Source organism: Hakea prostrata, chromosome 2 (genome assembly GCF_041222555.1).
Source record: "Hakea prostrata isolate BN-2017 chromosome 2, UWA_Hpros_2, whole genome shotgun sequence".
In the NCBI taxonomy this organism is placed as follows: domain Eukaryota; kingdom Viridiplantae; phylum Streptophyta; class Magnoliopsida; order Proteales; family Proteaceae; genus Hakea; species Hakea prostrata.
This window is the reverse complement of record NC_142601.1, coordinates 8,985,624-9,244,706: the sequence shown is the minus strand read 5'-3', so window position 1 is coordinate 9,244,706 and position 259,083 is coordinate 8,985,624. Positions and strand designations below refer to the sequence as shown.

Below are 259,083 nucleotides of genomic sequence, written 5' to 3'. Positions count from 1 at the left end.
TTTTTCTTTGCCTGAACCACTGCATGTGCTTAGCCTTCATATTTGCTTAGCCGAAACTACCCGTCAAAACTTCAACCTTCATCCTGCAACCACCATCGAAGCTTCCGCTTTCATCTTGCAATCACCATGAAAAACAATGAAGAAATATCATATCATCTATTCACAATTCACATTACAAGCAAAGTAACTTTTCATTCTTCCATTTTTATTTTATTTTTTTTAATATTCTTCCACACATTTAATGCAACTTTTGTTGTATTCACGTGTCAATGTCACCATTCAGTTTTTAAATATTTAATGGGGTAGGGAAGTAGGGAACTTGGGTAATGTGTCCCGTCAATTAAATAATCCACAAAGCAAACGTAGTTACAAGGTGCAGGTCCCATTTGATGCATCTTCCAAGATGTGTCATGTGACACTGCTATTACGATCCAAATGACTTTAAAATCGGCAAAATTTCGCAGGGTTCGCCTAGGTGCGTACCGGCAAAATTTGTCGAAATTTCGCACCTTGGGTAGGAGTCGACCTTATTCAGAACAAAGAGATGACGAAGCCGAGGCTAAGGGAGAATAAAAATCCCTCAAGGGGTGATAGGCCAAACCACCTTACGGATTGATATCCAGCCCATTTCTTTTCTAACAAGGAAATGGACCTTTGGATGGTGACATGTGTCTTTTGCCCCCAAAAAAGGATAGATTGTGTCATGTATACTAACATCAACCAGTCTATTTTTAAATCATATAAAACAATTAAAATTTAGTCACAATTTTTTTAACATATTGATGTGATGTTATGACATATCACACATAGATGGTCCATTTATGAAATGGATGGAATAAAATTACATCATCTTACATGTAAGATATGGAGTTCTCCTAGCAAGAGCATCAGCTACAACATTGATGCATCTTGGAACAAAATTATAAGAACAAGAAATAAAAGCTAATCCCAACTTCCTAATATCCTCTACCATAACACTATTTGAGAGGGGGGTTTTTCTATCGTTAATGCTCTACACCAAAGTATTACAATCAAATTCAACCACTAAATAATCATGCCCCTCAAGAAGGCACATAGTAGGCCCACCCTCATCACCACTGCCTCTCCCAGTTCCACTAAGGATGCCAGTTCTGACACTACAACCAAAGGGTCTCCCCGATGATCCTTGTCACAAATGCCAGCGCACCTCTCTTTGTCTCTTTACTGAACAATGCATCAAATTTTAGTTTAATTGTTCCCTTGGGTGGTGCTTCCCACTGCTACTGGGCAGTAGGAGAAGGCATCTGACCAGCCATTGTCACTCCTTCCTTCCTTATAGAATTCATAAATTCTTCCCAAGTTCTATTAACTACTTCAATAACCTCTATTGGAGAGGGTTGATGTTTTCCAAAGATGTACTCATTTCGTGCTAACTAGAGGTGCCAAACAATAATAGAACACAAACTCATAACTGACTTACTTACCGCTTTCCCCTCCTTTTTAATGTCATCCCAGTGTTGTATCCATTAAGGGAGGGACATCGAGTACGGAGGAATATGTGATAACAAGGAGCCAAACAAAACCAACTTCGCAAAAGAGGCACTAAAAAATAATTTGATCCATCATTTCAACACTACATCCATAGTATGCATAAGAAGGATCCACTTCAATTTGCCTTGTCACCAACTCCTCCCTTGAAGCTGTTCCCCTCACACATGCCCACCAGAGGAAGTTCCTCACCTTCGACATTGTGAAGCATCCCCAAATGTTCTTCCATGTGGCTTTGTCCAGCGCTCTCCTTGTCCTTTATGTACTGGGCATACTACTAAGGTTCCTGTTGTAATGTGAGGAATTGCTCCTCTAAAGTTTATTATTCACAAAACCCCAATAGGGTATTTGTAGTTACAACCTAGTTAAGTCCTATACTAAGTAGGAAAAAGAAATATAAAACAAATAGAAATAAAACTCTCTCCACCGAACGATTAGAAGGCTTACTAATGTTAAAGGCAAAGTCATTTCTTCATATGTCTTTATCCTAGTGTCGTTCCTAACTCTCCACAATAGACCCTACGGTAGAAATGACAGAGCCTCTAAGATACCTAGCCACGGCCATGATGGATTCACCCCTAGTCTTGCAGCCAAAAAATAAGAATTTGGGAAGCAGTCTTCATTAATCGTGCCCAATTAGACCCCGGATATGCTACCAACTTCATGATAGAATCATTAACAATGCAATATGCTGAAATGCTGCATTTCTAAATCCCAATCTGCCCCTCTCTTTTGATTTACAAACACCACTCCAACTAACCCAATGGATCTTGTTTTCTCCCTCTTTGTCTCCCTATAAAAAGTTTGTTACCTTCCTATTAGCTTGTCTGTGGAAAGAAGAGGGAAGTAGAAAATTAGACCTAGCATAATTAGGGAGAATGAAGACCACAGACTAAATCATAACCGTTTTGCCTGCTTAAGACAACAAGGCACTCTTCCACCCTTGAATTTTATTTGAAAGATTATCATGAATATCTTGAAAAGCTTATCCCTTATCTCGGCCTACTAAGATTGGAAGCTCCAAATATTTTGCAGGGCATGAACCATACTTGATTTTAACCACATGGAGAACCATCATAACAACCTCATAGGGGTGTTTGCACTAAACATCATTTAGGACTTCGCATTGTTCATTACTTGCCTGCTCGCTACACAGTATGCAGCCAGACATTCTTTTAGGCACCGTTTGTTTGCAAAGGTGGGGTGGGAAAAATAAATATGTGGGACCCAAATGTAACGGGGTGGGGGAACAAGAAAATATAGGATTTTGTGGAAAAGTTTCAAATGTGGGTTCCAATTTATTGTTTTTCACACTTTTTCACAAAATTCCACATATTTTTTGGGACTTTGAAAATGAATGACATAGGAAAGTTAACATGCTACCTCAGCAATAAGTTTTCTTAAATCTGCCAACTTTTCCACCCCAATGAACCAAACAAATCACATTTTTTGGGATTTTATGGAAAAGTTTACTTTTTCAACTTTTTTCTCACCTACTTTTTTCCCACCCTACTTCAGATTTAGCAAACAAACGATACCTTACCGACCTTATCAAGCTTTAGTTTGAAAAATATGAGACAATAACATCACATAGGTTAATGACGTACCTCAATTTAGAATCCGCATTCTTTCCACCCTACCCTTCCTACTTCGACATTTAAATGGATGACGATAATGCCTGAGCAAATAGGATGAATAGAAAAAAGTGAGATAAGGTTGCTCTGTCACACTCCATGGATTGGTTTAATATGCCCTTTCACGCACCCATTGATAAGGAACTTGTATGAAGTGGTAGAACCATTCATTAACTTATCAAAGAGTATAGTATCCAAATAAATTTAAAAAAAAAAATCCTCTAATATACAAAACACAAGTCTTAAAATAAATCTAAACTCCAACTAATTAGAAGTTTGTTATAAAGTAAACTATTTACTTTTCATAAATTACAAATAATAGTTAGTTGCAGCCTTGAACAATTTTACCTATAAAGTAAATCAACCTCATCAAACTTTAAATCAAAATGTTTTCCCCCATTTTTGCCATCCATTGTAAAATTTTCAAATATGAATGTCATTAGAATATGAATTCTAACATTTGCATAACATATATGAATATCTAGTTCGAACAAACAAACTTAGTATAAAAACATATAATGTCTGAAAAACATTTCTATACAAGAAAAATATATAATATTATTATTTTTCAACTAAAAACCATCCCATGTTTTCATTTAGAGTGTTATAATTATCATGTCAAACATCAATATAAGTTTTTGTATCATGAATTTGGAATGACATATCATTTCATGATAGACATACACTATCGAATAATACAAATATATTGTTACATCGTTGAAACTTATCAATTTTTATATTATTTTTTTAGGGTAATAAGATAGTCAGTCACACCCCACCTGACGTTATCAGATCCACCCCGACTACCCGTGAATGTGATCCATAACCACAAGATAAGGTTACGACCATAATAATAAATTTTGCACACAAAACAATAGTCATGAGCAAAGAATAATAAGTCCAATAATAAATTAGCATAATAAATGTCAAGTCTCAAATGAATCTCCAAAAATAAATCTGCAAAAGGAAGGAAAATAAGATCAAAACTTATGAACTATATCTGTTTTAGGCACCTCATATGTCTTCTTCTCCAAGTTTCTTAAATACCCATCCTAGTACTATTTTTAACTCATGATCACATCAACAAACTATCATGATCCTATTCCTATTGATAGGCACTATAAATGTCACACCCCACCCGCCGATATCGGCCTTCTGACAACCGATGGGTGAGATCCACGGTTTAGCCATTAATGATAATAAATACACATAATAATAAATCAAGAGCAAGAATAATTCAATAAATAAATGAAAAGGGATATATACATGAATCCAACATCCAAACAGGAAAGAATCAAATAAATGAATAAAGTAAACGTGTCCAAAAGGGTATCTCAGCGGAAGCAATAGAAATCAAGTTTAATTTTTATTATGTTATCTCTTAAAGATGGCGGTCTTCTCTTCTAATTTCTTAGTAAATGTGGTCATCCAACCTTCCTTCATCGTTTTATTAAAATGGCGAACCACATAAATTATTTTGCCATCAATAGGAGCTGTAAGTGCATTCCATGCACCCGCAGGTGGCTTCGTGTTGTGCATCACTACCTCCCACTAACGCCTCCAAAGTTTCTTCACAGGGGTTCAATATTGCCAGTTGAATAATGTAGCAATAATTCACAAAATGATGAGTTATGACGAACTCAGTTTGGCAACAAATCTCATATACATGTTAACATTATATCATGGTAACACAAGTGAAAGATGATATGCATAAGTATGGATGCATCTAATAACTAATCATGCAAGTCTCTAGTATGGCTAACATGCTTTAAGATATAAACCAGTCCTCTTTTGGGTAGGTCTAGTCACTCTGATCCCTCACGGACAAGTTACTTCTGTTGGGTTCCCAGGCAAGGGGTATAATCCTCTTCAAACAACCATGGTTGGGGTGTAGGTTCACACTCCTTCACCACCACCATTGGCATTAGTACTAGCACATGTCAGGGATTCTAACCCAATGTAAGGTCATACAGTAACATATTACATGTGGTCCAGTTACTTCCCCTATGGCACCAACCAACTCAGTTCAGTATCCTTCTCCACCTAGGAATGAGAATCATCACGCTACCTTTGTTAGACTCCATTCCCTAATCCTATAATCATCCACATATTATTGGGGCGGATGCTCTCATGTTCCCTCGCAACTCCCAAATCTCTTATTGGACTCCCATGAGCCCAACCCTAACATTGCACCTCTACCATTGCATGATCAATAGTGGATCACTGAGTCTCTGCAAGAAGTGACTACCGTTGTAGTATGAAATAAAGTCATATCATCATTATCATAGGTCATTCAGCTTCAATACCCCTGCCGAATGGGTAGTAGCATGTAAGAGTTTCTAACCATGCAATCTAGACTTCCTAAGTATGTAATCCAGTAACCAAGATAGTGTTAGGGGCATTAGAGAACAGTGTCTCATACCATAGTCCCTGATAGTCAAAAGATCCACAATTTAGTTGTCAATTATAATAAATACACATAATAATAAATCAAGAACAATAATAATTTAATAATTAAATAAAAATAGAAATACGTATGCCCAACGTCCAAAAAGAAATAAATCAAAGTGCTAACTACGCTAGATTAAATTCAAATAATTTAAAATAACATAGAGTTGGACAAAGATCTACTTGTATGGTCTTTAACACAATTTTCCTGTTGTTTTGAATATTTGATTTGCATTCAATCCCTTTATAAGGGCATCACAAAGTCATATTCTCTTTAATCCCACATTAATCAAAGTGATTTTTTTTGGGGGGGGGGGATTAAACATTAACTACAAGAAAATGAATTGACAACGACATTTACAAATGTCATAAGTTAAACAAATGCCGTTATTGTTGTTCTTGGCATTTACAATAAATGTCGCTTAAATGCCCTATTCACATGTAGTAATATTTTCTTATTTATTTGTGGCATTTGTTAGTAAATGTTGTTAACATTTTTCATAACTACAAGGGATGTTTCAGAATAAAATGCTATATTTATTAGCAACATTTGTTTAATAATACTGCCACGATGAACATTTTTGTAATTAATTTATATTGTTTATTTAGCCCTAATAATATTTTAATCTATTTCATAAATAATCCACAACTACATAGAACAACAATTATTATAATGTCCAATCTGCCATAAATGTTGAATTGAACTTCCTTAGCAAATGAGAACGTCATTTCTACTATAATAATCACCATATATATATGAAGTCACAGACATGTATAAATTAATTGAAGACAATAAAACCATCTTGAGAATGAAATCATTAAGAAATTCATTTAATTAGTTAAATGAATATTTTAGTAACAAGTACAAATTAGGACAACCTGAGTACATTTCTTTCAACATAACTAATAATAACCCAACGAAAAATTAAATAGCATAATATTATGTTTAAACCACCCTCTTTCAAACAATAAAATTAAATTAAATAAAGACTCCTAAATTTAACTTGATGTAACTTTAGAATCTATGAATGATATCAAAACCTGCAGATACTTTTCCAACTGTAATTTTATATATGAATCGAAAGAAAATAAATTAGAAGAGAAAAAACAAGAAAGAAATTCAAGTTTGATAAGCACCAATAGTTTCTATCACCAATAATACAAAATAAAAAAAACAAATTGAATGATTAATAGTAAAGAAAATTAGAATATTGGAGATACTAAAAGTCTACCTGCACATATAATTGTCAAAATACATATTAGTTTGTGCAATAACTTTAATTCTCATATGTTCAAATGAACATATAAGTATAATTTGCATATATACTATATTAGTCACACACATAAATTTTAAAATTTATAATTTACCTAAATCAATTGAATTCTGTCCACTAACTCCACTTGGCAAGTTATGGTGATCAAGCTTTGAAGCAGTCCTTCATTGTATCGATGTCTTTGTCTCTTGTTGTCATATCTGTTTTGATGGTTTTAACATTTTCCCTTAATTCATTAGTTTTCTTTGCTCTTTTTTTTTTTTTTTTTTTTATGTCTTTCTTTAATAAGTTTTTTGGTCGTGCAAAAAGTGGTTGGCGTTATTTCTGAACCTTGACTAAGGACTCAACCATGCAAATTAGGATCAACCACTTCTGAGAATTTTTCATTTTGGATAGCACTCATTCTTCTCATTTATGGGGATAGTTCCTCCAATTTCTCATCAACCCTATTCTGCAAAGTCATATAACTAGACCAAGTTAAAATAAAAATAAAAATACCATGTATTTTAACTTACTTCAATAACATAAATTCAAAAAACAACTAATTTATTTCAACTTAAATAAATTATATGCCATTTTCTAAAAAACACGTACTATGATTTCTCTTGAAAGTTGATATATGATGTTTCCATCTTTCTTTATGTGGGGCTTTTTAAACAGTTTGATTCTAGTATGTGGCTCGCCGTTAGGTTTTGTAATCTGTTGTATAAGCAAATATGAGAATTAAATCTAATAACTTCACAACAAAGTATGATATTACTAAATTGATTTTAAGTTGTGTTTAAGAAACTTACCATGTCTCCAGCCACATATGCGAAGCTCCTTCTTCCAACTATATGAGACATAGTTTGTTCCGCTCGACTTTCCATGTTTTTTTTAGATTTAGCCTACTATAAATCAAATTCATCATTATACATATATATATATATATATATATATATATATATATATATATATATATATATATCATAACTAATTCAATAAAAGTAATTAGGTAGTTCATACAAATAATAAAATATAATTAATTACCTGCCACCTTGGAGATGTCAATGAGGTACTCTTATGACTAGGTGTAATATCTTTAAGATCTATAAGGTGAGGGGCATCAATAGATTATGATATTTTTCTTTTGTCATTTTTTCAATTATCATTTGAATTCCCTCTATGAATGGCGTATTCTCATCAAAACAACATATTGTAACACTTCTTGTATATTATATTTCTCCTACTAAACATGTTGAATTAGTAAACTCATCAACAAATAGTGATCGATAAATACTTATAAATACTTAAATTATATTATTGACTATACAATGCGATATCATATACCTTGATTTTATTACATGCATATATTTTGTGGTGCATAAGAACTAGTCTCTAGTCAGCATAGTCTAGCGGTAGCAGTGATGATATCCTAACAAGAGTGTCAGGGTATGTAGCCAATTCAAATGCATTATTATTAATAACAATATCAAAGTCATCTACCTGTAGATCTTTTTTCTAAGTACTTAGCTTATTAGTCACTCGTGTTGCTCTTGTTTAGCCTTAGTACGCTCTAAAATAGCAAAAACAAAAAAAAATTATGTTATCAATGAACAAAATAATAATCCATTTACTGTAATTAATTTAATTATTTTACAGTCAAAACTAAAAGTAAATCAAATATATACTTCTAGATGATATTGATAAATTGTTATCTCCATAACTTTGGTGCTCATCCATCTCCTAAACCTGCATTGGGTTAAGATCACAACTATAATAAATATATCCACTATATAATTGTAAATCATAAGGAAAAAAAGAAGAAGAAAAAAAGCAAGATAAGTAAGCACAATAAATACTTAATATATTGTTGTAAGATACTCTTAAAATTCGTTAAATTGAAGAGCTAATTAATTGGATTCCTTATCAAAGTGGCTACCCATTACGATTGTTTGCAGTTTTATGATGAGACAATATATCTTGTAAATGCAGCATTAAATTTTTTTTTATAATTTTTGTTAACCAAGGAATAAAATCTGAAATATTATATACCATAAAATTCAATAATATAGTATCAATAATAGGATTTGAAGCAGATAAGATAGATTTAAGATAGCCAGAATAAAATCACATATGATCTACGAAAATTGCATACTATGGACATTCTTAAGTAACAATATAATATAGGGTTAATATCACTTACCTCCCCTCTTAGCTGGACAAATAGCACTTACCCCCCCCCCCTCTTAGTTGGATAATATCACTTACCTCCCCTCTTACCTAGCAAACATATCAAACACCTCCCCTTTGCTAATTTTCTCGGTTAAATTTAACTTTTACCGTTAAATATTTTCTAAAACCCCAAACTACCCTAGGCTAAAAACGTACTTTTAGTATAAACCTTAAATTACCATAATTACCCTAATAGTTAAAATACGAAATTACCCTCAATTAAAATAATTGTTAAAAATCAAAATACCATAGTTAAAACTTAAAAGCCAAATTATTTTTAATTATTAAAACCCCAATTTACCCTTTTTATTTTATTTTATTTTATTAAACAACTAAGAAAACACGTCTTATTTGATTCAAAATGCAATTTTAAATTGAGATATCTTTGTAGAAATTGTCCATTTAGTAGCTGATCATGCCCTTAGTAGCTAAGCCAAATAATTTTGAAATCCTGCATACACCATATCATATATGGATCGTCTTCGTGGAATATCATAGATCAACAAATCGTCTTCCCTCCGTGTTGGACTTACTAATTCTTTTATGAGTCATAAGGGTGTGAAGCTGGAAATTTCAATTTGCCTTAAGCTTTTTATATTCTGCTACTTCTTTTGTTTAATCAATTTCTTGAATTAATATGTTTTTCAGTAGCTCCAAGCAGCATCTTTGTTGAATTCCTTTGTGCTCTCATACTCATGAATCACTTTCACTAACCTCACATTATTGAGAATCTCACATACAGAAATTATACTGGTCATGGTTATCAAATCTGGATCTATAGAAAGATCTCTCATCATAAAAAATAAGTTCAAGCATTCCAAACACTCATTATTCTCAACATATGCTGATATCATAACATTTCAGGAGATTTGATCCCTCCTGGGCATTCTATCAAACAATAACCTTGCATTACGAACATCTCCACACTTAGGGAGGAGAGGTCACAGACTCACAAAATTGTAGGCCTATAAACGGATCGGATACACTACTATCCGAATCCGATAAGAAAATCCGCTATCCGAATCCGATCCGATATCCGGCGGATTTTTTTAATAGGTATCCGAATTCGAATTCGAAACTCTACCGGATATCCGATAATTATCCGATCCGATAAACTATCCGATTACTGGTTGAAAATTGTCATTATCCGATTTCCGGTTTCGAATCCGATTATCAACCTGTTTAGAGAAAAAAAAATTATTCTAATGATTTTTTCATGGATTGACCTTGGTGAATATATTTTGACGGATTATTTTCTCCATAGTTTAAAAACAATCAAATTTATACATTCGTAGACCACAAACAATAACCCTATTACAAAATCAGCATAATTTAACAAATCCCAGGTAACTTAATAATATATTATCTATAAGCATCATATATAAAATCCTATAACAAATCAATCAATTATAATTCATCAAAAACCATAACCTGTTACAAACTTACAATCACATTATCATTCATAAAAATTATGACCTCTAGAAAAGTCATCCATCATAATTCAAAGAAATTCGAACCAATAACCTGTATCATCTATAACCTGTCACAAAACCATCTATAACTATTTGAAGACAATCTATTATAATTAAAATACCACCCATAAATGTCATGACTTGTTACAAACGGTACAAGAAACTATCCAAAGCTATTTAAACTAATACAAAACATATACAAATAGACCATGACATATTCTAAAGTAAATATCAAGTTAGATCAAATCCAAAAAAAATTAAGGATCAAGTAAAATGGCCACGACTTAAGTCATTTTGCACATGCAAAAAATGCTTTCCACCCCGTAATTCTCCATGTTTTGAAATACATGCAAAACAATTAATGAAGAGTTAAATAAGTTGTCCAAAGAGATAAACATCTTATTTAAGATAAAGTTATTAAAGAGAATCTATTTAATCCAACCCCACAAACCGTAATCTGTCACAACCATCCATAACCATTTGAATATTGAGAAAATCCTATAAGGAAACATTTTTTTTTTTTAAATCATAATTATAAGAACTATAATAAAAATTAATAAGAAACCATAGCAACAATGTGATCACAATTAACAAAAAGTAGCATAAGAAATGTTTACCTGGCAAATGTCCAACTATCCATGTCATTAGCATTTGATAGTTAAATTCATTCTTCCACAATTGAATCTGATCCATACAACATAATAGAAATACCCAAATTAGTAAGAAATAATAATATCTATAAGTTACACCATACACATTCTAAAAAAGAGATTATGTAAAGTTACATATTTATAATTACTTACCAAAGTTAACTTCAGGCAACCAATCTCTCAAGCATATCAAAGCTTCAACAACATTAGGGAGTAAGGAAGAGCGAGATTCAGTGATGTATCTACCTCGATACTAAAAGCGATGCAGGAAGCAAGCTGTTGAAGCTGGGCTGCTAAGATATCACGAGCCATTCTAGAGAGGATTGGAAACTTAGGGCCATTGACTTTCCACCAATGCAAAATGTCAAAACGAGAATCATCTTCTACAATGGGAAATAAGCCATCATCCAAATATTGATCTAAATCAGACTTCAGGGGCTGCATGAGATCATCTTCCTCTTGTATTAGAAAAGAATGGAAATCATCATTGTAGTTCTTATTTTCTCTGCTAGAACTTCCATCAGATTCTTTTCTAATACAACTTTCAAAAACATCATCAATATTGTGTTCACTTGAACTGCCATATTTGCTTGCATACTCAGCATAAAGATCACCCACTTGAAATCTAAGTTGTGAGACATAATTTTCAGCATCAACATTCCCACAAACTTTACGCATACAAAACCTAATTAATTTCATTTTGTAACGAGGATCAAGAATAGCCCCAAGTGCCATGAACAATGTAGTATTTTTCCAATACTTTTCAAACTTGATTTTCATAGTAATTGCCATAGACCTAATGGAATCATTTTCATTTTTTTCCCAAGCATGTATCCTTGAAAGAACATTACATACATCTTTAAAATAAAAGTTTGCAGTTGGATACTTGCAGGCTGACATATGAATAGTTGCCTCATAGAAGACTTCTAGGCATGCCTCAATTCTTTGACATTTCTCCCACTCTTCCTTAGTTGGTAAACTTTTGAAATTGTTATCTAATTCTGCCAAACGTTCAAAAGCTAGTTTTACCACTAAAGCATCATGAAGCATTTCATAGGTAGAATTCCACCTTGTTGGGACATCCAAAGAGACACTCTTTTTGTCAACCAACTTGCATTGGGATAAAGCATATTTCCACTTTTCAGATCTCGATGGTGAGGCATTTATCCACTTGACCATGTGTCGAATTTTTACCAACTCATCTCTAAGCTCCACCAATCCATCTTGAACAATGAGATTTAATATATGTGCACAACACCGCACATGAAAAATCTCTCCATTTCCCATCAATGCTCCTTTTTTACCAAGCCATTCTTTTAAATAACATATCATGACATCATTTGAGGAAGCATTGTCTACTGCAATTGAGCATACTTTCTTGTCAAGATTCCAACTTAGTAACTGAGCCTTTACATGCTCACTAATAGCCTCACCTGTGTGGGGTGTTGGAAGCATCTTGTAAGAAATGATCTTCTTGTGCAAGTTCCACTCATCATCTATGTAATGACATGTCAAAACGCAATAGCCAATATTTTGATGTTCTGATGTCCACAAATCAGTGGTGAAACTAACATTACAAGTCAACTTATCCAACTCCTTGTATAACTTCTCTCTTTCTCCATCATAGAGATCCAACACATCTTTTTTCAATGTGTTCCTTGAGTACTTCTTGTATAGAGGGTTCAAACTTTTTGAATATAATACAAAATAACCATGCTCAGCCATGGTGAATGGATAAGCATGCTTAGCAACCATCTTAGCAAAAAGTTTTCGAGTATGATCAGCATCATACTTGTAGTTCTCCACCTTACAAGACTCATTAGTACTATTTTTTGTGATGGAGAGAAGTTGTTGACTGATAGGAGTGGTGAACCTCTTGCTACAAGTTTTCTTATGGCTACTTAGATGTGATGTTCCTAAAGCACTTGCACCATTGAAGACTCTTCCACAATGCTTGCATGTGGCTGTCACCTTATTGTCATCATAGAAAACCCTATCAAAGTCATTCCAAACAACGGATGTTGTTTTGCGACGTTTAGGTTTGGGTATATCTACACAACCACCAATCTTCCCTTCTTCATTATCTTTTTGTGTACTCACATCTTCAACATCCTTATCATTAACATTAGAGGCAACTAGAACATCGCTAGGAGTAGTAGTTGATGCAGCAGCAGAACTACAATGAATATCAGCCATGTCTAATATACAATAAACAATTATTAATGAACAATTTATATTTACAAATATATAAAACATACATAAAAAATTTCATGTACAGTATTAATGTGCTCCAAAAAATATTTGCATCCATAAACACATTGAATTAAGAAAAGTAACAAAACAAAAAAATAAAACCCTTTAAAGGGGCCATGGTAGGAACAAAACCTAGTAACCGAATAAATGAGGAACATTAAGAGAGAGACTTAAGGCTTGAACATCTCTATCCAAGTCTTATAAATGAAGACAAAGGGGTAGATAAGAGATTATGATCAGAACAACACAAAAGGGAAGGTACATAAGAAAGAATATGGCCCATGTTATCTACTAACATGGCTAGCAAATAACAAAGAGAGCTACCATCCATGCCAATCCATGAGAGACATTATTGGTAGGTAAGTCAACAAGCTAAATCAATCCCTACTAAGTAAGTTACCTATCTCACAATCCAAAAGTTAATATAAACAACATACAAATATGGCTTAAATCCATTATCATTTGTCATAGCAAAGTCAATAAAATACAAACAAATCATACAATTATTCTGATTAAAATATTTCAAAATTTAACTGTTGAAATACAAACAAATCATACAATTATTCTAATTAAAATATTTCAAAGTTTAACTGTTCATAATGATAGTTTCCTGGGTTCTTGCCTGGCCTTCCAAAGCTAACTCTTCTTTCTTTCCTGAAATTATTATAAAGTAATCGTCAATCTTCAAACAAGAAAGAAAAGAGAAGAGAGATGATGAAGAGAAAGGGAAGACTTAGACCCCAAATTTATGAGATGAAATGGAAGTATTGTCTATCTGATGTTCTTATTTTTTTTGGGTCAAATTTTGCCTCTCTGATGTCATTCAGCTACCAAGTAACCACAATGACCACTTCTTCTCATGGTCTTTCCAAATCACAATTCAACAAGTTCCATTAAAGCTGTGTCTCTTTGGATCTTTCAAGTTCATTAGGGTATCTCTTTTTAGGTTATTTTACCCTTAGAGTTATAGTTAACCAAAAGAAAAACAAGAAAACCTATTAATACGGTAGAGAGAGAGAGAGAATACAAAATCCAAAATGCAAAGGAGACAAGTAGAAAGTAGGAGGAGAATGCATGCATCATCAGCTTCCAGTTCATGAAAGAAGTTGACTTCACCATATGGCTTTATAAGAGAGGCTACGTAGATTTTCTTCTAAGATTCTATTGACACTAGTTTCTAGGATATTAGCTTTTATTTTCAGTCTACTAAATTTCTATTTCTTGTAAAGCTTTAGTCAGGCCATAAATGGACCCTTACATTGCAATAAAAATAAGACTAAGGAAGATAAATTGATGCTTTAACATTGTGTGTTTGCAGCCCTCTCTCTCTCTCTCTCTCTCTCTCTCTCTCTCTCTCTCTCTCTCTCTCTCTCTCTTCTCTTCTCTTCTCTTCTTCTTATGAGTGCTCTTCTGCTTCTTCAAGTCTAATTCTTCTCAGATTTCCCTCCTTTCCCCTATCCTCTTTATGATGTAAACCTAGGTTCAGGGTTTGTTAATCAGGAACCTCTTTAATAAGAACTAGCATTGATTAGGGTTTCTACATGTTTAGATTAGAGTTTTTATAGGTTCTATGGGGCTTTAACTCTTCTCAGGTATGCTGGAATTGAAGTCCAGATCTGAATTTATATCAGGATTAGAATTCAAACTCAATAAATCAAATCCTAGACCAAGTAGGATTGGGTTTAGGATTTCGGTCAGATTAGGGTATTGGGATTAGGCTGTTGGTTCTGCAGATTTGACTTCTGTAGTTGGTTTTTTGTAGTCCAGAAACAGGTTGGAGGTGTACGGCTGAAGTAGGGTGGTATGAGAAAATTTTGCAAATCTGGAAGTTTCTGCAACTTCAGTGAAGAAGATGAAGTGCAGGAAACTAAGAAATTAGGTTTAATGGAATGTTTAGAAGACACTAATGGTAGACTGGAATACAAAATATTAGAAATCCACCCGGGTGATGTTTTAGATATGGTAAATTTAAAATGTAAACAAATTTAAACAAATGAGATTTCTTAGAAAAACCACCCGTTTGGTGTGGAATCAAAGAATTTTTTTTTGAAATGCAAAATAGGGTTTTCAACTCTCAAGCAAAAGAAAAAAGTAACATACCTTTTGAAATGAAGTTGGGGATTCAAGGCTTCAAACACACTAGACGGTCCACACCTTTTGAATATTTAACTTCAAAATTTTCCACTCTGTCCCAACTCCCAAGCAACTACAGAATATTTGGCAAGAATAACTTAGAAAGAAAAAAAAAACTCAAGAGCTTTAGCCATCTGTAACTGTTGCATTCAAAAACAAATAGATAGGAGAAATGGAGAATAGAACCTAGAAGAATCACTTCTGCATGCCGTTTTTGCTGTTGGTTGAGAGAAAGTATTGCAGTAGTCTCTCTACCTTAGGATTTTTACTGCATGCCTGGTTTTCATTGTCCTTTCCCCAACCTTGAAGAAGACGCAGCAGACCAGCAGCTTCCTCTAGAAGAAGACGCAGGGTTGAGAGGAACTGAGGAAGGACGGTTGAGTTGAGCGTTGTGTGTTGGAGAAGTTTCCTTCCACGTTTCAAACTTTGAATGGTGTTTTGTTTTGGTAAATGATCCTTTGAGATTAATTACCAATAACAGAAATTGATTTGAAATTTAAATTTCAAACGTGTTAAGTTTTTAGTATTTATCTTTTACTTTGTAGTTTTAAAAAAATATATATATTTTATTATAACCGGATAATATTTTATCCGGATATTATCCGGTCCGTTTAGCAAATATCCGAATCCGAATCCGTTTAGTTATCGGACGGATTCGGATATTTTCCGGTAAGAAAAAATTCGGATTCGGACGCTTCTAAACGAATACGAATACGAATTTGGAGGCGGATTTCGGTTATCCATTTACAGGTCTACAAAATTGTTCCAAGTTTACATGATATGATCGTTCTCAATGTAGGCAACCCAGGAACAGATGATGGTTGTCAATGTAAAATTTATTGTATTTGAATCCTTTATTGAACTTCCAATCCCAATGCAATAATTTCAAAAAAACCTAAATATTAGAATGTTGATACATAACCTTAACAAGTTGAGGAACTCAGGAAAAAAAAAAGCTTCACTTACACAGATTGAGAAATCTTATTTATAGGGAAGCACTTGAAAGTTGAAACCAAAGTTCTGCCAAATAATTGCACACGAAGAGCTTGAGGAAGAACAAAGGTTGAAGAAGATGAAGCGTAGATTATCCCATTTTTTTATTATTATTATTTTATTAAGAATCGAAGTTAAATAAGGTGTTTTGGGTCATTAAAATAAATCAGCTGTGGGTAATTTAGGGTTTATACTAAAAGTACATTTTCAGCCAAGGGTAGTTTGGGATTTTAGAAAAATATTTGATGGTAAAAGTTAAATTTAATTGAAAAAATGAGTAGAGGGGAGGTGTTTGATATGTTTGCCAGGTAAGAGGGGAGGTAAGTGATATTATCCAACTAAGAGGGGGTGTAAGTGCTATTTGTTCAACTAAGAGGGGAGGTAACTGATATTTACCCTATAATATATTATGAAAGTGTTTTCCCAAACTAAAGCCCCATGATATGTTCAAAACATTTAAAAGATATATAAATGCAAAAATTATACCGAACTATTATTAGAGAATTGCATTAATTATTGTTCCTCCTAAGTCTGTCATTATCCAACTAAGATCAACATCACCCATATTTACTCATCTTAGATCCCTAGTTTGCATATTCATAGTCTGAATTCTTGTCATATTGAGTAGAGTGTTCATCCTCTATACCATCCGTATCAAACACATCGTGAACTGATGTAGTTAAAGCAATAATCCAGCCTTGATTTTGGGGGTCTGATGCATAAAACATGTGTTCGATTTATATTGGGAAGACAAATGGATCATCGGATAAATGTTTACCCGTATTCATTAAATGGTTGAAATTTAGACGTATCAACAAATATTTTCTTTAATCATATTTCTATTGCTTGTTTCAACCCAATCACATCGATACAATACCGTTCTAAAATTTGTTGAATAATGCATCTCAACCATTTCATTCAACACACCATAGTCATGCACATTTCCATAATGGGGCTGAATGTCTCTTCGACTAGGGTAGTTTGATGTTATAGCTATTACTAAACCCCCACTATTCTGAGTTTGTCTGTTAGCCTTAAGATCTTTTGTGTGAAAACATATGCCATTCACTATATATTCAACATAAATACCTAGGCTTATGAGGAAGGATTTGTTTCAATACGTCTACATAAGGGGTTAGGGTTGGGTAGAAGGGGAAGGAAGTAGTGTTCCCCATTCACCCACCTATGTGATTTTTGAGAATAAAGTATGGGGGTTAAAATTATAATTTTCAATGGAATGAGTACCAGGGAATCATGGTAATTTTCTATGACGTTAACACCCGTGAAATGGTGTTAGTTTGAGCCTTTCACCTATCTATTTGGTTATTGAAATTAAAATATGGAGGGTAAAAATGTAATTTTAAATGATATGAATAAGGGATAGTAATGTATAATTCTCTCATTTATCTCCACAATTCCCCCGCCAAAAAAAAAAAAAAATCCAAATTGTCTCCACTGGGGTGCACCATACACCTAAAATTTTGCTTTGCGGCTCACCTAACGAAAATGGACCAGAGCCTTAGATGGATTGTAAGACATAAAGTTGGGTAGAAGATAGATGACGGTTGAGGAAGTCCATATTCCCAACACTTCCTTTTGTATATATCCCCTTGTCCCTTTCTCTTTAAAATTCATTAGATTGGGCGTGTTTTTGTTCTTTCTAAGAGAGCCCTGGTGCTGAAATTCCCGCCCTAGTTTTCTCTCGCACATGTAAGAAGCTTTGGCATATTTGGCACGTGAGAAAAGGCCGGCTTCATTCCTCTCTTCTGATACTCAACATATCAATTGTTTTCCTCGACGATCGATTGCTCAGCACCAAAAAGCCATAGACAGCATTCGAGTACCCCAGAGTAGGTTACACGAAATTTTCCACGAAATTTTCCACCTGTAGCGATGGCTCGGTCTGCAGAGAAGATTGTCACCGATATCGGCAAGTCTCTTGCCAAACAGACTCGCCCAAACAAAGATTCTTTAGTGAAATCGCTGAGAGTAAGCAGTCATTGACTCTATATGCGCATCTTCTCGTCTCCTGTGAACTCACTTTTTTTGTTTTGTTACACTTCACTTTGTATAGAAGTTGCTAATGTTGTTGGGTTTTATCAAATTTTGGGATGGTCTTCAGGATAGTTAGATTTTGATTTTGATATTTGTATTTATATTTATATTGTTGGTTTGAGCTTGGACGTGTGATACGTATCTTTTCGAGCTTTAAGTTGAATAGGTTAAGAAAATGTATATCTGAAACATCGGATATGTTCTGTTATCTTTTTAATTTATTTATAATAAATCCATTAACAGAGAAATATCTGGGTTTTCTTGTTGTTTCAATTGGTTCAATATGGTTCAATATGATTTTCTAGGGTCTGTAACAACTTATGAATATAAACAGTTCTGTTGTTCTGATGCCCAAGTACTTAGAGTGTGTCTCTACGTGCCACTACGAGGAAGCACTGCTGCGTGACAGAACTTGTTTGTTCCGCACTTTAATGGAAAAAACTTCTAGCACTTCTGCAACATCCAATTTCGAAGTACGCCTTTAGTTGAAGGCATCCAGTTTCTTTTTGCCCATTCACAATCACTTCCAATTTCAACCCAATATTTTAAAGGGTATTTTCTTATTAAAGTGGATGTAGGAGCTGCAAATAAGCCATAACTATATGGAGATGCAAACACTGTAAAGCAGTACAAATCATTCTTTGTGGATATATACTAGAGTACTAGTAGTCTGAAGCATGGTGGGAGATCTCTTTTACATAGGCGAGATGAGATGGAGGTAGAGAGGAGAGAGTTGAGATATCTCACTCGAGATCTCGCCATATCTCGCCCTGAATCTCGCTGGAACTCTCAATTTTTGCCTTTTTTTGTGGATTTCGGCTGGATTTTCACTTGCAACTACTCTTAGCATATCTATAACATCGAAGGAAGATCATTCATTCTCTTATTGTCTTATGAACTTATGCTTTAATGACTTATATAAAACTTCTAATGGTTGTATAATTTTATTATTCTATTCTTAAAAATTGAAATTGTGATACTCATATGGATGGAATTTAGATAACATTTAGGTTATTTGATGCATTTGATACACTTGCTTTTCATTTATATGCCTTAAAGGTTCTATAGTACATGTTGTATAACCTTGCATCCCCTAATCCTACAACATTCCAGTTTCACACTATGGGTAGACTTAGAAATCATAAATAGGGTTGTTTTCTGTCAAATCCAAGGCCACCAATGTGTTCAAAAGGCCTTAAATAGGCTATATACCAAGTTTCAACCCAATTGGGACACTAAAATCCACCGAGATGGGTCACTGAGTTGACGCAAAAAAATTGTATATCTCGACCGAGATCTCACCGAGATGGTCGAGATCTCTCTTTTTCAAGGTGGCAAGATCTCGCTCTCGAGCGAGATCTTCTACCATGGTTTGAAGTCTCTATCCACCACCCAACTGTAACAAAGGGAAAACTTGTTGCGTAGGCCCTAGAACATGGCAAGCCATCGATCAAACTTTGGAAAATCACCCACCTTTTTGTTAAATGTTGACAACAAAAAATTACAGTAGAAGAAATCACAGACAGATTTATTAAGGAAACCATAACGATTCAGTGAGAAACTAGGAATTTCTCTATTAAAGGGAGAAAACAGATGATGTTACCTTGCTGGAAATAGAGCCATGGTGTGCCACATGGTATTTAATGTCCTTTTATTAATCAGATGAGGCCTTAATCTTATTATTAACTGTCGCAGATGGAATACTACAAAGGATTCATTAACTGTTTTCTGAATAATGTCAATAACAAGAAGGAAATAAGAGAGTAGCTCTTCATTTCTTTCCCAGAGACTTTTTGCCCCCTTATAGAAGACAACAGCCAACTGGAATGTGCAAACAGGTTTCTGTGGTTATGAGGTGCCTATAATTGGATCTCATCTTTTCCCAATTTCACTTTGCATGCATATAGTTCATCGAAGATCAGTGCCTGATAGCTATGTTGAAGCACAATCCAGAAAAAAACAATATATGCCTCAGCTATTGTAATTCCAAATATCTTGTGGGGGGTTTTGTTTTATGATAGGATCAAATTCATCAGAAAGAAAGACGGGAAACAGTTTACCAACCCTGACGGTAGAAGTGAAATAAAAGTGAACAAGAAATATTTCTGCAGAATGTTACCATACAGCTCCTTAGTTATCAGGTTTGTGCCTGATCAGTCCGGCGTAGTTATGAAACGTTCCTGGACAAAGTTACTGCACAGTGCCATAATATCAGGATCGCACCTGATCAGTCTGCTGCAGTTATCTTTGAGGTTCCTTTTTTTTTTTTTGGATGAATAAATAATTATATTAAAAACACGGGCCAAACAAGGAATACAAATGGAAACAGGGGGAGGGCAGCAGCCAGTCAAGAGGGTGATTGGAAAGGGGAGTTTAGACTCTAGGAATTAACAATCAACCTATTCTTTGGAGAGTCATAAACTCGGGGGTGGGGAAGAGAAATAAGTCTAGAAGAGACATCAAAGTAGATGACATTTCAAATCAAGATTCAAGATCGGGATTTGGAAGTCCATCTTCTCATGTTGCGCTCCCATCATAGGTGGTGAACATTGGCGGCAAAGACAAGTTTACCCACTTGGTCACAAATCGAGGAGCCATAGAAGGTTCTCAGGATCTAATTCCAATCTCGAGCAAAACCAAAAGAGCTTCTCGATGTAGGCCAAATATAAGCAAGGGCTAAGCTCCAGATGGATTGGGAGAATGGTCAGGAGAAGAAAAGGTGGTCTAGGTCCTCAATTCCATTCCAGCAAAGGATACAGTTGGGGTTGGCGAGAATGTGGTGATTGATGAGGAAGGCTTGTATTGGGAAGGCCAAGTTAAGAGCTCGCCAAAGGGTGAGGGAGTGGTGGGGGATGTGGCCTTTGGACCAAACAAGAGGGGCCCATGGGACAAGGGGGATGAGGACCTGAGGAGGTTCCAAAAAGAGGCGGTTGTGAAAGTTTTGGAATGTGAGGGGGTCCAAGATGTATGGTCAGAAGTAGAGGATGGTAGGGGGGGAGGGAATTCCAGATGTGTGTGAGACTAGGGTGGGGAGAGGGGGACCAAGAACCATTAACAATAAAGGAGAAGAGGGGGATAACCTTAGGGATACGAGATTCATAGACAGCCCGGGGACCAAGAAGAGAGAACAATATACCCATTGGATGCCAGGGATCTAGCCAGAAAGAAGTGCAGGACTGGAGGAGATTTGAATAAAGATTGCCGAAAGGGCACGAGGGGCAGAGGGAAGGAAGCTTTCTCCATATCCAGGAGGAGGAGGAAAGGAAGCTTTCTCCAAATTCAGGAGGAGGAGGAAAGAGTCAGGACAGTCCAGATGGAGTTCGATTTGAGCATATAAGATTAGACTCAGGAGACCCAAATGGAGTCATGCTTAGAGGCAATTTTTCAAATGAGCTTGAGAAGGTAGGCCAAGTTAACATCATTGATTCAGCGGATTCTGAGGCCTCCTTCAGACTTAGGGCTGTAGGTGGCAGCCCAACTGATAGGGTGGAGAAATCGGGAGGCTTTTTGACCCTTCCAAAGAAAAGCAGAAAAGAGGGATTCCATGGTATGGATGGTGGATTTGGGGTGAGGGAAGATGCCACACCAATAGAGATAGGAGGATTGGAGGACGGATCGGATGAGAACCACTCTACCAGCAAAGGAGAGAAGTTAACATTTCCATAGTTGGAGCTTTTTCTGGATGTGGTCTAACATAGAGGAACAGCGGTGACGGGTGAGCCTACTAGGGATGAGGGAAAGGCCTAGGTAGGTAACAGGGAAAGAGCCAAGATTAAAACCAGAGAGCTGGAGGAGGGAAGAATGAACAGAGTCGGAGATACCCAAGAGGAAGATTGTGGATTTCTCGAGATTGACTTTGAGACTAGATAGGGCTTTGAAGAAGGAGAGAGAGAGAGGAGAGAATGGAGAAAATAGAGGTGTGGTGAGCTTTAGAGAAGATAATGAGATCATCAGCAAAAGCAAGATGGGTGAGCTTGAGGGATTTACATTTAGGGATGGGGGATATGAGAACCTGATCGGCTTTGGATTGGAGGAGACGAAATAGAACTTTTAAAGCTAACGTGAAGAGATAAGGAGAGAGAGGGCATCCTTGACGAATACCTACTCAAGAAGGGAAAAAGCCAGCTAGGGAGCCATTAGTGATGATGGAGAAGTGAGGGGAGGAGATACATATTTCAATCCAGTGGATAGAGGAAGGCGACAATCCTATGGTGGAGAAAACTTCACTAATAAAGTCCTAACGGATGGAATCAAAAGCTTTATGGAGGTCAACCTAGAAGGGCGGTTGGGGAATGAGAGGAGTTATCAAACCCTCTGACAATCTCTGCACAGAGAAGAATGTTGTCAGAGATACTACGACCAGAGATAAAGGCTGATTGATTCGGACTCACAAGGGAGGGCATGACAACTTTGATTTGATTTGTAAGGATTTTGGTAATGAATGTGTAGAGGAGGTTACAGAGGGAGATGGGGCGGAAATCAGAAAGAGAGGAAGCTCTGGGCTTGTTGGGGATAAGACAAAGGAAAATTTGATTAATGGAGGCCAGTTGGGAAGGATCGATGAAAAAACTTCGAATATCATGAACAAGATCGTACTCAATGAAGTCCCAGGTCGCAAGGAAGAATCCCATGTTGAATCCACTAGGGCTAGCGGCCTAATTAAATTTATGAGAGCGGACGGCAGAGATGATTTGCTCTAATGAGGGAATGGAGCGAAGAGAGACTAGAAAAGAGGGGTCAACAAACTTATTTAAAATGGAAGGGGGAATGGGAGGTCGAGGAGGAAGGGAGGAGGGAGAGAGGACCCTCGTGAAAAGGAGACGACTTCAGTCTTGCTACTAGGAGGGTCATAAATCCAGGAACCATTGCTAGTAAGAAGACAAGGGAAAAAGTTGAAATTGAGGCGAGCTTTAAGGGATCGATGAAAGTAGGCAGTATTAGCATCCCCAAGCTTGAGCCATTTAATTAACAATTTTTGGCGGAGGAAGCTTTCTTCTTGGGAGGCAAGGGAAGAAAGGTTGAGGGAAAGAGATTTTTCTTACTCCAGGGAAGAGTTGAGAGGGTCATCTTGGAGGAGAGTCTAGACCTTGGTGAGTTCCGAACGACAAGAAGAGACCTGAGAGGAGATATTGACAAAAGTGTTGGAATTCCAGGAGCGAAGGGCATGCTTGGTATTTCTGAGCTTTCAGGAGAAAGCCACTAGAGGGAGGGAGTGGCAGTGGACTTGTTAAGGCCAGGCAGCCTGGACAGTGGGGAGAAGGAGGAGTTAGAAGTCGACATATTGAAGAATTTGAAAGGTTTGGCCCAATGGAAGGAATATCAAGGAGATTGAGGTGGCAAGGAGAATGGTTGGAGAGAGGGGGAGAAGTGGGCATGGGAGGCAGGGAAGTGGGAGATCCAAGTATTATTGGCAAGGAAACGATCAAGTTTAGAGGCGATATGGGCCTCTCCACTTCTACGATTTTGTCAAGTGAGACAATGACCAAACCACCGAAGATCAAAGAGACCTGCATCCTCAATCCAATAGTTGCAAGCTTCCACAGTCGTAGGGTTTGGCAGGCAGCCCCCAACTCTCTCATGGGAGTATCAACAATGTTAAATCACCTCCAATGCCCCAAGGTTTTCCTAGCATGGAGGGGGAGATGAAGTGGAGATCAGGCCAAAGGGGGGCATGGTCCAAGGATCAATTGATGCCATAAACGATGGTGAGGAAGAAAGTGGGAGTCGAGGGAGAAGTGATGTGGAAGTGCATGAGCTGGGGAGAGGAGAAAAGGAGGGAGGGTTGGAAAATAGACGGGTTCAAAAGAATCCAAATGCAACCATTGGGAGAGAGAGATGAGTTGGAGAGAAAAGACCAAGAAGGGGCAATGGAGAGGGCAATCCAACGGATTTTGTCACTATAGACGTGGTTTCGAGAAGAGCACAAAAGGAGGCTTTTGAGTCCTGGAGAAGCAGTTTGACTTCAGCTTGTTTAGCAAGGGGAGGGGCATTTGAGGAACAACCTGGGTTGGGGATGTTGAAATTCAACTTACGATTAAACAAATCTTCGGTTGAGGGAGGGGGGTCTAAAAAATATTAGGGTCTATGGTGGACCCAGTGCCAGGAGAGGGGGTGTGGGCAGGGGAGTGGGCATGGGAGGGGGTGTGGGCAGGGCAGGGGGAAGGAGATTAGTAGGGAGGTGGGATGATGGGTCACAAGGGCTAGAATGTTTAATGTTATTTGGGATTAGAGGGGAAGGGTTTTGGGCTAAGGTTTTAAGGTATAAGAGGGTGGGTGGGTTAGAAGGATTGGGTAATGGGCTAGTTTGATGGGTTAGAGAGTGGTTTATTGGTTGGCTTGGGCCGAAAAGATTAGATTTAAGTCAATGGGCTGGGCTTTCTAGATGGGGCTCAAGGGAGGGTGGGTTTAAAGGGGTGAATTTGGTGGGCTTCTTTGTTCGGTTAGTGGGCTTAGAGTTTGAGATGGAAGGGGTTAAAGGGTTAAGAGGCTTCAACAGAATGGGTTTCTTGGGATGAGGGGGTAGGGAATCAGGTTATGGGATTGAGGCGGTAGAGGGAGAAGGGTTTTGAGGGGGAAGATGCAAGTATTTAGGGTTAGATTGCAGGGGATCCTTGAATGAGATTTTTTATTTTTTTATTTTTTATAATAGGAGATGAAAGAGGTACTGTGGTAATCTCTTGAGCATCCACGATTTGCGGTGGCAGTGAATCAACAAGTCGAGGGTTGGTGATAGCAGTCAAGAAGTTGTCGTCTTTGACTAGAGTAGCAGCGGTGGCAGTAACAGTAACAGTTGCAGGCGAAGAAGTGTATGACAATGGAGCTCCATCTGACGGTATGGCAGACAACATTGGAGTAGTGGCAGATTTTTTCAGAGGCAGGCCGGCAGTGGAACCAATGGAACCACTACTTTTCTTGTTTCGCTTTCTTCGGTAGGTTTTTTTCCACGAAGTTTGCTGGAGAAGAGGTAACTTGATTGTCGACGGCAGCGGTGGTAATGTCCAACCTATCGATCAGAGAGCAAGGAATAATCGATGCCTCTTGCGGCATGTATGAATCAAGCTGGATTGATGATTTAATTGCTTAAGAAGTTATTGGAATTTCTTTCGGTAGATCATCATTGAGAGATTGAGCAAGGAGCTTCAAAAGAATTCCAGGAGCAAAAACAAGGTTAACTAACAACTTGGAGCAGTTTTGAGATTCATGGCCAAAAGATGAGCAATCTGAACATCTTGAAGGGATCCAGTTATAGATGATAGTTTGGTTATAGTTCAGGACAAGATCATCTTTGATGGATATGCAGGGGGGTAGGGGCTTAGAAGCCGAAACCTCAATGCAGATACAAGTATAAGGCAATCGCTCAAGCTTAGGGGTCTTCAAATCAGATTGAAGGGGGTGTCCAACAGCAGAGCCTATACGACTTAAACATTCCTGGTTCCAGAATTCCAGAGGGAGTTTAGGGAGGTTGATCTATAGGGGAATATTGTTGAAGTCGACCCTATGGAGAGGCATGGACGGTTCCTAGGATTTGATGAAAACGGGAGATTTCCCAAAAAACCAAGGAGAACCTTCAATGTCACGATTCTTGCAGACATCAGAGGAGAAGTTAAACAAGAAGATTCCAAAGTCAATCATAAAGGTTTCCAGAGTCCCAGGGGAGTTCCATTGCTTCGATAGGGAAGCTTTGACAATATTTAGGGTGGGGGGAAGGCAGGGGCCAAGCAATTGGCCAAAGATGGCCAAATTCCATCGGGGAATACAAGACTTGATAGCAGAAGGGCAATGGAACGAGGGATGGAATCAGCAGAGATGGGGGAATGTAGGTGAGGCTGCAGTCTAGTTGGGAGGAGCTGGTGGAGGATGGGGAGAAGAGAGTGTTCTAGGTAGCAGGGGTTGGGGGGGGGGTTCTGGATGGAGGAGGGGAGAGGTTGCAGGGTGGGATGGGGGTGAAAGAGGGGGGGGGAGTAGAGGTTACAGAAGTCATTAGAGAAATGGAGCTTCCATATTCTTTGAGATGATAGTGGTCAACGGAGGTCATTGGAGGTCGCCGGAGTTTGCAGAGGATTGCCGGAGTTAAATTACTCATAGATCAGATTATGTTTTAAAACTATTTTATAAAAATATTTGTGTACCCTTTGAGGTTCCTTACTTGAGCACAATCTCAAATTCGTTTGGAAGGCCTCGGTAAATTGTGTAATACTGTTATATATACAAAAGTAGAAGCGTGGTAAATCAATTGGGTTTGACTAGTTGTGTTAGTCCGCAAACTCTAGTGCTAATGCAAGTTTTCTCTAATGTTGTCTGTTGATATGTTGCCTAACACATTGAATTTTAAAATTAATTCCAACAATAATTAATGTTGAAATGCATGACCGACAATGTGGCTAGCTGAAGCATTTCAACTTTTATTTCTTTTTGGGGAATCTCATAATCTACTACAGGGAGGTTCTAATGCCTATATCGTGGATTAAGCCTTGGAATTTTGTCTTTATTGTATGGGTTGTTGTTATATTGCTTTGGCTTTTTAAAGTTTTTAAGGTTGCCCTTTACTGTGAGTTTGATGCCATTTTAGAATCATAATGCAGTACTGTAAAGGGACTTCTAGTTTTGGAAATTTCATTTAGTCTATAATTAAATGTAGTTTGTTCTAGAACTTGAATTGTTTACCCTGTATGTGAAAGCAATTGTTTTAGTTCCTAGACTTAATGTTTTTGAGACAACTTGGGCCTTAGCCTTGTCCAGACTAAATGTGGCCGGCTACATGGATTCTTGCCTTCCAATCAGTTATGTTTGAGGCCATGCTAGATATAAGGCCTAAGCTATGCATATCCTTTCTCACCACTTCTCTTAATGTTATCTTAGGTCTACCCCTAGCTCTTCTAATTCCTTCAATTTGGATTATATCACTTCTTCATACATGGGCATTTATAGGTCTCCGTTGAACATGGCTGTGCCACTTCAAACAATTATCCCGTAGCTTATCACTTATGGGAGCAACTCCCAAACCAATTCTATTATGATCATTCCTTATCTTATCCTTCCTAGTTTTGCCACTCATCAATCTTAGCATCCTCATTTTTGCTACAATGAGTTTATCTATATGATTCTTTTTAACAGCCCAACACTCTGTACGATTGTACCGTACATCATAGCTGGTCCTAGAATTTTCCTTTAAGCTTTAATAGAATACGTTGATCACATAAGACCCAGATGCACCTTTCCACATCATCCACCCTATTTTAAGTCTTTGGGAAACATTATCCTCTATATCACCTCTTTTATTTATGATTGAACCTATGTACCTAAAAGAATCACTCTGAGGAATCTCCTTATCGTCAAGTTTCACCACCTCATCGTTTGCCTGATCATGACTAAAGTTGTAAATTAGATATTTTGTCTTCATTCTACTTAGTTTAAAGCCTCTTGATTCCGAAGCTTCTCTCTATGATTCTAGCTTGGTATTAATCCCAATTGAGTCTCATCTATCAACAAAATATCACCAGTGAAAAAGCATACACTAAGGGACATCGTCTTGAATGTCTTTGGTTAATTCATCCATTACAAGTGCAAATAAATATGGGCTTAAAGTCGATCTTTGATGTAGCCCTACTGTAATTGGGAATTCATTACTTTGTCCGCCCACTGTTCTTACACTTGTCATTGAACCATCATACATATCCTTAGCTATGTCTACATATTTACTTGCAACATTTCTTTTCTCTAGTACTTGCCATATTAATGCTCTAGGAACTCTATCATAAGCTTTTTCTAGGTCTATAAATACCATATGAAGGTCTTTCCTACACTCTCTATACCTTTCCATAAGTATCCTAATTAGGTAAATAGACTCTATTTTAGATCTTCTAGGCATAAACCCAAACTGGTTCTCCGTAATTGTGGTTAGGTGTCTCAAACGGGTTTCAATTACTCTCTCCCATAATTTCATAGTATAGCTCATTAGTTTAATGCCCCTATAATTATTACAACTTTGAATATCTCCTTTATTTTTATAAATTGGAACCACAATGCTTCTCCTCCATTCATCTGGCATTTCTCCTGTGCTCATAATCTTATTAAACAACTTAGTCAACCAAACTAGCCTGCGGGTTCCTAAGCTCTTTCATACTTCTATTGGGATTTTATCAGGACCTTGTGTCTTGCCTAGTTTCATCCTCCTTAGTGTTTCTTTTACTTCGGACATCGAAATTCTCCACAAATGTGTTTGAAAATGGTGCCTTGGTGAATGGTGTAATCGTCCGAATCAGAGGTGCTTAAAGCATGCTTGTTTGGTAGACTAGAGAAATTGATTTCCCATCTTTTCTTAATGTCCTTATCACATACTAGTACTTTACTATTTCCGTTTTTAATACATCTAACATGGTCAAGGTCTCTACTCTTCCTATCCCTTATTTTAGCTATCTTATAAAGAGAATTTTCCCCTTCTCTTCGTGCCCAACTTATTCTATAACTTTTCATACTTCTTCTCCCTTGCTCTTCCCGCAATTTTCTTAGCTTCATTTCTATCCAACCTATACCTTAGAAGATCCTCAACATCTTTAGTTCTTTGCCATGTCTTAAAACTAGCGTTCTTATTCCTAATGACAGCTTGAGCCTCACTATCCCACCACCAAGTCTCTCTATAAGAATGGAGTTTTCCTTTTGATTCACCTAGAACATCTTTAGCCACCTTCTTGATACACATAGCCATCTCATTCCACATCGCATCGCATTAGCCTGGGCCTTATGGTCCAAATAATTCAGTCATATGGGCTGATGGTTGAGCCTGAAATACTTCTGAAAGACCATTATTGAATTGTGTTGGTTGATTGCTTGTTAGATGCACATGGTCCCCTTCCACCATTGGTTTAATGGTTCTTTAAAACTATGGTACTTTGTAATTAAGCAAGTCAGAGTTGGTTTCGAAACTAGAAAGTGGTTTAGAGTATTTGGTTCGTAGAAAGTTAATCCTGGATTTTTTTTAATTGAATCAAATTTTTATTCTTTATAGTCTTTGTGGAAGCCAACATAAAGGGTGTATCCAGTGCATGAGGCTCCAACCACTCTAGTGTCTGAGGAGGTTCAAAATGTTTGGAGCCTTACCTGCTTTCACAGAGAGGCCGTGTCAGAGTCTTGATCCTGAGATCACTTGGTCGCAATGGACTTAAGCCGATTGAATAGGTTTCCACAAATTATTGTCTACGTTTCTTAGCAGGATCGACAATTCCTTTTAACCGCTCTTTAGATTCAATCTTCATGAACCCCATCCTTCCTTGACTCATAGTCTATTTTATTGATGCAATAATACCATATCTTTAGTATCACCATGAAGCTGTTGAAATGCTCACTGAATTGTACATGAATCAAAACTAAGTGAAAAAAGAAATAAAAAATGAGAGGGGTTATTCCCAATGTACAAGGCTCCCATGTTTAGTGGTGTATGAGGATCAAATGTATGCAGCCTTACCCTGTTTCTGGAAGGTTGGTTCCAGGAGTTGTATCTGTGACCAAGCATTTAGCAAGTGAGCACTTGACTAACGTGCCAAGCACAACCTTAAATAATGTAAACAAGAAGAAACTCAAACAAGAATCGGAGAGGGATAAGCTATAGGTATGGTGGCAGTATACAATATGCTAGCACCCTATAGTCAATCTCTCCCATCCTCCTTCTAGGAGTGAGAAAGTCATTTCAAAGAGAGATAGAAACGTAGGTTTCTAGCATATGGTATACTGTAAGCATACCTAGTGTTTTCCCAAAATAATATTCAAAGAGGGGTTCACTTTGGAATTATTACTGGAGTTGATGAAATTGGGGCTACAGACACTGGACAATTTACTCAACTGTTATCAAGTGTGTTATGCTTACCTCGAATTCTTGTATCCACTTTGACATACCTTATGACCTGAATGACCCAATGAATCGACGTGTTACTCATTTGGAGCATTATTCATTTGCTGCATGTTCTCTTGTAAACTCAAAATGAGACATCGTTTTTTGGACTTAGGGTTTTTAGTGAAAGCTTGAAACATTGTTTTGGGTGTTTATGAGAGATCTCCATTACATTCTTGTGCTCCACATGGCAAAACCTCTTCAGCTTCGACCATGGACATAACATGTTGTGTTGGTGTGTGAACCACGCCTCTATGTTGCTTTGTTCGTTATTGTTTGGTGTTTGTCGTAACAAGGTGGATGGACGCTTCAACATCATCCTTGGTAAAAAATTAATTACTACTGAAATTCTTAATGGCCTAATTATTTAGATAATTCTGTATGCTTTCTGTTCCCCATCCTGGAGCGGAGTGAAATGGGCCAGGCATCAAATCTTGTTTTATTTACGTGGTATTTCATGCTTTGAGAATACTGATTGAGGTTGGTTTTATGTTACTCAGTATTATTGCTACATTTTTCCTTGCAGCAAGCTGCTAGTGCTTTATCAGAATTAAGTCAGTCTCCATCCCTACAGCGGGCAATAGAGCCACTATGCGATTCACTTGTTCGGCATAATGTGCTTCAGCATAAAGATAAAGATGTTAGACTAATGGTAGCCATCTGCTTCAGTGAAATCATTCGAGTCCTGGCTCCTGATCCACCTTTTAGTGATGAAATATTAAGGGTATTTCTCTTGCTCTCTTTCACAGACACTCTTTCTCTCTCCTAACATGTTCACACACATGCATCTGCTTATTCAGTGAGATTCTTTACAAAATGAAGGAGTTAGGAGTTCTCAGTCTACAGTGCCTAGATAACATGAAAAAAGAGGCAAAATCCTGGAAAGAAGAGACAAAACATTTCTATTATGATACAGATGAAGCTTGGGAGTAAAATATATCCCTCTAATCCCCTGAAAATGAAGTTCTCTAGACCAAAAATCTTATTATTTGGTGTCCTTATTTCCCTTTGAACAGGGTAGCAGAAAGTGAACAGGTTGCTGATAGTGAATGAGAAACAGTGTTCGAAATGTCATTATTCATTTCCTTTTAGTAAAATATGAAATGTAATGTTGTACCATATTTTTCTTTCCATTTGCTTTGCAGGATGTCTTTAAGCTTTTTGTCAGTATGTTTGCTGAGCTCTCTGATACAGAAAGCCCATATTTTGCAAGGAGAGTGAGAATATTGGAGACAGTTGCTGCACTGAAATGTTGTGTGCTGATGCTGGACATTGGTTGTGATGATCTAGTTTTGGAGATGTTCAAAGTTTTTTTCACGGTTGTGAGGTAAGACTTGAAGTATAACAATAAAAGGAAAAGAAGTCATTGTACTATTGCCATCTTCATGTTTGTTGTGCTCATCACATAGAAATATACTTGACTTGTTTTTCCTATTGAAGAAAATTTTCTTGATCTTATCAAGCCGTATATTGATCTGATCATTATCACTGTAGCAGTGTGCCCTAATTCTTGTGCCTTTCTATAAGCTTTATAATATTTTATTTTATCCTACGTTAGGAACATAATAGAAAAGGGTAAGATGAAGGCCATATCATATTCTAAAAGTCATTTAAGTAGAAAAGTTATTTTAGTGAGCATCTTGAAATCTTGAAATTAATGGCATACTGCTTGTTCAATTTGTAAATAAATTGGTATTCATAGAAATTTTTTTTCCTCCTCAGGGAAAGTTCCACTTGACTTGCGGAGTATGCTTAGCTAACTCACTCCTTGGCTGGTGAATTAGCCAGGCTGTCTTGGATGTGGGTCCCTAACTCCATAGCCTACTGAGTACTAATTGGTCCTTGCAGGAGAGCTTGTATAGGGCCATAGGCTTGGCTCTCCTTGTTACTATTATTATGTACTATTTCTGTACCTCCTGTTTTTTCAGTTGTGGAAGAGAACTCTTATTCTCTCTCTAACTTCCTCATTGCTCCTACCTTCTCTTTTATCCAGCTGTGGGGTATCAAAACTTGCCCAGACTAATAAAACCAGACCAAATTGAGGTGAGCCAGACAAAATGAGATGAAATATCAACACCAAACCAATATGAACTTATTGGATCATGTTTTGCGTAGAGGTTTTGTTAACCAAAAACCAAACTGGACTGCACTAACGCAAAAGATACTGAAAAGAACTCAAAAGTATTGAATCAAACTGATGTAATCCAATAAGAAACCAAAACCAACTTGAAATTTGTCAGGATTACATTTTTTCTTCATGCTTCTGAATATATTTTTCAAGGTGAACTGGAACCATCCCAAACTAAACCAATAATACATAATGTATTCTTCACTTTCTCCTAACCTATTTTTCATTACATGATTTCTTGTGTGTTATAGTAATCAAATGATTATTGTTTTTACTGCATAATGTATTACAATTGTCAATTATAACTATGAAAAAGAGAGGAGAAGAGAAAAGAAGAGAGGAGAGAGCTCGATTTATCTTGGAGCTTCACTCGGAACTTGTAAAGCCTCCTGTCCTAACAGCTTTATTTATAATAGAGAATTACAAAGAACCAGATTAGAACAAGGGCTACAAGTCCTAACTGAACTGGGCAACAGTCTCCAGATACATCGAGAATTGACAGGGTGGTAGGCTAATTCTTGATGGGCTAGAATGCCCCTTTTATGCTCTTACTCTGCCAGTCATAATTGATCATTGTAAACATAAATATAAATTATGTCAAAAGGAGCATAACTCGCATAATGGGCTTATTTGTTGGAAATAATCCGTGGGTGGGGTTATGTATGTATTAGGCTTGGTATTAGCTTATTTTCATTCCTAGTTTAATTAATGTTACTTCCCCAGACAGATTTAATGAGATTGTGTTAAGTTCATAGGTGTAGTAATTGTTTTTCATGCCTAGTTAGAAGTTTGAAATTTCTAGTTAATATATTGAATATCTTATTGAGTTTAGTTTCTATGTGTGGGAATTCTAGTTAGTTTCCTGATGGTCTTTTAATTCAATTTAATATAATCTAAGTGGTTGTTAAGCCTACTTCTGAGCTATATAATTTTTTCATGGGTTGTTTCATCACCCAGACTTCTTGTGAGATATATGTGCAGTAAGACTTGGCAACCTAGGTGGGACTCCTATGGTTGGGAAATTAGTGGGAATCTGTGCTGCGGCTCGGCTACCTACATAGGACTCCTATGGTTGGTCTAATTGGACTATCTATCTTCATCTACATTGACATCTACATCTATATCGATTATCATCCTATCTCATTATACCCCCATTCTCCTCCAGAATCGACATTGGTTTGCTTACTTGGGTTTGCATCAGAAATGATATATACTATGCAGATGTATCTGTTAATGGTTATGTGTTTAGTTTGCACAGTTGAAGCTGGGTCTTAGCTACCATGCTTTTGATGGATGTAACTATGAACCCAGTAACATGTGAGCGTCCCTTCATCTTTGCTGTAGTAGGTCCCATTTGACCATTCTCCTCTTGGAGACGACTTCTGTAATTGCTAGTTACATGGACTTGGTAGTTTTTAGTTCTTTGTTGTTACATTTTACAGCTTACGAGTTCAAAATGTAGACGTGAGTCGCGGATCTCTGACTCTTCTGCACATCCCATATTATGTAGAGTACATATTGTATCTTAAGATTAAATTAGTGGCCAGGCACTATTCTGCCTCATGGCGAATGATGTGGTCAAACCTTTGCATAGGCTGCTAGGCAGTGCTCTTCTTATATACCAAGCAGGTCTAGGACCTAGGCAGGAAAGCTTCATCAAGGCTGGGTAGTGTTTGATTGATTTACCAAGATCTGGGACCTAGTTAGGTTATCATCATCCCCTCCTTCCCAAGTTCTGTGGCCTTCTACTACTTTCTTTTGTATTTTGTTTATTTTTTTCTTGTTTTCTTTTGTTTGTTTTTTCTTTTTTCAAAGTTCTTTATAGCAAGAAACCCTCCATTTGGTACAAATTTGCAGCCTCCATAACTACCAGACTAGCCGTCATAATTGGCTAGGATATCATCCACACCATTATCCCCTTAAAGTACTAAGTTGGATAAGATTTTACAGCCCTTTAATTCCCTTTTTAAACCCATTGACCTGAGCTCCTAGTTTCACTTGACCACCCCCTAGAGTCTAGGCTAGCTCCTAAAAGTCTTACAACCCTGCAACTACTTTCTCTAATACATGCAAGGATCTATGTAGACAGCCCTATTTAGGTAGGACGTTGTTGAGTTGTAGCCAATGGTGTTGTGCTGTATTTTATTACTTCTATTTTCAGTATTTTGTCTTTGCAATGATCCATGCAGCAATCCCCTTTTAATTGGTGTAAGGCCCAATTGTTGTTTTCAGTCCTATAAAGTTGCATCTTTCTTTGTAACTGTTTAGGTCTATTTGTCATTTTACAATTACCTTTCTTCTCTTGTAGCATACTTGAACAATATTTTAATCATAAAAAATTCTGTTGCAGGGAACATCATCAGCCAACATTGTTTGAGGCTGTATTGTCCATAATGAAGCTTATTCTGGATGAGAAACCAGCTCAACCACTTTTGGATGTTACATTGCTAAATCTTCTGAAGGAGGAAAAGGTATTCATTTAGTGGTTCATTTTCTTTCTACTGGTGTCCTACCTTTTTTTGTTTTGTTTTGTATGTTAAGAGCGGCCTTTGTTCAATTGTAAGGTTGTTCTATTACAGCCATAGGTCAAGATTCAAGACTGAAAACAGCCTTTGCAAAAATATGGATAAGACTGCATATATTATGACCCTCCCCAGACCCTGCAATGGTCCAAACTTCGTGGACTGAGTACTCCAGTTGTATGTTATTCCAAATTAGTTTTATTTGATATGCCTGGAGAGTATCACCAATTTCATTACATATGATTTTTCTCCATCTTGTTGTGCCTTTAGCTGATTTTGACTGTGTCTATTTACCAATACTGGTACTAATGGCTTTGGTGAATCTTTAGTGCTATTGACCAACTTTTCATAACATGCACATGTATATACAAGGCTTATAACTTAGTATCTTGTATTTTTGATTATCGAGTGAAGCCAAGTTGTTACTATACTTCGTTCAGTTGGAGCTGTGTGAGAAGGTTAGGGCAATGGGGTTACAAACTTTCTAACTAATGGAATCCTAGTGCACCTGTTTAATATTAATACATTTTTCAATCTTTTTGCAGGTTAATTTCATGTTGGGTTTGATTGATTGATTCATGTATATATGCATTTTTTTTGTTAGATGTTAGATACTTTACATCATTTGAGGTTGAGACATCATCTTTTATAAACAATTAATATGGTTAAAAATATATATTTTTAGTAAATTATGCTATAAAAGAGAATTTAATCTATAGATATTTGTCATTTAAATTTCTTTTGAAAACCTTCTATTTTGAAATCTTTGTTAGATGTTCCAAATTAGGGTTGTCAATCTATAAAAATTATGCTAGATGCAAGAATGGTTTGAATTGGTTTTCAATTTGCTATTCGATGAACATTAGGGTTATTATATATTCCCTATTGTATTATCATCGCTTTTTTCTTTTAATATGTAAGCTTTGAAAGAAAAAAATAACCAGCCTTGATTCTAGATTTCTAAGACCATGGTCGAAATGTTGAATGTCACTCCAGTCTGACTTTCCCCAAGTTTCTCTCTCCCTCTCTCTTTCTTCTATCTCTTTTCTTTGATTTTTCTCAAGAGTTGAGATTGTTCATAAAAGAGAATAGGTAAAGAGAAGAATTGGAATTAAATTTGGACAAATCTAGAAACCAAGTCAATTGCAGAGATCATGCAGGGAGCTCTTTTTGTATATTTAAAAACATTACAAGTGATTTGATAAAATAAAAAGTTTATGTTCACAGTTGAGCCCTATGTTTTCATTCACAATTGTTGGATAAATTAATTGTTATTCAAAATCTTGTCAAAAAGTGAATCAAGGGTATTTTAGTCACAAACATAACTATCAGTCTTTGATAAGTTTTTTGGGATACCACAGGGGAGGCAAATGGAAGATGTCAATATTTTGAACTAAAAATGACTTAGGTCAAATCTCAGGAGGTCCAAATAAAAATTACCCAATAATATAAAAAATGAACTCATAGTCTAATATTATCAAAATAATTAAAGGTCAAACTGAAAGTTTATATCAAGGTTAATATGACGGTCAATATTAGGATGAAATCCACAGTTGAAGTCAAGGCAAAATCAAGGTCAGGATCAAGGCCAAACAAGGTTAGTATTAAGGCTAGGATGAAGGCCAAAATTAGGGCCAAAATCAAGGACAAATCAGGGTCAGGATTAGGTTCACGGCGGGGCTGACCGGGCAGGCCAAATAGTAATCCCATGCTTGCCCTTGGCCCTGATTCAGGGTTAGAATATTCTGGCCCTAACCTGCCTTCTGGGCCGAAATGTTGAGCCCAGGCCCTATTTGGGCTCAAGGCGGGTTAAGGCCGCCAGAGCCAAACTTGCACCGCTATACCAATTATTTTTGTTTAAATTTAACCACTGCCATAGGTATGCAATTTTGCACCTGGCTATATATATCTAAGATACAATATGGTATGAAATGAAATGTCATCTGATATTTATGTAACTAGATGGAAACCAACAGCCCCCCACCCCAAAACCAAAAAAAAAAAAAAAAAAAAAAAAAAAAAAGAAAAAGAAAAACAAGGAGACTTTTTCCTGTGGCCTCTCCAAGAAGGCTGAACCTGGTCAGGGGCAAATTGGTCATTTTCCCCTCCTTTTTAGAGTCCTAGCAAGTCTAGTTGAATGTAGAATAATTTTGGGAGTCCATGTATACTTTTATTTTGTTATTGAGTCCTTGTTTGTTAAGTTATGAAAGGGTCCTACCCTAGCTAGGAGTCCTAATTAGAGAAGGATTCCTTTTGTTGGGTCCAGAACACTAGTAGGATCCCAAATCTATTTTTGCTTTTGAGCTTGGATTTTTCTCAAGTTATTGAAGAGTCCCAGTTAAGGTAGGATTCGCAAGTTGAGAGGGATTTCCCTTGGTGGCAGTCCACTTCTTACAAGGAGTCTAGATCTACTCTTATTTTGTAAATCCTTGTTGGAATGAGAGTCTTAGTTAGGATCACCTTCTATGTTTGAGTCTTGGTGTGAGTTTATTCATGTATAAAGCCTCTCTAGCTTGTAAAAGACAGATTGGATGATTATTTAAGTTTGAGATTTGAATGCGACAATTTGGGTTGTGGTTTGTGAGTTTCTCAAGGAGAAACCGGCTGCTGCTGCTGTAGTGCGTATTCTGCAACTTTTCAAGTTCATCATCCCCCTTTCTCTACTACAAGTACTATAGTACTACTAATCCCTACCTGCTGCTCACCTCCTCTTCTTCCCTCACCTTTGCAGCCCCTTTTCCCCCTTCTCTCTAGCTTGTGGCAACCCTTCTCAATCCCCAAACCCTAAATTTAAGAAAACCCTAATGTTCTGGAACTAAATCTGAACATGAAGTAACAGATTCAGATTTAACTTTCTTAAAACCCTAATCCTAAACTCTCTAGCCAAACCTAACCCTCAGTCCCCTCAACCTCAAAACACCCCTGGAACCCTAGCCGCAGGGTATATATATAGCCCTAATTAGTTGCTGTCCACCTCTAAATTGCTCTAGAAAATCCAGTTTGCAGGGTGTTTAAAGTGCTTAATTACTGCTGAATTCACTCAATTGATCCTAAAGACTGGCCTTCAATTTGGGGGTTACATCAGATATGCTATTGATACATGATACTTCGAACCTTGGGTATATGGGTCATTTCATAGAGTGATTTGGAATTCCATGCACATATTGTTTGGATAAGTGTTATGATTTTATTACTATCAGTTTTCCTTTTAGCTTTAGGACATGTAATTGGCTGTTAAAGCCCTCTATGAACTCACAATTTTGGAAGAAGAGGTCTTTTTCCAGAAGGAAGGGAGACAAGATCCTAAGTACCATTCTTTCAAGTGCTCCCTTTCCTTTTAGCAAGGCTCCTTTTTGTTTTGAGTTTGCCAGTAAATCCTGCCAAGTTTGGGGAAGGGAAAGAGAAGACGCAGTTGGACGGAAAAACGGAATTATAAGACATCACATGAGAGGAAGAGTGTTGCGTTCAAATCCTCTTCCCCTAATGGACATAGTCAAATTCAAGTGATCAACATTACCAGGAAGGGAAAGAAAAGGTTACCATATTCTGATGAGGTAATGGGCCGACTTGGCTTTAGGGAAGTGATTGATCTGTGGTAACTCCTACTGTTTTCTTGTGTGAAGTCATTAGGATTACACTTATAAGTAGACTAAGAAAGCTGAAGATATAAGAAGTGGATGACCTCAACACTTGCACCACTTCTTAACTTTAATGCATTACACTTGTTCATAGTTCAAATAACAAAGTTCAAATGATAATCCAATCATCAACTGGGGAGTCGAGACTTGAGACCTTACGTGCGAAGCACATAATCTTGTCTCACACATCATTTCGCCTTGGTAATGGAAAGAGAGAGGTATCTTGCTAGGTCTCAGCGAAATCTTGAGAGTTCTACTACTAGAAATATAGTAATTACAAGTAGACCTTTAGAATTACGGAATTACAAATATGTCCAAAGAGCTTGAAAGCTTGGATTACAACTTTGCTCTAATTTATAATTGGTTGGACCATAGAACAAAATTCAGTCGAAACTTGCCAAATTTCCATTGAAATTTCCCATTTTGGGAACCTCGAAACGAAAAACTAGGAGAATGAAAAAATCCAAAGTTTCAATCGAAATCGTCAAAACTTCTCGAAATCTGGTTCAACCCAGCTGAACCAGCTGGTTGTTGAGAAAAAAATTCCCAAATTTTGTGGGAAACATGGGAAATTTCATGGAAACCGGGGAAATTTTGTGGGAACCTGGGAAATTTCGTGAAAACTTGGGAAATTTCGTGGAAACCTGAGATTTTTTCCTGCAAGTTTCATAACTTCCACAAATTTTCAATTTTTTTGTTTCTTTCATGTTTTCCCAAATACCACGACAAATACCCCCTCCATCAGGACTTCCCTATCCAAATTGTGTACCCTCAGATTGGTTATCTGATGCATGTTGATGACCAGACTTATAAAATTGCAGTTGTCGATTACCTTGACAACCATAAGCATAAAATGTCATGGGATGTCTCTATTTATTGGTTGGAGGAGAGGATGTTACATGTATAGTACTACTCAGCTCACAGGATGGATCCACCGAGGCACTCCTCTTGGCACTAAGTTGTACTTTCCTTTTATTGTCAGTTACTTTGTATTTGATGTTTTGAAGTTAGAGATTATATATTGAATCTTATGTACTTAAGTAGTAAAGTTTATAGTTTACTTCTCGGACAACTCTACATTGATATTATGTACATTGAATGACATATCTATATTGATTTTTTTAGCAAAATACATGTGTCAATGTGTTCTTTATACTCTAATTAGCTTAAATGCAGAGTCCCTCCCTAAAATACTCTCTAAAACCTGTCGAAACTTGCATGAAAAAGTCCTAAGTTTCCTCAAAATTTCCCAGTTTTCCACCTAGGTTTTCCATTTTCAATTGGTCGAAACTTAAGTTTCCCTTGAATTTTTTTCTATGGGTTGGACACAAAATAGAACATGTTCTGGGCATCAACTTGTTTTGATAAAAATCTTGAAACAAATAGTGATTAGTACAGTCACTAATCAAGTACAAACACCAATTTTGCTACTAATTAACAAAGTGCTTCCCTTTGCACATTGACTTACAATGTTCAAATACCAACATTTTACTATACATTTGTCATTATTATCATAGCAATCAAGGTGGCGTGGTGACCACGATATTTATGAGTCTTCTAGAGCCCCTTGGTGATAAAAGCGGCCATAAGGTGTTATGAGGACAAATAAATCATTATATTGTTATTTTTTAATATTTATTTGGCTCAAATATCATATAAAAAATTGTATAATACAAAAGTGCTAAATAAATCTATACTAAAAATTGTTTATCACACTACTATGGCAATATTTAATATAAATATGTTCGTCTCTAGGAAATTTGACTAGTCAAATTATTTAATTCTTCGTCGGCCTTCTTTTTATGGTACTAAATAGAGCAAAAAACCAGCTTTCCAAGAGATTCAAGATTGCTTAAATCTGATTCATGTGCTGGTAAAAAATTGTTTGGTGTGCATGAATGTGAATGTTGTGAATATCTCTTTGAATGGAAATACCTTTTTGGACGTCAAAAGAAGTCAATGTTTTACTGTACTTTTTGTTTTTACTTATGTTTTACCATTTTAAATTTGTGAAGTTTTTAGAATTTAGTTTTTAGAATTCAGAAAAACCCACAATTAAAAAGTTGAAGAATTTCTGCTCTTTGATGAAAATCTAGTTTCTTCCCCCCCCCCTCCGTGAATCAAGAGGTTGACCTTTTTCTTTTATTTGATTTCTAACAATTTTTATTGGAGAAAATTTGGTGGGGGGGGGGGGGGGATATCCTATTTATGTATGATTACTTAAATAAATGAAATATATCAGATGATATTGGGCATAAATAAAAGCCAATATAGGATTTGACATCAAGATAAAATAAATAGTTGAGTGAGGTGCCTTGCAAATAAAGCAACCAACTTCCTTGCTCTCAAAGAAATGCTGGATGCCTGGCTGGCACCTTGAAAATTGTGATTGTTATCTTTCAAGAAATGAGGATGGGAAGGAAAAAGAATGTCTTTCCAACAAACAGTTAAACTTTAAAATTCGTAGTTAAATTGGCTAATTCTAGTTTGCTATTCAGGGTGGCCATTATTTTTTTGGTGAATAAATGATCATCACCAAAACTTCAAACAGGGTGAGTGGGAGGTGATGGAAAGCACAAAGCTAATCCATCATGGTTAGCAGGCAGAGAAGAGAAGAATCTAAATCCCATCTAACAACAATGTGCTCATTTGTTGGAGTATCACCAAAAGGCCTAGGGGTTAACATGTAAATTTTGGACTAAGATCAAAACAGAAGTAGGCTTGACATTATTTACTTATGTATTTACTTCTTTAATTTTTTTTGTTAGTCTTGACTCTTGACATTTCTTTAGTTGAATTTTCTCACATTGGATTATCATTATTCATTCCTTGTATTTCATATGGCAACTGGTAAATTGAAATCTTTTTTACTACTTTCTCTGAGAAAACATCTAATGTCAAAGTAACTTATTTGCAGGCTTCTCCTCTTGCTTCTTTTAGGCTTGCTGTTTCTGTCATTCAACATTGCTCAGAGAATCTTGGACCCTTAGTTCAACAATTTTTAACATCTTGTATTTTGGATAGAGACACTATGGGAAGTGAGCTTAAAGAATTTTACCATGAAATAATTTTTGAAATTTACCAGTCTGCTCCTCAGATGGTTCTGCCTGTTATCCCTACTTTCACTCAAGAACTACTAGTATGTCTCTCTCTCTCTCTCTCTCTCTCTCTCTCACACACACACACACACACACAGAGACATACAGAGGCACACTCTTCTTTCTTTTTAATTCTCTTCCCATTTATGTTATTAATTTTTCAGAAAATTGGTTATTTGTGACAATTGATCTGTGTATAGCTGTATGTACAGAATTGTCTAGTGACCTTCCATTGTGTTCACAGGCTGATCAGGTTGATGTTCGTATAAAAGCTGTTAATTTGCTAGAAAAACTTTTTGCACTGCCTGAAGACCACATCACACAAGAACCCCGCCACCAACTATTCAAAGAGTTTTTGAAAAGATTCTCTGACAAGTCTGCGGAAGTTAGAGTTAGTGCCTTGCGATGTGCTAAAACTTGCTACTTGGCGAATCCTTCTGGTGCAGAAGCACGTGAAGTTCTTAGTAGGATATTTGGCAACTCTTTTATTTTTTTTTCCACACTTGCCCCCTTCAACCCTGTGGTGTAATTTGCAAAATGGTTTGATCATTGTCTTTTTTGCTCTTAAATATGAACACACTGATGAAGTGGTTCTTTGGTTTAAACTGCTGGCTTTGTATGAGTGCGCTGGTTGTCTTTATTTTTTAAAGTTTGCTGTTTTCATTAGAGCCACACCATCAAGGTGCATGCAGTCTGAGCTGGTCTGTTGGCAGGTCTTTCTTGATTCTCACTAGTTTTCACAATTTGTGACTTTGACAGCTGCCCTAGAAGGGAGGCTACTAGATTTTGATGATAAAGTAAGAACACAGGCTGTGTTTACTGTCTGTGATCTGGCCAATTCAAATTTGAAACTTCTTCCATCTGAGCTAATATCACAGGCTGCAGAACGACTTCGAGACAAGAAGGTAATTTTAATTGTATAACCTTGCAATCTTCCCTAGATTAGTTCTGAACTCTTGATGTTGATCTTAAGGTGTCTTCTGTTGTTCTAGGTACCTGTTAGAAAGGCTGCCATGCAGAAGTTGCTAGAACTTTATCGGAGTTATTGTATTAAGTGCTCCGAAGGCATCATAACACGTGATGACCACATTGAACAGATCCCGTGTAGAATTTTAATGCTTTGCTATGATAAAGATTGTAAGGACTTCAGGTGTGAATATCAGCATCTTATAACTGGTTAATCTGCCCTAATTATTATGGCATGAGGAGTCCTAATTGATTTTTACAAATTTTTCAGGCCCCAAAACATGGAGGTTGTGCTTGCAGATGATCTATTTCCAGATGCTCTTTCTGTTGAAGAAAGGACATCACACTGGATATCTTCATTCTCATTTTTTTCACCTCTTCATGTGAAGGCTTTGAATTCAATTTTAACTCAAAAGAGAAGGTAATTGTTAGTGGAACTGCCGCTAAAGTAGTATTGTCAATCTTTTGTCTTCATAATTTTCTTCGTGATATTTTTAATTTTGAATGTTTTTAATGCACATTCCAGATTGCAGACAGAGATGCAAGTTTATTTGTCCATCCGGAAAACAGAGAAGGTACTATTTTTCATTTTCTATATTGGTGAGGAATAAATGTGGAAAAAATGTGCATTTTGTGATCTATTCTGTTGATTAAGGGCCTGCACTCATTAATTATATTCGCTAGATTATCATTAGTAGAGTAACAATCTTTTATGTTCCCTGGAGTTCTCACTTCTCAAGTGGCCAACAATTCATAGGTAGGACTTTCTTCCCCATTCTATGTTAGTATTATTGTTTTTTTGTTTTTTCCTTTTTTGTTTTTTGGTAGCCATTTATAACTGCAACTTGAAGGTTTGATCCACCTTTATTCCCAGAAGCTCAAACCATAATATCTTGTGAACTGTGATCTAATTCTAACTCTATGAATCCCATCTTCTTCCATCAAACATAATAACCCTATATTCCTTCTATTCAAAGCAAATGTAGCCTCACCTAAATCCTACGAGGCCATTACCATAGACCTTTAAATTTTAGAAGTTCTCCAAACATTCCCAAACTTGAAAGCAGTTCTGGAACATACTTTATATCAAGTCTACTCTAAAAGCCACATCCTAAATAGACCCCCTAGCCCCATCAAGTAAGCCCTACAGCCCTGTCTGAGACTCTGAAATTGCTCAGAAATGATTCTGTCTTTGTGATCCTGGCTGTTTGCCGCCTTGGCTGGACTGCACCTCCAAGGCTGCATTATTTTGAATTGCTGTTCAATACCTTTGGCACATGCCCTGTCTACTCCTCCGGCACCCGTAAGCATGTCCTTCTCTCCTTAATCTCTGATGCACAGTAGTCAACCTTTTGCCCTTGCCTTTCTCCCTTCTCGCACCCCCCTCTTCTACCCATTTGGACAAGATCACAAGATCATTTGGAATCCCTTGTCCTCGAGTATCTTTAGTTCTAAATCTGCTTGGGGTTTTGTTACAACCTGTGCTACCACCATCAGATGGTATAACCTATTTTGCTTTAAAGGTCTTACCCGCTGTTATACATCCAATGTTTGTGGATCTCTGCTCTAACTAACAACCCCCTGTTTTGGACATTCCCGTTCTTCCCATTTGGTAAAATGCCTTCACTTTCATCTGGCGCTGTTGTAAGAGAGCTTTGCCCTTCACAGTGGGTTTGGTTGGCTAATACTTTTTAGGCAACTATCTATGATGTAGTTGGTGTTTAGGGATATAGCTGGAGATGAATTTTACTAGTTGGGCTTCCAATTCCTTCTCGTTGATGTGATTTAGAAGGCCATTTTTCTTTGATATCAGCTTCAAGCTTGTCTTGATTGACCATGGCTCTCTTTTAGACTCCCCCAGGAACAAGCATATTGTTAATTCTTTGGGGCCTTGATTATTCCATGTCATAGGCCCTATTAGCTCACCCTTTGTATAAATTCTTCCCTTCTTTTCTCTGTTGTACCTTCCATTCAAGATTTGAAATCTTGTTTCGTCTTTATGATTTGGTTGACTGAAACCCACCGAATTACCCAAATTTTGGTGAATTTTCCAAATTCTGGTACATAACCTGCCAGATTCAGTGGGTTTTAAGCATATTTAGAGTTTAGTTCTTCTCAAGCAGCCACATTTTCATGGTTATTTTGCCCCAAACAAACCCACAATCATCTTTTGGATTTGCACTCGTGCATACTAGTATATGGTTGAATCTGAATGCAAACTCACGCATATGCATATATATTTGAAGTATAAATGTATATACATACTAAGCCAAGATTGATAAGGCGACCAAAGCGGTTGGGGCACTGTTACGGTAATCAAAGTACTTAGGACCAAGGTTGGTAAGGTGACCAAAGCGTTTGGGGGCTTCGTCTAGGTGACAAAGCGGCAATAAGGTGACCAAAGCGGTCGGGTAATTTTTTTCTTCAATAAAACTACTTTTAAACTACTTTTTAATAAAACTACTTTATATAACAAGTTAAAAAAAAAATTCAATAGTCACATTCATCCAAAAAAGAAAGCATTTAATAATCATAATTATGAAAAATTATCCAAAAAAAAGAACACAAACATAAGTTAAATTAATTGATCTCATTATTCCGATTTTCAAGTCATTGTCCATTAAATAATTCATTGATTCTCGATGTTGAGTGTGACTCATGCCACATTTTGTTGCCGACAGGCACAGGGTCCGGGGAGGCCGCCCCGGAGCTTGGAGAGGTCGTATGTCACTTTGGGCCTCGGAATTCCTTTTCAATTTAGGACTTGATTCCGAAATGACTAAGCTATTAAATTTATATATGGTTTTGTAAAATAAATTTTGATTTAAAAAGGAAACTATGAAAAAAATGTAAAAAAAGCGGCTGCTTTAGCGTTTAGGCGGCAATAAGGTGCACAAGGCGACAAAGTGGTAGCACTTAGGCGAAAAATTAGCGCGTCAATTAAGCGGTTTTAAACAAAGTGGTTGAAAAACCGCTTTACCGCCTAGGTGGACGCTTTGACAACATTGCTTGGGGCACATTTTTTTAATTCAAGTATTTTATGTTGCACAAATAATATTACAAAAACATTGGTATAGTTTTATTGTAACCTAAACAAAAATTAAAGAATCATAATTATGAAAGATCATCATAAAAAAACCAAATGTAAGTTCATCTCATCCTAATACAAATATACAATAACAATTAGCAACATAATGTAAAACGGTATAACATACGATTATGAATGTGAAAATGAAAAAATGAGAGTATTTTTTTGTTGTATGGGGAAAAGATATGCATGATGTGGTCTACAATACAACCGATTGTTCCCTTGTTGCTCAACTTAAACATCCAAGTTTTTTACTTGACTTTTTTTTTTTTTTAAATTTTTAATTTTTAAATTTTTATTAAATAAAACTAAACGAAGAATTCTCGAATCCAAATCAGAATTTAATTTGTTCGCTTATGTTATCGCTTTTATGACTGAACCGATAAATTAATAGATGACATTACTCCAAATATTTCTTCTTCTAATGATTCCTGAATCCAAAATGAATAATTAGTATATGGTTTTGTATAATAAAATTTGATGTTTTAAAAAGAAATAATCCAAAAAAAGAAAGTTTAGGTATAAAATGTCAAAAAAGTGACCACTTTAGTGCTTAGGCGGTAATGCGGCGCATAAGGCGAAAAGCGCCAGCACCTAGGTGATAAAGCTGCTGGGATCTTGCATGTTAGAAAGGGGTTTATTGCCTAGGTGGTCAAGAAAACCCTAGGCTTGATAATAGTGTTCCAAGCAGTTTAAAGTGGTAATGAAGTTGATGGATATTCTCAAAATCCTGGCTTGGGGCAGAGAGGCACATTCACTATTTTTTTATATTAGTAGATAAGTACTAGAAGAGTAGAAACTTCATATGTGGGATTTTTGTAATACAGATTTAATAGGTTTACTTTCCATATTTGGGGTTTCTTGTTTAGGGTAGATTTGCTAGGATTTTATTTTTTTGTAAGATTCACCCACTAAGAAGATTTAGTTTGTTTTGTATTTGGTAAGTTTTGAATATAATTAGAGCTCTTGTTGTGTCCTAAAAACACAAGTCAATATTTTTCAAACTCTTCCAACATGATATTAGAGCCATTTGTGATCCATTACTGAGCACTATCACCACCGCTACCTCTTTCTCATCTGTTCTCTCTTTACCCTCCGGACTTGTTCTAACCATAAGAAAGAAAAAAAAATGCAGGAACCACCATTCCACCACCATCACAACACCATCGCAAGTACCTATCATAGTTGTCACGGCGACGAGGCGATGCGAGGCGGTTTTAGCTAGTTGGGGCGATGAGTCGACGAGGCGCTTTTGAGGCGGTCGAGGCGTTTTAAGTGAAATTTTTATTTTTTAGTGTACATCTCATACACTAATTCATTATAAACCTATCTTATATATAATAAAAAAACTAATATTAGCCATTTAGCCTACCTTAAGTCATCCATAATACTACAAACCACACATAGTAGGTCCTAAATAAATTCCAAGTATCTTACTACTTGGAGTAGGAATTGGATGCAGTAACCAGATAGCAGGTTCAGAGTATGAAAGATGTTGAATGACCTTTAAACAACAGTAATCAAATACTACTTGGAGTAGGATAGGATGCAGTAATCAGATAGCAGGTTCAGAGTATGACATCAGAACATTACATGAATAACAACCACGTGAAAGTCACAGAGAAGTAGCTATGTCACAAGAACCATAACAGAAACTTTAATTGCAATTTGCAAGTCACAAAGAAGTAAATAATTAGTTAATAATCTCCAAACAGAAATTAAATAACGAGTAGCAACTTATAACATTGTTAAAACACAAAAGAAAAAGAAAAAAAGCATGTTGGTGACATACCGTCGCCTGAGATGGTGAACAAAATCACCGGAGGCCGCTGCAAAACGTTAATGAATTAATGTTACAAATGATCCCATGTATTCCGTGTAACATTTGTATAAGCATTCGGCCATTAGATTATTCCCAATTGGAATCTAATTTCCAATTTATTTTTGGCCTTTGATTTGGAAAAAAAATGGTGGTTTTTTAAAATCCCATAAGGCGGTCGCCTCAAGGTCTGAGGCGTCCAAGGCGTCCGAGGCGAGCCCGAGGCGACGCCTCAGAGCCTGAGGCGCCCGCCTTATGGGCTCCAACTGAGGCGATACTCGCCTCAGGCCCTCTAAGGCCGCAGGACGCCAAGGCGTCACCTAGGCGACGCCTTGACAACTATGGTACCTATTTTCCTCTTTTTTCATCACAAGACAAAAAACACCTTTTTGCGATAACCTCTGGCCATCTAGAATCCATCCCTAGCTTACCTGCAACTACTGCCACTCACTAGCACTTGTTGCCAGTAGTTTCTAACCAGCCAGAGTCTGTTGCCACCACTTCCTCTCTCGTTGCCCTCTCCTGCAATCAAATTTAACAGACTGAGCCACTTTTAGAAGATCCTCACCTACAACTATTACACCATCTCCTATTTCTTTCTCCGTCACCTTCAACTTCCACCTTGCAACTGTGCTGCCATCTTTTACCTCTTTCCTCCGTTGCATACAACTGCAATCCCAATCGAACCAAACAGATGCTCTGTCATCGTCTCCATCATATTATCGCCTTTGTTTTTTCGTTTTTTAACACCTCAATCAAACCAAAAGTGACAACAGAACCAGTGAACCATATTATCCATCTAACCCGTCGAACCAAGAGACCCAACTAGACCTATTGAACCATCTAACCCATGACCTTCTAATTTTTTTTCCTATGACATCCTTATGATTTATTTTTGAAGGTGAGTTTTTCCTACCAAAAATAATTCTTTCTAGCACCCAATTTATTTTGTGTACCTGCGATGGCCGATACCATCTTCTCTGCTTCTTTTTGTGCATTCGGCATGGAGGATCCTCCCATTTCTTTTGTTTCTAGGGATTGTTATTTTACTCCCTTTTAGACGACCACTATTAAACTAAATGGGACCAATTATCTTCATTGGTCTTTTGTGTAGTTTCTCTTGCAGTTGGTGCTTGTGGTTTGACTGGACATCTTCATAGAACTTCTATTAAGCCTTCTTCCGTGGGTACTGCTTAAGACAAGTGGGAGACAGATGAGTGCTTTGTTATGCGATTTCTCCTTAATCCATTGAACCAAGTATTTCAAAAAGTTACCTCCTTCGAGAAGCTATGACAATTTAGAAGATTACAAAGAAAACATGCTCCAAAGTTGGTAATGCTGCACAATGCTTTGATATCTGAAGGAACATTCATCAGTTGCAACAAAAAGAGCTTATCTTGTCTTAGTATTACAATATTCTTCGAGGCTGTTATCAGACCCTTGACTTCTATGACCGTTTTACGCCATCCTTTGTTGAGGATGTTGCTGCTTATCAGAAGTGGGAATACAAGCTTAGAGTGTATGATATCTTAGCCGGGTTGAATATTGAGTATGATCAAATCTGTGCACTGATTCTTTCATGGGAACCCTTTTCTTCCTTAGAGCAAGCCTATGTTATGGTTGACATTGAGTACAGTTGGAGGATATATATGGTACATACTTAGACATCCAACAGATTCGCATTAGTGGCTGTTTCTGTTTCTGGCAGCAATAAATCTATTCTGGTGATTCCCACACTCCGATGAAGTGCGAATATTGTGTAAAAGAACGTCATACCAAAGGCAAGTGTTGAATGTTGCATGGACGACTAGCAAATTCCCATGGTGGAGTTAGGAATGGAAATAGGGGCAGCAATCAAACATCTGTAAACCAAGCTAGTTCTGACACCCTGAGTACTCCAACACCCTTTTCCTCAGACGAGCACTAGCACCTTCACCCCTTGATTTCAAACTTAACATATCTTCTCTAGTGCCAACTTCCAATACGAGTGTAGCTTCTCCTATTGTACAACATGATAGGACCAAACATGTAGAGATTGATAGACATTTCATCAAAGAGAAAATTGAGGCTGCATTGATTCATATCACGTTTGTTACTTCAGACATGCAGTTGGCTGATGTGCTTACAAAGTGCTTAAGCAACAAGGTGTTCAATAGTATCATTGGCAAGTTGGACATGATAAATGTATATGCTCCAACTTGAGGGAGTGTGGTAATACAGATTTAGTAGTTTTACTTTCCATATTTGGGGTTTCCTTATTTAGGATAGATTTGTTAAGATATTATTCTTCTTGTAAGATTCCCATATTGGGAAGATTTATTTTGTTCTGTATTTGGTAAGTTTGGATATAAATAGAGCTCTTGCTATGTCCTTTAGACAAAAGCGAAGATTTCTCCAACTCTTCCAACAGGGATCTTACAAAATATTATCCTAGAGACATTCTACCCATGTACCTAGAATTACAACACTCCCCCTCGAGTTGGTGCATTGATGTCAATTATGCCCAATTTTCTAACAATAGACGCAAATTTTAGTACTAAGACCGTTGGTAAATATATCATCTAGTTGACTTTTTGAAGAAACGAAGGAAATGCTAATAAGACCTTACTTAATCTTCTCGTTAATGAAATGCTGATCAATCTCTGCATGCTTAGTTCCATGTTGATGAACTAGTGATGTAGGAGAAACCCTAGAAACTAGGGGACCTACAAAGTGGGCTACTAGATTCTTAGAATTAAACACCTATTCTTGACAGATAGTAAAGAAAGGAATTTGCAGCGCTTGAAATCTGATTAGTCATGCATGTAAGACAGCTAAAGTAGAGAAATAAACACAATAAGTTTTACTGGTAAGCACAACTAAACAATAATCAATAGGGAAACAAGGGAATGGGGATCTTGGCACCATAACACTAAATTGAATACAAGGGTATTAAGAAACTTAAAGAAAAATAGAGCTGTCCTAATCAATATCAGATTTCTAACAAGGAATTCAACAATTAAAAATGTAAAGGAAGTCTTGGGAAGTTTTTGTTTTAAACAAAACTACTGCCAAAGAATAAATGAGAAATATTTTGGGAGAGATAATGTTACCTGCTGGTCCTGGCTGCAAAATAGGGGTTAGAAAGCATCTAGGAACAGAATTAAGAGAAAGAAAAAATATTTTGAAGTAGTGGTGAATCCTAGGAAAGGAGAAAAAAATATTTTGAAGTAAAGGCATATCCTAGGAAAGAGAGTAGGTGATAAGATAGAGGGAGGGAAAGAAAAGAAACAAAGAGAAGGGAAGGGAGACTAACAAAAGAAAACTAGACTGTCGTATAAGGGAAAGAGGAAAGAAAAAAAACAAAGGTTTTTTTCTGTTAGACAACCGTGGGGTTTGGGGAAGAAGAAGAAGATTTCCAGGAAAGAAACTAGATCTTTTTTGACAAAAAAGAGAGTAGATCTTTATAGAGGAGAGCAAGGGGAATTTTTCTAGTGGGAAATAAGGGTGAAAGGAGGAGAGCTTACCTGGAGAGAGGGGGAAGAACTAGAGAGAGAGAGAGAGAGAGAGAGAGCTTCTTTTCTAATTCTTTTTTTCATTGCCAAAAATTGATTCCTCATAACCCTAAAATAACCCCAACTTAAGTTGTAAATATAACCCAAACTCGAAATAATTCAAAATTGACTTTAGGCCCAGCACATAAAGACTCAAACATGAAATTAAAATATTTCAATACTAAACTACTACCCAACCCACTAAGACTAAGGAAAATAACATGACAAACTGCCCATGAGCAGTGTTTCTCATCGAACCATAGGATCCTAGCAATCCGATAACCTCCAAACTCATCACCCATCCACGTAGATGCTGTCGTGGGATGATCTTTACGTCGGCGTCGCCGGTAAACTCGGAACTGCTCATTGAGGTTCTCATCAACTAGGTTGTTAGCTGTTTGCAAAATAAAATAACCGCAAGCGCACAGTATCGTGTAGCTAACGGGTCGATCTCAGGGAGATATGCCACCTAGAATTCAACTTCTTAATAGTAATGCGAGAGTGGAATGATTCAATTTTTGTTAACTAATTACTAAAACTAAACCAACGATCCTAATCCATACATCTAATGCAATCGAATTGAAACGAAAAAAATAAAGCAAACATAACTAATGCATAAATAAAAGACAGGAAAAAAATGCAGATGCAACACCACCCGTCACCAGAAACAGAGGCACGACTGTAGGCTTGCTCCGGTTATGTGGTCCGAGATAATGAATGAATAGGCAGAAAGTAAATAACAGAAAGTAAATAACAAAGCAGTCAACAAAGCAAAAAAGGAAAAGGAAGCCTTAACCAAAGAGAGGCACGACTGTAGGCATCTCTGATCAAGGATCCAGGGGAAGGGAGAACAGTAAGTAAATGCTGAAATTTAAATCCTAAATTAAGAATATGGAGGGGTAGATAGAAGCGGGAATGGAGGGGGGAGAGAAGATTATTGAAGAATCTTACTTACTTGCATCTTCCAAACAAAACTTGAATAAACGATTCGAATCTCAACCAACCCTAACAATCAGATCTAGAATAAACTAGATCTGCAATTGCTAGACCCAGAGAGAAAGCGAATCCTCTTGAAACTTGAACTTGAACTTGAACTTGAACTTGAAATTGCATTGATAAAACTAAAGGAATTACACTTGCATAAAAGAAAAATTACACAACTTCAATCTTCCTAAACATTCAATCTAAAAACTAGAACTAGAACCCACAAATTAATCAAAGAACTAGAGAAAACTAGAACAAACTAAAGAGAATAGAAAGTGCAAGACTAAAGTAAAACTAAAGAGAAAGTAAAGTGTGTAACTAAAGTAAACTAAAGAGAAAATCAAGTCTGTTAGACCTAAGAGGGAGGTAATATTTATAGAAGAATGAGAATAATTTACAAACAAGGAAAAATAATGATAATAATAATAATAAGAGTAAAATAGAAAAAGAAAAAAACAAATAAAGAAGGAGCAAAAAAAAATTCGTTAGAAAGAAAGAGAGAAAGAAAGAGGGAGAGAGAGAGAATAAGTGGAGAAATAAAATAAAATAAAATAAAAACTTGCTTTTGAAGTTCACGTGGAGACAAGGTGGAAGAAAGAAAGAAAAGTGGAAGAAGGAAAGAGAAAGAAAATAAAATAAAACAAAAAATATATATATTATGTTAACAAAAATATAGGTGGGTTGGTTATTAAGGAAATAAGAAAGTAAGTAAAATAGAAAGTGGGAAGAAAGAGAAAAAACTAATTAGAGAAATAAATAAAATCTAACAAAATAAAATATTCTAAAAAAATAGAAAATCCTAGTCTTTGACTACTTGTGGGCCCCATACAATTCTCAATTACAATAAACAAAAAATAAAATAAAATAAAAATCCTAATCTAATTTTACAAGATATTCTGGAGTTGGCCCATAATTACATCTCTAGCAATCATGCTCCAAATCAGGCCCACTTTCGCACTTGAGAATTTGAACGGACCTCTTGATGTGTAAAACCGCATGTTTAATACCCAAAACTCCAGATATTTGCTAAAGTCCTAGAAATTCATAAAATCTGCAAAAACAACATAAAACCCAAGGTAGCTCCACTCAAAGTGTTAAAAATGCATGATTTATGCCCTAAGATTTCACACATAAATGTGCTCATCATTAGCAATGCTGATTGCTAACTTACTATGTGAATATAGCTGCATTGGAGCATTTATGTTTGCATGTGGATCTTGAAGCAACCCCTTTAACCCCAATAAGTCACATTTACCCTGGGCCATTGTCCTGAATGCATCTTAAGCACTATATCTATCTACAATAATTTGCTTTTTTAGTTCTCCAAGTAACTGCGTTTCCACCTACATAGCTAGTTAACTACAATAACCTGATGTGGATCCCCTATCATCTGAACATCTAGCCCAATCTGTATTTGTATAAGCTTCAATATTGAGATGTACATGGGAAAAAAATTAGAATTCCCTTTAGGGGTTGCCTTTAAGTATCTTAAGATTTTATATACAACACCTAAATAAGAGGAATATGGAGTATATGGATCATGTATGTACTGGCTTACGAAGTTGGTTGCAAAAGTTATATCTAGTCTTGTGTGAGACAAGTAAATAAGTCTCCCCACTACCCGTTGAGATGTGAGTTTGGTTCAATTCGAGTATTGGGTGGCTTACATGGGACAATCCCAACATGCTTATGTGTATCGACAAGTCCACGGTACGAGGGAGGGAGATTTCATGAGATGAATAAGCCAACTCAATGCCTGTAAAATATTTTAGCCCTCAGGTGTCTTTGATTTCAAAGTCTGCTCACAAGAAGGCGTCTGGGGATGAAATTTTAGCTACACTACTTCTAGTGATAACAGTATCATCCATTTATACTATCAACACAATGATGCAGGTATTAGTTTTCTTGATGAACAAAGTGTGATTGGCTTTGCTCTACTTGTAACCAATAGAAACCATGGCTTTATGGAGTCTCCCAAACCATGCTCTTGGGGACTGCTTCAACCCATATAGAGCACGATTGAGTTTATAAACTTCTCCATGAGTTTCTGTAGTAGTATATCTAGGTGGGACTTCCATGCACACCTCTTAAACTTCTCCATGAAGAAAGAAATTATTGACATCCAATTGCTGAAGATCCCACTCTTGATTTACTTCACATGAAAGCACTACTCGTATTTCATTCATCTTGGATACCGTTGCAAAGGTATCCTGATAGTCAATGCCATATGTTTGTGTAAATCTTTTAGCCTCCAACCTACCCTTGGTGGGAGAAGTGCTGAACACCATGGAAAGAAGCCAAATAAGGCAGCAACGTCCTAAAAAGGGCCGGTGGAGGGTATACAGAAGAGAAGAGGCCTCGTAAAGGAGGTGGATCCTTGCGGGAGAGAGGTAAAGCCTTAGGAAGATTTGTGGTAGAGCGGCGATGTTGAGAGGTAAGGTGGTGGTGGGAGGTGGGAGGGGTGGCTTTAGTCTGGCGGTGATTGAGAGAGGAAGATGGTGGTGGTGGGTGTTGTTTTTACTGAAAGAGGAACGGAGGAATGAAAGCAATTAGGTTTAGGGAAGGTTTTCCCTCAAATATCTGCGACATCAAACCCTGAAGTCGTCGGCTCTGATACCATGATGAATATTCTGAGAATCCTAGCTTGTGTTAGAGAGACACGGTCACCCTTTATTTGTATTGGTAAATTAGTACAAGAAGATTATAAACTTCCGGTGTGAGTTATTACAAAATAAATTCCTAGAGACAATTCTACTCTTTGTTCAGAATTACAACAGAAGTAAATCATTAATGTTGACATTAAAATATGCATTATACATAACTAAAACAGTAGTATGTATGTCAAAGTTTTAGATCTCAATTAAAATGCAAGTTTTGTAATAGGATACATCACTAGTCATTGCATCAATATATGAATACTTCAATAGGAAATATAAAACCATCAACATCTACAGACTAATAGAAATACCAACATTTTTCTTTCTTAAACAAACAAGGGCCTTGATTTACTTAAATTTTATAGACCCCTGGAAATTTTGGAGGTTGTTCAATTTCACTCTCTAGCCTCCCTTTTGGTAATTTGGTATTACAATAAGGATAATTAAATTTAGGGGGTAAAGTTTAAAGAAAATAAAGAACAAAAGGGGATTGCGAGGGGCTAAGAAAGGGAAATAAGAGGTTTTTCACAGTGGGGGAGAGCTGACTGTAGTGGATTGACTGCGAGACCAGGAACGGGATTTGTCAGTGGAGGAAGTCACCATTGATGGAGAAGTCACTAAGAGGAGGGGTAGAAGACGCGAGGAGCTTCAACTTCTACCAGCAGAATAATCAGTTGAGACATTGGTGGAGCTGCAGGTTGTGACAAGATTCTGAATCATTCTAGTGGCTGGATAGCTTGACTTGCAGTTGTGCTACAAGGGACTGCGACGTCAACTGTAAGAGGAAATTTGCAACTTCGACTGTTCATTTGTTTGCAACACAAAAAGGGGAGAGAAAAACAAACAGATGGGATCCAGTAGTAGTGGGGTGGGGGAACAGGAAAGGAAAGGAAAGGGAAGGGTTTTGCAGAAAAGTTGGAAATGTGGGTCTCACGTTTATCATTTCCCTCCCTTTTCCACAGTCCCACTAAAAATGTAGGATTTTTAAAAGAGATGAGGTGGAAAAAATGGGATGCCACTCTAGTAGACAAGCTTCCTTAATTTAAGGAAGCTTGTTTGCCAATTTTCCCACCCCATTGAACCAAATAAACCAAAATATTGAGTTGAAATAAAAATTCCAAAATTGCGTTGAAGTATTTTGGTCATCTCTCCAGATGGCGAGATGAACCAAAGTTTCAACCTTGCAAAGAGGACTTCAAAGAGCTTGCACCTAAAGGCATAGAAACTAGAACGGAGTAAGGAGGATGATAGTAGGTATAAATGTATAATGACTCATGCTGGTAATCTTCATGCTGAAGGATGTTATGGGCCTGAAGTAATGTAGGAAATATTTCCTTGTTCAGAATCTTGATATGGATCTGGTCATATTCAGGATTTTGACCTGTTAGAAAATCATCTACGCCTTCCATTTCTCAATCCTGTATAGTTTTGGCCCATTGGAATTATATGATAAAGCCAAGCTATTGCTAGAGAGCATTTAAAGTGGAATAATAGGCAATGAAAATAGTCCCTTTCATACTTTCATGAAGTTGGTGGCAAAACTAATCGTTTTTGGTGTAATCTGGTCTGCGCATAAGTTTGTTGCTCAGTTCCCACAGTTCCATGAAAGAAAAAAGGCAGGGTCCATAAAATTGAGAAAGGAAGACACGACCGGTGCATCATTGCCCAAGCAGGTAGTTTTAGCAGGACTCTAAGCCGGGATAGGAGTATCTTCATTTAAATAACCCAGAAAATGATTTGACTTGCCCTTGACCGCAGATAGTAGTTAGAACTTAGAACCATTATGTTTTGTTTGTCCTGCTGGATGGTTGGTGCATAGAAGTGTCCCAACATCAGTCACCCCACACCCCCAGGTCCAGAGTGTCCAATTTCAGTGCCAGGGGTACTCTCAGCCACAGAGACAAAAGCAATCAAACGAGCTTGACATATGAAAGAGAGCATGATGAGTTTAAAGTGTCTGCAGACGACTAAGAACTAGGCACTAGAGGCAGCAGCAAGCAAAGGGTCTGGGACCAGGCAGGAGATGGATATGATCAGTCGAACCATGCGGAAAAGGTTGAGAAGTTGCTGACTCATTGGCAACAGTGGCAGGGTGCAAGCCGCCTCTGTAGGAAGTGGTGTTGATGGTTAGCGGTGGTAAGTGATGGCTAGTGGGACATCCATGGTGCAACATATATCTGAGCCTCTTCAGTCTACCATGCTTGACTGGAGAGGTCGGAGGGTCTATAACATGTGATAGTGAACTATTGGTGGTGGTAAATAAAATAAAGGATTCTCTTTTGGGTTCTGATACCAAGTTGAGAACCAGAACACGAGAATGATTTGGCCTGTTTAGAATGGTAAAGGCCACCTTTATTTATAGATGAGAGAAGGGATTACAATATATTTTTTTTTTGGGGGGGGGGGGGGGGGGGGGGGGACATTACAACTCTAGGACCCTGGGTAAGGATGAATCACAATCCTTATCTTAACAGGGGGAGCATATGCACACTCGTTGAATTTGGACACTTGAACACTTCTACGTACACCCAAAATTTATTGTCTACACAACTACGCCCCAACACATGGCAAAAGGGACCATGATTTGTGGTATGTAAACAGGTCCATGGGAATTTTTGGTGAAATATTTGGTGATGCTGTTAAGCTTTACTTCTGATCGCAAGATTCCGAACCCCCCACCCCAATCACATTGGAAAAAAGTGAGAGAAATGCATCTCTTGTTACCCTAAAATGAAGAAATCGGGGTGCCTTACCTCCCCTTATTTCTGGATTGACCTTACTGCATGTGGTTTTATAAGGTAATGATAACTCGTGCTCGTGGGTTGCTAATTCTGTCATATCTTGTTCTGTGTTTTTTTCAAGTAAGGAATTACTCTGTTATTTTTTTATTTAAAAAAAAATATATTTTGTGAGTTTAACTTATCAAATGTGATCTATGCTTTTGTGTTTTGGATAAATTCAAATCATGAAATCAATGTAATGGATAATGCAGGAGAATGTATCAGATGAGGTGGAGAAAAGAATAAAAATTTCATTTGTGAAAATGGCTGCATCCTTTGCTGATCCTCCCAGAGTAGAAGAGTACTTCCAAAAGTTGCACAAAATGAAAGATAATAGTATATTTAATGCACTGCAAGAACTATTGGATGCACAAACTATTGTAAATTCCAAGTCTGCTAGAGTAAGTTCCATTATTGTTTACCCTTTTTTCCCCTCTTTTTGACAGGTGTTTTATTTTGCTATTAGTTTCCTCGTACTCATGCTGATATCCATGGTTGGGATACATTGTTTTGCATAAATGAATTCTGTTACAAAAAACATGACTTTGGGTATTGAGCTTTCTTAGGTGATTTCTTGTATATTATAACAGCCTCTATCAGATTTCTCTTGTATTCATCTTCCACTTGGGAATATGGACCTGTATCTTTAATGTATAGAGGTGATGTTTGCAATCTTGACACATTGGTTAACCAGGTCTTGTTATCAATAAATGCTGCAGCTAACTTATCACTAGCAATGGTACTTGCATTTCCGAACTCGCTAGCATCAAGGCCGAGATAGTCTTCTTCTTCTCCAACCTTCTCTCTCCTCCCTTTATTTCGCCCCACACCCCCCTTCCGCCTAACCTCATTAATAAAGTCATTGATTCTTCTCTCGTCTCCTCTCTCAGCGCTATCCCTTCCACTAAAGAAATCCTTCTTGCAATCCGTTCCCACAAGCCCAACAAGGCTCCGGGTCCTGATGGTTTCAGTATGGGCTTCTTCCTCGCCTCTTGGGACTTCATTGAGAGCGGTCTTGTCCATGCCATCCGCAACTTCTTCTTCAACCCCTCTTAGCTTTCATCCATCAATCAAACCTTCCTCTGTCTCATCCCTAAGAAGCATAGAGCCTCTTCCCTCTTTGATTTCCGCCCATCTCCCTCTGTAACCTCATCTACAAATTCATCTCTAAATTCCTAGCGAATAGGCTAAAAATATTCTCCCCTCCCTCGTTAGTCCGAATAAATCGGCCTTCATCTCGAGCCGTAGTATTGCGGATAACATCTTTCTTTGTGCAGAGATTGTCTGCGGCTTTAATAGATCTGCCCATCCCCGGCTGCGCTTCTCAAGGTAGATCTCCATAAAGCCTTCAACTCCATTCGCTGGGACTTTATTAGCAATGTCTTCTCTAATCGGACTGACTTAGAGAGATTAAATGCATAATTCCACCGTTGGATTTGAGGATCAAGAAGTCGTGAAGCTCTCCTCCAAAAATCAGCTCGATCGGACACTGGATGACTGTTCGATGAAGGGCTTGATCGAAATTGAATAGAGACATTCAAAAACATGATTTTTCCGTCTTCCTTATCTGAATATAATTCTTTTTCCTCTTTTTCTTTCTTTAATCAGATCACAAATAGGAAATAAGATATTGAGGTATGCAAGGACTCTTTTCTCCATTTAAACTCTCTCAATAATATCTCTGTAGATTTGGTTGATAATTTATAATCTCAGCCGTAAATCAAATTTGCCTTTCTTTATCTCTTAAATATATCAGAGGCCCATAATCACATCTCTAGCCCATCATGCTCCAAATTAGGCCCATTTTCGCATTTGAGAATTTGAATGGACCTCTTGATGTGTAAAATTGTATGATTCATACACAAAACTCCAAATATTTGCTTAAATATTGAAAAGTCCTCAAATTTCCAAAAACAACATAAAACCCAAGGTAGCTCCACTCTAAGTGTGTAAAATGCATGCTTTATGCCCTAAGATTCACACATAAATGTGCTCATCACCGCTCATTCCCGGTAGGCTCACTCGTTACAATTGCCTCCCAATGCTTGACAATATTCGTAAGAAATTGTAGCTTTGGAAGGGTAAGCTATTGTAGTTTGCCGGACGAGTGGTTCTCATCCGTTCTGTGCTCCAGTCCACCTATCTCTATTGGTGTGGAATCTTCTCCATTCCTAAGTCCACCATTCATACGATGGAATCTTTATTTTATGCCTTCCTTTGGAAAGGGCAGGAAGCCTTGTGCTTCATTCACCTAGTCAGTCGGTCTTCCATCTGTCACCCTAGATCTGAAGCTAGCCTGGGAATCCGCCAGATCATTGATGTTAACTTAGCCTGTCTTCTCAAACTTATCTGGAAAATTGCCTCAAAGCATGATTCTATTTGGGTTACGTGGGTCTACTCTTTTCTTCTCTGGTCGGAAACCTTTTGGACTATCCCTATGCCCTCGAACCCTTCATGGGTTTGGAGGAAAATTATCTTGTTTTACCCCTATGCAGTCTCTGCTATATCTATCTTCGTCTCTTCTAGTTCTTTCACTTCCTTTTGGCTTGACCCATGGCATCTGATGGGCATTCTCTTTAACCACTCCGGTCCCCGCACTGTCTATGACACCTGTATCCTCAAATTCACCCCCTTGTTAGCCTTCATTTTAAATGGATTTTGAACCCCTACCCCCCTCTCCATTCTCACATAGGTTTGGAATCTCTCCCTCCTCTCTCTAGCACCTCTTGCGACCTCACCATTTGGCTATCCTCCCCCACCAAATCCTTCTCCACCTCATTGGCTTAGAACCTTCTCAGATCCCATAACCCTAAACCCCTTGGCCCCCATTGGTTTGGTTCAAAAGCTACATCCCTGTCATTCCCTAACCCTTTGGAGAGCTCTTAACCTTGCCCTCCCCACCCAATCCTTCCTTATTGACCGTCACATTCCCGTTAACCCCAGCTGCATCCTCTTTTGGTCCGGTTTGGAGAACCTTGAGCACATTTTCTTTTCTTGCCCTTTCTCTAGATCTATCTGGGGAAAAACCATTACCTCCATATGGCCCCGTTCAAGGTGTTCCTTTGGGTTTGGTAGGGATGGTCTTGGATTTTGAGAAACTTTTTAGGTACTTCCATCTGCGATCGGGTCGGTAAGCTAGTGTTTTGTGCCTTGATCCACCACCTTTGGTGGCAGTGCAATCTTCGGAGATGGACTTCCAAATCTCACTCTATAGACAGGATTTGAAATGCTATCTATTTTGATGTTTCTTCTAGACTGTTAGCTATTCCCCATCCCCCTATTGATGATACTCCAAGGAACAAGCTTATTGTTGTCTCTTGGGGTCTTAGTTCTTCTTTTCGGTCTTTTTCATAAAAAATTAGGGGGAAGTATTAGAAATCCGCTCCATTTTTTTTTTACCTTTCCTTTTTGGGGATGAATAATTATCAAATAAGAGGCAAAAAGGACATACAAAAAGCAAAGCCCAGCCTTTACATAGGGAAAGAAGAACTTAGACAAGCAGTCAAGAACTTCTATAGTTCAGGTCAGTTTACAGGTGTTAGTGCAACCTAGAGGGGGGGTGATTAGGTTGTACCTAGTGATTTATACCAATTTTTGGTTTAGTTGCAATTTCAAAATGAGTTGACAGTTTAAGATGAAATCTAAAGACAAACAGCAATCATAAACACAGAATTTATAGTGGTTCGACTCTACGAGTCTACGTCCACTCCTCTCTTGGTCTCAAGAGAGTATTTCCACTAACGGATCTCTTTTAATACAGTGGGTAGAGAAACAAACCCTTACAATCTTCGTTTCGGGACAAGAGTATCCTTTACAATCTTCGTTCACGGACAAGAGTATCCAATACAATCTTTGTTTACGGACAAGAGTATCCAATACAATGAATTCTAATCAACCTAGACTAGAATTAAAATAACCAATTCACAATACGAAAAGTATTAGATATTACCTATCAAAGGAGAGTAGCCCTTTACCCTTTGAGTGCAAATGATGTAATGAATGAACCAAGAGTCAATATACTTCAGCGGTTTCAATAACTCCAGACTTTGCTTTAGTGAAAGCTTTAACTTTGGAATACCCTTCAAAGTTAACCGGAGTTGGGAGGACAGCAAAAATGCTGAAAACACCAAAATTTTGCTTTTTCACTTTGTGAGTGAATATGTGCTAGATGGGGGAGAAGGATGATTCTCAAATGGGGATGGTTGGGCTTTTATAGACCCCAAGTTCTTGCTTTCCCCATTTCCCCAACGGATATAAAATCTTTGCGAGATTTTGTTCCAGGACGGACGTCCCGTCGCCCGCACGGTCATCCGTCTCAAAGGTATCCGTTAAACACAGCTGTAGAATATATTCTTTTTTAAAATAGCCGTTATAGTCAAATCTAGGTCAGACGGACGTCCGTCTTCCCAGACGGTCATCCGTCGGCCTAGTTTGGCTCGGGACGGGCATCCGTCCGCCGGACGGAAATTCCGTCTCGGCCTTCGTTGTTTCGAGAAACGAGTTATGAAAACAGACGGACGTCCGTCTGCTCAGACGGTCATCCGTCTGCCAGACGGAAATTCCGTCTGACCTTCTGTTGTTTCTGAGAAAACAGAGTTCTGAAAACAGACGGACGTCCGTCTGCTCAGACGGACATCCGTCTGGGCTCTGTTTTTCTAAACAACTTTGGGCTGGGATATGGCTTGGATTTTTAGATCGTTTTGACAATCTTAAGCGCTGTACACCTTACTAACACGTCCTAGGTCACTCTAGTAACATGAATTACATATTATGGATGTATTTACATGTGTGTGTATGCAAAGGTGTCCTAAGCCCTGATTTAGCCTAACTCTTGATCTTTGACTTGGACTTTGACTTGATGTTGATCAGTGATCTTGATGCTCTCCTCTTGACTTTGGTTCTTTGTCTAAGATGGTTTGATCTTGAGCTTGACTCTCCGGAATTTTCTTTGAACCGGATATTTACATCGAGGTTTTCTGCAGTGATGAGCTGGACAAAAAAACATATCTTTATGGAAACATTAGTAGAGTGTTTGTCATTATCAAAACTGATTTGAGACTGATGTGGCAAATGCTGACTTGGCATTTTCCAACAACAGGGATTGTACCTTTTGCTTCTCAGCCCTAGAAAGGCACCTCTGTTATGTCAGAACGCTGGCAAATCTCCATGCAATATTCTTTACGAGTTTAATAGGTTAAAATCAGTGGCTGACTTGCTTATTATTGATAACCAGCCAGATTTTGTAGCTGGCAGAAGCACTCAGGCAATGAGATAAACAGAGGTTAACCTCATCATCCTGTTGCCATTGTGAAGATTGCCATTGGCATAATATCTGACTCCTTGAGGTGGAATTTTGTCCACAAAGTGGAGTTCTATTAGGAGTTCAACTCTAGGAGTTTCAGTTCATATAATTTTCTATTTTTTGTTACCCAAGTAAGGGTTTTATAATAATGTTCTTTCCACTTTATATAAATAAAGGGCTTGGGATCACAGACTCATCAAGCCATTTTACCACAATCTGTTTTCTCAACATGGCATTAGAGCCAAAAATCAATTAGGAAAAAAGAAAAGCATGAAAGGAAAGATCGTCTCTCTCTCTCTCTCTTACCTTTCCTTGATACTACCTTGGTAGAATTGGACTAGGGGCAATGTCATTAGAGCCAAAAATCGATTAGGAAAAAAGCAGCCTCACATTTGTTACTTTTTCCCCATTGCAAGATGAGAGGACGAGTCCACATGCAAGTCCTCCCAAGGGTTGACCCTGAAGCATACGACAAGCACATTCATCAGGAGATGGATGTTTTCAAGAAGGGTAGAGCTGATGTAACCAGTCCTGGACAGTCCCCAGTGAGGGTTAAAGCCCATGCGGGGGAAGAGCCAACCCAGGTGCAAATTGGTCTTTTCCACCCCTGTTAGAGTCATATATAGCTGGGTCAAGTCCAGCTTTGTTTCTGAAATTTAATTCTGTTATTGTTTCTATTTTGGAGTCCTAGTTGGTGAGTTAAATTAAGTAGTTGTTTGTTAGTATGAGTTGTTAGTTGGTTAGGATAATATTCCTTATCTTAAAGTAGTTTACAAATTAAGTGATTCCTATTATAGTAAGTACTTGTTAAGTATTAGAAGTTGTTGGATCCCTATTAGATAGGGATTCCCAATTTGAGTCAAATTGTCTTGTAAGTGGCTATAAATAGCCTCTTTATTTGTGAATAAATGAGATTGATTGTTTGCATTAAACAAAGGCTTGGGCCGTGGGGAAGGAAACTCTTACGACCTGGGCTGGAGAGTATTTCTTAGAAATTCTATAAGTCCAGCAGCATCTTCGTTCTCTTCAAGTCTTTCATAGCGGCATACTCACCAGTCACAGCAGCCCCAAGTAAGTTGAAGGCCCCTCCACCCATCGCAGCCTTCCCTCACCCTCTTCCCCACTCACAGGACTCCCTAACCCCTTCCCCTCATCCTCACGATATCTCCAGCCCCTTCCCCCCCTGCCCTAGCACCTGCAAGCCTCCCTTCCCCTTCTTCCCTGCCACGGCAGCCCAATCCCAATCCCTTTAGGAAACCTTGATTCCTAGCCCCGTTGCCATCCCTTTCCCGTCCCTTACAATTGCAGGAAGCCTTAGAGTCAAGTCCTAACCGTATTTTCTACAAACCTGTTTTCTTTCATTGACTTTAAAACTTGTGCTGATATTTTGCCCCTATAAGTCATCTTGCCAGCCTCGAAATCACCTAGATCTCGCGAGATTTAGTACCATGGTTGGAAGTAGTGGGGCCAGCCTAAAATAGCCGTGAGAGAGCTTAGTAATGCTTCAGTAGAAAACCCAGGGATAGTATAATCAGATGGGGATGGTGTAGTTTCAGTTTGATTGGCCTGAGTCTTTCCTATGTTCTTTCCAGGACCACCTTCCCTGTTGGCCTCAAAGTCTGCAGGCTTTACATGTAATTTCCATTACATAGCTTTAGTGTGCCAACGCTTTCCACAATGTTTATATGTAACAACCTTTTTTGCGTTAAGGGTTTTTGTATTGGCCCTAATCTGAATCTGAAGGGCTGATTTGTCAGGTGCAGCTAATGGGAACATGGCTATATGGTGGCATTCCTCTGTATGAACTAAGACATGATTCCTCAAGGGTTGAAAAAGGTTTTTGGCTGAGAACTTGAACTCTAATGGGATGATTTCCAATATTAAGGCTAGCCAAGAAGTCATGTACACGAATCTCATCTCAGTGCTTATGATAGTCTGCAATATCACTGGTGGTTATTGGTTAAAAGGTACTGTATTGATCTATTTTCTGCCATAGTGCCCTGAGTGTGTTATAGTATTGGGAGATTGACATCTTCCTTTGTTTAGTTTCATGAACCTATTTTCGAAGTTCATATCTGGGCCCTACTTCAAACTGTTCTAGAAGTTCGTTTGGCAGCAGTCCAGATACTAATAGCAGTGTCCAAAAATAGAAAGGCCTGATGTAATTCAGGTCTTGTAGAATGAATAAAAAAGGCTGTCATTAGAGAGTTGGGTGTGTAAAATGGCAGCAGAAAAGGAGGCGGCAGCAGGAGATGTGCAGGAAAAACTCCTTGGAGGCTTTTGTTAACTTGAAAGCCTCCAATCGAGCAAGCCTTTTATTTATAGAATAAAATCAGCGTACAATCTTTACTAGGAAACTCAAAAAGGAAAGAATGAATCCAAGTAAAACATGAAAACCAGGTTTTCAAGTTAGCACCAGCTACTAACTTGAGATCCTATAATCTTTCAACCCTTTTTACTCCTGACCTGCAGGCTATTCCGCAATTGATCCAGCAGTTGATCAGGTGGTGTTGCTTTCGTAGTTCTGCCTGTAATATGTCCTAACAGTCCATAGCCAGTGATGGTAATGTAGGCAGATCTTGACAACAATAGATGGTTGTTCCATCCAAGATTGTAAGAGGAGGTGCAAGGGGCTGGAAGTCATTCTTATTTGATCCATCAGTCACATAGAGGTAATGTTTGATGAGACTGTCTCTTCAGATGTCTTTGGTATAAAAGAAAATTGATTAAATAAAGTTTAGGAGGAGGAAAAAATGCACTTATCTGTGACAAAAGTAAAATATCAGATCTGCCGGTGGGTGGCCCTCGAAGGTTGAGGTCGATTCTTCAAGTAGGTGGAGATCACAAACAACTTGGCAGCAGCTGAGGGAGTTCTTCAGTAATATGTGGAGGAGGTGAAGAAGGGAGCATCCACTCTTTTGGATATATCACCTCATGCAGCTGTCCTTTAGTCTGAGAAGGACCCAAGAAGAATGGAGTTGAAATTCTTCAGCAAGGGTGGTGGTCAGTGGGTTGCGATGGACACTTGAATATTCTCTGGATCACATTAGAGATGGCTCTGATACCATGTAGAATTCTTCGATGAGAAAATTGAATGCTTTTATCTCAGCTCCAATGGGGTATTTATAGTTCTAGAATTCAAATAAAAAAGGGAAAGGAAAGTAAATTAGAAAATGAAATAAAAGTAAGGAAAAAAATTCGGTTGAAACAGGAATTTCGACCTTGAAAAAGGCCGAAATTTCCAAGTTTTGACCGAAATTTCGGTCGAAATTTGTGATTTTTTACTGAAGTTTCAAACTTTAGTTTCGAGCTTCATACGGACTCAAAATGATTTGGATCCTTGCATACTACGTATTTCAAGCATAATAAACACTAAAAACCATTGAAAATGTAACATTCAAGTATATAGTATATATGAGAAGAAGCGAGAATGTTACCAATTACAAGTCTACTCTATTCCGTATCTCCCTCTTCCATCTGCACCCTATACAAATGACAATACAAGTCCCATGATGGTTGCCTCATATAATTGTTGACATAGTCGGCAACTGCAGCTCTGTATGTGGCTTCATCCACATGCTTAAGATTTCCTGATGATGGGAAGTAATTAACACGAGTCACCATCCCCTTCTATGCAAGGAGGTATGATTAGTGTAGTAAAACATTAAAGGCTCATGTGACTTCCAAGTTTTCATGCATTGAAACTGAAATGAACCAGCTGAATCGACTTCTGAACCATGATCAAACTGAAACTAAAAAGAAAATTGTGTATAGGCACCACCATACTACCATTGCTAGTAGTCTGATATTCTTCTTTTTAGTACTACTTCCTCCTTGGCCTTCTACTTGCAGATTTAGGTCCTTAGATCTGCATAAGATTCAATAGTGTATCTCTACTCCATTTTTCTCAGTTTGGTTAATGGCTGTTAAGCAGGGTATTTTGCATTATGTATGGGAATCTGTCACGGATGGCCTCTCTCACCACACCTGTGGCTCTATGACTTTACCACTCTGTGAAAGGAATTAATATACTGTAAAAATGTGTCTGGGTACTTTTGTAACCCTTTCAGATTACCAAACTTCCTTGGCACTCCATTGTGACTGTTTTGACTGCTCCTACTAGCAAAATGTCAGTGGCGCATCATCAGGCTAGAAATGTTTCCCACAATGAAACACAATTCAAGTTTCCCTCCATTCCTGTTGGCCAGTAGACATGGTATGTTCATTTCGTGTCACATGTTTGGACCGAATGCTTCAAATTTTTAATGTTTTGGGAATCACTTCTTAAGTGCTTTTAAAGTTCAAATGGAAAACCAGTGTAGAATGGATCTAGTGAATGAATTAAACAATTTATTTTTCCTAGGGTGGGGGGACAAAGGGGACGTTAACAAAATGAATATGTTATTCCTGTTACAAACAAATGGAGAACAGAGTTACTGACTTACAGGTTTGTTTATTTATTTTTAATTTTGTGTTGGTGTGTGGGGTAACATGGATATATTACTTTTTTCTCTGTGACTGGTTGCTGGGGCCTTCTTTGCCTGGAGAGAAACAACCCAAATATGGATACAGTGATCATTATATATTCCTTAACGATTATGATCTTGTCAATAGAATATTCTTCTGTACAAATGAAGATGCAGTTTTATTTTGTCACTTATCTTAAGGCTTCTTGTTGATTATTCTTAGTTTCTAATTAGAATAATATTGATCCTTCTTTTTTCTAGGATAAATTTCTCAAAAAGATCGGAGAGAAGCATTTGCATTATGAATTTTTGAGAGTACTCTCTGGAAAATGCATGTTTGATATATTCAGCTCAGAGCACGTATGTTGTATACTAGACCACCTTCTCAAAAGGGGTAGTGGAGACGAGCATTTTGAGGCTGCTGCCATTGGACTTCTTTTGGTAAGCAAAACTTCCATTATGTAAAAGATTGTCGTTCACTGTTTAAGATTGGTGGTTTAGTGTGATCTGATTGTTTGGGTTAACTTCTTTGCATAACTGGTTTATGGTGCATTTTGTGGACGTAATTCATCAAAATTACTGTATATTGGATGATGCTATCTGAAGCCCAGTATCCTTGTGTGTGGTATTTTAGTCATTTTACCCTCCGAAGCCGTAGTGGTCTAGTTTGATTCACTTTAGTTTTAGGAGTCCGTATCTACTTTTTGTTTTGCAATTGAATTAGTTCTAGAGTCCTGATGTGTTTCGGAGTCCTGTTGGGAATTCTATTCCCAATCGAATTCATTGTTAGAATAAAATGTTTACTTTTGCTCTTTTTTCAGGAATCCTAATTATAATTCCTTGTTTAGTTATTTGAGTAGGGTCTTAGTGTATCAAGGAATTCCACTTCAAAATTAATTCGTTGTTGAGTCCTAATTAGTGTTTTCTTCATTGATTCCTAGTTTAGTTTTCCTTCAATGTAAGGCTATAAAAAGAGCCACCCCCTTTGTAGCAAATCAGTTTATGAATTATTGAATAAAGCTTGCTTTGAAGGAAGAGATGAAGTCGTCGGGTTCCATAGGGGAGCTCCCACAGCTGTGAGTTCTAATTGCCGTAAGTTGTTGATTATATTTTCTGCTCCGAAGCTTGCGGCTGTAATACAAGATTCCAATTTTCTGCAATTGATCAACAGCCCCCTTCTCCTACAAGTAAGCTCCTCCCCAACCCATCTCCCAACCCGCATTCTCTTCTCTCTCCACTCGCAGCTTCCCCCATCCCATTCACCAAAATCCCATATCACCCTCTTTTATATTTTCAGGAATTTGTGGACTTTGTCTAAGACCTAAAATTTGAGGTCAGATAAATGGCACTCTAAAACCTTAACCTTAAATCCCATACCCTCTTTTATATTTTCAGGAATTTTTGGACTTTTTCTAAGACCTAAAATTTGAGGTCAGATCAATGGCAATCTAACTGTTAGATCTGTCTTAAACTTTAGGAGCATCATCCCCCCAACCGTATGGACCTTCCCTCTCAATTTTAGCCCATTCTGACCAACTGCTCTAAATATCCAAAAACCCTAACCTACTTTCACTCATAACTTTCAAACCATGCATCCAAACCTTAATTCCTTTTAGGTTCACCCTCGCTAACCTCTTCTTGACCTTTGACTGTAACCCTAACCCTAGCCACACATTAGAAACCCTAATGGTTGAGTAAACCCTAATTGTTTAAACCCTAGAAATCTGGAACTACATCTGAACATTAATATTACAGAATTCAGATTTAATTTCCTTAAAACTCTAGCCTTAACCTTCTGCTGAACCTAGCCCTCACTCTCCTCAACCCTAAAACACCCTTGGAACCCTAGAAATCCTAGCCATAGGTTGTATTTAGCCATTATAGCGGTGCTGTCCTGCAAATTACCCTAAGAAATCATAATTGAAGGGTCTTAAGACACTAATTTATTGCTGAATTCGACTTGAGAAATCCTAAAGATTGGCCCTTGACCTGGGTATACATCAAATGGTATTAGAGCTAGAATGGATCAGAAGTAGCCAGAGCATGGAGGAACCAACAAGAGAATACTTTCAATCTCACCATTGTATGCATAGAGGAATAAGGCAACAACATAGGCCTTCAAAGATCTATGGTAAGAACATATGATGGTGTCAATGATCTCCAAGTCTTCTGTGAGTGGCTATACGATTAGACACTTATTTTGATTGGCATCATCTATCAGAGTATAGAAAGATGAAGATAGCGTTTGATTAGTTGGTGGGTTGTGCCCATGAACATTGGAACAACACAAGAGAGGGCATATGAGATGCAAAGGCAATGAAGCTAACACTTGGCTGGAAATGACAGAAGATTTGGGTAATGTATTTTTCCCACAAGAATACCATGCTAGACAACACCATCAACCTAACTACCTCCAATAGCAGTACAACCAAAAGTTCTCTTTAACTTGAAGGTAGAAATGAGGAAGATGGACAGAATGGAGAAAGAAATCGGGATGGTCACACCAGAAAATCTAGGTATGAGAATCCTATGTATGACAGGTACAAGGGTGAAGATCACATGGAGAAAGACCCCAACATCACTCACCACCCTTCCTGGAAGAGCTCATCAATTCTTTCAACTTTGGTGAACATCATCAGTGGATATGCAACAATTAGGGTACTATCCATAAGAGGGATACACCCCCCCAATCCAACCACATTTGACTCCACTTCTATAATTTTCTACAACTTCCTAGGCATAGTATGAAATTTTTTGAGATGTTGGCAAAATTTGTTGAAATCTTGCCATTTTGGTACTTAGCGAAACAAAACCATGGCCGATATTCGAGTCTGCAAAGTTTTGGTGAAATTTCACTACGGACAGAAATTTCGGTGAAATTTTGAAAATTCCAAGTGGTTGTACAATATAGGGCTTATGGCTATGGATATGCATATGGTGGAGCACATGGTGGTTCATATGCTGATTCTAGAAGCATGTCTCCCTATGGGTATGGTATCTTTGGATATCCATCAGGACTAACATGTCCAGTTTTCCCAATTCCACGATTGGGTTACACAATTACGGTCCATAGCCATATGACACATTCACTAGGGTAGGATATCTGCTTCATGTTGATGGGTGCTACCTATAGAAGGGCAGTGATAGACCATTTGGATAACTTTATCCGTACAATGTCATGGCCTACTTATGTCTAGTATTTATAGTACTCCTCCATGACCTAGGGGATGTATGAAGCTTGATACATACGTGCATATCAAATTCTGCTTGTTGTATTTTAATGAAAGTCTTAGTTTTTCCTTGCATAATATCCCTTTTTACATTAGTAAAAATGCATGTTCTAGACTTTGAGTTTCGCCTGCATATAGCTGGGCATGCCCCAATCAAGAACACCAGTTTGAGTTAGTTTTAATAAGACTTGAATTGTGTTTATTGGCCTCAAATTAGGTTGGAGACCAAAACCAAGCCCCCCCCCCCCCCAAAAAAAAAAAAAAAAAAAAAAAAAACCAAAATCCCATTGTAATCTACCACTTAATTTGGAAAAAAAATACAAAATTTCAGTGTTTTGGCCATCTCACCCGAGATCAAAATAACAAGATGAACTAAAATTTCGAACGAAGCTACTAGGACAGACTGCAAGGGAATAAGAAACACTACTAGGGCAGACTACAAGGGAACAAGATACACCAACAACAGTAACCCTAGTTATTATGAGAAAGGTCACTTTTCCAGAGAGTGCCCTCAAAGAACGGGACGTTCTTTGTCCATCTCTAGAAGCAGGCCTTGCAAACTTGATTTAACCTGGGTTCTCAGTTAACCTTTAGGATTTTTCTTGACTTAGAACTAGTTCACAAATGGGCTATCCGTGGTCTGATATCTTGCTGAGATCTCGCTATTTTGAGATACCGAGTTGAGATCTCATGCTTTGTAGTAAATCTCGACCGTGTCGAGATCTTGGTCTACTCAGCCGCTTTAAATGCCATCTCTTGAGCTCTTCCTATCTCGCTCTCTCTTGCCTCCCAACTTGCCAAGGCCTTCCAGACCTCCATTTTTGCCTTACTTTTTGCTGGTTTGACTTTGTATCTTGATCTGCAGCAAGGTTGAGCACATCTACATAAAGAAAGGAAGATCAAGTAAGGCAATTTGAAGAAGTTCTTCAACAAAGGCCACAACAACTATTCATGGGCCCAAGCCAAACTGTAAAGGAAATCCCAAGGCCCAAAATCATATAAGGCCTCTTCAGGCCCGGGGGTGCTGCCTTTTGCAACCTGATCGTGTCGCTAACCAATAAAAAATAAAATCCTATACTAATCTAGCAAGAAGAAAGTACGGGGTCGAACTATGGGGAACTAAAAGGCTAAGTTACTAAGATTGAATTCAACAAAACTAAATTTAAACTAAATCTACTAATTAATGCAAAAATGTCAACTATGAATATGTGAAGATCTTTGGGATTTTGAATCCCCAATGCTTTTCCCTAACCGATATAACTCTACACTTCAAAGTAAATTAGGGATGGTCTTCCTAGATATGCCCTATCTTCGCAAGACTATCGTCCTTCGTGGAAGCTTGGCACGCTTAGTTTGCTGAGCTATAGAACATGTTTGGCCAAACTCAAACACAATCAACTAGAAGATATAGAACAATCAAATTAATGAAATAAGCATGGTTCATCTACATCCCAAAGAAAAGGAACTAGCTACTCATTATTACAAAGTTGATAAGAAAAATAAAGATGAAACATAGGGAGAGAGAGAGAGAGATGTGGTCTTCTTCTTCAGCAATGAGAGAGATGAGAGCCGCGTTTGCCATCTTCCTCCTCTTTGTGGTTGGCTTCTCTTTTATGTCTCCCGCACACAATGAATCCCCTCTCTTTACCAGTCGATTTGACCTTTATTCGTTCGGATTTTGGAAAAACTCAAAACTAGAAAGTTGTAGATATTTTTGATATCGTTCCATAGCATCTTGAATTACCGCAATCCAAGCTCATACGAGAGAGATATGCCCAAAATACTGAAGGTAGGTCTGTTTACCCGATTTTCAGATTTATTACCAATTTTGTTCCTTAGACCTCCACCTATTTCCAATTTGGATAAGATCTCACTTTTCATGATTTCTTGGGCAGCAAGACTGAATGCCATGATTTAAAATCCACCAATATCTAATATATTTGCCAACTTTACTCCATATTATCTCTAATAACCAAAATCACCTTATTCCTGAAAAATACACAAAAATACTCAATTAGCTCTCTTTAATTAAATAAGTATGGGGAATTAAATCAAATAAATAATGGTAAATGCATGCTTATCACAACCCCCCGCCGGGGCTGCCCTTGTGTGCATTGGGGGGAAGGTTGTTGGGAACTGAATGTGAAGCATGAGCCATACCCAACGTTTTTATATTGAACTTATGATGATTGTATTATTGTACTCTCGAGAGTCAATAATGTTATGTTGGATGGAGTTTGTTGCTATTTAAGTTATTTGATATATCTTATCGCTTGTTTTTTATTTGTATGTCTTAATTGTTCTTTATTACATGTCTTATAACCTTGTACATTCCTTCCTGTAGCATTTAGAATTCAAACTTAGGGTCAAGTTAGAACTCATATTTAAGGGTTGTCTTCTCACAAATATAAGGCCGCCAGTGTGTATAGAAGGCCTAACTAGGCTCAGTACCAATTGTGAGCCCAACTTGACCTTTAAAACCTCCCAAGATGGGCCCTTGGGTTCACTCGAGTTGGCTGGGAAAAAAAACAAGATCTCAAGCAAGATCTCACCAACTCAAGCAAGATCTTTCTTTTTTGAGGGGGCGAGATGGGTGTCGAGAGCGAAGTCTTGAACCATGGAGATATCAATAAGGTTAGGCGTATCTATTGGATATGTTTTTTGGATGACCTTGGAGAAAGTAATGGATAATTTGAGAAAGACAAAGACCCCTAGGTGAGATGGATTTGTTTTAGCAAAATTACACCTTGGTATGGGGAGGACTAGGGAAGGTTTATGGTTTTAACAAACTTTGAGTTTGGCTGGTGGATTGAAATCAATTAGGGTTTTGACAAACGTTAAAATGGGCTGGTGGTGTGAGATAGATTAGGGTCTTAACAAACCTTGTTGGGAAAGTTTCTAGCTTGCCACAGGAGAGAGAGAGAGGGAGGGGGCTGTGGATGTGTAAAGCGGAAGATGGGGGAGGGCAGGGGTGAGGTAATGACTTACTTGATTGGTGGACTGTTGGAGTTGTGGCTGAAGATGGAGCTGCACTCGTGGAGGAACTAATGGCTGCTGTAGGAGTGAAGATGAGGGTGATGATGATGATGAAGCTTGAAGACTAATGGCATAAAATTCCAGAACTTATAAACACTATTCAGCCCAGGCTGTGGGGTTTCTTCCCTAGGACCAAGCCTCTGATTTTCTTATAAACTCTAGACTGATTTCATTCATAATAAGAGGGGCTATTTATAGCCTTACAACTTGAAATAAAACCTATTTGGACTCAACTTTCTGATTCCTATTCCGAAACTGGATACTTTTTTCTTGATTCTTGAAAACTCAATTTCGAGCCTCAAATGCTCTCAAATTGATTTGGATTTTTGCATACTAGCTATTTCAAGCATAATAAACACTATAAAACTACTAGTTTACTAAAAAACTACTGAAAATGTAACATCCAACATTCCAAGTATATAGTACATGAATCAGAGAAGAAGCAGGAATGTTATTACTTACAAGTCTATTCTATTCAAGCCTCAAGGTCTCCCTCTTCCTTCAGCACCCTATACAAATGACAATATAACTCCCATGATGTTTGCCCCCGCCCCATATAGTTTTGGACATAGTCAAGAACTGCATCTTTGTATGTGGCCTCATTCACATGCATAAGATTTCCTAACGGTGGGAAGTTGTGAATCTCCAAAGGAACTGGTGGTGGTGGGCCTAGTGGCTGTGTAATAGTGTGGAAGATTTGCTCAACAAATGAAAGAGCACCCTGCCCCTGGCTCTCAGGAGAAGGATAAGGATAAGGATTCTGATAAGGTTCCAGTGGCTGACTCCGATAATCAACAGTGGGAGGGAAACCATAAGCTCCATAGGTCGCTCTATAACCATAAGGCTCCACTCGTGGCTGACTGGCCTGACCCTGAATCTAATAGCCAGGAGGGACACAATATGGTCCATAACCATAAATCGACTCGGTAGAACCAATACTCTCCATAGCAGTATCATATGAGGACTCTGCAGGCCTATGCCATCCGGATCCCCTCTGGAGGTGGAGGAGTCTAGCATCATCAATGCTCATCGATCTCATAGATCCCACCAAGCTCTCGGCATCGGATGGACGGTAGGACCCATATGATGGCGTGTTCTTTGTGCTCCATCCGTGCTGTCTCCCCTTCCCCTTCCTCGAATATGTAGAGGAAACATTTTTGCCTCGAGATGCAGCTCCAGTATGGTTTGAATCCTGTGTCGCGTGGGTGAACTGACTCTCTTCTGTGAATCTCGGTGGTCGTCCTCCCCCCCCTTGACTATCACGTACTGGTGGTGGTGGTGGTGGTGGTGTCTGTCCCTAAGATCAGCTGAATCCTGATCACGAGGTCCCACACCCTCCTCATCCCCTCCATCATCACTGTCATCGCCATCGTCATCATCACCACCATTGTCGGAGGCCTGAGCCACCTCATCCTTAGTGTCGGACTAGAGAATCAAATCCTCACTCTGGGTGGATGCACTAGGGTGTGGCACGAAGGGACGAGCGAGCTCTGCATGTGGCCTCCCCTCTTGGGCCATGAAGTCCCCCACATCAGCCCCCATCTCCCTCGCAATCTGTCTATTGGGAAGACCTCCCTCCTCATCCAGCAATCCGTCTCCATTGTCCTTGATCTAGTCAACTACTGGGTTATCATCATCATCCATCTCAAATATGTTGGCCAACTCGATATTGATGCTCTCTCTATCCATCCCCTGTCTAATATGATCCTCTCTCAGTCTCATATTATAGTGTAGGAAGACAAGGTCCTCTAGACGCTTCACACCCAATCGGTTGCGCCTCTTCGAGCGAATGAGGCTGAAGGTGCTCCAATTTCGCTCACAACCAGTGGCAGAACATGTCTGGGAGAGCACTTTGCTTGCAATCACACTTAAGTGGTGTGAGTCACGTCCAAATTGCAACCACCACTCAGCTGCAACAAACATAGACTCCAAGTCATTTTAATACTTAAATAACTAAATTAAAGATAGAATATAATAATTAAATGTATAATGAAATAAATGAATGAACTTACCCGCAGGGGCGGTTTCCCGTCCCGATACGGCCACAACACGACTGAAGCTCCGAGTGGCATCCCTAAAAGCCTTTATCTAATATATAAAGAGAAAAAACAATAACTAGTTACTAGGTTAATGACTTAGTATAAAACTACGAATTGTGAATATCAAATGATTCAAATCACTATCTCACCTCCATAAGGATGATTGCTTGTTTAGCTGTTTCCGGTTCGAACTTCTCCACTCACGTTTGGACATCATCCATCAAATCTTGCCTCATCCCAAGATTGTCCTTGTAATGGTACTTGGGATTTAAATAGTATGCTGTGTAAGAAAAAGTATGTCATAAAAGGGAATAATTAATGCTTAATAGTGTGATAGCATAATGAAAATTAAATTAAATACTAGACTTAACAACTCACCAGCCTTATGCAGTGGATGCTGCAACATAGACTCCCATCTACTGTTGATGATTTGAAGGACTTTCTTGTTGCCGCGTGGGTGGACCTGAGCAACTTGCTGCTTCATCCTATCTACTGCAGCAAATATGTGTGGTAGAGTAGGTTTTCTCTGCTAATCCACCATCCTCAACACATTCACCACAGGCTCAAGCATCTTCACCACTATCCTCACATTGTGCCAGAAAGTCTCATCGAGGATGGTCAACTGTGCTCTCCTTCCTCCCACTGATGAAGAACCCTCCCAGTTAAACCACTCCTCTGATGCAAACATACTCCTAAGGCCAGTCTTTCTACTCTCAAAGCTCTGCAGTGCTATCCAATTAGTAGCAAATCTGGTTATGCTTGGCCTCACTAACTCACCTTGACACTTGTCCCTCATCATCCTTAATGCATAGGTGTGGTTGTATATGAAGGTGCTAACATGTCAAGCTTGCTCCACGGTATTCTTCACAAGCTTGACCTTTCCAATGTCCTTCAACATTAAGTCAATGCAGTGAGTAGCACAAGGAGTCCAAAAGAGTCTATATCTGTCCATCCATCAAGGCATCAAGCCATCAATACAAAGTTATAAAGTGTACATGTATATGTGTAATGTAAATATATGTATTTACAAATGAAAATTAATACTATATGTTTAGATACCTTGAGTTTTCCTGCATCTTCAACCCAGCTTTCTTGTAGTTGGAGCCATTATCAGTCACAATTTGAACCACATTTTCCACTCCAACCTCCTTCACCATTTGCTTCAATAATTTGTAAATGTATTTTGCATCCTTCTTCTCACCGGATGCATCTACTAAGTTGAGGAACACTGTCCTCCCATCACAATTCAACATGAAATTGATGATGGACTGTCTAGTGGGACCAGTCCAACCATCAGCCATCAGAGTCACTCTATAAGGATTCCACATGGGCTTTGATCCCTTAATGTACTCATTTATGTCCTCTTTATGCTTAGGCAAATACACATTATATATCTCATATGGAGTGGGGCCCTGTACACCACTCCCAGCCTTGCCTATCTGCTCAATCATATCTCTGTAGTAGGGCCCCTGGGCTGTATGTGCTAGAACACTATGGTAATGCGCCCATTTGGAGAAAGCCATCCCCACTTTCTTCTTCACACTCCCCCATAAGTGCTTCAACTTTATCTGTTTATGCTCAGGCCTCGCAAATAGGGCCGGATCATTGCGAAGAATCTCAAGATCCGGATCTGTAGGATGTGCTGAGGAAGCTCGATCCCTTGTAGGGGCCCGTGGGATAGGAGCCTTCTGCCTCACACTCTGAGACCTCCTCATAGGGACTTGGGAGCCACCTGTGCCTCCCATACCTACTGGCTCTCTAGAGGACCCACAACCCAGACCCCTCTGTTCCCTCCTGATGTCATCAATCCTCTGTTGCTCCCTACTCATCATCATCGCCCTCCTCGCCTGATCGGCCTGCGGATCGGGGTCACTGTCTCCTAGCTCATCCCTACCATAACCCTCAGGATCTGGAAGGTCATCTAAGCAGGCATTGTCGAACTCATCCCTCTGTGTTCTCTTCTCTTTCCTCTTTTGCTTTCCACCACTAATATATGAGGCCATTGCCCTCTTGATCTCTACAGGCACCTTTGGACACCCAGTTACATCCCTGTTGCCACCAGCTAGATGCACCTTCAATCTAGTGGCCCCACCTTCTCCTATTTGTTTCTTGCAGTAATTACACTTGCTCTTCCTCCTATCAGCTGTCAGTGGCCTCCTATGTTCCCAAGCTATGTCTGACATCTTTAAAATAGAGTGCTTGATACAAGAAACACACACTAAGTATCTTTAAAAGCTCCACAATATGCTCCAAAAATGACATACATGCTTCTAATAATAACCTCTTATTTTTAAATATAAAAAAAATATATGTATAACTATATAAGTATTTTTTAATATATAAATAATTTTAAAATATATAAAATACACACAAACTATCTTAAAAATATCCACAACATGCTCTAAAAATTGCATACATGCTTCCACTAATACTCCGCTATTTTAAAATTTAAAACAGAAATTAATTAGTTTTTTTAATTATTTAAATATATATTAAATACAGTAAAATTACATAATTAACAGAAAAAAAAATTAATTCAACACCATCACAGCAATATGGTGTCTCAACTCTCACATACATTCATTTGAAGCTTATACATGTACTATACATATACATTCTTAGCAATATACATAATTTAGTAAATAATTTTTAATAACAGAAAAATAAAAAAATAGTAGGAAGAATCAAAAAATAATTTTGACACTACAAATTCATAGATCAACACTCTAAAGTAAATATATATAAATTTGGAAGCATCTAACATGATTTAAGGCACAAATGAAACAAAAATAAAAAAATGAGGAAGTTCGTTACTCACCTTGCAAGATTTGAGAAAATGCACAAATAGAGGAGCAAATCAAGTGTTTGATGGAAATGGAATACTAGAAATTAGGTGTAGAAGGGGATGAAAACAAGAGAAATCAGCAAAAAATTCAAAAGGAGGTCGAAATGGCTCGATAGGTCGAAATAGCGTCGAAATGTTGAAAACTGGGTTGGTTTGGATATTTTAAAGCCTATACCTGTATTTCGTTTCGATTTGGAATTTTGCAGGCATTTCGGTCGAAATTTTGACAATTTCGATCGAATTTTTTTCCATGGACTCAACTAGGGGATCCTATTTAGGATAGGATTCCCTTTTCAATTCCATCTCTAAATAAAAACTAGAAAAGGACTCCTTAAGATACGAGTTCCAAAAAAATACAATTTGAATAAAATACCTAACTACCAGTGGGAGTCCTACTTTAAAATGGAACTCTTAACTGTGATTGCTACTCAGACATAGATCCATGATTGATCGTTTATTAACTTCAGAAAAAGAAACCCAAGCAGAAAAATAAAGATGGATCCATGACCATTGGATCAGGGGATTCCAACAAGACCCCTCTTGAGCCCTAAAAGGGATGAGAGAATGACCAAAATACTCCTGGGGTATTCAGCCAGCTTTGGATGGGGCCTTTTGGATTTGGTTTTTGTGCCCAATTATAAGGTGTCCCACCCTGGTTACATCAAGACTTCCTCTGACAAAGAAGAATACTTGAACGACTCGCAGGATCCTAGTGAAATAGAGGAGGATGAAGGGTTGGTGCTCATGCCAACTAAAGTAATGTCAGAAGGGCTTAGAAGTGACTACTGGACTGAAACAGTGGAAGATGAGGAGGGCATTCAAGTCCTTAATGAAAGGGTCGTGAAGATTGTTGATGGTGCCAGAAAATATTGCAAGAACATGGTCAGGATAACAACCCTAAGGCAAAGCATGGGTATCATATGTCAAAGGCATTTTTTCCCTTGAAATCTTGGTCATTTTATTCACATTTTCACCGATGGTGTAGGTTCATCTTTTTCACCCATCACTGAGGCAAGAATGGAGCACCATCTTATACTTCTAAATAGGGGCTCTAAGTGAAAAGTTAGAACTGGAGATAGCTTACAATATTGGCTTGCTACTCCTTTATACAACATCTTTCTTGGCTGCTTGGTTGTATATGTTACTGTGACATAGGTCCAGTTGAAATCATGGCATGGCTCTCAGTTTAAAATGACTGTAATCTCTGAGATGTCTTGGTTTCTGGCATGGCCGGTTGAAAATCTTGGTGTTTAAATTCCAAAATAAGATCTGTGTTGTCTCCATTTCAGCAAGGGCTGAAACAGCCTTATAATGGAGAATTAGGACCTTGAGTATCGAATATGACCACCATGATATTTCTTGCTTATTAAGTGCTCAATTTACCTTTAAACTAGTCCCAAGGATTTTGAAGAAGTAATTTTGGGGTATAATTATGAAAGACTTGAAAGGGTTAACTGCTTCGAGAATTGGATCTTATTTGTCCTTGTTTTTCGTTACTAAAGCATGTATTGCGCGTCTTGGCCACTGTATTTCACATCAGGATTTTCACGTTTCCTTAAGTTCTGAATCATTAGAAAAAAATGGTTAAGCTATATCCTGTTGAACGATAATAACTGACTGTGCTCCCTGGATTTGAAAGGGGAACATAAGGAAACAGATGTGGGCCATTTTACTAATATAATGGTGGTGATTTACAGTATTATAATCTTTAAGATGATAAATATTCTTTTGCAGTTTATCCACGTACGTGCATAGTCTAGCTCTTGGGACGATTGTGGCCCTGGATAGAGCTTATTAGCAGGCAGGGATCCATGTGGCTGATCCCATACATTTGATATTCTTTTCATGTGCTGGGCTGTGCCCCTTCCCACTTACTTTCCTCTTGCTCTTCTTTTTTTTTATTTTTTATTTTTTTTAATTTAATTTTTTTAATTTAAATTTACCATGTTCAGTTTGCTATTCCACATTCTTTTATTTTGCATTCCTCATTTCATTTTTCTTTTAATTTTCCATGTCTTTTGACTTTTCCCTTTTGTATGTTTTCACCTCTGCCTTTGCCTAGTTTGTTATGCTTGGACCCATGTAGCCGCCCCATTAAGTTGGGAGAAGGCCTGAGTTTGTCTTGTTGTGCATGTGTGTTTCAGTGTTTAAAGCTTACTGAAGTATACAGATGCTTCTGTCTGTTGCATTATTTTATTTCTTTTTGTTTGTTTCGAATATAGCTCTATTAGTTCCGGTGTTTTTGTTAAAATTTGTATGACAATTTGTTATTATCTGGAGGAAATGTGGAAACTGCAGGCTAAATGTTGGTAGTAGGTATTCATATTAGATAGGCTAATGATGAATGAGGTCATCTTTGCACTTACTTCATCCTTGTTACCTGAATTAGACTATTGTAAATGCTTTTCCATCCCTACTGAGAGGATCAGAAGAGCTATTCCAGAATTTATTGGAAGACAGAGGCCCTTTCCATGAAAAGCTGCTTCAAATCTTAGCAAAGGCTGGCCCTCATGTTTCTTTCAGACTCAGGTAACTTATGCAACATGCTTTCTTTTTTTAACTGTGACAACCCCTCCCCTTTCTGAAACAAGTTGGATAGAAGAAATAATCTTGGCACTAGAATTCACCAGCAATGGTACAATGTAAACTGGAGTCAGCCCCTATTCTACATCTACCATATCTAGTTCAATATCTCCAATTCTTGATCTAAAAGATTGTATTCAAACCTATATTGTCATGTTTAAATCCCCAACCCTCCAAAAAACTTTTACTTGGCTAGCTACTATGGCAGACATAAACTGCAATATGTATGAATGTTGTAACTGTAATTCCTAACTTTTATTGAAGGTTTTTTACTATAAAAAAAAATCCAATTCTTGATCTAATACTACTACTGGAAAACATGGTTGAAGAACCTGTTGATTTTCAAAATCCCACTATCATACCGGTTGTTTCCTTGTGCTACTATTGAACGGGCACTGGTGGATTAGCCTGTTTGGGCAACAAGCAACAAATGTGATGTGTTTAATGAGGGAATATCTCCATAGCTCACTATGGGACTTAGATTGCTGATCCCTAGTTTAATAAACTTCATCAATCACTCTCACACTTTCAAGTGTATGGGATTGATTATGGGTAGATAGTTGCTATTGTGGCTAGACAATGAGAACAATGACTTGGCCTTATTCAAACTACAAGGGGTCCTTGCCTTCCAATCAGCTCTATTTGAGGTCATATTGGGTTCAAGTCCCATGTTACACATGTCTTTTCTCATCACTTCTCTTAAGCTTATTTTACGTCTACTCTTAGTTTTTTTAGTTCCTCTTGCTAAATGTAGTAAGAATTCTCTTATCTTTAGCAGCCAGTAAATATTGGCTTTTGAATCAGTTGGATGTGAAGAACACATTCCTTCTTGTTGATCTCATGGTTCAAGATCTCGGTTTTGATGGACATCTTGTTGGGCCAAAAAACTAAGATCTCTGCTAGTTGGCAGAATTTTTTCCTCCTAACTTGATGGCCCAACTCGATGGGTTTAAGTGGTCTTTTGGGGTTCTGACTTGTCTAGCCTATTTTAGGCTTTCATGATTGCCTTAGATTTATGAGAAAACAACTATAAACATGAGTTCCAATTCGACCCTAAATTTGAAACCGTTACGATGAAGTGAAGCTCCACACTATTGTACACATTATATACTATGAATAAATGAATGTTCAAACTTCAATTAAGCATAAAACATTATACGGTACACATGTTCATCATCAGTGTTCACATGATGAGCAAGGTTACGACACGAGGTATGACCGTATGAGTCTCTAAGCATTAAGCGGCAATCTATATGCCATTAGTCTCTAAGTAGCTCCCCCAGCTCTTACTCCACCAACACCAACATTGGCTCCACCTCCACCTCCGCTAGCTCCACTACGTCTTATAGCTCTTCTTCTTTTTTATGCTCTAGCCAACTCAAGTAAGTGTTGTGAAATAGCTTTTTGCAGGTCAGCAGGGATGTGGTGGCATTTGAGTTTATTCTCAACAATCCCAGCTAACTGTTGCTTCAACCTGGTTTTACCTCCAACCTGGACTTTAGCACAGTACATTGTCATCTATAATTTGGCATCCCTCGGGACCGCGTGTTGCCATGCAATATCATCCTCCATTGTGTAGGTACTAGGAAGCAACCAAGAAAAATGAAATGTAAATCATCAAGTTAAAAGAAACAAATTTGGATATGTAATTTGTTAAATGATGCAACTTGTCAAATTCATAAGTGTGTGATCTAGAGTAGAGTTGAACATATTCCACCACCAACTGCTTCTCAAAATACCTGTAAGTTTCTTGGCAGAATGCCGCAGGGAGCTCCCACACCATTGACAATACCATGTCATATGAAAATCACGTGAGGTCCTATTTTAATCATAAGCACTGAGCCACTGATATTCCTCCTAGAAGCATTGATGGTTCACTGAAGCGTAGTTGTCAAAGCATTACCTAGGTATTACTTAGCAAAAAAGTGTTATTTGTACCTTGTGAAACGTCGGATCAAATCTTTTATTTGTTAAAGACTTAAACCTAGTGGAGTATTTGAGTAAAATGGATTGAATTGACTCTACAAACAAAATTTTGATATTTTGGTACAAGTCGTTGATTGCCTTGTTTTTCCTTTTATATTTACAATTCTGTTTTATGACATCATGTTGTGAATTGTAAATCTCTGATTTAAGTCATTAACAGACTTTTTTCCGGTTATATTTAAAAATCTGTTTTGTCAGTCATTTTATTGCAATTTATTACCTCTTAGACTATTACTAATAAATATAACTAATATGTTAGAGAAATAATATTTGAATGTGATTTATATCACTTAAGTGGGAGCTTGAATGCATTGAAACACTTAGGTCCTTGACAGCTACACATAAAAGTTGAAGCTGGTTGAATGCTATTGATAATTACTTTGATAGGTATGACATGACTGAGGCAAGAAAATGAGATTAGTCAAGACTATATTAATGGATAGCAAGAGAATGCTGAAAGCTGCAAGAGAGGATGCAAGATTGAGGCACACTTCCCACTAACTTGGTCCGCCTCACGATAAACCAGATAAGACTCGTTATTGAGCAAACTAAAGCAAATACATTACATAATGGACCCTATACTATTTAAATATCTATTTTCTTAACTCCCTTGACAACCACTTGTGGGCTTTATAGTTTAGCCCAGTACAAATAGTACCCAAAAGAAAAAAAAATCCCCATGGATATTAAGATAATCTCATATTCAAAATAATGATAATAAAAAAAAATCTTCATTGTGTTGTTGGCTTATTTTATGAAACCTATATTCTTCTTTCCTGTGCTTTTCTTGTTACTATTGGTGATAAATGTATATGAAATTTTGAAGCAGATTAAGTTGATTAACTAAATTTATTGGATGTTAGATTGTGTGTGTATATATATATTTGATATAGTTGTGATTTGAGCATTTGACCTTTTTTTCTTCATTTTGTTGCTTGCATCAAAGCGTTAATGCAATTAATGGCATTTTAATCTTGTAGTGATATTTATCCTGTGCTCGAGAGGGCATGCTTGGAAGGAGATCGTGCACAGTCAAAAGTTGCTGTCTCTGCAATTGCTGCATTAACTGGTGCTTCTGATCATTGTATTTTCTCGGAATTATGCAAGGTATCTCTTAATTCAACTACTATAGAAGTGGAATTATTCAAATTTCTGATACAAATCTTTTCAACTTGGTGGCAAGTTTGATCTGTTCCAACTTATGAAATTGTGGTTTTATTGATATGCTGGATGTTTCACATTCTGCTGTCCAGGTCATAAAGGAGTTGATGTAGTTTTATTTTTTATACATATTTGGTTAGGTTTAGGAAAGTACATCATTTAGGTAGTATTGTGAAGAGGTGCAACTGCTCTCATTATCATTTCTTTTTTTATATAATATTTTCATGCTTAGTGTTAACTGTTCTTTCCTCCTTGGTTCCGTCTTGAATGAATCTTAGAAACTAGTGATTTATTTGCTGTACCAATATCAAACCACCAAGAAAGAGGAATTTCATGTAGATCACAAGGCCATATGTACTAGTGAGAGCAAGCCACAAAGCCAGCCCAGAAAGGTTGGGATGTAACAGCTGTGAGACACAGACTGGACTGATGATGTGCCAAATTTTTTTATTGGTTTGAAGAGCATCACATTAACAACCCCGCTCCACATACAAACATGAACAAGACACTGTTATGCCTGTATTCACATGAACAATGTCACAGTTAATATATGCTGTATTCCGGAATGCTCTTTAGAAGATCTTAGAAAGATTTTTATCCTAATGCGGCCATAGTTTAGTTTCTCTTTTCTATTTTAGAAAGTGTACTTTATTTCAGGCTTCTAATTTCAAATTTTTGCTGTTTTAGAAGTTTCTGTTTTGATGTTAATAGAAAGCTTTTATTTGGTAGTTCCTATTTTGTAAAGCTTCCACTAGCTACAAATAGGTCCTTTTCATTGCAATGAAGATTAGACCTGGAAAAATTAAATTTGTGGTCTAGTAGCCTCAGTTGTGGAGTAAAATATATGTTCAACATGAGATAGCCATTGCTGTGAGGGCTGATAACCTATCCCCCTACCCTTTTCTTTTCATTAATTTGAAGAAGAGTGAGAAATAAAAGTAAAAGAGAGAATAAAAGATTGTTGCAGCAGAGCAATCTGTGGAGACTCAATATTGAAAACATATATTCAAGGAAGAAAATTCAACCGAAACAGGAATTTCGACCTTGCAAAAGGCCGAAATTTCGGTCGAAACTGGACATTTTTTTTCTTCTGAAAATTGGAACTTCAATTTCGAGCTTCATATGAACTCAAAATGATTTGGATTCTTGCATATTATTTATTTCAAGCATAATAAATACAATGGAACTAGTATTTTGCAAAAAAGAAAAAAAACCATTGAAAATTTATCATTCAAGTATACTAACAAATGATTGATGCCGACAAGTGCAAACTGTATTGCATAAAACATAGAATCATAAGCATACATAAATTGTTTGGTAGAATGATTACATATACAACAAGTGAACAAAATAAAATGACCGACTAGATCAAGTGATGGTGTCTCACATATATTAAGTTGAAGGCTATATATCATATATACATAAAATAAAAATATATAATTTTAAAAAATAATTATTAAAATCAGAAAATGAAAAAAATGGTAGCAAATAATAAAAATAATAAAAAGATAAGTTTAACAAAACACAATCATAGATCATAGTTCTAGGCTAAACATATATTAATTTCAAGGCAATACAAGATCATTTAAGGCATGAACAAAACAAAAATAAAAGAGGGGAAGTTTGGAACTGTTGGGTATGGCTCATGCTTCACATTCTATTTATGCCGGAGTTTTTTTTGTAGCTGTTGTGGCTTAGGAAGTGTTTCGACGTAAAATGAGCAAAAGAGGTGTTTGAAGGCAAATGAGTCGTGGAAATTAGGTGAAAAGAGGATAAAAATTAACAAAAACTAGGAAAAACAATTTGGAATGTTGAAATGGTTGAAACCTCCAAAATGGTTGAAATCTCCGAAATTTTGGTCGAAATCTCTTAAATTTCGGTCAAAATTTGACACTTTTATGAAATAATTGGAATTTCGTTTCATTTTTGAAAAATCTAGACATTTTGACTGAAATTTCGACAATTTCGGTTGCATTTTCTTCCATGCATATATTTATAGAATAGTGTGTTCAAGAGTAGAAGATAAAAAGGGGAATGAAATCCCATAAAATCAAGGAAGAAATTTCGGTCGAAGCTTGTGATTTTTTTACTGAAGTTTCGAACTTCAGTTTCAGGCCTCATATGGACTCAAAATGATTTGGATTTTTGCATATTACCTATTTCAAGCATAATAAATACTATGGAACTACTAGTTTACCAAATAACCCATTGAAATGGTAACATTCAAGTATGTAGTATATATGAGAAGAACGAGAATATTACAAATTACAAGTCTACTCTATTCCATGTCTCCCTCTTCCCTCTGCACCCTATACTAATGACAATACAAGTCCTATGATGTTTGCCCCATATAGTTGTAGACGTAGTCGGCAACTGTAGCTCTGTATGTGGCTTCATCTGTATGCCTAAGATGTCCTAATGGTGGGAAGTTGTGAATCTCCAGATAAGGAACTGGCTTAACTGCATATGGAAAGGCTGATGGTGGCTGTGGTATAAAGTGGAAGATGTGCTCAACAAATGAAGGAACACCCTGGTCATTGGCAGGGGCAGGGACACCATAAGCTCCATACTGACAATAAGGTTCCAGTGGTTGACTCCAATATGTGACAATGGGAGGGACGCCATAAACTGCATGACTATAAGGCTTCAGTGGTGGCTAACCCTGAGCCTAATAGCCAGGAGGGACACCATAAGGTCCATAACCATAAGCTCTATAAGTCGACCTAGAACCAATACTCTTCACAGCAGTATTGTATTAGGACTCTGCAGGCCTATGCCATCCAGATCCTCTGAAGGTGGAGTCTCTGGAATCATTTATGCTCATCGATCTTATACAAGCTGTCCGCATCAGCCGAACAGTAAGACCCATATGAACAATAACTAGGTTAATACTTAATAACTTAGTATAAACCATAGTTGTCAAGGCGTCGCCTCGGCGTTTGGGCTCCTTTGGAGCGCCTCAAATTGGCGTCGCCTTATTTTTAGGCAATAAGGCGTTCGCTTTTTTTTATATTTTAAAATCACGAGAAAGATGCCAAATCGAAGGCATATATTGAAATACTTATTAGATTTTGATTGTAAAGTATCTATTGTTTGAACCTATATGCATATGTATAATGACACTACATATGATCAAATGTTAAAATAAAAATAAAAACAAACAAAATCGAAAGAGAATAAGTTCTTTACTCAAGTCTCACACTCTCACTCTCACTCTAATCCCTAATCTCTTCCTCTCTTCTTCTCTTCCATTCCCGCGACAACACTCCGGCAAGTAGTGGCCAGTGACAAACAACTTCTTCTCTTCCTTTCTTCTCGCGACTTTTTATTTAGGACCTATTATGTGTGGTTTGTAGTATGTTGGATGACTTGAGGTAGTCTGATATTAGTTTTTTTGTTATATAAGATATGATAGATTTAGAGTGAATGAGATGTATACTAAAAATTTCACTTAAAACGCCTCAAAAGCGCCTCAGAGGGCGCCTCATCGCCTCAATTAGCCTAAACCGCCTCATCGCTGTGACAACTATGTATAATACTATGAATTGTCAATATCAAATCACTATCTCACCTCTATAAGGATGATTGCTTGTTTAGATGAATCCGGTTCCAACCTCTCCACTATAGTTTGGACGGCATTCATCAAATCTTGCTTCATCCCAAGATTTTCTTTGTAATGGTACTTGGGATTCAAATAGTATGCTATGAAAGAAAAAACAAAAATTAGAGGGAATAGTTAATATTTAATGGGGTGATAACATAATGAAAATTAAATTGATTCCTAAACTTAACAACTCACCAGCCTTATGGAGTGTTTGCTGCAATATAGACTCCCTTCTAACTTGGATGATGCCGAGAATTTTCTTGTTGCCGTGTGGGTAGACCTGGGCAATTTGCTGTTTCATTCTATCTACTGCAGCCCATATGTGTGGTAGAGTAGGTTTTCTCTGTTGATCTACCATCCTTAACACATGCATCACAGGCTCAAGCATCTTCACCACTATACTCATATTATTTTAGAAACTCTCATTGAGTATGGTCTACTGTGCTCTCCTTCTTCCTACGGACGAAGAACCCTCCTAGTTAAACCATTGCTATGATGCAAACATGCTCCTAAGGTCAATCTTTCTACTTTTAAAGCTCTCAGTGCTATCCAATTGGTAGCAAATCTAAGTCAATTTGACACTTGTCCCTCATTACCTTTAATGCATGTGTGGTTTATAGATGAAGGTGCTAACTTGTCGGGCTTGCTTCATGGTCTTCTTCACAAGCTTGACCTTTCTGATGTCCTTTAGCATTAAGTTAATGCAGTGAGCAGCACATGGAGTCCAAAAGTGCTTATATTTGTCCAAGGCTTCAATACAAAGTTTTTTGTAGTTGAAGCCATTATCAATCATAATTTGGATCACATTCTCCACTCCAACTTCCTTCACCACTTGCTTTAATAATTTATAAATGTATTTTGCATCCTTCTTCTCACTGGATGCATCTACTGACTTGTGGTACACTGTCCTCCCATCACAATTCAACATGAAATTGATGATAGACTTTCTAGTGGGACTAGTTCAACCATCAACCATCACAGTCACTCCATAATAAGTCCACATGGGCTTAAATCCATTAATATACTCATTTAACTCCTCCTTATGCGTAGACAAATAGACATTATATATTTCATATGGAGTGGGTCCCTGTACACCACTCCTAACCCTACCTATCTTCTCAATCATATACCTATAGTAGGGCCTTTGGGCTGTATGTGCTGGAATACTATGGTAATATGCCCATTTAGAGAAAGCCATTCCCATTTTCTCCTTCACCCTCCCCCATAAGTGCTTCAACTTTCTTTGCTTTTGATCAGGCCTCCTGAATAGGGCCGGATCATTGTGAAGAATCTCTAGATCCGGATCTGTAGTATCTGCTGAGGAAACTCGACCCCTTGTTGGGGCCCGTGGGATAGGAGCCTTCTGCCTCATACTCCGACTCCTCCTCATAGGGACTTCGGAGTTGCTTGTGCCTCCCATACCTGCTAGCTCTTTAGAGGACCCACAAGCCATAGCTCTCTGTTGCCTCCTCATGTCATTAACCCTCGCCTGTTCCCTATTGATCATCATCGCCCTCCTGATCTGTTCGGACTTTGGGTTAGGGTCACATCCATACTCTCTTGGCTCCTTTAAATCAAAATCTTGCTCTTCTAGTGCTGGAAGGTCATCTAGGCATGCATCCTTGAACTCCTCCCTCTATGTCCTCTCTTCTTTCATCTTTTACTTTCCCCCAGCCAAGTATGAGGCCATTGCCTTCTTAACCTCTGACGGCACCTTTTGGCATCTTACTACATCCTTGTTTCCCCTAGCTAGATGCACCTGCAGTCTAGTGGCCCACCTCCTTCTATTTGTTTCTTGCAGTAATTACACTCACTCTTCTTCCTATCAGTTGTCAGTGGCCTCCTGTGTTGCCAAGCTATGTCTGACATCTTTGAAAGATGGTGTTTAATACAAGAAATACACACTAAGTATCTTGAAAAGCTCCACAATATGCTAAAAAAATTATGTACATGCTTCTAGTAATAGTGTTCTATTTTTAAATATAAAACAAAAATAAATAAGTATTTTTTAATATCTAAATAATTTATAAATATATAGAATACATAGTAATTATCTTAAAAAGCTCCACAACATGCTCCAAAAATTGCATACTTGCTTCCACTAATAGTCTCCTATTTTTAAATTTAAAACGGAAATTAATTAGTTTTTAGTTTTTTTAATTTTTAAAATAAAAAGATTTAAATATATATTAAACATAGTAAAAATAGATAATGAATAGTTAAAAATTTGATTCAACACCAGCACAACAATATTGTGTCTCCCATACATTAATTTGAAGCTCATACATATACTATACTAGTATACATTTATATTCTTGGTAATATATATAATTTACAAAATAATTTTTAATAACAGAAAAATAAAAAAAATACTAGGAAGAACCAAAAATTATTTTTGACACTACAAATTCATAGATCAGCACTCTAGATTAGACATACTTTAATTTGAAAGCAATCTAAGTTGATTTGTTCATCCTAATTGTGTTGATCCTGGCTGCAATTGGTGTCCCACTGGTTTCCCCGCTATGAGGTTGATTTTTCCATTAGAACTGTGGTAGAACCATTGTTGTCAAGGCAACCTAGCCCTTTTTTAGGTCAAGGCGACCTGGGGTCCCCTTGTTGCCTAGGCGACGCCTTGCTTGGTGTCACTTTGGTTTTCGTTGTCTTCTATCACCTCGCCTTGCCTTGTTGCCTTGACAACTGTGGGTAGAACCATAGTTAACAATGCGATGAATACAGTAAAGGGGGCCCAAAATCAAGGTGACATCAACTAGTGGCAAGGTTGTAGTTCGTTGATAGATCTGTTACTGGAGCTCTGTTTGAGATTTTTATTTTGCATTGCCTATTTATTCATTATTCATGCTGCGCAATTGGTGTGTACGGTTGGTGCCTTCTTGCACCTTCCCAATGTGGAGTATCTTTTGATGTGATCTGTGCTGCTGAAACTTACCTTTACCCTTTGGAGCTTAAAGTCTTGCACTCTTGCTATGTAACTTGTCAGTACAGGAAAATATAATTCTGATTTTGTACTGCAATTTTAGATATGGTATTTATGTATACAGACTTCCATAATCCTATTTATTTACATTTGCAATTTGTTTAGTTCATGAGTTCTTTAAGGTACTTTAGTTATCAACTCTTCACCTTCACAATTAAGCACTTGATGGTTTCCTTCTTAATCCCCTAAAAGATTGAAAAACAAAGTGGAAATTTTAATTCTGTGTGAAATTCTGTTGTTATGTAGTGTTCTTCTGTGTGCATTTTCTGTTCTTCGTCTGAACTTCTTTTGTATCATTGTCATACAAAGATTTTTGTTATGACTCTCTGTTGAAGCACATCTTATCTCGTTTCCGTTTCCATGGACAGAAACTTGTAGATTTTCTCTATTCTGGGAAAAATGTTGCAACTGTCCTGCAATCTCTGGGCTGTATCACACAATATTCTATATCAGCAGCTGCGGCCATTGATCAAAAGATTACAAAATATATAGTGGAGAAAATATTTCTTGATTCCAATGTGAGTTTTGATAACCTTACGTTTCTTTTGTATTTTCCTCTCTACATTATTAACGTATAAAAACCTGTTATTTTTGTATGTAGTCATTACATTGCATGCGTTCATTAGATGAGGATTCTGGTTGCAGCATCTCTTGCAGACTTAAGGTAAGTGCAGAATGGAAAAAATTGTTGCACTAGTGTTAATTGGGTAAATCGGGTTTATGTGTATTTCGTACTAGTAAAGTATATTTGGTATGCATCATTGTTAACTCAGATACGTTTTACAGTTTCTCATGGTTTTAGCACTCCGTTTCTCTGGGACATAAAACAAAATTCTGCTGGGTGAGTCGGTTTATTTTTTCCTGTCTTGACTTAGTGATGGTGATGTAAACACAGATTGACCTTCCTGACTGAATTTTAGAGTGGACCCGAAGGTCCCTCCAAACTAGCTAGCGGAACCCTTAGGGAGGGTATTTTGGGCATTATATAGTTGGTGGAATTAATTCCGGAAATTCAGTTGAGTAAGAGTCCTTTCCAAATGATCCCATCCTATTTAGATTCCCATCTCCATTATCCAATATCCATCCCCCATTATTTTTTTTACATCTGATAGGGAAAACCCTAATTTTATCTTTCTTCCCAAATTTGTTTCCTAGTCTTTCCTTCCAATTTCCATCTATCCTTTGATTCTCATAAAATTATTGGAATTATTTGCTAGAAGATTTTGGGGGAACCCTTAATTTCAGGGAAATTATTCTAGAAAACCTAAGCCTAGAATTGGGTTCACATCAGATGCGTTTCAGTGGGAGTATGGTGGAAAAGGTCTTAAAACATGATATCCACCCTATTTTAGGCCTTCTAAACACAATGGAAAGTTGGAGAGATTTTCTACAAATTCAGATCGAAATCGGTACTTTGACTTCAAACGTTGGGTTGGTAGTTTATGGGATACATGAAGTCTACCCAATTTGACTGAAAACTTGGAAAACATAATTATAGTGGAGGTATAAAGCAACGCTAAATTAATTAAAAAATTTTTTTAGGGGGGGGGGGGAGGGAACTTTTGTTTGTAGTCGGTTGTTTTAATGGAAAATATTACCCTCTCCTAGAGCCCTATATAGGGAAAGGGGGTGGGTTCAGGAGACTCCTACCAAGGCATTTCCTCCTGTCCAATGTCCCAAATAGGGAAACGAGCCAACTACAGTCTCTAATGAAGATGTGCTTCAGCATCCTTCTGAATTAGCTACTGTAACTCTCCTGGAAACTCCATGGGATCGGACAAACAGCAAGCATCATAGAATTAAACATCCACCCCCTTTCTTCAAGGGGTAGGTGTAACAAAAGGGCTGGGAAAGAAGGGTAAGTGTTAAACCAATTAGGGGAGAGGGGAGAAACCGTAGCCGAGTTTCATACGCTGGTGAAGAAGTAGGCAGTGGTTGCAGGTAGTGCTTTTTAATTTGGTCTTGCGGCTTTCTTTGCAGAAGGTATTTGCAGATAGCCCTGAATAACAGCAAAGAGAAACAAGCAGGTAGATGCACTGACAATGGACAAGAAAGAAGCAGGTGCTGTTGGATGTAATGTAGGGAGAGGGAGAAAAAATGAAAAAGTGTGAAACTGAGAAGAATAGGGAAAGTAAAATAAATAATCGAACAATGGAGTGCTGGGTTCGCTTGAGGAACCCAGTAGGAATGAAGATCGAGAGTTCATGATTACTTATTCAGGTCATTAACAATACAAAGAAGGCACTGCAGTTGTTGTGATGTGAACAGGGTTGAACACCCCCCCTCCCCACGCCGCCCTGCCCCACACCGGCTGAAACCCTAAGTTGGTCCAAAACCCACATTTAAGTGGGAAACTCCCTAGGCTGGCCAAACTGTAGGGGGCAATTTTGTCCCTAACCCCCCTTGGACTAATTTCAGCATGTGTCTTTAGTTAATTAAGTTTTAATTTTAGCATGTGTCAATGAGAGTCTTTAGTTAAATAGAATTCAGCATATGTTAGTTAAAGTCTTTAGTTAATTAGGATTTTATTTCATCGTGTGTCAATTAGAGTCCATTAGATCTTTTATTATTTATTTGGTCAGTTGTGATTCAATGTAATGGATCCTAATCTATAAAGGAGTCCCACTTAGGTTTAAAGTCTTTTAGTAGGCTATAGTTAGCCTATTTTTTCTTTGTAATTCTTTACGTGTGATTATTTAATAAGAATATTGAGTTTGAGGACTATGGTTCCTATTTGAGGGGTTCACATGGATTTTAAATCAAGCTTCTTCTTCAATGATCAACAACTCTATCTATATTGAATGATTTGAGAAATCCTATCTTATGTCTATGTGACATAGAAAGCCTTCATTTATATTAGTAACTTGTAAAGAAAGAAACAACTATTCCAGATGTGCGGCTATTACAATGAAAATAATGAAAAAAATCCTAACAAGACAATTCTACCCTTGTCAATAAAACTACTAATACTATTGCCTTACGACACTTCCGCTCAAGTTGGAGCCTTGATATTTATCATGCCCAACTTGCCAATGATATTATTGAAGGCTTTGGTACTCAAATTTTTAGTGAGAATATCAGCCCTTTGATTGTCAGAGGTAACAAAAGTAATACGAATCAGTCCAACATCAATCTTCTATTTGATAAATTGCATGTTGATCTCCACATACTTGGTCCTGTCATGCTGTATTGGATTGTGAGCTATGCCAATAGCAGATTTGCCATCTGAGTATATCTGTATAGGTGTCTTTGAATCTGGTCCAAGCTCTTCAAGCAGCCCCTTTAATCACAACACTTTACAAATACCTTCAGCCGTTGCCTTGAATTCGACTTCAACGCTGGATCTTGCAACCATTGCTTGCTTTTTGCTCCTCTAAGTGACCAAGTTGCTTGCTACATATATACAATAACCAGAAGTAGATCTTCTATCATTAGGCCACCTTGCCCAATCTGCATCTATGTATTCGTCAACGTTCAAGTGTCCATGAGCTGAAATTAAATCTCCTATTCCTGGAGTAGCCTTCAAGTATCTCAAGATCTTGTATATTGCATCCAAGTGTGAGGAGTAGGGATCATGCGTATACTGGCTAACAAGACTAACAACAAATGTGATATCCGATCTAGTATGAGAAAACAATTTTCCTACCAACTTTTGATAGCTTGTCTTATCAACCGGTTCTCCTTCTCTTGCCTTTAAATGCATATTGGCTCAATATGAGTCTTAGCTGGCTTACACCCTAGCATTCCAGTTTCTTTCAGTAGATCCAGAGTAGACTTCCTTTGAGAGAGGGAAACACCACTGACCGAATATGTGAATTGCAGTTCTAGGAAGTACGTAGGCTTCCTCATGTCTGTGATCTCGAATTTGGTCTCTAGAAAGGTCTTCAAGGCTGAAATTTCCTCTTCACTATTACCTGTGAATCTGTGATCACAATGTTATACACATACATTAAATGTACACTATTATAGGAACTCTCTCTTTTGATGAACATGGTGTGATCTACATTTTCTCTATTTGTAGCCAATGGAAACCATGTCTTTATGAAATCTTGCAAACAAGTCCTTGGAGGTTCCTTCGGCCCATACAATGCTTTTTTTAACTTGCACACTTTCCCATAAGTTTTATCAGTAGCATCATGGTTGTCAAGGCAATAAGGGGAGGCGAGGCGATAGAGGGCAACCAAAACTAAGGCAACACCAAGCAAGGCCACACTAGGTCGCCTTGACCCAAAAATGGGCCTAGGCAAACACTTTGACAACCATGGGTAGCATATCCAGGTGGTACATCCATATGTACCTCCTTTTGAATTTCTCCATGGAGGAAGGCATTCTTCACATCTAGCTGTTGCAAGCTCCACCCCTTATGTATTGCACATGAGAGAATAGCCTGAATTGTATTCATCTTGGCAATTAGGGCAAATGTTCCTAAAAATTTATTGCGTAAGTCTGAGTGAAGCCCTTGGCTACCAATCTTGCTATGTATCTCTCCACCGTCTTGTTTGCCTTGTGCTTGATGACAAATACCCCATTTGCACTCAATGGTCTGCTTTCCTTAAGTCAAAGACACCAGTTCCTGCATCCTTTTTTTTTTTTTTCTTCTTATAGGGCTCTCATTTCCTCATCCATTACTTCCTTATGGTTTGAGTGAGACAATTCTTTATGCCATGTGTTAGGAGCTGAAGTGGAGGACAAATAAGAAACAAGGCTTTGAAATTTTGGGGATTGGGACGGATATGAAACAAAATCGGAGATAGGGTGTTGGGTGTATGTATGGGACTGATTCTCAATTCAATTGGTAAGTTCAAAGTAGGATCAAGAGATGGCTCACTAATGAAGAACTTTTACCTTAGGATTAGGAGCTGGTGCTTTTAGCTAGCTTGGTGTAGAAGAGAGACCTTTTCTCATGCATTGTCTTCGGGTAAGTCTTCCGTGCATGGATGTCAAAGCGTTTGCCTAGGTTTCCATTTTTGGGAAAAGGCGGCTTGGTGTTGCCTTGGCTTTCATTGCTCTCAATTGCCTTGTCGCCTTCACCACCATGCTTCAGAGGTTTTTGCTCCCCCCTACATATCATTATTTTGATCCCCCAGTTGTTTCTCTCTGGTGAGTTCATCTCCCTAGGGAGGGTCATCAGCAAGAATCTCAGGAGAAATATCTAAAGGAGGAACAAGAAATGGAACCTCTTCACTTGGTACTCTCCCCCGAAGAGGTGTAGGAGCTAAAAAGGGAACTTGTTGAACACAACATCCGTGGAAACAAACATACGACTATAAGTAGGGTGATAATACTTATGGCCTTTCTTGGTAGTAGGATAACTAAGGAAAATACACCGTAACCCACATGGATCGAACTTATCATGGAGATGATTGTTTCTATCAAAGTCAACACATCCAAAGACCTTAGGTAGTACATTAAAGGCTGCTGTCCTTAATAGAACCTCAAGGGAATAGCGTTGTTGCAATACTCGAGATGGCATTCGGTTAATAAGATAAGCTGTAGTAAGGACAACATCCTCCTTAAATCGAGGAGGCATATTTACAGTAAACATCAGAACGTGCTACCTCAAAGTGTCTATTTTTGGGTTCCGCAACCCATTTTAAGGTGGGGTGTCGACGCAACTTGTCTGGTGGATGATCCTATGATCAGCTAGGTAAGAGGGAAATGCCCCACCCAAATACTCAATCCCATTATCTGTGCGTAGGCTTTTTACTGTGGCTCTAACTGTTTGCTAACCATTCAATGAAAATTTTAGAAATATGAAAAAAATCACTTTTTTGGTGGAGTAATTAGATCCACGTGTTTCTAGTTCAACAATCAATAAAGTTAACAAACCACCTATGTCTAGAACTAGAAATAGTATGAGATGGACTCCACACATCATAGTGAATAATAGAAAAAGGAATAGTGCTACGATCATCCGAAATTGGATAAGCATATCTAGTTGGCTTAGCTAAAATGCAACCATCACAATGAAAATCATTCTAATTACTACACTTAATTGAATCAGGAAATAATTTAGATAACATAGGAAGGAGAATGTGGCTTGCGCGACGATGCCACTGTAACGGAGTAAAAAAGCAAGTGGAGCTATCTAGAGGCCATAGAAAAAGCTGATGGAGATCCCTCTAGCAGATGGAGTTCCCCTTGTTGTCTACCACTACCAATCGTATGCCCTATTTCCAGGTCCTAAATATACAATGAGATGGGGCTAAAATGCAACCATGACAATGAAAATCATTCAAATTACAATGCTTAGCTAAACCAGGAAATAACTTAGATAACGTAGGAAGGAGAATGTGGCTTGAGCGACGATGCCACTGTAACGGAGTAAAAGAGCAAGAGGAGCTAAACCAGAGGCCATAGAAAAAATTGATGGAGATCCGTCTAGCAGATGGAATTCCCCTTGCTGTCTACCACTACCAATCGTATGCCCTGTTTCCAGGTCCTAAGACATACAATGAGATGGGAAAAATGTTATTTTGCGGTTCATGTAATTGGTAAGGCTACTAATGGACGTAATATTAGCATGAAACTTAGGAACATGCAAAACAAAAGATAACATTAGCGAAAGTGAATAGATAACAAATCCCTTTCCAGAGAGAGAGAAAGATATCCATCAGCAGTTTGAACAACTTTGAGTTTAGGGAATGAAAAAATATGTATGAAACAAAGATGAAGAGCTAGTCATGTGTCGTTGGCCCAGAGTCAGTTATCCAAGAGTGATAAGTCGAGTTGACACAATGTCAAACGAAGATACCTATAGTCGGTGTATTTGATGGGGAACTGTGGCAAAAGAAACACTAGCACTAGGATTTGGCTTATAAGAGGATACATCAAACCTTGTCATCAACTAAAAAAGGTGCTAGAGCTTGTTAGACTAGAGTGTCAGAATTAGCTTGATGGGCAGATGCTTGGTTTCCTCCCTGATTAGCATCCCTTCTTCCTCCACGAGAATTAGCTGGACAACCATGCAATTTTGAACACTAGTAGTTGGTATGACGCTCTCGACCACTATGCTCACGTTTAACTGGTGTGTGAGAAGAGTCACTTGGCTGATTCTGATTACTTATACCAGGCACCAACGCAGATCTGTCTAGCATCTGATTGTGAACCATCGCTTTCTTACAGCTATCCTCAGTATCAACCACAACATATGCTTGCTTTAACAATGGAGAAGGTTCCTGTGAAAGGATTTGAGATCGTATTTGATCATACTCAATATATAGGCCTCGCAGAAAATTATATACGCAAAGTTTGTTTTCCCACATTTAATAGCCAGCAACATCAGCAACATCAACAACAGTCTGATAGTATCCACAAAGAGTTTTATAATACTGGGATAGAGTGAGCTCCTTCTTTTGTAGCTGATGGATCTTTTGCTGAATCTTATTAATGCACTGTGCATCATTTCACCCCTTTGAATAAGTCTCCTTGGCAACTTTCTAGATTGTGGCACCATCAAGAATAAGATAACTCGCTGCAATACTTGGTTATGACGAAATTGAGAAGAAATCCCATAACCAAGCAATCATCAGTCTCCCACTTGTTTTGTATCGTTCCAGGAGAAGATGGCCCGTAAGACCATGACAACCAACTGTAAGAGAACAGATTGAGACCAATAGCGATAATTGGTCCCATTAAGTTTAACAATGGTCATTTGAAATGGGAAGAAATCACAATATCGAAGAATAGAAGAAATAGGTGTCTCCTCTTGATAGAAAAAAATAGAAAAAAATTCGAGGGAAACTTAAGTTTCGACTAGGTGAAAATGGGAAACTTAGGTGGGAAACTGGGAAATTTCGAGGAAACTTAGGACTTTTTCGTGCAAGTTTTGACATGAAGTTTTGATAGGTTTTAAGGAGTATTTTAAGGTGAGACTTTGCATTTAAGCTAATTAGTGTATAAAGAACACATTGGCAGTATTTTGCTAAAAAAAATAAATGTAGATATGTCATTCAATGTACATAACATCAATATAGAGTTGTCTAAAAAGTACACTATAAACATAACTACTTAAGCACATAACATTAAATATACAATTTCTAACTTCAAAATAGCTGACAATAAAAGGAAAGTACAACTTAATGCCAAGGGAGTGCCAAGAGTGGATCCATCCTGTGAGCTGAGTAGTACTATTCCTGTAACATCCTCTCCTCCAGCCAACGAACATAGACATCCCATGACATTTTATGCATATGGTTGTTAAGGTAATCGACAATTGTAACTTTATGAGTCTGGTCATCAACATGTTTAAGATAACCAGTTTGAGGGAATACACAATTTGAATAGGGAAGTCCTGATGGAGGGGATATTTGTCGTGGTATTTGGGGAAAAATGAAATAAACAAAAAAATTGAAAATTTGGGAAAGCTACAAAGTTTACAGGAAAAAGTCTCAGTTTCCACGAAATTTCCCACGTTTCCCACGAAATTTGGGAATTTTTTTCTTTCTCATGAACTAGGTTTCGACAAGTTTTGATAGGTTTCGATGAAATTTCAATAGTTTCGATCGAAATTGAGGACTTTTTTCTTCTTCTTCTGTCCTCAGGAGTTTCGTTTCGACTTTTAAAAAATGCGAAATTTCGACTGTTTCGATCGAAATTTGTACCATGCTCCTCTATACCAGATGTACTAGAAGAGGCGAAGGTTACCAAATCAGCCATCTCACGGAATCGAACAAAAAACCGATCCAAAAATTAGATCACAACATTAGTTGGAGTAAAGATCCCTTGGCAGGAGAGAAGTGCTCACCACCAAGGGAGAATAGACATAGATTAAGAAATAAAAGGTTTTGAAAGATGGAAAAGGGGTGAAAAGGAGAGCCCATGATGGTAGAGGTGTCAAAACAGGGAAGCAACACCTTTAGAGGCCCTAACAAGGATCAACGTTGGCCCTAGAGGCTATTGCTGGGTCTTAGGGGTACCAGTAGTAGGGGCTGAAAGCCCTAGATGGATTGAAGAAGGGTTGCGATTCCTCTAGACGCTATCATAAGGTGTTAAGGTTGCTTGCAGTACGAGGTGATGGTTTTAGATGGATCGCAGAAGGGTTGCGATACCTTTAGGGTTCAATCGCTAGGAGGGAGAGATGGTGTATTGGTGGTGGTTTGCGCAGCGGCGATACTAGGTTAAGGGATGGTGGCAATGGCCTACAATGAGAAGAAGAAATTTGGTGGTGGTGACCTCACTGACCTGTGATGAAGATGATTTGGGTTCGAGGGTTTCTCAGATTTGAGGATCAAATGGCTCTCATACCTTGTTAAATAATTTGAGAATTCGTGATTTATGTTTGAGTGGCATAGCAGGCCTTTATTTCTATTAAATTGTAAAGAAAAAACAGATATTAGTATTACTGATGTGGGACAATTACAATGAAAATAATGAAAAATATCCTAGCTAGACAATTCTACCCTTATCAATAGAACTACTAATACTACTGCCTTACTAGTTACAACAGTCTAGTAGTCTTCTTCCTGAAATTCCAGGAAGTTCCATGTACAGCAAACCCTAACCCCTCTCCATTGCAGGTCATGCCCACCCTTTCCCCTTCAATCAGAGCCACTCCCAACCCCTTCCCCATCCCTACGCAACTCTAACTCCCTCTCCTCTTTGCTGCCATACTTTGGCAGCATCATTCCCCAAGCCCCACGACACCCCATCCCCTTCCCCAACACCCTGTGATCTCCCTTTAATCCTCCCTCTACCCTTTCGTAGCCTACAACATCCAACGTGCCCTCTTGAGCCCTCTCGGCCCTCTCTTTGATGTGAACATGAAAAGAGACCCATCAAGTGCCGCAAGGGGGCCTAGTACTTCCAGGCCCATGCACACTCCTCTAGGGGTAATTTTTTCCTTTCAGGGTTTGTTCCCTTTATTTGGTTGGTTATCAGTTGGGATTCTAATCTGATTTTAAGAGTCTCAATTAAATTCTTATCTTAGTAGAGTTAGTTCAGTTGGATGAGGAAGTTTCTGAGCTTAGTTACCTAGTTGGGTAAGGAACTTAAGTTGGTGTCAGTAAGGATTATAGTTTGATTTTTTTTTAAAGTCTTGTAAAGGCTATAAATTCTCAAGCCTCCCACAGAAATTTTCAGTTTTAAATAAATAAAGATAATTGAGAGTTTACAAGCCAAGGAGGTTTGGCAAAGTTCCTTTGAGGGGGACCCTGTGGTTGTCTAATCTAAAGATATCTGTTGTTCTTCATTAGCTCCTGCAATCTCAGTCTTCAAGCCCCGTTTATATCAAGAAACAGCACATACATTCTGCAGAATTCAGCCACCAGCTCCTTCAGTTATTTCCAGCCTTCCCCAGTCCATTGCAGCACCTTCCTCCCTTCCCCTGTTTCTGCGGAAAACAGAAACACCCACTCCAGGCCCCCGCAGACCCCCTCTTTCCCCACCCTCCAGATCGCTCCGGATCCTCTTCCCCAGTGCTTTGGTGGCCCCTAAAACACTCTCCCCCCCTCTCAGGTGCTCTGTTTTGGCAGAAAAATGGGAAACAAAAAAAATTCAGATAAAAAAAGGAAGAAAGAAGAAAAGCAGAAAAAAAAGAATGAAAGGACGAAGGAGCAAACATAGGAAACAAAAGAAAAAGATAGAACAGAAAGAAGGTAGGAAGGGAGAGAGTTTTGGAAAGGTCTCAAATTCTTCCCTGGAATTTTATTCAACCCTACAATTATTTACTTCTCATCCCATAGAGATTTGAAACATCCCCACACCTTCCTAGATATCTTAGATCAACAAAATTTCTCCCTTTTGGATGATCCCATGACCTACCAAAGTTACCCAACTCAAAGCCAAAACCCTAGATTTGCCCAAAACAGGGAAATTCTGAAATTTCATTCATCCCCTCCTCCTTGGTTTACATCACTCTCTTTGTCTCTTCTTCCCCTCTATTAGGTCCCTAATCCCCTCCCCCTAACCTCCCCTTTGCTTCCTAGTTGGACATGTCACCCCTTGTCCTACGCCTACCCTTAACTCACCTAAATTCTAAAACCCTAGCACTTCTAAAAATTCTGCACGTCATCTTCTTCATTAAGATTATGCAATTCATCTTCAACCTCTAGACCTAAACCCTAGTTCAATATAAACCCTCAACCACACTCTAAAACCACATAGGATTAGCATCTCCTACACCTAATCTACTTCCCCTTCCAAAACCTATCCGTGGTTGACTTCTCTAAGAGTCCCAACTCCAAGTAGGAAAACCTCCAATTAAACCTAAAACCATTATGGTTAAACCTGAAATTACAAAATAACTACAACAGACTGTTCCTACCTAAACCAAAACCGTAAGAGTCTGGTTTTCAAACCCTTGTTGTTAAATCCAAATATGAAAGTAGTAATATGGCAAGTTTTCATGTTTAAAACCCTCTCCCCATTTTACCCTAAGCCTGGCCAAATCCAGACCCCTACCAAACCTTTGTGAACCCTAAATTCCATTCTAAACATCCTATAATATTAAGACTTCTATGCTGGAAGATTCTGAGCAGCCCTTAATTTTAGGGAAATCATCATAAAATCCTAAAATTGGGTTTCACATCATGTTGAGCAAGAGCAAGGGTAGGAGTAGAAGCTTGAGGCTCAAAAGTGTCAAAATTGAGGGTTTCACGATTCTTATTTTGATTTCATTTTGTTAGGTTGATTCATGTAGCAGCACCTACAGAAGTAAAGCTTCCAAGCCTATGAAAGTATAAGAAATGGAATGCAAAGTAAAATGTCTTTCTGATTGTCTTATGTAATTGATTCAGGTCTTGCAGTGTGTGAAAAACATACACATAAGAATATAGGAACTAGAAAAGAAGAAAAAAGCAATAAGTTAAGTAAAAAAGCTACACAACATTTAAGTGTTTGGTTGTCTCACCCCTTGACTTGATAACTTTCAGGATGCCGTGCTTTGTTGCCAGGCACACCTCCAATGCTTTAGGTTGCCTAGTTGCATTGACCTCTAGGATAAGATAATACCTCTTTGAACTTTTAGGAAAATAATGGCCATTTGAAACAGGAAGAGCATTCTCCTGTCATCTGTATATATGAACTTTTTTATCATAAGGGCCAAGCTTTTAAAACTTCAAGAAAAAAATCAGTAGCTCTCATTTAAATTTTAAAGGCATGATTGAGGTTGGACTTCAGAGTGACTATGTATTAGCATGCAAAAGTAAAGCCTGTTGGTACTGATTATGTAAGCTTTTTACTTATACCACTTATGCATTTGAGCTATCCTTAAAATGATGCTCTTCTGGGCTACTTCTGGTCTAATTTTCTGTAACCTGCAGATATATGGGCTGAAAACACTTGTCAAACGCTTTTTACCACATCAAGGAACTCCTGCCAGTCATCATATTGGAGAATTATTGGACATTTTGTTAAAGATGCTACAGGAGAGTGAGATAGCAAATGGTACAATACCAAGGTATGATTTCTATATTAAAGTGCAATATGAGGGCTTTAATTTTCAACATTAGCTATTTAATATTTGTTTTTGTTCCAATTTCAGCTATTTGCTTGTTATTAATTAGTGCAGTTAGTAATCATGACATTGAATTTAAATCATGCATACATGCACTTAACCAATTGAGACCCACAAAAGATGAAGACTTCTATTCGCTTAGCATGGGAAAGTTAAAAAGGATGTGGAAAATTTGTCATTCTTGGCAAGCGTAAGTGACATGTCTCACTCTGCATGGAGTGTTAAAAATTTAGTTCTCATGGTTAATAAATCAGAGCTGATGAAAAGCTTAATGATATGCCAATCCGAACCAGAAGATGAGGCTTCACAAGCCCTTGTTGATGTGAATCAAATTCTAGGATTTAGAGTTTCAGGATTATGCCCTCGAATGGGGCTCACTCCAGGATCCTCTCTCTGTGAACTAGCAGTTTTCTTGGCTGTAGAAGCTTGTGGAGGAATTATGGTTGGTGACGGCTAGGGTTAGGTCCTGGAGGTTTCGGCCAGGTTGACGACTGAAGGAATTTGGGTTCTAGGGCATAACACTATGCTAAGTATATTTCAGACCGGGGGATTAAGTCTAAGATTAGGTTTCAGGATTTTGCGGATGAATAGGTTTCAGACCGGGGATTAAGTCTGGGATTATTTTTCATGCAATTCCAGAATTGGTTTTTCAAGTTGGGAATAGGGAATGAGGCTGCAAAGTTTTGGCTATGCTACTGGAAGGCCTGTTGTTAATGTTTTATAATTTCTGGTTACCCCTAATAGGTTTAGGCTTTTTTTGAGGTATCCTACTTGTGTTAGGAGCCTTAGAAAAGTCAAGTAGGGTTAGGGAGAGATAGAATGGGAGAGGGAGATGGTAATCCTAAAAGGGTTTGATGTTAGGTTGAGGAATTTTGGAGTTATAGGATTTTTAATAAAACTAGGGTTTCAGGTTTCTAGGGTTGAAGATGAATTGCAGAAAATTATGAAACCTGACAGGAGGAAGGCTTATTGGAGATTCTAGGAGTAGGACTATGGTCTTGGGAAGCTTGCGGTCCGACGAGGGGTGAAAGGAGGGGCTGAGGGATAGCTTTGATGGAGTTTCAAGGGGAGGGTGTGGGCTGCTATCACTGGAATGGAGTGGAGGCTTGCGGATGGACTAGATAAGTGGGGAAGAGATAAGGAAGGGGCTGGGGTTGCTGTTACTTGGAGATGGTAGGCTGCTGCTGGACTTATGTTATTGCTGGAAATTGAAGAACAATGGGTGAAGTTGAAGAAAATGGACCCTCAAAACCGCCGTGGCCCTCCCGAGAACCCCACAACCTTGTCTTCAAACTCCAAATTTTATTCATCAATTTCAATTTGTTAATTATAGAGCAAGAAGGCTTTATTTATAGCCTCTAAAAATAAATCATGAAAGGGCTCAGTTGTAAAACCGAACTGACTAACCGATTCTGACTCAAACTACTAATTGGCTAGGACTTTAACTTGCACAAAGAACCTTCATAACTTACTCTAGAAGACTTCAATTCAAATACTAGGAGTAGATGTTGGTTCCTTGCAAGGACTAGGACAACTCTACTGGACTCTTTCACTAACTAGGAATCCAACTCAAAGGAAAACTCTTCAAAAACTTGCAAAAGTTGGACTCAAATAAGGAGGGGGGGGGGGGGGGAAGAAAAAAAACAGAAAAAGATCTAGGGTCCAAACATCAAACTGGACTTGATGGATCCTAGACCTAGACACCATGAAAACGGGTAAAGTTATCAAATACCCCTATACTTGGACACATTTACTGGGGTTGCTGGTAGGGCCGTAAGGTGCTAGGATCCCTTTGGACCTCATTTGGTTGTCCTGGGTTTACTTTACATCACTTGTCTAGCCAACTCATCTGCTAAAGGAGACCAATGTTTCCAGCTAATCGGTCAATCTTATTTGGTCTGTATGAATTTTTTTAGACATTAAGACAAATGAATATTTTACGATGCCTTTTGTTTTAGCAATCTTTTACCATATCATGGTGTATGAAATTTTTAAATTTGATGAAAATCGCAATATTAGAAAGTTGGAAAGTACCATTTCCATAAATGTTCAATTTTTATTCTCAAGAGGGGGGGGGGTTGAGGTTCTTTTTCTATTTAGGGTTTGATTTTACCATAACAATAAGTTTATATACTAAAAGTCAGATGTAACCATTTTTGGCCTCGAAACCACCATCTTGAGATGCCTGGGAAGATTATCGGTTTATTTAATTTTGACCATAATTGGTTTGTGGCTGGTTGGTCCGAAATCTGCATCCCTTTTTGTATCAACGGATTAATAAACTAGTGATACTTCGGGGAGAAACATATGCAAACCCATAGTTGTCAAAGAGTTGCCTTGGAGTCTGGTGGCACTCCTCACCCTGCAAGGTGCCTATAGACCCAAGGAAGTAGAAAACAAGGCTTGACTTCAAGACATTAGTTTCATCAAACTGTCTGTTTTCTGTTCCTATTTGTAGAGACCTCGTGAAGAAGATGGGATTTTTATTTTTATTATTGTTATTCTTTTGGTGGGTGTTGGAGTAGGGAAGGAGCTGAAGGAGAAGGGTGGGCAAGAAAGAAGGATGTGGAAGTTGAGGAGGAAGTGGAGATAAGAGAGAGGGGGTTCTATTTTCTCTCCTTTGGTATCGTCTTCACTCTATGTAAGGTGAAGATTGCAAATATTGTCTTTTCAATGCATTGTTGATTTTGAGTGATCTTATGGGTGAGGGTTTCTTGTGCTACTTGTGGGGGAAATCCCCCATGCTACTCCAGTTGGGTGTGGAAATGAGTTTCGTCAATTACAGATCGATATTGTCAGGGAATTGGGAAAGGATCCCCACTTCCCCATAGATGGTGCAGGGATTCTTTTGCTGATCTTTTATGAATGATGTTTAAACTTTTTTCTACAATTTTACTTTGCTCTAAATGACTGTAGAGTGCACTTCTACTGATTCATGGCTCCTTATGCAAATAAATAGATAAAACTTTACAATGTTTGGTTGTAATTTCAATTTGCAGTGTAAATGACAAGGCTCACATCCGATTAGCTGCGGCAAAGTCTCTTCTTAAGCTGGCTAAAAGATGGGATCTCCATATACCACCACAGATTTTTCACTTGGCAGTTCTGAAGGCTAGGGTATGTCATCGATGTAGACTATAGATTGGTCTTCGGTATCCGAGTGATTTAGATAAATCAATGAACAGGGCCATTTTATGAGTCCCATGAGCATCTAAGTGTCCTTTTCAGATAATTGGTAGTTCTCCTAGCAATATTCTGAAATTCTTTTTCTTTTTAAAGACTCCTGGTATCCTGTCTTTTTTTTTTTGTTCCAATTTAAATTTCAGTCTCTTAATCCAGACTCCATTACAGCTTTTTTTGTTGTTGTAGTATGTGAAACTTAACTGTTTTCCTTTACCTATTTAGAGCTCGTTCTGTAACCTTTTTGAGATTTAGCTGTGCCACTTAAACCTCTCTTTTACCATTCCAGGATCCTTCGTCTCATGTACGTAAACGTTTTCTAGATAAAGTATTTAAGCTCTTGAAAGAACATGCTATTCCTAGCAGATATGCCTGTGCTTTTGCTCTAGCTGGTTCAGATTGCCATGAAAATGTGAGACACGGAACTGTTCTTAGCTCATTTACCTGTGTTGCTGTTACAAATGGGTTTCATGGCTTTTTGACTGATTTACTTGGGTGTCTGTTATAGTCCTTGAAATATATGGCTGAGTTTGTCAGAGAGTATGGTCTGAAGGCTCAAATCCGCCAGACTTCTAAGCAGGATCGAGAAGGAGAAACGATGGCAAATTATCCAGAATATGTCGTCGTATTCTTAATCCATGTACTTGCTCATAGCTTGGAGTTCCCTTCAGTAAACTGTCAAGATGAGGAAATATATGCTCAATTTTGCAGGTCATACATTTTTCTGTTGTCAAGAATGTTTATTTAGATTATTTAACGTTTTAAGTGAATAAGTTGAATAGAACTATATTCTCTTTTATCAACATTCTGAGCTCTTTTTGCAGCCCACTTGTCGCCATGTTACAGACATTAGTCAATGCCAGTTTAATTGATGGTTGTAAGAATGCTGTCAATGATACTGTGTCATATATAAGAAGTGTTTTTCAAGTGGTTAAGAAGGCTGAGGATGCTGTGGATGTTTCTAAAACTCCTGTAAGTGCATTGGATCTTCCAAAACAGATTCACTTCTTGAGCCTTTGCTTGATTTTTTAGCAATATTTTTGTTCGTTATGGTGCAGAAGTTGCATATGCTAGCAGACATCGGTATGCTTATCATTAAAGCATTAACTCGTGACTGCATGCTTCCATCACATACTCATGGACATATTTTTCTACCATCATCATTTTATAGAATGAGATCTGGTTGTAGAAGTCTGGAGGTGAGTAATCTATCACAGATATTATGCAAAAGCCTATATGAATGTCAGGCAGTTGCAGATAGTCTAAAAGCTTGTTAATTTCATTGCTTATGTACAGGGCAACTTAGACTGTCTTAATGGATATACTTTGGATGAGAACTTCATTGGAAGGCTCCTTTTTACTTTTGAATCCCATATTGATCAGGTATCTTTGGCATAGCCTGTTTTATACTTTCAATTTTGCTTTCTTTTGCTCTTCTCATGTCTTCAAAAGAATATTTTCCAGGATCGAAATGATCTTTTCTATTTTTTAAGGACTGTTATGGATATTACAAATATTTGGTAAAATTACCAGCTGATGGATAGGGTCTCTAAGAAAGCCTTTTAGTTGGTCAAGTTATGTATATGGCTTGGGGTTGCTATTATTATGTTTTTAATTTCATTATTATTGTCAAAAAGGGTCATGTGATATGTACTTCTCCAAAGTCCAAACCTCAATAGACACCTATTTTGCCATGTGGGTTGATATGTTGTCCTTTTTGATTGTTGATTAGAGGAGGTGGTCTCATGGTAGAAGATCTTGCTTTTGAGTGACATCTCGCCACCTTGAAAAACTGAGATCTCGACCACTTTGGTCGAGATATGCAATTTTTTTGCGTCAACTCGTTGCCCATCTTGGTGGGTTTTAGGGTCCCAATTGAGTTGAAACTTTTTATTTAGTCTATTTAAGGCCTTTTAGACACATTGGTGGCCTTGGATTTGTCCAAAAACAACCCTAAGTAGGATTTCTAAGGCTACCCATAGTGTGAAACCGGCATGTTGTAGGATTGGGGAATGCAAGATTATACAACATGTAACATAGAACTTTTAAAGCATATAAATGAAAAGCAAGTGTATCAAATGCATTAAATAACCTAAATGTCATCAAAATTCCATCCATATGAGTATCACAATCTCAATTTTCAAGAATATAATTATAAAATTATACAATCATTAGAAGTTCTATATAAGTAATTAAATCATAAGTTCATAAGACAAGCATAGAATGATTGATTTTCTTTCGATGTTGTAGATGTGCTAAGAGTAGTTGCAAGTGAAAATCCAACTGAAATCCGTAAAAAAGGGGCAAAAATTGAGAGTTCGAGTGAGATATGACGAGATCCAGGGAGAGATATAGTGAGATATGGCCTAGATATGGCAAGATCTCGAGTGAGATATCCCAACTCTCTTCTCTCGATCTCCATCTCGTCTCGCTAATTTGAAAAAAAGAGATATCTCGACGAGATCTCCCACCATGGGTGGTCTAGATTAGTCATGTGCATAGTTGTCTACTTGTCCTTGCACCTACATAATTTTTTTTTTAATATATTTTACCATTTGGATAAGTTGGTGTGACCTTGAGGATATTCTTTACTAAATGTCTTCGTGGAATTCTTTACAATATTCCTTATTATTTTTGGTTCTAACAGTGTTCTGTCTCATTATTCAGCCTTCAAGTTCACTTGCTAAGGGAGGTAAAAAATTTCAAGGGGATAATCTGCGAGAAGACGTTACGAAGCACAATGCAAAGAGCATGCTATCAAATGAGCAGGCTGGTTCATTAAGATGCAGGGCAAAGACGGGAAAAAAGAACACTTGCCATGGAATCAAATCCCATACAGTGAAGAAACAAAAAGTCGGTACTGTGACGAAAAGTAAACAGGCACTTTCTACTGCTGCTTCCAAGTCTGTGATGAACAATGAGACATTGGTTGTGAATGAGAATAGAAGAGTATCACCTGAGAACAGGGAACAGAACACGGAACCAAACTTGGAACAGGACCAGTTTTTACCATCTTGTAGCTCTGCCACTGTGTTGCATCTCTCAACTCGGGTAGTGCATTTTTTAAGTGTAGTTCTTTTTGTTAAAATGATGGGAACAACTATTGTTAATGTCATTACGGATACTTTTGAATTACAGGAGACTGACTTGGAGAAGCATTGTATTTCTGAGGTATGATTACGATGCATCCCTTTGTTGCTAAAAAAATAGTTTAACTTGCTCAATTTAGTCCTTGACAGGCTATGGTTATGATACATTGTAGGGAAATGGAGGTAGGAATGAGGAGCTAGTTGGACAGCGTATCAAATTATGGTCTCCATTTGAAAAATGGTGAGTGCTAGTTATTTGAGGGTCCACCCCTTAACATTCAAGTTTCGGCTTACATGTTATCTTGGCATTCTTGCAGTTTCTATTCAGGTACTGTCAGTGGGTTTGACTCTCAGAACAATAATCATAAGGTAAGTTGCTGCAGTGTGGACCTAGTGCACAACATCTGAGGTTTCTTAACTTTGTCTTCTTTTCTTCTTTTCTTTTTGGGTCCCAGCAGATAGTGAAAAAAATTAATATGGAGGAGCAACAAAGAAAGAGGACCATACCCATTATAAAATAGATGACAAATTAACCTTCTGGATTTCACCCTTAGCCTAACAACTCCTGTTATAGTTATCAAAATGGAATGCCTATTTATCAAGATTCAGTCACAGGCAATTGGATATTCTGGATACAATATATTCTGTTTGATATCTGATGTGATTATTATATGAGATGCACAATTATATGTAGTGTATAAGAAGTGTCCAACATTTTAATTTGAAAACTCATAAATTGTTTTAAAAATCCCGACTTGTGCCTGAAGGACAAAACAAGAGCTTTATTTATACTAATAACTTTCCAAATATAGAACAAATCAAATCTTCTCAGTATGGGGAACATTCCAAGAAAATATAAAAGATCATGAGCAAGATCCTAGCAGATCTATCCTCAAAAAGGAAACCCTAAATTTACAAGCTACTAAATCTTGCTTATAACACTCCCCCTCAAGTTGGAGCGTAGATATTTATTATGCCTAACATGCCAATGATATTACTGAACATGTTGAAATTTAAGCTCTGCATAAGCACCTCAGCCCACCGATAGAATGTAACAAAGAGTAATCTGAATTAGCCTCAATCTTTTCCTTGATGAAGTGCTTGTCGATCTCCACATGCTTGGTGTTGTCATCCTGTACTGGATTATGAGCTATGCTGATTGCTCACTTGCAGTCCGAATAAGCTGTATAAGCGGCTTTAAATCTGTCCCAAGCTTCTGAAATATCCCCTTCAACCAAAGTACTTCACAAATACCTTGAGCTAATGCCTCAGAACCAGATCTCGCAACTATTGCCTAATTCTTTCTCCTCCATGCTACTAAATTGCCTATTCCATATGCACAGTAGCCAGAGGTAAATCTCCTGTCATTTGGATGTCCTGCTTAGGGTGCATCTGTGTACACCTCAACTTTAAGGTGTCTATGAGCTGAAATCAAAAAGCCTTTCCCTAGAATAGCCTTCAAATATCTTAGGATCCATGATACTGCATCCAGATGTGAGGGATAGTGATAATGCATGTACTGACTAACAAGACTAACTGGAAATGTGATATCTAGTCTAGTGTGTGACAAATAGATTTAACTTCTTGACCAACTTCTAATGCCTTGTCCTATCAACTGGTTCTCATTTTGCCTTTAAATGTAAATTAGGCTCAGCGGGAGTTTTTTAGTTGTCTTAGACCCTAACATCCCCATTTCCTTTAATAGATCCAAAGTACACTTTCTCTGGAGACGCACAATTGGCCGGATATGCAAACTCTAGACCCATGAAATATCTGAGTTTTCCCTATCTTTAATCTCCAACTTAGTTCCGAAAATAGTCTTCAAAGCTGAAATTTTATCCTCACTACTGCTTGTTATTACAATATCATCTACATATGCTAGAAGTACCATAGTGTGCAACCATCTCTTTTGATAAAGAAAGTGTGGTCTGCATCACTCTGCTTGTAGCCATTAGAGATTATGGCTTTATGGAACCTTTCGAACCATACTCTTGGAGATTGCTTCAGCCCATATAATGCCCTCTTCAAATTGCACACTTTCCCATGACTCTCAGACTGTTAGTAGTGGAATACCTTGGTGGCACCTCCATATACTCCACCCCCTGTTCACTGCAACTTGGAAGGACAACCCGAACTGTGTTCATCTTTGCAGCAGGGGCAGATGTCTCCTAGTAGTCAATCCCATGATTCTGAGTGAAGCCTTTGGCTACCAATCTTGCCTTGTACCTCTCAATGATCCCATCTATCTTGTGCTTGATAACAAACACCAATTTGCACCCAATAGTTTACTTTCATGAGGCAAAGTCACTAGCTTCCACTTTTTGTCTTTCTCCAGAGCTCGCATTTCCTCATCCATTGCATCCTTCTAGTTTGAGTGAGATAATGCCTTCTGCCAAGTGTTAGGAACAAAACTTGAAGACAAAGAGGAAACAAAACTTTGAAAACTATGAGGATAGGGACTAATATGAAACATAACTGGAAATAATTGGAAATAAGATGCTTGGTTAAAGTTCATGATTGTTTTCTTTATGCAAGTGGTAGGTCCAAAGTAGTGTCAAAAGAAGGGTTAGAGATAGGCTCACCTGGAGAAACTGGTACTTCAGGTCTAGGGGCTGAAGCTTTCAACTGGCTCGGCATAGAAGGGGGTTCTTGTTGCTTTCGTTGATAAGTCTTTAGAGGTATAGTTGCCCCCTGCACATCATCCACCAACTGTTCCTATCTAGTCACTCCATCTTCTAAAGAAGGATAATTTGCAAGAATCTCAAGAGAAATATCCAAAGGAGGTATCAAGATCAAGACCTCTTCACTAAGACGCTCCTCTTGAAGAGGTGTAGGGGTAAAGAAAGGAACTTATTCCTACAACACAACATCTGTAGACCCACCAAAAAGAAATGATGCTCTCATAATCCTTCTGGTAGCAACGTAACCCAAGAAGATACACCGTTACCCACGTAGATCCAACTTTCCATGGACATGGTGGTTTTGGGCAAAGGCAACACAACCAAAAACATTAGGTTGGACATTAAAGGCTGTTGTCCCTAAAAGAACTTCAAGGGGGAAGCCCTAGTTCAAAACTTGCGAAGGCATTCGTTTAATTAGATAAGCTGTGGTAATAACGATGTCACCCCAAAACCAAGGAGGCACTTGCATAGTGAACATTAGGGATGTGCTACCTCAAGTACATGATGGCAACCCCATTTTGAGTTGAAGTTGTTTTGCCTTAGCTAGAGACTATTATGGCAAAGTTTAATGTAACAGACTGCATTCAGTCGAGATTCTTCTTAGTTGCTCGGCTTTGCTTCTTTCCTCTTATCTTCATCTTTCACCCTTCATTTTCTTATCTTTCTTCTTTCATTGTTCACATCTTCATTTTCATTTTTCGTCTCTTTTCCAATGCTTCTTGTCCCCATCTCTTCTGTCCCCTTTGTTAAAATTTCAGCACCTGTTATCAGCCTAGGGGCTGAAAGAAATTTAAACAGAAGAAAAAGAATAGAAGAAGTCTGAAGAAGAAAAAGGAGAAGAAGAGAAGAGGGAGAGAGCTCGCATGTGTATTTTGGCTCTCCCCAAGTACTTTATTTATAACATAAAATCAAGTCTCAGTTTAGGAAAGTTTCCTAAACTGAGTTATAGCAAAAAGAAAATTACTATTGCATAGAATCTCCCAAATCTACTAAAAAAGAAACTATCCTAGGGAGATTACTTGTCAACAAGCAATAAGAAAAATTGAAAGTAACCAAAATAGAAAGCAACTAAAATAGAAAGTAACTACAATAGAAAGTATTCTAAAAGGAAACTCCAGGTTGTAGCTCCAAAACTTGTGCACCAAGGCAGCAGCTCCAAGTCTTGCGCACCGAGGCAGCATCTCCATAACTTGCGCAAATCTCAACACCCTTTTTTGTAGACTTCAGTTCTCGGTACTCCACATTGTCTGGATCCTTCTAGCCTACCTTATTAAGTTGGGATGATGCTAAGCTGCTTGTTTTTATTGATGAATGGCTGCGTTCCTCCTGTTGCACTTGTTCATTTTCTTCGGCTTTCTTGGATACATGTTACAGACCCCTAGTTTTTATAAGGCTTATTTGTTGTTGAATAAAGCTACCACACACATGATCCTTGTATTGCATTTGGTGATATCTTTTTAGGTTGTAAGAAATCACATTGTTCTTACTTTCCCTGACTTAACATCTTGCTGTTTTATCATTCTTGACTTGCATTTCTTTCATGGATCTGATTATTTATATTTGTTTATATATACTTCTAGTATCTGATATGGCTCCTTTTTTTTTTTTCATGGATGGAATTTTCTTCTTGACCATCCAAATTCATATGTTATTGGTGGATTTGAAAGATTACTTATGACAGCGGAGAGATTGAACTACTATGCCTATCCAATGAGAGTTGGGAAACTATTAGCAGTGCATCTTTTTGTGATAAGGTATGAGTAAAATTATCTCATATATTGAGCAATTTAACGATTTGCTTACGGAGATGTCTTATTGGAGCAGGATTCAGACAAATTTTCTTCGCAACACTGGTGAGTAGTTGATTCACTTTATTATTCTTTTCTATCTATTAGATGCACTCAAGAGTGATTCTTCAGTTTTTCTCATTCATAGCTGTTTTTAGAATTGTCACTGGTTTTTTGTCGTTCAGCATACCGTGGTTCTTCAAATTTGGTCACAGGATTTTCATGATTCTGTCCTTTTTTGGGTTAACAAAAATTATGCATACCAAGTTATGATTCTTTCTCATTTCTGTCTTTTGTCAACTAGCATAACTCTAGAAGAATGGATTGCAAAACTGGATTGATCTAGTTGAACTCCTTAGTCTCTCTCTACACACACACACATACACACACAAACACACAATGTAATGGAATTGCAAACTGGACTGATCTAGTTGACCCATTTAATTGGCTAAAGTCTCATTGACTGTTTCTTGCAAATTAGAAAAATTAAAACCTGCTACATCCATGCAAAGAATTAGCATGTGCAGCAGGTTCGGAAATTTTCAGGTACTTTTCCACCGCTAGAGGAGATACCACTACTGCGGCCTTGGAGGAGCAAGTGTATGCAGTCTTGCACACTGCTTCACAATAGGTTGTTTCCAAAATTAATGTGCATAAGGCCACAATGATAAGTTCCAATAGCACAACTCAACCGTTGCAGCAAAACCCATCCAAAAAAGTTTGTTTCCTCCATATTCTCTAGAATTGAAGCAGAAAAAGAGCATCTCCGACATCTGCATTTTAGATCATATTTGGGTTATTTCAATCACATCCTCCTGGAGCTATTTTTAGATGATGGTCAATGGACAATTCAAACCTTAATAAAGGTAGGGGGTTCAATCCTCCCAGGTGCTTATCATATGATATATAAAACCAAAACAAATTAATGAAATCAAGTCTCTCTTAAATATTCAAAAAGTAACCTCAAATCTCAAATAACTCTGGTGTTATATTAATGGTTCTCTTTTGAAGTCTCAAATTCAAATCTATTAGAGTTTGCCTCTCAAACTGCTCTATATTATATCTTTTAATAAAACAGTGAGTAATGAAACAAAACATTTCAGTGACCCTTGAACTCTTCATCAGGGGGTACCTCCATCTCAATCCTCTTTGACTAGACAGCCTGGTAAAGCTGAATATCGTTAGAGCACACCACATAACAATGACTAAAAACTTACAAAGTTACAATTAGAATAATATACTAGTAATTTGTCAAAATAAGTCTTTCAATCATAACTACTTTTATCACTCTAGCCAACATTGAGGCGAACAAGCTGCCACCATTTATAACACGAGAGGAACACCAGCCACTCAGTTGTCACCCACTCTATAATTATATGTATCCTCTGCTTTCTCCATTCTTTGACTGTGTATACACTGTCATGACTGACTCTGTGACTACATAGATGTTTCCTCATCCTCACACAATACTCTGTCGCTGGTGACTCATAACTCTCCACTGATGCATTATAGTCCATTTACCCTCAAACACTCTCTCCAAGTCCGCCTTTTAAAGACACATGGTTTAAATGTAACATGTTAATACTGATGCCAAAACATCAATGCAAAATTCTCTATTCCTTAGGCAACTCACAAATTTATCCATCACACAAAACAAGATTTAATCCTTAGTTACTCAAATACTACTCCCTAATCAAATGTTGCTCAAGATCACAATAGTTTACACAATGTGACAATTGTAAGTGTTAATGATCATGCTATGTATGGGTACATGACTGAGTGTACTATTGGAGTACACTTAAAATAGTCATTTACACATTAGTTGTAGTTAAACTTTTGCCCCTTTCCCTTTTAGGCTTTAGCTTTGTTGACAACCCATCCCAGATCTACTGGAATATGATTCTTGCGATTTTGAAGATGGCGGCATGGTGGGAGATCTCGCTCTCGAGCGAGATCTCGCCACTCCAAAATAGAGAGATCTCGACCGAGATGGCGAGATCTCGGTTGAGATCTACCAAAATTTTGGCGTAATCTCGGTGACCCATCTCGGTGGGTTTTAGGGCCCCGGTTGGGCTGAAATTTGGTATTTAGTCTATTTAAGGCCTTTTAAACACATTGGTGGCCTGAAAATTGTGAGAAAATAACCCTAACTACGTCTTCTAAGTCAACCCTATGTGTAAAACCGAAATGTAGAGATATCAAGTAATTCATGTTATCAACTATAAAGTATTAAATACATTACACATCAAACTATCAAAGAACTTAAATGGCTTCAAAATTTTACAACCATAAGAAGTTTTAGACTTTTAGTAAGTCATAAATCATAATCCATAAGTTCACAATCACAATCACAAGAGTATGTGAGTAATAAGATTACAAGACAAGCACGAGTATCACTCAGCATTTTGCATCAACTGATTCTGAACGGTGGCCACATATGACTCCCAAGTCAACTCATCACTATAGTATGTCACATATAGGTTTAACTGTCACATTAAATTGGTTTCCATGAAAGTTAGATCAAAGCTTGTGGATCAACATATATTTACACTAAACTCACACACCCATTGTAGAATATTCTATTTGAAAAAATTCAAATTTGGGGGAAAATCTTACCTTTGTTGTAGATCTAGTTGAAATAGGCTTGAATGATGATATAATTTGATGTTGTAGATGTCTTAAAGATGTTTAGAAGTTGAATCCCCAACAAATTCCGACAAAAAATCAAGTTTCTGGCAATTTTTGATGGTTGCAGCGAGATCTTAGCGAGATCTCGGCGAGATGTGGCGAGATCTCGGCGAGATGTGGCGAGATCTCGGCGAGATGTGGCGAGATCTCCCATCTCGCAGATCTCACTTCTCATCTCGTCTCACTATGTCAAAATAGCGAGATATCTCGCGAGATCTCGTGAGATCTCCCACCATGGATGGCGGAAGGTCTGGTTCTGGTTCAATGGCGATTAGAAGAAGAAGGTCAGAAGAGGAGAGACCCTAGGTAATTACAGGTTTGGGGCGATGGTATTTGTGGGTTGTAGGTTCAATGGAGGTTGTAGGTTGTAGGTTGTAGGTTGTAGCGGCAGGTGGAGTTTCAATAGAGGTTCGATGGAGGGTTGCAGGTTGTATCGGTAGCGAGAGGTGATTCGATGGAAGGTTGTAGGATGAAGAAGAAGAAGAGGCGATGAGTTTCAGGTTGTAGTTAAAGGATAAAAAAAAGTTAAAGGCGATGGTTCTGGTGGTGCAGTGGTTCTCCAAGAATTTTTAGGTTGCAACGATGTGGATTTGGTGGTACGATGGCTCAGGTAGCAGCGTTGGAAGGGGTAGTAGCAGCGGCAGTGATGAGGGAAAAGAGAGGGACTTGATTCTTCTAGTTCCCTCTCTCTTCCTTAATAGAAATTAGGCTCTGATACCATGTTCGAATTTGAAGAAATTATTAATCAGAAGGTTATCTTCATTCATAGGCCCCAAATAGAATAGAAAAATCAATCTTAGATTTTAGAAAACCTAGTCTAACACAAAATATGAAACCAATATAAAGAATATAAGAAATCAAAAGATATAACTAAAAGAGGAATCTACTCCAATTATGAAACCTTAATTATACTTCCAACACTCCCCCTCAAGTTGAGGCATTGATATCACACATGCCCAACTTGGCCACAATAGCATAAAACATCTGTCGAGGTAAACATCTGCAATTTGATCTTCAAGCTTCATTAATAACTTATAGATTACGTCTGCCTTATAGACTTCCACTTGCTTTGTCCTCATCTCTACCGCAACTTTAGGTCCTTAAGGAAGAATGCCCAAGAAAAATGTAAAAATCTTCAAATATTGAGAAGACCAAATTTTTGCACAAATTTGAGGGAAAATATATTTTTGCGGTAATGACTCTAGGGTACAACAACAAAAGTGAAATTTTAGATTTGTAGCAATGTTAGATCTCTAAAAAGAAAATTTGCCAAGTAAAGGGACAATCTCCAAAGGTAAGGGAAAAATTGTTGAGATAAGTGACAATTTCCAAAGGTAATAGAGATCAAGTTATGCAAAGGTCAAACACCAAATCTCAACAAGGTTAGATCTCCAAAGTGGAAGATGTCAAGAGGTAAGGGGCAAATCACCTGGGTAACAGAGATCAGGTTCTGCACAGAGGTCAAAAAACTCAGATCCATAGCAATGTTAGATCTCCAAAGTGGAAGATTGCCAAGTTAAGGGACAAATTTTCGAAGTTAAAAGAGATCAAATTCTGCATAAGGAAGTCTGAAAGTGATCGAGATCACATTCTACACAAGGAAGTCTTAAAGAAAGGCATTCAAATAATGACCTGAAAAATGTAGACAATACTTTGGAAGTAAACATTTAATTGTAGATATCTTCAATCTTCCCCTCACGTGTAGCTTTACACGTGGGTAAAACAATGACAAAGGAAATCCCTGAATGATATGGTTCGTGGTCCACCAGGGTAAGATAATGGCCCGAATGTAATGATCATGCTATGTATGGGTACATGACTAAATGTACTATTAGAGTACACTTAAAAGAGTCATGTACACATTAGTTGTAGTTACTCTTTTCTCCCTTTCCCTTTTGGCTTTGTTGACAACCATCCCAGATCTAGTATAGTTTCTGTTTTAAAATAGTTTCTATTTTTTTTGGGACAATATTTACTTTATGCTTCAATGTAATCCAGTTTAGGAAAGTTTTCCTATACCATCTTTGATTACATATTATAAGAATAAGTGAGTTAGGGGGAGCCGAGCTTGTGTGGATCTCCCTCTCCGTCTTCTTTCTCATTGCTCCCTTCTCATCTCTTTGGTTCTGGTTTTCTAAATTGCTGTGAAGCTACGTGGTATCAGAGATTCAGAGCCTTCATTTGATCTCCAGGCTGCTACTTTGTTGTGCAATTTTGATTACTAATTGCTGATCAGACAATCATGGAAATCAAGGGTTAAACTTCTCAGCCTGATCTGTATTGCTGCTGACCTTCGATGTGATTCTTCTTCTAATATATTTTCTTCCTCTGGTTTTCCCCCCCCCCCCCCCCCTTTTTTTTCTAGCTGCTACCACTCATTGAAACTGCTGTTTCGAAATTCTGCTCTACCCTTTGCTAGTGTCTGATAAGCCTTTAATGGCTAGAGTGTATAGGCAGAAAAAGAAGAAGAGCAGCACAGGATCATCCCCAGCTGAATACGAATACTTAAGAAATGTTCTCAAGTGACAGGTGGCAAGAGTTGAGGTTGCTGTTCCTCACTTTAGCTTTTGACAAGGATAGAGAATGTGGTACAAATGGCAAGATAGGATTGGTTAGAGTACAACAGTCAGTCAGTAGGGTTTTTGGCATTATGGGAGAGGTTTATGCGGGAAGTCTGTAAATAAGCAGGGATGTCTTGCTGGGGCAAACATGGTGTTCTCAAGTGAGTGGTTAGTGCTGTAATTACAATTTTGAGTTTGCTCTAGTAATTCAGCTTCTCTATCGGTCTATGGTTATTTTCCTATGTTCTGCTACTAGCCGATGGCTTGTGGAATGAATTAAACATCTATTTTCTATCAATTATGTGTGCATTGTTGGTGTTAGTTAAGATCCAGAAGAGAAATTGTAGAAGGGAGGTAAGGGGTCTTATCAAATTGGTATCAGAGCATATCTGATCTAGGGAATGGCTAAGAGTAGAATGGATGGGAGAGTAGAAGAGTTAGAAACCATCGTGAAGGTGTTGCAGGGGCAGATGTCTGGATTTGATTCAAGGTTAGAGACTTTAACAAATCACATCGAGGTAGAGAGCCAAAGCAATCAAGAGTTTAGACAAGAATTGAGGACTTACTTTCAGAAGGGAAAGGTGCTGGAGGAGAACTCACAGTTGGGAGAGGCATCAGGAGGAAGCCCTTTGAATGTTCACAATTCTTCGTAGGAGACGCCATACAGGCCAAGTCTAAGGAGGTGCCAATTCGGGGAGGAGGTTTTGAGGGATGGCGTGAATTCTTCCTGCGGCAATTGGAGATGCCGGTGTTCAATGGAGAGGACCCCATTGGCTGGGCAGCCAAAGCAGAGAGGTACTTCAATCTTCATGGACTTCACGCAAAAGAGGGATTGAGAGCAGCAGCCATTTGTTTCGACGGACCTGCACTTTGTTGGATTCAGTTTGTGAATTGCAGTATCCACTCTCGTCATGGTTAGAACTCAAAGAAGAGATAAGGAAGCGATTTGGTTCCCCGCCGTTACGTAGCTGCATACAGGGGGGAGTTTGAAACCCTTGCCACCATTGCTAGAGAGATAGATGAGAAATGGCTTTGAGGAGCTTTCATGCTGGGTCATCAAGTTGAAATTAGGGCTGAGATATGGGTATTTGAACCCAAGACCCTAGGCTCAACTTATGGACTGGCCCAGTCCCTTGAGGCCAAAAACTTGCCATTATGGGGCCCACAAAAACCTATAAACCGTTGGCAAAGTGCATCAATTTTGAGTGGAGCCCAGTGGCTCATTACCATTAATGCTTCAAATGTTATTGGGCCCAAGTCCAGCAACCGCAATTAACTCGAATGAAGCAAGTATCAGTTCAGCCAGATCGACCAAACCAACCCAAACAGGCACTAATCCTTTATCTTCCTCTTCTTCTTCATCATCTCGAGTGGCGGCAAGCTCTAGTGGCAATAAGGCTCGCTCCAAATGGCTGACCCTAGAGGAAATACAGGAAAAAATGGATAAAGGTCTTGGCTTCCGTTGCGATGGACGGTACTCCAAGTTCCATCAGTGCCCTAATAAACAACTTAAATTTTTATTGGTGACGGATGAAGCCGACGATGCCCTAATGATAGGAATCGCAGACGATGGGGGAAAGGAATCATAGGAGGTTGAGATACTGGTAGCTACTGGATTTTGGTATAGTTTTTGGTCGGTATTGACTCCCCAAGCACGATGAAGTTCAGAGGAGAAGTTTCAGGTGTGCCAGTGGTGCTTTTGGTCAACTGTGGGGCAACCCATAAGTTTATTTCGCTGGAACTAGTAGAAACGTTCGGGCTAGAGACACGGGGGAAGGCATTCCGGGTGACATTTGGTGCTGGCAAGAACGTAAGTTGGAGTGGAGTTTGCCGTGATGCCCCAGGCCTCCAATCACCATAGAAGCGAACACTTTTGGTTCATAATGTGCTACCTTTGAACTTTGGGGACGTGGATGTGATTCTCGGAGTTGAATGGCTATCCACACTTGGAGATGTTAACAGTAACTAGAAATTACAAACCATGAGGTTCAATTTTTTTTGTTTTTTGAGAGGGGTGGGGGGAAACCAGTCAAGCTAAGTGGAGATCCAGCACTCCTCAGGTTAGAAACCACCTTCAAGAATGTGTGGAAATCACTGAAAACAGGGAGGGAAGGATATTGGTTGAGACCTATGAAAGTGTGTATAGTGGGTGACATTGAACACAAAAGTGCAGATTCAAGGGGATTACAAGAGTTGTTAGTAGAGTTTGAGGCCCTTTTTGTAACTGGTCTTCTGCCGTGTCAGACACATGATCACTCTATTCGCTTGGTAGAAGCTAGCAACCCACCAAACAATCGCCCCTATCGATACCCACATTCACAGAAAAATGAAGTGGAGAGGCTAGTTTAGGAGATGTTAACAGTAGGACTGATTTGACCCAGTGAGTCCCTACTTGAGTTTCGTGCTGCTGTTACGAAAGAAAGATGGTGGCTGGCAGTTTTGTGTAGATTATGGAGCCCTGAACAAATTGACAATCCCTGACAAGTTCCCTATACCTATCATTGATGAACTATTAGATGAATTAAGCGGAGCAAAGGTTTTTAGCAAGCTGGACCTTAAATCAGGCTATCATCAGATTCGAGTAGCTGATGGAGATGAGGAGATGACGGCTTTCCGCACTCACGATGGACACTGAGTTCCTCATCATGCAGTTTGGGTTCTCCAATGCCCCATTAACATTCCAAGCTTTGATGAATGAGGTATTCCGGAAACATTGAAGGAAATTTGTGCTTGAGTTTTTTTACGATATTCTGGTATTTGGTAGGATCATGGAGGACCATTTGCAGCATTTATGAGCTTTTTTCACTCTCTTGGCACAACATCCTTTAGTAGTGAACCAGAAAAAATGCTTATTTGTCGTGGCATGGTTGGAGTATTTGGGGCATATTATATCTAGAGATGGGGTGGCAGCATATCCGAATAAAATCAGGAGCAAATTACACAGCACTTGCTATCTTTGGGGTAAATTACATGGCACCCCCATGTAAATTACAAGTTACCCACAGGGCCACAGTTAACCTTGCTGTTAAAATAGATTATGAAATTACCCAAATGCCCTTACTTTTATTTAAAGCATTTAAAATTTGTCTTATGGTATGATGACCAATCTACCCCCATTTTAATTCTCTCACAACCAACCATTATTCTCCCTTCACCCATCTTCTGCCTACACCTCACCGGACCACCAACGCCAGAAACCACCCCAACCCTCCCCTGTTGGCGACCACCGCCCTCACCATCCCCTGCCGAACATCCATATCAATCTAGTCAACGAAAGCCGACACTGAAATGCCCATGCATAGTAAGAGGCAAGACTCGTGCTGCATTCATAGAAAAAAATTCGAGGGCAACTCAAGTTTTGACCAGGTGAAAATGGGAAACCTAGGTGGGGATCTGGGAAATTTTGAGGAAACTTAGGACTTTTTGGTGCAAGTTTCGGCATGAAGTCTTGATATGTTTTTTTAGGGAATATTTTAGGGTGGGACTCTGCATTTAAGCTAATTAGAGTATAAAGAACACATTGGCTGTATTTTGCTAAAAAAATCAATGTAGATATGTCATTCAATGTACATAACATCAATGTAGAGTTGTCTGAGAAGTACACTATAAACTTAACTACTTAAGTACATAACATTCAATGTATAATTTCTAACTTCAAAACATCAAATACAAAGTAATTGGCAATAAAAGGAAAGTACAACTTAGTGCCAAGAGTGGATCCGTCCTGTGAGCTAAGTAGTACTATGCCTGTACATCCTCTCCTCCAACCAATGAACATAGACACCCCATGACATTTTATGCCTGTGGTTGTCAAGGTAATCGACAACTGTAACTTTATAAGTCTGGTCATCAACATGCCTAAGATTAACCAGTCTGAGGGAATACACAATTTGGATAGAGAAGTTTTAATGGAGGGGGTATTTGTCGTGATATTTGGGGAAACATGAAATAAACAAAAAAATTTGAAAATTTGGGAAAGCTATAAAACTTGCCAGAAAAAGTCCCAGGTTTCCATGAAATTTTCCAGGTTTCCACAAGATTTCCCATGTTTCCCACGAAATGTGGGAATTTTTTTCCTCATGAACCAGCTGGTCCAACTGGGTTGAACCAGGTTTCGAGGTTTCGACAAAATTTCGATTGTTCGATCGAAACTTGGGATTTTTTCTGGTCCCCTAGTTTTTCGTTTCAAGATTCCCAAAATGTGAAATTTCGGTGGAACGACTGAATTTTGTTCTATGGCTGCATTCATTATTTACCCTTTTCAGTCCCAAATCTGTTTGCACTTGCACAACCCTGAACTGTTGCTACTGCAACTGCATCGGAGTAAAAGAAGAGTAGTAAGAAGCAAAAACAAAGAGCATGGCTTCATGATTTTTCGATCTCCCTATTCTAATCGGTAAGTTTCCATGGTTTGTCTCTTTCGAAACTCTTCAACAGCTCATGAATTCTTGTCTAGAACGTAATGCTCAAGATGTAGCCCTAGTTCATCTTTGTATATTATTTGTTAATAATCGGTGTGATGAATCAGCTTGACATTCCTTGTTTTCCGATGGATTGAATAACGATACCCTAATTCACTCGTTTTTCTTCTGCACATTTAGGTTTCCGGTGTAGATTTATTTTATTTTATGCGGTGGATGATATATCAGTCGATAAGACGTAGTGGAAGAAATTAGGCCGTGAATTTGTGTTTGGATTGGTAGATCGGAGATTTTGAACAATTGGGAGAGACCTAATGCCAGATGAGGACTTGTTCAAGCTTAAATTCTGCTTGTTCGATGGAACATACATCAGTCTGATCCAATATTCTTCAGCCTTGACGGCTGCTTTGCTCAAGGAAAGAATCGTTGCCGAATGGACAAAAGTTAGCAGACTCTCTTTTTCAATTAGGTCTCTCCCAATTGTTCAAAATCTCTGATCCCACACGTACAGGCCCCTGCCGGAAAATCTGATAGGGACGTTGAAGGCAATGGTTGCCAGCAGGAGAGGGTTGGGGTGGTTTCTGACGGTGGTGCTCCAGTGAGGTGTAGGTAGAAGATAGGTGAAGGGAGAATCCCTTCAGCCACCTAAGGGTTGGTTGAGAGAGAATTAAAATGGGGTGGATTTTTAAATGCTTTAAATAAAAGGGCATTTGGGTAATTTTATAATCTATGTTAACAAGAAGGTTAACTGTGGGTAACTTGTAATTTACATGTGGTTGCCATGTAATTTATGAGGCAGTAGTGGGTGGTCAAGAGTTTTGCCCCAAATATAGCAGGTGCCATGTAATTTGCTCTAAAATGAATTGCATGATCGATTGGCCACAGCCAGGAAACATTCGAGCGTTGAGGGGATTTTTAGGTCTCACAAGGCTATTCTGGAGGTTTGTGTGTGACTATGGGAGGATAGCAGCTTCTCTCATAAATTTATTGAAGAAGGATGCCTTCCATTGGGATGAGACAGCTGCTACTTAAGCATTTGAAACTTTGAAGGCAGCCATGATGTGTGTTGACTGGGTTCTAGTGTTAGCAATTCCAAACTTCTCCAAGGAATTTGTAGTGAAAACCGACGCATCGGGGTTGGGCCTAGGCGCTGTCCTTATGCAAGAGGGTCATCCCTTTGCCTGTTGGAGTCAAGCACTCTCTCCTTGTAATCGTGCTAAATCAGTATATGGAAAAGAATTGATGGCGATTGTTCTAGCAATCCAAAAATGGCGACATTATCTCATCAGGAGGCATTTCAAGGTGTGGACAGACAAACGCAGTCTAATATATTTATTGGATCAGAAAATAGTAGCAGATGACCAGCAGAAGTGGATTATGAAATTGATGGGGTTTAACTTTTAGATCACTTATGGACCGGACAGCAAGAACATGGCTGCGGACGCTCTTTCTAGAAGGATGAAGGGGATAATCAGCTTGCTGTTCTATCAGCTGCAATATGGAACGAACATGAAAGTTTAGATGATGAAGTTTGGACATCTACATGTTACAAGGCCATGGTACAAGCTCTGGTTAGTGGCTCATCTTAATTTTCTAATTATCAGTTGAAGAATGGCACCCTTTTGTATAAGGGCAGATTAGTGATTCTCAATGGATCAAAGTGGATTCCTGAGCTGCTGGCCGATCCATTCTACACCGTTTGGTGGTCATTCCGGGCACCTTTGCACCTACTAGAGACTAGCAAGTGTAGTGTATTGGGTAGGCATGAGGAGAACTGTTAAGGAGTATGTAGCGGGCTGTGACACATGCCAAAGACACGAGCATGACTCTATGAAACCTTCAGGTTTGTTGCAACCTATACGCATTCTGGACCGTGTTTGGGAAGATATAAGCATGGATTTTGTGAGTGGGTTGCCCAAGGCTCATGGGGGTGATTCCGTGCTGGTGGTGGTTGATAGACTCTCAGTATGGGCATTTTATTCCCTTAACTCACCCCTACTCAGCAAAGGAGGTACCTCTGATCTTCAACAAGGAAGTGATTCGCCTTTACGGTTTTCCAAGGACGATTGTATCAGATAGGGACAGTGTTTTAAATTTAATTAGCACCTTTTGGAAAGAACTCTTTAAAATTGCCAGAACTCATCTCAGATTCAGCAGTGCCTATCATCTTCAGACGGATGGGCAAACGGAGGTAGTCAAAAGAGGATTGGAGGTATATCTCAGATGTCTCTGTGCTCGGCAGCCGCGTGATTGAATATCTTGGCTCCCTTGGGCAGAATATTGGTACAACACAACCAATCATTGAGCCACCAAACTAACTCCTTTTCAAGTCTTATATGGGAGGGAACTCATGTCAGATTCAGCAGTGCGTATCATCCTCAAACGGAAGGGCAAACGGAGGTAGTCAATAGAGGATTGGAGGTATATCTCAAATGTTTTTGTTCTCAACAGCCGTGTGATTGGACATCTTGGCTCCCTTGGGCAGAGGCCGCGGAGTATTGGCACAATACAACCTATCATTCAGCCACCAAACTAACTCCTTTTCAAGTCTTATATGGGAGGGAACCACCAACTTTACTCCGTTGGGAGGGAGACTATTCCGAGGTGGATGAAGTTGATAGTTATTTGGCAAATGCAATCGTATTTTAGAGGAGCCGAAATCAAATTTGAGGGTGGCCCAAGATCGAATGCGCACTTTAGCCAACCGGCACCGGAGGGAGGTCAAGTACCAAGTGGGGCAGGGAGTTTTCCTCAAACTCCAACCATACAGGTTTAAGAAGTTGGCAAAATGCCTCAATGAGAAGCTCAATCATCGTTATTATGGACCCTATCCCATTATAGATCATTATGGCCCTATGGCTTACAAACTTATCCTCCCACCCAACACCAAAGTGCATCCAGTTTTTCATGTTGTTGGATTCTATTAGGAGTTCAATTAGAGTTTGTATAGGAGTTAAATTAGAGTTTGTATTCATGTAAAATTCTATTCCAAGTATACTTTCCACTTAATTATAAATAGAAGGCTTGAGATCATTGATCAGTAAGCCATTCTCCCAATATCATGTTTCTCAACATGGCATTAGAGCCTAAGTTCGATTAGGGAAGGGAGGAGAAAGAAAAAAAAAATTCTCGCTGAGGAAGACCTACCTCCATTGCCGAGACATCTCTCCAGATCCCATCGCCTCTGCTTCCGATTAGGGTTGAAACAGAGCCGTGCGAGTTCAAATCGTTTGTTGTTGAGTTTGTGAGTTACAACGAGCATCTTCGACTCTGCTGCTTTCGGTGATCTGAGAAAGTTTTTCAGATTCGTTGTTGAGTTCATGAGTTACAACGAGCATCTTCGACTCTGCTTTCGGTGATTTGAGAAAGTTTTTCAGATTCCATCTTCTTCAACAAGAACAAAAAAAAAAAAAAATTGCAACTTCCGCCATCAGACTTCTTCCGTCGCCATCACCGTCGCCGTCGCTTGCTTCCGTCGCCGTCGCCTACTTCCGTTGCCATCGTTGTTGCTTGCTTCCATCCCCATCGTCATCGTCTTTCATAGGGTGAAGAGAGAAGAACAACAAACAATTTTGTTAACATGACAACTATTGATGGTACTCCTGCTCCCACTGGCTCCGAACATTACCCCACTCTTCATTCTCTTTCTGTGAGATTTGATGGAACAAATTATTTGATCTGGTCTCGCTTTGCTTACCTGACTATTGCTGGAAGAGGACTAGTCACTAGTTGGACACATTACGGACATCACTATCAAACCTACTACCATAGGTGTTTTAAAGGATAAATGGATATCAAGTGACTCTCTTATTATGTCATTCCTTTTGAATTCCATGCATCCAAATATTGCCCGAGGTTACCTATTACTTGATACTGCAGCCCAAATTTGGAACGCTACTACTGAAACTTATGGACAGTTGGGGAATGATGCACATGTTTATGAGTTACGAAAGAAGCTTCATGAGACTACCCAAAAGGAACTGATTGTGGCCCACTATTATGCTGAGTTGTGCTCTTTTTGGCAGGAGTTGGATCATTATGGGGATTATCATCTCACTAACCCAGATGATGTGACTACTTATAGGAAGCACATTGATAAGATTCGGGTATATGACTTCTTAGCAAGTTTGATTGTGGAGTATGATCAGATTAGAGTGCAAGTCTTAAGTCGTTCTCCCTTCGTACACTAGAATAGTCTTGTGCTCTTGTTCAGTGTGAGGAAAGTCATCGATTAGCCATGCTTCATACTCCTATTATAGAGAAATCAGCCTTTACAGCCTGTTCGCACTAAATTTGATCCGGCTAAGGAGATTGTCAAGTGTGAGCACTATCATAAACCATATCATACCAAGGAAAATTGTTGGAAACTGTATGGGAAGCCTACTGATTTTGAACAAAAACGAGCACAAAGAAAGGGAAAACCAAAGGTTAATCTGGCATAATACACCAGACCAATTGCGTTGATACGGCTGCCCAAAATGGGGTTGCTGAAAGGAAGAATCGACATCTCTTAGAGATGCCCCATTCCATTATGATTGCTGTGAATGTACCTGACCAATACTGGAGTTATGCTATACTCATTGCTTCTTATCTTGTGAATAGGATGCCCGGTAGGATACTTGGTTTTAAATGTCCTAATGAGATTCTTCAGGAAGCCTCTTCTTTTGTTATTCCTCCAAAGGTTTTTGGATGCGTGTGTTATGCCAGAATCACAGCCCACCAGAGTAAGCTGGCTCCCTGCGGCCTACGCTGCATATTTTTGGGGTATTCTACTACTCAAAAAGGGTACAAATGTTATCATTCTCCTTCCAGGAAAACCGTTGTATCCATGGATGTAATTTTTCATGAGTTTTGCCCTTACTATACACCTCTCTGGGGGAGTCTCCTTAGAGGAGAGGTGTTCTTTCCGACTTTAGATCTTCCTATCACACACCAACACAACTTAAGCCTGAGTGGAAGGGGGAGACTTCGGCCAGTATACCTGAGAGTTTCTTGACTAGGGGGAGACTTCGGCCAGTATACCTGAGGACTCTAATCCTCCCCCTAGTTTGTACCTCCTTATTCTGGTCAATCTGGTTTTGAAAGACCTCAACAGTGTGTCTCACAGGAGTGGTCTCCCCCTGGCTAGGTTCTTCACATGGTTAAGAGTCCCAGAAGAGTTTCTTGACTAGGGGGAGACTTCGGCCAGTATACCTGAGGACTCTAATCCTCCCCCTACGATTTCTGAACCATGTGAAGAACCTAGCCAGGGGGAGACCACTCCTGTGAGACACACTGTTGAGGTCTTTCAAAACCAGATTGACCAGAATAAAGAGGTACAAACTTATCAGAGGAAGAAATACAACCGGCTAAAGCAGGTGGAGAAAGGTGATACGTTACAACTTCAGTCTCCTGCTCCAGAATCAATTCTACTGTTCCCCTTAAGGTATCTTCTTCTGATCTTCCTATTTTTGTTATAAAAGGGGTCAGATCTTGTACTCAACATCCCATAGCTAAATATGTTTCGTATAACTCTTTGTCTGATTCCTACCGTGCTTTTATATCCTCTCTGTCATTTGTATCTGTTCCTAAAAGTTGGCAGGAAGCCTATGCTGATAAGAGTTGGAAGGCAGCTATGGTAGAGGAAATGCAGGCAATGAAGAAAAATGACACTTGGGAGCTGGTTACACTTACTCCATGAAAAAATCATTCCTGCAAAAACTGCTAAACCTACAGTTCGAGTGCTCGGCTTCAGATCTAAAGGATCATCCACTTTCGGCTTGGTGAAAGCCTCCATTACTCGGTCATGAGTGTGGGGTAAGGATGCGGGTAGGGAAATTCCCCCCTCCCAGAGCATTGGAGTAAGCCCACTCATAAGCCGAATCTACTAGTGGTCTGCAAATGGGTATTTGTGGTTAAACAAAATATGGATGGATCAGTCAACAAGTTGAAAGCTATACTAGTTGCAAAGGGGTTTATCCAGACCTATGTGATTGATTATCAGGAGACCTTTGCATCTATTGCGAAACTAAACATTGTTAGAGTTCTATTGTTTGTAGCTGTGAACATAGACTGGAACTTGCACCAACTAGACGTAAAGAATGCCCATCTTACATGGGGAGTTAGCAGAAGAGGTCTATATGGAAATCCCACATGGTTTCTCCAATGACAATACTGCAGGGAAAGTTTGTCGGTTGAAGAGGTCAATTTATGGGTTAAAACAGTCTCCTAGATGTTGGTTTGGACACCTCCCGAAGGCAATGACTTCTATTGGGTACAAGCAAAGCAATGCTGATCATACACTATTTGTCAAGAAGTCGGGTACTAACATCACACTTCTCATTGTCTATGTAGACGATATTGTCATCATAGGGAATGATGGTGAAGAAATTCAAAAGTTGAAGGACTTTATTGGCAGAGAGTTTGAAATTAAAGATCTAGGGAAGTTACAATATTTCTTAGGGATTGAGGTGGCTCGATCAAAGAAAGGTATATTCCTATCCCAAAGAAAGTATGTCCTAGATCTATTATCAGAAGTGGAATGTTGGGGTGTAAAACAGTTGATACCCCGATTGAAGCTGGAGCTGAACTTAAAGAAAAAAAGGGAGAACCAGTGGACAAATGAAGATACCAAAGGCTGGTAGGGAAGCTTATTTACTTGTCCTACACCAGGCCAAACATCGCTTATGTTGTAGGTATAGTGAGCCAATTCTTGCATGATCCATATTTAGCTTATATGAAAGCTGTTATCAGAATACTACAATATTTGAAGGGAAGTCCTGGAAAAGGAATACTTTTGTCACCCACTGATAATCTAAAAGTAGAAGCATACACTGATGCAAACTGGGCTGGATCTCCAGACAAGAAGTCAATTTCAAGTTACTGTACCTTTGTTGGAGGTAATCTAGTTACTTGGAGAAGTAAGAAACAGAATGTGGTAGCTTTATCTAGTATCGAAGCTGAATATAGAGCTATGGTTCGTGGAGTTTGTGAGCTACTATGATTGAAAGGCTTGCTGCAAGATATTGGAGTCCAAGTTCCAAACCCTATGATGTTATATTGTGACAACAAGACTGCTATTAGTATTGCTAATAATCCGGTGCAACATGATCGAACTAAGCACATCGAAATTGACAGGTTTTTTGTCAAAGGAAAGTTGGAACAAGGGCTTATCTGCATGCCTTTTGTAAGATCTGGAGACCAAGTAGCAGATGTTTTCACTAAGGGTTTGAAAGAAAGAGATTTCCTTCCTATTGTAGGCAAGTTGGGCATGACTAATATCTATGCCTCAACTTAAGGGGGAGTGTTGGATTCTATTAGGAGTTCAATTAGAGTTTGTGTAGGAGTTAAATTAAAGTTTGTATTCATGTAAAATTCTATTCCTTGTAATTGTATACTTTCCACTTAATTATAAATAGAAGGCTTGAGATCATTGATCAATAAGCTATTCTACCAATATCGTGTTTCTCAACACATGTATTGCAATTGAAGAAGGTAGTTGGAACTGACATCATTACCCATCCCCTTCCTTCTTGCTTGGCCGAGGATTGGGAGCTGCAGCTTCTGCCAGAAGAATTGTTGGACACTCGTTGTTCTTCACAAGGTAATATAGACGTATTACTCAAGTGGAAGGACCTACCTGCTTGTGAGAACACTCGGGAGGATTTTGTTGAAGTACGCCTGCAGTTTCCAGAAATTCACCTTGAGGACAAGGTGAAACTCGGGGGGGAAGTATTGATAACCCTCTAATGGCTAGAGTGTATAGGCGAAAAGAGAAGAAGAGCAGCACAGGATCACCAGTTGCTACAGGGGATCATCCCCAGCTGAATACTCAAGAAACGTTCTCAAGTGACAGGTGGCAAGAGGTGAGGGTCGCTGTGCCTCACTTTAGCTTATAACAAAGATAGAGAATGTGCTACAGATGGCAAGATAGGATTGGTTAGAGTACAGCAATTAGTTAGTAGGATTTTTGGTATTGTGAGAGAGATTTATGCGGGAAGTCTGTAAATAAGCAAGAAGGTCTGGCTGGGGAGAACTGGGTGTTCTCAGGTAAGTAGTAAGTGCTGTGATTACAATTTTGAGTTTGCTCTAGTAATTCAGCTTCTCTATCAGTCTATGGTTATTTTCTATGTTTTGTTACTAGCCGATGGCTTATTGAATGAATTAAGCATCTATTTTCTATCAATTCTGTGTAGTGTGTGCATTGTTGGTGTTAGTTAAGATCCAGAAGAGAAATTGTAGAAGGGAGGTTAGGGGTCTTATCAGTGTCACTTGAACCAGGTTTGGAGGATTAATCATGGAATGATTTCTTTTTTCTATATAACTGCCTGTGGCTACTCTGTTTGACAGCAATTTGGTAACCAGCAAGACCTTATCTTATTAGCATCTTCACCTGCTGCTCTGAATCTTGTTCCACTATTGAGGTACCTAATTTTTACTCTTATTGCCATGCTGGTCTGATACCAGACTCTGTTCTGCTGCTTTTGCCTTCCATATGCCTCTGGATTTGGAGTATACTGCTAGTACAGCCCTTAGTTTGGCATATTCTGCTGGTGTTTTCTGTTTCTGTGCGCCTGATTTTGGAGTATACTGCTAGAACACCCCTGTTTTGACATGCCTGCTGGTTTTGCCTTTGTGGTGACTAGTACATTGTCATATATTTGAAATCCTTTTGAATTTTCATCGTGGCTGAACCTAAACTTGCTTGATAAATTACAAGTATGGATCACACCATTAACTTAAGTTGGGGTCTCTAGTTTTTTGTTATGGGCTCAAGCTGTTGAGGCCTATACCCATGCTAATGCAACCTTTTTTAGGAGAATCAGCATACCTCTGGGGAACCTTTGACAAGGTTTGACCATTTGACCAAGGCAGGCATACCATCCAATTCCAATCTAATGATCACCACACGACCACATATGATTTCACAAATGTAAAACATACTTTGTCAAAGCTCTCATTCATGATGTCCCTTGTTGTGTACCACATGGCGGAATCACACCAAGCCAAGGACCAGATCCTATTCCTGATATTGGTGCCAGGTGCAGGTATTGTTTCATGTATTCCAATAAACATCAGTTCATGTTCTTGTCATAATAGCAACCCAACCCACATTAGATGCAAAGATCAGGGCTAATATTAAAATATTTGTGTTGTGTTCCTAATTACTGGCTTTGCAAGTTAAATTTTTAAACAAAGGGCGAATCCGGTGCGGAAGGCTTCCGCTCAAGCAGAGTCCCGGGGGAGGGGGTGCAATTTTCATTTAAAGGCTTACCCTAGCAATTTTTTTATTTTTCTTCTGGGAGGCTATTTCAGTACCTTGACCTCAGGCTACAAGTGTGGTCCACCGACCATTGTGCCAACGCACCCCTAAGTTAAATTTGTACACCATCTTTTAAATTAGGGGTAGTATTAATTATGAATGTTATTGAAATATTTCTTCATACGTATTGACATTTTAATCATGTTTGTTTGAGCCGTAGATGTGAATCTTGTCACTGATGTGTGTGTGTGTATATATATATATATATATATATATATATATCTTCTTCATTTCCTCTTCTACTTTAAAGTTAACGCCGATCAAGATCTGGACAAATTGAGCCTTCTAAGCTGTCTGTTTATTTTATTCATCTTATTTGATCCAATATGGTGTAAAATAAACTAATAGATGGCATATTGCAGTGATTTACGGATAGAATCATCTTCCGGTGCTTCTAAGGAAGCTATCGATGTTTTGAGAGATAGAGCTGTTAAAGAAGAGACAACTTTAAAAATCAAGGGAAAGGAAAATATAGATGATGGTATGTTCGGTCTCTTGCAGTTTGTATTCTATAGCATGTGCATTTTAGTTTTTCATGAGCCAGAGAAGAATAACATTTTCATCCTTCCTGACCCTAAACATGCATATGTTAAACAAAAGGAAGAATGCACTATGGCTCTTGTGAGGATGAACATTATGTCCTCCCATGTAATTTTTTGATTAAAAGTTTATTCTGAAAGCTTTCTGATCTGCTGGACCAGATTAATCTCAATTAGGTGTTGGCTGAAATTTTTTTATACAGTTTTAAGCTATTAGGTTCTTGCATTCTGTTTGTTGCTTTTAGGCAAAGAAATGATGAGAATTTTATCTTTTCATGATTTCCTAGTAGCACAACTCCAGACAAGTGGTGGGAAAACTCTAAACCTTGCAGCTACTATAAACTTTGGGTTGAAAATTTAGATCCAATTTTCAGCTCACGAGTTAAAAAGATTATTAGACGTCCTTCTCATTGTTTCCCAAATGGGAATGCATTCTACTGACTTCAATATATTGCTATTGTCATTTCTAGAGAACAACAGAAGATTTGTTGACTAGTTGTTTATAACTTTTGGTTGAACTCAAACTCCTGTCTTGAGCTAACTGTTAAAAAGGGTTACTAAATGCTTTTGATGCTCTCATGGAGCAACTCTCCTTGCATGTTTTATCTAGTTTTCATCTGTTATTCTGGTTGTCCATCATTTGCAGTAATACCAGTGATTTGCTGTTAAAAATTTAATTTCTTTGAAAAGCTTTCTAGAATGGATACTTCTTGGCATAAGAATGCTGAATATAATTTAGAGATGATACCTTCGATCATAATGTGATTTTCAAGTATTTTTCCATTAGTTTGTCATTCACACAACAACATAGAGAACTCCATTAGTGATAGCTGTTCATTCAAAGTTATATTTGTAACAGAAATAACATTAAAATAACTAGAAATAACAGAGAACTGAATGAAGAGAGAAGAAGTGGTGGAGAAGAAGAGGCAATGGAGAGTTGTGCAAGGTACAACTTTCCCCCTCAGTAGTCAGTAGGATATTATATGGCTGAAAGTTTCCAAAATAGAAAGGATCTTCAAATATCTTCCAATCTGATTACAAGTACTGAAAAATGAAACAAATATTGCAATCCTAAACTAGACTTGCTTGACGTCCAAGCCACAATATTAAAAGTGAAACAAATTCAAAATAGAAAGAAATTAATAGAGAGAACAATAAGCATGTGCAAGACCCTGTGCACCTGCCATGGTACACAAGGGTCATGTCGTTTAGAATTTTTTTAATGAGATTTATATGGAAAGAGAAAATTATGAAGATCAAATCTTCCTAAAACCAACTAGAAAGAGGGGTAAAGAGAATCCGGACAAGTAGGGCATTCCCTCCTAACCTATATTCCGAATAGGAAAGCATGGAGAAGTTCAAGGAGGGGACAATTCCTAGGAAGTTTGTCTTTGAGGATGCTGGTTTGACATGGTTGTGTGGCAGGCATGTGAAGAATAAGCCTCTAACCTTAACCTCACCTTGAGGATGAATGTTCGATTTCACCCTTAGGGCAAGGTGAAACTAAGGGTGGGGGAGGGGGGAAGTATTGTTAGGGCACTAATGTGAAGGGGCACTACAGGGACAAGGGAGTTGCAGGGTGTCAAACCCGTCCAGACATGTGGGGGATAGGATGAGCTATAGGGACAGGTGGTGAAATCCTAATTGGGAGGAACCCCTAATGTTGTTCCTATGTGATTAATTTGTTAGGATTTGCTTTAGGCTATATTAGTACAGAAGAGGGTAGAGAGATGGGGGAATTGAATACTGCTTGTCAAGCAAGCATGCTTGCAAGAGGGGACGACCCTCAGTTAGGGGTAATTCAAGTGGGCACTCAAGTTGAGGAAGTCTTTTATTGCAGCCTTAGTCCATTTTAATTGTCGTATTGTAGTTGAATCCATCTAGTGAATGAATTATAAAAGAAAGGGTCTCTTTAGAGTTTTCTCAAATTTTGTTCTACCTTTGAGTTGCAGGGTTGCATGTATGTGGTGGATAGAATTACAGGGCTTTTTGCATGTCATTGTTGAGATCATTGAAGGATAATCGGGTCCTATGAAGCTCCGTATATTTCAAATTAGCCATCCGAATCCAATCAAACTAGGAGGATCCTATCTCATTATCACCTACATTCCTTAAAATTCCCAATATGTCGCTAACCCTAGTGACCAGCAAAGTTCTTGAATTATCATACTCCATTAAGCCCTAAAAACGTGTATCCAAATCTAGCCCAATTTACCAATTAGAACACCACTAAAGTTAGGAGATCATCCCTTACATCACCACCTACATTCCACTAAGTTTCATTGTCATCCAACCATAACATCTCTAGATCCAAGGCTTCCACCCTACATCATTGTAAAATATCTCTTGAAGAAGTTTTCCTATAGGGACCTATTTGATTTCTAGACATCTGGTACACCTTCTTAAACTCTCATTAGAGATACCCTTTAAACCCTGGTGAGCCAGTAACCCTAGGCAGCTCTTTGAGATTTCCCTAATTTTCCCCCATAAACAACATTACCCATCTTTCCTCAGACCCATTTGAGTTGGTTTCCTTAGGACTTGGTTAACCAGTTCTCATTCAATTAACATGGTTCAAGATCTTCAGTCTCAAATCAGATCTCGCGTAGCCAAAAAACCGAGATCTCACAAGATCTTGGCCGAGGCTGGTAAAGAATCCTTCTCAACTCAACTGAACTCAAGGGGCCATCTCGATGGGTTTTAGGGCTTAGGTTAGGCTGAAATTTTGTATTTAACTTATTAGGCCTTCTAAACATGATGGTGGCCTTAGATTTGTCAGAAAATAATTGTATATATGTGTTTTTACTTGAACCTAACTTTGAAACCAAAATGATGATGGAATGCACATACATACTTATAAATCATGAAATTTATTTAATATAATGAAAAAGCTTTAAAGTTAGATGGTACATCAAATATGTTCAATTGTTCATGATTCCACATTATGACATTACAACGTCAGTGTATTTATAAAAGTTACACCACATGAGTATAGGTGAAATGAAATCAATGACTATTTTAATTTTAATTTCTTACATGTATATTCTTATAGTGCTAAAAATTCAAAAAGTAATTTTGGTTCCATGAAATTGTAGATCGGGCAAAAATATTCGCATGCAGAATTCACATGCAAGCACCTAGTGTACAACATAATATTTGAAAACAAAATGATAGGGAAAAAAACTCACGTTTCTTGAAGAATGGCTTTAAAATCACTTGATCCTTGTTGATTACTCATTCTAGATGACCTAAATGAAGTGTTAATGTAGTGTAGGGGAAGACTTGAGCAATTTTCGGCAAAAGATCCGGCCAAAAATGGAAGAACAACAAACAGGGTTTTAAAGGTCAAGAGGAGATAAGACCTCATCTTGACTTGACGAGAGAGGGTTATTCAAAGGGTTAACTCGACCGAGGTCCCATTCAGGCTGAGATCTTGTCTCGACCGAGATCTTGGCCGAGAATTAGAACACTCTGGGTTTCGAAAGCCATCTTGTCTCGGCCTTTCAGAATATTGGATCGGGCAAGACCTCAAACCATGTCAATTAACGATACATCAACTGTTCTATGGTTCTTGTGTTTCAAGCCTAGGTATAGTCCTTTGGACTATGATGCTGTAGAAATCAATTCTAGCTTAGGACAAGTTGATTCAGGTCTCAGCCACTCTTCTTTGTTGGCTTTTCATTGGGGCTGGATTATCATGAGGCTCAGATACATTGATCAATGACCTAGAATTCTTTACAAGTTTTCAGAGAATGTGGTGTAAACCAGGTCCAGGGTTAGGGGTATTTTAGTAATTTCCCTAGACATAGGGTTTGCCCAGGAAATTCCAGCAAACAAGGATGAAGATTGTAGGCTTTCAGAGGTGTTTTTGCACTTTCAAATCCAGTCACAGTGTGAACAGGGTTCTAGCTATTCACAGGTTTCAGGTTTTTAATGTTTTAAAGGGTTTGGCTAGGGTTAGAGAAGCGGAAAGGCCTTGCTGTTCTGCAGTTCAGAGCTAATGGTGCTACTGTTCTGCAGTTCAGATTCTGAATTCAGTGAATGAAAGGTAAAGGTGTTAAGGAACCCGGGGTTTTATTGAAATTTAAAATTCTGCAGAAATCTTAAGGAAGAAGAAGTGCAGGTAAGTCGAGAAAACTATGTGGTTTAAGGAAAATAACTTTAGGATTTCTGGTAGGAGAACCGAAAAGAAAGCATGTGATGGTGTACAGGAATGGCTTGGGTACAGTTGGGCATCGATGGTACTAAGGTACTACCTTTTTTACATGGTTATCGTAGACATATCTAGTTTGAACTTCATAGACAGTGATCAATCTCATTCCTCTGTCTCCCGCAAATCTCTGGTGATCTCCACTGTCTGCCTTTGCTGATCTACCCTGGCAAGCTGTTCCATGCATGGTTTTAATAATTTCAGGCTTGGATTTCATGGTCAAAATTTATAGCTTTAGTGGTACATGACCTTCAAGGTTGATGGTTTCAGATTTTAATTTCAGTGTTCTCCAACAATTTTGTAGGAGAAAAGAAGAATGTGTTTCAAGTTTGAAAAGTGCAATTTTAGCTGAGGAAAGAAGATAAGAGTCCTTCTCCACTTGTGTATAATGAAATATCATATCACAAACTGTTCCTGACAGGACTTGTGCTTCTTTAAATCGGTTCCCCTATTTTCGAGATTGAAGGAATTAGAAGTACTAGGGGCAGACCCAAGATAACCTTGAGAGAAGTAGTGAGAAAGGATATGCATAGCTTCGGCCTTGTATTTAGTGTAGCCTCAAGTTGAGCTGATTGAAAGGCAAGGGTCCATTTAGCCAACCCCATTTAGTTGGGAAAAAGCTTGTTATTGTTGTTGTTCTCTTTGAAGTTACAAAATTTTGATGAAGAACAGATCGGTTCAATTTCATCCATGTTGACGAAAAACATGATTGATTGTTCAATATTTGTGGATTGATGTCTATACTAGTTGTGGATGTCTATTCTAAGTGGCTATGATCTTTGAGCTAATTGTTAGTCCTTTATACATTTTTTTTTTTATTTTCTCTGTTCTCCCTGTTTTTTTTTTTTTTTTTTTGGGGGGGGGGGGGGGGGAGATAATGATGCGAAAGGATAGCTGCAGAAAACCTTAAGCTTCTTATTGAAGAATACCTCATAGATCAGTTGGATTGATCCCAAAAATTATCAAACAATCAAGAGTAGAAGAAACCACCTTGTTGGCAGGAACCACTAGTACGTAGGTTCCATTCTGGGAGTTAACCTTAGGTAGTGGGAGTAAATAAAAAATGTTTTTGGTTTCCTTTCGTTTGAGGAGTCAAAGACTCAAATATGGCAAATTTCTTAACTGTAACAGTTGGATTGCGTTGTAAAACAACTTGGGAGCTTAACTAGTTAATGGTATCCAGGCAGGAGTACTAATTGATTTGCTTAATCTTTAATGTTTTATGCATTTATCTTACACGATTTCACCTGAAACGTGTATTACACTGGAGATGTGTAATGCAAAAATATCACTAAATTTCAGAATAGTTCCTTGTATCTAATGTACAATTTGCTTACCTTGTGGAGCAGGGAAGAGGAAGAAAGTACCAAAAATTTCGATTTCTATGGACACGTCTGTTTCAGAAGTCATCGATTTAGAGGATGTTGTAAGCTTATTCAAATTTCTCTATGCAAATATCATCATTTGCTTGCTTCCCATGCCTGTGCCCCCTCTTTTTACTCCCCCCTTGGCTTTCTCTCCTAATGTTTTACCGTCAACACTCAACCTTCAATAGTATGGAGCAATGTTCTTTTCTTAGTTAACTATTATTTTCTCACAGATTGCTCGGAGGACACGCAGGCGAAAAGTTTGAGTAGTTTCTGGTCCATTCAGTTATGGTACACAAAATACTGTAAATATTATGTATCATTGGTAGAGGTTCTTGAATTAGTGGATGAAAATGTTCATGTAATTAAATATTTTTGTAATTTCCCTTAAGCCAAATTGCTCTTCGGGTGAAAGCTTGTGCTAAGAAAATGATAAAGATTGCAGGAAAATCTTCTGTGGACAGGAGTCCCAAGTTGTCGCCTTGGTTTTCATTCAATTAATGCCAGCAGGTCAGGGGCCATTTTAAATTGATGGTTGAGAATGATCTTCTGTGGAGAATATCAGCCTTATTCTGAGTCATGGGGATTCTGGAATTTTCAAGGTTTGGGAAGTTCAATGTGTTTAACGAATCTCTCCTGGTTGATCAATGCTTGAGATTTGTGTTTTTTCTTTTTCATGGAAACCCAATTGGGTAAGAGGATCAAGAGAATTGACATAAAGTTCCAAGTCTGTAGGGGGAAATTTCTTAAATACATGAGATCGAGAAATAGACTTACGAAGATTTCAACCCTTCTGCTGGTAAAAGCAGGGAACTCTCTATGTTTAATGATTGAACCTGCAAGGGAAGGTTCCCCTAGGATTGCCAAGAACCATGGTTCGGGATTGTCGAAAAATGGAGTATATCTCTGTCAAGGAGGTGTTCTTGTTGGGGGGGGGGGGTTCCCATGTTCAGAATTTTTAGCTATTTGAGAGGCCTTGCTTGTTAGGAGGGGTTGTATTGGGATGTATTGAGGCAGGCATCTTCCTGTGTAAGGGTTTTCACCTGTTTTGATAGACACTTTCGAGGTTTTCAGAGTTTTGTAGTAAAATGAGGACTGTATTCTTGTTTTCTCTTCATCATTATAGTAAAACTATCACAGATCTTGGTCATATGGATGTGGATTCTTCATTTTCAAGTTTTTGTTATGTAGCTTTGCTGACAATATACATGTTAAAGCAAGCTAGGACTTCACATGAATCACATCTGCCTTGGGTGAGAAAGAATTCTCTCATCTTGCAAGAGGTAACTTGAGAATTTCTATGCTTATCTTCTGTATTTCTTAGTACAAACAAACAATGCTTCATTGGTGACAATTACAACACATTCTACTTCCATGCACCTACAGTGACCTAATGTACTACTTCACATTATCAAATGGGTGATGCTGTTCACTCACGGTATATCAGTAATATCACTGTAGGTAGTTTCTTAAACTGATTGTTTGCATGCCAATCTCAAGGGAATATCCATTTTTTAGCTGCCTCTGCCTCAGTAATAACAGTATGATTTTCAGAAGCTCCTACAATTCTGGTAGGTTTAATTGAAATCCACATGGCGTGTATCCATCGGTCACCACCACATGAGAACCACACAAGCACCATCCAATTTATACCCACGTTTTCAAATTTATTTGTATTGGTAGGAAAACGAGAGAACACAGAGGAGATTTTTTTTTTTATTTTTTTATTTTTCAGGGTTGAACGATATTCTTATCTATAAAGAAGAGCCTTTGAATCTCATGCGTCATTGCTTCTTGCTCCTTATCTGTTAAGACATGGCCATGAAAGGTCTTTCGCATCCACTGTTTTTGCATTCTTCTCTGTTCATTCATCTTCTCTTCTTCATAACATTGTTTCTGCAGCAACAGGAAGGTCAACTACACCAAGGTTTGGTGTATTTGGTAGATTCTCAAGGTTGAAGAAACAGGGTGATGTTCCTGCTGGTACCCTCAAACCTTCCTCTACTCAGTGATTTGCGAATCTTTTTTCACACAAACGCTCAATCATTTCAATTATAAACCTGAATGTTATGCAACCTTTCAACAAAGATATATGGTTAATTTGAGGTACTGGGGTGGTGGAAGTTCTAATGCTCCAATCTTCAGGTACGATTTCATCGAAATAGAGAATGGTTGCTGATGACGCAAGTGCTCCATAAGCAACATGAAGACAGTTCAGTCTAAACCATGATGCAAGCACTGAAACCAAAGACAAAGATTAAGGGGTTAATTGTGAAAATAATAGATCCATTTAGTGCTAAATGAGAAATTATATGTTGCTACCTAACAACATGCCTCCACCATAAGATCCTCCAAAGACTAACTGGACTGGCTTCTGCAGATAAGTTTTTCTTCAAATTCATAAGCACTTCAGCATAATCTGCTAAAGCTTGGGAATAACTGAAGTACCCAAGTGTGCTTGCGTTTGGAATATGCTTCCTCCTTTGACCCAAAAGGGATTGAATTTCCATGGTAACGATGCTGTTAAGGGAGACTAACCACCCTACCTTAGTCATGACAATGAGTAATCATACAGAGAAAGAGAGAAAGAGAGAGACCTACATACAGAATTGAGGGGCATTCCGTTGAGGAAGCCAACAATACTAAGATCTTCATCCAACGTAGTTTCTTCTCCGAGATAAGCAAAGATTGGTGGAACATTAGAACTTGCACCACCCCATAACTTGAAATAAACCACATATCTTTGTTGAAAGGTTGTGTAGCTTTCAGGTTTATTCTTGAAATGATCGAGCGTTTGTATGTAGAAAAAGGTTGCAAATCACTGAGTAGAGGAAGGTTTTGATGGTAGCAGCAGCAACGTCACCCTGTTTCTTAGACCTTGACGATCTACCCAACACGCCAACCCTTGGTGTAGTCTATCTTCTTGTTGCTGTAGAAACACGTGTTATGAAGAAGAGAAGATGGATGAACAGGGAAGAAATAAATGAAAAACAGTGGATGCAAAGGAGCTTTCGTGCCCATGTCTTTAACAGATGAGAATGCAGAAAGCAATGAAGCATGAGATTCAAAGACACTTTTATAGATTTAAAATATCGTTCAACCCATAAAAATAAAGATCTCTCCTATGAATTCTCTCGTTTTCCTTCTAATACAAGGAATCCACTTATTTCTCGTTCACGCATTTACATTTGGCTGTAATTTCTAAACTATTATGATTAATACTACATGACAGCACCTTTTTAACCCAAATAATAATAATAATTTGAAAAACGTATATAAATTATCTAGTCATTCCTTACATTATACATAGAAAATTATTTTTAAATTTTCAACTATGATCCCTGGAATGTCTTCTTGCTAATATTTAACTACATCTAGTTTTTTTGTTGGTAAATGATTTAATTACCTAGTGATATTTAAGAATGTTTAGGTGAATTCTTTAAGGGCCTGTTTGGTTACATGAGTTTGCAGATTTCAAATATCTAGAGATTTCAAATCTATGGAGTTATAATTTATAAAATTAGAGGTTTGGTTGTGGAATGAAATCTGTGGATTCATCCTAAAAAACTATTTGATCGACATGATTTTTGTGAATGTGCAAATGTATAGCTTTTTTGAAATCTCTGGATTTCACCCCTTACCCATAAATCTACAGATTCACGTTTTTAGTGTAAAAAGGTGAATCTCTAGATTTCATGAATCTAGAGATTTTTACAACCAAACAAGCATAATTCTCAGATTTATGAATCCAAAGATTTCAAATCTCTAGATTCATGTAAACAAACAGGCCCTAAATGATTTAATTATATCTAGTGATATTTAGGAAATGTTAGGTGATCCAAGAATCCAATTATAAACTGGGTGGACCAAGCTACTGATTATGTTGACCCGTTGAGCCATCTAATCCCGGTTTATGGTGGTTTAATTTAATTAGGTATATTTTTTAGTTAAGAGTCCTATATAAAATTTTTGGGTAATTTTCATCTGGACCCCCTGAGGTTTGGTCAAGGTCACTTTTAGTCCAGTTTAAGTTTTCTTTTGCATATGGCTCCCCTGTGGTTTAAGAAATGATTAAATAAGGACACACTTAACAAAAATAGGTAGTTTAATAAATTTTATGACAAAAATACCCTTTATCCTTTGGACTTCTTTTTATTATTTTAATTTTAGTTTTCCCCAACAATAAAGTAGGCATTTTCAGTAATTTCCGATGGTCTAACTACCGTACGTTTCAAAACTCATCCAGAAAGCCATACATTTAGCAACTGAAAAACCATAATTCGGCATAGGTAAAAACCTAAATCAAAACTCGAGAGGAACTCGTTAATAATTTCTTGCCTTTTCTTTGTTCGACTGAGAACGCAGAAACGTTGTTGATCGGAGGCATGAGCGGCGCCAAACCACCTGTAAGCGCATGAACCTATAATTCAAGAACCCTAATAAAGTTAAAATCAGAGAAGAAGCAACCAATTGAAGGCAAAGAAGAAAAAAAAAAAAAACTCCCGAGAAATGCCATCAGGCCTTCTCTGATAGTCCTTCTGTGAACGAGGTCTCTTCTCCTAAGATGCAGAGAAAGGGGTTTTAGGCAAGCCGAGAATATTCTTCGCATCCATACGATGGAGAAGAATAGGCTTCTGCTCTTCGCTTAAAAGACAACACGTCCGGAGATTAAATGAACCAATTTCATTCGCAACAAAATTAGATACAGAACTTCTGCGAGTTTTTGCAAATCAAATTATGAGGGGTTTTATAACTTTGCAGGGCAAGAAGGACGAACAAAAGATGATTTCTGATTCGTCAGGGAATTCAAGTGGTGCTACTGCTTCTAGGAACCATGAAGGCGATTCTGGTGTTGTCGGTTCATCAATTGCAGTTGCAAGTGATGGTGGTGGTGGAATTGGAGGTGGAAGAGGAGAAGATGAGAAGCTACGAGGCGAAGAGGGTGAACCGAAGGGTATTTTGGTAATATCTATTTTAATAAATTAAAATTAAAATAATAAAAAGAAGTCCAAAGGAAAGAAGGGTACTTTCGTCACAAAATTTATTAAACTAGCTATTTTTGTTAAGTGTGTCCTTATTTAATCATTTCTTAAAACTACAAGGGAGCCATATGCAAAATAAAACTTAAATTGGACTAAAAGTGACCTGGATCAAACCTCAGGGGGTCCAGATGAAAATTACCCAAAATTTTTTCATGTGAATTTCATTTCTCAAGTGGGTCCACTCTCAGCGGTTGTAGACCTTGAGTATGCGTTTGTTAACGTTCCTGTTTTGAGAAACCAGTTCTTATGCAAAATCTTTTTTTAATGTTTCTGTGCTAAAAGGTTTTCTTTGCTTGAAAATGGTGTTTGATAAATCGTTTTTAATGATATTTTCATAACACTAATAATAGAATAAGTTGGTTTTTTTTTTATTCTTCTTTTTTGGGTTGAAAAATAAAGTTGGTGTTTGATAAACTCATTTTAAAGCTTCAATTTGAACCGATTTTATCACTTTCATTTATGTTCGTTGGTAAAATCATCTTTTTGATGTTCTGCAAAAAGTGTTCTAACTTCTTTGGCCGGTTCGTTCTTAAAAAATTGAAGAACAAACCATTTTATCAAACGCCTTTAACCCGTTCTTCCGTTCCCAAAAAATAGAAGAAAGCCAAAAATGTTTTTTAAAAACGTTATCAATAGGGCTCCCTGAGAGAAGAATAACGTTATACTAGTTGAACTGCTCATATTTATGGTTATACAATTGGGTACACTTGAAGGAACCTAAGTCTGTTAAGTATGAAATTACAGCTAACCTCCCAACCTCGTGATTTCCAAGTAAAACATAAACCATCACAAATGGCACCTTCTTCCATGAAAAGTTACATGAAAGCATTTGTTATCATAAAAATAAGGGTAATTTTCATTTTTTGGTGCACTTTATTTTAGTTCATAAAAACTGAGACTTGGTATCTATCTCTCTTGTGCTATAGAAAAAGTCAATCTAAGGATAAATTATCGTCTTTATGACCAATTTGTCTTTATTTTTATTTTTTTTAATAATTTTCATCTGGACCCCTGAGGTTTGGCTTATGTCATTTTTAGTCTAAAAAAACTGAGACTTTGCATTTACCTCACTTGTATTATAAAAAAGTCAATTTAAGGACAAATTTGTTATAAATAATATTGATTTTGGATATCCATCATCCCCCAATAGACAATACTTCCAATTGAATATCTCAACCACCTCAGCATACAATCTTGGTGATTCACATTCCCATCTTAATTGAAGATTACAGTGATTTCAACACACAATGTTGGCAGTCAATATTTCCATTCTATGCACCTTCTATCTTGGGTGGCAATCTATCTTTCCATATCAAGAATATCTTATTGTGTGTAAGAATCATATATTGTATTTCTTTGTAGACTCTGATATTTCCATATCAGAGTAGATGTTCCTTCTACTATAAATATGTAATGCACTCAACTGAATGGACTAGTTCTGATTGAACTCATCTTGTCTTTATTCTTTGTATTATATATTCTCTTTATTTTATAATACGTTATCAGCACGATTCCGCTCGAAGAACGACTCCGCTCGAAGAACGACTCCGCTCGAAGTATTGCGTTTTGAGAAGAAAGATAACAGACTATGTATCATTATGTTTTCTATTCCAAAGTGAAAAGAATGATCGACCTCCTCGCACGTTTTTGTAAACAATAGAGTTTACCTCGTCCATCTTGAAATGTAAGTGCATAATGATAAAAAGATATGTGTTTTATTGAATCTAAGAATCAATCAAATAATAAGATATTATGTTGCTTTAACGATTGTGGTTTTATTTATTGTATATAGTGGTTGTTAGCTTTGCACCACAAATATAATTAAATGCACCTGAAGTTGCAAGATTTGAAACTGTAAATGAATACAGTTCTACAGATGCACATGAAGTTGCAAGATTTGAAACTGTAAATAAGTACAGTTCTGCAGATGCACTTGAAGTTGCAATATTTGAAACTGTAAATGAATACAATTCTGCAGATGCACATGAAGTTGCAAGATTTGAAAATGTAAATAATACAGTTCTACAGATACACATGAAGTTGCAAGATTTGAAACTGTAAATAAATATAGTTCTGTAGTTTTTGAAATTAATTCTCTTTTGAAATTATAAGGAGAAAATATTATTTATGAAAATATCCCAGCAAATTTTCAAGTTTCAGATTTGTTGTTACAATAGTAATATTGTAAAAGAAGTTTTAAGAAATACTCTGAATAATATCATGCCTATTTGTAGCTGAGTAAAATAATGAACTATTAATGAAAAGTCATGAAGCTCGTCTTATTGGTTTTGTTCCATTCCCTGAAGTGAATGTAATAATTCATGATATGCTTGAAAGAAGGCAAAATTAAAATTATGGTCATGACTGTGGAAGAGGATGAGACAAAAGACGGAATAATTACCGTCATTATTATGGAAATAAATAAGAGAATAATAAGGATTCTCAATATAACAATTCAAGGAGTGAAGATAATATTTGTTACCGATGTGGTATGAAAGCCATTAGACATGTATCTGTCGTACTCTACAATATTTAATAAAGCTTTGTCAAGCCTTAATTAAAGAAATAAAAATAATGTGGAGATAAATTGGATTTTTCAAAATCATGATACTTGAGCAATTTTTGTCTATAAAAAAAAATGATGATTTTAATGGCTTTATAGATACTACACATCTAGATGCTGCAAACTCCTTTGAAGATAATAGTTGAAGATTTAGTTATGATTATTTTATTTGATGACACGGAACCAATGTTCATATAAGAATTGTTAGTACAACATTGATTGGAAGCTCCAGAAGAGCTAATCTATTATTATCAGAGAGATAAAATTGGCTATGAATAATTCATTATTTTGTAGTAAGTCTCAAAAAAATTATTAAGTTTCAAAGTTATTTGCCAAAATGATTATCAGATTGAGACTACAAATAATGGTATAAGTAAATATCTATACAAAGGTATTAGATATTTTTCTCAATTTGTACTACACGAATATCGCATGGTTGAAACACATGCTTGGATAAATCAAATGAACATTGATTCCAATAATTTTATTATTTGACATGACCGGTTGGACAATCCCGGATCAAGTATGATGCGAAAAATTATTGAAAATTCAATTGTCATCCATTGAAGAACCAGCAGATTCTTCAATTAAGTGAATTTTCTTATATTGCTTGTTTTCAAGAAAAAATTATTATTAAATATTCACCAGCTAAAGTTGAGATTGAACATTTTACGTTTTTAAAACGTATAGAGGGTGAAATATATGGACCCATTCACCCATCATGTGGACCATTCAGATAATATATAATTTTAGTAGATGCATCTATAAAGTTGTTACATGTATGTTCATTATGAACTCGCAATTTGGTGTTTGCGAGATTGTTTGTTCAAATAATGAGATTAAGAGCATAATTTATGGATTATAAGATAAAGATAATTTGTCTTGATAATACTGGTGAATTTACATCTCAGGCTTTATGATTATTGTATAACAACTAAGATCACAGTTGAATAGCCTGTTGTTTATGTTTATATCCAAAATGGTTTAGCAAAATCATTTATTAAATGTCTCCTATTAATAGCTAAACCATTGGTTATGAGAACAAAACATCATTTGTACGCATCAGGCCAAAAGGTTGTCATAAATTCTCCCTGTTACAATTGACTTATGGTCAGAAGCAAAATATTTATCAACTTAAAATTTTTTTGTATATGCGGCTTAGGTTCTAATTGCTCCACCACAGCGCACAAAGATGAGTTCCCAAATAAAGTTGGAAATATATGAATCTCCTTATATAATGCAATATATTGCCAATGATAGGAGATTTATTTAATGAATTAGTTTTTCCAACATGAGGGGGAGAGAATAAACAGTTGGAAAAAGAGATTGATTGTATGCATTATCATTATCTCATTAGATCCTCGCACTGAGCACTGTGAACTTGAAGTTCGAAGGATAATGCAATAGATATTATGAATCAACTGCCAGATTTGCTGACCTGCTAAGAGTTACTAAATCTCATATTCTAGCTGTAAATGCTCAAATTAGAATTGATGTCCCAGCAGGACAATCTATCAGTGCAAATGAAATTAAACCATGTTTGAAACGTGGAAGATCAATCGGTTCCAAGGATGAAATCCTAGAAAAAGAAAGGAGCAAATGATCAAGATGATCATAATATGGAGACAATTGATTATGAAGATCCTAAAGACATAACTTCCTATAAAACCCCAGAAGAGGTTCAGGTACCTGAAAATAATGAAGAGATCTTGATTAGTTATGTCATTGCAGGAAAAATATAGAACCGAAAAGATAAAATTGTCGACAACATTTTTGCATATTATGTTATTGTTGAAATAATACAACAAGACGAGAATCTTGAACATAAATTTGTTGATGAATATAAATCAAGAAGTGATTGGCCAAAATTTAGAGACGCAATTCAAGCAGAATTGAATTCGCAATGAAAAATAAAGTTTTTGGACCTGTAGTCCAACATCTGAAGGTATAAAGCTAGTGGGGTACAATTGAGTTTTCTGCGAAAAATGAAATGAGAAAATGAATGAAATAGTGATATATAAAGCATGAATTATGGCACAAGAATTTTCGCAGATGCCTGACATTGATTACATGGAAACATGTTCTCTTGTGGTGGATGCAATCACCTTCAAATATCTTATTAACTGGCCAGTATATGAAAAATTTGACATGCGTCTAATGAATATTATTACAGCCTATTTATATGGCTCACTCGAGTGTGAAATATATATGAAAATTCCTGAAGGATTCAAAATGACTGAAGCATATAAAAATTCATAGGAAGTTTGTTCAATAAGGCTTCAAAGATTATCAAGGCATGTATGGTAATCTCCTTGATGGATACTTACTAAATGAAAAGTATAAAAATGATCCAATTTATTATTGTGCATTTATTAAAGGATATGGATCTAATTTTAGTATGTATATATGATGATGATTTAAATATCATCGAAACTCCTGAAGAGTTTCCAAAAGCAGTAGATTATTTGAAGGAAGTTAAAATGAAAATCTTGAAAAGACAATGTTTTGTCTTGACTTGTAAATTGAGCATTTGACGAATGAAATATTCGTTCATCAATCAACTTATATAGATAATATTTTGAAGAGATTTTATCTAGATAAAATACATCCATTGAGTACCCCAATGGTTGTGAGATCGCTCAATATAAAGAAAGATTAATTTCGACCCCAAGAAAATAGTGAAAATTTTTTTGGTCATCCATACTTAGTGCAATTGGGGCATTAATGTATTTTGCTAATAGTATAAGACCAGATATAACATTTTCTATAAGTGTATTAGCAAGATTTATCTCTTCTCCAATATGAAGACACTGAAATGTTATAAAACATATATTTCAGTATATTCGAGAAATTATTGATATGATATTATTTTATGAATGTGGACATCAACTTACTTGTTATGCAGATGCAAGATTTTTATTTGATCTATATACAACTAGATCTCAAACAGGCTATTTATTCACAAGTGAATGTTAGCTATTTTATATTTGGTTTAGATCAATGATACAACACATTTAGGAAGCATGCAGTCTTCTATTAGAAGAAGAGGTTTGAACAATATTATATGAAGATTATGCTGCATGTATAACTTAATTGAAGCGAAGATACATCAAAGGAGATAGAACGATACATATTTCATCGAAATTCTTCTTCATTCATAGTCTTCAATGAAATGGTGAAATCGATGTTCAACAAACTCGTTCAAGTGATAATTTGACAGATTTATCTATTGAGAAGTTGCATATTTCAAATCTTGAGAAGCTGATATATGATATTAGAATGTGCGTATTCAAAGATACTCAATGATGTTATCATTAGGGGGAGTAAAATATGTGCTGCACTCTTTTACCTTAACTAAGGTTTTGTCCCACTGGGTTTTCTTGGTAAGGTTTTTAATGAGGTAGCTACTAATACGTATTATTTAGATATGTATACTCTTTTTTCTTCACTAAGATTTTTTCCCACAGAGTTTTTTTCTTAGTAAGATTTTAACGAGGTACATTATCTATGGATGAACATCCAAGGGGGAGTGTTATAAATAATATTGATTGTGGATATCCATCATCCCCCAATAGACAATACTTCCAATTGAAGATCTCAACCACCTCAGCATACAATCTTGGTGATTCACATTCCCATCTTAATTGAAGATTACAGTGATCTCAACATACAATGTTGGCAGTCAATATTTCCATTCTATGCACCTTCTATCTTGGGTGGCAATCTATCTTTCCATATCAAGAATATCTTATTGTGTGTAAGAATCATATATTGTATTTCTTTGTAGACTCTGATATTTCCATATCAGAGTAGATGTTCCTTCTACTACAAATATGTAATGCACTCAACTGAATGGACTAGTTCTGATTGAACTCATCTTCTCTTTCTTCTTTGTATTCTATATTCTCTTTATTTTATAACAAAATTATCATTTTTATGACCAATTTGTCTTTCTCTTTTATTTATTTTTTAAATTTTTTTAAATTTAAAATTTTTAGATACACACCCCACCTGCTATGAAACTCGAAACTCCCCTTTTAGTCCAAAAATTATAGAAAAATGTTAAAATTCAAATTTTAAAATATGACCAAAATACTCTTGTACAGGGGCGGACCCACTAAGGGGCCGGGGGGCCATGCCCCCCCCCCGGATTTTTAGAAAATTTTCATAATTGCCTGTATTTTCTCATTTTTATGTTAATTTCCTTTATTTTTTCAGTTTTTTCTCTTCTTACCTGTGAAATTTCACTATTTGGCCCCCCCTAATATTGAGAATAAATTTTAAAGGTAAGATAATGGGTATAAATGTCATCTCTATATAAAAACTAATTCCTCAATCCCTATTTATTCTCCCCACTTATCTCTCTCACATTTTTTCTTCCTATTTATTCTCTCATCTTTCTATACACGTGGGTTAAAGGAAATTTTTGAAAAAAAACCTTATTAGATACTTAAAATGTTATTTTTAATTAGAAACTCCTCAATCTCTATTTATTCTCTCATATCTCATCTCTCTTCTCTCATCTCTTTTTTTCTATTTATTATCTTCAGTTTATTTTTGCATATTTATTCTTCTCTTTCTATAAACGTGTGATAAGGAAATTTTGGAAAAAAATCTTCTCTACAATTCGGTACTCTTTCTCGTTCTCAATTTATTTATTGTTTATATTTTTCTCATTTTTTAAACATTTTTTTGATTTTATATTCTCTATTTGTTTATTTTTTTTGCAATTTTGTTATTTGATTTTATATTGTGAATAAAATGTCTATAATTATTTACCTTAAAAAAAAAATGGTTTGCATCTCACTTTTTAGGGTTGAAGTCATGTGTAATTTTTTTTGTGCTGATGCCTTAATTTACTTATTTTTGTCAAATATGTGTGGGCCCCACAAAATATATGTGGACCTATTCCTTAATATAGTAATATAATTCATAGGTGATACCACTAATGGGTCCTATAAGGGCTCACACAACATGTGTGGCGAAAAAACATTGATGCTTTCCTAATCCGAACTTCTATTCTTTGGCCCCCCCAATATTGAATCCTGGTTCTGCCACTGCTCTTGTATGTTAAAATGACCTAATTATCCCTTAGCTTAAAACTTAATGGCGAAGATTAACCTTAAATGGAGATGGGTGATTGTTTGGTTGAGTTGAGCAAATGGGAAATGAAGAAGATGGGTGAAGGGAGATCTCTTCATCTATCTTGGCCATGATTTTACTTTGCAAATAGTGTTTAAGCTAAGGGGTACTTGAGTCATTTTAACATATAAGAGTATTTTGGTCATATTTTAAAATTTATTTAAATTTTAGGATTTTTCTATAATAATTGGACTAAAATGGGAGCCACAAATTTCATGGCAGATGGGGGTGTGTGTAAAAAATTTAAATTAAATTTGCCCTTAAATTGACCTTTTCTATAGCACAAGGGAGGCAAATGCAAAGTCTCAGTTCTTTTGGACTAAAAATGACATAAACCAAACCGCAGGAAGTCCAAATGAAAATTATTCAGAAAAAAAAAAAAGAAAAAGAAAAAATGGCAACTTGATCATAGAAACGATAATTTGTCTTTAAATTGATTTTTTCTATGCAGATGTAAATTAAAAATGACATAGATCAAACCTCTAGGATCCAAATGAAAATTACCCTAAAATAAAAGCTTACAAACTCAAACGTCAATTTCCACTAGGGTGGCAAGCTATGCCCTAATGATTCATGTGCCTTAGGTTTGAATAGGTTTTCAATTTTGATCCTCAGGGTTGGCTTAAAATTTTTTTTTTTGGGGTAAACTGCGGTCTATTTACTCAGCGCATGACCAATGCCCCGAGTCTTGGTTACACCACATAACCAAGGATTGGAAGAAGCCTAGACCCTCCTATCAGGAGAAGAAAGAGCCTTCCACGACAAGGAAGCTGCTACATAATTGGATTTTCTTAGAGTCAAGTGAAAAGTACAAGAGACGATAAAAGAAGAAGATAACAGTAGAATGTCCTATGTCACTGGCTGAACCTCCGAGGCATCCTATCAGGAGAGGCTCGAATCAGCTCCACGAGCTCCTCATTGTCAGACTCTACTTGGATGTATTGCCAACCGTCTTGAGTCTATAAGCGTCCACTCCTTCCCTCATAGCAAGAGCCTCACCAACAGAACAGGAAAGTTAATAACATCCTGAAATATAGGGTTGGTTATAAATTAAGATCAACAATGAATGAGGAATATTAATCTACCTTGCTTGACCTGGTCTAGTCTAACCTTGTGGCCCTAAGTCCCTAACTCCATATCACTCTAACAACTATTAGTTTTTCAAGTTCCATTAAACTTTTTTCCATGTACATACACACAACATCCTTTATTCTTTGTAATTTACTCTCACATCACCAACCCAGGTGACATCATGCTTCTTTTGTTCTGTCCTCCCTTGGAGTTATTAGATTCAAACCCATAGTACAATATATAATAATAGAAGTAACATCACTGTAGGTAGTTTCTTAAGCCAATTTTGTGCATGCCAATCTCAAGGGAACGGGTGGATCAGAGAAGTTGCCATTGACGATTTGATCAAATATCCATTTGTTAGCTGCCTCTGTATAGTGAACACCATCCCAATTCACTCGAACACCAGGATTTTCACAAGATCCTACAACAATTTGGGTGCCATTAATGGCGTTTACGGTTCCTCCACATACTACATTACCGTTGTTATTGTACTCATTAATCCCATAACCACAACAAGCTGCAGTGGGCTGCTCAAATCCTGCAAATTTAGTTAACTAATTAGTCAGAAATGAATCGAAATTAGGAAAACTATGGTCTCATTATAGTCTCATCATAGGAGGATTGACTTACCATACTTGCTAGCTTGGCTAATGAGATTGTATTTAACTGTGTAGATATCTACATATGTTATTGTAGCAGAAGGAAGTTCCTTTCGCAATTTAATCACAAGCTCCTTCAGCTGCTGGTTGTAGTTTTCTGCAAGCTTGTTATATGGAGTTGCACAGCCAGCACTATCATAATTCGATCCTTCGACCGGATTACTAGCAAGGACATACGGGAGACAACCAATAGGACCGGTGTTGTGGATCCAAAATGTTCTAGCTCCTGCATCATACACTGACTGCATAATATATACAAGATGGGTTAATTTTCTATTGTTATTTCAAATACATACTTAGAAGATATACAATCATTATTGAACCATTTTCTTTCCTTCAAAAATGTGCATGATAGTGAAATAATGGCATGCAATTTTACTTTACAATAATGCATTGTAGAAAAAGAAAAATCAACCTCAAGTAACAGTTATTAATTTCTTTGTTGGTGGGGGCTTACCTTAAAATCAATATAGAACTGGTTGATTATGCTAGGGATACTAGCATTGATTTCCTGTATAGGTAGTTTACCAAAAATGCCTGCTGCAATATCGTTCTGACCAATATCAAATGTATATAATGCTTGAGAGAAGTATTTATCCATGGGTAATAACTGGGCGTATATGTTTCCTGTTTAATATCAATCAAAAAAAAAAAAAGAAAAAAAAGAAAATTAAGGACTTGATATCATTTCGTTCATCCTTGTGTCTGATGCATGAACCTTATACTCTATGTACTAATAATATTCTATTTTCAATACTTACATATTTTTTGTGAAAGAAGGTACTCATAAGAAGATAGAATTAGGGACCTTGATTCCTGATGATTTGTGATCGAGATATGAATTGTTGGAACTGTGAGTATTGCACCCCTAAATAGAAAGGACTGTATCCACCTTGATTTAATCCTCTGTTTTGTGGTGTGATGGTTGATGCTGCGGTAGCAAAATTTGCACCGTACGTAAAGTTCGATCCGATGGAATTGAGATATGCACTTAGATATTCCAATCCTAGGCTTGCCGCTGAAAGTACGTACCCCCATTTTGATCAAATGGTAATCAAATCAAAATATGAAAATCAGGTTTAAGTGAAAATTCATGCAAACATGTATCATGCATGTAACATCACTATAGGACATAAATTAGACATGAAATTAAGGAAAAAAAGGAACAAAGATGGACCTTCATCATGTATGTTTATTTCTATGAACACATACAGAAATGAGACATCCAAGTGAAACCACCATATGTAGTGGATTCCATTTGAATGACTCACATGTATCCACGTACTTGAAGATTCATTGAACTTGAAATAAGCTAGAAGAGATTAGCTTGCTAGATATATATATTATTAGTACCCACCCATGAAATCAATGATAAGGCGGCCATCAGAAAATCTTCCAGCAGGAGCGTGGAAGAAGGTTTCACCATAGGGTGAGTTAGGTGGAACGAATGCAGCAGCTAATCCTCCTGTATCTGAATTAGAGTCTCCAAAGTTAAAGATGGCTGGGAATTCACAGCTTACCACTGCAGCAAAACCATGATTGAGATTGACAATGAGTACCGTTGTGCAACAATACAGAATTATAAGAAACTGGGTAACTCTCTGAGTTTCCATGGTGAAAGAAGAAAAAAGAAAAGAAAGAAAGAGCAGAGCGAAAGTGTACTTGGCTTGAGAAAGAGAACAGAAGAGACTATATATAGGAGATGAGATTTACATGTTGCTCGTCGTTTTGTTGTGGTCAATGGTCAATGGTCACTGATCATGTCACATGATTCACATCTATCTTTCTTCATGTTTCAGCCCTAGAAGTTTAATATCTAGTCTTTATGGATATTTTGTCACTTTCTACACTTTGATCACGTTTCTAGTCTTTTGTTGTGCTCTGAGTTCCTTAATAGTCTCATGACATCAATATTCATTATCTTCTTGCAGGCATGGATAATAGACTACCTAAGAACTTATTTTTATTCATTTTTATTATTAATTATTATTAATTATTATTGTATAGTGATTTATTTGAGGGGCGAATTTTGGTACACTGGTCGATGGATTATTATTACTTATTATTTTTATTATTCATCCTTTTAAAGTGAGGTATGAAAACAAAACTACTTTAAGATTCCTTGGACTTCTAATACAAGCTGTGTTTTATGGATTAGTCGTGTGTCAAATTTAAAATTCATGTTTAATTAAATATTCATTTATTTGGTAGAATGTTCATTGATATTCACTTTCGTATGGTTGTATGTATTTGTATGTCTTCTAATTATCTATGCACCTTTCAATTGTACCCAAGTTTGAAAGGTAATTTCTATTTGAATTGAAACCCAACACGTAAAGCTTGTTTGATAAAATCTCTCTTAGTCAATCTCTATCATAATAAAAGCATAACTTTGTCAGTTCCAAAAATTAGATAAAGTTTTTGCAACAAAAAAAAACACTTGGCTATGGTAGTGATATGGAGAATATATAATCGAACCGGGTTTGTCCTTGGTTCGACCCTCGACCCCGGTCGGGAAGAAAGGAATCGACTCGCTTCCGAGCGGGCTAGGTTCAAAAGATAGCTTGCTGAGGAAGTATGCTGACTCAGTCAACAACCACGCTCGAATCCGCAATAATCGGAGTGGACTAATCGTCAAGAAGACGGTTAACAACACTTGCGGAAGATACCGATCTTTATTATATGGATAACTACCATATAACATTTATATTATCAAAGGAGTTATCTATTAGCCCAGCCATGAACGGATATATTCGTTAAGATCTGACGGCTATCCGAAGAAGGCTCAAATACATTCAACGAAGGAGATTTGAAGGTACACACTATATAAGACATCACCTGCCCATAAGGTAGGGATAGATACAATCTGAATCGTATTCTCAACATTCATTCTTTTGCTCTTTGCTCAAGCAGAGTCGTTTATGATCACTTCATCAACTGATTTAGCCTTCGGAGGTGGACTCCCGACCCCAGCGGTCGGGCCACATCTGACGTTCGTTTTTGCAGGTCATCAACAGGAGATCTAAGGGCTGAGCAGATTTTGGACGCATCATTTGGTGCCGTCTGTGGGAATTGCTTCAGAAAGCCATGGTTACTAGATCAGCAGCAGCAGCTGTAGTGGCCTAGTGAGAAGCTGGCGTTCAACTCCCCGGAGCAAATGATCTAGATATCCCTGAGGGAAGTCGACCTCATGAAGTACAGGAAGATGGTGGTCAGGGAGGTAATAATCCTCCTGATCCACTCCAGTACCAGCTAGATCAACTGAAACTCCAACTATTGGAGGTGAGTCAGACGCTCCATACGTTGACCAGGCAAGTGGTGGCGCTGCAAGCACCTGATCAACGAGAAGCAGGAAGGTGCGTAATACAGAGGGAGGAAGTATTGACTTCACTCCTGCTAGGACGTTCTCCACAAAGGGAGCGAAGACTGATCGATGACCAGAATGTCGGTCATAATTTTCGGGAAGGCGCCTGGAGGCAAGAAAGAGAACCTAGGAGAACTCCCTAGGAGAGATGAGCGGTTTGAAGGACCACAAGGAAGCACAACTGATTCAACGACAAGGTTGGGTGCAAGAGTGCGAACTCACTCACAGGCGTGCGGTTCGGGATAATGATCGTATTGTCGGTGATCAATCAGCGCATATTGGTCAAGAATTGGCCAATATCAATCAAAAACTCAGACAGTTGGCGAGAGGGAGAATAACTGATGATATATATTCGGTTATTCGAAAGACTCCGTTTGCCGAGGCCATAGCCGGATATCAATTTCCTCATAATTTTCGGTTGCCAACCTTTTCCACATTCGATGGTTCGGGAGATCCCATCGCTCATATCAGTTACTACCAGCAGACTATAGCTGTTGCGGGTAATTCAGATGAAATCCTTTGCAGGGTTTTCGGTTCATCTTTGACTAGAGCAGCCTAGAAGTGGTTTTCAAATCTCTCGTCGGGAAGGATCGTGGACTTTGAAGAGTTGGCGCGAAAATTCATAGGACGATTCCAAAGTGGAATCCAGATCAAAAAGACTGAGGAGACCTTGTTTACTATCAGACAAGGGAAAAGCATTAACAGAACTTTATAGCAATCATTGAAAGAGTTCGAGAAGGAGGCAAATGTCTATTTCATTATCAACAGGCCATGGGGGCCAACCCTTACAAAAAAGGGAAAAAAAAAAAGAAGGAGATAGCTTCTTATTGTTCTTTAACAGTTTTGGCCGAACGATCCTTGTCTGAGGCAGGCTTTGGAGGTTCTTCGGGAAGAGGCGGCGAATCATTTAGATACTTCTCGATATTTGGATCCATTGGAATATGGTCCTCTTCCTCTCAGACCCAGTCTGGAAAAGGTAGCTCAAGCTTCTCAAAGACTTCCTTGTGGCAAACACTCTGGAAGGGAGTTGTGTCAAAAGAGGGGTTAGCTTCAAGAATAGCCTTCCAGACGTCATTCTGCCCAGCTCGGTAAGCTTGAAGGTTGAACGAAGTCATCAGATCACTGAAGGGGACGTTGATCAGATACTTTCGAATGCAGTCCCTTTGAAGATCTTGAGAAAGATGTTCAGGTTTGCTGAGAACCGCCATCCCCTTCAGACGCTCATTCTCTTTGGCTTGAAACTCGAGTCTATTAGTACTATCGGTAGCAAGCATTTTCTGCTTCTTAGCCTCACGCTTAGCAGCAGCAGCACGACTAATTGACAAGTCAAGATCTTTTTTCAAAGAGTTGATAACCTTGTCATTCTCCTCTTTCAACACTTCGGCTGCTTTCTTCAACCGGTCCACCTCAGAATTGGCCTTCGCCAAATTCTCTTCAGAAGTCTGTAACAAGGAGCTGTTACGACCAACTCGGCTTAAGCTTTCATGTGTTGGTAGAAGCTCAGCACGACATTCCTGAGAAAGCAGGCGAATTATCAAAAATCCCAGGAGAGATTACAAAATAAGTAGCAAAAGACCAAGAAAAATAATACCTTTTGGAAAGACGAACGAGAGAGTCGTCTTGCAGGGTTTCAAAGGCTTGGCGATCAGCCAGCATCAGGCCGAGAGAGATCCACTCGGCAGCCTTCTCATGGTCCTGCATGACCCGGTCCGACACCACCAATGACCATTGTGGAACAAAGACTTCCTCTGAATCTTTGTTCTTTTTGGATTTCTTTGGGGCAGAAGCATCGACCAAGTCATGCTTCCTTTTGGTTCGAGCGGGAGAAGGGACTTCAACCTCTTCCACCATCGGTCTTTTCCCTCTCCTCGAGGCCTCAACTATTGGCCTCAAGTTTCTTATACCCTTATAGGAAGGGTCTGGAGGAGGCATAGAGGCCACCTAGTCTACAGTCAATGCTTGAGGAGACCGTTGCTCTGCAGTCACAACGGCCTTGGCAGCCTTAACCCGTAGGTTGTCTGGGTTAATTCTTGGAGGCACTGCAAAGAAGGACAAAAGTCAGAAAGTTGAATAAGGCTGCAGTACACTTAAGAAAGATGAAACGTGACAGTTAGAAAGCTCACATTGAGCTAGCCCCCAATATTGAAGAATGGGGGTGTATTCCATCTCATAATCATGTATCTCTTGATACCATGGAATTGACTTGATCCTCCCGACAACTGCTCTGTCAGCCTTGGAAAGTGGAGGGACTCGGTTACCCTCAGAATATGAAGTGAACAATTTCCAGGTGGTTGGGAAGTTAAGGTCTGATTTAGGCGTTTGGCAGAAGAAATACCGCTTGCGCCACCCCTTGTGATTGGAAGGACAGGTTCCCTTGGCAAGAATTCTACCCGACCAGTCAAGCTCAACCTTGTTGCACTTGGAAAGAACAACCCAACCCGGAGGGTGAGAAAGGGACAGAACATGAAAATGTACAAAAAGAGGAAGAGAAGATGTGATGCCAAGTTCGAAACATAAACCCAGAAAGGCGACGATAAGACACCAGCTATTGGGAAGGAGCATGCCAGGACAAATCTCCCAGTGATTTAAAATGGTAGAAATCAGTGAACTTGATAGGTTGTTTGGACTGCCCAGAAGATTTGGCAGTCGCCTTTGGAGTTCTGGATGGTCCACACTCAGGAAGCGCAGAAGGAGCCTCAACACTTTCTTCTGCTCTTTTCTATTGGCTAACTTCTTCGAAGTCACGCCAAAGAGCAGTTAAGGTTTTCTTGTCACTATCTGACTGCTCAGGAGGGACAGAAGCAAAGGCCTCATCACCAGAGTTGCCCTTACTGGTGCTATGTTCAGAAGGAATTTCAGAAGAAACCCTACCACCTCCCATCACTGTAAAGGTCTGGTTGTGGTCTTTAACAAAAAAGAAATCAGAGATGAAAGTAAAGAATCGAGATAACAAGTAAAGGTTACAAAGGAGTCAGTAGACTTACTGATTCACCGAAGCAGAAAGCTTAAGGGCGAGTAGATTGTTAGAGCACGAAGAAGACAAAGAAGTTTCAAAATTCCAGACAAAGAGAATGAAACGTACGAGGACAACGAACCGCTTTTAAGCACTCACACAGATGATCGGGGACGTGTACGATCGTGATTTGAAGACGTTTCAAAAGTTTGAACTCACAAATCAAAATAGGCGATTCAGAAACCATTGTTTCGATTTCATGAGATATGATGATTTCGGCTGCAGAGGACGTGTGGCGTCACCCCCATAGAAAGTGAAGACATTCACGATGCTCGAGGAAAAAGTAATACAGCCGCATTGAATGCGATACGACATTTAATAAGCTGAGGATTATGCAAAGCCCTTTTTCAACAGATTACCAAGTTCACAGCCAAGCCCTTGGAATTGCCCGAATGCTTGGTCTACGGGGCTTGTGATACGGAGAAAATATAATCGAACTGGGTTCGTCCTTGGTTCGACCCTCGACCCCGGTCGGGAAGAAAGGAATCGACTCGCTTCCTAGTGGGCTGGGTTCAGAAGATAGCTTGCTGAGGAAGTATGCTGACTCAGTCAACAAGCACGCCCGAATCCGCGATAATCAGAGTGGACTAATCATCAAGAAGATGGTTAACAACACTTGTGGAAGATACCGATCGTTATTATATGGATAATTACCATATAACGTTCATATTATCAAATGAGTTATCTATTAGCCCAGCTACGAACAGATCTATCATTAACGGATCTATTCGTTAAGATCTGACGGCTATCCAAAGAAGGCTCAAATACATCCAACGAAGGAGATTCGAAGGTACACACTATATAAGACATCACCTGCCCACAAGGTAGGGATAGATACAATCTGAATCGTATTCTCAACATTCATTCTTTTGCTCTGTGCTCAAGCAGAGCAGTTTATGATCAGTTCATCAACTGACTTTGCCTTCGGAGGTGGACTCCCGACCCCAACAGTCGGGCCACATCTGATGTTCGTTTTTGCAGGTAATCCACAGGAGATCTAAGGGCTGAGCAAATTTTGGACGCATCAGGTAGCAAGAAGATTCCTATGAGGAAATGAAATAAATTCAATCCATTTGTAGGTTCATAAAATTTGTATAGATTTTTATACTTGATATTTGGGATAATTATTGTTGTCCCTTTGTATTATAGCTTAATTACTAAAATGATCATACATTTTATGAAATTACTGTTGTCCCCTCCAATTTTGACAATGTTAGTAGATCGTTACATTTGAATGTTTAATGTCTATTTTGTTCTTCTAGAATTAAGAAGTGAAAATACAATACTATTCTCATTCAGAAAAAATCATATCAAGTACCAATTTTGCGCTTGTATTCTTATCATTTTGAATTAAAAAAAAAAAAACTTAAATTATTGTTTTTTCGGTTAAGAAAAAGAACTTCTTAAAATTGACAACATCTAATTAGATAGTAAATAAATGAAAACCTAATGGAGGTAAGAACTTCCTAAATTGATAACTTCAAATTGGAAAGTAATAACAAAAACAAAAAATAATACAAAATTGAAAAGTAAATATAAAAAAGCTAAAAATAAGGAACTACGAGATTAGGGTTAATTTTTTTCCTAGTTACTAAGGTAATAATGTAATTTAATAAAAATTTAAATAAGTAAAATAAAACAGTAGGTTATTTTGAAAATTTTAAATAAATAAAATTTGTCACATCATCATTTAACTAACTGAGTGAAATGGTGGGGGCAACAATAATTATAGATAAAGTTTAAGGTTGAATTAGTTATTTAAAAAATATAGGAGATAAAATAATAATTAAACTATAAGAGAGGGAGACAACAATAATTATCCCTTTACCAACGCGGGTTGGTCCAAGTGGTAAGCAACTTGGTTCGCTTAAGCAAGGTTCCGGTATCGAATCCTTGTGGATGCAAAAAATCCCCGCTGGGAGACTCACCCACCACAGAGAGGTGTGCGACGCGGGTCGAACCACCGGTTTATAAAACCGGGGTTGGCAAACCAAAAAAAAAAAATATCCCTTTATATTTCATTTTATTGGATGTGGAAACACACCTACTATCATGAACAACCAAAGTCTTGAAATAATTAATAATAAAAAAAAAAGTCTTGAAATAATATTCACTCAAGACTCAAGTCCATCAAGAAATTTTATCTAGTCCATTTCTAACAAGGAAATAGATCATCTATTTCCTTGTGAATGTGTGACATGTGTCCTAACTTAACATCAAATGATTGTAATTAAATTAAAAAAAATTGATTTGACTTGTAAATGGACCTCAACCTTTTGATGTGATTTTTGGACACATGTAACACATCTACAAGAAAATGATGATCCATTTTCTTGTCACACATGTAAATCCTAAATCACTTTTGTAGGAATCACGGTTATACTTAGCATGTGCAACAAGCTTTTAAACCACTAGGTTACCCCTAGAGGACGAGTTTTGTTTCGTGGATGTTTGCAGAGAATATATTTCCAAAATTCCAATTCAGCTCAAAATAAAACATTGCAAATTCTAACTCTAACAATTGGAAAGCATGCATACAATATCAATAACTATGACAATTTTCCTCACAAATGATTTAAAATTCCCCACACTTGAACTTTATTACCCTATATTGATACTTGAAACTAAGCATATATCTCAATCAAAGACTCACCTTATATCTTTCAAGTACACCTCTCCTTTAGGTAAAACCATTCATAGAGTAAGGGCGATCAAGGACTAAGGTTTTGAAGTATTTTTGACCAAACATTTCTATGCATTGATGATACTTGCATTTATTTCTTTTTATTTTTTCTTTTCTTTTGAGTAGTGAATTCCACTTTACTCCACTACGGTTGGTTTGCATGACATGGTGGAGCAAACACCAGAAACCCAAGTTACTTTGTAGCTTTGCTTTGCATATGCTCACATAGACAGTGATGTGGGAGTTCTTTTCAATAATTTTACTCCTAAGAGTTTTGATCATCACCTCAATTCTTGAGTCGGAGTGCTGTGTCAAGTTCCAAGGAATTCAACTTTTACTTTCTAGTCTTAAGTAATGTAATGTCTTCAATGCATGTATAAAAAGAAAAGGAAAAAAAATTTGATGCAAAGGAGAAAGTATTCATTATGAATGTTATTGAAATATTTGTTCATATGTATTGACATTTTAATCATGTTTGTTTGAGCCGTAGATGTGAATCTTGTCACTGATGTATATATATATCTCTCTTCTTCATTTCCTCTTCTACTTTAAAGTTTACGCTGATCAAGATCTGGACAAAGTGAGCAGTCATTTTTGCTAGCACTTATTGGTCTTCTAAGCTGTCTGTTTATTCTATTCATCTTATTTGATCCAATATGGTGTAAAATAAACTAGTAGATGGCATATTGCAGTGATTTACAGATAGAATCATCTTCCAGTGCTTCTAAGGAAGCTATTGATGTTTTGAGAGATAGAGCTGTTAAAGAAGAGACAACTTTAAAAATCAAGGGAAAGGAAAATATAGATGTAACACCCACAACTAAAGCATAGGGGTAGTCTTGGCATTTTGTATTGATATTCAAATAATTACGTTAAAGGCCGAACTAGTATGGGATTAACATAGTTACTAGAATTTATTTGCTAAATTCAATCATAAGTTGAATATTAGTTAAATGGTTAACAATCACCTTGAATAAAGAAAGAAGTCTAAGGTTCAATGCCTCATAAAATAGCTACATAAATTATATTACACATTTTGATATTGTTTTAACCCCATCCGGATCTACTTTAGAATCTGGGGAATTTCATGTGTGGAATTAAAAAACATTGCATGTATAGAAGAATGATTAAATGATAAAGAAAATATGCATAAATAGGGAATAAAAGACAAATCAAACATTGCATGAGAGAGAAAATATGTAATCAAATAAAAAGAGAAATCCAATATTGAGGGAATCAAGTATTGAGAGAAACTAAGTATGTGAATATAAGGAAAATGTGGGAATTTAGGAGGAGATGGTTGATGGAATCGTGGAGTTAGGAGGATGGAATATTGAGGAGAGAGAAATCGATGGTAAGAGGAGGGAATATTGAGAGGAGAGAGAAATTGATGGTGAAAGAAACGTGGAGTTTAGGAGGATTTAAGTGGAGTTTAGGAATAGAGAATATTGAGGAATATTGAGGGGAGAGAAGAAAGATGATGAGAACGTGGAGTTAATGGTGAGTATATTAAACAAGAGAATTGAGAGCCTATATTGGTTAAGCAAGAATATAAAAGAAAGACAAGGGTGCAGAGAAAAGAAGAAGATAATTAGAGCGTTGAAGGCCCTCTATCTAAGGGTGATTGTTCTTTTCTTCACAGTAAGTAAAATCTTTATACTTTCAACATATTATTGTTTTCTTTTTCTACGATTAGATTTATAGTTTTAGATGACTTCTTAGTGATTGATTCTTTTTTTGAATTTATAACTTATCTTGATTATGAATACGCTTTAGATGATGTTTGATTTACATAGTTTATTAGTATATGATTTATTCCTTTGATTTAATAATTTGTTTTTGAGTATGAATACATTTTAGATTTTGTTCATCTTGATTTATTAGTATCTTGTCTTTGAGTATATAAATATGTATTCTTTTAGATTATGTTTTATGAAATTATTATGATCTACCAATAATTAATCTCTCCCTTGAATTTATTAATCTTTTCTATAAACATGAATGTATCTTTAGATTTGTGTTTTATTGAGTTATTTATTATTGTATTATGCATTGATTTTATAATGGACTATATCCAAAATTCATCATTTTCATATGATCTTGCATTGTTTGCATATGATTCATCAAGACATGTCATGATCATATTAGCATTATGTGTGATGTTGAGTTAATAGATGTTTTGGATGAGAATGTATGTTAAGGCTGTGTAACGCGCGCAGACCATGTAACGGTATGGAACATACATTGATTCTAAAACATTTGGTTAAGGTAGATGGATGTTGGGCTATGTAATGCACGCAGGCCATGTAACGGCATGTGACATCTGATCGACCTTAGACCATGTATGCATGTGAGATGGTAGTTTTGTTTTTGGGTGAGAATGTATGTTAAGGTTGTGTAACGCGCGCATGCCATGTAACGGCATGGAACATACATTGAGTTTGGAAACATTTCGATTATGATAGATGGATGTTGGGATGTGTAACGCGCGCAGACCATGTAACGGCATGGGGCATCATATCGACCCTAGACCAGTGAGGGTATGGTTTATTTATATCTTCTTAGCATCATTGAGTCTCATCCATATCATTGGGCATGTCATGATTTTATTTTCTCATTTATACATGTTAGTTAATTTTATTTGTATAAGATTCTGTTTAATTAAATATTAAATATAAAAAGCAAGGAAATTGTTGATATGTGTTAGGTTGTACTTGCTAAGTTTCTTCTCGAAACTTACCCTTTACTTCTACAGATGATGGACTTGATCAGAGGGATGGTGGATATTCGGAGGATGAAGATCAAGATCATGTCTACTACATCTCTTAGGATAGATAAATATTGAAATTTCCTATTAGTTGTAAATTTTGGATTCTAGACCTTTACTTGGATTTCATTAAAATTATGAGACAATTCATGGAAGCATTTTGATTTATATTTAATATTTTCCGCTGTGATCATTCGTATTTTTGGTGGATTTTATTATTCACGTTGTCTGTGAAAACCCTTTTAGTGTATTTTGGTTCACTACCTAAGTAACGTCGATCCTTGATCAATGACGACTTTCTCCATACATATGGAGATTGGGGCGTGACAATAGATGATGGTATCTACAGTCTCTTGCAGTTGGTATTCTATAGCATGTGCATTTTAGTTTTTCATGAGCCAGAGAAGGGTAACATTTTCATCCTTCCTGACCCTAAACATGCATATGTTAAAAAAAAGGAAGAATGCACTATGGCTCTTGTGAGGATGAACATTATGTCCTCCCATGTAATTTTATGATTAAAAGTTTATTCTGAAAGCTTTCTGATCTGCTGGACCAGATTAATCTCCAATTAGGTGTTGGCCGAAATTTTTTTATACAGTTTTACGCTATTAGGTTCTTGCATTCTGTTTGTTGCTTTTAGGCAAAGAAAGGATGAGAATTTTATCTTTTCATGATTTCATTGTAGCACAACTCCAGACAAGAGGTGGGAAAACTCTAAACTTCGCAGCTACTATGAACTTTGGGTTGGAAATCGAGATCCAATTTTCAGCTCACTAGTTAAAAAGATTATTAGACGTCCTTCTCATTGTTTCCCAAATGGGAATACATTCTACTGACTTCAATATATTGCTATTGTCATTTCTAGAGAACAACAGAAGATTTGTTGACTAGTTGTTTATAACTTTTGGTTGAACTCAAACTCCTGTCTTGAGCTAACTGTTAAAAAGGGTTACTAAATGCTTTTGATGCTCTCATGGAGCAACTCTCCTTGCATGTTTTTGTCTAGTTTTCATCTGTTATTCTGGTTGTCCATCATTTGCAGTAATACTAGAGATTTGCTGTTAAAAATTTAATTTCTTTGAAAAGCTTTCTAGAATGGATACTTCTTGGCATAAGAATGCTGAATATAATTTAGAGATGATACCTTCAATCAAAATGTGATTTTCAAGTATTTTTCCATTAGTTTGTCATTCACACAACAACATAGAGAACTCCAGTAGTGATAGCTGTTCATTCAAAGTTATATTTGTAACAGAAATAACATTAAAATAACTAGAAATAACAGAGAACTGAATGAAGAGAGAAGAAGTGGTGGAGAAGAAGAAGCAATGGAGAGTTGTGCAAGGTACAACTTTCCCCCTCTGTAGTCAGTAGTATATTATATGGCTGAAAGTTTCCAAAATAGAAAGGATCTTCAAATATCTTCCAATCTGATTACAAGTACTGAAAAATGAAACAAATATTGCAATCCTAAACTAGACTTGCTTGACATCCAAGCCACAAGTTAAAAAATGAAACAAATTAATAGAGAGAACAATAAGCATGTGCATGACCCTATGCACCCGCCATGGTACACAAGGGTCATGTCGTTTAGAATTTTTTAATGAGATTTATATGGAACGAGAAAATTATGAAGATCGAATCTTCCAAAAACCAACTAGAAAGAGGGGTACAGAGAATCCAGACAAGTAGGGCATTCCCTCCTAACCTATATTCCGAATAGGAAAACATGGAGAAGTTGAAGGAGGGGACAATTCCTAAGAAGTTTGTCTTTTGAGGATGCTGGTTCGACATGGTTGTGTGGCAGGCATGTGAAGAACAAGCCTCTAACGTTAACCTCACCTTGAGGATGAATGTTCGATTTCACCCTTAGGGCAAGGTGAAACTAGGGGGGGGGGGGGGGGGAGTATTGTTGCAGGGTGTCAAACCCGTCCAGACATGTGGGGATAGGATGAGCTATAGGGACAGGTGGTGAAATCCTAATTTGGAGGAACCACTAATGTTGTTCCTATGTGATTAATTTGTTAGGATTTGCTTTAGGCTATATTAGTACAGAAGAGGGTAGAGAGATGGGGGGATTGAATACTGCTTGTCAAGCGAGCATGCTTGCAGGAGGGGAGGACCCTCAGTTAGGGGTAATTCAAGTGGGCACTTAAGTTGAGGAAGTCTTGTATTGCAGCCTTAGTCCATTTTAATTGTCGTATTGTAGGTGAATCCATCTAGTGAATGAATTATAAAAGAAAGGGTCTCTTTAGAGTTTTCTCAAATTTTGTTCTACCTTTGAGTTGCAGGGTTGCATGTATGTGGTGGATAGAATTACAGGGCTGTTTGCAGGTCATTGTTGAGATCATCGAAGGATAATCGGGTCCTATCAAGCTCCGTATCTTTCAAATTAGCCATCCGAATCCAATCAAACTAGGAGGATCCTATCTAATCTCATCATCACCTACATTCCTCAAAATTCTCAATCCATTCTGATGTCGCTAACCCTAGTGACCGGCAAAGTTCTTGAATTATCATACTCCATAAAGCCCTAAAAATATGGATCCAAATCTAGCCCAATTTACCAATTAGAACACCACTAAACTTAGGAGATCATCCCCTTACATCACCACCTACATTCCACTAAGTTTCGTTGTCATCCAACCTTAGCATCTCTAGATCCAAGGCTTCCACCCTACATCATTGTAAAATATCTCTTGAAGAAGTTTTTCTATAGGGACCTATTTGATTTCTAGACATCTGGTACACCTTCTTAAACTCTCATTAGAGACACCCTTTAAACCCTAGTGAGCCTGTAACCCTAGGCAGCTCTTTGAGATTTCCCTAATTTTCCCCCATAAACAACATAACCCATCTTTCCTCAGACCCATTTGAGTTGGTATTCCTTAGGACTTGGTTATACCAGTTCTCATTCAATTAACATGGTTCAAGATCTTCAGTCTCAAATCAGATCTCGCGTAGCCAAAAAACTGAGCTCTCACGAGATCTTGGCCGAGACTGGTAAAGAATCCTTCTCAACTCAACTGAACTTAAGGGGCCATCTCGATGGGTTTTAGGGCTTAGGTTAGGCTGAAATTTGGTATTTAGCTTATTTTAGGCCTTCCAAACATGATGGTGCCCTTAGATTTGTTAGAAAATAACTGTATATATGTATTTTAACTTGAACCTAACTTTGAAAACAAAATGATGAAGGAATGCACATACAAACTTATAAATCACAAAATATACAATCATTATTTAATACAATGAAAAAGCTTTAAAGTTAGATGATACATCAAATATGTTCAATTGTTCATGATTCCACATTATGACATTACAACGTCGGTGTATTTATAAAAGTTACACCACATGAGTATAGGTGAAATGAAATCAATGACTATTTTAATTTTAATTTTATTACATGTATATTCTTATAATTCTAAAAATTCATGTTATAAAAAATATTTATTTATGGATGTCCATTACCCCCAAAGAGATTGTACTTCTAATTGAAGATCTCAACTACCTTAGGATGCAATATTGGTAAAGATCACAACCATCTCATTACACAATGTTGGCAGTCAATATTTCCATTCTATGCACCTTCTATCTTGGGTGGCAATCTATCCTTCCATATCAAGATTATCTTATTGTGTATGAGAATCATATATTGTATTTCTTTATAGACTTTGATATTACCATATCAGAGAAGATGCCAGTTCCATTATAAATATGTAATGACTAATTCAATAGAAAAGCTGAACTGATCTTGTCTTTCTTCTTTGTATTATATATTTTCTCTTTATTTTATAACACGTTATCAGCACGATTCCGTTTGAAGTAATTGTGAACGACTCCGCTCGAAGTATTGCGTTTTGAGAAGAAAGACAGCAGACTATGTATCACTATGTTTTCAATTCCAAAATGAAAAGAATGATCGACCTTCTCGCACGTTTTTGTAAACAATGAAGTTTACCTTGTTCATCTTGAAATGTAAGTGCATCATGATAAAAATGTATGTGTTTTCTTGAATCTAAGAATCAAACAAATATAAGATATTAAATTACCTTTACAATTGTGGTTTGTCATTAACAATTGGTTTTATTTATTGTATATAGTTGTTGCTAGCTTTGTACGGCAAATATTGTTAAATACAACTGAAATTGCAAGATTTGAAACTGTAAATGAATACAATTCTGCAGATGCACTTGAAGTTACAAGATTTAACACTATAAATGAGTATAGTTCTGCAGATGCACTTGGAGTTGTAAGATTTGAAACTGTAAATGAGTATAGTTCTGCAAATGCACTTGAAGTTGTAAGATTTGAAACTGTAAATGAATACAGGTCTGCAGATGTACATGAAATTGCAAGATTTGAAACTGTAAATAAATACACTTCTGTAGTTTTTGAAATTAATTCTACTATTGAAATTATGTGGAGAAAATATTATTGATGAAAATATGCCAGCAAATTTTCAAACTTCAGAATGGAGTAGTGTGTTTATTGAATTGGGGTGTCTGTGTTTTTTAAACATAAAGTGGGGTGTCAGTGTTTTAAGGCCTCCATTTTGGGGTGCCAGTGTAATTTGCTCATTATATTATAGGCGTTGTGTTATGGATTTGGCCGTGAACCTAGATCTTGTAGTGTATCACCCCCATATTGGTGTATTACCGGATCCGGCTGGGTTGGGTGTGACAATATGACTCATGGGTTTGATATGATTATTGTGTATTACTTCAGTTAGCTCCATTATGCTCATTCACTCCATTGTGTGTTTCAAGTTAGTGGTTGAAACCTATTATTCACTTTTAACCTAGTTGAGTCATTATGGATTGGTGATTCAAGATGCTCCCACTATATAGTATTAAGTTTAGGATTTAAAATGAATTTGACCTATGATACCAACTTCTGTCACACCCCACCCAGCTGGACCCGGACTCACCCGAATACCCGTGGGATTGATAACAATACAGGATTTAGTTCAATGTCAATCCATAACAATAAAACAATATAGTATAATCCAAGAATGAGAAAGGAGCATACAGTATCAAATCAAAGTCATAATATTAAAGTTATTATAGTTATCCATGACTTTGAATTGTCATTATCCAAAGTTAGTCAAGTCAAATCTCAAAGAGGCTCAAAATACTAAGCAGCACCACCATCAATTGGTTCAATAAGAAGAATATAACAAATGGTCACAAGAGCAACTACAATCTCATAAGGTGATCGTCGTTGCCTCAATAGTACTTGACTTTGTAGGAGCAATCCAAACATGGGCACGAGTCTCAATGTGCCTCTGCATTCTCGCATGTCACTCCCTCGTAAAATTCAGATGGCGACTTACTCTCCAGTCTCCACTTTGACGAAGTACTCATAACCTATAATAAGATCTAAAAAGTATATATAGAAAAGAAAAGTCTTTCCTCTAAAGCTAAAGGCCAAACTCAATTTTCATTCCAATATCTTAAATTCTTTCACAATAAAGAGCTTAAATAAAAGTGCATTGGGAACATCCCTCCATGCATAGGCAATTCCAAAATATCACTTGAAAATGACTACCTAGTTCGACTGGCTAACTTCCCCATTAAATAAAAACTTTTTGAAACTATAAAATGGCAATAATAGGACATTGAAAGTTGGGACTAAGAGGAAGTTGGTTGTGTTTCCTCCAAGGTTAAGTAGTTTCAATGTGCTTCAAAGTGGAGAGGTGGCTTTGAGAATAACTCCCCCAAGGAAATAGAAAATTTGTCACTGTTTATTGCGTTAGAAAATAAAATTATAGACCTTTCCATCCATCTAAAAATCTCAGGATAATTCCTTCTAGATTCATATATGTTTTAACCTAAAATTGCCCCAAAATTGGTGATTGTGCTGCCACTTACTGCTAGATATTTTTGTTTGGGTTTGTGGGCCTAGCGGACTACTTTCTTAGGCCTTGCATAATTATATATACAAAATTATGGGTAATAATTAAAAAGGCACAATAGCGTATCTATAGGGAGACATATTCATTTATTCATGATAATAAAAAAAAGCAAAGTAGAAACATATAAACATTAATTACATTTTAGTAGAAAAATTAGCCACAACGTCCACCAGGTCCTCCAACATTAATACCAGCTACTTGTGCTACATCGTCATAACTATATCGTATATCATTGCAACGTTTGTTGTCCACACGAATATTTACGCTTCCTCCTGATCTTGGATGTGAGACAATGTAGTTCTTGTCCAAATACTCAATCACATGTAAAAAACATGCATATCGTTGTTTAGGCCACATTCCACTTCCCATTTTAGGGTATTCTCCATTAGAACCAATTCTTACGATACCTCCCCAAGAATTACCTTTAGCACCAGTAGCTAAAGAATTAAACAAGTTCTTTGGCCAATAACCAATGGACATGCCATGAAGTTGCAGCCACTAGTGCCCAGTATTTCGATCCTGTAAGAAAACAATCAATAGAATTAGCAACAATGATCTAAATGCAATCTGTTGATTTAGTTTCATCAAAAGATACACCGATTTAATTGTATGAGACCTATTCTTACAGGACATGTCTATGTGAGATTGGCATCCTCAATCACAAAGAGGAGATACAAATGCCGCTAATATGCAACTTTTTTTTTACGATGACTTACTTGGAATAAAAGATAAAAGAAAGTTATACCTGGTGAACAGCGAGATGGAACTCAAACTGATTATTTCCAATACTAGAAGTAGGTCTTAAAAGAATTCCTGGCCTAATTGATCTGTGAGTTTGTACAAACCCTCTGCAGTGAGTATCAGGGCACCCATTTTTGTAATTATCACCCTGCACACCATGAAATTTTAGTTTTTTCTCTGTCCCGCAAAAAGTAAGTTAAATTAAAAGTGAAAAAGACATACAACAACCAACAATTTTAATTATTTATACAAGAAATTAATAGATTAAAAAGTGCAAAGAGGGAAAGGGTTCTCATAAACGTAAATGTTTATATATGGTGTCTTTATTTATCACATATCATTGAATTTATCCTATGGAAAGAAAAATATACATGGAATGGTCAAGTTCAAATTCCCTCGGGTCCAGGGAAGAAGCCCCGCTTTGTATTTAATATTATATGTAAAAATTACCCTCCTTAGGATGTAATCAATGAGTTAATAAGCTGGCTTGGGTGAACCTTAGTTCCCAAAATAAATATTAGGAAAAAAAAAAATAACAAATTCTTATTAATTGAGATTGAGAGAGGGTAAAACTGAAGAGACAATATAAAGAAAAAAACAAAAGAAAAAGTTAACAAGTTAAACCATTGTTTAAGCTTCTAAAGAGAAAGCGGTTTAGCACTTAGAAAAAGGAAGACCTTTCTTAAGTTCTGTCAATGTAAAATGAAATTCAAGTACTAAACAGAACCTAATTATTATTTAACAACTAAAAAACTTTATGTTCTTGTTAAAAGTGAAGACTAATCATATTTGATGTCCTATTGAATTATAGTGATACATTGTATTATCAATCAATTTAAAAAATGTAGAAAAAGAGCAAGAATTATTAGCTACAATATAATGTGTTAGCAACCATTGTAAGTCTTTTGATCCCAGAAAAGAAAAAGGGAAAAAAAGTAGATGAAAAAAGAAAAAAAAAAAAAAAAAAGAAAAGCAAAATAACCATTGTAAGTCATGTTTTGATACAACAAATTAAAGAACTCCAACCTATTAAACATACCGTCCAAAATGTAAATAAATGAGTTTCTGGGTCACGATATAAGCTTGGATTAACCTGATTTTTAAGAAGTGTAGAAAATAAAGTTAGATAACATTAAACATTCAATCGACTATAAACTAAAAAGTCGAGTAAGGGACGAGGATTCAAGTGAAGGACGAGTTCAAATAAATCTAGATTGTTAAATACATACCGACCATCCAGCCATTATATAATTGGGGGATTCATTTGAACCACCATTAATCCAAATTTGAACATTTGTAAACTGCTGACGGTCTGTAAGAGTTGGATTGTATACATTAAAAGTTGCAGAAGCTCCATGAATTGGACCACCCGGCCAATTATTGTTAACATCTGCAATCTAAATGTTCAATTTCTAGAGGTTAATAATTTGTTCAGTAGAAAGAACAATAAAAACCCATTTCCTTCGATTGCTATAGTTTAAAACTACTTCAGTATATACATGCAACCATGTAATTATTTTGCTAAAGAAAAAAAAGAAAAGCATGTGACTGTTTTGCATTAATCAGTGCCTACAATTTTATCAGCATACTTTAACTCTTTTTCCAATTTACATTGGATTTGATGTAAAAGCCATACCTAAAAATTATGTTCTATGGAAATTTTTTCTTTCTAGATATGATTTAGCTGGAAATGACAAACTTAATCCTTAAAACAACCTTTGTCGAAGAGTTGAAAGTTGTATAGTTTTCCTCAACAAGCATTGTTTGATTGTCTTTTTGTTTGCCATATGATGCTTAGCATTTTTTGAGCACACAAGTTTGTTAGGACTTTAACCCAAAAAAGAAAAGAAAAAAAGTAAATAAATAAATGTCAAGTCTTCATTAAGTATTTCTGAATACCAGTAAGAAGGCATTATAGCATGTGATACTCTTAATAAATGGTAATTAGTCTGATTCCGTTTAAGTGCAGCCCTATTGTTTGAATCAAGATATATTTCCTTAGTCATGCCCTATTGTTTGCATGAAGATAGATTTCCCTAGTCATGCTTTTTGATAGAAAAAAGAACCTTAATTTGCATTTGAATCCAAATTGTAAATTCTCCTTGGGGGATGAACGATGCAACTGTTAAGATTATTTTATAGAGACAAGTTGTCGTGGGTTTAAATATTAAAACGGTTATTTTTTTCCGGATGGTACAAGTAAGAAGTTGGGTACACTATCATCTTTTGTGGACTTTGCAACATCACTCGTCTTGTGCAATGGGTACACCTTTAAAATGATTGATTGTGACTAGTCTTGTGTACTAGGTACACCTTAGAAGTTCTAAATGACAGCTAAAAAAATATAGTTAATATAGTTAACACTTTTTAGATGGGTTAATTAAGTTTCAGTTTGAGACATGAATTAGATAGAATATGAGTTGGTGATTGCTTACTAATTGTCCAGGGAAGTGTCTATTGCTTCGGTTGAAATTGGTGATCAGTTCTCTTGATAAAGTGCTAGCCTGTAAAAGATCTTCTTTCGAAGCTCTTCGAATGGGAACAGATCCTTCTGGACATTCCTCAAGTTCAAAAGTACTTAGCAAAGATTCAACAGCTGAAGAAGTTATATTTACCCCCCATTCTGGTTGAATACTTGGTTCCATCTGCAAAGAAATTATAGTACTAAAAGTCAAAATTTCCGTCAAATTTAATAAGATATGCCCCCTAGTCTTGATTTGTTAATGAAGGTGAATAAAACAAATATATGGGTGAGAAATACAACATACTTGGACTTTGTGATCTTTGAGCAGTGGATGAGACAAAGCTGGTTGCATGTTCAAATCAACACAATCAATAAAACCGTTCTCTGTCTACAAGATCAAGAGACAAATAAATAAGAAGGTTAAAACATCCAATGCTGAAACCGTGCTATCTTGTTGCATTGGTATCCTTTTTTGTACCATTTGTTATCGGTTAAAGGCATAAGAAAAGAAATGTAAAAATCAATACAAAGTTCCCATCGGGTGTCTCTCTCTATGTGTGTGTGTGTGCGTGAGAGAGAGAGAGAGAGAGAGAGAGAGAGAGAGAGAGAGAGAGAGAGAGAGAGAGAGAGAGAGAGAGAGAGAGAGAGAGAGAGAGAGAGAGAGAGAGAGAGAGAAACCATCCATAGATTACAATAGGTCTACAGTGGAGATAAAAAAGTACAGATAACATACTATAATGGTCTTTAGAGAATGAGGAACATTCATATGTCCAACTAATTTGTATAGTTAATCAATATAACAATGCGATGGTACCCTTCAAATCTTTGTTACTGAGAAACCACTTTACCACACCCAAGAAAAGCCATTATGAACTGGAAAAACGTGTTGAAGGGTCAATTCAACACACGGTGGCCTATTTATATGCTCGATTTGTTCATCTAGTTAAGTGACATAAGTTGTAATTGATGAGGATAATTAGGATGATTTGGGAATTCGGAATTCAAATGGTCCAAATTTGAATTTTTCATCATAGTTGAAAAGTGTTGACATGGCTCCAAATTTCAAGAAACTTCTATTTTTTCAAACAAGAATTTTAAGACTTTGAAATTCAAATGAACTGAATGATGGTAGAATTGATGGAAGTTTTCCTCATCACATTGTGTGACTTGAACAATATATTTTTAATTAAAGATATAAATTTTCATTTACAACCGTATAAGGTATAGTCCACTCTATCTTTACAAAATAAAATTTTCCAAAAACTTATTCTTGTCAGGATTTGATTTTTCCAAAATTCTTTCTTGACAAAATAGGATTGTCCTTATCTTTTGGAACCACTTCTCACAAAAAATTCAAATTTAAATCATCTGAATTTCATATTCTTTTCACAAGTTCTTCCTTGTGAGTTTTGGAACCATCTCAACACTTTCCAACTTAGACGAGAAACTCAATTTTAAAGCATTTGATTTTGAATCCCCGAATCGTCATCATTTTTTATTAGTAATTAATTAGAGTCATTGCCACCGCAGAGCTGTTCTAGTGGTGAAACCAATACTTCTTAGTGAAGAGGTCGTGGGTTCGACTCTTGTTAAGGTATATTAATATCCCCATCCCCCGGCTTAATAAGCCCATTTCTACACAAAAAAAAAAATATATATATATATATAATAATAATAATAATAATAATAATAATAATAATAATAATAATAATAATAATAATAATAATGATAATAATAATAATAATAATATCAATAATAATAATAATATCAATAATAATAATAATAATTAGAGTCATTAACCCAATGAAGAGCATTTATTCTAAGCTCAAGTGCTCAACACAACAATGTATCAAGCTTTCCAAATTGGGTTTTGAAGAAATTATGAAGGGAAGCAACACTAGCGAGGTCGTTCGGATCCAAACGATGAAAACCTACATCATATAGCGAAATTTCTTGAGTCATGCGCGTTAAATGCGACCCAAATTATTTTAAATGCGACTCAAATGTTTCTCAAATCTCGACTGAATTTCAAGGGTTGAGATCGCCGAGATTTCGATCCAACCGACTAAACCGATTTGCTTTACGGTGTGCATAAAATTTTCCTCAATTTTCTTTCAGTCATCCACGATGGGTAAGTATAATCTTGTAGTTCCCATATTTTTTTCTTTTCTTTTCTGAGTATATAAAACTGTGGAAAAAACTTTTTGCACAAATTCAACCATGAATGAAATTGTTCATATGAAGAGATGACATCTCATAAATATTTATCCCCAAATTATCCAAGTCCAAAGGTCTACCACCAGTCCTGTCAAACTGGATGAGAGCAATGTAAAGAGCATTCTACGTTGAATAAATATTCATCCCCAAATTATCAATGTTAACTATTAAAGCTAACGCAGAGCTGTTTTAGTGGTTGAAACCAACACCTCTTAGTGAAAAGGTTGTGGGTTCGACTCTCACTGATGCATATTAAAATAATATGTTATCTTAAAAGGATAATTACTATCCTTAAAATTATAGAAATTATATTGCATGTCAATTATATCCTTAAAATCTTATATTTTAGAATTAGTTTTGGATTTGGTGGGACCACATACTTATGATTGTTGAAACTTTTACATTCCACTTAAATTTTTCATAATCACCATGATGGAAGTTTACAAACAAATTAGTATATAATATCTAATTAATAGAAAATTTGGTAACATACATAATGGTCAGCATATATTAGGTGATTTTCAATTTTCAGCTTTGAATTAAATTTGATATTTCTTAATATTTTAGTTTCTATTTAATTACATCTTTCCTTTATTTGGTGATTTATTTTTAGAGAAAAAAAAATCGCATCTTTCCTTTATTTGGTGGTTTCTTTTTAAAAAAGAAAAGTAAAATTAAAGTTAACTTTTTCCTATTAAGGGTAGTATTATAACTTGAAAAAAGAGCAATTAAGTAAAAAGACAATTGAAAGGTTATTTTTGGGATTTTGAAAAAATATATAGATGCCACATAATCAGTAAAATGATGGAACTTAACGATAGGGGGGCATTAGCAATTGTTGACAAAGTTAAAGGTTGGAATAGTAATTTTAAAAAGTATAGGGGATAAAGTAGTAATAAAATCAAAGTACAAGGGGACAACAGTAATCATCCCTTAAAAAAATCATGAGGCCCGTCCTACTGGTTCTGCTCCATTTCCTGAAGTGAATGCAATAATTCATGATAAGAATGAAAGGAGACAAAATTATAAATGTGGCCATAGACGTGGATGTGGATTTGGACATGGACGTGGATGAGAAAAAAGACAGAATAATTATCATCTTCATGATGAAAATAAACAAGAGAAATGCAAGGATTCTCAAAGTAAATCTTCAAAGAGTAAAGATAATGTTTGTCACTAATGTGGAATGAAAGGCCATTGGTTGTATGTTTATTGTACTGCAGAGTTTTTGTTAAGCTTTATCAATCTTCAATCAAAAAGAAGGAAAATAATGTGGAGACGGATTTGACTTTCCAAAATAATGGTATTGAAGTAAACTTTGCTTTAAACAAAAATGATTTTAATGGACTCATAGACATCATTCATCTATATGCTGTAGACTTCTTTGAAGACAATATTTGATGATTTGGTTATTTTTCTTAATTGGGTTCGAATAAAAGTGATGTTATCTTTCAATTAGTTTATTTTAATTTTTAGTTTAATTCATTTATTTATGATTTTCTTCATATATTTTTGATGTATTTTGTTTCAATTTAATGAAAAATATGGATATTCCTCAATTTTCAATTGGATCCAAGATTAGTGAAGACGATATATGGCTCGCAGATAGTGCTGCGATGCATACTATACTAAGAGATAAAAAATATTTTTCTTATTTGAAGATGGAGCAAGCCAAAGTTTATAAAATAACTGGTAGTACAAAATTGATTGAAGGCTCTAGAAGATTTAATTTATTATTACTTAAGGGAACCAAATTGGTAATCAATGATGCATTATTTTGTAATAAGTGTCAAAAGAAACTTATTATGTTTCAAAGACATTCATCAAAATGGCTATCATATTCAGACTGTATATGATGGTGAAACTAAATATATTTGAATTACTACAAAAGCTACAGGTAGAAAATATATTTTGGAGAGTTACCTGCTTTTTCTTTCGGTTTGTACTACACAAATATTCACATGGTTGAAATATATGCTTTGGTGGATCAAAGGAATATTGATTCAAATAGCTTTATTATTTGGCATGACCTGTTGGCCATCCCGGATAGAATATGATGTGAAAAAGTATTGAAAATTCACATGGCCATCTATTGAAAATCAAAAGATTCTTCAATTCAATGAAATTTCTTGTATTGCTTGCTTTCAAGGGAAACTTATTACTAGACCATCGCCAGCTAAAGTTGGATTTGAATCCCCTACATTGTAGAACGTATACAGGGTGATATATGTGGATCCATCCAACCATAATGTATACCATTTAGAGGAATCTCCAAATGAGCAGTTGCATTAAAGTCTCCTAACCAACGACCTTCCAAAAATTTATTTTTGTCCCATTGCCCATTGTTCATCTCTCATGAGAAGCAACAAAATGCCAATCCTTTTTCAGACAAAAAATAGTTGAAGAGCAAACCCTAGAATTCCGCAATTTAAAGTTGTAATTAAGCTATAGTATAGGAGACAATAGGAATTATCCCTATCATAAATTTTAAGGTGTCTTTATAATTTGGTTCACATGGGATCTGTTGTAAGGGGCAACAAAACCAATATTTGAACCCAAATTTGAACCGAATACAAGTCTTGTGAGTTAACTGAAAATCTAAATAATTTAATACTTTATTCATGATGAATTAAAAAAAGACATCTTTTACCAAAGCTTCAGGAGGTGATGGATTTGATTAGATTAATCCCTCTTCCTGGATTTAATTAGATTAACCTGTCTTCCTAGTGTGCCTTTGCTGATGTGTGTCACTGGAGGGCCTCACCACTCAGTGATTTTTCTATAGAATCAGCTTGGGAGCTTTTTAGAAGAAAAGCAACGAAGGTAGATTGGGCAATTGCCATTTGGAAGTCGCCTTTACTGTTGAGGCAGCTAGCTTCTTGTTGGTGTTTTTTTTTTCCATCAGAAGATCGTTGTGGATGATTTGATTACTTTTTAAGGGGATCTCTTTGGCCTCTCGCTGCAGTTTATGTATGGAGGCTTCAGAGTGTGTCAACCATATCTTTTTGCAATGTCCATTTCCCCGCAGCTGTGGAGAGTCGTTGGCAACAAAGTTTGGAAAGATTTGGCATGCTCACACATCTCTCCTAGAGAGTCAGTAAATTGTGGTCTCAGCAAGCTAAATTAACCTTGTTAGGGGTGGCTTGGTTAAATGGTTGTTTTCTGTTAATTTACTACATTTGGCTGGGCCGAAATAAGCACAGGTATGAGGAGCTTTGCCTTCCAAAGGACTGGGTGCTATATCGTCTCTTCTCATATCTTGCTCAATTGGTTATCGTGCTTGAAGGCAGAAGAGTTTCTTAGGATGATTTTGCTCTTGCTAGATCTTTGGGGTTAAAGCATCACATTATGGGCTCAAAATGCCCTCAAGAAGTTTTTTGGTTATCTCCTCCAATGGGTGGGTCAACCTAAACATTGACAGATGCTATTTGGGCAACCCTGGCAAAGCAGGTGCTGGTGGACCTTTTCAAAATGAAGCTGCTCTTTGTGATCTTGAACTTCAGCATTTTCTTGAATGTGAAAACTAACTTTGAATATGAAATGGAGGCTCTCTTTCTTGGGCTGGAATGGGAGGATAGGCTGAAAATGACGAAGCTTTGGGTTGAGTGTGATATAGTGGCAGTGGTTGTGCTCATTTAGCAGTGTAAGATCCCTTGGTTTTTCCTATAACGATGGAGGGCTTTGCTGTCATTTTTAGATGCTATCGATTGGAAAATAACCCATTGCTACAGGGAAACCAATATGGCTATGGATTTCTAAGCCAAAACAGTGGCTTGGCAGGGATATTCAGCTACTAACATCCCTTGGACAGCAGCTGTTTGGATGCCTCTGGATCTTGATGCATCAGGAAGCCCTAGATTCAGATTCTAGCTTTTCACTTTGACAACTAATGTGAGTGGCAACCAGTGAGGATGGGTGTATTGGGGGCAACTGCGGTCGCAGGCTAGAATGTTTGGTTCCAAGACATGTAAGTTTTATTGTTGCTGTTTATACTTCTCGCTTTGAATACCTATGACCTTTTAGCAGAAAAAAATTAAACAAACATATGAAGGTTACATATACGTTGATAGGAAAATCTAGCCACCAGCTCCTCCAATGTATATCCAACTCCTTGTCTGGCTGCATTATTTCGACCATTTATGTGATAACATCTTTTGGAATTCTCAAATGTACATATGCTTCATTTTGAAGGTGGCTGCACTCCTCTTGGTACTTGTCCTAGAAAACCACTTGCTAATCCAATTCTCGATGTGAAATGGAATTAGTGTGATAATGTAGAATCTCATTTAAACTGAGAACCCCTCAGAGGGGAATTTGCTAAAAGGTCATTTGTATTAATATAAAGAAATTTATATATATATATATATATATATATACACACACACACACGAACTATAATATTTACACCATGTCAGGAAATCACAGTCACCCAATCAAAATAGCAATTGCAACCAATACACCCAAACTCTCCGAAACCCAATAGTGGACATGGTGCATACTCGAAAGGAGCATTAGGGGCAAATCTGAAATATGGAATTACCTGCTGCCTCCCATCTCAAAGCAAGCTGGATTAGTGGTGGCCATGGAGCATTTACAGATGAACATCACTCCTTTGCACAATTTCTATCAAGCAATTTGCTGCTGGGGCTTTAATGATGTTTTGTATTAAAAAGAAGAAAAGGATAATATACATAGAGGGGAAACCCCCCCCCCCCCGGCCCCCAACAAAAAAAAAAAAAGATAACAACAAAAACCAATTGAATCAACTTTTACGTGTTTGTTTCAGGCTGAAGTTCAATATGGATACTTTAATTTTATATTTGTCTTTTAATTTATAAGTTCTCTTTTAAAATTCCATTACTTCAATTCATCTCTTCATCTTCTACTTTTAGAAGGACTAGCAAAACTTACATGACATGGAAAAGAAATAAGGGAAAAAGAGTTTATTCAAAAAATATAGAAAACCAGGAAAAGGGATGACAGAATATGAATTTTACTAAACATGAATGTGTACAACCGAACTTGGAATGCTTTTTCCTCTTAAACTTCAAAGTCATTAGTTTTTTTTTTTTTGGTAACCAGTACTTCGAAGTCATTAGTTGATGTTTATAGCAATTGACATTTTATTCCTAACGGTATTGCTTCATACAAATAACTCTAAAATTGTTGTTTCACTCATATCATCAGATGCATAAGTATTCCTTTGGATAAGCCTTTGTTATTTAATTTATTTTTTGTGATGTTCATTCTTGACAAGGCTTCTTTTAATTTTTTTCTCGCTAAAAGGGTCATTTTATAACGAAAATAAGAAAAAGAAAAGAAATACAGCAATTAGTACCTACCTTGCTCACCCGCAACAACAGTTGCCCCCAATATACCCTTCCTCACTGCTTCCTGCTCATAATTGACAACAACTAAGTCATCAGAAACGAAATGTAGGACGTCTAGATGCATCCAAATCAAGATCTTTAAGAATAGCTTCATAACAATAGTTACATAGCAGCACTATCCTCTCCCAATGGGAGGCTCTGATGCACTGTGGATACTTTCGCTAAAGCTGCATCTACCTTCTTGAATTCCTCTGCTATAGAAACCTTTTTACTTGTTACTACTTTCTTCTGTGCGTGAGCCTTCTTCTTCGGACGACCAGGTTTCCGACGAGGAGAACCTTCAGCCCGCACTGATATAGACGAAGACGAAAGTGGAAGAACTACTTTCAATTGCAAAGTTTCATCATTGGCCGAACTCTCCAGCTTGGCCGAATTCTGATCGGCCCCACAATAGTCCAAATCATCCTCCGTAGTTCCTTCAATGGCTGAACTTCTAATAATATTTGCAACTTCAGGTCCCACCAATGAACACTCTAAAGAAGGGTTTCCAATTTGCATAGAACTCTTACCTGCAACAAGGACCCTTTGAAATTCAAAAGGAGTGGCCGAACCACTTTCAAGCTTATCTGTAGGTCCCACTAGTGAACTCCCCAAAGGAAGTTTACCAATTGAATTAAAACACTTTGCCGCATCTAAGGAATTTTGAATTTCAAAACTAGAGTCCACGGCCAAAGAAGCTGCTCAAAATTATTCAAATTCTGTTGGGCCCCGCATGACCCCACTTGAAGATCCAAACTAGAGTTCACGTCCAATGCAGTTTCTTCCAATCTAATCGAATTTTGTTGCGCAGAAAGTCTGCAACATAAACCGAATTCTGTTCCGTAGAAGAGTCTTCCACTCTAACCGAATTCAGCAGGGCCCTACAAGGCCTCTCATGAAGCTTTTCAAACCGTTCAAAAGAGCCAATATCCTTAGTGGCCGAATTAGGTGGAAGTTGGTTAGTCGTGGGACCAACAGAGGTAACTACGTTCTTTGAAAGATTACCAACCAACATCGAACTCTTGCCTTTATCTAAAATTTTTTGAAGTTGAGAAGGATCACTTTGAGAGAGAGAAAGATCAAGAGAAGAGTTCTCGCTAGACGCGATCACCATATCAGAGGGAACCAACCTTGTAGATTTGAAATTTGAAACTGATTTTGCTGCACCCTCATTGAATGAAATAGAGTCCTCCAAACTCGCCACCTCTAGAGCCACACGAATCTGATGTTGGAGTGAGCTTGGAGTCTGCACTCTCACACCGTCAGTAGGAATCCCATCCACAATAGGATTATCTCACTGGGAGGGTTTTCTGCGAGAACGATAGAGGGCTGAACCCGCAAACCATCCACAGAATCGTTTGAAGCAAACCTACAATGAAGACCCAGGTGGCCTTCGCAGAATATCATCCTCAAAAATTACCTTCTGAAGAAAACTAAAAACTTGAAGAGTTCCTGGTTCAAGGCGCTCAATCTGAACCTCATTCACTCGAACAGCATCGACCTCCAATTCAACAAAAATTCGAGCATAATGACCAATAGAACCAAGACGAGTTCGTCTATCAAGAGAAACAGGTCTCCCAACAGATTTTGCTATAGAAAGAAGCACTTTCTCATGCCAATACTCAAGAGGTAAATCAGGGAAACGAACCCACACCAACTTACCTGCTCCCGCTTGTATAGGAGAAGGGAGGGAATCGATCTCAGGCAACAACCAACTCCCCACTACTCCCGCATAAGATCTATCCCCATTGGTAGGCACCTTTGGAGGCTTCAAACGCAGGATGACCGATTCCCTAGGCACCTCCGAATTTCCTAGAGCTTCCATCTCCTCCATCTCATTGCTTCTTTCTCTATCTCAACTCAACTTATGTCCTCAAGTTTGTTTCCTTTCTATTCCTTTTGATGTCCAACTTAAGCAACTTAGAAACATTGGATTGAGAAGTCCTTTCTTTCACTGTTTACTAAATTTACTAATAACTAGGCTTCTTTTAATAAATGACAAATTTCAGGTTTTAAACCCATGATTATAAGTTTTGTGTCAGATACAATATCATTACCCTTTCAATTCTTTATCGGGTGGTATCCTATGCCCTTCCTTCGATTGAATTTGTTCCTTCCTTCTGCAATGGTCAAAGACCAATTCAATATTGGTTGTGTCAAAAGAGAATTTAATGGTCTTCGAGTCCTTGCATTTGTCTACTGGGGTGATAAGTATTTGCAAAAGCAAATGGTTTTTCTCACACCATTCTAGCCAACTTATGTCACAATTAGCATACCAAAGTTGGCTTTGTTGTTGAGACCCAAACAATTCCCGGGTAGGTCTCTAGTTCCTATAATAGGACGCTGAGACGGATTTTGTGTCTGTTCCTCTTCCTTGAGGAAAAAATCATAGCTCATTGAATGCGAAATTAGCCAAGGTTTGTAGCCTTTGGCCAACGAACCGCTTACATAACTCAAATTTACATAATCCAAGGTAATGGCCACAAACTCACTTTCAGGTAGAGCCAAGGTGCATTTGCACTTCAAGAACTTAAACCGGTAAACATTTTTCTACTGGCTCACATGGCCTTTTCTGCAATCGGGAAAGGTCACTCACATGCACTTATGATTTGCCGCATAGAAATGGGCATGAAATTTGTCTTCCATATCCGGTACAACTTTGAACTACATTGGCCATGAAATTATACTACCAAGTAAATGTTGTTATTGTCAAATCTTTAGTGAACAATGATCGTGTCGCTAACCAATCAAAAATAAAATTCTATACTAATCAAGTTAGCAGAAAGTACGGGATCGAACTATGGGGAACTAAGAGGCTAAGTTAGTAAGATTGAATTCAACAAAACCTAATTTAAATTAAATCTATTAGTCAATGCAAAAACTTTAACTATGAATACGTGAAGATTTATCGGACTTCAAATCCCCAATGATTTTTACTGATCGATATAACTCTACACTTCAAAACAAAGGATGGTCTTCCTTAGATATGCCCTATCTTCGCAAGACTATCATCCTTTGCCAATGCTTGGCATGCTTAGTTTGCTTAGCTATATAACATTTTTTGCCAGACTCAAACACAATCAACTAGAAGATATAGAACAATGAAATAAGCAATGGTTCATCTACATCCCAAAGAAAAACAACTAGCTACTCATTATAACAAAATTAATAAAACAAATAAAGATGAAATTGAGAGAGAGAGAGAGAGAGAGAGAGAGAGAGAGAGAGAGAGAGAGAGAGAGAGAGAGAGAGAGAGAGAGAGAGAGAGAGAGATGGAGAGAGATGTGGTCTTCTTCTTGAGCAATGAGAGAGAGATGAAAGCCAAGATCCGTGTTCGTCATCTTCTCCTCTTCTATGTAGCTGGCTTCTCTTTTATGTATCCTGCACACAATGAATTTGTTCTCTTTAACCGTCGTCAATTTGACCTTTATGTGTTCGGATCCTGGAAAAACTCAAAACTATAACGTTGTAGATATTTTGTTATCTTTCCATAGCATCTTGAATGACCTCAATCCGAGTTCATACGAGAGAGATATGCACAAAATACTCAAGGTGGGTCTGTTTACATTATTTTCAGATCTTACTACCAATTTTGTTCCTTGGACCTCCACCTGTTTCCAATTTGGCTAAGATTCATCCTCTCTTTGCATTAATTAAGTTGGATTTCGTTATTCTTGATTTCTGAAGTAGCAAGATTGAATCCCATGATTTTATTTTAATTAAAATCCTCAAATATATTTGCCAACTTTGCTCCACATTATCTGTAATATCCAAAATCATCTTATTCATGAAAAAGACACAAAATTACTCAATTAACTCCCTTTTAATTAACTAAGTATGAGAAATTAAATCAAATAAATAATGATATATGCATGCTTATCAAATACCCCCACACTTAAGTGCTTGCTAGTCCTCAAGCAAAATGAAACAATAAAAGCAATACTGAAAAAGAAAACACCTAACTAACTTTTGTAGAAATCACGGTTGCACTTAACATGTGCAAAAAGTCTTTAAACCCCTAGGTTACCCTAGTGGATGAGTTGTGTCTCGTGAGTGTTTGCAGAGAATATACACACAAAATTCTTAAGTGCTTTTCTAATCATTCTGGCAAAAGTAAGTGTAAAAGGATAGATTCCAAGACAAAGACACTCCCTTCAAGACTGAAGGGAATATAGGCACCCCCACACTCAAGCTCTTTGCACCCTCTCTTCAGTCTAGCTCTAGGCAAACAATTCAATCGAAGTTTCCTCTTCTCCTCAGCCCACCAGTTCACCCTCAGATAAGACTAATCTAGATACCAAATAATCCCAAGAACTCAGGATCTAAGCAATATTGACCTTCTTAGACATTTCACCTTTATAAGCACATTAAATCACTTATTTCTTTAATGCTCACAATTCTAGTCCGTGCAATGTCTTGCCTCTTAAGCTTTTATGATTGCCTATGTAACGAGTGTTGGGTCAACCGCTCTCAAGCCAGATGGCTTTAAGGGACTAGGTGTAGAATACCCCTCAAACTTACTTACTCAAGCCAACCAGGCTACGGGCCAAGACTGGACCAAACACACCCCAACCATTTGACGTGAGGCACGATGTTAGTGACACGGAGACCCGATTACTAAGAAGGAGGTCTAAACTTTAACATTTTTTTTTTCATGTTATACTTCAATTCAACTCACATTTATCAGTCTCAACTTGTCACCATAAGCACAAGGCAATACAAGACCACTAGGTGGTTAGACCTTTTGGACTACCTGGAATTCCTATTTTCCGATTCAACCTCAATCTCAAAATGTAAACCCTTTACTATTCTCTCAAGAGGGTACTCATCACATCAGATGGAATTTGTAAAACCCTTAAACTCTCGTTTTGAATCTGAGCAAGGAATTAAAACATTTATCTTACCAAAGCCAGAAAAAATTAGGCACTTGTTATCTCTGTGACAATGTTCTACCAACTACCAACGAGTCTTACTCGAGTTGACACCCCCCCCACACTTAAATTATGCAGTGACCTCAGTGCATATAGGATATAATAGAAGTAAATAGAGGAAAGATTGTACCTAATGCTTGATATTGTGATAGAGCACACAATAGTAAAACCTAACAAACAAACAAAGAAAAGAATAAGAAATAACATCTAAACAAATGGGTTGCCTCCCATAAAGCGCTAAGTTTAGGGTGTTCCCCAAATGACAAGTAATGCTGCAGCGGATCATCAATAAACATGTTTGGAACAGCCACTAAGTCATTAATAAGATTAATCGCAAAGCACTCTTCATCCCTATTTGGGCTTAAGGATGCATTGAAGATGCTGACTCTAAGTTTCATATTGCCAAATTATATGTCCATGATACCCGATCTACAATTGATGCAAGCACTCGCAGTGGCTAGAAAGGGCCATCCAAGAATGACTGGTGGTAACTTATTGGTAGATGTATTGTCCACGAAGAGCCCAAACTGTGTCTTTTTGTTTGGGAACTACTTGGGGTGATTGAAGGGTTTTTTTGGGGACCCTATTAGTGTTCTATTGAAGACCCCAAAGCCCCATTTTGAGTTGATTCTGAAATGGAGTCGAAATCTACCAAATCGGTCGTAGCCCTAAGGTTGGGCGGCCGACCAAGGGTGGTCAACCAGCCTTGGGAGGTTTAATCAACCACCCCTTAGTCTGGGTGTGTGTTTAGCCCCCTTTGACCCCTGGTGGATCCTGATTGTTGCTCATTTGATTTCTCATGTTTCTAGGCTTATTTTGAGTTGCTTGCACCCTCTTTGTTGAATCTCTTAGGACTTTGAAGAGTATTGTTAATATTAATAGGTGAGGGAAACACGTTGCCATATCCCGTGCATTTATTAGTGTTGTTTAATCTTCATTTACACTTTTATCTTGCATCTATTATAAATCGCGTGTGACTTTGTGCAAGGTTATGTGGTATATGTTTATTTATTATTACAATTGCTTGAATTATGATATTGAAATAATGTGAATGTGTGGATTGGATGGTAGGAGACTGTCCACCCATACTTGTATACCAACTAGGATTGTAGGTTCACCCATTACCTTAGTGACCTTACATTCACTTAGACCTAGGTACGTGGTAAAAAAGTGTTTAAATGTGTTGGCTAGTGAACCCTTGAGTACTACTACCTTTTTGGCAAGGGTATTGAAGCCAAGTGACCCATGATGACAATGGTTGGGCCTTGTAAGCATCAAGCAGGCCCACTGTCATCATGAGATGGTAGATTTACATATATTAGGGTCGGGCTAATGGGCATCCAAAAGATGGCTTGAGTGTTGTGAGGAGACATGAGAGGCATCCGCCCCAACATATGTAGATGGCCATAGGGTCAAGGAATGAGATCTAACAGATGCCTCCCATTAAGGATATTATTCCTAAGTGGAGAAGGATATTGGATAAAAAAGGCACTAGCCATGAGGGAAGATATCCGGACCACATGTATTACAAGACTTTATGACTTTGCGTTTGGCCTAGGGTTATCTCTAACACGTGATAGTTCTCAGACCAATGGTGATGTGAGAGAGTGGTGACCTAATCTCCAGCCATGGTTTGATGTGAATTGACTCAACTACTGCAAAAAACCCAAAAGATGTGCTGAGTGTCATGAGGGAGAGCGGTAAGACCACCTAGAAGAGACTGGTGTATAACTAATGTGTGTCCACCATAGAGACCCCATTGTTAGAATTAGGAGCATATTTGCATACATAATTATTCACTCATCTCATTATATACTATACATGGATTGTTTATGGAAATATGTGACGAATGCATGATATATGGTTAGTTGACCTCACTGAGTTCTATTTTAACTCATACTCCTTTATGTACATTTTCTTTTTAGATATTATTGCAGGATATGAAGACCCCGTTCTGCTAGAAAGTCCACCACCGTTTGAGCCCTATGAGGGACCCAAAATGAGGACACAGAGTTGTATGGCAAGTCGTGTGCCTGTTAGGACTGTGCTTACGGAGTCCAGCAATTCTGAGACACTGAAGATATCTCATGACATAGTAATTGCACTTGTATCTTTGTGTTGCATCCTTCTCATCCAGCCGATAGATGAGGGCGCTACTTAATCTTTTGAGCCTTCTCAAAAACTTAGACTTCTGCTGATATACAACCTTTCCTTAAACTCTGATAATTGATTTAATTGGACTAATTTGGGATGATGACTTTGATTTCAAATATTGGATAACTATAATAACATTTTACTTCTTGATTAATACTTGTCACTTGCTCTTTTATTATATTAGAGCAAATTACATTGGCACCCCAAAATGGAGGCCTTAAAGCACTGACACCCCATTTTATGTTTAAAAAACACATAGGTCCTATTCTGTTAGAATGTTTATTACTTGGTTAGTCATATTTATACAAAGACTATTATACCATTGACTTTATCTCCAATAAATCTATTTTCATTTACTCAAAAAAAAAAAAAAAAAAAAAACCCCGACTAACCCTGTGCACGATTGGGATTTCAACGGTTTCACTTATCATTTTTCCCTCCATTCAACCATTCTTTCTTCTTTCTTTCTTCTTTCTTTCTTCTTCTTGTTTCTTTTCTTTTTCTGATTTTATGTTTCTGGTTTGCTACAAGGAAGAGGGGACAGAAAGAGAGAGAGGCCATTTCACTTCTCATTTCTTCTTCAACGGTTTCACTTCTCATTTCTCCCTCCATTCAACCATTCTTTCTTCTTCTTCTTTCTTTTCTTTTTCTGATTTTACGTTTCTGGTTTGCTGCAAGGAAGAGGGGACAGAAAGAGAGAGAGAGAGAGAGGCCAAGAGGGTGGTGTTCAATTAATCAAGAAGCACATATTCTTTATGCCTTGCTTCATTTTGTCATATTAAAGGCTTGCTAGAGGCTTTATTTGACTCATAAAGTTATATTTGCTGCAATTTTCTTAAGATCAGATTTGAATCTAGGTGATCTCTTCTTCCTCCTTTTTCTCTTTTCTTCTTTATTATCTTTTTGCATCTAGACGTTTGATGCTAGACAGATTGCAAGTAATTTTCTCCGCCTTCGAAGGTTTTGCGATGAAAACAAAGCAGACAGATTGAAATTTCTTCCGCCTTCAAAGGTTTTGCAATCAAAACAACAGCAAGGAAGAACATCTGTAGATGTGAATAGAGCTTTCTTCCGATTATCCGATGAAAACCACAAGCAGCGAATGAACATTCTTTGAACATTGGGCGAATTTCTGAATAGGTTCTTCCGCCGATGAAGCCAGAATTTTTGAGTATGTTCTTCCGCCTACAAAGCCACGAAGGGTTTTTTTTATTTATTTTTCTTCTCAGATTTTAGTAAGGGCATTTGTGGAATTAGAAAAAATTTAACAGTGGGTTAACGGTTTCACTAATGAGAATGGACTAGTGTGTTTATTGAATTGGGGTGTCTGTGTTTTTTAAACATAAAGTGGGGTGTCAGTGTTTTAAGGCCTCCATTTTGGGGTGCCAGTGTAATTTGCTCATTATATTATAGGCGTTGTGTTATGGATTTGGCCGTGAACCTAGATCTTGTAGTGTATCACCCCCATATTGGTGTATTACCGGATCCGGCTGGGTTGGGTGTGACAATATGACTCATGGGTTTGGTATGATTATTGTGTATTACTTGATTAGCTCCATTATGCTCATTCACTCCATTGTGTGTTTGAAGTTAGTGGTTGAAACCTATTATTCACTTTTAACCTAGTTGAGTCATTATGGATTGGTGATTCAAGATGCTCCCACTATATAGTATTAAGTTTAGGATTTAAAATGAACTCGACCTATGATACCAACTCATGTCACACCCCACCCAGCTGGACCCGGACTCACCCGAATACCCGTGGGATTGATAACAATACAGGATTTAGTTCAATGTGAATCCATAACAATAAAACAATATAGTATAGTCCAAGATGAAGAAAGGAGCATACAGTATCAAATCAAAGTCATAATATTAAAGTTATTATAGTTATCCATGACTTTGAATTGTCATTATCCAAAGTTAGTCAAGTCAAATCTCAAAGAGGCTCAAAATACTAAGCAGCACCACCATCAATTGGTTCAATAAGAAGAATATAAAAAATGGTCACCAGAGCAACTACAATCTCATAAGGTATGTTGCCTCAATAGTACTTGACTTTGTAGGAGCAATCCAAACATGGGCACGAGTCTCCATGTGCCTCTGCATTCTCGCATGTCACTCCCTCGTAAAATTCAGATGGCGACTTACTCTCCAGTCTCCACTTTGACGAAGTACTCATAACCTATAATAAGATCTAAAAAGTATATATAGAAAAGAAAAGTCTTTCCTCTAAAGCTAAAGGCCAAACTCAATTTTCATTCCAATATCTTAAATTCTTTCACAATAAAGAGCTTAAATAAAAGTGCATTGGGAACATCCCTCCATGCATAGGCAATTCCAAAATATCACTTGAAAATGACTACCTAGTTCAAGTGGCTAACTTCCCCATTAAATAAAAACTTTTTGAAACTATAAAATGGCAATAATAGGACATTGAAAGTTGGGACTAAGAGGAAGTTGGTTGTGTTTCCTCCAAGGTTAAGTAGTTTCAATGTGCTTCAAAGTGGAGAGGTGGCTTTGAGAATAACTCCCCCAAGGAAATAGAAATTTGGTCATTGTTTATTGCGTTAGAAAATAAAATTCTAGGCCTTTCCATCCATCTAAAAATCTCAGGCTAATTCCTTCTAGATTCATATATGTTTTAACCTAAAATTGCCCCAAAATTGGTGATTGTGCTGCCACTTATTGCTAGATATTTTTGTTTGGGTTTGTGGGCCTAGCGGACTACTTTCTTAGGCCTTGCATAATTATATATACAAAATTATGGGTAATAATTAAAAAGGCACAATAGCGTATCTATAGGGAGACATATTCATTTATTCATGATAATAAAAAAAAGCAAAGTAGAAACATATAAACATTAATTACATTTTAGTAGAAAAATTAGCCACAACGTCCACCAGGTCCTCCAACATTAATACCAGCTACTTGTGCTACATCGTCATAACTATATCGTATATCATTGCAACGTTTGTTGTCCACGCGAATATTTACGCTTCCTCCTGATCTTGGATGTGAGACAATGTAGTTCTTGTCCAAATACTCAATCACATGTAAAAAACATGCATATCGTTGTTTAGGCCACATTCCACTTCCCATTTTAGGGTATTCTCCATTAGAACCAATTCTTACGATGCCTCCCCAAGAATTACCTTTAGCACCAGTAGCTAAAGAATTAAACAAGTTCTTTGGCCAATAACCAATGGACATGCCATGAAGTTGCAGCCACCAAGGCTGCCCAATATTTCGATCCCGTAAGAAAACAATCAATAGAATTACCAACAATGATCTAAATGCAATCTGTTGATTTAGTTTCATCAAAAGATATACCGATTTAATTGTATGAGACCTATTCTTACAGCACATGTCTATGTGAGATTGGCATCCTCAATCACAAAGAGGAGATACAAATGCCGCTAATATGCAACTTTTTTTTTACGATGACTTACTTGGAATAAAAGATAAAAGAAAGTTATACCTGGTAAACAGCAAGATGGAACTCAAACTGATTATTTCCAATACTAGAAGTAGGTCTTAAAACAATTCCTGGCCTAATTGATCCGTGAGTTTGTACAAACCCTCTGCGCAGTGAGTATCGGGGCACCCATTTTTGTAATTATCACCCTGCACACCATGAAATTTTAGTTTTTTCTGTCCCGCAAAAAAGTAAGTTAAATTAAAAGTGAAAAAGACATACAACAACCAGCAATTTTAATTATTTATACAAGAAATTAATAGATTAAAAAGTGCAAAGAGGGAAAGGGTTCTCATAAACGTAAATGTTTATATATGGTGTCTTTATTTATCACATATCATTGAATTTATCCTATGGAAAGAAAAATATACATGGAATGGTCAAGTTCAAATTCCCTCGGGTCCAGGGAAGAAGCCCCGCTTTGTATTTAATATTATATGTAAAAATTACCCTCCTTAGGATGTAATCAATGAGTTAATAAGCTGGCTTGGGTGAACCTTAGTTCCCAAAATAAATATTAGGAAAAAAAAATAACAAATTCTTATTAATTGAGATTGAGAGAGGGTAAAACTGAAGAGACAATATAAAGAAAAAAACAAAAGAAAAAGTTAACAAGTTAAACCATTGTTTAAGCTTCTAAAGAGAAAGCGGTTTAGCACTTAGAAAAAGGAAGACCTTTCTTAAGTTCTGTCAATGTAAAATGAAATTCAAGTACTAAACAGAACCTAATTATTATTTAACAACTAAAAAACTTTATGTTCTTGTTAAAAGTGAAGACTAATCATATTTGATGTCCTATTGAATTATAGTGATACATTGTATTATCAATCAATTTAAAAAATGTAGAAAAAGAGCAAGAATTATTAGCTACAATATAATGTGTTAGCAACCATTGTAAGTCTTTTGATCCCAGAAAAGAAAAAGGGAAAAAAAGTAGAAGAAAAAAAAAAAAAAAAAAAAAAAAAAGAAAAGCAAAATAACCATTGTAAGTCATGTTTTGATACAACAAATTAAAGAACTCCAACCTATTAAACATACCGTCCAAAATGTAAATAAATGAGTTTCTGGGTCATGATATAAGCTTGGATTAACCTGATTTTTAAGAAGTGTAGAAAATAAAGTTAGATAACATTAAAAATTCAATCGACTATAAACTAAAAAGTCGAGTAAGGGACGAGGATTCAAGTGAAGGACGAGTTCAAATAAATCTAGATTGTTAAATACATACCGACCATCCAGCCATTATATAATTGGGGGATTCATTTGAACCACCATTAATCCAAATTTGAACATTTGTAAACTCATTGACGTGATCAGTAAGAGTTGGATTGTATATATTAAAAGTTGCAGAAGCTCCATGAATTGGACCACCCGGCCAATTATTGTTAACATCTGCAATCTAAATGTTCAATTTCTAGAGGTTAATAATTTGTTCAGTAGAAAGAACAATAAAAACCCATTTCCTTCGATTGCTATAGTTTAAAACTACTTCAATATATACATGCAACCATGTAATTATTTTGCTAAAGAAAAAAAAGAAAAGCATGTGACTGTTTTGCATTAATTAGTGCCTACAATTTTATCAGCATACTTTAACTCTTTTTCCAATTTACATTGGATTTGATGTAAAAGCCATACCTAAAAATTATGTTCTGTGGAAAATTTTTCTTTCTAGATATGATTTAGCTGGAAATGACAAACTTAATCCTTAAAACAACCTTTGTCGAAGAGTTGAAAGTTGCATAGTTTTCCTCAACAAGGATTGTTTGATTGTCTTTTTGTTTGCCATATGATGCTTAGCATTTTTTGAGCACACAAGTTTGTTAGGAATTTAACCCAAAAAAGAAAAGAAAAAAGTAAATAAATAAATGTCAAGTCTTCATTAAGTATTCTACGAATACCAAGAAGAAGGCATTATAGCATGTGATACTCTTAATAAATGGTAATTAGTCTGATTCCGTTTAAGTGCAGCCCTATTGTTTGAATCAAGATATATTTCCTTAGTCATGCCCTATTGTTTGCATGAAGATAGATTTCCCTAGTCATGCTTATTGATAGAAAAAAGAACCTTAATTTACATTTGAATCCAAATTGTAAATTCTCCTTGGGGGATGAACGATGCAACGGTTAAGATTATTTTATAGAGACAAGTGGTCGTGGGTTTAAATATTAAAACAGTTATTTTTTTCCGGATGGTACAAGTAAGAAGTTGGGTACACTATCATCTTTTGTGGACTTTGCAACATCACTAGTCTTGTGCAATGGGTACACCTTTAAAATGATTGATTGTGACTAGTCTTGTGTACTAGGTACACCTTAGAAGTTCTAAATGACAGCTAAAAAAATATAGTTAATATAGTTAACACTTTTTAGATGGGTTAATTAAGTTTCAGTTTGAGACATGAATTAGATAGAATATGAGTTGGTGATTGCTTACTAATTGTCCAGGGAAGTGTCTATTGCTTCGGTTGAAATTGGTGATCAATTCTCTTGATAAAGTGCTAGCCTGTAAAAGATCTTCTTTCGAAGTTCTTCGAATGGGAACAGATCCTTCTGGACATTCCTCAAGTTCAAAAGTACTTAGCAAAGATTCAACAGCTGAAGAAGTTATATTTACCCCCCATTCTGGTTGAACACTTGGTTCCATCTGCAAAGAAATTATAGTACTAAAAGTCAAAATTTCCGTCAAATTTAATAAGATATGCCCCCCGGTCTTGATTTGTTAATGAAGGTGAATAAAACAAATAAATGGGTGAGAAATACAACATACTTGGACTTTGTGATCTTTGAGCAGTGGATGAGACAAAGCTGGTTGCTTGTTCAAATCAACACAATCAATAAAACCATTCTTTGTCTACAAGATCAAGAGACAAATAAATAAGAAGGTTAAAACATCCAATGCTGAAACCGTGCTATCTTGTTGCATTGGTATCCTTTTCTGTACCATTTGTTATCGGTTAAAGGCATAAGAAAAGAAATGTGAAAATCAATACAAAGTTCCCATCGGGCTCTCTCTCTCTATGTGTGTGTGCGTGTATGTGAGAGAGGAGAGAGAGAGAGAGAGAGAGAGAGAGAGAGAGAGAGAGAGAGAGAGAGAGAGAGAGAGAGAGAGAGAGAGAGAAACCATCCATAGATTACAATAGGTCTACGAGAGGAGATAGAAAAGTCACGAGATAACATACTATAATGGTCTTTAGAGAATGAGGAACATTCAAACTCTCAAGTTCCCTTTCCAGCTCCAATTCATCTTCAGTTTGCTCCATTGTCTGTTTTGCTTCAGCTCCATAGCTTTTCAAAACTACAATATGCAGAAAAAGTAAAAACAATGTGATGCTACCCTTGAAACCCTTTGTCATTGAAACACCACTTGCCACCCCAAGAAAAGCCATTGTCAACTGGGAAAACTTGTTTACTGGTCTATTCAATACATTGGTGGCCTATTTATATGTCCAACTAATTTGTATAGTTAATCAATATAACAATGCGATGGTACCCTTCAAATCTTTGTTATTGATAAACCACTTTACCACACCCAAGAAAAGCCATTATGAACTGGAAAAACGTGTTGAAGGGTCAATTCAACACACGGTGGCCTATTTATATGCTCGATTTGTTCATCTAGTTAAGTGACATAAGTTGTAATTGACGAGGATAATTAGGATGATTTGGGAATTCGAAATTCAAATGGTCCAAATTTGAATTTTTCATCATAGTTGAAAAGTGTTGACATGGCTCCAAATTTCAAGAAACTTCTATTTTTTCAAACAAGAATTTTAAGACTTCGAAATTCAAATGAACTGAATGATGGTAGAATTGATGGAAGTTTTCCTTATCACATTGTGTGACTTGAACAATATATTTTTAATTAAAGATATAAATTTTCATTTACAACCGTATAAGGTATAGTCCACTCTATCTTTACAAAATAAAATTTTCCAAAAACTTATTCTTGTCAGGATTTGATTTTTCCAAAATTCTTTCTTGACAAAATAGGATTGTCCTTATCTTTTGGAACCACTTCTCACAAAAAATTCAAATTTAAATCATCTGAATTTCATATTCTTTTCACAAGTTCTTCCTTGTGAGTTTTGGAACCATCTCAACACTTTCCAACTTAGACGAGAAACTCAATTTTAAAGCATTTGATTTTGAATCCCCGAATCGTCATCATTTTTTGTTAGTAATTAATTAGAGTCATTGCCACCGCAGAGCTGTTCTCGTGGTGAAACCAATACTTCTTAGTGAACAGGTCGTGGGTTCGACTCTTGTTAAGGTATATTAATATCCCCATCCCCCGGCTTAATAAGCCCATTTCTACACAAAAAAAAAAAATTTAATAATAATAATAATAATAATAATAATAATAATAATAATAATAATTAGAGTCATTAACCCAATGAAGAGCATTTATTCTAAGCTCAAGTGCTCAACACAACAATGTATCAAGCTTTCCAAATTGGGTTTTGATGAAATTATGAAGGGAAGCAACACTAGCGAGGTCGTTCGGATCCAAACGATGAAAACCTACATCATATAGCGAAATTGCTTGAGTCATGCGCGTTAAATGCGACCCAAATTATTTTAAATGCGACTCAAATGTTTCTCAAATCTCGACTGAATTTCAAGGGTTGAGATCGCCGAGATTTCGATCCAACCGACTAAACTGATTTGCTTTACGGTGTGCAGAAAATTTTCCTCAATTTTCTTTCAGTCATCCACGATGGGTAAGTATAATCTTGTAGTTCCCATATTTTTTTCTTTTCTTTTCTGAGTATATAAAACCGTGGAAAAAACTTTTTGCACAAATTCAACCATGAATGAAATTGTTCATATGAAGAGATGACATCTCATAAATATTTATCCCCAAATTATCCAAGTCCAAAGGTCTACCACCAGTCGTGTCAAACTGGATGAGAGCAATGTAAAGAGCATTCTACGTTGAATAAATATTCATCCCCAAATTATCAATGTTAACTATTAAAGCTAACGCAGAGTTGTTTTAGTGGTTGAAACCAACACCTCTTAGTGAAAAGGTTGTGGGTTCGACTCTCACTGAGGCATATTAAAATAATATGTTATCTTAAAAGGATAATTACTATTGCCGCCCTGTATTTTAGCTTTAGTACTAAAACAATCTTCCTGCCTCCCTCTCTAAGGGTGTCAAAACCGGACCGAACCGGCCCGTTACAATCTGAACCGGCCCGAACCGAAGCTTATTGGGCTGAACAATCTCAGCCCGCAAGCACTTATGTTTCGGACAATTACACTTTTCACCAAGGCACCAGTGTCCGAACTTATATACGTAGAATTTCGATGTCTGAAGTAATAGAAGCTTTAAGGAGGATGAAACTCGGCAAGACACAAGGTCCTGATGAAATCCCAATTGAAGTATGGGAGAGCTTAGGAACCCGTGGACTATTTTGGTTGACTAAGTTGTTTAATTAGATTATGAGCACAGGGAAAATGCCAAATGATTGGAGGAGACGTGTTGTGGTTCCAATTTACAAAAATAAAGGAGATATTCAAAGTTGTAATAACTATAGAGGCATTAAATTGATGAGCCATACGATGAAATTATGGGAAAGAATAATTGAAACCCGTTTCAGACACTTAACTACAGTTACGGAGAACCAATTTGGGTTTATGCCGAGAAGATCTACAACGGAGGCTATTTACTTAATTAGGAGACTTATAGAAAGGTATAGAGAATGTAGGAAAGACCTTCATATGGTATTTATTGACCTAGAAAATCTTATGATAGAGTCCTTAGAGCGTTAATCTGGCAAGTACTAGAGAAAAGAAATGTTGGAAGTAAATATGTAGATATAGTTAAGGATATGTATGATGGTTCGGTGACTAGTATTAGAACAGTGGGGGGACAAAGTAATGAATTCCCGATAACGGTTGGGCTACATCAAGGGTCAACTTTAAACCCATATCTATTTGCACTGGTAATGGATGAATTAACCAAAGACATTCAAGATGAGGTCCCCTGTTGTATGCTTTTTGCGGATGATATTGTGTTGATTGATGAGACCCAAGTGGGGATTAATACCAAATTAGAATCATGGAGAGTAGCTTTGAAATCAAAAGGCTTTAAACTTAGTAGATCGAAGACAGAATATCTAGTTTGTAACTTTAGTCATGATCGGGCAGATGATGAGGTGGTGATACTTGAAGATAAAGAGATTCCTCAAAGTGATTGTTTTAGGTACCTAGGTTCAATCATAAGTAAAAGAGGTGATTTAGAGGATGATGTTTCCCAAAGAATTAAAATAGGGTGGATGAAGTCGAGAGGTGCGTCCGGGGTCTTATGTGATCGGCGTATTCCATTAAAGCTTGAAGGAAAATTTTATAGGACCGTTGTTCGACCAGCTATGATGTACGGTGCAGAGTGTTGGGTTATTAAAAAGAATCATATAGATAAACTTTGTGTAGCAGAAATGAGGATGCTAAGATGGATGAGTGGCAAAACTAGGTTTGATAAGATAAGAAATGATCATATTAGAGTTGGTCTGGGAGTTGCTCCCATAAGTGATAAGCTTAGAGAAAGTCGTTTGAGGTGGCACGACCACGTTCAACGGAGACCTATAGATGCTCATGTTCGGAGAAGTGATATAATCCATATTGAAGGAACTAGAAGAACTAGGGGTAGACCTAAGTTAACCTTAGGAGAAGTGGTGAGAAAGGATATGTATAGCTTAGGCCTTGTATCTAGCATGGCCTCGAACAGGACTGATTGGAGGGCAAGAATCCATGTAGCCGACCCCATTTAGTTGGGACAAGGTTTATTGTTGTTGTTGTAATCTCAGCCCGCAAATGGTTGGGCGGGCGAGCAAGCCGTGTGTGGGTAGTTAACCGTTTGGCGAAACTAGCCCAAACCCGAATCAACCTGTTAAAACTGTTATAAATAAATAAATTTAATTTAATTTAAATGTAAAAGACAAGAAAACCCCCTAGTATCCATTTGTTTTCCTTAATTGTTTTGCTTTGGAATATAAAAACAACAAGCTTGTCAAAGCCTTCGCCATTTGGAAGATGGGCGTAGTAAATATTTTGCAAGTGTATTATCATTTGAAAATCTTTTAGTGCTTTATTTTGATCCATTTTTACAAGTGTCTGAAAGGGGGAAGAAATTAAGCAGAGACAATCCACTAAAATTCATCAAAATGTCAGCTTTCTTTTGCATATTAGTTCTATAATTTTTTCTTCTTTGTAGAAAAAAAGTTTATGGTTTTGAACACCCAACACAAGAGACTTGGAAAGTTAATGTTTATATGTGACATACTCTTGATAAATTCCACACATCAACAAAGTACTCAAAACATACTACTAGTAAACCCGAACCCAAACCGCACCGGCCCAAAACTGTTGTTTTCTTAATGGGCCGTGTTTGGGCTGAGTGTTTTTCAGGCCGAAACCAGCCCAACCCGAACCGTTGACACCCCTGTGTCAGTTCTAACATTGTTAAGCCTAAGGTTTAATGTTTAATTTCTATCTTACCCTTTTATAATTAAGAAGGCCAAAGATAATATTTCATTTAGAAAAAAAAATCATATGAAATAATTTTACACGTGTATTTTTTATCAATTTGGATTAAAAAAAAAAAAAAGAAAAAAAAAGAGGCACCTTATTGGTATTAGGAACTTCCTAAATTTTTTAACGTCAAATTAGACAATAAATAAATAACAATCTATTTGAAGTAGAAACTTCTTAAATTTGATAACATTAAACTGGAAAGTACATAATAAAATTAAAAATTACACCAAAAATTAGGAATTATTATTTATTTTATTACCAAATTGAAAAGTACATATTACATTTGAAAATGAGTTTCCTTTTCTTTTTTCTCTTTCTCTTGACAATAAAAGAATTTAATTAGATTTATTATAAATAATATTGATTGTAGATGTCCATCACCTCCAAATAAATTATACTTTTAATTGGAGATCTCAACCACCTCAGCATGCAATCTTGGTGATTCACATTTCTATCATATTTGAAGATCATGGTCATCCCAACACACAATGTTGATAGTCACAATTTCCATTTTATGCACCTTATATTTTGAGCAGCAATCTATCTATTCATATCAAGAATATCTTATTGTGTGTAAGAATCATATATTGTATTTCTTTGTTGACTATGATATTTCCATATCAGAGAAGTTGCTACTTCTTCTATAAATATGTAAACACTCAACTCAATGAATAGTTGATTGATCTTATTCTAGTTTCCTTTTTCATCTCTAATATATTTTCTTTATTTTATAATACGTTATCAACACGATTTCTCACAAAGTAATTGTTCTTTTGAGCACAACTCTGTCGAAATAATTGTGCACAATTCCACTTGAAGTAATTGTATTTTGAGCACAACTCTATTGAAGTAATTGTATACAACTCCGCTCCAAGTAATTGTATTTTGAGGTAAATTTTGATGTTAGTTTTTATGTTCAAATATTATTCATTACTTCAAATATTAGAAGATGCACATATTATTTAATGTTTACATGAAATTTAATTTTATCTTTTATTCCACTTTTATATTGACTTACATCATGTCAAATCTTAAGAAATTGTAATTTGCGGCCCTCAATATAACGGGCATGAATTACTTGTCATGGATCCTTGATGCTTTGAGATCCACCTTGACGGTAGAGGTCTTGGAAATGCAATTATGAAAGAAAAAGATGTATCCAATCAAGATAAGGCGAATGCCATGATTTTTATTCGCCATCATCTCCAGAAGGATTGAAAGCAGAATATCTGACTATGAAAGATCCACTTGAATTGTGGATTAATTTAAAAGAAATGTATGAATATCAAAAAACGGTAATCCTACCTAAAGCTCGCTATGAATGGATGCACTTGATGTTGCAAGATTTTAAAACGTAAACGAGTACAATTTTGCGGTTTTTGAAATTATGCGGAGAAATATTACTACTGATGAGGACTTATTAGAAGAAAAAAAACCATATCAAGTTTTCTTGCTTCAAATGTGTTGTTACAACAACATTATAGTATAAAGGGTTTTAAGAAGCACTCTGAATTGATCTCATGCCTCCTTGTGGCTGAGCAGAATAATGAATTATTATTAAAAAAAGGGATAATTACTATTGCCCCCTCATACTTTGGTTTTATTACTAATCAAACCCCCTTCTTTGTGAAATTACTATTGCCCCCCTCACTTCCAAAGGTGTCAAGTGGTTGTTATAATCAAATATGAAATGTCTATTTTGCCCTTAAAATTAAGAAGTAAAAAATATGGCATTACCCTCATTTATAGAAATTATATTGCATGCCAATTATATCCTTAAAATCTTATATTTTAGAATTAGTTTTGGACTTGGTGGGACCACATACTTATGATTGTTGAAACTTTTACATTCCACTTAAATTTTTCATAATCACCATGATGGAAGTTTACAAACAAATTAGTATATAAAATCTAATTAATAGAAAATTTGGTAACATACATAATGGTCAGCATATATTAGGTGATTTTCAATTTTCAGCTTTGAATTAAATTTGATTTTTCTTAATATTTTAGTTTCTATTTAATTACATCTTTCCTTTATTTGGTGATTTATTTTTAGAGAAAAAAAATCGCATCTTTCCTTTATTTGGTGGTTTCTTTTTAAAAAAGAAAAGTAAAATTAAAGTTAATTTTTTCCTATTAAGGGTAGTATTATAACTTGAAAAAAGAGCAATTAAGTAAAAAGATAATTGAAAGGTTATTTTTGGGATTTTGAAAAAATATATAGATGCCACATCATCAGTAAACTGATGGAACTTAACGATAGGGGGGCATTAGCAATTGTTGACAAAGTTAAAGGTTGGAATAGTAATTTTAAAAAGTATAGGGGATAAAGTAGTAATAAAATCAAAGTACAAGGGGACAACAGTAATCATCCCTTAAAAAAATCATGAGGCCCGTCCTACTGGTTCTGCTCCATTTCCTGAAGTGAATGCAGTAATTCATGATAAGAATGAAAGGAGACAAAATTATAAATGTGGCCATAGACGTGGATGTGGATTTGGACATGGACGTGGATGAGAAAAAAGACAGAATAATTATCATCTTCATGATGAAAATAAACAAGAGAAATGCAAGGATTCTCAAAGTAAATCTTCAAAGAGTAAAGATAATGTTTGTCACCAATGTGGAATGAAAGGCCATTAGTTGTGTGTTTATTGTACTGCAGAGTTTTTGTTAAGCTTTATCAATCTTCAATCAAAAAGAAGGAAAATAATGTGGAGACGGATTTGACTTTCCAAAATAATGGTATTGAAGTAAATTTGCTTTAAACAAAAATGATTTTAATGGACTCATAGACATCATTCATCTATATGCTGTAGACTTCTTTGAAGATAATATTTGATGATTTGGTTATTTTTCTTAATTGGGTTTGAATAAAAGTGATGTTATCTTTCAATTAGTTTATTTTAATTTTTAGTTTAATTCATTAATTTATGATTTTCTTCATATATTTTTGATGTATTTTGTTTCAATTTAATGAAGAATATGGATATTCCTCAATTTTCAATTGGATCCAAGATTAGTGAAGACGATATATGGCTCATGAGATAGTGCCTTACGACATACTATACTAAGAGATAAAAAGTGTTTTTCTTATTTGAAGATGGAGGAAGCCAAAGTTTATAAAATAACTGGTAGTACAAAATTGATTGAAGGCTCTAGAAGATTTAATTTATTATTACTTAAGGGAACCAAATTGGTAATCAATGATGCATTATTTTGTAATAAGTGTCAAAAGAAACTTATTATGTTTCAAAGACATTCATCAAAATGGCTATCATATCCAGACTGTATATGATGGTGAAACTAAATATATTTGTATTATTACAAAAGCTACAGGTAGAAAATATATTTTGGAGAGTTACCTGCTTTTTCTTTCGGTTTGTACTACACAAATATTCACATGGTTGAAATATATGCTTTGGTGGATCAAAGGAATATTGATTCAAATAGCTTTATTATTTGGCATGACCCGTTGGCCATCCCGGATAGAATATGATGTGAAAAAGTATTGAAAATTCACATGGCCATCTATTGAAAATCAAAAGATTCTTCAATTCAATGAAATTTCTTGTATTGCTTGCTCTCAAGGGAAACTTATTACTAGACCATCGCTAGCTAAATTTGGATTTGAATCCCCTACATTGTGGAACGTATACAGGGTGATATATGTGGATCCATCCAACCATAATGTATACCATTTAGAGGAATCTCCAAATGAGCAGCTGCAGTAAAGTCTCCTAACCAACGACCTTCCAAAAATTTATTTTTGTCCCATTGCCCATTGTTCATCTCTCACGAGAAGCAACAAAATGCCAATCCTTTTGCAGACAAAAAATAGTTGAAGAGCACACCCTAGAATTCCGCAATTTAAAGTTGTAATTAAGCTATAGTATAGGAGACAATAGGAATTATCCCTATCATAAATTTTAAGGTGTCTTTATAATTTGGTTCACTTGGGATCTGTTGTAAGGGGCACCAAAACACATATTTGAACCCAAATTTGAACTGAATACAAGTCTTGTGAGTTAACTGAAAATCTAAATAATTTAATACTTTATTCATGATGAATTAAAAAAAGACATCTTTTACCAAAGCTTCAGGAGGTGATGGATTTGATTAGATTAATCCCTCTTCCTGGATTTGATTAGATTAACCTGTCTTCCTAGTGTGCCTTTGCTGATGTGTGTCACTGGAGGGCCTCACCACTCAGTGATTTTTCTATAGAATCAGCTTGGGAGCTTTTTAGAAGAAAAGCAACGAAGGTAGATTGGGCAATTGCCATTTGGAAGTCGCCTTTACTGTTGAGGCAGCTAGCTTCTTGTTGGTGTTTTTTTCCATCAGAAGATCGTTGTGGATGATTTGATTACTTTTTAAGGGGATCTCTTTGGCCTCTCGCTGCAGTTTATGTATGGAGGCTTCAGAGCGTGTCAACCATATCTTTTTGCAATGTCCATTTGCCCGCAGCTGTGGAGAGTCGTTGGCAACAAAGTTTGGAAAGATTTGGCATGCTCACACATCTCTCCTAGAGAGCTGTAAATTGTGGTCTCAGCAAGCTAAATTAACCTTGTTAGGGGTGGCTTGGTTAAATGGTTGTTTTTCTGTTAATTTACTACATTTGGCTGGGCCGAAATAAGCACAAGTATGAGGAGCTTTGCCTTCCAAAGGACTGGGTGCTATATCGTATCTTCTCATATCTTGCTCAATTGGTTATCGTGCTTGAAGGCAGAAGAGTTTCTTAGGATGATTTTGCTCTTGCTAGATCTTTGGGGTTAAAGCATCACATTATGGGCTCAAAATGCCCTCAAGAAGTTTTTCTGGTTATCTCCTCCAATGGGTGGGTCAACCTAAACATTGTGCAGATGCTATTTGGGCAACCCTGGCAAAGCAGGTGCTGGTGGACCTTTTCAAAATGAAGCTGCTCTTTGTGATCTTGAACTTCAGCATTTTCTTGAATGTGAAAACTAACTTTGAATATGAAATGGAGGCTCTCTTTCTTGGGCTGGAATGGGAGGATAGGCTAAAAATGACGAAGCTTTGGGTTGAGTGTGATATAGTGGCAATGGTTGTGCTCATTTAGCAATGTAAGATCCCTTGGTTTTTCCTATAACGATGGAGGGCTTTGCTGTCATTTTTAGATGCTATCGATTGGAAAATAACCCATTGCTACGGGGAAACCAATATGGCTATGGATTTCTTAGCCAAAACAGTGGCTTGGCAGGGATATTCAGCTATTAACATCCCTTGGACAGCAGCTGTTTGGATGCCTCTGGATCTTGATGCATCGGGAAGCCCTAGATTCAGATTCTAGCTTTTCACTTTGACAACTAATGTGAGTGGCAACCGAGTGAGGATGGGTGTATTGGGGGCAACTGCGGTCGGAGGCTAGAATGTTTGGTTCCAAGACATGTAAGTTTTATTGTTGCTGTTTATACTTCTCGCTTTGAATACCTATGACCTTTTAGCAGAAAAAAATTAAACAAACATATAAAGCTTACATATACGTTGATAGGAAAATCTAGCCACCAGCTCCTCCAATGTATATCCAACTCCTTGTCATGCTGCATTATTTCGACCATTTATGTGATAACATCTTTTGGAATTCTCAAATGTACATATGCTTCATTTTGAAGGTGGCTGCACTCCTCTCGGTACTTGTCCTACAAAACCACTTGCTAATCCAATTCTCGATGTGAAATGGAATTAGTGTGATAATGTAGAATCTCATTTAAACTGAGAACCCCTCAGAGGGGGGTTTGCTAAAGGTCATAAAAGGTCATTTGTATTAATATAAAGAAATTTATATATATATATATATACACACACACACACGAACTATAATATTTACACCATGTCAGGAAATCACAGTCACCCAATCAAAATAGCAATTGCAACCAATACATCCAAACTCTACGAAACCCAATAGTGGACATGGTGCATACTCGAAAGGAACATTAGGGGAAAATCTGAAATATGGAATTACCTGCTGCCTCCCATCTCAAAGCAAGCTGGATTAGTGGTGGCCATGGAGCATTTACAGATGAACATCACTCCTTTGCACAATTTCTATCAAGCAATTTGCTGCTGGGGCTTTAAGGATGTTTTGTATTAAAAAGAAGAAAAGGATAATATACATAGAGGGGAAACCCCCCCCCCCCCCCCCCCCCCCAAAAAAAAAAAAAAGATAACAATAAAAACCAATTGAATCAACTTTTACGTGTTTGTTTCAGGCTGAAGTTCAATATGGATACTTTAATTTTATATTTGTCTTTTAATTTATAAGTTCTCTTTTAAAATTCCATTACTTCAATTCATCTCTTCATCTTCTACTTTTAGAAGGACTAGCAAAACTCACATGACATGGAAAAGAAATAAGGGAAAAAGAGTTTATTCAAAAAATATAGAAAACCAGGAAAAGGGATGACAGAATATGAATTTTACTAAACATGAATGTGTACAACCGAACTTGGAATGCTTTTTCCTCTTAAACATCAAAGTCATTAGTTTTTTTTTTTTTTTTGGTAACCAGTACTTCAAAGTCATTAGTTGATGTCTATAGCAATAGACATTTTATTCCTAATGGTATTGCTTCATACAAATAACTCTAAACTTGTTGTTTCACTCATATCATCAGATGCATAAGTATTCCTTTGGATAAGCTTTTGTTATTTATTTTATTTTTTGTGATGTTCATTCTTGACAAGGCTTCTTTTAATTTTTTTTCTCACTAAAAGGGTCATTTTATAACGAAAATAAGAAAAAGAAAAAAATACAGCAATTAGTACCTACCTTGCTCACCCGCAACAACAGTTGCCCCCAATATACCCTTCCTCACTGGTTCCTACTCATAATTGACAACAACTAAGTCATCAGAAACGAAATGTAAGACGTCTAGATGCATCCAAATCAAGATCTTTAAGAATAGCTTCATAACAATAGTTACATAGCAGCACTATCCTCTCCCAATGGGAGGCTCTGATGCACTGTGGATACTTTCGCTAAAGCTGCATCTACCTTCTTGAATTCCTCTGCTATTGAAACCTTTTTACTTGTTACTACTTTCTTCTTTGCGTGAGCCTTCTTCTTCGGACGACCAGGTTTCCGACGAGGAGAACCTTCAACCCGCACTGATATAGACGAAGACGAAAGTGGAAGAACTACTTTCAATTGCAAAGTTTCATCATTGGCCGAACTCTCCAGCTTGGCCAAATTATGATCGGCCCCACAATAGTCCAAATCATCCTCCGTAGTTCCTTCAATGGCTGAACTTCTAATAATATTTGCAACTTCAGGTCCCACCAATGAACACTCCAAAGAAGGGTTTCCAATTTGCATAGAACTCTTACCTGCAACAAGGACTTTTTGAAATTCAAAAGGAGTGGCCGAACCACTTTCAAGCTTATCTGTAGGTCCCACTAGTAAACTCCCCAAAGGAAGTTTACCAGTTGAATTAAAACACTTTGCCGTATCTAAGGAATTTTGAATTTCAAAACTAGAGTCCACGGCCAAAGAAGCTGCTTCAAAATTATTCAAATTCTGTTGGGCCCCGCATGACCCCACTTGAAGCTCCAAACTAGAGTTCACGTCCAATGCAGTTTCTTCCAATCTAATCGAATTTTGTTGCGCAGAAAGTCTGCAACATAAACCGAATTCTGTTCCGTAGAAGAGTCTTCCACTCTAACCGAATTCAGCAGGGCCCTACAAGGCCTCTCATGAAGCTTTTCAAACCGTTCAAAAGAGCCAATATCCTTAGTGGCCGAATTAGGTGGAAGTTGGTTAGTCGTGGGACCAACAGAGGTAACTACGTTCTTTGAAAGATTACCAACCAACATCGAACTCTTGCCTTTATCTAAAATTTTTTGAAGTTGAAAAGGATCACTTTGAGAGAGAGAAAGATCAAGAGAAGAGTTCTCGCTAGACGCGATCACCATATCAGAGGGAACCAACCTTGTAGATTTGAAATTTGAATTGAAATTTGAAACTGAATTTGTTGTACCCTCATTGGATGAAATAGACTCCTCCAAACCCGCCACCTCTAGAGCCACACGAATCTCGATGTTGGAGTGAGCTTGGAGTCCGCACTCTCACACCGTCGCAGTAGGAATCCCATCCACAATAGGATTATCTGGGTCGGGAGGTTTTCTGCAGAACGATAGAGGGCTGAACCCGCAAACCATCCACAGAATCGTTTGAAGCAAACCTACAATGAAGACCAGGTGCCCTTCTCGATTACACCGTGAGCACCGCAGAATATCATCCTCAAAAATTACCGTCTGAAGAAAACTAAAAACTCGAAGAGTTCCTGGTTCAAGGCGCTCAATCTGAACCTCATTCACTCGAACAGCATCGACCTCCAATTCAACCAAAATTCGAGCATAATGACCAATAGAACCAAGACGAGTTCGTCTATCAAGAGAAACAGGTCTCACAACAGATTTTGCTATAGAAAGAAGCACTTTCTCATGCCAATACTCAAGAGGTATATCAGGGAAACGAACCCACACCAACTTACCTGTTGGTTGAGGAGAGTGGATATTAAAATCCGGCCTCCATCGTTGAAAACGAATGTATTGCTTTCCAACATTCCAAAAACCTCTGCGCCACACCTCAGTCATATCTGCCTCACTATGAAACTGAAAGATGATAAACCCTTTCCCCAATGAATGTAAGATCACCCCTTGAGACAATTTCCAAGCACCCCTAGCTAGCTCTCGCAATTCATCCATGGTAGTGATGCGAAAATTAGCTCGCCCAATCAACGAAAAACGGAACTGATTTCGTTGCAGCTCGTATTCCTATTGCGGGATTACAATCCTACGAAACTTACCCGCTTGTATAGGAGAAGGGAGGGAATCGATCTCAGGCAACAAAGAACTCCCCACTACTCCCGCATAAGATCTATCCCCATTGGTAGGCACCTTTGGAGGCTTCAAACGCAGGGTGACCGATTCCCTAGGCACCTCCGAATTTCCTAGAGCTTCCATCTCCTCCATCTCATCGCATCCTTCTCTATCTACACTCAACTTATGTCCTCAAGTTTGTTTCCTTTCTATTCCTTTTGATGTCCAACTTAAGCAACTTAGAAACATTGGATTGAGAAGTCCTTTCCTTCACTGTTTACTAAATTTACTAATAACTAGGCTTCTTTTAATAAATGACAAATTTCAGGTTTTAAACCCATGATTATAAGTTTTGTGTCAGATACAATATCATTACCCTTTCAATTCTTTATCGGGTGGTATCCTATGCCCTTCCTTCGGTTGAATTTGTTCCTTCCTTTTGCAATGGTCAAAGACCAATTCAATATTGGTTGTGTCAAAAGAGAATTTAATGGTCTTCGAGTCCTTGCATTTGTCTACTGGGGTGATAAGTATTTGCAAAAGCAAATGGTTTTTCTCACACCATTCTAGCCAACTTATGTCACAATTAGCATACCAAAGTTGGCTTTGTTGTTGAGACCCAAACAATTCCTGGGTAGGTCTCTAGTTCCTATAATAGGACGCAGACGGATTTTGTGTCTGTTCCTCTTCCTTGAGGAAAAAATCATAGCTCATTGAATGGGAAATTAGCCAAGGTTTGTAGCCTTTGGCCAACGAACCGCTTACATAACTCAAATTTACATAATCCAAGGTAATGGCCACAAACTCACTTTCAGGTAGAGCCAAGGTGCATTTGCACTTCAAGAACTTAAACCTGGTAAACATTTTTCTACTGGCTCACATGGCCTTTTCTGCAATCGGGAAAGGTCACTCACATGCACTTATGATTTGCCGCATAGAAATGGGCATGAAATTTGTCTTCCATATCCGGTACAACTTTGAACTACATTGGCCATGAAATTATACTACCAAGTAAATGTTGTTATTGTCAAATCTTTAGTGAACAATGATCGTGTCGCTAACCAATCAAAAATAAAATCCTATACTAATCTAGTTAGCAGAAAGTACGGGATCGAACTATGGGAAACTAAGAGGCTAAGTTAGTAAGATTGAATTCAACAAAACCTAATTTAAATTAAATCTATTAGTCAATGCAAAAACTTTAACTATGAATACGTGAAGATTTACGGGACTTCAAATCCCCAATGCTTTTTACTTGATCGATATAACTCTACACTTCAAAACAAAGGATGGTCTTCCTTAGATATGCCCTATCTTCGCAAGACTATCATCCTTTGCCAAAGCTTGGCATGCTTAGTTTGCTTAGCTATATAACATCTTTTTCCAGACTCAAACACAATCAACTAGAAGATATAGAACAATGAAATAAGCAATGGTTCATCTACATCCCAAAGAAAAACAACTAGCTACTCATTATAACAAAATTAATAAAACAAATAAAGATGAAATTTAGAGAGAGAGAGAGAGAGAGAGAGAGAGAGAGAGAGAGAGAGAGAGAGATGTGGTCTTCTTCTTGAGCAATGAGAGAGAGATGAAAGCCAAGATCCGTGTTCGTCATCTTCTCCTCTTCTCTGTAGCTGGCTTCTCTTTTATGTATCCTGCACACAATGAATTTGTTCTCTTTAACCGTCGTCAATTTGACCTTTATGTGTTCGGATCCTGGAAAAATTCAAAACTATAACGTTGTAGATATTTTGTTATCTTTCCATAGCATCTTGAATGACCTCAATCCGAGTTCATACGAGAGAGATATGCACAAAATACTCAAGGTGGGTCTGTTTACACGATTTTCAGATCCTACTACCAATTTTGTTCCTTGGACCTCCACCTGTTTCCAATTTGGCTAAGATTCATCCTCTCTTTGCATTAATTAAGTTGGATTTCACTATTCTTGATTTCTGGGGTAGCAAGATTGAATCCCATGATTTTATTTTAATTAAAATCCTCAAATATATTTGCCAACTTTGCTCCACATTATCTGTAATATCCAAAATCATCTTATTCATGAAAAAGACACAAAATTACTCAATTAACTCTCTTTTAATTAACGAAGTATGAGAAATTAAATCAAATAAATAATGATATATGCATGCTTATCAAATACCCCCACACTTAAGTGCTTGCTAGTCCTCAAGCAAAATGAAACAATAAAAGCAATATTTGAAAAAGAAAACACCTAACTAACTTTTGTAGAAATCACGGTTGCACTTAACATGTGCAAAAAGCCTTTAAACCCCTAGGTTACCCTAGTGGATGAGTTGTGTCTCGTGAGTGTTTGCAGAGAATATACACATAAAATTCTTAAGTGCTTTTCTAATCATTCTGGCAAAAGTAAGTGTAAAAGGATAGATTCCAAGACAAAGACACTCCCTTCAAGACTGAAGGGAATATAGGCACCCCCACTCTCAAGCTCTTTGCACCCTCTCTTGAGTCTAGCTCTAGGCAAACAATTCAATCGAAGTCTCCTCTTCTCCTCAGCCCACCAGTTCACCCTCAGATAAGACTAATCTAGATACCAAATAATCCCAAGAACTCAGGATCTAAGCAATATTGACCTTCTTAGACATTTCACCTTTATAAGCACATTAAATCACTTATTTCTTTAATGCTCACAATTCTAGTCCGTGCAATGTCTTGCCTCTTAAGCTTTTATGAATGCCTATGTAACGAGTGTTGGGTCAGCCGCTCTCAAGCCAGATGGCTTTTAAGGGACTAGGTGTAGAATACCCCTCAAACTTACTTACTCAAGCCAACCAGGCTACGGGCCAAGACTGGACCAAACACACCCCAACCGTTTGACGTGAGGCACGATGTTAGTGACACGGAGACCCGATTACTAAGAAGGAGGTCTAAACTTTAACATTTTTTTTTTCATGTTATACTTCAATTCAACTCACATTTATCAGTCTCAACTTGTCACCATAAGCACAAGGCAATACAAGACCACTAGGTGGTCAGACCTTTTGGACTACCTGGAGTTCCTATTTTCCGATTCAACCTCAATCTCAAAATGTAAACCCATTACTATTCTCTCAAGAGGGTACTCATCACATCAGATGGAATTTCTAAAACCCTTAAACTCTCGTTTTGAATCTAAGCAAGGAATTAAAACATTTATCTTACCAAAGCGAGAAAAAATTAGGCACTTGTTATCTCTGTGACAATGTTCTACCAACTACCAACGAGTCTTACTCTAGTTGACACCCCCCCCCCCACACTTAAATTATGCAGTGACCTTAGTGCATATAGGATAGAATAGAAAAGAAGAACATAATAGAAATAAATAGAGGAAAGATTGTACCTAATGCTTGATATTGTGATAGAGCACACAATAGTAAAACCTAACAAACAAACAAAGAAAAGAATAAGAAATAACATCTAAACAAATGGGTTGCCTCCCATAAAGCGCTAAGTTTAGGGTGTTCAACCAAACTCAATGAGAGACTCATAAAGAGTCTTGAGGCAAGTCTTCTAGGTCCAACTCGTCAATAAGTTAGCCATAAGCTAGGCCATCCACATAAAGCTTTAAATCGCTGACCGTTAACTTGATAAGCATGTCCAGTATGTGAGTTCCAAATCTGGTCAATAAATGGCAAGGGGAAGTGGATCATTCTTGGTAACAATGTTCAACTTTTGGTAACTGATGCCGACATGCCAACCCATAGCAGTAAGAATTGAGATAAGATCAATGTTGTCATTTGGAACCACATTGATGCCAGATTTTGTAGGGACAACTTAAGTAGGGCTGATCCATTCACTATCAGAGACTGGGTAGACAATGCTGTCATCTAACCAGTTAATTACCCCATTTTTCACTACCTTTCTCATGTTAGTATTCAAACGACACTGGGTATCCCTACGGAGTTTCGCTTCATCCTCACAATTTCTCCTAGGAATACATATAGAAGGGTCTATGCCTTTAAGATCAGCTAGGGACCATCCAATGGCTGCCTTGAATTCAGAAAACACTCCTAAAAGTTGGTCCTCTTGCCTAGGTAATAGATCAGAAGAATTAATGACAGGCAAGGTTTCACTGTATCCTAAGAATGCATACTTTATATTGGAAGGGAGTGGTTTAAGATCCAACATAGGGGGATTCATGAGGGATGAGGGTTGGGGAGATGCAGCCAATGGAGGTGGAGGCTCAAATCTAAATGTGAATGGTGATTGCTCCAAAGAAGTGGAAGAGTCCAACAATGTGTTGACTTCCTCAATATTTAGGTCAAATTCCCCAAATGACAAGTAATGCTGCAGCGGATCATCAATAAACATGTTTGGAGTATAATCAGCCACTAAGTCATTAATAAGATTAATCGCAAAGCACTCTTCAACCCTATTTGGGCTTAAGGATGCATTGAAGATGCTGACTCGAAGTTTCTTATTGCCAAATGATATGTCCATGATACCCGATCTACAATTGATGCAAGCACTCGCAGTGGCTAGAAAGGGCCATCCAAGAATGACTGGTGGTAACTTATTGGTAGATGTATTGTCCACGAAGAGCCCAAACTGTGTCTTTTTGTTTGGGAACTACTTGGGGTGATTGAAGGGTTTTTTTGGGGACCCTATTAGTGTTCTATTGAAGACCCCAAAGCCCCATTTTGAGTTGATTCTGAAATGGAGTCGAAATCTACTAAATCGGTCGTAGCCCTAAGGTTGGGCGGCCGACCAAGGGTGGTCAACCAGCCTTGGGAGGTTTAATCAACCGCCCCTTAGTCTGGGTGTGTGTTTAGCCCCCTTTGACCCCTGGTGGATCCTGATTGTTGCTCATTTGATTTCTCATGTTTCTAGGCTTATTTTGAGTTGCTTGCACCCTCTTTGTTGAATCTCTTAGGACTTTGAAGAGTATTGTTAATATTAATAGGTGAGGGAAACACGTTGCCATATCCCGTGCATTTATTAGTGTTGTTTAAATCTTCGTTTACACTTTTATCTTGCATCTATTATAAATCGCGTGTGACTTTGCGCAAGGTTATGTGGTATATGTTTATTTATTATTACAATTGCTTGAATTATGATATTGAAATTATGTGAATGTGTGGATTGGATGGTAGGACACTGTCCACCCATACTTGTATACCAACTAGGATTGTGGGTTCACCCATTACCTTAGTGACCTTACATTCACTTAGACCTAGGTACGTGGTAAAAAAGTGTCTAAATGTGTTGGCTAGTGAACCCTTGAGTACTACTACCTTTTTGGCAAGGGTATTGAAGCCAAGTGACCCATGATGACAATGATTGGGCCCTGTAAGCATCAAGCAGGCCCACTGTCATCATGAGATGGTAGAGCTACATATATTAGGGTCGGGCTAATGGGCATCCAAAAGATGGCTTGAGTGTTGTGAGGAGACATGAGAGGCATCCGCCCCAACATATGTAGATGACCATAGGGTTAAGGAATGAGATCTAACAGATGCCTCCCATTAAGGATATTATTCCTAAGTGGAGAAGGATATTGGATAAAAAAGGCACTAGCCATGAGGGAAGAAATACGGACCACATGTAGTACAAGACTTTATGACTTTGCGTTTGGCCTAGGGTTATCTCTAACACGCGCTAGTTCTCAGACCAATGGTGATGTGAGAGAGTGGTGACCTAATCTCCAGCCATGGTTTGATGTGACTTGACTCAACTACTGCAAAAAACCCAAAAGATGTCTTTGAGTGTCATTAGGGAGAGCGGTAAGACCACCTAGAAGAGACTGGTGTATAACTAATGTGTGTCCACCATAGAGACCCCATTGTTAGAATTAGGAGCATATTTGCATACATAATTATTCACTCATCTCATTATATACTATACATGGATTGTTTATGGAAATATGTGACGAATGCATGATATATGGTTAGTTGACCTCATTGAGTTCTATTTTAACTCATACTCCTTTATGTACATTTTCTTTTTAGATATTATTGCAGCATATGAAGACCCCGTTCTGCTAGAAAGTCCACCGCCGTTTGAGCCCTACGAGGGACCCAAAATGAGGACACAGAGGTGTATGGCAAGTCGTGTGCTGTTAGGGTTGTGCTTACGGAGTCCAGCAATTACGAGACATTGAAGATATCTCATGACATAGTAATTGCCCTTGTATCTTTGTGTTGCATCCTTCTCATCCAGCCGATAGATGAGGGCGCTACTTAATCTTTTGAGCCTTCTCAAAAACTTAGACTTCGCTGATATACAACCTTTCCTTAAACTACGATAATTGATTTAATTGGACTAATTTGGGATGATGACTTTGATTTCAAATATTGGATAACTATAATAACATTTTACTTCTTGATTAATACTTGTCACTTGCTCTTTGATTATATTAGAGCAAATTACACTGGCACCCCAAAATGGAGGCCTTAAAGCACTGACACCCCATTTTATGTTTAAAAAACACATAGGTCCTATTCTGTTAGAATGGTTATTACTTGGTTAGTCATATTTATACAAAGACTATTATACCGTTGACTTGTTCTCCAATAAATCTATTTTCATTTACTCAAAAAAAAAAAAAAACCCCGACTAACCCTGTGCACGATTGGGATTTCAACGGTTTCACTTATCATTCACTTATCATTTTTCCCTCCATTCAACCATTCTTTCTTCTTTCTTTCTTCTTTCTTTCTTCTTCTTGTTTCTTTTCTTTTTCTGATTTTATGTTTCTGGTTTGCTACAAGGAAGAAGGGACAGAAAGAGAGAGAGGCCATTTCACTTCTCATTTCTTCTTCAACGGTTTCACTTCTCATTTCTCCCTCCATTCAACCATTCTTTCTTCTTCTTCTTTCTTTTCTTTTTCTGATTTTACGTTTCTGGTTTGCTGCAAGGAAGAGGGGACAGAAGAGAGAGAGAGAGAGAGGCCAAGAGGGTGGTGTTCAATTAATCAAGAAGCACATATTCTTTATGCCTTGCTTCATTTTGTCATATTAAAGGCTTGCTAGAGGCTTTATTTGACTCATAAAGTTATATTTGCTGCAATTTTCTTAAGATCAGATTTGAATCTAGGTGATCTCTTCTTCCTCCTTTTTCTCTTTTCTTCTTTATTATCTTTTTGCATCTAGACGTTTGATGCTAGACAGATTGCAAGTAATTTTCTCCGCCTTCGAAGGTTTTGCGATGAAAACAAGCCAGACAGATTGAAATTTCTTCCGCCTTCAAAGGTTTTGCAATCAAAACAACAGCAAGGAAGAACATCTGTAGATGTGAATAGAGCTTTCTTCCGATTATCCGATGAAAACCACAGCAGCGAATGAACATTGCTGAACATTGGGCGAATTTCTGAATAGGTTCTTCCGCCGATGAAGCCAGAATTTTTGAGTATGTTCTTCCGCCTACAAAGCCACGAAGGGTTTTTTTTATTTATTTTTCTTCTCAGATTTTAGTAAGGGCATTTGTGGAATTAGAAAAAATTTAACAGTGGGTTAACAGTTTCACTAACAGAATGGACTAGTGTGTTTATTGAATTGGGGTGTCTGTGTTTTTTAAACATAAAGTGGGGTGTCAGTGTTTTAAGGCCTCCATTTTGGGGTGCCAGTGTAATTTGCTCATTATATTATAGGCGTTGTGTTATGGATTTGGCCGTGAACCTAGATCTTGTAGTGTATCACCCCCATATTGGTGTATTACCGGATCCGGCTGGGTTGGGTGTGACAATATGACTCATGGGTTTGATATGATTATTGTGTATTACTTCAGTTAGCTCCATTATGCTCATTCACTCCATTGTGTGTTTCAAGTTAGTGGTTGAAACCTATTATTCACTTTTAACCTAGTTGAGTCATTATGGATTGGTGATTCAAGATGCTCCCACTATATAGTATTAAGTTTAGGATTTAAAATGAACCTGACCTATGATACCAACTTCTGTCACACCCCACCCAGCTGGACCCGGACTCACCCGAATACCCGTGGGATTGATAACAATACAGGATTTAGTTCAATGTCAATCCATAACAATAAAACAATATAGTATAATCCAAGAATGAGAAAGGAGCATACAGTATCAAATCAAAGTCATAATATTAAAGTTATTATAGTTATCCATGAATTTGAATTGTCATTATCCAAAGTTAGTCAAGTCAAATCTCAAAGAGGCTCAAAATACTAAGCAGCACCACCATCAATTGGTTCAATAAGAAGAATATAAAAAATGGTCACAAGAGCAACTACAATCTCATAAGGTGATCGTCGTTGCCTCAATAGTACTTGACTTTGTAGGAGCAATCCAAACATGGGCACGAGTCTCCATGTGCCTCTGCATTCTCGCATGTCACTCCCTCGTAAAATTCATATGGCGACTTACTCTCCAGTCTCCACTTTGACGAAGTACTCATAACCTATAATAAGATCTAAAAAGTATATATAGAAAAGAAAAGTCTTTCCTCTAAAGCTAAAGGCCAAACTCAATTTTCATTCCAATATCTTAAATTCTTTCACAATAAAATTTAAATAAAAGTGCATTGGGAACATCCCTCCATGCATAGGCAATTCCAAAATATCACTTGAAAATGACTACCTAGTTCGACTGGCTAACTTCCCCATTAAATAAAAACTTTTTGAAACTATAAAATGGCAATAATAGGACATTGAAAGTTGGGACTAAGAGGAAGTTGGTTGTGTTTCCTCCAAGGTTAAGTAGTTTCAATGTGCTTCAAAGTGGAGAGGTGGCTTTGAGAATAACTCCCCCAAGGAAATAGAAATTTGGTCATTGTTTATTGCGTTAGAAAATAAAATTCTAGGCCTTTCCATCCATCTAAAAATCTCAGGCTAATTCCTTCTAGATTCATATATGTTTTAACCTAAAATTGCCCCAAAATTGGTGATTGTGCTGCCACTTACTGCTAGATATTTTTGTTTGGGTTTGTGGGCCTAGCGGACTACTTTCTTAGGCCTTGCATAATTATATATACAAAATTATGGGTAATAATTAAAAAGGCACAATAGCGTATCTATAGGGAGACATATTCATTTATTCATGATAATAAAAAAAAGCAAAGTAGAAACATATAAACATTAATTACATTTTAGTAGAAAAATTAGCCACAACGTCCACCAGGTCCTCCAACATTAATACCAGCTACTTGTGCTACATCGTCATAACTATATCGTATATCATTGCAACGTTTGTTGTCCACGCGAATATTTACGCTTCCTCCTGATCTTGGATGTGAGACAATGTAGTTCTTGTCCAAATACTCAATCACATGTAAAAAACATGCATATCGTTGTTTAGGCCACATTCCACTTCCCATTTTAGGGTATTCTCCATTAGAACCAATTCTTACGATGCCTCCCCAAGAATTACCTTTAGCACCAGTAGCTAAAGAATTAAACAAGTTCTTTGGCCAATAACCAATGGACATGCCATGAAGTTGCAGCCACCAGTGCCCAGTATTTCGATCCTGTAAGAAAACAATCAATAGAATTACCAACAATGATCTAAATGCAATATGTTGATTTAGTTTCATCAAAAGATATACCGATTTAATTGTATGAGACCTATTCTTACAGCACATGTCTATGTGAGATTGGCATCCTCAATCACAAAGAGGAGATACAAATGCCGCTAATATGCAACTTTTTTTTTACGATGACTTACTTGGAATAAAAGATAAAAGAAAGTTATACCTGGTAATGACAAGATGGAACTCAAACTGATTATTTCCAATACTAGAAGTAGGTCTTAAAACAATTCCTGGCCTAATTGATCTGTGAGTTTGTACAAACCCTCTGCAGTGAGTATCAGGGCACCCATTTTTGTAATTATCACCCTGCACACCATGAAATTTTAGTTTTTTCTGTCCCGCAAAAAAGTAAGTTAAATTAAAAGTGAAAAAGACATACAACAACCAGCAATTTTAATTATTTATACAAGAAATTAATAGATTAAAAAGTGCAAAGAGGGAAAGGGTTCTCATAAACGTAAATGTTTATATATGGTGTCTTTATTTATCACATATCATTGAATTTATCCTATGGAAAGAAAAATATACATGGAATGGTCAAGTTCAAATTCCCTCGGGTCCAGGGAAGAAGCCCCGCTTTGTATTTAATATTATATGTAAAAATTACCCTCCTTAGGATGTAATCAATGAGTTAATAAGCTGGCTTGGGTGAACCTTAGTTCCCAAAATAAATATTAGGAAAAAAAAATAACAAATTCTTATTAATTGAGATTGAGAGAGGGTAAAACTGAAGAGACAATATAAAGAAAAAAACAAAAGAAAAAGTTAACAAGTTAAACCATTGTTTAAGCTTCTAAAGAGAAAGCGGTTTAGCACTTAGAAAAAGGAAGACCTTTCTTAAGTTCTGTCAATGTAAAATGAAATTCAAGTACTAAACAGAACCTAATTATTATTTAACAACTAAAAAACTTTATGTTCTTGTTAAAAGTGAAGACTAATCATATTTGATGTCCTATTGAATTATAGTGATACATTGTATTATCAATCAATTTAAAAAATGTAGAAAAAGAGCAAGAATTATTAGCTACAATATAATGTGTTAGCAACCATTGTAAGTCTTTTGATCCCAGAAAAGAAAAAGGGAAAAAAAGTAGAAGAAAAAGAAAAAAAAAAAAAAAAAAAAAGAAAAGCAAAATAACCATTGTAAGTCATGTTTTGATACAACAAATTAAAGAACTCCAACCTATTAAACATACCGTCCAAAATGTAAATAAATGAGTTTACGGGTCATGATATAAGCTTGGATTAACTCTGATTTTTAAGAAGTGTAGAAAATAAAGTTAGATAACATTAAAAATTCAATCGACTATAAACTAAAAAGTCGAGTAAGGGACGAGGATTCAAGTGAAGGACGAGTTCAAATAAATCTAGATTGTTAAATACATACCGACCATCCAGCCATTATATAATTGGGGGATTCATTTGAACCACCATTAATCCAAATTTGAACATTTGTAAAGCTGCTGATGGTCAGTAAGAGTTGGATTGTATATATTAAAAGTTGCGAAGCTCCATGAATTGGACCACCCGGCCAATTATTGTTAACATCTGCAATCTAAATGTTCAATTTCTAGAGGTTAATAATTTGTTCAGTAGAAAGAACAATAAAAACCCATTTCCTTCGATTGCTATAGTTTAAAACTACTTCAGTATATACATGCAACCATGTAATTATTTTGCTAAAGAAAAAAAGAAAAGCATGTGACTGTTTTGCATTAATTAGTGCCTACAATTTTATCAGCATACTTTAACTCTTTTTCCAATTTACATTGGATTTGATGTAAAAGCCATACCTAAAAATTATGTTCTGTGGAAAATTTTTCTTTCTAGATATGATTTAGCTGGAAATGACAAACTTAATCCTTAAAACAACCTTTGTCGAAGAGTTGAAAGTTGCATAGTTTTCCTCAACAAGCATTGTTTGATTGTCTTTTTGTTTGCCATATGATGCTTAGCATTTTTTGAGCACACAAGTTTGTTAGGAATTTAACCCAAAAAAGAAAAGAAAAAAAAGTAAATAAATAAATGTCAAGTCTTCATTAAGTATTCTCCGAATACCGGTAAGAAGGCATTATAGCATGTGATACTCTTAATAAATGGTAATTAGTCGATTCCGTTTAAGTGCAGCCCTATTGTTTGAATCAAGATATATTTCCTTAGTCATGCCCTATTGTTTGCATGAAGATAGATTTCCCTAGTCATGCTTATTGATAGAAAAAAGAACCTTAATTTACATTTGAATCCAAATTGTAAATTCTCCTTGGGGATGAACGATGCAACGGTTAAGATTATTTTATAGAGACAAGTGGTCGTGGGTTTAAATATTAAAACAGTTATTTTTTTCCGGATGGTACAAGTAAGAAGTTGGGTACACTATCATCTTTTGTGGACTTTGCAACATCACTAGTCTTGTGCAATGGGTACACCTTTAAAATGATTGATTGTGACTAGTCTTGTGTACTAGGTACACCTTAGAAGTTCTAAATGACGGCTAAAAAAATATAGTTAATATAGTTAACACTTTTTAGATGGGTTAATTAAGTTTCAGTTTGAGACATGAATTAGATAGAATATGAGTTGGTGATTGCTTACTAATTGTCCAGGGAAGTGTCTATTGCTTCGGTTGAAATTGGTGATCAATTCTCTTGATAAAGTGCTAGCTCTGTAAAAGATCTTCTTTCGAAGTTCTTCGAATGGGAACAGATCCTTCGGACATTCCTCAAGTTCAAAAGTACTTAGCAAAGATTCAACAGCTGAAGAAGTTATATTTACCCCCCATTCCGGTTGAACACTTGGTTCCATCTGCAAAGAAATTATAGTACTAAAAGTCAAAATTTCCGTCAAATTTAATAAGATATGCCCCCGGTCTTGATTTGTTAATGAAGGTGAATAAAACAAATAAATGGGTGAGAAATACAACATACTTGGACTTTGTGATCTTTGAGCAGTGGATGAGACAAAGCTGGTTGCTTGTTCAAATCAACACAATCAATAAAACCATTCTTTGTCTACAAGATCAAGAGACAAATAAATAAGAAGGTTAAAACATCCAATGCTGAAACCGTGCTATCTTGTTGCATTGGTATCCTTTTCTGTACCATTTGTTATCGGTTAAAGGCATAAGAAAAGAAATGTGAAAATCAATACAAAGTTCCCATCGTCTCTCTCTCTCTCTATGTGTGTGTGCGTGTATGTGGAGAGAGAGAGAGAGAGAGAGAGAGAGAGAGAGAGAGAGAGAGAGAGAGAGAGAGAGAGAGAAACCATCCATAGATTACAATAGGTCTACGAGAGGAGATAGAAAAGTACAGATAACATACTATAATGGTCTTTAGAGAATGAGGAACATTCAAACTCTCAAGTTCACTTTCCAGCTCCAATTCATCTTCAGTTTGCTCCATTGTCTGTTTTGCTTCAGCTCCATAGCTTTTCAAAACTACAATATGCGAGAAAAAGTAAAAACAATGTGATGCTACCCTTGAAACCCTTTGTCATTGAAACACCACTTGCCACCCCAAGAAAAGCCATTGTCAACTGGGAAAACTTGTTTCTTGGTCTATTCAATACATTGGTGGCCTATTTATATGTCCAACTAATTTGTATAGTTAATCAATATAACAATGCGATGGTACCCTTCAAATCTTTGTTATTGATAAACCACTTTACCACACCCAAGAAAAGCCATTATGAACTGGAAAAACGTGTTGAAGGGTCAATTCAACACACGGTGGCCTATTTATATGCTCGATTTGTTCATCTAGTTAAGTGACATAAGTTGTAATTGACGAGGATAATTAGGATGATTTGGGAATTCGAAATTCAAATGGTCCAAATTTGAATTTTTCATCATAGTTGAAAAGTGTTGACATGGCTCCAAATTTCAAGAAACTTCTATTTTTTCAAACAAGAATTTTAAGACTTCGAAATTCAAATGAACTGAATGATGGTAGAATTGATGGAAGTTTTCCTTATCACATTGTGTGACTTGAACAATATATTTTTAATTAAAGATATAAATTTTCATTTACAACCGTATAAGCTATAGTCCACTCTATCTTTACAAAATAAAATTTTCCAAAAACTTATTCTTGTCAGGATTTGATTTTTCCAAAATTCTTTCTTGACAAAATAGGATTGTCCTTATCTTTTGGAACCACTTCTCACAAAAAATTCAAATTTAAATCATCTGAATTTCATATTCTTTTCACAAGTTCTTCCTTGTGAGTTTTGGAACCATCTCAACACTTTCCAACTTAGGCGAGAAACTCAATTTTAAAGCATTTGATTTTGAATCCCGAATCGTCATCATTTTTTGTTAGTAATTAATTAGAGTCATTGCCACCGCAGAGAGCTGTTCTCGTGGTGAAACCAATACTTCTTAGTGAGCAAGGTCGTGGGTTCGACTCTTGTTAAGGTATATTAATGTCCCCATCCCCCGGCTTAATAAGCCCATTTCTACACAAAAAAAAAAATTTAATAATAATAATAATAATAATAACAATAATAATTAGAGTCATTAACCCAATGAAGAGCATTTATTCTAAGCTCAAGTGCTCAACACAACAATGTATCAAGCTTTCCAAATTGGGTTTTGATGAAATTATGAAGGGAAGCAACACTAGCGAGGTCGTTCGGATCCAAACGATGAAAACCTACATCATATAGCAAAATTGCTTGAGTCATGCGCGTTAAATGCGACCCAAATTATTTTAAATGCGACTCAAATGTTTCTCAAATCTCGACTGAATTTCAAGGGTTGAGATCGCCGAGATTTCGATCCAACCGACTAAACTGATTTGCTTTACGGTGTCCAGAAAATTTTCCTCAATTTTCTTTCAGTCATCCACGATGGGTAAGTATAATCTTGTAGTTCCCATATTTTTTTTTCTTTTCCTTTTCGAGTATATAAAAGCGTGGAAAAAACTTTTTGCACAAATTCAACCATGAATGAAATTGTTCATATGAAGAGATGACATCTCATAAATATTTATCCCCAAATTATCCAAGTCCAAAGGTCTACCACTAGTCGTGTCAAACTGGATGAGAGCAATGTAAAGAGCATTCTACGTTGAATAAATATTCATCCCCAAATTATCAATGTTAACTATTAAAGCTAATGCAGAGCTGTTTTAATGGTTGAAACCAACACCTCTTAGTGAAAAGGTTGTGGGTTCGACTCTCACTGAGGCATATTAAAATAATATGTTATCTTAAAAGGATAATTACTATTGCCCCCCTGTATTGGGCTGAACAATCTCAGCCCGCAAGCACTTATGTTTCGGACAATTACACTTTTCACCAAGGCACCAGTGTCCGAACTTATATACGTAGAATTTCGATGTCTGAAGTAACAGAAGCTTTAAGGAGGATGAAACTCGGCAAGACACAAGGTCCTGATGAAATCCCAATTGAAGTATGGGAGAGCTTAGGAACCCGTGGACTATTTTGGTTGACTAAGTTGTTTAATTAGATTATGAGCACAGGGAAAATGCCAAATGATTGGAGGAGACGTGTTGTGGTTCCAATTTACAAAAATAAAGGAGATATTCAAAGTTGTAATAACTATAGAGGCATTAAATTGATGAGCCATACGATGAAATTATGGGAGAGAATAATTGAAACCCGTTTCAGACACTTAACTACGATTCACGGAGAACCAATTTGGGTTTATGCCGAGAAGATCTACAACGGAGGCTATTTACTTAATTAGGAGACTTATAGAAAGGTATAGAGAATGTAGGAAAGACCTTCATATGGTATTTATTGACCTAGAAAATCTTATGATAGAGTCCTTAGAGCGTTAATCTGGCAAGTACTAGAGAAAAGAAATGTTGGAAGTAAATATGTAGATATAGTTAAGGATATGTATGATGGTTCGGTGACTAGTATTAGAACAGTGGGGGGACAAAGTAATGAATTCCCGATAACGGTTGGGCTACATCAAGGGTCAACTTTAAACCCATATCTATTTGCACTGGTAATGGATGAATTAACCAAAGACATTCAAGATGAGGTCCCCTGTTGTATGCTTTTTGCGGATGATATTGTGTTGATTGATGAGACCCAAGTGGGGATTAATACCAAATTAGAATCATGGAGAGTAGCTTTGAAATCAAAAGGCTTTAAACTTAGTAGATCGAAGACAGAATATCTAGTTTGTAACTTTAGTCATGATCGGGCAGATGATGAGGTGGTGATACTTGAAGATAAAGAGATTCCTCAGAGTGATTGTTTTAGGTACCTAGGTTCAATCATAAGTAAAAGAGGTGATTTAGAGGATGATGTTTCCCAAAGAATTAAAATAGGGTGGATGAAGTGGAGAGGTGCGTCCGGGGTCTTATGTGATCGGCGTATTCCATTAAAGCTTGAAGGAAAATTTTATAGGACCGTTGTTCGACCAGCTATGATGTACGGTGCAGAGTGTTGGGTTATTAAAAAGAAGGGATAATTCCACGGCCCCCTTGTACTTTGATTTTATTACTAATAAAACCCCCACTAACAAAATCTCGTTGCCCCCTTCCTTATAACGGTGTTAAGTAGCCGTTAAGCTTGAATATGTAATGTCCACTTTGTCCTTCATTAAAATTAAGAAATCAAAAGACGATACTACCCCATTTATAAAAACCAGATTAAATGTCAATTTTACCCTAACTTCATTTATTTTGAATTAAAAAAATATTGGTTTTCCACCTTCACTAAACTTATTTATTTCGAATTAAAGAAATTGGCAAAATCAAATCGATTTGGTTTCCCACCTTCTCCTCTAGCATACGTAGGAAGGAAACCACAAATTTTTTTTGGGGACTGGTGCTTTTTAATATTGGAAACGAAACGTAACACCTCCCCATGGGAGTTTAGACTTTAACCGCTTTACTAACCCACCATTGAGAAACACAAAATCTTGCGAGAGAAGGAATTAACGAAGTAGGTGATAGTCGGTCCCAAATTTGAGTTGAATTCTATCTTCCCTCCTCTTCGGTTTCTATTTTAATTTTATTCAATTATTATTTCTTTATTTTGGTGATTTTTTTAGAGTAAACAGATTATGATTATTTTTTCTCTACAATTAATTAAGGGTATTCCCGTAATTTGACAAAAGGGTAAATAAGTAAAGAGATAAGTAAAAGGGTATTTTGGGATTTTTAAAAATATGGAGATGCCACATCATCAATAAACTAACGGAACTTAACAGAGGGGGCATTAGTAATTATAGACAAAGTTAAAGGTTGGATTAGTAATTTGCAAAATACGGGGGATACATTAGTAATAAAATCAAAGTATAGGGGGCAATAGTAATTATCCTAAAAGATTCATATAGATAAACTTTGTGTAGCAGAAATGAGGATGCTAAGATGGATGAGTGGCAAAACTAGGTTTGATAAGATAAGAAATGATCATATTAGAGTTGGTCTGGGAGTTGCTCCCATAAGTGATAAGCTTAGAGAAAGTCGTTTGAGGTGGCACGACCACGTTCAACGGAGACCTATAGATGCTCATGTTCGGAGAAGTGATATAATCCATATTGAAGGAACTAGAAGAGCTAGGGGTAGACCTAAGTTAACCTTAGGAGAAGTGGTGAGAAAGGATATGTATAGCTTAGGCCTTGTATCTAGCATGGCCTCGAACAGAACTGATTGGAGGGCAAGAATCCATGTAGCCGACCCCATTTAGTTGGGACAAGGTTTATTGTTGTTGTTGTAATCTCAGCCCGCAAATGGTTTGGGCTGGGCCGAGCCAAGCCGTGTGTGGCCCGCTAGCCCGAACCGTTTGGCCCGAAACTAGCCCAAACCCGAATCAACCTGTTAAAACTGTTATAAATAAATAAATTTAATTTAATTTAAATGTAAAAGACAAGAAAACCCCCTAGTATCCATTTGTTTTCCTTAATTGTTTTGCTTTGGAATATAAAAACAACAAGCTTGTCAAAGCCTTCGCCATTTGGAAGATGGGCATAGTAAATATTTTGCAAGTGTATTATCATTTGAAAATCTTTTAGTGCTTTATTTTGATCCATTTTTACAAGTGTCTGAAAGGGGGAAGAAATTAAGCAGAGACAATCCACTAAAATTCATCAAAATGTCAGCTTTCTTTTGCATATTAGTTCTATAATTTTTACTTCTTTGTAGAAAAAAAAGTTTATGGTTTTGAACACCCAACACAAGAGACTTGGAAAGTTAATGTTTATATGTGACATACTCTTGATAAATTCCACACATCAACAAAGTACTCAAAACATACTACTAGTAAACCCGAACCAAACCGTTAGTAAATTCAATTCTAAACCGTTAGTCAACCCGAACCCAAACCGCACCGGCCCAAAACTGTTGTTTTCTTAATGGGCCGTGTTTGGGCTGAGTGTTTTTCAGGCCGAAACCAGCCCAACCCGAACCGTTGACACCCCTGTGTCAGTTCTAACATTGTTAAGCCTAAGGTTTAATGTTTAATTTCTATCTTACCCTTTTATAATTAAGAAGGCCAAAGATAATATTTCATTTAGAAAAAAAAATCATATGAAATAATTTTACACGTGTATTTTTTATCAATTTGGATTAAAAAAAAAAAAAAGAAAAAAAAAGAGGCACCTTATTGGTATTAGGAACTTCCTAAATTTTTTAACGTCAAATTAGACAATAAATAAATAACAATCTATTTGAAGTAGAAACTTCTTAAATTTGATAACATTAAACTGGAAAGTACATAATAAAATTAAAAATTACACCAAAAATTAGGAATTATTATTTATTTTATTACCAAATTGAAAAGTACATATTACATTTGAAAATGAGTTTCCTTTTCTTTTTTCTCTTTCTCTTGACAATAAAAGAATTTAATTAGATTTATTATAAATAATATTGATTGTAGATGTCCATCACCTCCAAATAAATTATACTTTTAATTGGAGATCTCAACCACCTCAGCATGCAATCTTGGTGATTCACATTTCTATCATATTTGAAGATCATGGTCATCCCAACACACAATGTTGATAGTCACAATTTCCATTTTATGCACCTTATATTTTGAGCAGCAATCTATCTATTCATATCAAGAATATCTTATTGTGTGTAAGAATCATATATTGTATTTCTTTGTTGACTATGATATTTCCATATCAGAGAAGTTGCTACTTCTTCTATAAATATGTAAACACTCAACTCAATGAATAGTTGATTGATCTTATTCTAGTTTCCTTTTTCATCTCTAATATATTTTCTTTATTTTATAATACGTTATCAACACGATTTCTCACAAAGTAATTGTTCTTTTGAGCACAACTTTGTCGAAATAATTGTGCACAATTCCACTTGAAGTAATTGTATTTTGAGCACAACTCTATTGAAGGAATTGTATACAACTCCGCTCCAAGTAATTGTATTTTGAGGTAAATTTTGATGTTAGTTTTTATGTTCAAATATTATTCATTACTTCAAATATTAGAAGATGCACATATTATTTAATGTTTACATGAAATTTAATTTTATCTTTTATTCCACTTTTATATTGACTTACATCATGTCAAATCTTAAGAAATTGTAATTTGCGGCCCTCAATATAACGGGCATGAATTACTTGTCATGGATCCTTGATGCTGAGATCCACCTTGACGGTAGAGGTCTTGGAAATGCAATTATGAAAGAAAAAGATGTATCCAATCAAGATAAGGCGAATGCCATGATTTTTATTCGCCATCATCTCCAGAAGGATTGAAAGCAGAATATCTGACTATGAAAGATCCACTTGAATTGTGGATTAATTTAAAAGAAATGTATGAATATCAAAAAACGGTAATCTTACCTAAAGCTCGCTATGAATGGATGCACTTGATGTTGTAAGATTTTAAAACTGTAAACGAGTACAATTTTGCAGTTTTTGAAATTATGCGGAGAAATATTACTACTGATGAGGACTTATTAGAAGAAAAAAAACCATATCAAGTTTTCTTGCTTCAAATGTGTTGTTACAACAACATTATAGTATAAAGGGTTTTAAGAAGTACTCTGAATTGATCTCATGCCTCCTTGTGGCTGAGTAGAATAATGAATTATTATTAAAAAAAGGGATAATTACTATTGCCCCCTCATACTTTGGTTTTATTACTAATCAAACCCCCTTCTTTGTGAAATTACTATTGCCCCCCTCACTTCCAAAGGTGTCAAGTGGTTGTTATAATCAAATATGAAATGTCTATTTTGCCCTTAAAATTAAGAAGTAAAAAATATGGCATTACCCTCATTTATAGAAATTATATTGCATGCCAATTATATCCTTAAAATCTTATATTTTAGAATAAGTTTTGGACTTGGTGGGACCACATACTTATGATTGTTGAAACTTTTACATTCCACTTAAATTTTTCATAATCACCATGATGGAAGTTTACAAACAAATTAGTATATAAAATCTAATTAATAGAAAATTTGGTAACATACATAATGGTCAGCATATATTAGGTGATTTTCAATTTTCAGCTTTGAATTAAATTTGATTTTTCTTAATATTTTAGTTTCTATTTAATTACATCTTTCCTTTATTTGGTGATTTATTTTTAGAGAAAAAAAATCGCATCTTTCCTTTATTTGGTGGTTTCTTTTTAAAAAAGAAAAGTAAAATTAAAGTTAATTTTTTCCCATTAAGGGTAGTATTATAATTTGAAAAAAGAGCAATTAAGTAAAAAGATAATTGAAAGGTTATTTTTGGGATTTTGAAAAAATATATAGATGCCACATCATCGATGGCGGGGGGGGATTAAGAGAGGGGGGGGGTGGGTTTTTTTTTTTTTTTTTTTCCTCGGGGGAAGATCGTTGTGGATGACTTGATTACTTTTTAAGGGGATCTCTTTGGCCTCTCGCTGCAGTTTATGTATGGAGGCTTCAGAGTGTGTCAACCATATCTTTTTGCAATGTCCATTTGCCCGCAGCTGTGGAGAGTCGTTGGCAACAAAGTTTGGAAAGATTTGGCATGCTCACACATCTCTCCTAGAGAGCTGTAAATTGTGGTCTCAGCAAGCTAAATTAACCTTGTTAGGGGTGGCTTGGTTAAATGGTTGTTTTCTGTAAATTTACTACATTTGGCTGGGCTGAAATAAGCACAAGTATGAGGAGCTTTGCCTTCCAAAGGACTGGGTGCTATATCGTATCTTCTCATATCTTGCTCAATTGGTTATCGTGCTTGAAGGTAGAAGAGTTTCTTAGGATGATTTTGCTCTTGCTAGATCTTTGGGGTTAAAGCATCACATTATGGGCTCAAAATGCCCTCAAGAAGTTTTCTGGTTATCTCCTCCAATGGTGGGTCAACCTAAACATTGACAGATGCTATTTGGGCAACCCTGGCAAAGCAGGTGCTGGTGGACCTTTTCAAAATGAAGCTGCTGCTGTGATCTTGAACTTCAGCATTTTCTTGAATGTGAAAACTAACTTTGAATATGAAATGGAGGCTCTCTTTCTTGGGCTGGAATGGGAGGATAGGCTGAAAATGACGAAGCTTTGGGTTGAGTGTGATATAGTGGCAGTGGTTGTGCTCATTTAGCAATGTAAGATCCCTTGGTTTTTCCTATAACGATGGAGGGCTTTGCTGTCATTTTTAGATGCTATCGATTGGAAAATAACCCATTGCTACAGGGAAACCAATATGGCTATGGATTTCTTAGCCAAAACAGTGGCTTGGCAGGGATATTCAGCTATTAACATCCCTTGGACAGCAGCTGTTTGGATGCCTCTGGATCTTGATGCATCAGGAAGCCCTAGATTCAGATTCTAGCTTTTCACTTTGACAACTAATGTGAGTGGCAACCAGTGAGGATGGGTGTATTGGGGGCAACTGCGGTCGGAGGCTAGAATGTTTGGTTCCAAGACATGTAAGTTTTATTGTTGCTGTTTATACTTCTCGCTTTGAATACCTATGACCTTTTAGCAGAAAGAAATTAAACAAACATATGAAGGTTACATATACGTTGATAGGAAAATCTAGCCACCAGCTCCTCCAATGTATATCCAACTCCTTGTCTGGCTGCATTATTTCGACCATTTATGTGATAACATCTTTTGGAATTCTCAAATGTACATATGCTTCATTTTGAAGGTGGCTGCACTCCTCTCGGTACTTGTCCTACAAAACCACTTGCTAATCCAATTCTCGATGTGAAATGGAATTAGTGTGATAATGTAGAATCTCATTTAAACTGAGAACCCCTCAGAGGGGGGTTTGCTAAAAGGTCATTTGTATTAATATAAAGAAATTTATATATATATATATATATATATATATATATATATATACACACACACACACACGAACTATAATATTTACACCATGTCAGGAAATCACAGTCACCCAATCAAAATAGCAATTGCAACCAATACATCCAAACTCTACGAAACCCAATAGTGGACATGGTGCATACTCGAAAGGAACATTAGGGGCAAATCTGAAATATGGAATTACCTGCTGCCTCCCATCTCAAAGCAAGCTGGATTAGTGGTGGCCATGGAGCATTTACTGGATGAACATCACTCCTTTGCACAATTTCTATCAAGCAATTTGCTGCTGGGGCTTTAAGGATGTTTTGTATTAAAAAGAAGAAAAGGATAATATACATAGAGGGAACCCCCCCCCCCCCCCCGCCCCCACCCAAAAAAAAAAAAGATAACAATAAAAACCAATTGAATCAACTTTTACGTGTTTGTTTCAGGCTGAAGTTCAATATGGATACTTTAATTTTATATTTGTCTTTTAATTTATAAGTTCTCTTTTAAAATTCCATTACTTCAATTCATCTCTTCATCTTCTACTTTTAGAAGGACTAGCAAAACTCACATGACATGGAAAAGAAATAAGGGAAAAAGAGTTTATTCAAAAAATATAGAAAACCAGGAAAAGGGATGACAGAATATGAATTTTACTAAACATGAATGTGTACAACCGAACTTGGAATGCTTTTTCCTCTTAAACATCAAAGTCATTAGTTTTTTTTTTTTTTTTTGGTAACCAGTACTTCAAGGTCATTAGTTGATGTCTATAGCAATAGACATTTTATTCCTAATGGTATTGCTTCATACAAATAACTCTAAACTTGTTGTTTCACTCATATCATCAGATGCATAAGTATTCCTTTGGATAAGCTTTTGTTATTTATTTTATTTTTTGTGATGTTCATTCTTGACAAGGCTTCTTTTAATTTTTTTTCTCACTAAAAGGGTCATTTTATAACGAAAATAAGAAAAAGGAAAAAAATACAGCAATTAGTACCTACCTTGCTCACCCGCAACAACAGTTGCCCCCAATATACCCTTCCTCACTGGTTCCTACTCATATGACAACAACTAAGTCATCAGAAACGAAATGTAAGACGTCTAGATGCATCCAAATCAAGATCTTTAAGAATAGCTTCATAACAATAGTTACATAGCAGCACTATCCTCTCCCAATGGGAGGCTCGATGCTTGTGGATACTTTCGCTAAAGCTGCATCTACCTTCTTGAATTCCTCTGCTATTGAAACCTTTTTACTTGTTACTACTTTCTTCTTTGCGTGAGCCTTCTTCTTCGGACGACCAGGTTTCCGACGAGGAGAACCTTCAACCCGCACTGATATAGACGAAGACGAAAGTGGAAGAACTACTTTCAATTGCAAAGTTTCATCATTGGCCGAACTCTCCAGCTTGGCCAAATTATGATCGGCCCCACAATAGTCCAAATCATCCTCCGTAGTTCCTTCAATGGCTGAACTTCTAATAATATTTGCAACTTCAGGTCCCACCAATGAACACTCCAAAGAAGGGTTTCCAATTTGCATAGAACTCTTACCTGCAACAAGGACTTTTTGAAATTCAAAAGGAGTGGCCGAACCACTTTCAAGCTTATCTGTAGGTCCCACTAGTAAACTCCCCAAAGGAAGTTTACCAGTTGAATTAAAACACTTTGCCGTATCTAAGGAATTTTGAATTTCAAAACTAGAGTCCACGGCCAAAGAAGCTGCTTCAAAATTATTCAAATTCTGTTGGGCCCCGCATGACCCCACTTGAAGCTCCAAACTAGAGTTCACGTCCAATGCAGTTTCTTCCAATCTAATCGAATTTTGTTGCGCAGAAAGTCTGCAACATAAACCGAATTCTGTTCCGTAGAAGAGTCTTCCACTCTAACCGAATTCAGCAGGGCCCTACAAGGCCTCTCATGAAGCTTTTCAAACCGTTCAAAAGAGCCAATATCCTTAGTGGCCGAATTAGGTGGAAGTTGGTTAGTCGTGGGACCAACAGAGGTAACTACGTTCTTTGAAAGATTACCAACCAACATCGAACTCTTGCCTTTATCTAAAATTTTTTGAAGTTGAAAAGGATCACTTTGAGAGAGAGAAAGATCAAGAGAAGAGTTCTCGCTAGACGCGATCACCATATCAGAGGGAACCAACCTTGTAGATTTGAAATTTGAATTGAAATTTGAAACTGAATTTGTTGTACCCTCATTGGATGAAATAGACTCCTCCAAACCCGCCACCTCTAGAGCCACACGAATCCGATGTTGGAGTGAGCTTGGAGTCTGCACTCTCACACCGTCAGTAGGAATCCCATCCACAATAGGATTATCTGCTGGGAGGTTTTCTGCAGGAACGATAGAGGGCTGAACCTGCAAACCATCCACAGAATCGTTTGAAGCAAACCTACAATGAAGACGCAGGTGCCCTTCTCGATTACACCGTGAGCACCGCAGAATATCATCCTCAAAAATTACCGTCTGAAGAAAACTAAAAACTCGAAGAGTTCCTGGTTCAAGGCGCTCAATCCGAACCTCATTCACTCGAACAAGCATCGACCTCCAATTCAACCAAAATTCGAGCATAATGACCAATAGAACCAAGACGAGTTCGTCTATCAAGAGAAACAGGTCTCACAACAGATTTTGCTATAGAAAGAAGCACTTTCTCATGCCAATACTCAAGAGGTATATCAGGGAAACGAACCCACACCAACTTACCTGTTGGTTGAGGAGAGTGGATATTAAAATCCGGCCTCCATCGTTGAAAACGAATGTATTGCTTTCCAACATTCCAAAAACCTCTGCGCCACACCTCAGTCATATCTGCCTCACTATGAAACTGAAAGATGATAAACCCTTTCCCCAATGAATGTAAGATCACCCCTTGAGACAATTTCCAAGCACCCCTAGCTAGCTCTCGCAATTCATCCATGGTAGTGATGCGAAAATTAGCTCGCCCAATCAACGAAAAACGGAACTGATTTCGTTGCAGCTCGTATTCCTATTGCGGGATTACAATCCTACGAAACTTACCCGCTTGTATAGGAGAAGGGAGGGAATCGATCTCGAGGCAACAAAGAACTCCCCACTACTCCCGCATAAGATCTATCCCCATTGGTAGGCACCTTTGGAGGCTTCAAACGCAGGGTGACCGATTCCCTAGGCACCTCCGAATTTCCTAGAGCTTCCATCTCCTCCATCTCATCGCATCCTTCTCTATCTACACTCAACTTATGTCCTCAAGTTTGTTTCCTTTCTATTCCTTTTGATGTCCAACTTAAGCAACTTAGAAACATTGGATTGAGAAGTCCTTTCCTTCACTGTTTACTAAATTTACTAATAACTAGGCTTCTTTTAATAAATGACAAATTTCAGGTTTTAAACCCATGATTATAAGTTTTGTGTCAGATACAATATCATTACCCTTTCAATTCTTTATCGGGTGGTATCCTATGCCCTTCCTTCGATTGAATTTGTTCCTTCCTTTTGCAATGGTCAAAGACCAATTCAATATTGGTTGTGTCAAAAGAGAATTTAATGGTCTTCGAGTCCTTGCATTTGTCTACTTTGGGGTGATAAGTATTTGCAAAAGCAAATGGTTTTTCTCACACCATTCTAGCCAACTTATGTCACAATTAGCATACCAAAGTTGGCTTTGTTGTTGAGACCCAAACAATTCTGGGTAGGTCTCTAGTTCCTATAATAGGACCTGCAGACGGATTTTGTGTCTGTTCCTCTTCCTTGAGGAAAAAATCATAGCTCATTGAATGGGAAATTAGCCAAGGTTTGTAGCCTTTGGCCAACGAACCGCTTACATAACTCAAATTTACATAATCCAAGGTAATGGCCACAAACTCACTTTCAGGTAGAGCCAAGGTGCATTTGCACTTCAAGAACTTAAACCTGGTAAACATTTTTCTACTGGCTCACATGGCCTTTTCTGCAATCGGGAAAGGTCACTCACATGCACTTATGATTTGCCGCATAGAAATGGGCATGAAATTTGTCTTCCATATCCGGTACAACTTTGAACTACATTGGCCATGAAATTATACTACCAAGTAAATGTTGTTATTGTCAAATCTTTAGTGAACAATGATCGTGTCGCTAACCAATCAAAAATAAAATCCTATACTAATCTAGTTAGCGAAAGTACGGGATCGAACTATGGGAAACTAAGAGGCTAAGTTAGTAAGATTGAATTCAACAAAACCTAATTTAAATTAAATCTATTAGTCAATGCAAAAACTTTAACTATGAATACGTGAAGATTTACGGGACTTCAAATCCCCAATGCTTTTTCTTGATCGATATAACTCTACACTTCAAAACAAAGGATGGTCTTCCTTAGATATGCCCTATCTTCGCAAGACTATCATCCTTTGCCAAAGCTTGGCATGCTTAGTTTGCTTAGCTATATAACATCTTTTTCCAGACTCAAACACAATCAACTAGAAGATATAGAACAATGAAATAAGCAATGGTTCATCTACATCCCAAAGAAAAACAACTAGCTACTCATTATAACAAAATTAATAAAACAAATAAAGATGAAATTTAGAGAGAGAGAGAGATGTGGTCTTCTTCTTGAGCAATGAGAGAGAGATGAAAGCCAAGATCCGTGTTCGTCATCTTCTCCTCTTCTCTGTAGCTGGCTTCTCTTTTATGTATCCTGCACACAATGAATTTGTTCTCTTTAACCGTCGTCAATTTGACCTTTATGTGTTCGGATCCTGGAAAAATTCAAAACTATAACGTTGTAGATATTTTGTTATCTTTCCATAGCATCTTGAATGACCTCAATCCGAGTTCATACGAGAGAGATATGCACAAAATACTCAAGGTGGGTCTGTTTACACGATTTTCAGATCCTACTACCAATTTTGTTCCTTGGACCTCCACCTGTTTCCAATTTGGCTAAGATTCATCCTCTCTTTGCATTAATTAAGTTGGATTTCACTATTCTTGATTTCTGGGGTAGCAAGATTGAATCCCATGATTTTATTTTAATTAAAATCCTCAAATATATTTGCCAACTTTGCTCCACATTATCTGTAATATCCAAAATCATCTTATTCATGAAAAAGACACAAAATTACTCAATTAACTCTCTTTTAATTAACGAAGTATGAGAAATTAAATCAAATAAATAATGATATATGCATGCTTATCAAATACCCCCACACTTAAGTGCTTGCTAGTCCTCAAGCAAAATGAAACAATAAAAGCAATACTGAAAAAGAAAACACCTAACTAACTTTTGTAGAAATCACGGTTGCACTTAACATGTGCAAAAAGCCTTTAAACCCCTAGGTTACCCTAGTGGATGAGTTGTGTCTCGTGAGTGTTTGCGAGAGAATATACACATAAAATTCTTAAGTGCTTTTCTAATCATTACGGCAAAAGTAAGTGTAAAAGGATAGATTCCAAGACAAAGACACTCCCTTCAAGACTGAAGGGAATATAGGCACCCCCACTCTCAAGCTCTTTGCACCCTCTCTTGAGTCTAGCTCTAGGCAAACAATTCAATCGAAGTCTCCTCTTCTCCTCAGCCCACCAGTTCACCCTCAGATAAGACTAATCTAGATACCAAATAATCCCAAGAACTCAGGATCTAAGCAATATTGACCTTCTTAGACATTTCACCTTTATAAGCACATTAAATCACTTATTTCTTTAATGCTCACAATTCTAGTCCGTGCAATGTCTTGCCTCTTAAGCTTTTATGAATGCCTATGTAACGAGTGTTGGGTCAGCCGCTCTCAAGCCAGATGGCTTTTAAGGGACTAGGTGTAGAATACCCCTCAAACTTACTTACTCAAGCCAACCAGGCTACGGGCCAAGACTGGACCAAACACACCCCAACCGTTTGACGTGAGGCACGATGTTAGTGACACGGAGACCCGATTACTAAGAAGGAGGTCTAAACTTTAACATTTTTTTTTTCATGTTATACTTCAATTCAACTCACATTTATCGGTCTCAACTTGTCACCATAAGCACAAGGCAATACAAGACCACTAGGTGGTCGGACCTTTTGGACTACACGGAGTTCCTATTTTCCGATTCAACCTCAATCTCAAAATGTAAACCCATTACTATTCTCTCAAGAGGGTACTCATCACATCAGATGGAATTTCTAAAACCCTTAAACTCTCGTTTTGAATCTAAGCAAGGAATTAAAACATTTATCTTACCAAAGCGAGAAAAAATTAGGCACTTGTTATCTCTGTGACAATGTTCTACCAACTACCAACGAGTCTTACTCTAGTTGACACCCCCCCCCACACTTAAATTATGCAGTGACCTTAGTGCATATAGGATAGAATAGAAAAGAAGAACATAATAGAAGTAAATAGAGGAAAGATTGTACCTAATGCTTGATATTGTGATAGAGCACACAATAGTAAAACCTAACAAACAAACAAAGAAAAGAATAAGAAATAACATCTAAACAAATGGGTTGCCTCCCATAAAGCGCTAAGTTTAGGGTGTTCAACCAAACTCAATGAGAGACTCATAAAGAGTCTTGAGGCAAGTCTTCTAGGTCCAACTCGTCAATAAGTTAGCCATAAGCTAGGCCATCCACATAAAGCTTTAAATCGCTGACCGTTAACTTGATAAGCATGTCCAGTATGTGAGTTCCAAATCTGGTCAATAAATGGCAAGGGGAAGTGGATCATTCTTGGTAACAATGTTCAACTTTTGGTAACTGATGCCGACATGCCAACCCATAGCAGTAAGAATTGAGATAAGATCAATGTTGTCATTTGGAACCACATTGATGCCAGATTTTGTAGGGACAACTTAAGTAGGGCTGATCCATTCACTATCAGAGACTGGGTAGACAATGCTGTCATCTAACCAGTTAATTACCCCATTTTTCACTACCTTTCTCATGTTAGTATTCAAACGACACTTTGGGTATCCCTACGGAGTTTCGCTTCATCCTCACAATTTCTCCTAGGAATACATATAGAAGGGTCTATGCCTTTAAGATCAGCTAGGGACCATCCAATGGCTGCCTTGAATTCAGAAAACACTCCTAAAAGTTGGTCCTCTTGCCTAGGTAATAGATCAGAAGAATTAATGATGAGGCAAGGTTTCACTGTATCCTAAGAATGCATACTTTATATTGGAAGGGAGTGGTTTAAGATCCAACATAGGGGGGATTCATGAGGGATGAGGGTTGGGGAGATGCAGCCAATGGAGGTGGAGGCTCAAATCTAAATGTGAATGGTGATTGCTCCAAAGAAGTGGAAGAGTCCAACAATGTGTTGACTTCCTCAATATTTAGGTCAAATTCCCCAAATGACAAGTAATGCTGCAGCGGATCATCAATAAACATGTTTGGAGTATAATCAGCCACTAAGTCATTAATAAGATTAATCGCAAAGCACTCTTCAACCCTATTTGGGCTTAAGGATGCATTGAAGATGCTGACTCGAAGTTTCTTATTGCCAAATGATATGTCCATGATACCCGATCTACAATTGATGCAAGCACTCGCAGTGGCTAGAAAGGGCCATCCAAGAATGACTGGTGGTAACTTATTGGTAGATGTATTGTCCACGAAGAGCCCAAACTGTGTCTTTTTGTTTGGGAACTACTTGGGGTGATTGAAGGGTTTTTTTGGGGACCCTATTAGTGTTCTATTGAAGACCCCAAAGCCCCATTTTGAGTTGATTCTGAAATGGAGTCGAAATCTACTAAATCGGTCGTAGCCCTAAGGTTGGGCGGCCGACCAAGGGTGGTCAACCAGCCTTGGGAGGTTTAATCAACCGCCCCTTAGTCTGGGTGTGTGTTTAGCCCCCTTTGACCCCTGGTGGATCCTGATTGTTGCTCATTTGATTTCTCATGTTTCTAGGCTTATTTTGAGTTGCTTGCACCCTCTTTGTTGAATCTCTTAGGACTTTGAAGAGTATTGTTAATATTAATAGGTGAGGGAAACACGTTGCCATATCCCGTGCATTTATTAGTGTTGTTTAAATCTTCGTTTACACTTTTATCTTGCATCTATTATAAATCGCGTGTGACTTTGCGCAAGGTTATGTGGTATATGTTTATTTATTATTACAATTGCTTGAATTATGATATTGAAATTATGTGAATGTGTGGATTGGATGGTAGGACACCTTGTCCACCCATACTTGTATACCAACTAGGATTGTGGGTTCACCCATTACCTTAGTGACCTTACATTCACTTAGACCTAGGTACGTGGTAAAAAAGTGTCTAAATGTGTTGGCTAGTGAACCCTTGAGTACTACTACCTTTTTGGCAAGGGTATTGAAGCCAAGTGACCCATGATGACAATGATTGGGCCTTGTAAGCATCAAGCAGGCCCACTGTCATCATGAGATGGTAGAGCTACATATATTAGGGTCGGGCTAATGGGCATCCAAAAGATGGCTTGAGTGTTGTGAGGAGACATGAGAGGCATCCGCCCCAACATATGTAGATGACCATAGGGTTAAGGAATGAGATCTAACAGATGCCTCCCATTAAGGATATTATTCCTAAGTGGAGAAGGATATTGGATAAAAAAGGCACTAGCCATGAGGGAAGATATACGGACCACATGTAGTACAAGACTTTATGACTTTGCGTTTGGCCTAGGGTTATCTCTAACACGCGCTAGTTCTCAGACCAATGGTGATGTGAGAGAGTGGTGACCTAATCTCCAGCCATGGTTTGATGTGACTTGACTCAACTACTGCAAAAAACCCAAAAGATGTCTTTGAGTGTCATTAGGGAGAGCGGTAAGACCACCTAGAAGAGACTGGTGTATAACTAATGTGTGTCCACCATAGAGACCCCATTGTTAGAATTAGGAGCATATTTGCATACATAATTATTCACTCATCTCATTATATACTATACATGGATTGTTTATGGAAATATGTGACGAATGCATGATATATGGTTAGTTGACCTCATTGAGTTCTATTTTAACTCATACTCCTTTATGTACATTTTCTTTTTAGATATTATTGCAGCATATGAAGACCCCGTTCTGCTAGAAAGTCCACCGCCGTTTGAGCCCTACGAGGGACCCAAAATGAGGACACGAGAGGTGTATGGCAAGTCGTGTGCCTGTTAGGGTTGTGCTTACGGAGTCCAGCAATTACTGAGACATTGAAGATATCTCATGACATAGTAATTGCCCTTGTATCTTTGTGTTGCATCCTTCTCATCCAGCCGATAGATGAGGGCGCTACTTAATCTTTTGAGCCTTCTCAAAAACTTAGACTTCTGCTGATATACAACCTTTCCTTAAACTCTGATAATTGATTTAATTGGACTAATTTGGGATGATGACTTTGATTTCAAATATTGGATAACTATAATAACATTTTACTTCTTGATTAATACTTGTCACTTGCTCTTTGATTATATTAGAGCAAATTACTGGCACCCCAAAATGGAGGCCTTAAAGCACTGACACCCCATTTTATGTTTAAAAAACACATAGGTCCTATTCTGTTAGAATGGTTATTACTTGGTTAGTCATATTTATACAAAGACTATTATACCGTTGACTTGTTCTCCAATAAATCTATTTTCATTTACTCAAAAAAAAAAAAAAACCCCGACTAACCCTGTGCACGATTGGGATTTCAACGGTTTCACTTATCATTCACTTATCATTTTCCCTCCATTCAACCATTCTTTCTTCTTTCTTTCTTCTTTCTTTCTTCTTCTTGTTTCTTTTCTTTTTCTGATTTTATGTTTCTGGTTTGCTACAAGGAAGAAGGGGACGAAAGAGAGAGAGGCCATTTCACTTCTCATTTCTTCTTCAACGGTTTCACTTCTCATTTCTCCCTCCATTCAACCATTCTTTCTTCTTCTTCTTTCTTTTCTTTTTCTGATTTTACGTTTCTGGTTTGCTGCAAGGAAGAGGGGACAGAAAGAGAGAGAGAGAGAGGCCAAGAGGGTGGTGTTCAATTAATCAAGAAGCACATATTCTTTATGCCTTGCTTCATTTTGTCATATTAAAGGCTTGCTAGAGGCTTTATTTGACTCATAAAGTTATATTTGCTGCAATTTTCTTAAGATCAGATTTGAATCTAGGTGATCTCTTCTTCCTCCTTTTTCTCTTTTCTTCTTTATTATCTTTTTGCATCTAGGCGTTTGATGCTAGACAGATTGCAAGTAATTTTCTCCGCCTTCGAAGGTTTTGCGATGAAAACAAGCCAGGACAGATTGAAATTTCTTCCGCCTTCAAAGGTTTTGCAATCAAAACAACAGCAAGGAAGAACATCTGTAGATGTGAATAGAGCTTTCTTCCGATTATCCGATGAAAACCACACAGCAGCGAATGAACATTGCTTTGAACATTGGGCGAATTTCTGAATAGGTTCTTCCGCCGATGAAGCCAGAATTTTTGAGTATGTTCTTCCGCCTACAAAGCCACGAAGGGTTTTTTTTATTTATTTTTCTTCTCAGATTTTAGTAAGGGCATTTGTGGAATTAGAAAAAATTTAACAGTGGGTTAACAGTTTCACTAACAGAATGGACTAGTGTGTTTATTGAATTGGGGTGTCTGTGTTTTTTAAACATAAAGTGGGGTGTCAGTGTTTTAAGGCCTCCATTTTGGGGTGCCAGTGTAATTTGCTCATTATATTATAGGCGTTGTGTTATGGATTTGGCCGTGAACCTAGATCTTGTAGTGTATCACCCCCATATTGGTGTATTACCGGATCCGGCTGGGTTGGGTGTGACAATATGACTCATGGGTTTGATATGATTATTGTGTATTACTTGATTAGCTCCATTATGCTCATTCACTCCATTGTGTGTTTCAAGTTAGTGGTTGAAACCTATTATTCACTTTTAACCTAGTTGAGTCATTATGGATTGGTGATTCAAGATGCTCCCACTATATAGTATTAAGTTTAGGATTTAAAATGAACCTGACCTATGATACCAACTTCTGTCACACCCCACCCCAAGTGGACCCGGACTCACCCGAATACCCGTGGGATTGATAACAATACAGGATTTAGTTCAATGTCAATCCATAACAATAAAACAATATAGTATAATCCAAGAATGAGAAAGGAGCATACAGTATCAAATCAAAGTCATAATATTAAAGTTATTATAGTTATCCATGAATTTGAATTGTCATTATCCAAAGTTAGTCAAGTCAAATCTCAAAGAGGCTCAAAATACTAAGCAGCACCACCATCAATTGGTTCAATAAGAAGAATATAAAAAATGGTCACAAGAGCAACTACAATCTCATAAGGTGATCGTCGTTGCCTCAATAGTACTTGACTTTGTAGGAGCAATCCAAACATGGGCACGAGTCTCCATGTGCCTCTGCATTCTCGCATGTCACTCCCTCGTAAAATTCATATGGCGACTTACTCTCCAGTCTCCACTTTGACGAAGTACTCATAACCTATAATAAGATCTAAAAAGTATATATAGAAAAGAAAAGTCTTTCCTCTAAAGCTAAAGGCCAAACTCAATTTTCATTCCAATATCTTAAATTCTTTCACAATAAAATTTAAATAAAAGTGCATTGGGAACATCCCTCCATGCATAGGCAATTCCAAAATATCACTTGAAAATGACTACCTAGTTCGACTGGCTAACTTCCCCATTAAATAAAAACTTTTTGAAACTATAAAATGGCAATAATAGGACATTGAAAGTTGGGACTAAGAGGAAGTTGGTTGTGTTTCCTCCAAGGTTAAGTAGTTTCAATGTGCTTCAAAGTGGAGAGGTGGCTTTGAGAATAACTCCCCCAAGGAAATAGAAATTTGGTCATTGTTTATTGCGTTAGAAAATAAAATTCTAGGCCTTTCCATCCATCTAAAAATCTCAGGCTAATTCCTTCTAGATTCATATATGTTTTAACCTAAAATTGCCCCAAAATTGGTGATTGTGCTGCCACTTACTGCTAGATATTTTTGTTTGGGTTTGTGGGCCTAGCGGACTACTTTCTTAGGCCTTGCATAATTATATATACAAAATTATGGGTAATAATTAAAAAGGCACAATAGCGTATCTATAGGGAGACATATTCATTTATTCATGATAATAAAAAAAAGCAAAGTAGAAACATATAAACATTAATTACATTTTAGTAGAAAAATTAGCCACAACGTCCACCAGGTCCTCCAACATTAATACCAGCTACTTGTGCTACATCGTCATAACTATATCGTATATCATTGCAACGTTTGTTGTCCACGCGAATATTTACGCTTCCTCCTGATCTTGGATGTGAGACAATGTAGTTCTTGTCCAAATACTCAATCACATGTAAAAAACATGCATATCGTTGTTTAGGCCACATTCCACTTCCCATTTTAGGGTATTCTCCATTAGAACCAATTCTTACGATGCCTCCCCAAGAATTACCTTTAGCACCAGTAGCTAAAGAATTAAACAAGTTCTTTGGCCAATAACCAATGGACATGCCATGAAGTTGCAGCCACCGGGTGCCCAGATATTTCGATCTCGTAAGAAAACAATCAATAGAATTACCAACAATGATCTAAATGCAATATGTTGATTTAGTTTCATCAAAAGATATACCGATTTAATTGTATGAGACCTATTCTTACAGCACATGTCTATGTGAGATTGGCATCCTCAATCACAAAGAGGAGATACAAATGCCGCTAATATGCAACTTTTTTTTACGATGACTTACTTGGAATAAAAGATAAAAGAAAGTTATACCGGTAAACGACAAGATGGAACTCAAACTGATTATTTCCAATACTAGAAGTAGGTCTTAAAACAATTCCTGGCCTAATTGATCTGTGAGTTTGTACAAACCCTCTGCCGGTGAGTATCGGGGCACCCATTTTTGTAATTATCACCCTGCACACCATGAAATTTTAGTTTTTTCTGTCCCGCAAAAAAGTAAGTTAAATTAAAAGTGAAAAAGACATACAACAACCAGCAATTTTAATTATTTATACAAGAAATTAATAGATTAAAAAGTGCAAAGAGGGAAAGGGTTCTCATAAACGTAAATGTTTATATATGGTGTCTTTATTTATCACATATCATTGAATTTATCCTATGGAAAGAAAAATATACATGGAATGGTCAAGTTCAAATTCCCTCGGGTCCGGGGAAGAAGCCCCGCTTTGTATTTAATATTATATGTAAAAATTACCCTCCTTAGGATGTAATCAATGAGTTAATAAGCTGGCTTGGGTGAACCTTAGTTCCCAAAATAAATATTAGGAAAAAAAAATAACAAATTCTTATTAATTGAGATTGAGAGAGGGTAAAAGCTGAAGAGACAATATAAAGAAAAAAACAAAAGAAAAAGTTAACAAGTTAAACCATTGTTTAAGCTTCTAAAGAGAAAGCGGTTTAGCACTTAGAAAAAGGAAGACCTTTCTTAAGTTCTGTCAATGTAAAATGAAATTCAAGTACTAAACAGAACCTAATTATTATTTAACAACTAAAAAACTTTATGTTCTTGTTAAAAGTGAAGACTAATCATATTTGATGTCCTATTGAATTATAGTGATACATTGTATTATCAATCAATTTAAAAAATGTAGAAAAAGAGCAAGAATTATTAGCTACAATATAATGTGTTAGCAACCATTGTAAGTCTTTTGATCCCGAGAAAAGAAAAAGGGAAAAAAAGAAGAAGAAAGAGAAGAAAAAAAAAAAAAAAAAGAAAAGCAAAATAACCATTGTAAGTCATGTTTTGATACAACAAATTAAAGAACTCCAACCTATTAAACATACCGTCCAAAATGTAAATAAATGAGTTTCTGGGTCATGATATAAGCTTGGATTAACCTGATTTTTAAGAAGTGTAGAAAATAAAGTTAGATAACATTAAAAATTCAATCGACTATAAACTAAAAAGTCGAGTAAGGGACGAGGATTCAAGTGAAGGACGAGTTCAAATAAATCTAGATTGTTAAATACATACCGACCATCCAGCCATTATATAATTGGGGGATTCATTTGAACCACCATTAATCCAAATTTGAACATTTGTAAACTGCTGACGGTCTGTAAGAGTTGGATTGTATATATTAAAAGTTGCGAAGCTCCATGAATTGGACCACCCGGCCAATTATTGTTAACATCTGCAATCTAAATGTTCAATTTCTAGAGGTTAATAATTTGTTCAGTAGAAAGAACAATAAAAACCCATTTCCTTCGATTGCTATAGTTTAAAACTACTTCAGTATATACATGCAACCATGTAATTATTTTGCTAAAGAAAAAAAAGAAAAGCATGTGATTGTTTTGCATTAATTAGTGCCTACAATTTTATCAGCATACTTTAACTCTTTTTCCAATTTACATTGGATTTGATGTAAAAGCCATACCTAAAAATTATGTTCTGTGGAAAATTTTTCTTTCTAGATATGATTTAGCTGGAAATGACAAACTTAATCCTTAAAACAACCTTTGTCGAAGAGTTGAAAGTTGCATAGTTTTCCTCAACAAGCATTGTTTGATTGTCTTTTTGTTTGCCATATGATGCTTAGCATTTTTTGAGCACACAAGTTTGTTAGGAATTTAACCCAAAAAAAGAAAAGAAAAAAAGTAAATAAATAAATGTCAAGTCTTCATTAAGTATTTCTGAATACCAGTAAGAAGGCATTATAGCATGTGATACTCTTAATAAATGGTAATTAGTCTGATTCCGTTTAAGTGCAGCCCTATTGTTTGAATCAAGATATATTTCCTTAGTCATGCCCTATTGTTTGCATGAAGATAGATTTCCCTAGTCATGCTTATTGATAGAAAAAAGAACCTTAATTTACATTTGAATCCAAATTGTAAATTCTCCTTGGGGATGAACGATGCAACGGTTAAGATTATTTTATAGAGACAAGTGGTCGTGGGTTTAAATATTAAAACAGTTATTTTTTTCCGGATGGTACAAGTAAGAAGTTGGGTACACTATCATCTTTTGTGGACTTTGCAACATCACTAGTCTTGTGCAATGGGTACACCTTTAAAATGATTGATTGTGACTAGTCTTGTGTACTAGGTACACCTTAGAAGTTCTAAATGACGGCTAAAAAAATATAGTTAATATAGTTAACACTTTTTAGATGGGTTAATTAAGTTTCAGTTTGAGACATGAATTAGATAGAATATGAGTTGGTGATTGCTTACTAATTGTCCAGGGAAGTGTCTATTGCTTCGGTTGAAATTGGTGATCAATTCTCTTGATAAAGTGCTAGCTTTGTAAAAGATCTTCTTTCGAAGTTCTTCGAATGGGAACAGATCCTTCTGGACATTCCTCAAGTTCAAAAGTACTTAGCAAAGATTCAACAGCTGAAGAAGTTATATTTACCCCCCATTCTGGTTGAACACTTGGTTCCATCTGCAAAGAAATTATAGTACTAAAAGTCAAAATTTCCGTCAAATTTAATAAGATATGCCCCCCGGTCTTGATTTGTTAATGAAGGTGAATAAAACAAATAAATGGGTGAGAAATACAACATACTTGGACTTTGTGATCTTTGAGCAGTGGATGAGACAAAGCTGGTTGCTTGTTCAAATCAACACAATCAATAAAACCATTCTTTGTCTACAAGATCAAGAGACAAATAAATAAGAAGGTTAAAACATCCAATGCTGAAACCGTGCTATCTTGTTGCATTGGTATCCTTTTCTGTACCATTTGTTATCGGTTAAAGGCATAAGAAAAGAAATGTGAAAATCAATACAAAGTTCCCATCGGGTCTCTCTCTCTCTATGTGTGTGTGCGTGTATGTGAGAGAGAGAGAGAGAGAGAGAGAGAGAGAGAGAGAGAGAGAGAAAAACCATCCATAGATTACAATAGGTCTACAGAGGAGATAAAAAAGTACAGATAACATACTATAATGGTCTTTAGAGAATGAGGAACATTCAAACTCTCAAGTTCCCTTTCCAGCTCCAATTCATCTTCAGTTTGCTCCATTGTCTGTTTTGCTTCAGCTCCATAGCTTTTCAAAACTACAATATGCAGAAAAAGTAAAAACAATGTGATGCTACCCTTGAAACCCTTTGTCATTGAAACACCACTTGCCACCCCAAGAAAAGCCATTGTCAACTGGGAAAACTTGTTTCTTGGTCTATTCAATACATTGGTGGCCTATTTATATGTCCAACTAATTTGTATAGTTAATCAATATAACAATGCGATGGTACCCTTCAAATCTTTGTTATTGATAAACCACTTTACCACACCCAAGAAAAGCCATTATGAACTGGAAAAACGTGTTGAAGGGTCAATTCAACACACGGTGGCCTATTTATATGCTCGATTTGTTCATCTAGTTAAGTGACATAAGTTGTAATTGGCGAGGATAATTAGGATGATTTGGGAATTCGAAATTCAAATGGTCCAAATTTGAATTTTTCATCATAGTTGAAAAGTGTTGACATGGCTCCAAATTTCAAGAAACTTCTATTTTTTCAAACAAGAATTTTAAGACTTCGAAATTCAAATGAACTGAATGATGGTAGAATTGATGGAAGTTTTCCTTATCACATTGTGTGACTTGAACAATATATTTTTAATTAAAGATATAAATTTTCATTTACAACCGTATAAGGTATAGTCCACCCTATCTTTACAAAATAAAATTTTCCAAAAACTTATTCTTGTTAGGATTTGATTTTTCCAAAATTCTTTCTTGACAAAATAGGATTGTCCTTATCTTTTGGAACCACTTCTCACAAAAAATTCAAATTTAAATCATCTGAATTTCATATTCTTTTCACAAGTTCTTCCTTGTGAGTTTTGGAACCATCTCAACACTTTCGAACTTAGACGAGAAACTCAATTTTAAAGCATTTGATTTTGAATCCCCGAATCGTCATCATTTTTTGTTAGTAATTAATTAGAGTCATTGCCACCGCAGAGCTGTTCTCGTGGTGAAACCAATACTTCTTAGTGAACAGGTCATGGGTTCGACTCTTGTTAAGGTATATTAATATCCCCATCCCCCGGCTTAATAAGCCCATTTCTACACAAAAAAAAATTTAATAATAATAATAATAATAATAATAATAATAATAATAATAATAATAATAATAATAATAATAATAATAATAATAATAATAATAATAATAATAATAATAATAATAACCTAAGCAACCCAATGAAGAGCATTTATTCTAAGCTCAAGTGCTCAACACAACAATGTATCAAGCTTTCCAAATTGGGTTTTGATGAAATTATGAAGGGAAGCAACACTAGCGAGGTCGTTCGGATCCAAACGATGAAAACCTACATCATATAGTGAAATTGCTTGAGTCATGCGCGTTAAATGCGACCCAAATTATTTTAAATGCGACTCAAATGTTTCTCAAATCTCGACTGAATTTCAAGGGTTGAGATCGCCGAGATTTCGATCCAACCGACTAAACTGATTTGCTTTACGGTGTGCAGAAAATTTTCCTCAATTTTCTTTCAGTCATCCACAATGGGTAAGTATAATCTTGTAGTTCCCATATTTTTTTCTTTTCTTTTCTCGAGTATATAAAACTGTGGAAAAAACTTTTTGCACAAATTCAACCATGAATGAAATTGTTCATATGAAGAGATGACATCTCATAAATATTTATCCCCAAATTATCCAAGTCCAAAGGTCTACCACCAGTCGTGTCAAACTGGATGAGAGCAATGTAAAGAGCATTCTACGTTGAATAAATATTCATCCCCAAATTATCAATGTTAACTATTAAAGCTAACGCAGAGCTGTTTTAGTGGTTGAAACCAACACCTCTTAGTGAAAAGGTTGTGGGTTCGACTCTCACTGAGGCATATTAAAATAATATGTTATCTTAAAAGGATAATTACTATTGCCGCCCTGTATTTTAGCTTTAGTACTAAAACAATCTTCCTGCCTCCCTCTCTAAGGGTGTCAAAACCGGACCGAACCGGCCCGTTACAATCTGAACCGGCCCGAACCGAAGCTTATTGGGCTGAACAATCTCAGCCCGCAAGCACTTATGTTTCGGACAATAACACTTTTCACCAAGGCACCAGTGTCCGAACTTATATACGTAGAATTTCGATGTCTGAAGTAACTGAAGCTTTAAGGAGGATGAAACTCGGCAAGACACAAGGTCCTGATGAAATCCCAATTGAAGTATGGGAGAGCTTAGGAACCCGTGGACTATTTTGGTTGACTAAGTTGTTTAATTAGATTATGAGCACAGGGAAAATGCCAAATGATTGGAGGAGACGTGTTGTGGTTCCAATTTACAAAAATAAAGGAGATATTCAAAGTTGTAATAACTATAGAGGCATTAAATTGATGAGCCATACGATGAAATTATGGGAGAGAATAATTGAAACCCGTTTCAGACACTTAACTACAGTTACGGTGAACCAATTTGGGTTTATGCCGAGAAGATCTACAACGGAGGCTATTTACTTAATTAGGAGACTTATAGAAAGGTATAGAGAATGTAGGAAAGACCTTCATATGGTATTTATTGACCTAGAAAATCTTATGATAGAGTCCTTAGAGCGTTAATCTGGCAAGTACTAGAGAAAAGAAATGTTGGAAGTAAATATGTAGATATAGTTAAGGTTATGTATGATGGTTCGGTGACTAGTATTAGAACAGTGGGGGGACAAAGTAATGAATTCCCGATAACGGTTGGGCTACATCAATGGTCAACTTTAAACCCATATCTATTTGCACTGGTAATGGATGAATTAACCAAAGACATTCAAGATGAGGTCCCCTGTTGTATGCTTTTTGCGGATGATATTGTGTTGATTGATGAGACCCAAGTGGGGATTAATACCAAATTAGAATCATGGAGAGTAGCTTTGAAATCAAAAGGCTTTAAACTTAGTAGATCGAAGACAGAATATCTAGTTTGTAACTTTAGTCATGATCGGGCAGATGATGAGGTGGTGATACTTGAAGATAAAGAGATTCCTCAGAGTGATTGTTTTAGGTACCTAGGTTCAATCATAAGTAAAAGAGGTGATTTAGAGGATGATGTTTCCCAAAGAATTAAAATAGGGTGGATGAAGTGGAGAGGTGCGTCCGGGGTCTTATGTGATCGGCGTATTCCATTAAAGCTTAAAGGAAAATTTTATAGGACCGTTGTTCGACCAGCTATGATGTACGGTGCAGAGTGTTGGGTTATTAAAAAGAATCATATAGATAAACTAAGTGTAGCAGAAATGAGGATGCTAAGATGGATGAGTGGCAAAACTAGTAGCCAACCCAAACCCCAGATCCCACCCAAGTTGTTTTCTTAATGGGCCGGTGTTGCAGTGTTTTTGGAGAGAAACCACCATCCGAACGTTGACACCCCTATGTCAGTTCTAACATTGTTAAGCCTAAGGTTTAATGTTTAATTTCTATCTTACCCTTTTATAATTAAGAAGGCCAAAGATAATATTTCATTTAGAAAAAAAAATCATATGAAATAATTTTACACGTGTATTTTTTATCAATTTGGATTAAAAAAAAAAAAAAAAAAAAAAAGAGGCACCTTATTGGTATTAGGAACTTCCTAAATTTTTTAACGTCAAATTAGACAATAAATAAATAACAATCTATTTGAAGTAGAAACTTCTTAAATTTGATAACATTAAACTGGAAAGTACATAATAAAATTAAAAATTACACCAACAATTAGGAATTATTATTTATTTTATTACCAAATTGAAAAGTACATATTACATTTGAAAATGAGTTTCCTTTTCTTTTTTCTCTTTCTCTTGACAATAAAAGAATTTAATTAGATTTATTATAAATAATATTGATTGTAGATGTCCATCACCTCCAAATAAATTATACTTTTAATTGGAGATCTCAACCACCTCAGCATGCAATCTTGGTGATTCACATTTCTATCATATTTGAAGATCATGGTCATCCCAACACACAATGTTGATAGTCACAATTTCCATTTTATGCACCTTATATTTTGAGCAACAATCTATCTATTCATATCAAGAATATCTTATTGTGTGCAAGAATCATATATTGTATTTCTTTGTTGACTATGATATTTCCATATCAGAGAAGTTGCTACTTCTTCTATAAATATGTAAACACTCAACTCAATGAATAGTTGATTGATCTTATTCTAGTTTCCTTTTTCATCTCTAATATATTTTCTTTATTTTATAATACGTTATCAACACGATTTCTCACAAAGTAATTGTTCTTTTGAGCACAACTCTGTCGAAATAATTGTGCACAATTCCACTTGAAGTAATTGTATTTTGAGCACAACTCTATTGAAGTAATTGTATACAACTCCGCTCCAAGTAATTGTATTTTGAGGTAAATTTTCATGTTAGTTTTTATGTTCAAATATTATTCATTACTTCAAATATTAGAAGATGCACATATTATTTAATGTTTACATGAAATTTAATTTTATCTTTTATTCCACTTTTATATTGACTTACATCATGTCAAATCTTAAGAAATTGTAATTTGCGGCCCTCAATATAACGGGCAAGAATTACTTGTCATGGATCCTTGATCTTTGAGATCCACCTTGACGGTAGAGGTCTTGGAAATGCAATTATGAAAGAAAAAGATGTATCCAATCAAGATAAGGCGAATGCCATGACTTTTATTCGCCATCATCTCCAGAAGGATTGAAAGCAGAATATCTGACTATGAAAGATCCACTTGAATTGTGGATTAATTTAAAAGAAATGTATGAATATCAAAAAACGGTAATCCTACCTAAAGCTCGCTATGAATGGATGCACTTGATGTTGCAAGATTTTAAAACTGTAAACGAGTACAATTTTGCAGTTTTTGAAATTATGCGGAGAAATATTACTACTGATGAGGACTTATTAGAAGAAAAAAAACCATATCAAGTTTTCTTGCTTCAAATGTGTTGTTACAACAACATTATAGTATAAAGGGTTTTAAGAAGTACTCTGAATTGATCTCATGCCTCCTTGTGGCTGAGCAGAATAATGAATTATTATTAAAAAAAGGGATAATTACTATTGCCCCCTCATACTTTGGTTTTATTACTAATCAAACCCCCTTCTTTGTGAAATTACTATTGCCCCCCTCACTTCCAAAGGTGTCAAGTGGTTGTTATAATCAAATATGAAATGTCTATTTTGCCCTTAAAATTAAGAAGTAAAAAATATGGCATTACCCTCATTTATAGAAATTATATTGCATGTCAATTATATCCTTAAAATCTTATATTTTAGAATTAGTTTTGGACTTGGTGGGACCACATACTTATGATTGTTGAAACTTTTACATTCCACTTAAATTTTTCATAATCACCATGATGGAAGTTTACAAACAAATAAGTATATAAAATCTAATTAATAGAAAATTTGGTAACATACATAATGGTCAGCATATATTAGGTGATTTTCAATTTTCAGCTTTGAATTAAATTTGATTTTTCTTAATATTTTAGTTTCTATTTAATTACATCTTTCCTTTATTTGGTGATTTATTTTTAGAGAAAAAAAAATCGCATCTTTCCTTTATTTGGTGGTTTCTTTTTAAAAAAGAAAAGTAAAATTAAAGTTAATTTTTTCCTATTAAGGGTAGTATTATAACTTGAAAAAAGAGCAATTAAGTAAAAAGATAATTGAAAGGTTATTTTTGGGATTTTGAAAAAATATATAGATGCCACATCATCAGTAAACTGATGGAACTTAACGATAGGGGGGCATTAGCAATTGTTGACAAAGTTAAAGGTTGGAATAGTAATTTTAAAAAGTATAGGGGATAAAGTAGTAATAAAATCAAAGTACAAGGGGACAACAGTAATCATCCCTTAAAAAAATCATGAGGCCCGTCCTACTGGTTCTGCTCCATTTCCTGAAGTGAATGCAGTAATTCATGATAAGAATGAAAGGAGACAAAATTATAAATGTGGCCATAGACGTGGATGTGGATTTGGACATGGACGTGGATGAGAAAAAAGACAGAATAATTATCATCTTCATGATGAAAATAAACAAGAGAAATGCAAGGATTCTCAAAGTAAATCTTCAAAGAGTAAAGATAATGTTTGTCACCAATGTGGAATGAAAGGCCATTAGTTGTGTGTTTATTGTACTCTAGAGTTTTTGTTAAGCTTTATCAATCTTCAATCAAAAAGAAGGAAAATAATGTGGAGACGGATTTGACTTTCCAAAATAATGGTATTGAAGTAAATTTGCTTTAAACAAAAATGATTTTAATGGACTCATAGACATCATTCATCTATATGCTGTAGACTTCTTTGAAGATAATATTTGATGATTTGGTTATTTTTCTTAATTGGGTTTGAATAAAAGTGATGTTATCTTTCAATTAGTTTATTTTAATTTTTAGTTTAATTCATTAATTTATGATTTTCTTCATATATTTTTGATGTATTTTGTTTCAATTTAATGAAGAATATGGATATTCCTCAATTTTCAATTGGATCCAAGATTAGTGAAGACGATATATGGCTCATGAGATAGTCTGCGACGCATACTATACTAAGAGATAAAAAGTGTTTTTCTTATTTGAAGATGGAGGAAGCCAAAGTTTATAAAATAACTGGTAGTACAAAATTGATTGAAGGCTCTAGAAGATTTAATTTATTATTACTTAAGGGAACCAAATTGGTAATCAATGATGCATTATTTTGTAATAAGTGTCAAAAGAAACTTATTATGTTTCAAAGACATTCATCAAAATGGCTATCATATCCAAATTGTATATGATGGTGAAACTAAATATATTTGTATTACTACAAAAGCTACAGGTAGAAAATATATTTTGGAGAGTTACCCGCTTTTTCTTTCGGTTTGTACTACACAAATATTCACATGGTTGAAATATATGCTTTGGTGGATCAAAGGAATATTGATTCAAATAGCTTTATTATTTGGCATGACCCGTTGGCCATCCCGGATAGAATATGATGTGAAAAAGTATTGAAAATTCACATGGCCATCTATTGAAAATCAAAAGATTCTTCAATTCAATGAAATTTCTTGTATTGCTTGCTCTCAAGGGAAACTTATTACTAGACCATCGCTAGCTAAATTTGGATTTGAATCCCCTACATTGTGGAACGTATACAGGGTGATATATGTGGATCCATCCAACCATAATGTATACCATTTAGAGGAATCTCCAAATGAGCAAGCTGCAGTAAAGTCTCCTAACCAACGACCTTCCAAAAATTTATTTTTGTCCCATTGCCCATTGTTCATCTCTCACGAGAAGCAACAAAATGCCAATCCTTTTGCGGACAAAAAATAGTTGAAGAGCACACCCTAGAATTCCGCAATTTAAAGTTGTAATTAAGCTATAGTATAGGAGACAATAGGAATTATCCCTATCATAAATTTTAAGGTGTCTTTATAATTTGGTTCACATGGGATCTGTTGTAAGGGGCACCAAAACACATATTTGAACCCAAATTTGAACTGAATACAAGTCTTGTGAGTTAACTGAAAATCTAAATAATTTAATACTTTATTCATGATGAATTAAAAAAAGACATCTTTTACCAAAGCTTCAGGAGGTGATGGATTTGATTAGATTAATCCCTCTTCCTGGATTTGATTAGATTAACTCTGTCTTCCTAGTGTGCCTTTGCTGATGTGTGTCATTGGAGGGCCTCACCACTCGGTGATTTTTCTATAGAATCAGCTTGGGAGCTTTTTAGAAGAAAAGCAACGAAGGTAGATTGGGCAATTGCCATTTGGAAGTCGCCTTTTGTTGAGGCAGCTAGCTTCTTGTTGGTGTTTTTTTCCATCGGAAGATCGTTGTGGATGATTTGATTACTTTTTAAGGGGATCTCTTTGGCCTCTCGCTGCAGTTTATGTATGGAGGCTTCGGAGCGTGTCAACCATATCTTTTTGCAATGTCCATTTGCCCGCAGTTGTGGAGAGTCGTTGGCAACAAAGTTTGGAAAGATTTGGCATGCTCACACATCTCTCCTAGAGAGCTGTAAATTGTGGTCTCAAAGCAAGCTAAATTAACCTTGTTAGGGGTGGCTTGGTTAAATGGTTGTTTTCTGTTAATTTACTACATTTGGCTGGGCCGAAATAAGCACAAGTATGAGGAGCTTTGCCTTCCAAAGGACTGGGTGCTATATCTTATCTTCTCATATCTTGCTCAATTGGTTATCGTGCTTGAAGGCAGAAGAGTTTCTTAGGATGATTTTGCTCTTGCTAGATCTTTGGGGTTAAAGCATCACATTATGGGCTCAAAATGCCCTCAAGAAGTTTTCTGGTTATCTCCTCCAATGGGTGGGTCAACCTAAACATTGTGAGATGCTATTTGGGCAACCCCGGCAAAGCAGTGCTTTGGTGGACCTTTTCAAAATGAAGCTGCTGCTTGTGATCTTGAACTTCAGCATTTTCTTGAATGTGAAAACTAACTTTGAATATGAAATGGAGGCTCTCTTTCTTGGGCTGGAATGGGAGGATAGGCTGAAAATGACGAAGCTTTGGGTTGAGTGTGATATAGTGGCATTGGTTGTGCTCATTTAGCAATGTAAGATCCCTTGGTTTTTCCTATAACGATGGAGGGCTTTGCTTGTCATTTTTAGATGCTATCGATTGGAAAATAACCCATTGCTACGGGGAAACCAATATGGCTATGGATTTCTTAGCCAAAACAGTGGCTTGGCGGGGATATTCAGCTATTAACATCCCTTGGACAGCAGCTGTTTGGATGCCTCTGGATCTTGATGCATCGGGAAGCCCTAGATTCAGATTCTAGCTTTTCACTTTGACAACTAATGTGAGTGGCAACCAGTGAGGATGGGTGTATTGGGGGCAACTGCGGTCGGAGGCTAGAATGTTTGGTTCCAAGACATGTAAGTTTTATTGTTGCTGTTTATACTTCTCGCTTTGAATACCTATGACCTTTTAGCAGAAAAAAATTAAACAAACATATGAAGGTTACATATACGTTGATAGGAAAATCTAGCCACCAGCTCCTCCAATGTATATCCAACTCCTTGTCTGGCTGCATTATTTCGACCATTTATGTGATAACATCTTTTGGAATTCTCAAATGTACATATGCTTCATTTTGAAGGTGGCTGCACTCCTCTCGGTACATGTCCTACAAAACCACTTGCTAATCCAATTCTCGATGTGAAATGGAATTAGTGTGATAATGTAGAATCTCATTTAAACTGAGAACCCCTCAGAGGGGGGTTTGCTAAAAGGTCATTTGTATTAATATAAAGAAATTTATATATATATATACACACACACACACGAACTATAATATTTACACCATGTCAGGAAATCACAGTCACCCAATCAAAATAGCAATTGCAACCAATACACCCAAACTCTCCGAAACCCAATAGTGGACATGGTGCATACTCGAAAGGAGCATTAGGGGCAAATCTGAAATATGGAATTACCTGCTGCCTCCCATCTCAAAGCAAGCTGGATTAGTGGTGGCCATGGAGCATTTACTGAGATGAACATCACTCCTTTGCACAATTTCTATCAAGCAATTTGCTGCTGGGGCTTTAAGGATGTTTTGTATTAAAAAGAAGAAAAGGATAATATACATAGAGGGAAACCCCCCCCCCCCCGCCCCCAACAAAAAAAAAAAGATAACAATAAAAACCAATTGAATCAACTTTTACGTGTTTGTTTCGAGCTGAAGTTCAATATGGATACTTTAATTTTATATTTGTCTTTTAATTTATAAGTTCTCTTTTAAAATTCCATTACTTCAATTCATCTCTTCATCTTCTACTTTTAGAAGGACTAGCAAAACTCACATGACATGGAAAAGAAATAAGGGAAAAAGAGTTTATTCAAAAAATATAGAAAACCAGGAAAAGGGATGACAGAATATGAATTTTACTAAACATGAATGTGTACAACCGAACTTGGAATGCTTTTTCCTCTTAAACATCAAAGTCATTTGTTTTTTTTTTTTTTGGTAACCAGTACTTCAAAGTCATTAGTTGATGTCTATAGCAATAGACATTTTATTCCTAATGGTATTGCTTCATACAAATAACTCTAAACTTGTTGTTTCACTCATATCATCAGATGCATAAGTATTCCTTTGGATAAGCTTTTGTTATTTATTTAATTTTTTGTGATGTTCATTCTTGACAAGGCTTCTTTTAATTTTTTTTCTCACTAAAAGGGTCATTTTATAACGAAAATAAGAAAAAGAAAAAAAATACAGCAATTAGTACCTACCTTGCTCACCCGCAACAACAGTTGCCCCCAATATACCCTTCCTCACTGGTTCCTACTCATAATTGACAACAACTAAGTCATCAGAAACGAAATGTAAGACGTCTAGATGCATCCAAATCAAGATCTTTAAGAATAGCTTCATAACAATAGTTACATAGCAGCACTATCCTCTCCCAATGGGAGGCTTTGATGCACTGTGGGGACTTTCGCTAAAGCTGCATCTACCTTCTTGAATTCCTCTGCTATTGAAACCTTTTTACTTGTTACTACTTTCTTCTTTGCGTGAGCCTTCTTCTTCGGACGACCAGGTTTCCGACGAGGAGAACCTTCAACCCGCACTGATATAGACGAAGACGAAAGTGGAAGAACTACTTTCAATTGCAAAGTTTCATCATTGGCCGAACTCTCCAGCTTGGCCAAATTCTGATCGGCCCCACAATAGTCCAAATCATCCTCCGTAGTTCCTTCAATGGCTGAACTTCTAATAATATTTGCAACTTCAGGTCCCACCAATGAACACTCCAAAGAAGGGTTTCCAATTTGCATAGAACTCTTACCTGCAACAAGGACTTTTTTAAATTCAAAAGGAGTGGCCGAACCACTTTCAAGCTTATCTATAGGTCCCACTAGTAAACTCCCCAAAGGAAGTTTACCAGTTGAATTAAAACACTTTGCTGCATCTAAGAAATTTTGAATTTCAAAACTAGAGCCACGGCCAAAGAAGCTGCTTCAAAATTATTCAAATTCTGTTGGGCCCCGCATGACCCCACTTGAAGCTCCAAACTAGAGTTCACGTCCAATGCAGTTTCTTCCAATCTAATCGAATTTTGTTGCGTAGAAAGTCTGCAACATAAACCGAATTCTGTTCCGTAGAAGAGTCTTCCACTCTAACCGAATTCAGCAGGGCCCTACAAGGCCTCTCGTGAAGCTTTTCAAACCTTTCAAAAGAGCCAATATCCTTAGTGGCCGAATTAGGTGGAAGTTGGTTAGTCGTGGGACCAACAGAGGTAACTACGTTCTTTGAAAGATTACCAACCAACATCGAACTCTTGCCTTTATCTAAAATTTTTTGAAGTTGAAAAGGATCACTTTGAGAGAGAGAAAGATCAAGAGAAGAGTTCTTGCTAGACGCGATCACCATATCAGAGGGAACCAACCTTGTAGATTTGAAATTTGAATTGAAATTTGAAACTGAATTTGTTGTACCCTCATTGGATGAAATAGACTCCTCCAAACCCGCCACCTCTAGAGCCACACGAATCTGATGTTGGAGTGAGCTTGGAGTCTGCACTCTCACACCGTCAGTAGGAATCCCATCCACAATAGGATTATCTGCTGGGAGGTTTTCTGCAGGAAGGATAGAGGGCTGAACCCCGCAAACCATCCACGAGAATCGTTTGAAGCAAACCTACAATGAAGACCCAGGTGCCCTTCTCGATTACACCGTGAGCACCGCAGAATATCATCCTCAAAAATTACCGTCTGAAGAAAACTAAAAACTCGAAGAGTTCCTGGTTCAAGGCGCTCAATCTGAACCTCATTCACTCGAACAGCATCGACCTCCAATTCAACCAAAATTCGAGCATAATGACCAATAGAACCAAGACGAGTTCGTCTATCAAGAGAAACAGGTCTCACAACAGATTTTGCTATAGAAAGAAGCACTTTCTCATGCCAATACTCAAGAGGTATATCAGGGAAACGAACCCACACCAACTTACCTGTTGGTTGAGGAGAGTGGATATTAAAATCCGGCCTCCATCGTTGAAAACGAATGTATTGCTTTCCAACATTCCAAAAACCTCTGCGCCACACCTCAGTCATATCTGCCTCACTATGAAACTGAAAGATGATAAACCCTTTCCCCAATGAATGTAAGATCACCCCTTGAGACAATTTCCAAGCACCCCTAGCTAGCTCTCGCAAT

General features: G+C 37.1%; 4 protein-coding genes across 5 annotated transcripts; 1 reads left to right on the top strand and 3 right to left on the bottom strand.

Moving 5' to 3' along the window:
* Positions 1-18,251: 18,251 nt before the first annotated feature.
* LOC149023643 (ARM repeat superfamily protein) lies at positions 18,252-140,216 on the top strand. Of its 2 annotated transcripts, XM_089144185.1 has the most exons (32): positions 18,252-18,587; positions 31,064-31,261; positions 31,683-31,864; positions 35,016-35,136; positions 41,743-41,964; positions 42,168-42,387; positions 42,683-42,828; positions 42,916-43,073; positions 43,161-43,310; positions 43,416-43,464; positions 57,963-58,151; positions 67,780-67,959; positions 81,058-81,197; positions 84,218-84,344; positions 91,369-91,518; positions 91,602-91,664; positions 103,261-103,397; positions 106,454-106,571; positions 106,924-107,046; positions 107,143-107,345; positions 107,459-107,606; positions 107,693-107,833; positions 107,931-108,017; positions 109,302-109,685; positions 109,773-109,805; positions 109,897-109,964; positions 110,041-110,092; positions 114,072-114,158; positions 114,229-114,257; positions 133,525-133,643; positions 139,264-139,340; positions 139,515-140,215. In XM_089144185.1, the coding sequence occupies exons 1-32, from the start codon at positions 18,492-18,494 to the stop codon at positions 139,545-139,547; spliced, it is 4,230 nt and encodes a 1,409-aa protein (XP_089000311.1). In that variant the 5' UTR covers positions 18,252-18,491; the 3' UTR covers positions 139,548-140,215. The 2 variants fall into 2 exon arrangements, with proteins under 2 accessions (XP_089000311.1, XP_089000310.1); XM_089144184.1 differs by having other exon boundaries at positions 109,302-109,805; positions 139,515-140,216.
* A 13,158-nt stretch (positions 140,217-153,374) lies between these two features.
* Positions 153,375-155,374, bottom strand: LOC149023642 (esterase-like). Its single transcript, XM_089142823.1, has 5 exons — positions 155,119-155,374; positions 154,570-154,779; positions 154,219-154,388; positions 153,733-154,003; positions 153,375-153,640 (listed from the first exon to the last, which is right to left on the bottom strand). Exons 1-5 carry the CDS (start codon positions 155,372-155,374, stop codon positions 153,375-153,377), a joined length of 1,173 nt encoding a protein of 390 aa, XP_088998949.1.
* A 16,284-nt stretch (positions 155,375-171,658) lies between these two features.
* On the bottom strand, positions 171,659-184,130 carry LOC149023641 (protein neprosin-like). The gene is made up of 3 exons (XM_089143339.1): positions 183,959-184,130; positions 172,251-172,423; positions 171,659-172,003 (listed from the first exon to the last, which is right to left on the bottom strand). Exons 1-3 carry the CDS (start codon positions 184,128-184,130, stop codon positions 171,659-171,661), a joined length of 690 nt encoding a protein of 229 aa, XP_088999465.1.
* Positions 184,131-192,267: 8,137 nt separating this feature from the next.
* On the bottom strand, positions 192,268-209,394 carry LOC149023640 (protein neprosin-like). The gene is made up of 7 exons (XM_089143338.1): positions 209,229-209,394; positions 196,042-196,157; positions 195,630-195,713; positions 195,366-195,506; positions 194,088-194,258; positions 193,898-193,951; positions 192,268-192,684 (listed from the first exon to the last, which is right to left on the bottom strand). The coding sequence occupies exons 1-7, from the start codon at positions 209,392-209,394 to the stop codon at positions 192,268-192,270; spliced, it is 1,149 nt and encodes a 382-aa protein (XP_088999464.1).
* Positions 209,395-259,083: the final 49,689 nt, after the last annotated feature.

Coding starts and splice junctions, on each gene's coding strand:
- LOC149023643 (XM_089144184.1), top strand. CDS start 18,492: ATGGCTCGGTCTGCAGAGAAGATTGTCACCGATATCGGCAAGTCTCTT. Junction 43,465..57,962: donor CCATCCGGAAAACAGAGAAG/GTACTATTTTTC, acceptor TGGATAATGCAG/GAGAATGTATCAGATGAGGT. Junction 106,572..106,923: donor TGGCAGTTCTGAAGGCTAGG/GTATGTCATCGA, acceptor TTACCATTCCAG/GATCCTTCGTCTCATGTACG.
- LOC149023642 (XM_089142823.1), bottom strand. CDS start 155,374: ATGGAAACTCAGAGAGTTACCCAGTTTCTTATAATTCTGTATTGTTGC. Junction 154,780..155,118: donor CCTTATCATTGATTTCATGG/GTGGGTACTAAT, acceptor ACGTACTTTCAG/CGGCAAGCCTAGGATTGGAA. Junction 154,389..154,569: donor ACAAATCATCAGGAATCAAG/GTCCCTAATTCT, acceptor GATATTAAACAG/GAAACATATACGCCCAGTTA.
- LOC149023641 (XM_089143339.1), bottom strand. CDS start 184,130: ATGGAGGAGATGGAAGCTCTAGGAAATTCGGAGGTGCCTAGGGAATCG. Junction 172,424..183,958: donor TCCTATACAAGCGGGAGCAG/GTAAGTTGGTGT, acceptor TTTGCGGGACAG/AGAAAAAACTAAAATTTCAT. Junction 172,004..172,250: donor TCCATCTCGCTGTTCACCAG/GTATAACTTTCT, acceptor ACTGGGCACTAG/TGGCTGCAACTTCATGGCAT.
- LOC149023640 (XM_089143338.1), bottom strand. CDS start 209,394: ATGGAGGAGATGGAAGCTCTAGGAAATTCGGAGGTGCCTAGGGAATCG. Junction 195,507..195,629: donor TCAAAGATCACAAAGTCCAA/GTATGTTGTATT, acceptor ATTTCTTTGCAG/ATGGAACCAAGTGTTCAACC. Junction 194,259..195,365: donor CGAAAGAAGATCTTTTACAG/GCTAGCACTTTA, acceptor TTGAACATTTAG/ATTGCAGATGTTAACAATAA.